The 288358-nt window shown below is 42.7% G+C and overlaps 2 protein-coding genes and 1 long non-coding RNA gene across 9 annotated transcripts; 2 read left to right on the top strand and 1 right to left on the bottom strand.

Moving 5' to 3' along the window:
- Positions 1-99574: 99574 nt before the first annotated feature.
- On the top strand, positions 99575-130811 carry LOC311516746 (uncharacterized protein; the record flags this gene model as incomplete). The annotated part of the gene is made up of 4 exons (XM_084621088.1): positions 99575-99615; positions 103018-103182; positions 129216-129556; positions 130198-130811. 4 exons carry the CDS (start codon positions 99575-99577, stop codon positions 130209-130211), a joined length of 561 nt encoding a protein of 186 aa, XP_084477214.1. The 3' UTR covers positions 130212-130811.
- Positions 130812-135319: 4508 nt separating this feature from the next.
- Positions 135320-279557, top strand: RREB1 (ras responsive element binding protein 1). Of its 7 annotated transcripts, XM_084618193.1 has the most exons (14): positions 135321-136008; positions 136172-136363; positions 195658-195782; positions 200291-200404; positions 201875-202074; positions 206556-206645; positions 207991-208154; positions 231155-231299; positions 232500-232639; positions 253043-253232; positions 256279-259030; positions 265697-265861; positions 272487-273224; positions 277021-279557. In XM_084618193.1, exons 5-14 carry the CDS (start codon positions 201961-201963, stop codon positions 277539-277541), a joined length of 5019 nt encoding a protein of 1672 aa, XP_084474319.1. In that variant the 5' UTR covers positions 135321-136008; positions 136172-136363; positions 195658-195782; positions 200291-200404; positions 201875-201960; the 3' UTR covers positions 277542-279557. The 7 variants fall into 7 exon arrangements, with proteins under 7 accessions (XP_084474322.1, XP_084474317.1, XP_084474319.1 ...); XM_084618196.1 differs by lacking the exon at positions 200291-200404 and having other exon boundaries at positions 135320-136008; XM_084618190.1 differs by lacking the exon at positions 195658-195782.
- Positions 200619-201283, bottom strand: LOC311515252. Its single transcript, XR_014710090.1, has 3 exons — positions 201254-201283; positions 201030-201084; positions 200619-200810 (listed from the first exon to the last, which is right to left on the bottom strand). It is a non-coding gene; the product is annotated as an uncharacterized lncRNA (long non-coding RNA).
- Positions 279558-288358: the final 8801 nt, after the last annotated feature.

Here is a 288358-nt window from a genome sequence, read left to right as displayed (position 1 = left end):
CTGTCACCACTACACAAACTGCATCTCTTGATTCTTGTTTTTCTTGTTCTGAAGCCAACAATCTGCACAGTGACCTGGGATCCCACAGGGGGCTGGCTGGGCAGATTAGAATCAGTTCAGACCCCACTGTCTCTCAGATACCTCATCACACGAGATGATGCAACAATGCTGTGATGTTAACTGCTCATCCCTGACATACTTCACCAAAGGAGAAGATGCCACAGTACCTGGATGTTATCATCTCCTGCCCAGTCACTGCCCAGCAGTCCCACAGATCAGCAGAGAAAGGTAAGCTTGGAGAAGCCAGTATAAGTTCACTCAATAACCCACTGGAGTCTGCAAGGACAGGGCTCTGGAGAAAGACTGGAGGGACTGCAGACAGAGGGTGAAATGACAAGAGACTAGAGTACAGGGTGGTGTCATGTGCAGTAGAGAGAAAACAAGTGATTGCCCAAGAAGAGGAAGAGGGATGGGAAGAGAATCCCTGGAGGAGAAGCTGTGAGGCATTGTGTGAAAGACGACAGAGAATCATAATGGATCGTGCTGAAGTGAAAAGGGAAAAAAAGCTGCTGCAAGAGATCACACCGAGGAGGAAGAGAAGAGACAACAAGAGATTGCACAGAGGAGGAGGACAGAGCATGAGAGAATGCACTGAGGAGGAGGAGGAGGAAGGCCAGTGAGGGATTTGTGTCGAGAAGGAGGAGGAACCACAAAGGATCACACTGAGGAGGAGAAAATGTGGAGGATGAAAAGAGAGACCACAAGGGATCAGGCCGAGGAGTAGGAGGAGGCAGCACTGCTGCTCAGAAGAAGAGAGATGGAGAAGAAGTGGAGCCCTGATGTAGTTGCAGGGTCAGGAGTTTACACCAATCATTCTGAGCTAGTGTGAAAATTTATTTTAAAAAGGTAGTCTTTGGTATAACCCAACCATCCAGACATTTACTTCAGATGTCTGTAACTGCACAAAGAAAAGGAGTACTTGTGGCACCTTAGAGACTAACCAATTTATTTGAGCATGAGCTTTCGTGAGCTACAGCTCACTTCATCGGATGCATACCGTGGAAACTGCAGAAGACATTATATACACACAGAGACCATGAAACAATACCTCCTCCCACCCCACTGTCCTGCTAGTAATAGCTTATCTAAAGTGATCATCAAGTTGGGCCATTTCCAGCACAAATCCAGGTTTTCTCACCCTCCGCCCCCCCCACCCCCCCAAACTCACTCTCCTGCTGGTAATAGCCCATCCAAAGTGACCACTCTCCTTACAATGTGTATGATAATCAAGGTGGGCCATTTCCAGCACAAATCCAGGGTCTCTCACCCCTCACCCCCCTCCAAAAACCACACACACAAACTCACTCTCCTGCTGGTAACTGCACAGTAAACTCCATTTATAAAATCATCTCAGCCTGTGCCAAATGCAAGTAATAAAAAAGGACTAGTCAAGATACAAGCAATGTTTTAAAACAGTGTTGCTGCCACTGCTTTATAGGAAACTAACTTTTTTTGAGTTTGCTAAACTGCAAGGATTATTCATATGGGCTAGAAATATTATCAGATAGGGAATAATAGTAAGAATATTATTATATCATCATATAAATCTACATATGCCCTTATATTGAATGATGTCTTCAGTTCTTGTCACCACCCCACCCTAAAAGATAGATTTATCAGAAGAAGAAAAGGTTGAGAGACCTATGACCAAAGGAGTATGGAAAGACTTGAGGAGAGATTGTAAAGACTGAAGAGAGGTGAAATCTTTGCCCCATTGAAGTCAATGACAAAACTCCTATTGTCTTCCACTGAGCCAGTATTTCACTTTCAGACTCTTTAGAAAGGATCTGCATAAGAGGGGATAGAATAGAGGATTACAAAATAAAGAATGGTATATATGTCAGTGAGGTGCTTGTGTTTGCCCACTCTAACAATTCAAGTATAAGGGGGCATCCATGAAAGCAAAAGGCAACCAATTTAAATCTGATCCAAGGAAATATGGTTTTAAAGAGAGTGAATAGTTAACCTGTGGAACTCACTGCCACAAGATAACATTTCATACCAACAGCTGCGTATGATTCCAAAAAATATTATTCATTACATTAAATAGGGCCTGACATTGTTATAAAGGATATAAAACCTCATGTTTCAGACTGTAATACCAACCACAGCTATTTAGGGTTAAGAAGGTCCTTCTATGGGCAGATTAATCCATAATTGTTCATTGTGTGACTCTTTTCACCTTGTTCAGAAGCATGTGATAGTGAATAGTATACAAGATAGGTTACCAGACTAAATGGCTCACTGGTCTAATCTGGCATTTATTTAATTATTACATAAATACTAGTAATAACTCCTACCCACTAACCAGTGTTAAACCTGCCCTGTCTACACTAGGGTTTTAATATGTATTGGCTCACAAGTTTTAAAAACACATCTTTCCTCCTTGTCTAGACAAGTGCTTAGTGAGCAGTTTTTGTAAGGATACTTTATGCTGCTTTGGATACTTTCATTGGTGCTAGGACCTTCCTGTCATTTGAAATAATCTGGCTTTGGCAGAGATGGGCCACATGCAGGCCCATCTCTAGTTCTGATCTTATTTGTGGGCAGCCTCCAGCTGCATCCTGGCAAAAGCACTTTAAAATAAAGAACATATATTGGTAATTACTTCATTTACTGTTCTACACTTGGCTCAGCCTAAACAGTGAAACTAGACTGGTCCATTTCTCTTTCTGTTTGGAGGCACTTTCTCTTTTTGGCTCTTATACACGGGCATAGTACAGTTATGTTTGGATTTCCAATTCTTAAATAATAAGCCAACAGGCTTAAATAATAAAATGTCTCTACTGCGGTTTTAATTTTTATACCATTAGAGAGAAGATTTCTATCATATGCGGTGTGGAACTCACCTACCTTTAATAAAAAATTTTTAAAAAATCAACTACATTTCTGCTTGTACTTCTTGACTGTGTCCTTTTAACACCACTCAACAGCTGTTAAATTGGATAATCCTCAATTATCCTCATGTCACTAATTGAAATGCTAATTGCTCTCACTCCACCAGAGTTTATTCATCCACTCCAGGGCCACCAGGTATGCTCTGTATGAGAAGGATGCTGAAGTAATTAAGCTCCCTCCTGGGATTCTGGAAGCATTTAAAGAAATGGTTCCAGACGAATTTGGAAAGGAGAAAGTGGATAGAAATAAAGGAAAATAAGATGAGGAAGAAGCCAGTGTGGAGCACTTGCATGTTTTGATGTGTCAAAAGTGTTCCTTTCATCACTCTGTTTTTTAGACATTGTGCACCAGATTCAACCCTGGTGTAACTCCAGTAAGTCAACGGAGTTATGCCAATGATGAATCTGACCCCAAATTTGTATTTACTATTTGTGTAGTTGTAGTGCTCAAAGGACACAAGCAGGGAACAGAGTTTCATTGTCCTACGTGCAGCACGCACCCACAGGAAGACAATCCCTCCCTTCAGGAGCTCACAATCCACTTTGAAACAAGATGCATCTTCATAAGGATAAATCGACATGCTTTCTACTTTGCTGTATTTTGTAAGATGCTCATGTATGCGTCAGGCACGACGTTTCTCCAGCTGTGCTTACCTGGACCCAGTACCGAGTGGTCACCCTCGCAGTGCATTCATTCTATTGGAACTCTGGCATATTTAAGCAATACTCCAGTGCAGCAGAGAAGAGACTGTGGAAGCCAGCAGCAAGGGCCTCAAATTAAAATGACTTTCTATGGGCCAGATCTTGCAGGTAGATCTCTGTGGGTGGACCCCTGCACTCACACAGATCCAATTGCCAGATATGGCCCTGTTCAAATACATTCATTTAGATTTCAAACAGACCACCTGGTAGACTGAGTCTGGAACTGATCCCAGGGTAAAATGAGCAATTCAAACCACCAAGCGGGACAACCCCAAAATACACTCCAGTGAAGTTTATTCCTGCTGCAGGAGTATTAGGCTACTCATTAATCTTTGTAATAAGTGTTATAGTGGTGTCTATTCTTGGTGGTTGGTCTGACTGAGCCAGAGGCAAGGGGGATCTGTTTAGCTTTCAATTTTTCAAGGATTTGTCTACACTAGAAAGTTGTAGCCCTTTAACTATACTGGTGTATTAAAGCAGTACACACAATCCTAGTATGGATGCAGTTGTATCAGTATAAAGCTATAATAAAACGGAAATAAGTCATACTCGTATATGGCTCTCTTATATTGGTATAACTGTGTCCACACTGCGGGTTGCACTGGTATAACCATAAAGGTAAAGAAACACACCCCTAACCAAAATAGTTGTACCATCCCTAAAACTCTTTCCTTACGATGTTGCTAATAGCTTGTTTTCAAGGTAATACATAGATAGCAAGTTGAACCTACTTTGTGTGTTAGTTCCTCGCATTACATAGGTGCCACTGGAATACATGATACCAGCTAAAGCAAAAATCACAGACCATATGGGGCATAACACATCTGTAGATTACATCTGCTGCCACATCTGGCATTTTAAAAGACCCTACTCCCTCACAGCCACCTCAGAGGGCCCAACCAGCCCCAGCCATTCTTGCAGCAATTTGAAGGAGAGTTTGCAGATGCTACATTGCTGCTGTTTAAGCCTCTAGACAGACACGTGAGAATGGGATAGGACATGTCAGTATAATAACAACCTGGAAGGGAAGAAACAGAAGGAGAAGAGGGGAGCAGAACAGGGAGTGGAAGAGGAAATTGGGGCCATGTGTCATACCATTAACAGGCACATTTTCAACTGTGGGGCTAACACATCACATGGGGGGCTAGTGACTTGATCTTTGCTCCCATGGTTTGATGACAGCCAAACTACTCCAGGGGATTCCAGCCCCATAGTGTAATTCACACATTTCTTTTGTTCTGCATATGATTCAGATAGAACCAGGTTGCATGCCAAGGTGATGAAACTCCAGCACCCTCCCACAACGCTGGACAGGTGCACTTTGCTGGTGAGCTAAGGGAAAGCGGAGAATAGTTGAGGATGGGAGGTAAGGGGAGAGCAGTTCTCCCACAGAAATAAAAAGCCAAACTCTTAAGAATCTCAGCGCTTTCACCGGCTATTTTCCTGGTCTATCTGCAAGATGAACAAAAAGGACAGAGTGCTAACCCAGTCCGCTGTCCATATAGAAGACTTGAGGTCATTTGTCGATTTGTCCTTCTTTCATGTGATTCTGTGGCATTGACGTGAAGACACGCATGGATGATTTTTTATTTTATTCTCTATTGTTGGTGTGACAATAAAGGAGGATAGCTTCTTTAGCCCTGACCTCACAATGAACTCCATATCAGTGGACCCTGGAGCCCACACTGAGCACCACTGACTAGGATCTATCTACCCGGGCTTGACCACAGGAGCGTGGGTCTCAGTTTGTACCATAGCTTGTGGTAGAAATAAACAGAGCCAGATTTTCAAAAGCAGTCAGGACAAAGCAGCTCCCATTGTGGCACATTGGATATGTCGACGGCAATTAAACACCTGCAGCTCGCCCAAGGCGCCTGACTCAAGCTCGCGGGGCTTGGACTGTGGGGTTGTAGAATGGCGGTGTAAATACTCAGGGATCTCATGGCCGGGGGGGGGAGGGTCCTATAGCTCAGGCTCCTGCTAGAGCCTGAACATCTACACCACAATTATACAGTGCTCCAGCCTGAGCCCCACAACCTCAAGTCAGCTGACCCGGGCCAGACGCAGGAGCTTAATGGCTGTGCAGACAACCTGTTGGGCCAGACTATCAAAAGAACTCAGCATCTAAGTGCACCCAATCTATGGAGCTTTTTTGAAAATGTAGCCACTTAACTTGGGTGCCTATAAAGGAGCAGAGTTCTTTTGAAAATCTGTCCCACAATCCACAGGGACGACGGTATTTTTTTTAAGGAAGCCGTTTGCCAGTACATTCTGTCAATCTTGGTAGTCACTCTCAGTTCTTCCTCATTCTTTGAAAAGATCCTGTACTAAAGCAAGTACAACCTCCGTATCACCACCTCCCTCATTACTTGGTTTTCTTCTGGAATCCTTTTCAGTATGTCTTCTCCACAGTGGAATTAGTTGAAGGCAAAACAATTTGTTAGTTGCATATTACAAAATCAGTTACCATGACAGTAGCGTGGGTTGCAGCCAACTATTTAATTGCACTATGTCTAAAACGGTAACCAAGTTGACACCCTTTTTATTTCCTCGTTGGAAAGGAAGTAACACAGTTAGCTCAATTATTAATGCTGAAACACTTTTTCTCCTGCAGGTCTGAAGACGATACCATAAAAAACATGGAATGCCTCCTTGGTGTAGTATATCTGGTGCAGGAAGTGATCCAGTCTCATCTACAAGTTGTAATGAGAATCTGTCTGGTAGCATTTAGCTGCAGTCTTGGCTTTCTTGTATACGGTGGGGGTGTTTCCTACATCAAAGTGGAAGTAAGAATGCTGCCCACAACTCACAGACAAATTGAGGAGCTCAGAACAGACACAAAGTTAAGCTTACGTTTGTTGCTTTGTCTTCAGATACTACACTTTGCAGCTCCCAAGGGTCTTCATGGAATCCAGTCATATATTAGGTATAGTACAGAGAGGCGATCTCTTATTCCTTTCAACTCCAATGGCACTTTATTCTTGGGAAGCAAGTATTATTTTAATATTGGGCTTTGTTGCAAATTTAATCACTCTTAGCTCCTAAACAGCCAAGTTTGAAGGTGTCACTTAATTGTGAGGAGCTGATCACCAGTCAGGGCAAAGAAATAACAGAATTTGAAAACAGGATCTTGAAAGACTAGAAAAATGGTCTGGAAACAAAACAAGACTCAACCTGGAAAAATAAGCAAACTTATACCTCTGGGTACAATCATCTGAAACACACAACTGCAATGGGAGGCAGTAAGGAGATGAGCAGCAAAAGCGGGGTTGATTTACAAGGCGAGATGAAAATAATTAAATAGTATGTCCCGTTTGGCCAAGAAACTGCTAGAGGAAGGGAAGACATAACAGTCTACAAATATTTGAAGGGTGGACACATCAAAGAGAGAACAGGACTATTTAGCATATTCAAAAGAGTAAGTAATGCATAAAGTAAACAACAAGTAGGAGTAATGGGATGACATTTTATAAGTGGAAACGTAGGCAGAAAAGCAGGAAAAGCTTCCTGACAGAGATGTATTAGCATCTGGAATCATCCCCCCAAGGAAGTCCTGGAAGCTTCATCACTTGGCACATATAAGCTGGACTGGATAAAACTGCAAGTACTGGAAGGGCCTGATCCAAAGCCCACTGAAGTCAATGGAAAGTCCCACTGAGTTCTGTGGGGTTTGGATCAGACCCTAAGTATCAAGCAGGAAACAATCCTGCAACGGAGAGGAGATGAACTGTCACTAGGTGACTTTACAAAAGGGATCCAGGGTGGTAGTAGCCAGCACCAAATAAAAAGGAAAACAAGTGCAAAAATAACAAAATCAGGCATCCTGCTGCTTTAAGGCAACACGGCTGTCTGTGAAGAGCTGCTCTGCTTGGGCCAACAGAGTGTGTGAGAGAGAGAGAGACAGAGAGAGAATCAGGAGGGTTGAGGTTTTCATTAGCCCCCGGGGAGAATCAACTGCCAAACAAAGACAACTTCACTTTACCCAGGGCAGGCGTGTGTGGGTGAGAGAGAGAGAATGTGCACTGTATTTTTAAATGTGGAAGAAGCCAGGCTGGAGGGAGCTGGGAAACACTGGAGCCAAGCAGAGGACAAGGCAGAGTAGCTACACAGCTGATACTGTTTTCTTTATTCTAATAAAGTTCCTTGTTCCGTTTTAGAAGTAACCAACTCTCTGTGATTTTTGTTCACCATAAAAAAAGGACAGTGGACTGATTCCTTCCTGAGAGCTCCCTAATCTACCAAACCTTTCTATTAATATCCTTTCTTGGACCGAGCAGCATCTCTGGGGTGAGACAGACCTTCTGACTGGTTTTCATTGCATGCAATTAACCCCCTCCCTGACTATCTGTGGGGTGTACATACACTCCATCACCTGTTGAATAGGGATATTCTGTCTCTAGATTCTATGGGCCAAAATCTGTTATCAGCTGCACCAGTGTAAATCTGGAATTGCTCCACTGACTTCAGTGGGGTAATCGCATTCACACTGTGTAACAGAGCTGATTTTGGGTCTATGATTCTGTAAAACTTTCCTCTCTGACAAATAAATATTTAAATTATATTTTTAATTAAAAAATATTTATCAGTTGAAAGTGTGTGTGTGTGTATGCACCCCTTCCCATACACCCACAAATTTCGGGAAGTAACCATGGAATTTGCCTTCCATCAGTCATCATTCTGCTTGTATGCAAAAGAGGACTTATAGCTGCTTTGCGTGGCCTCGACCTCCCATGATGGACCTTCCAGTTTGGGAGTCCTCTGAGTAAACCCTGGGGGAATAATCTTTCCCTTATCCACAGTGCTCTTCCATTCTCTAATTTTATTTCCCAGCTGGTGTTGGAAACGACCAGACATCAGAAGTTAGTATATATCAGTGCATATGGCAACATGGTATGTGTATAACCCACGTCCCAATAACCTGAGCATGGTTATATGTTCCAAGATGAAACAGCCAGGGGTACTGGTCACCACTACCACATTTAACAATTTCTTCCCCTACAACTACCGCACATATCCCCAAATAGGTCTTTGCTTCATCATACACTCACACAGTCCTTCAAAGGGGGAAGAATAAGCACCATGAGAGCCTACTTAGCCTTGCACACTAGTTACAGATGTGTTATCTTTTGGCTGGTTTCAGAGTAACAGCCATGTTAGTCTGTATTCGCAAAAAGAAAAGGAGTACTTGTGGCACCTTAGAGACTAACCAATTTATCTGAACTGAAGTGAGCTGTAGCTCACGAAAGCTTATGCTCAAATAAATTGGTTAGTCTCTAAGGTGCCACAAGTACTCCTTTTCTTTTTATCTTTTGGCTGTGTCAGAAAAATCCCTCAATTGCAAAATACCTCAGACTAACATTTGGCAGCTCCTGTGGTTTTGTAATGTGTGAAACTCCTAGGTTTAATAGTTAGCTTTGTAACAGGTGAGCATGTATTTTTGTGGAGGGCGAAGGAAGGGGGTCTTCCTCTGACTTTTTATGGGGCTATAAGCTTTGCTCATGTATTTCTGTTACCCGCCTGTAAAAAATCTGTTTTTAAAATGCACAGAAAATAAAAGCAGAAACAAAGAAAAAAAAAAACCACCACATAACAAATCACAGCCTTTGTCAAGGACGAGGGAACTAATCGAGTCCAGATATGTTCCAAGCTCAAATGTACATGCAGTTGTTTCTACTGAGCTAGCAAAAATCTGATCAATATCAAGAGACAATTATGCCCTAAATTTGCCACCTATGTAAACCCACTGGAATAAATGGGGTTGCATGGGTGTAACAGAGGGCTAAATTTGGCCCCAAATATTCAACTTGGCTGTGGATTTGTATAGCACTATTTGACCTAGAATCACGTTAAAGTGACTTGTCTGTGCTTCAGTCCAGACTGAAGGAACTCTGCAGAAGCTGTATTTACATAAGAGTGTGGGTGGCCTGAATTGTCATGATGTGTTTAAATATTTGGCACTTAATCACAGCTGTCCGCTTATTTGCACTTTTGCTGCCAGGCAGTGGGACAAACTTGGAATTAGCCAGAATAAGACATATTAACGAGTTAACAGAGGTTCTAGACTTGTCAGACCTTTTGTTTGCACAAAACACACATGCATAGACTTCTAGTGAAGTTTGCAACTTTTTAAGGACCAGTCTGCACTCTCCCACTCCCAATAGCGTTTCCTGAAGCAGTTTAAAAACATGTCAAGCTTAAAGGGGTTGTAGTTTTTGTTTTTACATTTAGTTATAAGTTTACAACATTTACAGAATGATACATTTTGCATGAAAAAACACCCTGCTCTTCCCAGTCTCTAGAATTTAGTATATGTATGGGAAAAAAAATAGAGGGGAAAAAACCCCAAACAAGCTCAGCTTAAAATCTTAAGATAACCATTATTCAATTATTCTTCAGCAGAGCCAAAACCCATCATCTTCCCCATACAAGAGATCTCAAGTAAGCATGCAACCAAAAATAATTACAAGCAAAGCTCTTCATATACCTAAGGTACTTATATGCACCCATTACAGCAGTATCTAAGCACCTCACAATCTTTTAAGTATTTTTCCTCACAACACCCTCTATGAGGTAGCAAAGCACTATTATCTCCATTTTACACATGGGATAAGCAAGACTAAGTGACTTGCTGAAGGTCGCACAAGCAGCCTGTAGCAAAGCAGGAAATTGAACCTTGCTCTCCTAAGTCTCAGGCTAGCATCCTAACCACTACACCACCCTCCCTCCCTATCAATAGTGAATGCTGATAAACAGTAAAATACACGACAGCTATGATTTAATAACTGCAGCCAAATCCACACACTGCTCTGGCGGGGGAATTTTCCAGAGAAACTCAGACCTGGGCTACACTACAAAGTTAGACTGACATAAGCTGCCTTGCATCGACCTGTTGTGCATATGGCTCCACTTAAATGTGTCTCCCACTGATATGAGTGCCCCGCCGTTATGGCGACATGGTTGCACCATCTCCCCAAGCAGCTCTGAGACATGGTAGGTGTGCTGAGGCAGACGCAGCGTGAGCGTGAACACTGTGTTACCTATCTCGACCCTAACAGTCCTCCAGCAGCTGTCATACAATGCCCGACACTGACAGCTCTTGTCACAATTGTGAACTCCACTACCTAGGGGTCACGGAGACCAGAAGACACCCCCCCCCAAATAGATTTTTGAAATACCTTTTCTTGATTGTCCAGCCTGGCAAGCACACCGAGCAGCTCTCCCTCGTTGTGTGCAACCTCCCAAACAGCCATGCTGGCTCCATGCTCCAGATGCACTCTGGGTTGGAGCAGGCAGGATCTATTGGATCTCCGGGGCCTGTGAGAAGGGGCTGTGCAGACACCGCTCCGGACCAGCTGTAGAAACATGGACCTCTATACGCAGACTGCACGGGGGATGCAGGAGAAGGGGACGATAGGGGCCAGCAGCAGGGCCCCATGAAAGCAAAGGAACTGCGGCAGGCATACCAGAAGGCCAGGGAGGTAAACAATCCATCCAGTGCTGAAATGCAGGCTGGGCACTTTTCTAAAGAACTGCATGCCATACTCAGCAGATACCTCACCAGCACCCTGTAAAGCACAGAGGATACCTCTGAGGAGCCTGAGTCACCAGCCCCTGGCATGAACAGCAAGGTCAAAGAGGTGTAGAGGAGGATGGGGGACATACAGCTAGTGGGTTCAGCTATGCCACAAACTCCACCACAGTCTAGTCGGTCCCGGCAGTTGAACAAGGGTGAGCCCGATGCAGGGGAAAGAACCTCAGGTAAGTGTGTAATTATATTTCCTATTACAGTACTGATGGTGACCCAACTTAACAGGACACAGCTATTGACTTATCATGAATTTACTCCCACTAGAAGAGGTAGCAGTACAGCAAAGAGAGGTAGAGCTGCTATCTGCTTTTGATTCTTCTGGAGAATTAGGCGGGGGGAGGGAGGGTTTATGAGGAGCAGTCTGTTTACGTAACCAGGATGTCCCTTGAATCCTCCTGAGAGATCTCAGTGAAACTTTCATGGAGGTACTCTGCAATCCTCTCCTGAAGGTTTCTAGCCATGGCAGCCTTATTCCTTCCTCCACAGCAGGACACTTTCCCACGCCAGTCAATGATAATTTCGACAGGCATCACCCCAGTACGCAGACTTTGCTACCCTCAGGGGTGAGATAGGTAAAGTCACCACTGCCTGTGGAAAATGGTGCCAGTAGTCAGTACCATTGCCCTATACTCAGAGTTTTATGCAGCCAAGCAATTCCCTCCTTGTTTCCCTCATCCCGGCAGGCCATACTCACCATGGCTGGTGCTGTGAGTGGCACTGTGCACAAGCACTCTGAAGTATTAGTGTCAATAAGCATGTCTTGTTTAAAACTTTAGGGGAGCAAGGGATGGTAATTCTGAGTCTCAACGTTCACTTTCTGTTGTGACTATACCAACAATGGTACTTCTGCGTGTTTTATCTGCAGCTGCTGCCATTGCGGCCATAAGGGGTCCCCCCTCCACATCTGTGGATCATCTGAGCCAGAAGAAAGAAGAGGGCTTGGGATGACATGTTCAGTGAGATGCTGCGATCCAGTGCTGCATCAGACCGTGAGCAGAGGGCCTAGAGGGTGAACACTGCAGACAGCCTGGAGAAGGAACAAACAGACAGGAGAAAGGCCCAGGAGACCCAGACAGAAAAGGAGAGGGAGAAACACCAGGGCATAATGGGCCTTCTCAGGCACAGATGCTGCAGACTCTTCTGAATCTACATGTTCAACAGTCACAGGCTCGCCTCCCTTTGCAGTCCATGGAGAACAGCATTACGGCACCTCTCTTCACCCCACTTCAACATGGCATCAGGGGCTGCATCCCTGCCCCTACCACTGCACCCCTGGGGACATTAGGGACAACCACAGTTGCTTTATGTATAGCTAAAAATGGACATGAATGTTCTGCCCCCTTGTTCAGTTCTGTTCCATTAGTTTATTAAGGTTTTAATGTAAAATTCTCGTATTTGGGAAATAATTCATCTTTATTAGTTCGCCACATATGCTGCAGAGCACCTAGCAGTGCTGAAAGCACCCACTTACTTCTTACTGTACAGTTTGACACAACTTACAGGATCAGTGACAAACACAGTGTAATAATAATAAAATGTACAGCAAGCACCACAAAATTAATAGATGGACAGGGTTATGTTCATCGATGTACACCAAGCACCACACAATTCTTAACAAGCCCCAAAACACCAGGGCCAGGTAGAGCACAGTACACAATGCATTACTGTGGCTCACTGCTAACCTCTTCTGTCAATGCCTCCCTGAGCCTATAGCTCCTCACTGAGTTTTTCTAATAGCCCTTGTGTCTGGCTGTTCAAACTCAGCCAACACCCACTCCACCTCCACCCCAGCGGCAATTCTCCCCCTTCTGCAACACAGATATTACGGAGGACACAGCAGGCAGCTCTAACCGTTGGGATGTTTTTTTTCCAGAGAGCGCCAAGCCTGTGAGTAAACAATGTGACCGTCCCTTCAACCTACCAAAAGTGCATTCAACTGTCATTCTGCACCAACTGAGCCAGTAGCTGAATCTTTCCTTGGTGCTGTCAAGGTGGCCAGTGTACAGTTCCATGAGCCAAGGGAACAAGGGGTATGCTGAATCTCCATAATCACTATTGGCATTTCACTATCTCCAATGGTAATCCACCAGACAGGAGAGAAAGTCCATGCTTGAAGCTTTCTGAACAGTCCTGTGTTCTTAAAGACACAAGTGTCACTCATCTTCCCTGACCAGCCAACACTGAGGTCAGTGAAGTGTCCCTGGTGATCTACGAACGCCTGCATAACCATAGAAAAGTAGCCCTTTCTGTTGATGTACTCTTGGCAAGGTGGTCTAGTGCCAAAATGGGGATGTGTGTGCCATCTATTGCTTCACTGCAATTCAGGAACATGACTGCTGCAAATCCATCTGCTATGTCCTGCACATTGCCAAGAGCCACAGTCCTGCGAAGCAGGAGATGATTAACAGCCCTGCACACTTGCATGACAGCGGTCCCCGGAGTGGATTTTCCAACTCCAAAGTGATTTCCCACTGCCTGGTAGCAATCCGAAGGTGTAGGTTTCCACAGTGCATTTGCCACTCACTTCTCCACAGTCAGCGCAGCTCTCATTCTGGTGTCCCTTGCTGGAGAACTGGAGTGAGCTCGGCACACAGATCCAAAAACGTGGCCTTGTGCATCCGAAAGTTCTGCAGCTACTGCTCATCATCCCAAGCCTGCATGATGATGCAATCCCACCAGTCAGTGCTCATTTTTCAGGCCCAGAAATGGCTCTCCGCTATCTGCTGCTGCTCTGTGAACACCACTGACAACCTTCAGTTGGTTTGCACTACATCCCACAGCAATCTGTCCTCCAAAGAATCATCAGGTCCTCCACTGAGTTGGTTCTTCTTAAGGCTCTGCAAATACCAGAGGAACGTGCATCCTGTGTTTGCAACACTTATGACAACAGGCAGAGCTGTGAATCAGAGATGCCGAACAATGAGAAAGGCAGCATGGGTTCATAGGATTTTTTAAAAAGGCATGAAAATTATGGGACATAGCTGACATTATGGGATGGAGACAGCCGCACCCTGGGAATTTGATTCCTTGCTCCCAGTCACACCTGCGTGACTCATTTCTGCCCCATCATGCATTGACAAAACTTCCCAAAAGACACAAGTCTAGTGTCCTGGACAGTGGCAGGTGCACACTGGAATACCTACCTATGGGGCACCACACTATGCAATGACACAAGCACTTGGTGTGCGTACAAGGAGCACCAACACAAAGAGCATGCACACACGAGTGATATACTAACTGCAGCAGCTTTATGCTGATGTAACTTGTGCCAGCCAAAGTTTGTAGGGTTGACATGGCCTTAGAGAGACAGGAAAACCCCTCCCGTCACTGTAGTAAATGTCTACACCGAAGCACTTTAACAGCATCACTGTAGCATTTTAAAGGTAGACATAGCCACAGTTATACGTATGGAAGCTACTATATTGGTATAAAGGTACCTTATACCAGTATAGTTATTCTCCTCCCCCTACAATAATAAGCTATATTGCTGCCAGCACTTTTATACTGGTATAATTGCAGGGGGGTTGTACTGCAATTCTACCAGTATAGGTAAAGCTGAAGTACAACTTTCTAGTGTAGACAAGGATTTGCATTTATGCTGCCAGATTTGCCAACGCATTCCATCTGCTTTACACTACTATGACGACACACAGCAGCTGTGAATCTGGTTTAACTGGCCAGTTAAAATGGGCTTTGTGTCAAAGCGATGCAGAGTGGCCAGAGCATACCAGTGAATCTGGACCATTAGCTCGTGGCATTGTGTATCCCGGTCAAGCTAGTAAATTAAAGATGTAGATGTGCTATGCCATGAACAAACTGTAGGGTGCCTGATTCTGATCTCACTTTTATGGGTGTAAGTCAGAAGTAATGTCACTGAAATCAACAGAATTACACCTTTATTAAAACTTTGTTAGCTAAGGTCAGAGTCAGGCCTGGACTTTTTAAAAACGGTTTAAATGCAATTTAGTTTCCTGCACACTGGTGATTCCTAGTCCCTCAAAGAAAAGCAGAACAATAGAACAGCCACAAACTATGCCCATGTATTCCGTGATTAATTAAAACCTTGTTTTTCCTCACTGCATAAAGAACAAACCCAACCCTCTTGTGTTCTTCTGGCATATTTAAGTTGTGAGTCAGAGACCACAGTGGAGATACTGCTTGCCTAGCCTTAGAATGTTTGAGTATCATATGCCAAATAGTAATCACTGGGATTATTGCTCTGTCACTCGTGAATCCTGTTATTTCCGCCTTCCTATGCGGAATATAGAACGGGGTGGCCAACCTGAGCCTGAGAAGGAGCCAGAATTTACCAATGTACATTGCCAAAGAGCCAGAGTAACACATCAGCAGCCCCCCACCAGCACCCGCCCCAGCCGCTCCCAGAACTTCCCACCCACCGGCAGCCCCGCCGATCAGCGCCTCCTCCTCCCTCCCCACACCTCCCAATCAGCTGTTTTGTGGTGTGCAGGAGGCTCGGGCGGGGAGGGGGGGGAGAGAAGAGGAGAGGGAGCGGGAGGAGCAAGGGCACAGGGCCCGTGGCAGAGCCAGGGGTTGAGCACCGAGCACCCCCCGGCACACTGGAAAGTTGGCGCCAGTACCTCCAGCCCCGGAGGCGGCACCTGTACAAGGAGCCGCGTGTTCACTTCTGAAGAGCCGCGTGTGGCTCCGGAGCCGCAGGCTGGCCACCCCTGGTATGGAATATACTGCCTCATCGAGAAGGTGCAGCTAATTCCCCGTACATATATTTTAATTCTGTTTTCTATTTGTACTCTGATGGCACTCAGAAACTCCAGTTGGTATCATGGTCCCTTGTTTATTCTTGAGGGATTTCTGCACTAAAAAATTAAAAATTCCACACCAAAAAAATTTTAAAATCTGCACACTATATTTTAAAATTCTGCAAATTTTGTCACTAAATAAATGTGGAGGCTCCAGTATGTCAGGGGGGAGCACAGGCCACTGGCTGTATGGAGGTGGGAGATCACCCTGAAGCCCTCCCTCCCCCAGGATACAGGCTCGTCGGTGAGGCTGCACCTGACCTTGACACATCACAAGGGCCTGGCCTGACTCAGAAACACCACGGGGCCCTGCCCAGCTGTGCCAGGTACACTGTGATAGTGAGCAAGACGGACAGAGTGTTGCACACATGGCCACTCCAGGCCCCTTATCCAGGTGTGGGGCAGGCAGGCAGGCTCTGCCCAGCAGGATCCAAGTGTGGTGGGGCTTAGTGTAAGGGGTCCCAGATGTGGGGTGAGAAGATTCTGCATGGGGCAAGCTGGATGCGGACCACTCTGTGGGGGGTCTGGATGCAGGCAGGGATCCAGATGTATGGGGATTCATGGGGGGGATACAGGTGCAGGGGGAATGGGACTCTGCAGGGAGATCCAAGTGAAGGGGAGTCTGGGTTTAGGAAGATGGGGCTCACCAGGGAGGTATGGGGGGCTCATTGTGTGGTCCAGGTGCAGGGGGCAGTTTGGGTGCAGGGGTGGGGGTCCAGATCCAGGGGGGGTTCCAGGTGCATGCGGGTTGGGCAGATGGGGGAGCAGCACCCCCTACAGCTGAAAAGCAATGGGGGCAGGAAACAGAGAGGGAGGTGAATGGAGCTTCCTGAAGCCAGGGGAGGTTTCTGGGGGTGGGTCTGACTTGGCCCTAGCCACTCCTTGCAGGGGAAGAGGAAGTCCCATCCTCCTCCAGCTCAGCCAGGACAAGCAGCTGAACCCAGTGCCAGTTAGGAGCCACTGGCCGGGGCATCGGCAAACCCCCCCCCCCAAACCCGGCAGTGATTTACCTCTCCACCGGCTGCTCTGGGTGCTCAAAACGATATGCCTGCACTTGTGGGGAGGGGCATATGACCACTCTTGCAGCTTCCCCATCAGAAAGTCATTCTTCTGTGGGGAAGCAAAGAAATCTGAGAGGGACATGAATTCTGTATGCACACAGTGGTACCGAATTCCCCCAGAAGTACTTGTTCTGGGTGCTGTACAAAACACATACGAAGACAAGTTCTTTGATCCAAAGAAGTAGCAATCAAACCAATTAAACTGAAAGATGAGATTCCCAACAGTAGTATTTCAAGGAGAGGCCAGAAAAAATTCCTCTTTGAAGGCCTGCTCTAACGCCCAGTGAAATCAATGCAAAGACCTCCACTGACTTCAGTGGACATTGGATCAAGACCTCAAACATAGTAATCTTTGGGCTCACTCTTGGGTTTTCTTCTAAAAATAATACTTTAAAGACTGTATCAGTCCTGTCAGACTTTAGAAAGAGAAATCAACTGAGTTCTGGAAGACACCCAAAAAGTGTGAAAGGGGCACTCATCACAAATTTCTATCACTTTGAGGCATAAGTAGGTCCAGCTTTCAATCTTTTGATGTCCTGATCAATCATAGGGGAAATAATTAAAGTGCAGCTCTACACTGAGAAGTGACATGCAAACACAGCACCTTCTTAGTCATCAAATCTACTCTCTGAGGCCTGGTTTACACTTAAACCTTACGTCAACCTAACTATGTTGCTTAGGAACATGAAAAATTCACACCCCTGGGAGACGTAGTTAAGATGACCTAAGCCCTGGGACAGAATCATAGAATATCAGGGTTGGAAGGGACCTCAGGAGGTCATCTAGTCCAACCCCCTGCTCAAAGCAGGACCAATCTCCAATTTTTGCCCCAGATCTCTAAGTGGCCCCCTCAAGGATTGAACTCACAACCCTGGGTTTAGCAGGCCAATGCTCAAACCACTGAGCTATCCCTCCCCCCAACCAGACACTCTCAGGTTGATGAAAGAATTCTTCAGTCAACCTTCAGAGTCATATCTGCTCGTATTTGCTCGTATTGTGGCCAAAATAAGTTTTCACTCCTCTTTTCCCCTGATAGCCCTGCAGAGTCAACACAACTAAGAGACAGTGAGCTGGATTCTGTTCTGATGACACACAAGGAAGAATAAGTCACCAAGTTCCAGTCAGTTCAAAAGGTGGAGGTGACCACCAGAATACTGAAGCGAAGAGTTCACTACCCCTTTCAAAATATGCTGGGCTGTGATGTTGCCAGTCATTAAACAGGAGAATAAAACGACAACCTCTTCTAACAACAAAACAACGAAGAGGCACAAGTTAGTCCAACGCTACCCAAAATCCTCCTCTGCCCTGAACTTTTTCTTAAAAATTCCCATTGCTGCACTGTGGGAGGGCTAATGTAATCCAGCTGCCAGCATTTCAACTACTGTGTCAGCTAGGCCTGCTGCATTAGGTGCTATAGTAATAAACCCGCCACCAGCCATTCTCAGGAGTGCCAGTTTCAACCAGTCAAAAATCACGAGTCTTGCCCCAAAAAGCATGAGATTGGCTTAAAGATCACGAAATTTAAAACCAAATAATAATAGTACATTTTGGATTCTTCTTGTCTTCCAATTTCTGAGCCTTCAGGGCGCACTTGCTTCATGTTTTCAACCTCCCATGAGGGCTAGAACATTTACTGTTTTTTTTTTTTTAAATGAAAGCTAAGATTCTAATGCAAACTCATGACTCCTGTAGTGGGGGCTTTATGAAAAATACCAAATCTCACAAGACTCAAAATAAAATCAGGAGAGTTGGCAACACTGCAATTCTACACTAGCTCTCCTGCTATTGCTACCACCAACGGAGTTGTATTAGCAGGAGGTGCCAGGCCGGGGAAAGTTCAGTGTAGCTACAGTCAAAGATTCTAGGGTTGTACTAGTGTGTTGTCTTTGCTCTTCGCTTTATTTTAGTTTGATATTTCCTACAACTAGAACTGCATCTTTCTTCCTAAGGTTCATGCTCAGACTTGTACAGAGAGAGATCCCTTCCATTGTCTTCCCCACCCTTCAGAGCAAAGGGTTAAGCAGCCTGTTGCTATCCATCCCTTTCTGTGGTTTAGAGAGCTGGGCTGCAACTCAGTTATGCCTGGTTCTGAGGCATGTGAGGAGGAAAGAGATAATTCTGTGCTTCTAATCTTGCTTTGCAGGCGCACCAATTTTTGCTTCTTTAACACCTGCCATTGAGAAAGAAACATCAAAAAAGATTTACTCACATCCTTTATTGCATGATGGTAAAAATGATATAAAGGAGAAAGAGATGAACAATTCCAAGTGGGTCTCAGAGAACAAATGCAAATGTTTCACTTCTAAATCTTTCTGCTTTCAAGAGGGATAAGGGAGTTAGATTGAGTTTGTAGCTAAAATACAAGATTGAGTTAGAAGATCTGGAATTCTATTCCTGGCTCTGCTTCACATGTCCTATTTGACCTTGGACAAGTTATTTGATCTCTCTGGGCCCCAATTTCCCCATCTGTGATGCGGAGATAATGCTTATCTACCATGTCCAGGACTCTGGGAGGCCTATATTCGTTAATATTTTAAAAGAGTTTTGAAGTGTTCAGATGCAAGGTATAAAAGCAGTTTTATTATAATTATTTAAAAGGCCAATTCCCATGCCCAAAAATGAACATAATTTAAAAAAAAAACAAAAAACATTTTCTAACAGTGTCTCCTTAACTCCTCCAAGCCTTTAAAAAAATAGTTCCCACAGTTAAAATCACCCAGACATTCATGCAGCAACTTTGTGGCTGCATCAGACATCCTCCCACTTGGACAGCTTAACTCATGAGCAAGCTTATATCTTCCTGAAGGTTGGCTTGCTCCATGCCTGCAATGCAAGAATTCATCAACACTTGTGATTATCGACCCGTTGTTCTAATGCTGATCACAGCCAATTGATGGAGTGGAGTTTAACTTTCAGCCCAAACCAGTGTTTTGAAGAACCAGGAGGAAAGCAGCATGTGGGGAGGTAGGGCTGTAGCAAAGGCTGGGGACTATACTGATTAGCAAATTGAGAGGGGTAAGGATTTCTCCGGGATTGGAGGAAAGTTACAGATAATAGCGAAGAGAGGAGGTCAGGCCTGGAACATAACTCTGAGAGAGGAGCAGACAGAAGGTGATAACCATGACTTTTAGGGGCTGGGAGAAAAGCAGCGGATGAGTGCAGGACTTGAGCCAGAGTGGCTAATTTTGGAAGGGGGCACTAAAAATAATGTATCCGTTGGGTGTAGAGACAGGGGAAAGAAGCCCAGATGGGAAATGATGGCCTAGGAAGGAGTAGTGCGGAAAGGGATCTGGGGGTCATAGTGGATAACAAGCTAAATATGAGTCAACAGTTTAACACTGTTTCAAAAAAGCAAATATTGCTGTGGGACGTATTAGAAGGAGTGTTGTAAGCAAGACACGAGAAGTAATTTTTCCGCCCTACTCAACGCTGATTAGGCCTCAACTGGAGTACTGTGTTCAGTTCTGGTCACCACATTTCAGGAAGGATGTGGACAAATTGGAGAAAGTCCAGAGAAGTGCAACAAAAATTATTAAAGATCTAGAAAACATGACCTATGAGGGAAGATTGAAAAAATTGGGTTTGTTTAGTCTAGAGAAGAGAAGACTGAGAAGGCACAGGATAACAGTTTTCAAGTACATAAAAGGTTGATACAAGGAGGAGGGAGAAAAATTGTTCTTCTTAACTTCTGAGGACAGGAAAAGAAGCAATGGGCTTAAATTGCAGCAAGAGTGATTTAGGTTGGACATGAGGAAAAACTTCCTAACTGTCAGGGTGGTTAAGCACTGGAATAAATTGCCTAGGGAGGTTGTGGAATCTCCATCATTGGAGATTTTTAAGAGCAGGTTAGATAAACACCTGTCAGGGATGATCTAGAATCATAATAATTAGTCCTGCCATGAGTGCAGGGGACTGAACTAGATGACCTCTCAAGGTCCCTTCCAGCCCTACGATTTTATGATTTGGGGGCCATGAAGATAGGTAGCAACTACTGGGCTACAGCATTTGGAGGGTTGGTAAAGGCTCACCAATTGAGGGTAGACAGAGCCAGAATCAACGCTGAGACTAGAGAAGAGAGATCAGCTCCTCTGCAAAAAGTGACCATGTAAATTGAGAATGTTGATAAAAAAATAACAGATATAACTAGCTGCTTTCATCGTTCCTGTTCTCATATTAAAAAGTAACACTGCTCCAGCTGTGGCAGGATTGGAGTTTGTCACCAGAACTACCGGGACATGTTTTCCTTTAGTTTTACCCTCCTATCATGAAAGGGGCTACTCAAACTACCAGGGTTCAGCTCTGGCATAATTCCACCATGAGATTTTATCTATCTCAAATACTGCTCTTGTAGGGTGAAAAATCTCTTCCAATGGAAGTTTTGCCATGGACTTTAATGGGCTTCAAAATTAGGGACCGGTCCAAAGCTACTGAAATCAATGGGAGTCTTTCCATCAACTTCTACAGCTCTTGGAAGCGGGGGAGGGAAAGCAGGAAGTTTGGCAGCTGGGGAGGAGACAGTTGGGTTTTCTGCAACCAAAAAGGCATGGGAGGAGGTCTGGAAAAATTGCAAGGTAAGCACTTTAGCAGGATGTGTCTAGCAAAATTAGCAGCAATGTGATAGTGCTGACATTGAATTGTTGGGCCTGTTTCTCATTTACACTAAGGTCACATCCACGCCGTTCAAACAGTGTAATGGGGCCAAATGCCTTTAAGGCCCCTTTATACTGCCAGAGCGATATTGATGTGACATTAGTATAAAAGAACCAGACCCGTCATATTTTAATTTTAGAGCTAACATCCCATTTATACAAATGGGACAATTAACAGCTCTGCAAGCTACTGTCTCCAGATGTCTGCAGATACAGGAAGATAATAATGGTTTTAAGGTTTTCTGCACAACCATAAGAGATACAAATATTACTTGTATTGAGGGGAAGCTTTGATTCTGGAGCGCAAACTTCAGCTAGAGGTGGATTCTGCAGCAAATTTTGTGGCCATGGAATCATAGAATCTACAGGGTGACATTAGTAACAATTTACAAATATGACAAATACTAATTTTCTTGAAACTTTTTCCCCCTTCTGTGCATCATTGTGCACTATACATGTTGGATGACAACCTCCCATCCCAGAGGTGGCTGTATTACAGTGGTATTTTATGTATACTTCTATTCTCTGTGTACCCCAATAGCCCTCCCTGAAGTCAACAGTTTTGAAGTGCACAAGGATAAAAAGATGGGTCTTCTAGTTTGTAATGGATGAAAGCACTATACGGACCAGATCCAAAGCCCATTAAAGTCAATGGGAGTCTTTCCAATTACATGAATAGGCTTTCAATCAAAGTGTTGAATATCATTATAGCAGGAATATACTCTACAGGTTCAGCAGAGAAGGCAAGCACTGAATGAAGATGAAGGCTGCACTATCCACTCAGCCATCAAGGTGATCCTTTCAGGACAAAGATGAGGTACACTGGGGTGGCCGCGTGCAGAATCTCATTCTCGGTGCAGTTTGTGACTTCATATCTCCAGGCCTGGTCAATCTAGCATCCTTCAGGAGCAATACAATACATTCATTAAAAACAATTTAAAAGAGCTATGGGGGAGACTTGCTAAAATAGCTGAAGCTGTACATTGGAGACAGGAAGAAGCAGTGCTCAATTTATGTTCGCAGTAAAATTGCAAAAGACATTAATTCTAGCATGCTTTGCTTCTTAATTAAATTGAATGGTACCTATTAGCCATGATTGCTAGCATAACAACCTCCCTATAATGGTCATCAGCACAGATTGAACCTGGGATCGTCAACACTGCAACACAGGCCTCTGTCACTTGAGCTGGAGGAGTAACTCCATTTGCTGGTAACAGTAGTAGGCTGGACCAGCCACTGGAGGAGAATGGGACGCAAACACTTTTCCAGTGCGTTGCTCTAGGGTACAAACATAGGAATAATATTTCCATAGGTGGTACATACTTTGTAATGCTGGCCTACAGAAAATTCAGTATATGCCATTCCCAGAAATCCATATTAAGAAATCTATGCTGCTGTCATAATCTAAGCACCTATTCCCGTTGATTATAAGAACAAAGGTCCATCCAGCCCAGTATCCTGTCTGCCGACAGTGACCAATGCCAGGTGCCCCAGAGGGAGTGAACCTAACAGGTAATGATCTAGTGATCTCTCTCCTGCCATCCATCTCCACTCTCTGACAAATAGAGGCTAGGGACACCATTCCTTACCCATCCTGGCTCATAGCCATTAATGGACTTAACTGCCATGAATTTATCCTGCTCTCTTTTAAACCCTGTTACAGTCCTAGCCTTCACAACCTCCTCAGGCAAGGAGTTCCACGGGTTGACTGTGCGCTGTGTGAAGAAGAACTTCCTTTTATTTGTTTTAAACCTGCTGCCCATTAACTTAATTTGGTGGCCCCTAGTTCTTATATTATGGGAACAAGAAAATAACTTTTCCTCATTCACTTTCTCCACACCACTCATGATTTTATATACCTCTATTATTTCCCCCCTTAGTCTCCTCTTTTCCAAGCTGAAAAGTCCTAGCCTCTTTAATCTCTCCTCATATGAGACCCATTCCAAATCCCTAATAATTTTAGTTACCCTTTTCTGAACCTTTTCTAATGCCAGTATATCTTTTTTGAGATGAGGGGACCACATCTGTACGCAGTATTCAAGATGTGGGCATACCATGGATTTATATAAGGGCAATAAGATATTCTCCATCTTATTCTCTATCCCTTTCTTTATGATTCTTAACATCCTGTTTGCTTTTTTGACTGCCGCTGCACACTGCATGGACGTCTTCAGAGAACTATCCACGATGACTCCAAGATCTTTCTCCTGATTAGCTGTAGCTAAATTAGCCCCCATCATTTTGTATGTATAGTTGGGGTTATTTTTTCCAATGTGCATTAATTTACATTTATCCACATTAAATTTCATTTGCCATTTTGTTGCCCAATCACTTAGCTTTGTGAGATCTTTTTGAAGTTCTTCACAGTCTGCTTTGGTCTTAACTATCTTGAGTGGTTTAGTATCATCTGCAAACTTTGCCACCTCACTTTTTACCCCTTTCTCCTGATCATTTATGAATAGGTTGAATAGGATTGGTTTTAGGACTGACCCTTGGGGAACACTATTAGTTACCCCTCTCCATTCTGAAAATTTACCATTTATTCCTACCCTTTGTTCCCTGTCTTTTAACCAGTTCTCAATCCATGAAGGATCTTCCCTCTTATCCTATGACAACTTAATTTACGTAAGAGCCTTTCATGAGGGACCTTGTCAAAGGCTTTCTGGAAATCTAAGTACACTATGTCCACTGGATCCCCCTTGTCCACATGTTTGTTGACCCCCCCCTCAAAGAACTCTAATAGATTAGTAAGACATGATCTCCCTTTACAGAAATCATGTTGACTTTTGCTCAACAATTTATGTTCTTCTATGTGTCTGACAATTTTATTCTTTACTATTGTTTCAACTAATTTGCCCGGTACTGACGTTAGACTTACCGATCTGTAATTGCCAGGATCACCTCTAGAGCCCTTCTTAAATATTGGCGTTATATTAGCTATCTTCCAGTCAGTGGGTACAGTAGCTGATTTAAAGGACAGGTTTCAAACCAAAGTTAGTAGTTCCGCAATTTCACATTTGAGTTCTTTCAGAACTCTTGGGTGAATGCCATCTGGTCTCAGTGACTTGTTACTGTTAAGTTTCTCAATTAATTCCAAAACCTCCTCTAGTATCACTTCAATCTGTGACAATTCCTCAGATCTGTCACCTACAAAAGACGGCTCAGGTTTGGGAATCTCCCCAACATCCTCAGCCTTGAAGACTGAAGCAAAGAATTCATTTAGTTTCTCCACAATGACTTTGTCGTCTTTAAGTGCTCCTTTTGTATCTTGATCGTCCAGGGGCCCCACTGGTTGTTTAGCAGGCTTCCTGCTTCTGATGTACTTAAAAAACATTTTGTTATTACCTTCTGAGTTTTTGGCTAGCTGTTCTTCAAACTCCTTTTTGGCTTTTCTTATTACATTTTTACATTTAATTTGGCAGTGTTTATGCTCCTTTCTATTTACCTCACTAGGATCCGACTTCCAGTTTTTAAAAGATGCCTTTTTATCTCTCACTGCTTCTTTTACATGGTTGTTAAGCCATGGTGGCTCTTTTTTAGTTCTTTTACTGTGTTTTTTAATTTGGGGCATACATTTAAGTTGAGCCTTTATTATGGTGTCTTTGAAAAGCATCCATGCAGCTTGCAGGGATTTCACTCTAGTCACTGTACCTTTTCATTTCTGTTTAACTAACCTCCTCATTTTTGCATAGTTCCCCTTTCTGAAATTAAATGCCACAGTGTTGGGCTGTTGAGGTGTTCTTCCCACCACAGGAATGTTAAATGTTATTATGTTATGGTCACTATTTCCAAGCGGTCCTCTTATAGTTACCTCTTGGACCAGATCCTGCGCTCCACTCAGGACTAGATCGAGAGTTACCTCTCCCCCTGTGGGTTCCTGTACCAGCTGCTCCAAGAAGCAGCCATTTAAAGTATCGAGAAATTTTGTCTCTGCATTTCATCCTGAGGGGACATGTACCCAGTCAGTACGGGGATAATTGAAATCCCCCACTGTTATTGAGTTTTTTATTTTGATAGCCTCTCTAATCTCCCTTAGCATTTCATCATCACTATCACTGTCCTGGTCAGGTGGTCGATAATAGATCCCTACTGTTATATTCTTATTAGAGCCTGGAATTACGATCCATAGAGATTCTATGGAACATGTGGATTCATTTAAGATTTTTATTTCATTTGATTCTACATTTTCTCTCACATCTAGTGCCACTCCACCCCCCACCCCACCCTACCCCGGCACAACCTGTTCTGGCCTTCCGATATATTTTGTACCCCAGAATGATTGTGTCCCATTGATTGTCCTCACTCCAGGTTTCTGTGATGCCTATTATATCAATATCCTCCTTTAACACGAGGCACTCTAGTTCACCCATCTATCTTCATACACTGTAAAACAACTACAGAAGGAACCACAAACGTACCAAGCAATCAGAGATACAAGCTAGCATTGAAGAAGTTCAACCATATATTTGTTCCTGTGCTCCTTATCCAGACAGAAGATACACGACAGCAGCAAAGATGTGAACCTTTTGTTATATCTTTATATCTTAACCTGCCAAGTGCAGAATGCTGTACCCAGAGCTGACAGCACACCCAAGTCCTTTCCCCAAGTTGTGCCTCCTGTGTGCCACTTGCTGGGCTGTTGGGTTGTCAGCTGTTATTTAGCAGTCCAAACTACTAGTTACAAAATCTGGAAGACATATAACAAGCTGAAACTGGAGAAGCTCCAAAGAAGGGCCAGCAGTCTCCTGCAGCAGCTTGGGAAAGGCAACCCAGTGGGAGTAACTGTATTTAGGACAAACCAGATTTTCAAGGCTGTGTACACAACAAATGTACATGTAAATCTGCACATGCATAATTTACACATAAACATCTAATATGCACAATTGGTTTTGTACTTGTGCAAATTACACAATTGCATACAAATATGGGGTACTTGGGGCATAAGTTAGGCATGCAGTGGTAGAAGTTGGGCTTAGCCAATTTGGAAAGACTGATCTTGGATGTTTTCTGGTGACATCAGTGTCATAGTTCAGGGCAACTGCACCTATATGCCCCTTCTGTGGTCCCTCGAGGGCACCCCTTCTGGTTCCCAGCTCCTCAGCCATCACTTCTCTTTGGCAGATACTAGTCTTGCCTCAAAGGGGCAGTGTCTGCACTTTGCTTTCTCTCCAGAGGTTCTGAACAGTGTAATTGACAGCAGTTATAAGTTACCACACAGCTCTTTATAAGCAAGCACATTTGTTCTTAAGGTGAAAGCATGACAGACAAAACATTAAAAACAATAAAAGAACCTACACACGTGCTAAAAAGCTTACCAGAAATCACCCCTAACTCCAACCTCAGACTCCATTAGGTGTCAGTCCTTCAAAAACACCAACTAGGTTTTCCCAATAGTTACAAGTTCACAACTGTCTCAGATTCAAAACCAGAACCACCACGAATAGGTCTGCCTTTCCTTTATACAGCTTGGGCCTTTCATCTTGGCCTTATGTAACAAGTGTCCAGCAAACAGAGGCCCACTCTTCAGGGTGTAGCTTCAAAAGACTGGGGTTTTGCATAATATTCACCTCCCTTTAGATATTCCCCAGAAAACCACTTCACACTTATTTTCCCAAAAGTCCATTCTTGTCTGGCACACTGTTCAATAGAGTCCTCATATCTGAAGTTACATACAATCCCAACCCACAGCAATATGTAAACCATTCATTTTATAAAATGGACCTCAAAGATACTTAAACTTAATTCAGTAAGGTCCCCCAAGGATGTGGCAGGAAATTGCCACATCTGTCACAATCAATACATGTAATGGGTAGAGAAGGAGGGATAAGGACAGAATACCCCCACTCCCAAAATTAATTATTATTATGGTAGATCCCAGAATAGGGGTTCTCAGCTTTGTTTTAATGATGCCCCTGCCATAATTTTTTTTTTAACTTGGAGAGCCCCCCTTACAAAATGGGACTTCCCAATGTAATCTAGATGGAACTGGGACCATTAATACATTGATTCCAATAAAGAGGATTATACTTTAAATAAATCAGTCCTTTGATCCTGCTGTCTAACAGTGCTTAGGCTAGGAAACCTTTTAAATGCATATATCTTAATATCCAAAGTTTTCAGGGCAGTATTTCTCAATTTCAGCATAGAAGAGTACTAGTGTAGCCTGGAGCACAGGTCACTTGTTGGTTTGAACTAGAGTAACTTGAAGTCTTTAAATCAAGACGTGAGGACTTCAGTAATTCAGCCAGAGGTTATGGGTCTAATATAGGAGTACATGGGTGAGGTTCTGTGGCCTGCAATGTGCAGGAAATCAGATCAGATAATTATGATGGCCTTAAAATCTCTGGGTCTAATGGGCATTGTGGCCACATGCATGAGGTTGCAACACCATTCACTAAAATTGGCTGGCCACTTCTTGTTAGGAGTTGCAACCCCATGAGTGAGTAGAAGTCTTGCTGTGACCAGCCCTAGAAACTCTGACATAGAATCATGGAGTTAGAAGGGACCACAAGGGTCATCTATTCTAACCCCCAACATATCCTGCCCCTGTTGAGAAACACTGTCCTAGAGGCTCCACCTGAGACTGTGACCATGTTGTGCTCAGGTAGGGTACAAACACATAGAACCAGACAGTCCTTAAAGAATTTACAATCTAAATAGACAAGACAAACAAAGGAGGAGAGATATGGTATTTTTATACCCATTTATGGGAATGAAGAACTAGTCACAGAAATTAAATGGCATGCCCATGGCCACATAGAAAGTCTGTGGTAGAAGCAGGATTGAACCCATCTGTCCTGAGTCTCAGTCCACTGCATTACCCACAAAACCAGACCAGTTGATGGTGTGCTCCAATTTGCTATAGCTTTTTTCAGTTTATTCCTCAACTTCCCCGCCCATTCCTTTTTTCCTTCCTGCCCACTTCCTCCAAACTAGAAGCAGTGACAAGTGGGACTCTGGCAAATACACCCATATCCACCCTCCAGCATTTTGACCATTCAACCATTTTAAATTCTTAATATAACCAAGCAAACACACCTTGCATAGTAGCAAGTGAATAGAGGCACTTCAGTTTGAGTCGAACTGTATAATCTTTAGCCCTGCTATAAACTCTGAACACTCCTTTGTCAGTTTTGGTGACACACTTTTAAGTATCTCCCGCCTCCATTGGCAAACATGTTCCATCCTTAACACTGTAAGCTCACTGTACTGTGATAAAGAATGAATGGTCTATTAAAAGGTATTTATTTAAAGCGCCATCCACACCTATGCAATAAATAATTGAGAGCAGCTTATGAGACAAAGGTCTAATGCAAGTGTGACTGTAGGAGGTGTATTACAGGAAGCAAAGGAAAAAGATGGAACTGGACTCATACACATTCATAACTCAGAAGCTGCCATTCGGGATTGCTGGAAAAGGGATGGAAAACTGGAAATGAGATCATGCAGCCCCGACAAACAATACATTCATGTGAAGAGCCACAGAACAAATGACACGTCAGTTGTTCATCCGGAGAACAGGTTTCACTAGCTTGGATTAAAATGATTGCTTTGCTGGAGAATGTGCTTCTTGCTGCTATGAGACAGAAAGGAGGAAGAGTGAACACACTGCTTCACAGGGGCCTGAACCAAAAGCCCCGATCCAAACACCATAAAACTCTGAGGAAGTTTGGACCTGCATGGAGTACTGGACTTTAAAGCACTACATTTAAAAGGAAGCATTTCAATGCCAAGGAGTTATAATTGTTAATGTAAAAGAACACACAGTTGAATTATTGACGCTATATATTTTGATTCAGATTACTGAGGCCAGATGTGCACTGTCCAACAGACTGAACACATTTCTCAGACTGCTGCTTGTTATTTCTACAAGCACACATGAAGTAGAATGCAGCTTCACTGCACCTGGATGTCTCAAAATACATGTGCAGCAGTGAAAGACTCCACAGCATTTAGTGTAGTGCGTTCACAAAACCAACACTGATCAGCTCCCTTGGGATGTAATTGCAGTCTACCTCAGTCCAGGCAATGAGCACATGCCAGGTTTTGGACACTATTGCTATCCTGTCAGAAGGCAACGTGGCAGAGAAAGAGATTTACAGAACAATGTGTAAAAACACATTGTAAACCATGCAAAAGTAGCATGTGAAGTGTCTTTCCCTCAAATTATTTTATCTGTTGTCAGCTCTGCCAACGTTAATGTATTTGCATCCTTTGGAGTCCCCAAAAGACATACTCCTGCTTGACAACCAAATGATCATACAAAAATATTCCACTATATTAGATACACAGAATCCTAAGCTCATAGGTACTGACTCTGTGGGTGCTCCAGGGCTGGAGCACCCACAGAAAAAAATTAGTGGGTGCTTAGCACCCACTAGCAGCCAGTAAGATTCAGGAATCTTGGGTTCTATTCGAGGCTCTGGAGACCCTTCTGTCCCAATCCTCCACCTCCAAGTCAGAACCCTTCTGCTTCTGTTCCCTCCAAGCTGTCATTGTCCCAGTCCTGTCTCCACCCACTCCAGGCTCCTCATCCCGGCCCCCAGCCAGTCCTAATCTCCTCCTCTCGGCTCCCTGTCCTCATCACAGTCTTGCCTGCAGCCCATCTCCCAGTCCCTGTCTCTCTCCTCAGTATCTTCATCACCGTCTCCTTCCTCCAGTCTCTTTGCCCAACCAGTCCTCATCTGATCTCTCTGTCCCAGTCTCCTCCCAGCATCGAGTCCTAGGTTTCCAAGTCTCCAACCCCACAGGCCACCTCCCAGTCTTATTCACGGTCATCCCCCACAGGCTCCTTGTCCCAATTTACTCCTTCACACACACACATACACACACACACACACGGTTGAATTCTTGTCTCCTCTGAATTCAGGCTATTCCTGCTCCATGCTACCAGGATACCAGCACAGAAACCACTAAAAGCACAGGAGAGACAGGCTCCCTGCTGAACCCCAGCTCATTCTACAGCAGCTGGGAGCAGCGATCACAAGGAAAGTCCTTGAAGCTCTTGGCTGAGCATGTTCAGTGAACACTGAATCGTATGATTTAGCTGCCAAATTCTAACAAGTCTCTATTGCGCATTTGCAAACAGAGATTTGTCAAAGGCTTATAACTTGGGTGAATTTTTGCAGGAACTGCAAAAGGCACATCCCTGACCCCAGGGCTATCCCCCTGCCAAATTTCAAGTCCCGGCTCCAAAGCATGTTGCTGCTAGAGCTCCTCAAAGAAATGGTTGTAAAAAACATTTTGGCATGGGTAAAACAACGTTTTTTTTTCCCGGCAGTATCATTCTCAGAAATGGCTGGACCATTCTTGAGGAAACTCTTAAAACACAAAAGTCAGCCTGAGGCAACCACTCAGCATGGAAAATTTCAGCCCAAACAGTTAAAGTCCAGTAAAGTTACAAGCAACTGCAAACAGGCTCTTATAATAGGAAGTGTCAGGCGACCATAAGTATGACATTGCTGCCCGCCCCACCTTTAATAACTGTAAAATGTATAATGACAGGTTTCAGAGTAGCAGCCGTGTTAGTCTGAATCCACAAAATGAAGTGAGCTGTAGCTCACGAAAGCTTATGCTCAAATAAATTTGTTAGTCTCTAAGGTGCCACAAGACCTCCTTTTCTTTTTGTAAAATGTATATAATTTACCCAGATGTGATGGCTCCCTTCTGTCATTTAAGCAGTGACAAACTGAACCTACATACAGCTATAAAAATATATTTGAACACATACATATATATTCTGCAATATACCTAGGTCCACACACAAGTGATCTGAGCTGTGGACTAAAGACAAAATGAGTCAGCTTTTAAATTATGGGAACAAAAAAAAGCAACCACTCATAAATGTCTTATGTCTTAGAAAGGGGGCTAGATGGCACTGTAAGTTTATGAATGTACTAGCCTTTCACCTCTGGAGACTTCAGTCCGTCTCTGCCCTAAGTGGCAAATGAAGGAGTGTTGTATTCTCCAGGGCATGTTTTGTAGAGTTGAGCCAATAATTCACGATTAATTTATCTAAAAAATGTCCCTTTTTCCTAAATAGGAATTGTATTGAGAATTATTTATGGATTTCTTCCGCAAATCATACTCAGTCTGCAAACATTTTGACATGCAAATATTATCATAATAAAACATAAGTTTTGCCTGATATTTAGCCAACATTTCCCCCCTTTTCATTCATCCAATTACTGCTAATTAACCTCCCCCACCCTTGGTCTCATGCTAAATTCCTTTTCATGAGCCACATTACCCCCTCACATGAAAACAGTGGTAGAATGGGAAGAGTAACTTAGACCATTGAAGTGATGATCGCTTAGCTGATTCTGTGACATATTATTGCCTCTATTAGGGCTTGATCATGCAAGGTGCTGAGCACTCTGGCTCTGACCTAGTGAAGCACTCATAGATGTGAGAATGAAATATAGCCAGTGCAGTCACTGGGACTACTCACTTGCTTAAAGTTAAGCACATGCTTAATTGTTTGCTGGATTGAGGTCAGACTGCCAGCACTGAGCAGGAGCGAGATCTCAAGTAGGATAATTAACCTCCGGGGAGGTGGAGGGGTGAGGATCTGCAGGAAACTCAAGCCCAAACTCTCTGGAACACTGACCTTGCCAGTAAAGTACAAACACCCTCCATGCAGCTACCAGCCTCCCAAGCTCCTCACCAGCCAGCTGCTTTATTACCCCCCCCCAAAAAAAAAATTACCCACCCACACATCAGCTTGGGATGAGGTGCAAGGATATGCTATGTGGCAGCCTTATAGTCACTACTCCACTCTGCCTCTAGGGGACTGGAGCATCTGGCCCCATTCTTAGTATCTAAGTGCTCCCCTCAGTGTCACCCACTTAGTCATCACTTAACAAAGATGTAAATTTTTAGCCCTTTTCATCTTTCCCCAGAGATCAATTCTGGCAGCTCCCTGATGGCCTTTGTTGTTCTTTTGTGAACTGTCTTCATAGTCCCTGAATAACAGGCGCTCTTCCATAAACTTGCAATAGAAATAATTCCACCACGAAGCAAAGTAGCTGGGCCGGGGTGGGAGGGCAGCATCACAACAGGAACCGGCAGAGAAACAGAGAACTGAACTTCTTCCTTTTCTCCCTTCACTGCTTAATGATGTGTGCGAGAGAGACTGCAAAACAGCTGAGTCATATACTGAAGGTTAACGACAGAATCTAAATCCAGCCACTGATTGTCAGAAAGGCTCCTTGGGATTTGGAAATCTCCCTCTACCGTTTAAGGTCAGGTTAGTATGTGCCTATCTTCCCAAAGAGCAGGAATATGGAATGCTTTTCAGCATGCTATTTGGAATAATTTGACTTTGTGAACAGGGACAATTTTCAGATTATTTGGGTAACTCCTTGTTCAGGTTCCACCTTCCCAGCAGTAACTAACCCAGAAGTGTTCACAGGGGCTCAGGACCTCTCAGGATTTGGCTTAAAAGCAGGTAACTCTGACAAACACTTCACTAATTGATTAATAAATGGATAACCAAAAATTGTTAGTTCCTTCTTTCGTACTGTATGAAAAAATTATTATTATTTAGCACTGCTAGCAGCAGCACCCAGAGACCTCAACCAGGTGAGATTATCCCATTGTGCCAGGCGCTGTACTAACATGTGGTAAACAGTCCCTGCCTCAAAGAGTTTACAGTCTAAAAAACAAACAGCTGATTGATGGGGTAACAAAAATAGGCTATTTTAGCAGAACCAGCCATGTGCACCATTCACATCCCATCAGTAGCAATGAGAACAATTCTTTGCCTACATATCTCTTTACAGAAGGCAATATTCTGCAGGCAGAGCAGCAGAGAGGGGTTTTAAGGAGGGTGAAAGTGCCAAGGTGTTTGTGGGAGAAACAAACAAGCACGCAATCAATATTTGCATTGCTGGTGGAATGAAGGAGGGGGTCAGCCCCATGGCGCAATAACAGCATGGACAGGTAAAAGATATATAGAAAATGTGTTCCAAGAGTATCAGTATTTCATTTTATGCATGCTTGAGGTCGGGCTACTGTAAATCAACTTTTAGTCATTTAAAAATAGATTACCCTCATGTCTCAATAATCCTTGTTCTAATAACTAATTTAATAAGCATTTTACCAATTATTTATCTTTGAAAGAATATCCAAGTTCTTATACTGTATTCGTCACCATAGTAGCTGTGCACCTCAGTCCTAACAGAGACAGAAGAGACCTATGGCTGTTGGCTGAAGGTCGTCTACTGCATCTCCCTGCCAGCCAAGGATTTACCACAACCTTAAAGCATATGTTCATGTTACCCTAGCAATGAGGTTTTCCCTAAAATAAAAAGTTAAACCCATCCCAGAGGACAGTACAGGTAAAGGAAGGAGAATAAATATAGAGCATCTTTAATGATACAGGAGCCTATCCGTGACATCAAACAACAATGATAATACAGCATACCCCAACCTAAGATACAGGCTACCACCTGATTGTGTGTGGGAACTGAGCACTAAGGTGAAACAGTGACCTAGACTCAGATACAAGGCTGGCGCTATTCACCAGTGGAGGCTGTGAGAATTTAATCCCTGACTCAGCATTTAAACATGCACTCAAGTCACTACTAATGTCAAACCATTCTGACTGGGTGGCATTTTATATGCATGTTGCACTGGTGTAAACAACTGCACAAAGGGTGTGGGGGAATGGAGAACAAGGTACTATGAGCATGTTGGGTCCTCCTTTTTCCAAGGGCTTTGCTTTGGTAGCGTTGGACAGTTTTTCATTTCAGAAACTAAAAGGAAGTGGGGACGGAGGGGGAAGTCAGTCATCAGGTGCTTCAATACCATGCTGAGGACCATAAAATATATTTGATTTGCCTAATCTTCACAAAATCACCACTTGGCATAGACAATCTAGGTAATACAGTTTACATTAAAATCCATTTAGCAATATGACAGACAGACGTATTTTTAATATTCATCGGGCCAGATTATATAGTCTGACCTAAAGGACTGCCAGCTGTTGTGTGTTTTGGGTTTTTTTAAATGAACTGCGCTAGAATACAGTTTTGCTTTGGTTTATGCTCCAGCTCGTTTCTTATATTTTATTAGTTTATTTACTTCGCAATCTTGTGTGTCTGGCAGATGGAAAAAATGCACAGCCGCAACTGACAGGGCACATATTTAATGTGCATCACTCATGTTGATCCTTTCAAAGCCACCCTGGCCTTGTCTCCGCCTGGTATATTCACTTTTGTACTTCTAAGGTTTTGAATGTTTTGAGGATTTCATTTGTCACTGACTGGGTAAAAGGAAGTGGAAAGACAGGTAAATGAGTGACCCCAGAATGAGGATACGGAAGGGAAAAGCCAAGATCTTTATCAGAACCATGAAGAACTAACACTCCAGGGTGCAGAGCCTGCAGGGTAGAAACCCAGCATGTGTTTGTGTGGAGAGACTGGAGGAACACACTTAGCAGGAGGCTTGTAAAGGTGCAACTTGCACGCTCTCCTCTCCCTCTTGCCTGCTGCTGGACACACCAAGCCCTGGCCACACCATCATTGTGCCTATGTGTGTGTCCAGAAACCCCACTCAGGATTAGGATCCTCCTGTTCTAAGCACTGTCCAAACACAAAGAGATGGTCTCTGCCCCAAAGAGCTTATACTCTCAGATTGTAAATCACACTCCTTTAGGGCAGGAGAGTGCTGCAATGCACCCGCTTTCCTTCCCACCACAGACAAGTAGAGTGTGGCCAACTCACATGGTTTTATTGCTAGTGTCACACTACTTTGTATTTTTCTTAAAGCCCCACCTCCAGGAGTCATATTATTACATGAGAATCTCAGTTTCTATTCTTAAAAAGTTACTTTCTAGCCCTCATAAGGTGGAGAAAAGATGGAGAACATGAACCCTGAAGGCTCAAGGCAAATAAAAAGACCCCAACTGATTTTTAAAAAATAATCTCATGCTTTTTAAGCCAGTTACAGAAATGTTTGGGAACTAAACTGTGATTTTTGAATACTTGGAGTTGGCAATACTGAATGCAGGATTAGACAAAACTCAGCCCTTAGCCTCTTGGGCAATAAAAGATGACATGGATGCTATCAATTATCTAAGCACCACTTTAATGGGAACTATAGACAAGTTGAAGAGATGGTTTGTGAACCCAGGCATGACTAATCTAGGACTTCTAGTTTATTGTGAAATAGCCAAAGCTGAATCATTGTTTTGTTGGCTGAGGCTATTCGTTCATTTCTTTCTGCTAAACACAATGTGCCAGGTACCGTTCTCAAGACAAACCTCCAAGAACTGCCTGGATACTTCAGAATTTTACATCTATCTGAATGGACTACAGCTAGATGGGAACTGGATTTTTCATTTCATGGGAAAATCTGTAATTTTGCATTTTTTCCATTCCAAACTGGAACCAAAACAAAAAGTTAAAATTCCCTGCACATTTAAATAAATAATAGTAAAAAGAGTCAAGAAAAATGTTTTGTTCTGATAAAACTGAAATGTTACCTTCTGGTTTTGACTTTACCTTATGTTATATAACACAAGAAAGTTGAAACAAAAAGCCATTTTGAAACAGAAAATTGAAATGGTCTGTTCCAAAAAGGCTGAACATTTTGACCTTCTCTAAATACTTCCAGTTTTTCTTTTGAAATTAAATTTCACCAAAATTGACATATTTCGCTTTTGCTGAATCAGCACTACCTGACAGGAAAACGTGCTGTGGGAAAATTTCCCAGCAGCTCGAGAATGGACCTTTAAAGTGAAGCTCCTACTTCAATAACAGCATATGGCAGAAGTGAAGGAGTTAATAGAGGAAGCCCATGTAAATCTTGGAAGACTATACCCATGATGTGCAAATTGGTGCCACACATCAGGAGCAACCGAAGACATCAATTTGGAGAGAGAAACAGGCACTGCGAGTTAGTTTGCCTTGAAAAGTCAGCCTTCTCCCCAGTCTGGGGTTAGCTCTGTTCTGCTTAGTTACAGCTGTGATGGCTGCCCTCTTGTGAGCCTCTTGCTGCTTGTTTATTCCGGAACTGAACGGTCACTTGGAAAATTTCTTCCACAGGGGAATGCTGCCTTTGGTGCCTTTCTAAAAGGAGTTGGACTTTTCATGGTTTTAAAATAAAACCTTGCAGTGAGCGCAGGGGTGAAAGTGGGCCAGTACGGCACACCAGTATGAAGTGGCCGCTGGTACGGGCCCGTACACAGCTGACAAAGCGCTGCTGCGGCCGCACTTTAACATTGTTGCCCTTTCCCCACCCACCCACCCCCGAGGGCCGCTGACGGCGGGGGGGGGGGGGGAGCAAAAGAGGCAGCTGCACTGGGGCCTGGCGATTTAAAAGGGCCTGGGGCTCCTGGCCACCACTGCACTACCACGGCAGCAGCCGGGAGCCCAAGGCTCTTTAAATCGCTGCTGCAGTCCTGGGTGGTGCAGGCCATGCAGCACGGAAGGGCTGGCTGGGGGTGGCTGACCCCCACCCAGCCCCGCCCCTTCCACCTGAGGCTCCGGCCCCTTCCGGGGGCCCAGAGCCAGGCCCCCTTACCAGTAAGACTTTTATGTTACTTTCACCCTGAGTGAGTGTCACCTGCTGATAAATAGCAATACAAACTGTCCACAAAAGTTAAACAGACAGGGTGAGAGCTTGAGGGAAAGGCTGGTAATGAATGCTACAAGGAACCTCTTAACCACTGCTTCAAATCTGCCCCAGGTCTGGAGTGCCTGGAAATAGTTATCGTCTCTCTACTCCGCAGTCTAAGTGAAATGAGTTGTGGTGTCAGGCTAGCTCCTAATCCATAGGCACCAGATTTTTAAAGGTATTTAAGCATCTAAACATGCAGACAGGTGCCTAGTGAGATTTTTTAAAGTGCCTAGCTACCTAACTCCTAATGGGAGCCTCTCTCTATCTTTAGGCACCTTAATATCTTTAAAACTATGGCCTTTGGGATTATCATATAACCCATGGTTCCCAGTCAGCACCCTTGATGACAGACTCCTGGAGCACATTGTAGCAAGTCCAAGAGATGTTGCTTTTTAAAGGGACACGGTTGATTAATGGCCCTGCTAAAGTATCACAAGTAATTTCAGCTGCAAAGGCCTGACTGTTTGGCAGCAGCTAGCTGACATCAGCTGCCTCCACCAAAAAAAGCTTTGAAATGACATGAAGCACTGGAGTAGGGGAAAGGAAAGGAGGTCGGGAGAGTTGAAGGGGTGGGCCTGGGATCTTTTGGTGTAGGAACAGGCTAATTTCCATCTTGCTCTCTGTCCGCGATTCCATCTAGTTACCCTGTTTCCTCTGAGCTGATTGGAAAGTGGGATTGCATCTGGAAAAGGCTATAAGCATTTTACATATATCTGTTCCACTTAATCCCTAATAACTAGTGCCTGTCTGTTCAAGAGGGGTGGCAAGAGAGGTGTGGGGAGGGTTTCCCAAGTGTGCAGCCATGTGGCAGCAGTGAGGGCTATCCTGCCGTTACAGAATTCATACGCTTTCTGCAATAAGGCAGCATAAATATTGCTCCTCCTCTTCTGTCCATTTCACAACCTCCAGGCCTCTTTCCTCCTCCCCCTTACAAAAATAAAAGAGGGGAAGGGCGAACATTTTGCTGAGCTTTGTTGTAACTCACATCCATTTAAGCCACTCATTTTCCCTTTGCCCTAATCCGGTCTTATCTTTCAGGAATGAGATCCAATTTCTGAAGAAAGAATACTCTGGAGGGCCCTGCATGGTTTGCCCAAGAACTCAGAAAACATGTTTTATATTGGGAGATACTTTATGTTCCCTCCCTGAGGGAAGGAAGACGGACCATTACGTAGCCACCCCAGCAGCAGGCAGGAGATTTTAAGCAAGCTTTTAGTAGCAGCAGCTAATTCAATGTGAGGGCTGCACGGCGATAAACGGCTGTTTGCCAGCAGAAGGATTGTCACATCTGGAATTTACACAAGTGATTAGTAGCCACAATTTTGCTTTGCTCACAGCATTCCATAAACATGTTAGCACTTTAAAGCGTTGTAACGCAGACACACGCAAAGGGATTCATATAACTCTGCTGTTCTCACTACCACAAAGGCACATGCACGCACACAGCTGTCTGTCGCAAAGCTGTCATTTCCCAGCCACCACCATGCCATTAACTAATGTAAAAGCGCACATACAATGAAAGGAGAAATTCAAGTAAATGAAGGGTTATGAAATAAGAACTTTGGGCCTGATTCTGAAAGTTCCACAATGTTCTCAGTTTTGTTATTGTCTTTGGGAGTTGAGGGCACTAAGCACCCTGCAGGATTGATTCCTAATAAATAGTACGCCCATATGAATATTAGGAGATGAATGTTAATCTGAAATAAAGTAGGGTTTGATTTAAAGCAGATTAACTATTCCAGATTAATTCCATGTGTGGACGCTTGTTCTATGGAATCAGAGTGCTTCATTCAAAAATATCTTAATTCACATGAAAGTTAATCCAGAATCAGTGTCCACACATGGAGTTAATTAGGAACAGCCATTAGTAACATTACAGTAGTGTGAGGCTCCATCTGAGATTAGGGCCCCATTATTCCAGGCACTGTGTAGACACCAAGTAAGAGAAGTCTCACTGATGTCAATGAGACTACTCCCATAGGGCCAGCTTGTGACACCTTTCCTCACACTGAGTAGTACTTTACTCCACAAGTAGTCCTGTTGGCTTCAGTGGCAATAATCAGAGAGTAACCTGAGTGAGGATAACACAGTCCGTCCCATAATGACCATTCATGTGAGTAAAGGATGTGGCGGTGATAATAACTAGCACATCCCTGGTATAATTTCACTGAACTGTAGTGGAGTTACACAAAGGCGAATTATGTGTAATGGCAGGTCTGCCTCAGGAGAGGACAGGAATTCTATGGACAATCAAGCCAGGATTATGCACTGTTTTTATAAATGTCAAAGAGTTCGCCTGCATGTGAGTGAAATACTCTTCTTGCCAAGAGTATCAGATGCACAATACTCTTAAGCGTGGCAATTTATGAACTGATGGATAAATGTTATAGTTAATCCACTTCAAGAGAGAATAGCTCCTTTTCCTTCCTCTCTCAGAACCTTGTAAACGGAAAGAACCGTTACTCACCTTCTCGTAACTGTTGTTCTTTGAGATGTGTTGCTCATGTCCATTCCAATTAGGTGTGTGTGCACCGTGTGCACAGTCATCGGAAAGTTTTTCCCCCTAGCAGCACCTGTCAGGTCAGCTGTGGAGCCCCCTGGAGTGGCGCCTCCGTAGTGCTCTACATATGGCCGGCGCCTCCTCAGCTCCTTCTTGCCGGTTACTCCAACAGAGGGGAAGGTGGGTGGGTTTGAAATGGATGTGAGCAACACATCTCAAAGAACAGTTACGAGAAGGTGAGTAACCGTTTTTTCTTCTTCGAGTGATTGCTCATATCAATTTCACTTAGGTGACTCCCGAGCCTTACCTAGACAGTGGGGTTAGAGTTAAGCAAATGCTGATAGGAGTGCTGCTCTGCTGAAAGCTGCATCATCTCCAGCGTGCTGGATGATGGCGTAACGAGAGGTGAACATACGCACCGAGGACCAAGTCGCTGCCCTGCAGATTTCTTGGATTGGGACTTGGGCCAGGAATGCTGCCGATGAGGCCTGTGCCTTTGTGGAGTGTGCTGTAAGTGCCAGAGCTGGGATTTTGGCCAGCTCGTAGCACGTACAGATGCAGGATGTGATGCAGGAAGATATTCTTTGTGACGATACTGGGAGTCCTTTCATTCGGTCACCCACCGCTACAAATAGCTGGTTAGACTTTCTGAATGACTTAGTGCATACGATGTAGAAGGCTAGCACCTGCCGAACATCCAGGGAGTGCAGCCTCTGCTCGCGGTTACTGGCATAAGGCTTAGGGAAGAAAACAAACAGGCAGGTATAGGTCTTGACTTGTGTACAAATGGGACACAACCTTAGGAAGAAAGGCTGAGTGAGGCCTAAGTTGCACCTTATCCTTGTGGAAGACCATGTAAGGTGGGTCAGAGGTGAGGGCCTTCAACTCAGACACCCTGTGTGCTGAGGTAATGGCGACCAGAAAAGTTACCTTGTACAAGAGAGACAGGAGGGAGCAAGTTGCTAGCGGGCCCTCATTAGATTGGAGAGGGTCAAGTTCATGACCCAGGCAGGGACTGGCCATCTAATCTGGGGATGGAGGCATTCCAGGCCCTTGAGAAAACGTCCCATCATGGGGTTGGCAAATACAGAACATCCAGATACTCCTGGGTGGAAGGCCGAAATGGACAGTGAAGTGTACCTTGATGGATAACGCTGCCAGACCTTGTTGTTTAGGTGTAGGAGGTACTCTAGGATGTGGGGTATAGATTCATAGATACTAAAGACAGAAGGGACCATTATGATCATCTAGTCTGACCTCCTGTATAGGCGCCTGGATTGGAGGTGTGTGATGCTGGGCACACCAACAGGTGAACCTTTTCCACTTAGCTATGTAAGTGGCCTTGGTGGATGGTTTCCTGCTGCCAAGTAGGACCTCCCTTACAGGTTCTGAGCACAGAAGTTCCATGGGCTTTAACCATGAAGCTTCCAAGCTGTGAGATGGAGGTCTGTGTGGAGCAGGCGACCCTGGTCCTGTGAGCAGGTCAGGGTGGAGTGGCAATGCAATCAGGGCGTCCACTGACAGTTCCAAGAGCATGGTGTACCAGTGTTGTCGAGGCCATGCCAGGGCCACCAGGATTACCTCTGCTCTGTCCCTGCGGACATTGAGAAGAACCTTGTGCACCAGAGGAAACAGGGGAAAGGCATACAACAGGCAGCCTTCCCAGGTTAGCAGAAACATGTCCGTGACCAAGCCCAGGCTGTGATTCTGAAAGGAGGAGAATGCTAGGCACTTCCTGTTGCTGCGAGTGGCAAACAGGTCAACCTGTGGAAACCCCCACCTTTGGAAGATGGAGTGTATGACGTCTGGACCACTTGTGGTTGCGGAAGGACCTGCTGAGGTGGTCTGCCAGGTCATTCTGAGTCCCTAGTAGATAGAATGCTTCCAGGTGAATGGGGTGGGCTATGCAGATCTCCCAGAGCCTGTGGGCTTCTCGACATGGGGCGGGAAGAACGGGATCCACTCTGCGTGTTGTGTAAAACATGGCAGTGGCATTGTCCGTCCTCACTGCCACGCACTGGCCTTGCATCCGGACCCCAAAAGTTTGCATGCTAGGTGTACCGCCCTGAGAATCTTGATATTGATATGAAGGGAGAGCTCATCCCAAGACCATAGGTCCTGCGTTTGCACGTCTCCCAAATGCGCCCCCCAACCCAGAGCCAATGCGTCCATTACCAGGGGCAAGGAGGGCTGTGGAAGGGGAGTCCTTCCCACACCATCCAAGGGTTGAGCCACCATTGGAGGGACTCGAGTATGTGCTCTGGTACCATCACTACTAAGTGCAGGTTGTTGCACCCCAGGCGAAAGGCTGACGCAAGCCACACTTGCAGGGTCTGAGCCTCAGCCTGGCAGGCTGCCATGGGGCTGAGGAGACGTAGGCAACTCCTTGCAGTAGGGGTCAGGAATCGCCTGAGGCCTTGAATGATGTTTGACATGGCTTGAAATAGTGTCTCCAGCAGAAATGCTCTTGCCTGCACCGAGTCCAGCACTGCTCCGATGAACTGTATTCTCTGGGTCGGAGACAAGGTTGACTTGTTCACGTTGAGGAGGAGACCCAGTCTCTCGAAAGTGGATCTGACGAACTGTACCTGAGATCCCCCCTGCTCCTTGGTGCGCCCCCTGATCCCCAGTCGTCGAGGTAGGGGTATACCTGCACCTGTCTCTTGCGAAGGCAGGCTGCTACGACTGACACGCACTTGGTGAAAACTTGGGGGGCTGTCGACAGACTGAACAGGAGGACCATGAACTGATAGCGTCTGTGGTCAACCACAAACCTCAGAAATCACCTGTGCGAGAGGTGAATGGCTATGTGAAAGTATGCGTCTTTCATGTCGAGGGCAGCAGTTTCCCGGATCCAGGGAAGGGATAACCGTGCTCAGGGAGACCATATGGAACTTCAACTTCACCATGAATTCGTTGAGTCCTCACATGTCTAGAATGGGTCAGAAACCCCCCTTTGCCTTGGAATTAGGAAATAGTGGGAGTGGAATCCCTTTCCTCTTAGCTCCTGAGGAACCTCCTCCACCGCTCCTATGGCAAGAAGCGACTGCACCTCCTGGATGAGTTGCTCATGAGAAGGGTCCCTGAAGAGGGATGGGAGGGAGGGGAGAAGCAGAATTGGAGAGAATATCCACTTCTACAGTGGGAAGGACCCGTTGGTCCAATGTTATTTGGGACGAAGCACGGTAAAAGTGGGATAGATGGTTCAGAAAACATGGGGAAGGATCCGATGCTGAGACAGGTGCTCAGTCCTCAGACACACCTTCAAAAATGACTGCTTTGAGCCCGACGAAGGTTAGTCAGGCCCTGGCCCTGCCCAGACTGAGGATGGGAGGGCTTGTGCCTGCCATTTCTGCCCCTGCGTCTATAGGGATCCTGCCTTGGCTGATGAGGATATGGCCACTGTTGCTGCAGTTGGGGCTTAAAGGGCTTTTTTTGGGTTACCGGGGTGTGCACACCCAAGGATTTCATTGTCGCCCTAGAATCCTTTAGGCTATGCTGCCCCTGCCTCTCCTTCTCATTCACTGCAGCCTCCATCAGGGAACAGGGCTGCAGGTGTGTGAACAGGTATTTGTACCCTTTAGAGGGGACAAAATATTTCCTCCCCACCCCTGTGGCAGTGGGAGGGATGGAGGCCAGAGTCTGATAAATGGTCTTTGCATTGGCCTGGATAGCTTTGATGAGTAGTAGAGCAACCCTCGATGGTCCCTCCAGTGTCAGGATATCCATCATAGGACCCTTGGACTCTACTACCTCCTCGGCCTGCAGGTTCATATTCCATGACACTCTCCGTAGGAGTTCCTGGTGGGCACAACTATTGATAGAGGGAGGCCCAGAGGTGGAGGTGCCCGCCACAGTCTCATCTGGGGAAGACGACAAGGAGGCCAGAGGGGGAACTGGGTCCTCCTGACCTTCCTGGTCCTCCGGTACCTCCCACCCTGCCTCTAATCCAGGGTCAGCCTCTCCAGGGTCAGGCTCAGAAATAGGGGTGGGTTCCAGGGCAGGTGGTAGGGCTGGTAGCTCCTCCACAGCCCTCGGGGTGGGACGGTTGGCCGCTGCCTCCAGGACGCTCACCTCAGACGCCACCAAACGAGAGCCACTGGACTGCGAGCCCTGGGCCTCGCGGTACACCCAAGGGGTCCAAAATGGTCATGTGCTGGCCCCTGCCACTGTGCGGGCCATGGTCCCACACCCTTCTCTGGTCTGCCCTGCGCCAGCTTGCATCGGGCTCGCGCCAAGACTTTAGACCTTGTCTCCAAGCCCGAAGACCTGGACCTAGACCACAAGGACCAAGGCAGTGCCGAGTGCTGCTGAGTTGGGGGGCAGTGCCACAAGGCTGGAGGGCAGTGCCATGAAACTGGATGGTGATGCTGCAAGCAGGTTCTGCGTGATGACCTGGAACGATGCCGAGACTAACTTTGCTGGGACTGGGACCTGCTGAGCGACGGCAATCAATGCCGCGAACGGGATTGCTGGTGGGACCTGGAGAGGTGCCACAAGTCAGACCAGCACCATCAGTGTGATCAGCGCCAGGACTCCAAGCAGTGTCTTGTCCCTGACAGCGCTGAGGGGTGGAGCATTACAGCCTTTCCGCAGGACGGTGCCACACGCTGTGGCATCGGGGACTTGGCACGAACGATTGGAGATCACGGTGCTGTCATGTCTCTCGTGGCCTCAGATGTATCTGGGGTGGAAGGCAATTGTACCTCCTCCACCACCGGACAAGGGGAGTCCAATTGCACCGGACTCAACGGCCCCCCGGCGAGGCCAAAGTCAACAGTACTGGCTCTAAAGTTTTCGGTACTGGGGGCTCCTCCCTGGGACGTGCCCCATTGGCCGGTTCCAAGGGGTTGGGTCCCAAAGTCGGGGAACCCCTTCTGCCTCGTTTCCGGTGCCGCTTCTGACCTCAGGGAATGGGACTGGCACCGAGTCGTCTCTGATGGTTTCTGGGCTGGACAGTGGCAGTGCCGCGGGTCTCTTCCACTGCCAGGGCACTACGCACTGATGCACTCGGCGCCAGGTCCTGCTGCACCGATGCTGGATGTGGTCTAAGTGCCGCCTCCATGAGGTGCTGCTTCAGTCTAAAGTCCTGCTCCTTCTTCGTTCTCGGGCGAAACCCTTTACAAATCCTGCACTTATCTGCCTGATGTGTTTCCCCCAGACACTTCAAGCAAGTGTTGTGGGGGTCGCCTGTTGGCATAGGCTTGTTGCAGGACTTGCAGGGTTTGAACCCCTTAGGCATAGCCTGAGTCCCCAGGGAGAGTGCGGTCGGGTTGAAGGGGAAACCCCACTCCTGGCAGCAAACTATTAACACTATACTAACTAATAACTAACTAAACTAACTAAGGAAAAAACAAACACTAAAGTAAATAGAACTAGGGAAACGTGGAGAGCTTGCTGAGCAAGATGCCATAGTTCCAACGACCGACCGGTCACTGGTGGTAAGAAGGAACTGAGGAGGCATCGGGTCGGCAGGGTCATATATAGAGCGCTATGGAGGCGCCACTCCAGGGGGCTCCACAGACAACCTGACGGGTGCTGCTAGGGGAAAAACTTTCCAATGACTGTGCACGCAGCGTGCGCACACCTACTTGGAATCAATATGAGCAAGCACTCAAAGAAGAGCATGGGACAATGCTGATAAATCCTGCTGATTGTGCATTATTTCCTGCATTTGGGTTCCAGTTAGGCGTACTGCCTAAAAAGCAATGGTAGAAGTATCATGTGAATCAGTGGTGGGATATATGACCTTTTAAATATTTTCCTTTAAAAATCTGAACATTTAAATAGTCATTTCTTCTTCGGTCCCTCACAGCCTTTACTTCACATTTATCGAAGTGATTTTTATCTTTTTGAAAAGAAAAGTCAATTAAAATATTAATAAAAATATTGGGCCAAATTATGCTCTCAGTAACTGAGTAAAGCCAGTTAAAGTCAATGGCCTTGCTCTAGATTTACACCACTGAGAGCAGAATTCAGCATTTAGGAACGAATAAAAAGCATTCTGGATTATTAACTCTTCCATTTCTTTCCATACATCATAGCTTACCAGTCCTAAGTGCATTTTTCTCATTTTGTACACCAATAAATTATACCTGACCTGAGTGTCTCATATGCCGTCAGCCTGGCATATATTTTGAGTGACTGAGTTCATGTAAGCCCTCAAATATACATTGTACAAGTTTAGCCAGGGCCACTGAATTATTGGCAGCATGAATGGTTGCAACATGGATGTACTACAGCAGCATCATATAATGTACTGTCCTATAAAACATCCACCCTGGAGATAATCTGTTCCTAAGGCTTATTTAGCATGACCCCACATGGCACTGATGATCTCAGCTGAGGACCAAGCCAGGGATGTTTTCCACTTTGTCACCATGTGACCGTATTCAAATCAGCTGTCAGACTCCACGTGTTTTTTTTAAGGGCATGACACAAGTATCAATGTACATGTCTTGAATTTACCCTGTACACAGCCTGGGCCACTGAGACAATGGAGTTTTCACCAGGGCTCAAGCAGGCCCAGAGAGTTAAAACATGCCTGATTGAGAAAATTGTCTCCTTTGCTACTTGGAGGGCCTCACATGAGGCCTGAAGATGTAAGGACCAGGCCATGAGCTGTCTCGCCATCTAGTTCTTTCACCCTAGAATAGGAGGGATATCTCAGAGAGAGATTATTTTCCTGTTGTGGGAAAAGAATATAAGACCAGCCCAGAAGTGAAAGAACTTGCATGGGATGCAGGGCACCCAAAAGCATGATGAACTTGCTTTCTCGGGGCTTAAAGACAGCCCCGGCTGCCCTCACTCCACATTAGGTGGAAGTGCAGTATTGGTTGTATCAAAGATGATGTTAACCCATTACATTTGGGTCAGTCACAGATGTAAACAGGGCACGTGCAGATATATTGGAGATGGAGAACTATTTTGTGTAGGTCACCTGGAAACAATATTATGCTTTCCCTATAAATGTTTTAAGAGTTAAAACTTTGCAGCACATATGTCTGGTGTTTATAGAGTGAGCAGAAAATCAACTACTCTTCAGCTTGTGACTCATCTGCCTAGCTCATCAAATGGAGAATACACTCTGTGAAATCTCACAAGCGACTACATGTTCCAGGCAGAAAACAGAACACATGCCAGCATTTCAAGGGTTATCTCTCCACTACTGTGCTGATGCAATGCAGTGAGAATACGATATGAAGACAGGAACAGTCAGCTATCCTAAAATTATACCAGGATATATCTATGCTTTGGTTCCTCTAACTGCTTTAAAAAAAGGGAAGTGAAAGAGCACCAGAGGATGCTGCAAGTTTGTGCTGCAGTTCTGCTACTGTGTGTTAAAGGCCTCGGCCACAGCCCATTGAAGGCAATGGGAGTCTTTCCAATGAAGTCAGGGGACCTTAGATCAAGCCCATTAGATCCCGCAGAGCTCTAGCAGTATAATTTAAGACATGATTTTAAAGTAATTTAATTAAAGTTATGTGGATACTTTTATTATGGTTTGAGTGGCTAACCAAAAATATTATTTGCATTATGGTAGCACCTATGCACCCCAGTCATGGACCAGGACCCCATTGTGCTAGGCGGTGCACAAACACAGAGCTAAAAGTCCCTGCCTCAGAAAGCTTACAGACTAAGTAAGCAACTGTTAAACGGAAGAAAGAGAGTGTCCAAATAGCCTTTTGCACTGCTTTAACTAAATGGGTTTAAAACCCAAGTGAAGTTACATTGGTGCAACTTTCACATGTAGATAAGCCTATAGTCTCCAGGGCCAAATTTTTTCGAAGATGGGTGGTTAAAATGAGTCTCTTAAGTGCATATTTGGGCACTTAATAAGTGGCATATGACAATCAACAGTTCTCACTGAATTCAGCTTAAAATAATTTAAAATATAAAAATATTGGGCCAGATTCTGCTCAGATCCTAAAGACAGCAGGAGTTGAGGAGAGCTCAGTATTCTGAATGTTAGACCAAATTTATTTTGGGGCCTAAATAATAATTTAGGAGCCTCATTTGAGGCACCCATTTAAAAAAAAATAAATCTTGTCCTTGGCCTCCAGTTGTAACAGCTAGTTAAAAAAAAGTTACACACATACTCTCTCCCATCACCTCGCTATTTTGTGGCAAATGTGTGTGGGAAGTCTATTTGAGTACACCTTGTTACAAAGCCTGACCACATTCTGAGTAAAACCATGTGTTGCCCGATAAAACAGACTTAAAGACTCACTATGAAAGTGTTGGCCTGCAATATAAACAGTACCAACAGATGAGGCTTTAAGATGAGAAAACAGAAAGCACAAAAAAAGCTTCATGCTCCCTGCCCTTCTTGTCTTGAAACCACACTTTTCTTTGCTACATCTGTCCCTCAGATAACCTTTCATTTTCAGGGGGAGGGGGTTACCAAACTCATTTCAGGAGCAAAGATTATTTTTACAATTAAAACTGTAACTTTGCTACTTCCACCTCTGCATCCTTTACCAATCCTGTGTAGGAGAAGGCTGACTATGGAGCAAGAGGGAATGTACATATATCCACTAATTTCTTTAAGCACAACCTGCTTTGAGCCTATCTTGATAAAGAGCAAACTCTTCCTCAAAGAGGCTATAGGCAAATTCTGCTCACAGGTGTAACTGAAGACACGGGGATTAAAAGGGGTAACAGAGCTGAGTTCAGCGCTACGTGCTGTTGAACAATCTAGATAAAAGTGTGTTTCCTTGTGCAGAGACTTCTGTCACACAGACATTACTGCACAGTATGTAAAACAGAATGCAGAGACATTAGATCTGCAGTTGACGGTTGCTTATGCTGATAAAGAAAAAAGTTTTCAGATCCAAGAAGCATTCTGTAGACCAGACACATCATAGAGAAAACAGCTCAGAAATAAATTCAGTTCCACTTTGGACTTAAACAAACACCTTGTATCACATGATCTTAAAGCACTTTAGAAATGGATTTATTAAGCAAGCCCCAACACATCTCAAGTGTGTGAGGTAGCTATGAATTATAACATTTGTCACACCTATTGATAGGTAAAAGGCAAAACAAGAATTTAGGAGGAGCTAAGCCTCAGACTTGCTGAGAAATCATGTCAATGGGACCCATGAGCACTCAGCATCTCAAAGGTGTCAAGGGTCCCACAGCAAATTACTAGCAGAACTAGGAACAGACTCTGGGTGCCCAAATATCACATCAGTTTCTCACACACAACTCCCATTGATTTCAATGAGAGTTGCATATACACATACATCATGCAAGTACAGTTGATGGAATGATCAGGACCTAGGAATCCTGACTCTCAGTCTCCTGCTCTAACCATAAGACCACAATCATGTCTCATGACCATATAGTATCTGAAACTCCTTTCAAACAGCTACTTCACAGAGAATTTTTAAAAAAAATTTATTGCACAAACAGAAAACTCTATGCACAGCATGTGGAGGCATATAATAGTTCTCATGTTAAAGGAATACACTGTGCACCAATTCATGCTTTGTGAAAAAGCTCCCAGACAATAACTGTACGGTATGCCAGATCAAGGCATGCAAGAGGTCCTTTATTTCCTACTCTGCTTTCATTTAGGTTCTACCTTTTTTCAGAATGAAATAGTAATGCATTTTCAGCCTTTGAAAACAGAGCAATCTACCTTTGCACCCTTCTCAGGATAATCATGTGCAACTCCTATAAGACAGGGTAGCCGTGACAGAAGTGCCACCTCGGTCACTAGCCACTGATGGATGTTCAATATCACTATCAACCATCCCCAATGGGATGGCCGATCCTCAGTCTGCCCTGGTATGCTTTATCTGTTAGTAAACTGCTAGGCCAGGATTGAGTCTCATTAAATGAATCTGGCACCCTGCCCTCTAGTTCTGGAAGCTGAATTTCAACTCTCACCTCTTTTCGGCTTTTTTTTTTTTTTTTTTTTTTTAAATTGTTGCTTCTTTTCTGCCTCACATTCTCCTTCCATCCTTGCACCTTCCCCTCAGAGCTGGATTTAGAGGGAGCAACCCAGGCGACTGCCTGTGGTGTCATGCGTAGCGGGGCGCCGGGCTTGAGTTGCTGTTTTTGTTGTTAATGACAAAAGGGAAAACAGAATGTTTGAAGTAAAATGTAAATACAGATTTACAGATCCTAGTGTGCAAATGTATCGTCTTATACGACAAGAAGAAATCATCCACGCAGATGGTGCATCAAAGATGTGAAAAGGGCTACAAATGCATTAAAAAAGTAATGCTACAGTATTCAAAAGTTTAACAAATGGATGGGGGGTGCTGAAGACGTTCCTCGCCTGGGGTGCCATTTGGTCCAGGGCAGGCTCTGCTTCCACTGTATCCTCATCTCCCAGATTGATCCAGGATCCTTTAAATTCTAACACAAGAATCCTTTCTCCAGCCTCTCTAGCAAGGTTTAACTTAAAATCAAAGTATTATATAGGAAAATAGTAAATGCAAATTAGTAGCCCATATCTTTTGCAATAACTAGATAAAATTATCCTCCACACTTCTATAGCATCTTCAGCCAAGGAGCCCAAAGTGCTTTACAAACATAGATGAACTCAGCCTCCCCAACAACCCTGCAAAGCAGAAAAATATTATCCACATTTTGCAGGCAGGGAAGCTGAAGTAAGGTGCCACATTTTTGATAGTAGTCATTGATTTTGGGCACCTCCATTTTTTGGATGCCCAACCTGAGACACCTTGTCCCTGGCTTTTGCAGTAGGGCTCAGTAGCTGCAGATCCCGTTCCTTTAGACTTCATCTCAAGCTGTGGGTGCTCAGCACTTCAGAAAATCAGAACCAAATGGCTTCAGATCAGGTTTCCCAAAAATGAGACTCCTGGAACAAATGGCAACTTCTGAAAATCCGACTTAAAAATCACTTGCCCAAGGTAACACAGTAAGTTTGTGGCAGAGGCAGAAACTGCATAGATCTCCTGACTACCAGTTCGGTTAATGATGCGGTGGCTCAAATACGTTTTAATTTAAAGCAGCCACATTGTTGTAACAATAATAAATAATAATGACTTTATTGTGGCTCAAAAAAAACCTGCAACTTTTTTTTTTTAAATATTATGATATTTTGAATTGGAAGAAAAAAAGCAGCATATATTTTCAAGGGCTAAAAAACAGTTACCTACCTTCTTGTAACTGTTGTTCTTCGAGATATGTTGCTCATGTCCATTTCAAGTAGGGGAGTGCGCACGGTGTACACGGTCTTCGGAAGGTTTTCCCGCCTAGCAGCACCTGTTGGGTTGGCTATGGAGGCCCCTGGAGTCACGCCTTCATGGTGGTGTATATAGGTCCCCGCCGACCTGCCACCTCCTCAGTTACTTCTTACCAGAGTACTCTGACAGAGAGGCAGGAGGATGGATCTTGGAATGACATGAACAACACATCTTGAAGAACAGCAGCTGTGAGAAGGTAGGTAACTGCTTTTTCGAGTGCTTGCTCATGTCAATTCCAAGTAGGTGACTCCCAAGCAATTCCCTGGAGGCGGGGTCAGAGCTCATGGATTCACTGATCAGACCACTGCTCTGCCAAAAGCTGCATCGTCCCTGGCCTGCCGAGTGATGGCATAATGCGAGGTGAACATGGCTCAACGACCAAGTTGCGGCCCCGCAAATCTCCTGAATAGGGACCTGCACCAGGAATGCGGCTGAGGAGACCTGTGCCCTCAGACCCAGGGCTGGCACCTTTGCCAAGTCATATCAAGTTTGAATGCAGGACGTGATCCATGATGGAAGTCTCTGGGACAAGACCTGGAGGCCCTTCATCCTGTCTGCTATTGCGATAAAGAGCTGCTTTGATTTGCAAAATGGTTTTGTCCTTTCTATATAAAAGCCAATGCCCACCTTACGTCTAGGGAGTGGAGACTTTGCTCCCGATTGTTGGCACGTGGCTTAGGGTAGAACACCGGAAGGAAAATGTCCTGGCTTGTGTGAAAATGGTATACCACTTTTGGAAGGAAGGTTGGATGAGGCAATAACTGGACCTTGTCCTTATAGAAAACCGTGTATGGGGGTTTGGATGTCAAGGCCTTAAGCTCAGACACCCTCCTGGCCAAGATTATAGCAACCAGGAATGCTACCTTCCAGGAGAGGTAGAGATGCAAGTAAATTGCTAAGGGCTCGAAGCAGGGCCCCCCGCCCCCAACAGCCTGAAGAGCACAAGGTTAACGTCCCATGCAGGTATTGGTTGGCGAACTGGAGGGTATAACCTGTCTAGTCCATTGAGAAAGCAGCCCACAATTGGGCTAGCAAAGACTGATCAGTCGTCAATCTGTGGATGTAACACCGAGATCGCCGCCAGGTGAACCTTTAAGGACGACACCGCCAGACCTCACTGCTTCAGGTGCAACAGATAGTCCAAAATGAAGGGTATTGATGCCTGCATCAGAGACGTGCCCTTCTGTACTGCCCAAATCGAAAGTCTCTTCCATTTGGCTAAGTAAGTAGCTCTAGTGGACGGCTTCCAGCTGCTAGGGAGGACGTCTCTGACAGGCTCTAAGCATGCCAACTCCATGGGGTTTAGCCATGAAGCTTCCACACTGTGAGATGGAGAGATTCAAGGTTAGGATGCTGGAGGTGGCTGTGATCCTGAATGATTAGGTCTGGCACCAATGGCAGAGTGATCAGAGTGGCTACTGACAGTTCCAGGAAGTGGAGTCCTACGTCTCCAGACGAAGCTGGAACCAGTCAGAGCGGCACTACCATAGGCAGGATGCAAGACAAGTCCCTGCCATGATGCCTTGGCCAGTGGCAAGTGCCAGTGCAATGGCCCTTCTGGACCCCGTGGGTATACCACCAAGCCCAAGGGCCTCTCTCCAGAAGTTTCTGGTCCGTCGCCTTGGAGGGACGGGCTAGTCTACTGCCCAGGGACTGCGTACCACCCCATAGCACCGAAGCTGACACAGGGATCGACAGCGGGGCTGGCCCCGGCATCGAGCTGGAGGTTGCGACACAGGACGAACACGGCGAGCCAGAAGGACAGGAAGGCCCAGTGCCGCCAAAGGCATCCTCTTCGTCCTCTCCAGACGAAGCGGTGGCAGGGACTTCATAAGCTCCGGTCCCCATGGTCAACAGGGCTCACCAGCAGCTGTTGCAGAGGGTGGCCCAGAATCTGGGGCTCCTAGCAGAGGAGGTGATGGAGTCAGTGGACCCCCATGGTGGACATTTTGGCACCAGAGGGCCCCTCAAGGGTGGCACTGCCTCTCGTAAAAACTATCCAGGCTACCACTAAAACTCTCTGGCAAACGCCTGCTTCTATTCCCTCAACAGCTAGGAGGACTGAAAGAAAGTACTTCGTACACTCTAAAGGATATGAGTACCTTTTTACTTACCCGCAGCCACGAATAAGAGGGAGAGGCAGGGGCAGCAGGGCCCAACACCCACGTCCAAGGACTCAAAGAAGCTGGACCTCTTTGGCAGGAAGATGTACTCCACGGCGGGCTCTAGCTTTGGATTGCCAACCAACAAGCAATCCTGAGCCGTTACAACTTTAATTCATGGGATACCATGACAAAGTTTAAGGAACTGCTCCCCTTCAACTCCAGGTTGTAGTTCACAGTGGTTGTGGAGGAAGGCAAGGTGGTGGCAAGAACTGTCTTGGAGGCTGCCCTGGATGTGGCAGACTCGGCTACTCGGACAATGTCTTCTGCCATCGCCATGAGAAGATCATCATAGCTACAAGTGTCAGCTTTCCCCCCAGAGGTCCAACAGAGGTCCAACTTGCCCTTTGAGGGCTCAGGCCTGTTTTCAGAGCAGACTGACTCCAAGCTCCATAGCCTTAAAGATTCAAGGGCAACATTGAAATCTTTGGGGCTTCATACACCAGCTGCACAGAGGAAGCACTTCAAACCGCAGCCGCCTTCTTCTCATTTCCACCTCACATAACATAGGCAGGACTACTCTAGGAAGCAGGGCAGGAACAACAGACAAAGGCCTCCTCAGCCCCCGTCTAACCAGGGGCAGGGTTTCAGTAAGGCAGTTCTCCAGCTCCAAGCATGCCTTTTGAAGGTGCACCTGGAGGGCGATACCAGCCCAGAGCCCGGATCCTTCTCCCTGCTTCCTGAACCATCTGTCTCACTTCTATCGTGCATGGGCCCAGACAACCTCAGACCACGGGGTGCTGCACATGGTAGAAGTGAAAAATATTCTCTCCAATTCTGTTCCTCCCCTCCCTCCCACCCCCACTTCCCCATCCCTCTTCAGGGACCCTTCTCACAAGCAGTTTCTTGTATAGGAGGTGCAATTGCTCCTACGCATAGGAGCAGTAGAGGAGGTTCCTCAGGAGCTAAGGAGAAAGGGATTCTATTCCTGATACTTCCTAATCCCGAAAGTCAAAGGGGGTCTCAGACCCATTCTCGACCAGCTTCTTCATGAGTCTGTTGAGATTTCGCCAAAGTTTCGCATGGTACCTTTGGCTGCCATTATTCCCTCCCTAGATCCGGGGGACTGGTATGCCACCCTCGACTTGAAGAATGCATACTTTCATATATCAATAGTCTGGCCCACAGAAGATTTCTCAGGTTCATGGTGAACTGCACTCATTATCAGTCTACAACCGCGCCCCCCCCCCCCTTCGGCCTCTTGGCAGCCCCTCGCATATTTACCAAGTGCATGGGAGTCGTTGCCACGTTCCTGAGGAGACTGCAGGTGTTCCCATATCTCGACGAGTGGCTTGTCAAGGGCAGCTCCAGGGTGCAGGTAGAAGTGCATGTAAACCTGATACGGGTGACCTTCAGCAGACTGGGTCTATTGTTGAACGTGCCTAAGTCTATCCCCTACCCAGAAGACAGAGTTTATAGGAGCAGTTTTAGACTCCCCTCAAGCCAGGGCGTTCCTACCAGAGTCTCGCTTCCGAGCCATTTGCTCCATCATAGAGCGCGTCAAAGGTTTTCCGACCACGATAGCATGGAACCTCTTGAAGCTGCTCAGTCACATGGCCACATGCGCATACGTGGTTCAACATACAAGGCTGCGACTCAGACTGCTGCAGGCATGGCTGGCATCAGTATACAGACCAAACAGAGACAACCTGGACAAGATAGTTTTGCTTCCTCCCCCGGTTATCAAGTCCCTCCTGTGGTGGCTCAATCCCCAAACGGTATGTGCCGGAGTCCCCTTCTTCAGGCCCCAGCCCTCACTCTCTCTCTAGTCACGGGCACATCAGCACTGGGGTGGGGAGCAGACCTAGGGGATCTCAGAACTCAAGGCCTCTGGTCCCAGGCGGAGCTCTCACTTCACATCAACGTGAGGGAGCTGAGAGCAGTTCACCTAGCCTGCTAAACCTTCCAATCCCATCTGGAAGGCAGGTGTATATTAGTTATGATGGACAGTACAACAGCGATGTTTTATATAGACAGGGTGGAGGACACTCGTCTCTCCTATGCAAGGAAGCCTTCAAGCTGTGGAACTTGTGCATTGCTCTCTCAATACACCTAGAGGCTTCTTACCTTCCCAGGCCCTAAAACAAGCTGGTGGACCATCGAAACAGATCTTTCCACAGTCACGAGTGGTTCATTCACCCGGACATCGTCAACAGCATCTTCCAGTGGTGGGGAGTTCCCCAGATAGACTTTTTGCATTGAGACTCAACAGAAAGTGCCAGCAGTTTTGCTCCTTCTAAAATCACAACCCAGGCTCAATCGCGGACACATTTCTCCTCCACTGGAGGGACCATCTGTTTTATGCATTCCCACCCTTCTTGCTCGTTCACAAGGTTCAGAAGGGACGGAACGTCAATCATTTGGATAGTGCCCACTTGGGCCCACCAACTTTGGTACACAACGTTCCTGGAACTGTCAGTAGCCACTCCGATCGCTCTGTCATTGGTGCCAGACCTAATGAAGACCGCGACTCCGAATGTGGAGACCATGGCGGCACCGAGCAGGATGACGCTGGGGAGTGGTGCTGGGGAGAAGGCGACCAGTGCCGCAACATGGCCAATTTGCCTCTAGATGGCACCACACTGCAGTGCGGTGTTGGAGGTCTTAGGTCTGGTGCTCTCGCTCTCTTCTCTCAGGGGACTGTGGTGCTGTCATGCTATCAGGTCCCTGGCTGCCTCAGAAGGTGTCTGAAGTGGAGGGAAGGTCCAGCTCCTCCACCTGGCATTCCCTGACAGGGCACTCTGCGGGCGCCGGACCGGATGGAGCCCCTTTGCGGGGCTGAAGTCAACAGTGCCGCCCCTAGTGGCACCGGTGCTGAGTGCCCCAACACGGGACGCACTTCACTAGCACTAAGTGCCGGGACCATCTTGTTGCGGGTGACCACCCCTTGTCCATTTTCTTGTGCCTCTTGTGAGGCACCAGCGAGTAGGAGTGGTGCCGGGCTGGCAGAGCAGGCTTCGGTGCTGGAGAACGGCTGTGCCAAGGGGCATTGGGTACAGAGTCCTTCCTTGGTGCCGTAGCCTCTCTAACTGAGGCTAACGCACTCCACACCAAAGTGCTGGGTGCCGGATCCGAGTGGCCTGTGGCTGGTTGGGGACAAAGAGTTGCTTCCATGAGCAGTTGCTTCAGTCTAAAGTTCCTCGCCTTTTTGGTCACAGGGTGAAAACCTCTGAAAATCATGCAGCGATTGGTCTGATGGGTTTCACCCAGGCACTTTAAGCAGGAGTCATTTTGATTGCCTTTTGGCATGGGTTTATGGCAGGACCCACAAGGCTTGAAACCCTGGGTCCGAGGCATGTCCCAGTCCAGGGGAAGGGAATCGTTGTGGGGGGGAACCCCAAATGAAAACTTCTAACTAATCTAAAGTACTACACAAACACTAACTCTAATCTAACTATTTACAGGAATTGAACAAGAGTCCATTAGGGGAACACTTGCTGAGGCAAGAGAGAAATAATGCAGCTGCAACGACCATCATGGGCACTAAGAAGGAACTGAAGTGGCAGCGGGTCACCAGGGACCTATATACCACCATGAAGGCACAACTCTAGGGGACTCCACAGCCAACCTGACAGGTACCACAAGGGGAAAAACCTTCCGACAACCGTGCACGGAGCGCATACACAATTACTTGGAATCCACATGAGCAAGCACTCGAAGAAGAAAAATCTTTATGGATTATGTTTAAGTAACTCCTTACCTTAGTTGTAATCCCAGTCTGGTAAATACATTTTTAAAAGCAAGTCTTAAGGAATTTACCTGATGTCCCATCACAAGAAAGTGTATCTGTGGAATTTTTAAAATATGTACGGACATTTTTTAAAAATAAAAAAAAACTATTAAACCCACAAGGCAAAAGAAATTTGATTGAAGGACTGAAATCCAGGTGGACACAAATGGTGTCCAATTTTGCTTTCAGTTGTACTTATGTAAATCAAGAGTAATTCCACTGTAATTCAGTAGTAACTCTGGATTTACCCCAATGTAACAGATCAGAGTGTGGCTCTCTAACCATAACTCATGCAATTGTTTTTAAATGTTGCCACCTAAAGCTAGAGTGTTAGCTTGAATTTGCACCCTTAACTCTAACCTTTCTTGTGTTTGTGGGTTTTAAATCAGATCCTTAATATTAATTAAATGTAGTTGAATAACCTGGTGTCTGGATAATGAACATATAATTAGGCTCGGGAGAGAGATTACATGGTCCCTAGCTGGTACTACCTCTTTAGGACAAGGGTACCCAAGACACCAGTAAAATGTAACCTCTGTGCTTTTGCTAACACCACACTGCCTGTGAACTCAAAAGGATTATCTTACACTGGTGCTCTTGAGAGAGCAGTGTAGTGAAAGAGCCCTGAAACAGATAGCCTACAATTTATGTTCGAGTTCAGTACATTGGTGAGAAAAGGAGATCTTTGCTCCAAATTACTGGGTTTCTTTTCCTTCTCTCTTTTTTAGTTTGTCTTTTTTACAAAAATGTGAAATTCGAAGAGCAGAAAGCCCTACGGACCCTTGGGGTAGTTTGAAAGGAAAAGTGCATTTTCTTGTCAGAGTTCCATTTTTCATCAAGTCTCAATTCCCCCTTTAGGAACAGGGAGAAATCTCTGAAATGATGCAAGATGCAGCCCCCAAATAAAAAAAGTTTAGCCCTGTCCCACCACCATTCTACAAATTGTGCTCTCTCTCTGCCCCGTTCCTTACCATAGCTCATAGGTCTCCCAGGCATTTTCCCTTCCTGTTGCTGGCACACCTCCAGTTGTTTTTAGGTTTTACAGAGGTAACCTTCCCAGCCCTTACATGCTAATGCTTTTTTCTTCTCTGCAGTTAAAATTACGCCCAACACCAGCTCAGACAACTACATAAATATTGTAGAGATCTGACCCTTAAATATAAGCTTTGGCCTATACTTTTCATTGAGTTCTTTATTTCTTTAAAATGTAGGTGGTCTCTTTAAAACAGTGTTTCCCAATCTGGAGCACAGACTGGGGAGGAAAGGGACAGGACATAACAACAAAAAACCACATACTCCCCTCGGGAGATTTCCTGTGGAAAAGTGAGGTAGAAAATGTTATGGGACAGTTCCAGACAAATCCAAACCCAAATCTTCTGTGAACTGTGTATTTCTATCAAAACCCCAAACCAGGCAACTTTAACCAGATTTTGATGGGGAAGGGAGGTGAAGTTAGTACTGCCATATCCAGAGCAAGTTTGAAGGGGTTTATTAATTAATTATTATTATTTTAATACATTTGGTTTCTCTGACCAAAATTAGCTTGCTAAAAATAGAGGCCCAGATCCTTGGCTACTGGAAATTGGCATACACCAGTTGACATTAGATGAGGATCTAGCCCATAATTTGAGGGGAAGGAAAAACCTCCATATTATGACCTCAGTGGAACTTTGCCCAAAATCTGCCTCCCTTCTCATTTTTTTTTCTAAATCGTCTTCGACTAGATAAAGGCCAATTTGTATCAAACTAGTGAGAGCCAGAAATAATGGTTTACTGTATAATAAAAGTGCCTTCACAATCTCAGTAGTAACTATGGCATTTCTAGTGCAACACTATCATTCTTGCACTAAAATCCTAATCTAGTGAAGTCATTTTCATCACAGAACAACTCCACTATAAAACACAGAGCTTTGTTGTCGTCAGAACTATAGTTTGCCAAGTGCATTACTGTGGAACAATACAGGACTTTCGTTTTCTTTGGCTTTAGGTGGAGGTTCACTACATATGAATTCACTGCACACATACATAAAATTCTAGGCTGGATCCAATGTTGCAAACCCTTGCAATATTATCACAAATCGCACAATATTGGTGTTTTTCTTAAACGGCCACCTCCTTAAACCAATCTCATGATTTTGGGTGCCTGACTTATGGTTTGTGAATGCTTCGAGTTGGGGTTGGCAATACTGCAGCTCCTCAGCTGGCATAAATCAACACAACTCCACTGACGTCACAGGATCTACATCCATTTACACCCGTGAAAGATCTGGCACTGCATGTGTAACTGCAATTACATTGTGTACATCCTTTAGTTAAAATACACAGCTGGATATGAACTTCCCCCAGAGTTTGGAGGGGTGTTTGGAGCTGAGGTTTGGGCACAGGCCCATTCCTAGTTAAAAATCACTGTGCACTAGTCCATACTTAGATCAGTTTACTGAGAGTAAAGCTATTTCAGTATTCTGGCCACAGATGACTGAATCAATGCGTGGCCTGAAACCAAGATTCACAGCCAAAGCATCAGCAGTGCATGAGGAGCCTGCTTGGTGAGTATTCTCAGCACCACCCATCACAATCTGTTTACGAGTTTTCGTGACACCAGGTGACTGGCAGAAGCAGGTGCCTGGTTAATTCAACACTGGTCTGGGAGCCTTCATTCACTTTCCCTGAAACCTTTTCATTTTGGGAAGGAAAACCCAAGGTCTCTGCACACCATCCTGTAAACATCTCAGATCAGAACTACTCAGGCAGATTGCTACATTTAATTACCGGTTTGTAAGGCCTGTGATTACCAATGACAGGTCAACTCATACTGTGAGTAAGCAAGGGTCTCTGACAAATGCTTTCTAACTGAAAGGATGATGAAGACTCCTATTAGGGCTCGTTTACCCTTGAAATGCTACAGCAGCCCCACTGCAGCTGAACCACTGTAGCACTTCAGTGAAGATACTACCCATACCAACAACAGGGCTTCTCCCACTGGCATAGGTAGTCCACTTCTACACGAGGTAGTAGCTAGGTCAAGAGGAGAATCCCTTTGTTGGCCTCGTGCGGTCTACACCAGAAGTTAGGTCAGTTTAACTGCGTCACTCAGAGGTGTGGATATTTCACACCCCTAAGCAATGTAGTTATACCAACCTAATTTCCTAGTGTAGACCAGGCCTGAGGGTATGTCTATAGTAGAAACACTACAGCAGCACATCTGCAGCACTATGACGATGGAAGAATCCCTTCTGTCGCTGTAAGTAATCTCCTTCTCCAAGAGGCAGTAAGTAGGTCGACAGAAGGATTTTCACAACCCCTGAGTGACATCGTTAGGTAGAACTAAGTTTTAGGTGTAGATCAGACTTTTACCCTTTCTGCTCTTTGTCCATCTTGTCTATTTAGGTCTGGTCTGTGCTAAAAAGTTGGGTCGACCCAGCTGCATTGCTCAGATGTGTGAAAAATCCACACCCCTGAGTGATGTAGTTAAGCCGACCTAGGTCACAGGATGATTCTTTCATCGACCTAGCTACTGCCTCTTGTGGAGGTGGATTAACTATAGCGATGGGAGAACCCTTCCCATCAGAATAGGCAGTAATGTCTACACAGCAGGGCAGCTGCAGCTCTGCCACTGCAGTGTTTCAAGTGTAGACAAGCTCTTAGATTATAAACTCTTCAGCACAGGGACTGTCTCTTACCATGTATTTCTACTTAGCATAATGGGGCCCAATCCTGGTTGAAGCCTTCAGGTACTATTGTAATAGTATGGGCAGTAGCCAGCTGACAAGCCACAAGGCACAACAGGGGAAATGAAATTTTGCCAAGAACACTAGCTCAAACCATCTTCTACATTCATGGACAGTAAACAGCACCTGGCCTTTTAAGGTCTCCTTTAAAACATGCCTCCCACCACCACCACCACCACCACCACCCAGTGAACTACATGAAAGACAGGATTTCCAAGAATTTTCAGTGTATACATATTTGGTTAGTGACAGTTTTACTGTCTATACATCTAAAAACAAATCTTTGCCTAAAGAAAAAGATTTCCCAATGACTAGAATCCAGTATCTCAGAATGAAAGACAAGACTTGCACAATACAGCAGAGACTTGTATGCGGAGCGAAAGAACAAACAAACAAAACCACTGTGCAGATTCCTGGGCAACAGAGGTTCAGCGATAGCATGATTTTTACTAAGGCGCATAGTAGTTCTTGTATTTCAGCACATTTACTTCTGGTTTCAACTGGAACTAGAACAACTCAAAGTGGTGAGGCAGGTAAAAATTAAAACTAATTTTTAAAATAAAGTTCCCAAAACTTTTCTAAATCTCAAGCAAAGCTTGGGTCATTTTGTTCTTCTTTTTCTTGAAGTGGTTTGCCTATCACTGATGCCAATAACAATCTTAGACCTCTTCTACTCTTGAAACTTTCACCAGTATTACTTTATGTAATACATCAGTATAACTTAAACCCCTAGTGTGGGTGCAGTTATGCTGGTATAAAGGTACCTTACGCCAGTATAGTTTATTCCCATACAGGAAAGAGAAATAAACTGTAACAGTATAAGCACCTTTTTACTAGTATAATGGCATCCACAGGTGCTGGCCAAAGGCCCAGACATCTTCATTTAAAACTTGCAATTAAAAGGCCCACACCCATTGCAAAGCTGAGGGGTGGAGAGAATTGTGAAGGAGTTAATTGAAGAAGTTTTCAGGAAACATGAATATTCATGAAATGCCCCTGATGTTCCTGCCACTCCACTGCTTCCTACTGTGTCTTGCTGGGGTCACTAAATAAACATACTATACAAACAAACAATTCCTACAAGAAATAAGATGCTGTTGGCCCTTGTTCTCATACCTCCACCCCCAACCACCACCACCCTTCTACAGAAACACCACTCCAATTTTTCAGGCTGTAAGGGCCAGACTTCAATGATTTTATAGGATTAAATTTTGGGGTGCATATTGTGTATCTACAGAATATTTGAGACAATGGCTTTTAAAATTACCTTAATTGGCGTTACATTCACTTTTCAGGATAAAAACATTTATCCTGAAATGTAGGATTACCAGCTCTCTCAAGTATCTGGGTACCGAGCACATCACAAGGAGAGACAGACATAGGAGAGGAGGGGGATTTGCCATTGTCTGGCACCTGGTGTAGACTTGTGAGCTGGGGAGCGTTTCAGTGGCAGTGGAGAATCGCACCTATAAAAGTATGAGGTGACATTTCTAATGGATGGAATTTCAGACAACAAAATTCAACTTGGAACTCTTCTGGAGAGGGCAGTGACTGAGTCGGCCAGGAGAATGAACTATCCCCTCAGTCTTAGTGGTGGTCCCTCCAGTCGAGAATTATGGACATTGGCAGAGAAGTTTATATTCTTTGTATAATACTGAAAATGCCATATCTAGTCTATTTTTAAAACAGCACTAGAGTCTCCATGGTTCCTGGAGCATTAAATTCACAAAGGACACAACCAAATGCCCACTGAAGCCAATGGGAGTCTTTCCATTTACTTGGATGGGCATTGGATCGTGCCGTTAAAGAAAAAGTAGTAATTTGAGATATTTGTAAAAAGTTTATTTAGTCCAGTCAGAGATAGGCTCAAGAGCATCTGCTTTAGTGCTGTGGATGGCTGGCTGAACCTTAAGGCTTCTTGCTTTCCAACTTCACTCAGACGCACTGATGCCTGAGACTGCTGCCTACATAGTATATTATGTTGTTTTTTCTCTATGACAAAGTAGAAATTTATTAAATAAAAATATAACTAAGGGCTCATCTACACACAAAAGTTGTATACTATCCTGGTATGGTATATTGGTTTAGTTGAGCTATACACCCCAAATCCCACACCTCCTGTATGGATGCAATTATATCAGTATAAATGTGTTATATAGTGGTCTAGTTTATTTCCTTTTGGGCAAGAGAATAAATTATACTGGTATAAGGCATGTTTACACTAGAGGCTGTCCCATATAATATACAGGTTTAAAAAAAAATCACAACCCTAACCACAATAGTTATACTGGTACAAAAACGGTGTGTAGATCAGGCTTAAGTCCTGTATCTTCGGTACCAGGAGGGACGTGGCACCTGCTGCTGGCCAAACACTAAAGCAGACTTCCCCCAGTTAGAGGAATCCTCCATCTAAGTGTTTCCCACACTCTTAAAACTGAGCCCTGTTTCAGGAAAATGAAACCAATCATCACCCCCGCCCCCCGTTTCTTCCATGCTTTGAGGAGCAGAAAAATAGTTAATGTTGATAGCTAAAGTATCATCATTAACACCTATTGAAATTAATGGGATAGTACATAGCTCAAATCTATCGTTTCAAGGCTCTCTCATCTCTGCATCAGTTACATATGCTACACATTTTGAAATTTCCCTCTGCAACTATAACAGTGACAGATTCACTTAAAAAACAAAATGCTGACACTCTGGAAAATGACAGAGAAGTCTCTCTGTGTCACCCATCTAGTCCTTCATGCCCCTCAGGGAGATGTGCCCCACACCTGGAGAAACACTGCCTTATCAATGGCTGAACCTGCTACGAGCACACCCTACGCATCACTGCATTTCCTTGACCTAGAACTCTGATGATCCACAGGCAACAGTTTTACCACATGAACCAGAACGGAGCCTCCCTCTGCTCAAGCCCATGGGAACTGTGCTAAACTCACTGCAGGTGCAAGTTGGCTCTGTAGTTTACATATCTTACAGTGTCATCAGCAGTTTGGTGTATACAGGGAATAGATCAGGGGTTCTCAAACTTCACTGCACCGCAACCCCCTTCTGATAACACAAATCACTACATGACCTCAGGAGCGGGGACCAAAGTCTAAGCACACAGCCCCGGGCAGGGGGGCCAAAGCCAAAGGTCTTCAGCCCCAGGCAGGGGGCCTGTAACCTGAGCCCTGCCGCCCAGGGCTGAAGCCCTTGGGGTTTGGCCCCAGGCCATGGAGCTCGGGCTTTGGCCCTGGGCCCCAGCAAGTCTAAGCCAGTCCTGGCATCCCCATTAAAACAGGGTTGCACCCCACTTTTGAGAACCGCTGGAATAGATAACAACAGGGATCTAGAACTCAAAACCTGCCAAAGAACTTTAGGCAATACATTTTTTTGAAATACAAACTTCAAAAACGTGTTTGCAAATGAGATACAGTGTCTAAGTCAAGATGTCAGATAGCCTGTTCTTAATTCATTTTGTCCAAAAGAACAAATTCCTCTGGTAGCCACAGGGGCACAGGAGTAGAGCTAGTTGGAAGATTTTTGTTGAAGCAGGCATGTTCCCATCAGAAGTATCAGTGTACTAACAGGAGGAACAGCTGTTTACAATTACCTGGAATCACTTCTGTAGGGTAACACAAGGATACTGAAAAGAGATCATACTGAGTGCTTATCTTCTTTTCTAGATCCAAGTGTCAAACTGTTTCATTACAGCACAGCAAGGCATAGGTGCTGGAACTAGAGGTGCTGCTGCACCCCTTGGCGTAAAGTGGTTTCCATTGTATATCCAGGGTTTACAGTTCGGTTCAGTGGCTCTCAGCACCCCCACTATGCACATTGTTCCAGCGCCCCTGCAGCAAGGAGACACTTGGATTTAGAGAAGATGTTTCAATCTGTTCAGTCATGTTTCAGTTACTAACCAAAACAATTTACAAAATATCAATTTCCTGCAAAAACCAGAAATTCCAAGTTTTGACCCACTCTACATAGGACCATGAGACACCACCAAGCCTTCACTAGTGAGTGAATGAATGTGCTACACTGATCATTGTTAGTAGTGTTCGCAATGTAAAAGCAAAGTCTAAACGGCATTTTAGGTTTGGCAAATGAATGTCAGCCTTTCAGATACTGTTACTGTTAGGCTGGAGAATCTGTAAATATTAACCAGGCACAAACCATGAGGATTTTCCCCCCCTTAAGTTTCTCTCCTCTGCTGATTGACAAACTGTATTGACCCAGCAAGTTATCCTAGTTGAGATTTTAGATCTACAAATTTGCACATCAGCATACAGCAAAATGAAACACTCATTATACTATACACACACCCCTACATATTGTATATACAATATGTACTCATATACTCACAAACACACATATAATCTTAGTTATGTTATAAAGGGCCAAATCCTCAGCTGGTATAAGGCAGTGACATTTCATTGACTATATACACATATCCAAATCACACCAACATATTAAGTACTAGATCCTCAGCTGGTGTAAACTGGCAAAGCTCCATTGAAGTCTGTGAAGTTAGGACACTTTACAACAGCTAGGGCCAGATTCTCAGTTGATGTACATCTGAGTAGCTTCATAGGCTTCAGTGGAGATACAGTGATTTACACCAGCTCAGAAACTTGCTTTCGATGTTTAACTAAGATTAGTACTCCCCTGTCACCCATTAGCTATTTCACATTTTATAGACCCGAATGAAAAACAAAAAACAACTATTTAATTTGCAAATTAGTATTACAGATTTTTTTCTGCCTCAGTGTTGCTAGAGCTATTAGGGGGGCTTATGCAAGTGAAAGATACCCCAGAAACAAATTGCTTGAGGAACAATCAGCAAACTAAAAAACAAAACAAAAAACCCACAAGTCAAACCCCAAACAGCACACAGTTTGCTTCACTGTTTTCTGACAAGTCAATTTAATGTTTGAATCCACCAACCATTCTTACCTTTGGGCATGTTTACTTAGAGCTTTTGCAACTGGAAAGGACCTATTAGATGTGTTGCATTGGGCTACTGCCAATAGCTATTGTTTTCAAGATCTTTTTGCATTGACACTGAAATAGGAAGACTGTGTCCATGAAACAGATACTGAATCATGTGTGTGTCTTCAAGTTTGAGACACGAAAATGGACTGAATCGAGGATGTCTGCAACATCAGCTTCCTCTGTACAAGCTTCTCCTCTGAAGATAACATGCCTGTCAGTCCTGATCTACCCAACTTCTCTGATTTACTTAGTGGTTCATGCACAGTTAGACTATTTTTTAACTTTCTTACAGTAGGATTCCTAAAGTTACATACTGAATCAGTGAATGATGTAAGCGAGAGAGACAGACTTATACATATGTGTATCTGAAGATTATAACAAGCTGCAATTCATGAACATTGATACCTGTGTGCATCCTGATCTTTATCCATCCTTCCTGAAGACCCGCCCTTGTGAAGTCCCACAAAGTTCCATCTGGTCACTTTTTCTAGTCAAGGCTTATTTGATACCAACAGAAGACAGTAAGACTAAGAGGACTTGAGATGCATTGACATCAACATGCTGACGAGGCTCACCTCTGCGTTTCCTCTTCACTGGCCCCAGACCCTATGGCCTTTTTACCCCATCAGAATGAGACAGGAACCTGGCTGAAAATGAACTAACTGTGACTCGGCTTGGGTAAGACTGAAGCAATGCTTGTGGGTAGAGGAAGCTTGAAGTGCAATGGACAGAGATGCTGTCTGCACTACCTGTTGAAGATACACCTGCCTTCTAACAATGGTTTGCAGCCTGGTGGTCCTATTGGCTCCATCCTTGCTCCCAGGCTCTGTTAAGCAACAAGGCCTTTCACCAAATATAGTGCACTAGGAGACTGTGGCCATTTCTCTCAAATTGCAAACCTCGCTACTGATATCTACACCTTTCTTACCACCGAGCTTGACTAGTATCAGGTGCCATACTTAGGGCTACCCCAGCAGTCCACGCAGAAGCTCAAGCTAGTGTGGAATGCAAGTAACTGGTGTGGGCAATAGGCAAGTCTCCGCACTGCCTTCTTGTTGACTTCTGGATGTGGCCCAAGGTGTTACTGGTTATCTTTAGAGACCTGAATTGTCTTAGAACATGGTTATCTGAGAGACAGACTCTCACTCCATGGCAGTCAAAATCAGCTGGGAGGCGCTTGCTCTGAGTACCTAAATCTGACCTCTCCATATCCAGCAGCAGGGATTTCTCAGATGACTGCCTCTGGAATTCGCTCCCCTTGGCAGTCACTCAGACCTTGAGTCTAGTGACCTTCAGAGCACCACCCAAGTCTCACTTATTTTGTTTAGCATTTGATTAACTGTTTCTGGTTTTGTTTTGCAATTTAATCTGAGACTGAAGTCCCCACAGCATGTTACAGAAATAAATAAATCAATATCTTTAAAGCATACAGCATGGTAGCAAGATAGTGCTAATCAGGTGCAATCTGACAAAACGGGTACCTGGAAAAAGATGGCAAAGCAGCTCTGTAAAACCGATACCTCTAAAGCACTGGCTGGTGGTCTGCAGAGAGCTTGCTGGTTACCTGCTGCTGGTCCTCCTGGTTTCCTCGTGAGACAAAGAGAGCAAACAGGACGTGGGGGTAGATGAAATGAAGAGCAAAAGCACTGTAACTATGTTTTGCAGAAAAAAGGACTGAACACTTCTGGCACTAAGGACATATGGAGGCCTTTCCTATTGCATTTCTAGGACAGCAATCGCTGTAGTTGTCACAGGAATGTTCTGTAGTCACAAATTTGAGGAGAGGTGGCTCATCTAATAATCAAGATGTGGTCCATGCTATAAGTTTGAGAACTTCCGGCCTAAAGCGTTCAGCTACCCCGTCATGTGGCCTTTTATGCTGTAGATCAGTGGTTCTCGATCTTTACCCATCTGACAACAGAAAGGTATTTTAGGACACCATTACCACCCCCTCCTGTGATTTAAGAACCTCTCTCCTACTAAAGAAAGTAGGGTGCTTAACCACCCCCTCTCCAGTTGAGAGCCCATGCCCTAGATCTTAACTAGGGCTGGGGAAATAATGAAAAACTATTCGTGAATATTTTATTTTTTTCAGTGTCAAAATATTTCTGTCTGCAGTTATTCGCCATATGCCAGATCCTTAGCTGGTATAAATCATAATAACTCCACTGGATTTCCATGGAGCTACAACCATTTATAGCAGCTGAGAATTAAGTCCCGCCAGAGATGCCCCATGCCTGCCGATATTGGCAGGGCAGAATGAGGGCAGCTGGCTTCAGCAGTGTTACTGAGCATGCTCAGTGCAAGCCAAGCAACAAATCTGTGAAGTGGGGCACACGACCCTGCATGCTCCCGCCCCCCCGGCCATGTTGCCGCTGAGTCCTGCCTCTATAAAACACAAATAAAGGAAAATAAAATTGTTGAATGTTACCTGAAGTATTGCCAATTTCACCAATTAAATTCTATAAATATTATTAAAAACGGCTCTAACAATCCAAACAATCAGCATTGACTAAAATGGAAACGGTAGACTTTCGGTGCCGGAAAGGGTAGCACTGAAAGAGTTAATCAAAAGTGGGGGAGGGGAGAATCTTTTTACATGTTGCCCTGACTTGTAACATCACAAATACATTAGTCACCAGCACTGATGGCAAATGTCGCAATATACAGTGGACACAAAATGCAGAGTCCCCAGTTTCAGATATCGGCTTTTTTGTAACAGAGAGCAATAAACTTAGCTAGAACTGGTCTAATACAGTGTTCTAACCGAGAACAACCCCTTCAGTTCAACACCAAGTGCCGGTTGGACACCGCTGTGAAGTCTCTCCTTCTAGGCAGGTAAGGCAATCACAGTGTAGATCACATCAGTACATTAACCCCCCTTTCTGAAGATCCTGCCCTCAGTCAGCCAGTGGGCTGCACAGCTGTAACTGAGGGCAGGATTCATAGATTTTAAAGCCAGAAGGAACTGCTAAGGAAACAAAAAGATGTGCTGTAAATTTTATTAGCCACAGAGTGACCTCATGCCCAGAGAGTCACAAAGAGCCAGGTCACTTGGAACTTTGTCCCCAAACACATATTCTTGCCAGATTTGAACTGAAAATATCTGCAAGCTCCCTCACTACCACAGAACAGCGACACAGGCTCAGACTCTGCCTCCAGCACAGAGAAGTAAACAACAATTGGGTAGCAGCCTGACCAGCAACCACTGTGTTTAAAGCAGGCTTACTGACAGCAGGCTTCTAGAACCATTTCCCTGACCAATGGGAACAGAGATTAACGACTATATAATGCACAAAAAAGTAAAGCCCCATCTTCACTGCTGAGGGAATCCTTGCTAGAAGGTTCAAGACATGGTCATTGAAGGGAACAAAGAGTGGTCCCATCTGATTTTCCCAGGGATTATTTAAAGACAACAATTTTTTTTTTTAAGTCTGCACAACAGAGCTACAAGTTTGACATGGGCCAGACCATCTGCAGCCATTGCAGGGGAGCCTTCCTCACCTTTCTGCGTGCGTCACACAAGTGTAGGCAACACGGTCCCTGGGGAAGCACAGAGAATGATCCCTCTCAGTGCCTCTGAAGGGGCATGGCACCCCAACAAGAGCAGAGGAGGACAGAAGAAGATAGGGCCACAGCCCCACCCCAACTCTGCACTGGTTTACAAAGAGGGCCAGGTACATCAAGGGAGCCAGCTGCATTGTTCTAATGGGGCAGTCTACACATTCCCCTTGCAAGCCAGGGACCAGGGATTGTGCGACCCTGAGGCACAATCCTTCCCCAAACACCTCTAGGACATTGTGGCTCTGCACTGCTCCTTACTCAGAGCTGAAGCTAAATTCCACAATGTGGTGGGGGTGAAAGTTGGACGGGGGTGTTCTCTTTTTAGAGGTCTATGTTGGAGTGATGACGTAGTTAGTAGAGATAGGCCCAAACCAGCACCTTACATCTGAATATCCTACAGACTTTTAGAGAATTCAAAATCTGAAACCAAATCTGGATCTGACAACTGCCAGCATAACCCACTGTTCAGAGTGTGCTGTGTCCCCCCCTCTGCGCTTGATCCCTGGAGGATGTGAGTGTTACACCCTCAGCTACAGAAGCAGGTTCTTTAGCTCACACCATAGAGACTCATGCTTTAAGCTCTAGTATATCAGCGAAGATAGTAGCCATCACACAAGTGGGCCTGATGTTTCTGAACAGCCAAAGCAAAACCCTAAATCTTAACACCCTTGAACTTCTAGTTCAAAACCCAGATCTGCATCCACATTTTGTAGCACAGGTCCATCTCTGTCTTTCATTAACAGATGTGGAAAATACCACCGTAACAAGGGGGACAAGCAAAATTCCCCCACAGTGCATGGGGAAGTTCCTGCTCAGAAAATCCTGCTAGCTTACGGCCTCTATGAAACAGGGTGCCATGCCTGCAAGTTTCAACCAACTGAAAAAGTATCCCTACAGTACATGAGCAGAACCAGAAAATGTCAAAAGAACCAAGCTGGGGAAAAGCAACCGCCAAAACAACTTTAATAGCACATGTAGACACAGCACCAAAGGAAAAAATTATGCCCAACAGGCTCGCAGGAAACTCATTGAGAAAAGAGCATTTGCCAGTTCCATCCACTAAAATATAGCCTTAGTCACCCTAATCCAGGTGTGGTTTATATTCTGGTTTACTGGGATTGTCTCAGTTTTCAAGTGGCAATGGCAGTCTCAGGGAAGTTTGGAATCTGAGTTTTAATAAAGCCCTGGGACATCCGTTCATCACAGAGACGTCCCACCTGTCTCCTTCACTGCTAGGGTCCTGCTGCATGGGCCTCTCAGCTTCTCCCTCAACTCCCTACACTTCAACTGCTTCTCAGCTGAACAGTGCGCTAGCAGAAGCCACATCTACCTCTTGACTACAGCTCCGAGGTGCCTGCTACAATAGGAGAGTGGCACCGGCAGGCAGTGGCACCCACAGCCTTCCACACAGTGCATAGCATTGGCAAGGGAGCCAAGTCACCAGCCCAACAGCAGCGGTGAGGAGAAGCCGTACTGGCCACCCCACCGCCCAGTCAGGTTTGGGCCCGCACTGCCTCCATCCCCTCAGGGCCAAAACTGAGTGAATGGCATTGCAAGCGGGAACACAGGGGTTGCAGTAGTGCTCCGGTTTCACCCTGCAGACCCTGCATCCGAACCTGAGCAGCACTGCAACCCCCAACCCCCGTGCACTGAGTCACAATGCCAGCTGCTCAATTTTGGTCCCTCCCACCCATCATGATGGAAGGGCTGCAGGCTCACACCTCAGTGGCACTGTGACCTTTTTGCGCCAGGTCACAATGCTACTCACTCCATTTTGGCCTTAAGGGGACGGATGGGGTCAATTTTGCCACCTCCTGTCATGACAGAGGGGCCGTGGGGCCAAATCTGGGTGGGCAGTGCTGCACCTGGGCCTGCATCTGCACCAGGGATCTCCTCTAGGAACCTACCCAGCCTAGTCCCAATTCCAGCAGCCTGTGTCCCCTCTGCTCTGTCCACTACACTTGCTGAGTGACATTCTCTCAGGGAGTGCCCATACAGGGCAGCTGGCCAGGAGAGGGGCTCTAGGGAGTAACATATAAAAAATTTCCAGAGGCACCCCTGGCAGCAGGAGTGATTGTGGGTCTACAGTTCAGGATGAAGAAAATCTTGCTCAACTTTCCAGAGCATGGCACAAGGTCGAGTCCCTACACAAATGAGATCAACCTTTTGAAGATTTCCTCCAGCATGGGAGAATTCTCCAGTAGCATAGGGCAGTAGTTCCTATGCCAGGACCCTAGATCCCTGGCACTGGTGTCCCTGGATAAAGATGGGAATGGCCATAGCACCCCTGAGTCCGCAGATCATTGACTGCCATGGGCATCTGTACATAAAATAGGTAGTCTGAAAGCTGCTGTGTTTTATGCCAGTGAGCCTGAAGCCCTTGGCTTAAGGGACTAAAGGTGTCTTAATGCCATCTTCCCATACACAGTTCTCCATGGAGCACAGCTTGGCCAGTCCAGAAAATAGGACATGGAATATAAAAGCATCAATATTTTTAGGGAAAAATTTAGCATCGTATTATTTCCTAGTAATGATTTTAAGATTTTTAAAAGGGGGGGAGGGATGAAACAGTAAAACACAACAGAGTGTGAACTGTCATGCTAACATAATAATTCATACCTACAGTGTTGCTACTAGACTCACACCTAGGGTGTTGCTACAAGGCATGAAGCCAAAAACCATGAGCTGTGTAAACATTCTCGTCAATTTATTACAATATGGTTAAAGCCCCAGGGTGTATTACACAAATTATAAAATATTAACATGGGCTTTTATTTGGGTGCTAACCAAAAAAACCCCTAATTTTAAAGGGAAATTATAAGGTGGTTTAAAAGTAAAATTAGACCCAGTTTGATTCATTTTAAACTGGACAAAAGACTGGAAAAGAGACTGTAGGCAACACTCTTATGTTGGGAGGGGAATGGACTAGATGATGTACAATAATAATAGTCTACATCTTTTCCATTTCCAGGATTCTACGAGGTATTCAGCTGGTGTTATCTGGCATGGTTCCATTGACTTCAATGGAATTATACTGATAATACTAGAGCCCCTGTTGGTAACAAAGATCTGATGGAGAATGCTTTATGGATTCACAATATCTAACATTTGTTTCCTTTTAAACATCTATCTGTGATTGTCATAATCACGGACTATATTTTTCTTATGCAGAATGTTTGTGCAGAAACCACAGCAGCATAGTCTGCGTTCACTCTGTGACTAGTTTAACTGAGGCTAATAGGACCACTCAGTGGATAAGGTGCTATTCAGGAGAACTACCAAACAAGAACGACCAAACATGAAGTGTCCAGAAGAGACCACACAGTGTCTATCCTATGCTAGTCTACAATGAACTTGGAGAACAAAATGGCTGTTGAAGCGTACATGCAAGGAGAATGCTTAGATACATAAAAGGTACAGTACACACTAAGCAAAAGGCACCATAGTTTCATAGCTACATATGCCCCATCAGGAACATAATTCCAAAGGAGAGCTACAGTCTTCTTGTTTAGTAGGTGGAGATCTGTACTTCACAGCGCTGCATATGCAGCGCTGAAGAAGTTTGTAAACAATTTTCTCTGGTCAGGCTCCAGATAAGGGAGGTGGATGCTCCAACACACAGAGACCCATTCTCTCTCAGATTACCTGGGCTTTGTGGTCTACAACAGGCATGATCTCCTTTGATCTAAGTTAATAGGAGGACATACTGCAAAGTGCAGTGCTGCATCATGAATGATTTGCATTGTATCTTACACATCATTGGCAATCACATCACCCTATAGAACAAGTGACTTGGTTTGGATATATACTGTAGCATGGACCAAAGGAGATTGTTTGAACTGTCATCGGACACTTAAAGTAAGAATAGGCCTGGACATTAGAATTTCTGTCATAACTGCACCAATTACAACCACGAATGAGGGAGTTACAGTTTCAATGGTCAACGATCACTTGAAGTTCCTTTTTTGCTTCCTATCTTGTTAAACCAGAGAGCAGAAGTAGCCTGCTAACAGAATAAAGAGCCCTAAATATTAAAAGAGAGCTGTCTGCTGTTGTGACTGCAGTTAGCCATCTTTGTTAGTGCTAAGAAGGCAGTGCCTGAAGATGATTTTATTTTAAAAAGCAAAAGAAGAAGCCTGTACTTACACAACATTTTGGATTTGAAAAGCACTAATGCCAGGATATTCAAAATTAGGTTTCCCCACAATTCTGACCCTTTGCAAAATTTGTTGCTTCATCTTCCTCATTGACCCTGTTGCCAAAGACTGGCTGCCTCAGATTGGCTATTGCAGTCTTTTCTTTTCTGACCTCCATGCATCCCCCTTACGCTCAATCAAAAAAAACCTAATACAATTAGCCTTCCCCTCCTGCTTCTCTGACCTTGTCCTAATGTGCCCCTCCACGTGAGCACTCGACAGATTTGCTATGTAAAGGCTGCAGTCACCTTGACTGATAATACTTTAACTATTTAACTCAAGTCATCGAGAGGGGCAGGCAAAAGATCACAGTGGTCCCTGAATCATCTCCCTCCATTTCTCTGGTTTGCCCTATTAAGGGCCACACTGCAATCAACATGCTAACGTTAACATAAGATAAAGCTAAACCCACTGGCATTAATCTTACACATCTTTTTCCCCTTCTGCACATTGAAATCCTCCAGGAGTAGGGTGACCAGATGTCCTGTTTTTATAGGGACGGTCCTGGTTTTGGGGACTTTTTCTTACATAGGCACCTATTACCTCCCCCCCCCACCTCCTGTCCTGTTTTTTCACAGTGCTGTCTGGTCACCCTATCCAGGGGTCATTTTGAGGAAGCTGCCATGAAGGAGCTGTGTTCTCATGAAGAAAGGGTGACTTGAGGAGTCTTTGGACCTCCACTCATATTCCCCAGCACTCTGGATTCTCCATATCCGTGATGATTTAGTTGGGGATTGGTCCTGCTTTGAGCAGGGGGTTGGACTAGATGACCTCCTGAGGTCCCTTCCAACCCTGATATTCTAGGATATCCACAGAACTTCCCAGATAATTTTTAGGCATCCACAGGTTAAGATGACCAGGCCTCCCACCCTCTCCATGGAGAGAGACAAGCTCATCTTCCCAACCAAACAGTGTTGTGGGAAATTCCACAAGTTAAAGCCCACGACTTTTCCTGTCTCTCTGGGCCACAAGCAAAACTTCCTATACGTTTAAGTGGAGAAATTTGCTTTCTATGGTATGATATGGTCCCTTGATCTTAACTGGGATTTTTCCACATAGGGCACAACTGTCATTTTTGTAAAGGCGCTTAGTGGTCTTCAGGGAGAGACGCATCAGAATTAAGTAAGTTGTTTTTTAAATGCTATTTGTTTTGGACTACAGCTCCGCAAGCAAGTAGCAGATGGTTTTTAGGGAAGAATCAGTACTTTTAAGATTCAAGTCTGTGAAACAAATCAGTAGAGCTGAGGGACCTCAAAACCTGGCAGGATCACATCCAGAAAAAGTTTCAGATTCAGTATTAGAACTGCATTATTAAACCAATGTAACCAACATTTTAACAAATAGAAATACAAGAAGGATTTTTAAAGGAGTCATTCTAAACACATTTTATATTAGGACCAGATGTGGTCGGGGGAAAAAGTAAGTCTGTGCCAGCCAGCATCAGGGAGGATTTTATGTTTCAGCTTCAGAGTTGAATCTGCAGCATGCAGTACCACATGCTGGTATCAGTCAGCCTAATGACTGTGGCATACTAGCAGCATAATACTCCTGCCAACACACACAGCTGGGAGCTGATAAACTAAAGGCAACTTCTTCTCTCTGTCCATTACTTATAACCTCTTGGACAGTGAATGAAAACCAATTCAAACCCAGCTTTAGTCCAAACTTCAAACCCATTGAATAGCTTGCCTTGGCCCTACTCCAAAGTCCAGTGGTTTATTACCAGTGTCATGTTTTTCTGTCCCTTGTCTTTCATTCTCCCATTATTTTTTTGGATTTTGTTGTTGTTGTTTTAAATAATCTTATACTATGTTAACTATCTTAACGAACTCTGGTACAAGTTGTGGACTTTGTTAATTGAGTCCACATCAGAAACACAAGGCTTTGGGATGTTTTGTTCTTAGCTGTGCCTGGCTCAACATCCGTCTGCTTATCATTAACCCACATTTTCATCACATCTCTACAGTAACTTATTACAGACTCTGCTGGTAATGAACTACCAACAGGAATCTATATACAAAACTGGCCGTTTGCTTCTTTGTGCATGTGGGCTAAACAAAAATTAATCTTGCTATTTGGTTATTCACTTGGTGTATTTAAATTGGAGACTTTCTGCTTCACTTGATATGCACCAAAAAAAAAAAAAAGGAGGGGCGGAGGGAGAGATCTGGCTACTGAGCTTTATCCAGAAACATTCATCTGTGGAGCAGATTAATGGGAACTTTTCAGATCCACAACAGTTGTACAGCAGCAAAGTAGAGCACACAGTTTTCCCTGGATGACTACAGTGTTTCGAGAAACAGAGAAAACAAATATGGACAGAAGGTAGCAATGTTTTGCTCATCAACCACTATGTAGCTTAGGCATCATTAAAGCGACAGGTTTAGAACTGAGCTTGGGAAAGAAACTGGTTATTTTTAGAAAGGTTTTTTGTGGGACTCTTGACAAAGGCTCGCTTAGGTTTTGGAAGTTAAACTTAAAATAAAAGGAAGGATGTGACAGACAGTGATGCAACAAAGCAGCTGCTAGTATCAAGTGACCGTACGTAAAATGCCATAAAGGAACTGAAGAACAGGCTAGCAAGGAGCAGCAGCAGTTCCTGAGCTAGAAAGTCTCTTCTCCCAGTGTGTTCCTTTAGAAATAAGTCTGTATAAATAAAGCAGATAAAAAACACTGATGTGTACATTTTTACACCTCATGTGGCCCAGCGGCTAGAGCACTGGACTGGGACTCAGGAGAGCTGGGTTCTATTTCTGGCTCTGCCATTGACCTGCGGGGTGACCTTGGATTAGTCACTTCACCGCCCCATGCCTCAGTTTCCCCACCAGTAAAATGTAACTAAATGACACTTACCTCCTTCATAAAGTGCTTGGAGAGCTACTGATCAGAAGCTCTATGTAAGAGCCAGCTACTTGTTATTTTTATTGTTATTATGTTGTGCAGCCCAAGTAAACTCCCATTTTCCCCACAGACCAATTCTTGGAAAAAGCTAAAAGAGAAACATTTTTTGCATATTACAGAACTTACACTCGAGAGAGCATAAACGAAACCACGGTAGAAAATAGAAAATTTTCAATTTGCATGGCGGCTTTCATCAAAAGGTTCTCATAACACCCACAAGAACTAGGACAGGATCATCTTATGTGCTTTTCTATTGCACCCATCACCATACCAGGCAAGGGTGTCACAGGTAAATTAGACCGGCCTACATGAAATCTGCTAGGGACTTCACTAGTCATCTGCTCTTCTCCTTGCCACATTTGTAAGAGGCTCTGCTTCAGCTGAATGTACACAATTACTTAACAAAAATGAAGTGGTCAATCTGGCTATGAGGAGAAGGCTTCCTTGAAGACAAGAGTCTTGCAGGTTAATGGCTGTCACTCTCCATTAGGCCAATTTCCTCCAAAGCTTATTCCATAGCAGAACATCCTTGTCTGAGAAAGCTCATCTTGGGTCTCATGTCGTTGGGCCCTGATTCAGAAAGGGCACGTTAAGGCATCCTTAACTTTAAGGATGTCCTTGAGTCCCACTGAAGTCACCCGCATATGCTTAAACCCCCTTTGAGAACAGGGATGGACTTAAGCGCCTGAATCAGAGCCTTTGTGAACTTCATGGGCTCAGAAGAGCGCAATTGCCCTGGCAAGTGAGGGATGGAGAGGTTATCACAGGTATGGCTGTGTCTTGGTCCACTGATGGCTTGGAAGGTCAGGCCCTTGAGCCATCACTGGAAGTGAACCAGTAGAGGAAAACAATGGGGAGGGAATACATTCACGGTGGTCTGTCCCATTCAGGAGGCAGCCAATCAGCCACATTCAGCGCAGGCTGGAATTTCTGCACTGCAGCCACATTCAGCCCCAGGTACAATGAGTTATAGTATCCCAGGCTGGGAATCACTGTGGCCAAATCATTACCCAGGAGGTAAGGGCGTCATTACCTAGCAAACTGAAGGTGGAAAAAGTCTGTTCTAACCACAGTCTCTGCCTGATTGCTTAGGTTTAAATGATGAGTCAAACAGGATCCTCAAGCTACACATCACTTTGACAAGCAGAGGCAGATGCCTTCAGTGGAAGGGGAGTGAAATGACCCAGCTAGTTCTTTGAAGCATTTCCCCCATTTAACCAGAATCACTTGGGTCTTGCCTAGGTTTAGTTTAAGCCAGCTGTTCTTCGTCCAGCAGCTGTTCTCTTGCTGGCGCTGTGACACCCTTATGATGATGTTGATTACATCAGTGAAAAAGCAGCTGGGAGTCACTGGTCTATTGTTGGAAACGGAGCAGGTGTCATCTCACCACTCCTCCCAATAGTCTCATGGAGACATTAAAGAAGCACAGAAACAGGATAAATCTCTACAAGACTGCACAGGTGAAGGTCTTTGGGGACGGGTAGAAATTGCCCATCTCCACTCTCCAGGGCTTGCTGGAGAAGAATGATGGGAGCCATTTTAATATTGCACTATCTACTCCATATGCAAGTAGATCAACTGCATTAAAAGCTGCAGAGAAGTCCAGTAGAATGAGTATGGAAATACTGTCTGTATCCATTGCCACAAGCTGCTTGTCTTTTAGTGCCACCAAGCTGTCTCCTGGCCATGCCCCATCTTGCAGCTTGATTGCAAGGCACCCAAGATGTTAGCAGATGTCACATGTAATTGAAACTTGGCTGTCACCACTTTCAGTGATTTTGCCTTAGAATGGTAAATTGGAGAGGTCTTTTGTATCCAGTATTGGCTTTGAGAACTGAGTAGGCTGTTACATTTTTCAATGAAGTTAGCAGATTCTGTTTCTTCCATTAGCCAATTGTTCTTTGCTGGCTGTCACCAGCCAGGAGGGATATGGGTCTGTTTTGCAGGTGGTAGTTTGAACACTTCTAGAGACTCCTGCAGCTTAATTGTATGGAGCAGATCTCTGGCAGGGTAGCATGTGGCTATTTCAGTGCTGCCAACCCTAAGCATTCAAAAACCATGAGTCAGGCCTCAAAAATCATGAGACTGGCTTTAAAATCTTGAGGTTTTTTAAAAATAATAATAATAAATAATAATAAATTTTGGGTTCTTTTTATTTGCCTTCAGATTTTTGAGCCTTTAGGGTTCACATTTTCCAGCTTTGCTCCGCCACCACAAGAGGTAGAAACTTGGCTTTCATTTCACAATGAAAGCTAAGATGCTCACATAAATCAGTTGACTTCAGGAGTTGGGGCTTCAAGAAAAACGCCAAATATCATCCGAGCTGGCAAGACTATTGTTTAGATTTATGAGCACCAGCAGTAACCCCATAAAATATAACTATACAGAACAGAAAATAAAAGAAATCCTCCTCCCTCTCTAATCATCAGCCCCTGACACATCTCCCTCCTTTAAAGTGCCCTGTACAGATTAGCTTTGCAGCCGGCCCTGAAAGTTAATAGATTCAGGCTATGTCAGACCAAGGGGTGGGGAAGCAAATTCCAAAGACAATCAGCTAGCAAGCTGCCACATTCTACACCAACTTTAGCTTCCAAAGGGATTTAAGATGGAGCCCAAAGTAGACCACATTACAGCAGTCTCTGGTGAGTGTCCTGCTGTCTGCCACCATCTTGCACCCCCCTGACCCATAGGCCATCCTGTGACCTTTCCCAGAGAGTTTTGTCTCATCCACAAGAGAGAGCTAAACATTTTCTCTCCAATTCTGTGGGAGAGGACGACAAGAACACAGCAGAATTAGCAATATGGTGGGACTACCACCTTCATACCATTGTTCCCCATTTTTCCTGACCCCATGGACATCCCTCAGCAGGTACCTAAATCCTCCATGGAGGTTGGGATCCATGGAGAGGGGGAGCTGGGGACAAACGTAGGGACCTGCTCTCCACAGAATTAACCCCTCATCAAGGCAAGGGAGTCCACCTTAATTGAATCACTTCTCCCTGCTCTGATGTGTGAAGCCTCTGTGGGAGGACTCCTGGAGGCAGCCAAGAGGTCAGCCCCTGACAGCAGGTCTCCACCAAGGGCACACTGTCCTGGAGGAGGGAGAGGGGCAGGAATGCTCCAGAGACATGGAGGAGGCTTAAGGCGATTTAGCTCCCTTGTCTCTGGCAGCTCCCCTCAAACTCATAAAGATCATGAATTTGAGGTGTGGGGGGGTCTAAACATCAGGCCATTCCAAGGGGGGCAGGAGACAACACAAAGAATGATCCTGTGGAAACTCCATGATTGGAGTCTCATGATTTCCTGTTCTCTGCCTGGATACTTCCCCTGCAGGAGATGATCCTGATCTCAAGGCTTAAACCTTGATTTCATCTGTCATCTGAGTCTCCAGATCACCAAAAGAGACATCACAAAATGCTCTTTCATTTTCATCCCCTTTATCCTACTTTGAATGAAATTTATCAAGTCACATCCATCTTTTTTTTTTTAAGTTTAAAAAATAGTGGTCAATTGTTAGCCGCTAGTAATTTCTATAAATCACATTTACTGTTTTAAATTCAGGGAATAAAAATAAATCAGAAGCTATGGTAAAAAGTAGATTGTGTTATATCAGGAAAGACTGGAACTTTTTGATCTTTAAAACATTTATCTGAACAATGTCAGTAAAGTTATAAAACTGAATCTCTCTCTGTCAAGAATACAAAATTTATAATAAAGGCAACTATATTTCTGGGGATTTTTCTACACACAAACTTGCACCAAAATAAAGAAGGCCATGTCTACATTAGAAAATTACATCAGTTTAATTTTTTTAATTGATTTAATTAAACCAGTTCAGCCCGCCTCTGTGGACACTTATTTTTGTTTTAGTGTACGTCTACGCTGCGGGAGCTACAGGGGCACAGCTGCAGTGCCGTAGTGTTGATGTTTCCTACGTTGATGAAAAGGGGTATTTCCCCATAGGTGGATTACCTGCATCTCTCTGAGTGCTGGTAGCTAGGTCAACAGAAGAATTCACCTAGCCGTGTCTACACCAGGGGTTAAGTCATCTTAACTATGGTTTTTTCACATCCCTGAATCACGTAACTAGGTCAATCTACATTTTAAGTGTAGACCAGAGCTAAGAGTGGCTTATTTTGATTTAGCTTAAATCAATTCCTAATTGACTTAAGATAAACTAAAACTAAGTCCGGTTTAAACAGGAACACAAGTATCAACATGGGGGTTTCCACTGGTTCAGCTAAGTCAGTCTGAAATTCATATCTGTAGTAAGATGGCGCAACTTTTCCCATGCAGACAAGACTAATTTAATTTACACATTTCATTATTTTGGGACAAGTCTCTGTGTGGATACTCTTCTTTCAGAATAAAAATGTCCACACACAGACTTGCACAGAAATAACAAAAAGATGTGAATTAAAACCTTTTTAATTACTCTGGGGGGAGCTTGTGTGTAATCCAGCTGTGCTGAATCAGAACACCCATTCTATCTGCAGATATTAAAGACAGACACAATACCACTCTCTGTAATTGGTGAAGCAGATAATTTTTGGTTAGAAGAAAAATGACAAACTGGTATTACAAGAAAAAGCTTTTGCCACATGAGGGCATGCTTCTGCATCTCTACCAAGGCTAGCCTTTAACTAAATCCTAAATGTTTAAGGCAAGTTGAATGCTCTAATTAGGCCTAATTATTGGAAAGTTTACAAAATAAAGAGTGTGATTTTTAAATTATTTGCTATGTTTCTAATACATCAATTTAATGCAGCATCAGAGGCTTTGGAAAGAGACAGTGCTTGTAATGACAAGTTTCCTTCAGTGTCCTTTACGGCCAATAACACATTCTTACATTTTGCAGTGTCAGACTCTGGCTAGCCAATCAGCAAATGCATAATATCTCATTTGTATTCCATTCAGTTAGGTGTAACAACTGTAGAGTGAGATTCACATGAAAAAGAGTATAGAGGAGGTGCAAAATTCACCATTTGCACCTGTGAAAAGGTCTCATAGGGTATTAACCTCCTGGATGTTCGTTTGGAAAGGGGCAAGGGAAGAGCAGTGCTTTCACTGCTGCCCTCTTGTGAGGGGAGAGGATTGTGGGGCTCTGCCAAAGGAGCTCCCCAGTAGAAGGCTGCATGGTGTATGCACTAAATCATGGTCTCTCTGCGACATCCTGGTCACAAAACCTCTCCAGCCTGCAGAACCCACTTCCAGAGATTACTCAGTCAGCTAGTGCTACCCCACAAGAATGGGGGTTCCAAGCAAACCTTCACCACCAGGGGTTCTGTGGTCGGGGTTACCCTGTTGCATGCCAGAATAACTCAGAGATTAATCAAATTCACAACTTCTACTGATGGGGGATGGGGCTAGAGATTAATCTGTCAACATAGAGATTTACACTCAAGCAGGAAAATTTCCCAACGTCCTAAGCTTTTTGCAGTCCTTGAAAGAGGATTTTGTGGAAGCTAGATTCTTGGCAGAGGTGATTGGTTAGCTGGAAGATAGTGGGATATGAGCACTTGCCCAGGAGCAATGAGTCACTAGGAATATATTGCAATAGCTTGGTGTGTCCTTGGTTGCTGGCAGCTTCTTAAATCAAGGGACTGATTGAAGCGAGGTGTTGTAGATTTCATGTCTGCATCGTAGGCCTGATCCTTCAAAAAGCCAAGTCTCTTCTGCAAGCTCTCAACTCCTATTGATGTCAACCGGCATTCAACACGTTGCAGGATCTGGCCCTCCATGCATATTCAAAGAGCAACAAGGGGTGGCCAAATCCTTCTCCTGTTGAAGTCAGTGAGAGTTTTCCATTGACTTCAATGGGAGCAGAATCAGGCACTAAATTGTCAAAGTTCTACCCCAGCGAGCACTGGGCTGTTCTTGGTCCACCTGAGCCAAGCATACATCCTGGTATGAACTTCCTGGGGGGAGGGAGAGGTCAGCTTCTTCTTTGGTTGATCCAAAGAAGAAATCAGGAAGCTGCAGGGGATATGACGATGATGTGTCACTTCATAATTTTGTCCATTTAGGCCTGTGCTTTCTAAGGTGTGAACACAGATCATAAAACTCCCTTTGAAGGAATCTTTGTTCTGGCCCCTATCTTTATCCTGGAGGAGAAAAATCTATTGCATTCTCTACAACTCACCGCCACACCCAGTCTCCAGAAAGTTTTGGTTTGACTTTGAGGGCCAAAGAAAAAACATGAGATGCCTGAGCATACAAAGAGTTTACCAAGATATAACAACCACCACAGAGGCTAAAAACATTAGAGATCAACTGACCTAAAGAATATTAAGTCCCCCAGACATACTTTTTGCCATCAGTTATTTATAGAGTGATGCTTTTGGTTTGATCTTAAAATATCAGCTTTATGAGCATACACAGATAAGAATGCTATGAAACTCACAGGTCTATCAGATGCAGACAATCAGGGCTTGGAACTCTCTGAATTATCCTCCTGTAAATTGAGAATCATTCCACTGATTTTTATCAGAGAGTTACTCTGAGCTTACACTAGAATAGACCAGAATTGGCCTCCATGTTCATTTAAAAAAAAAAAAAAAAACATATATGCTAAGTCATTAACAAACGTAAGTATACAGTTTTTACAATCCTAGAAAAATTAAGAAATTGATGCCCACTTTACAGATGTTGCTCCAAGGAACCAGGTACTTAATACATGATCTCACTGGTCTTTCACCTTTTGTACCACAGTTTGAACCCATCTTTCTCCCTTTTGACTTTATACAAAAGACCCTTTGTTCCTGTCTACACCAGCAAAATATTTGCATTCCCAAGACTGTGTTCCATTATGATTATGTTCCCAACAAGGCAGTGGCCTAAAACAGTTTGTCCTTGCCTGCATGCACAGGACTGATCCCTGTTTTAACTGCATTACCTAATCGTTGTACAGCCCTGGACTTTGAAGGGTAGTAGAGCAATTTGCTAACAAAGTTAAAACATTGATTTGATCTTTCTACCCTGGCAAGAGCAAAGAGAAGAAAAGCAAAAGCTACAGTCACCTGGGGGTTAAAGGAAGGGCCAAAGAGGGAGGGGAATGGAGAGCAGGGAGCAGTAACTACCATAGGAGAGGGGGAAAAGACAGAGGGAAAGCCATCAGGCATGGGGAACATGAGTAGAGTTCGTAATTTTCCCCCCAGTGTAGCCCCCAACTGTGAACAATGGCAATATGATCTCCATCTATTAATGTCCCCTGTCTTATCCTAGGCACATCTGTCTCATACAGGTAAAGAAAGCATCTTGCATCCTTAAAAGGGTGGTGGGGTTAGGAATGTTTCACTGGACTGCACCATATCCTGGAGGGACAAAACTAGACAGCTAAGTGGCAACCTGAGTGTAGAACAGTAGAGGCCCAGAAACAGACTTCAAGTGATCTGACTCATGGACGGGCACTGTTGATGAGCTGGTGTACCAACATGACCCTCCTGCAGCTACTCAGCTGGATTACATACAGGGGAGAGCTGAGAGGAGAGTGTGTTGGGGAACATTTAAATTAAAAGAACAGCCTTCCAGCAAAACAGATGCATGAGGAGTAGCACAAGAGGTGACAAAGATCTGAAAAACAAAAGAAGAAGATGGGGGAGAGGGAGACAAGGCGGAAGGGCGCAGCGCTGTTCCCATTTACATCCTAAAAATCCCAGTAGTGCTGACATAATTTTAGAGAATGTCTCACCTGCCTCCATGCCATGGTCCTGTCTGAAGGACAATCTGGGTCTCTTGGTGCTTTTTTGTCCCTCAACCTAGATTATAACCACACTAGAGCATGGACTGTCTTGCTATTTGAGTTTTGTACAGTGGGGTACATTGTACAGCTGACAATATTACTAGGCTCCAGTAAATCTTGCCAGATACTGTGTCAGCCCATGTTATCACGCTTCAAAACAAAAAACAAAAAACCTCCTCCTCCTGGTTAAGAGGGATGAACTGATGCTGCTCCACACCCAGCAAATCCAGCCTCATCTCACCGCATTGCAATAGGCCTAGTAGTCTTTCCCCAATAGATAGAACTCAGCTGGTGTTAAGATCAAACATGCCCACACTGACTGGAGCAGGTGCCAGCTAATCCTGATTCATGCTGTTACTACTTCTTGCCAAAGCTACCAACGTAAAGTCAGCAAGAATCTGACACTTTGGTCAAAGACGGAAGCATGTCACTGCCCATGATGGATTTCAGAAATGTTTCATAATTGAGCCACTGCCTCATCCGTTCCTAAATTACTCACACAAAAATAAAAACCCAAGAGTACAAGTCTATCCATAGACATTAATTTCACTAGGGGAAGAGCATTTAATTTTACAGCTCACACCCTTCTTGATTAGTTGGGCCTTATGCACTGAGCCAGCTGACATCATTCACACAGCAGCACAGCCCATACAGGTTGGTGCATGTAACTAAACATCATGCCTAAAGTCCCTGGGGAGAACAATAGTGCACAGAAGATATCCTGTTTCTCGTTCTCGTGATGTCAATTGCATCAGCGGGTTACCTGGTTGTCTGTGAACTGGGTAACTACTGTATATGCAAAAGGACAAGCTGCACCTTTTCCAATAAGCAACCACAAGGAAGAAAGCCTCCAAATTCCAACCCTGATTTTAGGTCTCAATTGACAGATAGCTGCAGCTTCTTTAATTGTTCCTTCCTGTACCAGGGGCATGCGCAAGTGGGGACAAGCAGGGGCATGCCCCCCAGGGCACAGAACTTCTCCAGCCCGAGGCCGTGGAGGCAGAGAAGCTCACGCTCCTGCTGGAACAGGGTGGGAATAGGGGGCAGTGAGCTTCTGTGGCCCCCAAAAAAGGGTCACATTTAAATTCCTGCACATACCACTGTCCTGTAGAGATTACAAATTAAAGAGGGATTTCTGCGTATTTATAAAACAAGAAGTATAGGATACAATTTTCAGAAGGGGGACTGAGTTTTTGGGTGTCCAATCTGAGGCACTTTAAAAGGGGCCATATGTCAGAAAGTGCTGTAGATTCACTCTGAGTCAGGCCCCTTTACAGGAGCTGAGGTTCGGTCACCAAAAACTGAAGCACTCCAAATTTCTAATCATTCTTCTAAAATCTTGGCTACAAAGCATCTTACTTGTCACTGCATTGCAAAACTTGTAAGCCATTGATTTTATTGTGGCTGATGTCATATTTTTAAACCACAGCTCATGCTATATTCTACTTCAACAGGTGGAGCTCTTCCCTCCAAGTCAAAGACGTTTATTTTCCTCACCATTTAAAAAAAAAATAATAATAGAAATGCAGGAAGACTCTGTTGTGACTGGAGAACTAGTGAAATTATGACCTCACAAAAGAATGAAGCTGAATGAATTCTAATAGAAGTTGGGTGCTTAACATCCATATACTCCTAGAGCTGCCCTAAGTAATGCCACTGCTAAACTTATGGGGCTTTGCAGGTCCCAGAATAATCAGGGTGCAAATCCAACTAGGCCATACCCCCTTTTTGCACCCTCCAGCATCCAATCCACACACATCTTGCTTCTGCTCCATCTCCAGGTCACAGAGAAGACTCCCTCCACCTGGGGCTGCTACAGAATTGGCCCTTCTACACTGGATGTATTCCCTGGGGGTTCCTGGGGCTGCTCTGCAGACTCTTTACACCAGCGTAATTCGTATGAAGGGTCCAGAGGACAAATAATGAACAGGACCTCCTAGAGTTACTAGTATAAGGTTCTAGGCCCTGATTGTTAGGGTTAAGATTGGAAATATACCTTAAAGTGCTGTTGTGATCTGAGAAAGGACTCTAAAAATATGATCGTGGGAGGGTTCCATGTTTATTATCTCTCAGTTATATCCATTAAAAAAATCTAATTGTCTGCCCTGCAAACTCAAACTGGGATGAGAACCATGTTGGTTTCCTTCCTTCTCATGCACAGTTGCCTGTAATAAAAGTTCTGCAGGTTAAATTATGCCCTCAGTGACACCTATGCATACGGTGATCTTCAAAGGGTTTGCACAACTGCAACTAATTTAACTTTTTAAAATTGTTCTGTTGGTGAGACACAAGAAAGCCTGGGGCAGAACCCCAGCTCGTGTCAATTGTCAGAGTTCCACTGAAGTCATTTACACAAGCTGAGCATCCAGCACACTCTCTTTTAGCTGTACTGCTCTCCCTGGGGAAAAAAGCAATGTATTCAGTCCACTCTCACACTTGTGAGAAATATGCCTAGACTGCATGAGGAAAGACTCTTAATTGGACTACATCTGGAAGGTGGGAAGCAGATGGTCAGCTGAGGAAAGGGGGTGCAAAACTACAGCAAGCAACGGTCACACACAGTCCATTCCAGAGACAGAGAGAGGTTAAAATGACTGCAGGGAAAGCAAAAGAGAAACTGGCGTTGTTGGCCTACATCCAGCAGGAAAGGTTCATTTTTCTGGTCAGACCTCTGTGGGAGTGGAGCCCCAGGAGAAATGCAAATGACAGCAGAGTTCTGGCATGGTCAGAGACCGCACCACCTCTCTCCCAACATACATGCAGTCTGTCTTAATCTCACCTCAGGTTGGGAGTTGTCCTGTGCTGCCCCTGTGACAGGGTATAAGAAGAACTGCAGCAATCTGGTGGTTGCTGCATGATGTAAGAGTCAGGAGCACAGTTGCCTGGGGCAACCTGCAGAGCTCAGCAAGAGATAGTTTTCATGCGTCAGATCCTGCATGTGGCTATCACATAGCACAGTTTGCCACCCGGGGGTTCTCTCCTCACCACCCATGACCTGAGGTTTAGCAAACTCTGAATCTGGAATAGGGTATAATGACCTGACTTTAGACCCCACTGCACTTTTAGCTGGCAGGGTCTGGAAGCCATGATTGCTGCAGAGGAAGCACACTCCTCCCACCCCTGAAGGTGTATCACTCCTGAGTAATTCCTTAGATAAAGGAATTCCTTACGTTGCTTTGGAAGCAATACAAACTAAACTGGAAAAAGGCACTCTGACTGCAGAATAAGAGCATCCACTTGGGCAGTTGGATAGTTATTACAGTTGCCAGAGAAACTTTGATGGAACTATACCCCATCAGAATATGTGGGTTGGTCAGAATCAAAGTACTCTGTGAAACTGGGTCATTTCATTGAAAATCTCTTTTGGAAGAAAAATGGAGGGAAAAGTTCTGACAATGTCAAAAATGGCCCCTTGAGAAATTTTCAGAATTAAAAGTTTAGATTTTTGGTTTTGAATTTTTTTAAACTTTGCATTATAATACAAAATTTTAAAAAAAAGAGTTGAAATTGGAACATTTTGATTTTGTTTAAATGAAACATTTTAATGGACTGTATTATTTTCTATTGCAGAATTTCTATATTTGGGGGTTTTGTTCTGATTGGGAACAAGCCAAATTTCAAAATCTTGAAACTTTTCATGGAATGGAATGTCCATGCTCTGCATGGCTCTAATAATTATACCCAGTATAGTTCTTCCAGTAAATTTCTCTGTGTAGGCAAGCCCTTATTCTGAAGGGGAATAAGCTATATTGCTATAAAACACTTTTATACGCATAACTGCATCCATACTAGGGGTTATGTCTGTATAATTATTGGTTAAAAAAAAAGAAAATTATCACTCTCCCAACCAAAATAGATAATACAAGTACAAAAACTGTGTGTACATCAGGCCTTCAGAAATCAGGAATTTTTGAATCCTCTCCACACCTACCCTAAAAATCAATACATCAGATCATGCTGCTTTTTCAGACAAAGTGATAACTTGCACATCCTATAAATTCTGTCCTCTTTTACACTTGTGCAACTCCATTGATTTCACAGGAGGTAAATGAGGCCAGAATTTTCCCAATGATGCCTATTCGGCTGTAAACATTTAGAGGAGAAAAATGGCAAGCAAGTTTCAAACCATTAAGATGAGATTAAAATCAAAAGAAAAATCTTACAGTACAGTTAAAATAAATGTCATGTATAAACTGTAGCACCTTCTATCCAAGGAAAACACTAAAACTTCAGGTGTTGAACTGATGCTCTAGAGGAATCACTCCATCCAACACTGAAATTAAGCCACTTTGGAGGGAGCAGAAGGTTTACATCTACACACAGCAGCATTGCACACCAGTTTAGGACAGAAAGTAAAGAATGTTATATTCAGCAGCAGCTCAGGAGGAATTTAGGTAGGCAAAATTATATTATATGAACTGAATTTTGCCCAGGACACTGAAATTATGACTATTATTAGTTATATGAGGCCTCGAGCTCATTGTGCTAGGCAGAGTAAAAACAAGGATTGTCCCTTACTTTAAAGCATTTAGCTCATCCCTGCTTCTGTGATGAGTCTCATGGTATCTTCAATGACTGCAGCAAAATTAGTACAGCAGGAAATAAACTACCAGATTTTTTGATCCAATACGAAAATCATAGGGATCAGTTGGTAGTAATATGAAGGGATGGAATAGTGTCAAAGAGAAGGAAGACAGATATGTTAAAAGGAAGGACAGTCTTTTGGTTAAAACACAAGGCCATAAATCAAAAGATATAGAGCAGGTTATATACCTAGCTCTGCCACAGACTTCCTGTGAGACTCTAGGCAAATCGGTTTCCCCATCTGTACAATGATATAATAATACAGGTGCCGAGAGGTTTAATTCAATAAAGTGCTTGGTGTCCCTAGGATAAAAAGTGCTGTAGAATACAAACTACTTTAACCGTGGAAATCAGCAGACACCTTCCCACCCTCCCTCTGCAGACCACAATACCAGAAGTGATAACAGAATACTGGAGATAGCAACACTAACATTGATGCAGAACATGCTTTAGCTCTTGCTGCTTGACACCCTTGAAAGGAATGTCCCAAAATATTACCTTCTCCCTTGCCTGCCACCCCACAAGCATTATGATAACTGGCTATATCAAGGGTTCTCAGACTGGGGGTCGGGACCCCTCAGGAGGTCGTGAGATTATTACATGGGGGGGTCACAAGCTGTCAGCCTCCACCCCAAACCCCACTTTGCCTCCAGCATTTATAATGGTGTTAAATATGTAAATAAGTGTTTTTAATTTAAAGGGGGGGGTCTCACTCAGAGGCTTGCTATGTGAAAGGGGTCACCGGTACAAAAGTTTGAGAACCACTGGGCTATATTCTTCCATAGCCTTCATCAAACGATAATTATTCACATGATTATTCTACTAAATAGAAAGATATTAGAATAGTTAAGTGGTATTTGGGTTGGGTGGATGGGAGGGCAGAGAGGGTGATTAACAGCTCTGGCAACTTTGTAAATGGTAGCATGCATGGCCATTTAGTCAATCACCTCCCAGTCAAGGAAGTCAGAACCACTGGGATTCGTATTTAGAGGAATCTTTCCAGTATGCTGTAGGCTTTTATCTTGAACTAACATTGCACGCTACTCATGACAGAAGGGCCATGACAGAAACTATATCAGCATCAGCAGCAACCAGAGTAGCCGAAGCAGAATATTCTAGGTGCAAATAGCATTTATCCTGCAGAATGTCAGTTGTTCTACAGTTTCCGCATTCTTATTTTGGCTGTCAGATATTCCCTGCCCCAATGAAAGTGCATTCTGAATATCTGCTGCAGGGAATACAGCACGCAAACCAGACTTGATAAGAGTAATAATCCATGCAAGTTCTCCATTTATTTTCTAAAAGTCACTAACCCAGAGTATCGGAGTGGTAACTGTGTTAGTCTGTATCAGCAAAGACAACAAGGAATCGTTGTGGCACCTTTAATCTCTCAGGTGCCACAAGGATTCCTCGTTGTTCTAACCCAGAGTTGCTTCTTATCTTGCTACTTTTATTTAGAGAGGAACCTGTGCATTGTGCTTGGATCTGAATCCAAACTCCCTCAAAGTGCTCCCATCTCAGATTGTTAAAACTGACTGCAGCCTTAGCATTTGCCTGAACTAATTCCTTATTGCTTTAGGAAAACTAAATAGACACAGATACAAAAACCACCCTTTTTTAACTTGCTGGAAGGTGGCGGCACACAGATTTATCAGATTTAGACTTGGCCTGGTGATCAGTGCATACAGGACTTCCAAATCGCTGCAGCCCTCAGTGACTAGAAATGATGAAACCACCATGCTTAAGAAAGGTCTGATTGGTTCAGAGCACTGCAGTCCATTTACTCAGCAACAAGGCTGCCAGGAGCACATCACCCTGGTGCTCCACTCTCTTCACAGGCTCTCAATTGAATATTAGATCAATTTCAATGTCTTACTGTCCTTATTTTCAAAGCCCTCCATATTTAGGATTAGCCCACCTCACTCTGTCACATGACAGATACATTCCACTGGAATAATGTAAAGGTCAACCTGTGAAGGTTGTGTGTGCAGGAAAGTTTTCTCAGTGACCAGTCCATAACTGCAGAAATCGCTTCCAGGAGAGATCCTGAGTACCTTCAGAATGAAACCATTTAAACCACAGACCTCAGAGCCTCCAGAACGAGATGTAAACTCCCCTTTTTCCACCTTTCGTTCCTTTCTTTGACCTAACCCCACCAAAACCACATTACGTAAAAAAACCAAACCAAACCAAACCAAAAAATCTCCCTATAGAAGAACAGAGAGAGAGAGAGAGGGAGATCCCAGAGATCTTTGTGTTCACTTTTATGTGCTTGTCAGGCACTCAGATACTATGGTGATGGGCATGGAATCAGACCCTGGAGAAATAGAATCATACTTTAAAAAAATAACAATCCATTGTGATGCCTTCACATGAAAGATTTTTCATTCCTCTTTTAAAAAAGAAAACAAACAAAAAACCACCCTGCTTTTAAATTGCATCAGTGTGACAGAAGCCACAAAATTCAAAGTTATGGCTGACTGGTTTGTTTCTTGTTTTTTTAAAATCTCACCAGGTATGAATTAAAGATAAGTTCCCAAACCTTACTCTTGAATTTCCTTGCTCTTGCAAGGAAAATACCTAACTTTGTTTAACTTACTGGCAGAGTTAAGTGAAACACAGGAACTGCCATTTTGAAACAGATCAATAGTGCACCTAATCCAGCACCTGTTTCCGAGAATGGCTAAAGTCAAATGCTTCAGAGGTGTAAAATCCTCATAATTGGCGCCCTACCAAGTTCATGGTCCATTTTGGTCAATTTCACAGTGATAGGAATTTGGCAGCTAGATTGACGGAAGAATTCTTCTGTCAGCCTAGTGCTATCCACACCAGGGATTAGATCAGGTTAACAATGTTGCTCAGGGATGTGGATTTTTCACACCCCTGAGCCATTTATCTGAGTCGACTTATCTTTTTAGTGTAGGCCAGGCCACAGCCTACACTGACAGAAGGAGTTTTTCCATTGGTGTAGGAACACCGCCTCCCCAAACAACAATAGCTACTTCAATGGAAACATTCTTCTGTAGACATAGCTGCATCTACACTGCTAGTTAGGTCAGGATAGATATGTCAGTCAGGGGTGTGAAAAATCCACACTTCTGACCAACGCAGCTATGTCGACCTAACTTTTAAGTGTAGTCCAAGCCTAAATTCCATGGAATTAGAATATGATCACAGACAAGGGTGTGGCTGTTCAGCAGCTGGTTTGGTGAACAAACGGCTCTTCTGTTTTACCATCCGCTTTTCTGAAACAGGTTGAACAGCCAGCTAGCATCATCCTTTTCTGTCTCTCACTATGTTGTTAACTTCCCTAATCCGTTGCTCTTTCCACAATTGGAAGAAGGAAGAGAACAGTCTCCACCCTTATCCATCTGAAGAATAATATATAGAGTTAAGAACCTATATCCTAGTTTCAAGGAGAATAAAACCCTGAATATTTGTTCCAAGAAGGCTTCATTTCACCCTAGAATCCTGCTGCACGGGAATGCTTGTGTGAGTGAAGGTGGCTTTATAAGGAAAATGCTCTGCAGGACAGCACTACACATATGGGACATCAGGTATAAATCCATTTTTATTTCTCTCAGTACAAAGGAAGCAATCGCTGATGATGGAAGAAGTGGGGAAAATGGTAAAATGCCACCAAACCCGGAGTCAGCACAGAGGCTAAGTTAGGGGAGGTTTTGTCTTAAATCTCTTCAGCGAAGTGATGTCTACTTATATTGGTGAGGAGTAGGGTCTAGTAGCCGGACACTTTTAAAGAAGACTGGGTCCTGCAAATGTTGTTTTTCACCCAGATGTCCTCGAGTTTTAACAAGCAGGTTATCAGCTGGGCCCATTTGCTCCCCGCAGATCAATATGGCCACAAACACTTTCTCTCTGGAGAGCTGACATTTGTCAGGCAGAGATCACGAGCCTTAAGAACAAACAAACCAAATAATCCAGAGAATTACACTATTGACAGTGAGTGACTTGCTGCTGCCAGGCATCTAGGATTTGGAGTTAGACCTAACATGCAGGAAAACATTTTGTTGTGTTTTATGACTTTAACCGCTCTCTTGTGCTCTTCCCCTTCTTTTCTGGGTCCACAATACTGAACAGTACCCTCTGGTGGCACAAAGTAATCATGCCACATCTCTGAACTAGGTTACTTTGAAAGTCATTTTTAAAAAAAGACATTTTAGGCCTGATTTTAATTTACACAAATACCACTTTACATGGCTCTGCCAGTGTAAACAGGCCTTAAAATGGGAATAAATTATATTTACCCCCATTTTAAGGGCTCTTGGCACCTCTAGAAATGTGTGAGGTGGTCCTAGTATAAATGAGAATCAGGCACAGCAAGTTAACATATATTATTCAAAAACTTTCTTTTGGGGATAGGCTAAGTGCAAATACAAACACATTGACTTCACTGCAAGCAGGCTTGGGACTTCAGATTTTTTTTCAGGGGCAGGGGGGGTTTAACTTGTACTTTTGATACAATTGAAATAAAAAGCAAAAGTTAGTATATGCTCAGAAAAGATGACAGTGCTCCAAGCAATCTTTAAAAACAAAAATAATGACCTATGCTAAAGCAAAAGACAACCACAGGTATATGGATGTATGAGCAACAGTTCTTAGCTGCGGGGGGGGGGGAGAGGGAGATTTAAAACAAGGATTAATAAGGGCCCATATCCTACAATCACATGCAAATAGGCTCAGCGTGATTCGTGTAGTTCAGCTGATGGCATGCCTCTTCTTTTCTCCAACCTTAAAAGCTGCACCCTGCCCAAAGATTCCCCCCATCCCCACCTCTGCAGGGCTTAAAGAGGTCTCCTTTTCAGCCAGGAAATAGAATTAATAGATTCATAAATTTTATGTCTAGAAGGGACCACTACAACCATCCAATCTGACCTCCTGTAAAGCACAGACCATACAATTTCACCCAGCTATTACTGCAAGTTGAGGGAAATGTGTGATTAAGCATAAACAAAATAAAATTCACTCTCTCTCCTTCCATTCGTTATTCCCCTCTCTAATTCCTATTTTTTTCTCCAAATCTTTTGCTCTCTTATCTCTCCATTTTGTTCATTGTTCCTTTTTTCTTGCTGTCCCTATTGTCTCACTTTTGTGCATCTCTCGCCTTCTTCAATCTCCAGATCCCTCACCTGTCCCTTCCTCTCCCTTCCTGGGGTACCTACATCTTTATTGTTATCCTCACCCTCTATCTCTTTCTCTCTCTCTATCCCACATACATTTTCTATTCCCCAATATCTTTCTGGCCCCTGCCCTGGCTCTGGCTCTGGCTCTGCCCCACTAGAATCACTCTCTGCTTTATCCCTACTTTCCATGCCTTTCTTTAAAGAGAGAGCCCATAATCATACTGTGCTTTCCCCTTTACCAATATTAGTGAAAGGTCTTCCTGTCAGCTATCTGACCAGCAGCCCCAATCCTCTTCTAGGCTGTCTGCCTAGCCCCTTCTGAGAACGTGGCTCACTCTTCTGCTGCAGGCTTGCTTTCAGGACTAATAGCCTCCCTCCACAGAGCCAGTGGCTGTGGGTGGGCAACACAGCTGAGTCAGCAACCCATTAAGATTGCTTAATGCAGCCCAGGAAACAGCACAAGTTATGTTTTCAGTCTGCTAGAGAGAGAGTGAGCCAGGGAGCTACAGCAGCTGTGTTTGAAATAAATTTATCCCCTCCCTGTTTACTACATTTGAATCCTTTCTGTTCTCTACCACTAACGATGAGAAGGACTTTTCACATACCCTGGGTCCTGCTGGTGCCATCCCTCTGCTCCTGTTTGCATCTCAACCTGGTGGCCCATGACAGCCTGCTTAGTGGACTGACTACTGGGAAAAGGGAGAAGTGGAGAGAACACACATGTACTGTATGGTGGCCTCCTCTGAAAAACAGGGCCCTGTTGGTGCCCAGATTGTCCAGCTGTGGTCTGTATCTACTAGGTTCCATTGTATCTCTTCCCAGCCTAGGTGAGTGAGTCTTACTCTTAGAGAGATGTGTGCAGTGTAGAAAGAAAAGGACAAGCAACACCAAAGCAGCAGTTGGGATGCTGAAGGGGAGGGAGTAGAGGGAGGGACAGAGCAGACAGAAATGTCAAGGACCTGGTTGGGATTTTTGATTTTTTTTTTTTCCTTTTTAAAGGCAAGAAGCCAGATCCTCACCTAGTGTCAGTCAGCATAGCTCCATTGGCTTCACTGTAAAAAGGGAGAAAACCAACATTACAGCTAGGCTTGGAAGAATTACAATTTTATTGGTAAGTGTTGATTTCACTGAACACACACAAACTGATAAATTATTGACAGAAATATTTTTAAAGTTTATAGATAGGCAAAGAAAGAAAAATGCTGCTTGAGAACTTATTAGAGTTTGAGTTAAGGATATTTACTTTGTATATTTTGAGATGTGATCGTCACAATTTCTGTTTTAAAACTTCAAAAGCTCTAACTCTTTGAATCTAAACATCTGCTGTCATTACATAATTATCTGACCCACCCCTAATTTCCTACAATTGTGAAAATGTAGATCAATAAAAATGTATATTATCCATCAACATCATAAAAAAATAAAGTTCTGCAAAGCCTACATACAGCACAGAGACACAAAATGGGTGTTCAGACAAAACAAAAACAAAAAAAACCCCACCATTTCTCAGTTACAGCTGAGTACCAAAACTTGTTGCTACATTCTGTACTAACCACAGAGGTGATGGTGATGAAAAATAATTAGGAAACTTCACACGCATGGAAGAGGACAAGGCTTCCCTCTAATTTCAGCAAAACCCAAAGCACAGAACAAGAACAGATTGGGAGTGATGCAGCCACTCCCAGTCAAATTTCTTAATTTTGGACCCCCAAAAGGAAAAAAAGGATAAAATATCAAGCATAAAGGGCAGGCTAAGTTATCCTGTGTTTGGACAAGCCAAATCCTGTCCAGTTACACAACATTACAGAATAATTCTGCTCTCCCTTAACTTACGTTAAGGAGGGCAGCACTGTTTTGACCAGCAGTGATATGTGTGGGAAATAATGTTTGCAAACAAGTGAAAGGAATCACAATCTCCTTATCCCTCCCCATCAAAACCCGATCTTCTTAGGCACATTACATTAATTGAACCTGCTAAGAAAAAAGGTAAAAAAGTTTCCCCATACCTATTTGAGACCTACAGAAATGACAGATTAGTTAGCACAGTCACAGAGCTCATCTCTTATTCCCATATACAGGGCTTGTAAGCAAGAGGTTACAATCATTAATCATTTCACAAGCATTAGTTACCACAGCCTTGGAAGTATGTGTTATCATGCCCATTATGCCATTCCAGAAATTGCAACAGAATCAGCCACATTTTTAACATGGCATCTAATTTTTTCTGCATAACTTCAGATACCTAAGGACTCATTTTCAGAGGTACTGATCATAGTTAGCTTCTGTTGACTTCAGCTGGAGGGGGGGATACTCAGCACATCTGAAACTGAGGACCTAAATGTCTGGAGTAGAGCATCTAAAACCTGAGCCCAGTTTTGAAAATTTGGGCCTAAGTGACTTGCCTAAAGTGATGCAGGAAGTCAGTTGCAGAGTCAGGAAAAGAAACTGGGTCTCCAGCTTCCTTCAATTCCATTTTAGGACTAGTCCACACTTAAAAGTAGTACTGGCATAGCTCTGTAAGTTGGGGGGGGGGGGGAAGGAAAATCACACCCCTAACTGGCACAGCTATTCCCCAAAAAGCCCTTGTGTAGACACAGCTGTAGTATAGCACTTTCTGCTAGCATTGCTTTTATTTTATTTTATTTTTTTGAGGCACTGCCACTAGGCACACCTATTCTGTAGCACCCCCTTCTGGCCAAGTGTGGCTCAACTAAGGCCTGTCTCAGTTTTTTTTTCCTTTAACTTAGGCTCCCTTAAAATGTCCACATAGGCCAGATATTCAAAACAGTCCCCCTTTGTGGGGTCCAATTTATTACAGCCAGCACAAAGTCTTTTAAAAGAAAACTCAAACCTTCAAAGTCTTCATCTCACTCTCACCTGGGCTCATCCCCTCCTCCTTGAGATCTGCCCTATCTCTAGCAATTCATGACTTTCACCCACTGCCATGCTCGGTATAACTCTTCCCTGAGGGTCTGTCTTCCAACTCCCCTAGCACCTCTTGCCTGGAGCTTAGTCTTTCCCCTTTCCAATACCTCCTGACTCCCTGTAGTATCTGCAGGTATCTACCTAACTGCCTGCAGCTGTCTCCCCTTTTACAAGGCTCAGGCACCTTCCCTGAGGCCCAATTTGACAGTAGTTAATCAGTCCATGTGCACTGGAAGCTGCTCCCTTTCTCAACCTTTTCTAAATCAAAAATTTTGGCCATCCCCTTATATTGACTATGAAAGTAAGAGTAAAAATTGTATCAAATTATAATGTCCCTGCCCCTTGCATCTTTCTGGACCTCCTGAGGGTCTCCCTCCTGCCCCCATATTCCCCTGCACCAAGGTTTTGGCTGCCCCAAAGTTATTCTGGACGTTTAATTTTCTTTTAACGTGTAATACAATTTTAAACATCGCATGATGCCCCGATTGCTTTTTGTGACACCCCTCCTCTGGGGGTCATGACTCACCAGTTTAGAAACGCTGGATAGATGGCCCATACATGTTGAGTGACACATACATTGCTGTGCTGTGAATCGCACAATGTAGTGTGGATATGTGGTTCATTGTCAGTGTCATAGATGTATACTATGGAGGTGTAAAGTTGTGTCATGATTATAGAGGTAGTGTGAGTATGGATATGAGAACAGACTTAACATTAACTTTAACTCTTTACCCATATTTTACCGTGTGTGTTTTTTGTTTAATATTGAATTTTATGGTGCTCATACTTTTTGTGTGTATGTGCTTTTCTTAAAAAAAAAACAAAAAAAAACCAAAAAAAACCCAACACACCCTCCCTCCCCCACCCCCAGCATTCTATCAAAGGTTCCCTCCTTTAAGTTATTAATATGTACATGACATGCTAACTCCGGCTCAACAAAGTTTTTGTCTGGGAATTTCTGTCTTGCAAACTCAAATGTCATAACTAACTAGATATGGTGCACATAAAGGGTGAAATCCACCCCTTTGCAGAAGGCCCGCATGAGGCATATGCACCACTTAAGTCCTCATGCACCATCACAGTAACTGAGGATTTCAGTGATGCACAAGTCTTTTGTTGATACACAAAGGTGAATTTCACCCAACGTGACAGGGAAGGAACATCTTGTGGTCCAGAGTATGTTATTTGTTGCCATATATATCATAATAGTAGGTTGATGGAAGAGAGCTGCTTATCCCCCCACAAAAGGTTGCTGGCTTTGGTATCCCAAAATAAAAGACACAATCAGAACAAGTTGAAAATTCATTGAAAATATGAATTTTCTCCCTCAACCTTTTAGAGTTTCAAGGTTTGCTCATTCTTAAATTCAACCAATTATAAAATCCTGTCCACGCTATAATTCCTTGGCTCTCTGCCATGCAGCATGTAAAGAAATCTGCATTATGTGCAACAGAGACTTTACTGACTATAACATGATTGCAAATAATGGATCTTATCCTTTAGCTCAACAGCAAAATATGGACTTATATCTAGAGATTGGTTATAGCCCCTGTGTTGTTTATTCCTTATAATTAACTGTATCAGTGTGTTGTCTTTCAGGTAGTCTGACAGTTTCCAGATGCAGAAATACCTCCTATGAATTTACAGGGGGAAAAGAATGATAAAATTCAAAATAGACACACTGCTGTAGAAAGCACATATGTTTTAAATATATTACTTCTACAATTAAGAATAAGATGTTATGAACAGGCTTTATAAATCTTGAGAGAGGGGGAAGAAACCCACCCCCTGTTCTTAGCCATGGAAGAGGCCCTAGATGATAACACTTTAAAGTTCCTGTGGTGGGGTGGATTCCTGTCTAATAATCTGTTAGTAGAATGTGTTTGCAGCTCTAGGAGACTGGCTCCTAGACCAGAGTACAAATCCCTTCGTTTACCCAGGCAGGAAAAGATTCTGTTGCTTCACTGGGGCCTGGAGGAAGCTAGGCCTATGTTTGAGGTGTGGCATGCCTGGGAATGCAAGGCAGCATTAATCTTTGGGGCAGGTACTTGTTGAAATTCCAGTTACAGAGGGAGATGTCTGAGGCAGAGCTAGGCCTTATCTTCACTGCTAAAAAAGGTGTAATTTTTACCTGAGGGAGGTAAATAACACAAATGAGTTATCCCAAGGTAAAAACTCAGTAAAGACAAGACAGTTTAGTGTTACAGTGAAGTAAATTACCTAAGGTCAGCCCCAGGCAGGGGTATACTGCTGACCTCAGCTAGTTTACGCAGTCAGTGTCTTGTCTTCACTGTGTTTTTACTCAGGATAGTGTGGGTTACCCCAAGGTAGAAAATGCACCCTTTTAACAGTGAAGAGAAGGCCCTAAATAGCACACCTGAATTTGCCTGTTTTGCAATAAAAGGAATAAAAAGTCAGCTGCAGGAGTTTCTCCCCCACTCCCTTTTCTTGTTTGTTCTTGTTGTTGCTATAGGTCTCCATAAAGTAGATCTTAGATAACTGTCTCATGCTTCTCTCCTAATCCTACCCTTTGTCCACTCCAGACTTGATGCCTTCTTTCACACTGCCTCATACACCTAGAACAGCCTCCCTATTAACCACCATCAAACTCCCTCCCTTTGCTCCTTCAAAAATCTCCTCAACATCTAGCTATTTTATGACTTATTTTGACTGATAGTTCAGCATTCTGCATTTGTACCTGAAGTATAACATAATGTAACCATTTTGCCTTGAGAATGTATACTCCCTAGGGTACAGATTCAGTTATTTGTTTGGTACTTTTTACTTAACATCCAGCATTGTCTACATTGATGACCCTCGAAAATTATTCTAAATAAAATGTCAGAACAACAAAAAGGTCTGGTATGGAGAGAAGACAGGTATTTCTGTAAAACCCTTTTCTCCTGCCCCCACATATTGGGATAGAAAACTAGTTTCCTGATAACTGAAAGTCAAATTTGGGTGCCTGGAGTTAAGTATTTAAATCCATACCTACATCCAGATTAGGCACCAAATCCAGGCACTTAAGTAGTAGCCTGATTTTCAGAGGTGCAGAATGCCCACAGCTCCTATGGACATCAGTGGGAGCTGTGGTTGTTCAGAACATTTGAAAATGAGGCCATTTTTAGTGTCCTTGAGCCTAGTCTACACTTAAATGTTTTATTGATGTAACTATTCTGGTTAGGGGCATAGGACTGGAAGGGGCCTCCTAGATCATCAAGTTCAGTCCCCTACAAGCAACCGCATCATATAATCCCATTAATAAATTTATCATGAACATATTATTCCCCTTCCAGTATAGAAATAGCTAGACTGGTATAAAGCACCTTTATGACTATATATAACTATGTCCATGCTTGGGGGATTGTATTGTTTTAACTATATTTGTCTATTTAAAATGGTACAACTTTCTAATGTAGACAAGCCCTTAGTGCTTTCTCTCCCCCCAGGTAACCAGTGTATGAACTTCTAAAATAAACAGTTTAATTTATAAACCTTAACTCTGGAGTACTGCAACATAATTCTTTATCTAATGAATCCATGCAGCAGACAGCCGCTACAGTTCCCCTTGGAAATACTTTGCATTATTATGGCATTTTATTGCAGGCTTACTAACAATTTAAGATCCTGTATTAGACAGGCATACATTGTTTATCAATAACAATACATTAAAACAGGCTTTCTCACAGCTTGTCACAATTATGTTATTATACATTTACAAATCTAAATATTTTTTGTAGCATTGTAATTTAGTGGCCTACTAAAAAGCATAGTATATAAGGCACCTATAGATTATGGTTACCTCAGTAAAAAATATTATATTAGACACTGAAGTGAGTGAATTTTTGCATACCTCACTGTCATCTTTCCACACTTCTTATTTCCTTGACTGTGTATCTTTCCCCTTCTTTTCTAATGTTTTGTACCTGTTTCCACTTTATTCTCTGGCTGACAATTGCACTTGATGCCATTTAGAACAAAGGATGAGCTTGTGCCATGGTCACAGTGCATCTAGGAAGGACTGACATATTAATCTATTTTTCAAAAAGCTACTAAAGAGAAAAATCGTTATTAAAGAAGCCTTTGTTTAAGCCCCGATCCTGCAAAGGCTCACAAGCATGCTCATCTTTGCATGCTGTGAATAGTGCCACTGACTCCTGGAGTGTAAAGTTAAGTAAGTACCTAAGTCTTTGCAGGAATGAAGCTTTGTGGCTGAAAATGTAAATGCACAAAACTAAGGAAATTCAAAGTCATGGATCCCATAGCAACCATAACTTGATCCTATTGTACATAAAATTTAGGTATTAAATTTAACAACATGTATGTTACAGCAAAATGGACAAGGGGTCTGAGCCCTGGCTGCTATGGGAAATATAAGTTTGAATTTCCAGACAGTTGTGTGTGTAAATTATCAATTGTAATGCTGCATTATCTATTGGTATGTGTTTAATTATCTTTTTTAAATAAAAAGTGATTGCACAGACATTTTTTCTGACATGATCTCACATTGAAATAAATAAATTAAGGGTCTGATTCTGATCTCACTTATACCAATTTTATTCTGGATTATATTTGTGTAAAACTTACATAAGTGAGATCAGAATCAGAAAGAAAGACATTTGGGCCTAATTCTCATTTATACTAAGGCCACTTTACACCACACTTTGGGGAGGACTCAATGCACTCAACTGGAGAACTCAATGCACAATTTACAATAGCTGAGGTTTTGCCCCTCTGGCTGTGTAAAACTGGAATAAATTATATTTACATATGTTTCAAGGCCCTTTTACACTACAGCAGTGTAACATGTTCTTAGTGTCATTGAGAATCAGGCCCATTTATTTCAATGTCTCATTTGTTAAAAATACAGCTGTGTTCATTTCAATACGTAGAAATCCTGTTATACACACATTCATATATATATGGACAACTGGATTTGATTTGCTCTTACACAAGTAATAAAAATAAAATGTTCTATATGGGTCATGTTATTTTCAGGCATTATTAATTTATCTATTACTCTACTGTTTTTTAAGTTTGGCAAAGCTTGTTTCTCTCATTATAGACTAAGGCCCCAATCCTGCGAAGACTTAAGTATGTACATAACTTCACACATGTCCATAAGTGTTTACAGAAACAGAGCCTAAGAATATAGCAAGTTCAAATTTGAAAACAAAGTTGGTTTTAAATTATCCAAATGCAAAATTAATCTGAACAATTTTTATTACAGCATGACTTTTCCTTACTCAGAAATGAATGAGCCAATTTTGATATCACTTTCCGCAAAAATGTCACTTTGGGTCTGAGAATAAGCATGTCAAATTTCAGCCAATATTTTAGTATGGAAGTTTCTTCTCAGCATTAACTATAGGATTAGGAAAATGCATAAGGCTTGCATTTAAGCGCTTTTGCCCAGTTACGACTACAACTTCTGTATCAGGGTGAAGGTAGCGATATTCCTTGAAGTACCAATATTCCATAGCTGATGGACCAGTTGTTTTTTTTTCTATTATTGTTTGTTTTGTTTTCCTTTCTCAAGGGAATCTTGTGGGGTGAAATCTAACTTGCCTTAGATGACATGGTGCAGCCTCCCTCTAAACTCCTAAAGGTGCTAACACACATGCATTAGAACAGACTTTTTTTGCAACCTCCTTAGTGAGGGAAATATTTGTAGAATTTTCTTAGTGCAGCCAGTATCCCATACTGAGAGGTAGGCAGCAGTTCACTGGGAATTGGACCAGGAGCACCCAGTATACTTTGGTGAGTAAAGTTTTTATCAGTGGAACTTCAGTGCCAGGCGCTACGAAGCCTGTGTTACAGGACGAGCGCTTACACAACCAGCGAGGTAAGAAACTACTACTTTCCCAGCGAATACTCCAATGTGACAGTAAAGCCCAGGAAAGAAGCCTGATCCCTGGTGAAACTGAAAGTGCAGCCATTTAACTTGGAGAAAAGTTAATGTGAAAGGCACTGGCTTAAACCAGACTGACCCCTGAGAGTGAGATGTCTGTCCCTTGAGGAGAATAAAGCAAAAATAAGCAGCAGAGCAGCTTGGAAAACGGGGTTAATGTGGGGGAGGGGAAATGGTTTCTGTCGAAATTTTCAGTAGGAAAAAAGTCAAATTTTTGTAAAAACAAACAACGAAACGTACAGCTGAACGTGGAAAGGCAGGTGCGCTACTGAGCGCCACGGCCAAGGCCAGCCGGTGAGTCGGTGGCAGAGCTGGGACCGGCGCTAGCCGTTGCCCCGCACGCCTCTGGCTGGGCGAGCTCACTGAGCAGCAGCCCGCTCCCCCGGAGCGCTCGCTGCAGCGGCTCGCTGGGAAGAAACCCTCCCGCTGCTGCTGCGCCCGCCGCCGGGGCTCCCCCGGGAGGCGGGGCGGGAGCACGAGCCGAGCTGCCCGAGCCGCAGCAGCTGCCGGGCCACGCGGCTCAGGCACCAGGCAGGTCTGGCTGCTCCGCGCAAGCTCTGCGGGACGCTGGGGAGCAAGGCGGCGGGGGCGGCGGGGCGGGTAACCCACCAGCAGCAGCAGCAGCAGCACGAGCGCAGGGGAGCAGGGCCCCATGCAGCCCAGTGGGGGTGCGGGCAGGGCCCGTGGGGACTCATAGGGGGGTTGATGCAATGATATGGCTCGTGAGAGGTGGGGGTGGTGCCCGCAGGACACAGGAGGGTGGGAGTGTACACGTAGCCCATAGGGGATGGAGGATGCATATGTGGCCCGCGGGGGGGACGGGGGGGGGGTGCACATGACCCACAGGGGGTGGGGGGAATGGCACATATGGCTCATGGGGGAGGGGAGTTTGTACACGTGGCCCGTGAAAGTGAGGGAGAGGTTTGCACATCCGCCCTATGGGGAAGAGGGGGCGCCTGCCATACATTCTTCATAGAGAAAATGCTGCCCGCGAGCCATATGGGGGTAGAGGGGCTGTACCAGACTTTACGGGGCAGGATATTATTGCCCGTTTATTTTGCAGCAGCAGCAGCAGCAGCTTCGCTTTTCTCCTCTCCCTACTAGCCTGCCCCGTTCCCTTGCCCACAGCAAGTGCAGGCAGGAGCCAGGATCGGGGCTGATGACCACTCCCAGGCTCTTGCAACAGCAACGTCTCTGCCAGGCACTGAGCAAGGCCCCAGCCTGGTACACAGTATGGTCAGGGGCGGGATAAATATGGGACAGCAGTGTGTCCTGCCAGGGGCATATGTGAGCGTTGTGGGGGGCTAATCTTCAGCCCTTGCCAGGTGTGAGTGTTTAAACCCTGTCACTGGGCTGCGAGAAACGGGGATAGACTTTGCAAAAAGTAACCAAGCAGGGTACAGTGGGCAGCACTAAGGATGCAGATTCCTGGGGATGCAAAACCTCTCAGCAGGTCCCTCTTCTTAATCACCTCAATTCCCCTGTACCACAGGTGGGAGGAGGTGTTGAAATGCCTGGCTTCCCAAGGGATGGGGGAAGGCGGCAAGCCCCAGAAAGACAAGGGTGTGTGATAGATGGAGCAACCACATAAAGAGTGTGGGTGGGTGGTGGTGGGGAAAGAGAAATGGGTGGCAGACGCATAAACAATGTGTATTTTAGACATGAGGGGCCTTATAATGTGTGATGGGAGGGCAAGAGAAATGCAGCACCAGCCACATAAGAGTGTATGTGTGTGGCGGGGAGAGGAAGAGGACTCCCATTAAAAATAGAGGAAGGAAGGGGTACAGCCACCCATAGTGTGGGGCCTAGGGAGAAAGGGGCCAGCCACATATGGGGGGGAGGGGGTGAAGAGAAGAGAGAGGGTGGTCTATGTGTGTAAGGAATGATATAAGGGGAAGAATATGCCCTATCTAGGCTCACTTGTGGCAATGGTGTGCATTTGCTCCAGTGCTACAAATAAAGAAACTTGCAGCTCTTCTGTTGCTTGCTAGGAGACAGCAGACTGCCTGGTAGTTGCGGGTGTCTGAGTCTTGCTAAATGGAGGTTCCTGCTGCCCTTACTGGTTGCTGCTATGCTCTTACAGAGGGAGGAGGAGATGGAGGAGGAGGAGGGAGGGGATGTGAAAGTGGGTCAGGAATGTAACTAGACTCTGCCCCCCTGTTGCAGACATAGGCGGTGCTGCCTTAGCGATGGAAAGCAGGCATTTCACTGTTGATGTTCCCCAGCCATACTGGCTGACGGTTACCAGGGGATCCTGAAGGATGTGTTTCCTTGTGACCCTTTGAGAAGAAAAATTTAGTTGCCTCAGTAACCAAGTTTGGCTTGGATGCAATGATGCAGTAAATACCATAGGTGAACCTTGCTAATGGTGAATGAGGAAACCGAAACTGTATGGGCAGTTCTACTGCAGGCACATAGAGAAACATTTGTAAAATGTTCCGCCAAACCTCAGAATGTGTTAGGGTTTAATGCATGATTTGTATTTGCTGCTCTATTGAAACCCCTGGTATCTAATATCTATCCCCTGGATGTCATAAGCTAATTATAAAATATCTGTGGAAATAATCTGCCTTTTTGATTGGCTAGGGATTTAACCCCTGACCCTGTTCTCTCTGCTGTCACTCAGAACATTACAGAAGGAGGCTGTTTGCAGTTTTCTTTTAATTTAAAAAGTTAGGGTTTTTTTTTAAACTTTGCAGATTTTTGAAGAATGAAATTCATGCTGTTTGTTTTGTTTTCATATAATCCATTTCTAGTGTTCTCTGATAATAAATAGCTCTCAATTTACCAGACAGATTGCATCCAGCTCTGCTGTTTATTGTGACAATGTCAAACTAAACACTTTAGAAGTTGAAAACAAAGCCAAAAGAACAACCAACAAATATTCAACATTCGGCCCAATCATGGAGCATTCTCCCTATTCCCTCCAGCTCAAAGAGTCTGGTTTCCATCTTTCCCCTATAGTGCAACGGACCTTTATTCACTTTATTCATTGCTTTTCAGAGTAAGGATTGAGAGCTGAGGCAAAAACAGAGAAGACACATACTACAATAGATCAGGTTTCAGAGTAACAGCCGTGTTAGTCTGTATTCGCAAAAAAAAAAGGAGTACTTGTGGCACCTTAAGAGACTAACCAATTTATTTGAGCATAAGCTTTCGTGAGCTACAGCTCAGTATGCATCCAATGAAGTGAGCTGTAGCTCACGAAAGCTTATGCTCAAATAAATTGGTTAGTCTCTAAGGTGCCACAAGTACTCCTTTTCTTTTTACAATAGATCAGTTTTCTTCTTTGGTTTATTTGCTGATTTCTTTTTAAAATACTTATGTTTGAAAAAAGTCCAGTGTACTTTACAAGCTCCTCGGGCCTGATTCTACTCTCTTTGTACACCATCAGGCCCATTGATTCACTTGGAAGTATGCAAGTATTTCAGGTTAGAGCTATGTAGCAAGCACTGATATGTCCCACAGCTGGGCATAGAAAGAAAGATGTGTATATTTGTTAAGAACAAAAGTGAATGGACTAGAGTTTGCAGCTAATCCTGTTCCTTCAAATTGGTGCCCCTTTGGATATTGCATCCAACGGGTAATGCTGTAACCTAGCTTCTCTCTTCTCTGCAAGATAGTCTAGTTTCTCAGTTTTTACACCCAGTCATGCCCTTTGATTCAAGGACACAGATGACAAATCATAGTGTTTCACTTTTTGTGTGGGATAATTATGCTTGTACATTTTAGGTAGTCAGTTGTTATTAAAATTGAAATTTAAGAATAAAAAGAATCACATAAAAAAGGTTGTGGTAAAACAAAAAACTCTAACACTGATCAGTTTTTTCTTTCTTTTTTTAAATCCAAACTAACTGCATGTTTAAATGCTCAAAGTTACATCAGGGAGGAATTTAGTCCATTGTTTCTGTAAATAGAAAAGATGTAGACAACCTTTCCCTACAGCGTTAAGATAAATAATTGCTTCCGTTTTGTATGTTTATTTTTGTGGACAAATACTGGTGAATGTTACTTGGTTTTGTGGAATCTCCTGATAGTCCTTCAGAAATACAGGACTGTCAGTGGGCCTGATCTTTCAATGGGATCCACGAGTGTGGCTCTCTGCACCCATGTAGTCTCACTAACTTTGGCAGGAGCCTACAGGGATTCACACTCATGAATCCAGATGCCATGATTTCAATCTATCATTTTCCTAGTGCTGTGGCAGACCGTCAATGTGCTACCATATGTTATTTATGTATTGTTTATTACATGCGTTTGGAAGCAATCTAGTGACTCAGACCCGTGAAGACTAAGCATATTGCAACTGAGAGGCACTTTGTGTGGTGGTAATTCCTTCACTTAGGTATAGTACAGCTATTGACAAACGGAGCCTGAGTCTCTGCTACATTGGGACCACTCTATGTCTCTTCGGCAGAGTAACAGAGATGTCAAATTTGTTCAACCAGACATCAGGGAATCCCTTTATGCTGGGGATAACACTATGTCAAGCATATGCTGAGTGTGGGGTCAGAGAGGGAGGAATGGCCAGGGAGCTGCTGCTCTCTAGCTCTTCTTGGCTGCTGCAATGGCCTCTAGAAGGCCATTACAGCCATTCACAATTTACAGTGACCTTGAGGTTGCTCTAATTTATGCCGAGGGCTAGGCAGGCCTGCACCAGGACCAATAACATGAGGAGGAACAAAGATGTCTTAAAGCGTACCTGCACCAAGCACAGTTTAGTTGTAATGGAGAATTAGGCCCACAGTCTATGGCATGGTTGGCATTTGACTGTGTCCTCAGAGGAGACTGTATGATCAACTTTCCCAAGTGGAGTTAACCTGGCAGTGAGAGGCTGGATAGTGGAGCAACAGGGAACATAAAATGGACTGCACATGAGTCATAGCTTCAGTTCTGAGACCTGAATCCACCTGTGGAAAATCAGAACTGTGAGTAATCAGAGTAGTTTTGCTTTCATTGGTTTGGAGGTCCTGTCAGGTCGTGTTAGGCCCTGTCTCCCTTCGTACTGAGGCAGTGTCAGAGAGAACAGTTTAAACATGTTTCTGCTAGCAGAGTGCCAACCTGGTCTCCCTGGCCATTGTGGACAATAATGAAAAGTGTTATAAAAACTGCTTTGCCAAACTGTGCTTATAGACTGGTCTGTACAGTTCTTGTTGACAGTTTCAACATAAATGTAGAAAGGGTCTTATTTACATTTACAACATAGTTCACCCCCAAAGTGGTTTATAACTCAGTTTGTCTGTGCTGCCCAGGGAAATTATAATGAACCCTACCAAGGTACATTGCTTAGTTTCTGTGGGCTGTTGAATTGGGCCTTATTAAGAAAAGTTTAAATGTTTTGCCACACCCCATTTGAAGCTTTATATCCCCAGTGCCTTGTTCTTAACAGACTGAATTGCAGAAACTTCTCTGTAAACAGGATGAAACAATAGCAGCCAAGGTATGATCCCCCACCACAGTGAATAGGGACCTCAAAGCCTATTACCATTTAAATGATGGCATTGTTAAACTGAGTAGTTTCAAGATTAAATCGTTAACTAGATTAAGAAAACCATGTTATTTGTTGAGTGTCTCACCTTTAGCAACCAAAATACAATAATGTTCCATTTTCTTTTTGAAATGCACTTAGTGCAGTTTCAAAGTTGCTTGCAGTTGTAGATTCAGTGGAGTACTCACAAAACAGGTTTAAAAGCAGACACTCTAACAGGATGTGACATACCCTCTTTCTGCAGAACAGTGCATGAAACATCCCTGTAGTTTTCTAACAACTTTAAAAAAAAAAAAGGGTGCTTGAGCTTAATAATTCAACGGCTCTCTTAAAAAAAAAAAAGTATTATTGAGTTTGAATTCAACCTGAAAGTTTTAAGAAAGTTGCAGGATTATTCTGCTTTTATCTTATTCATAATTACTTCAGTGAACTTTTGCTTATCAGTGCTGAAAAGATGTGTTAGAACCAGTCTGACAACTTTTTCATAACACCATGTGCTAGAGGGCCTTGAGAAAACAGTTTTGAAACAATATCAGTGCAGAACCTGAACATTGAAACTGAACACGTTGAACATGAAGAATGTTCATTAAACACATTTCCCTGATTTTGGTAGTGTTCAAACAAAAGTCAGGTGTTTAATAACCCCCCTTCCAATGAGATGCTTCATAAGGAGCTCAAAGGATTTGCAAGTAAGAACATGGTGGGTTTAAAACCTCTACATGTTATACATTTTTTCAAAACTTTAGCCTTGAATTTACTAGATCCCATTTAAAAAAGACTTATAAAAGTTTTCATTGCCCTCCTAGCTCCTCTTACCTTAACACACTGTATTATACACTGTACACTTCAGACAACACCCAAATGAGAGGCTGAGCAGTGACTGGATCCTGGGAGATGTAGTTTTTTGGCATTTAACCAGAAACAGTCATTATAGTACAATCCTATTTTCTCTGAATTCCTGTTAACTAACTCAGTTAAGAGAAATTTGGTTTCATCCCCCAAGGCTATGCTGTTCTCCAGGCACTCCCACCCAAGCCCAGAGAGCCATGAAGAGAATTCCAGCCAGATCTACAAATCTACATGCTTTAAAGGGACTGTGAGAGTACCCCTCTAAAGCCACCTGGCAATGTTTGCTTTGCAGGCTGGGTTAGGGGTGGAGGGACCTGGATCAGACCTTTTCAAAGCATGCTAACCCCCTATTATTCCAGACCCCTTTCCCCCCAACTCCCAGATTTCTTTCCATGTTAAGGCCCTGATTTTCAAAATGCTTGGCAACTTCAGCTCAAGTCACTGGAAGATGAGAGTGCCTAGCACCTCTGAAAATCAGATCCTCACTAACAAACAAAACAAAGATCACTGTTTCACATTAGACATAAGGAAGAGGATGCTGATTTAGCTGGAAGCATTGCAGACCTGACCAAGAATAAGAGGACAACAAAAATTTTACTAAGGCAATCTGGCTCAACAGACGTGCCCTTTTTATGGTGTATCCTAATCTCACTTTCCTGCTTTTTTTCTCATCTTCCTTATTTCCCTGCTTCTCCAGCAGAATAAGAATTTAATATTCCCAGGCCAGTAGTGGATGAGGAGCCACTCTCTGAATGCTGCTACAGTAGGGCTGTAGCATCCATGCCTCGCTCCTTGGGTGGCTTTGATTGATGGATCCATGGAGTGGCAGAGCTGCTGAAACATCTCCCTGGTTCCTGCCCCCTCCACAGAGATGAACTTTGCAGTACAGAAAGCACACATCACCAGTAGGTTCCCCAAATTATTCTTCTGCACAGCAACCCACACTGGTTCCAGTGGGTCTGGGGCCTCCTCAAAAAAGAGGAAGGGGCAGGAATAACCACGACCAGCTTGGCTTAACAGAGAAATCTTCTGTGAATTTAAACACAAAAAGGAAGCTTACAAGAATTGGAAACTTGGACAGATGACTAGGGAGGAGTCTAAAAATATTGCTCAAGCATGCAGGGGTGTAATCAGGAAGGTCAAAACACAATGGGAGTTGCAGCTAGCAAGGGATGTGAAGGGTAACAAGAAGGGTTTCTACAAGTATGTTAGCAACAAGAAGGTGGTGAGGGAAAGTGTTGGCCCCTTACTGACTGAGGGAGGCAACCTAGTGACAGAGGATGTGGAAAAAGCTGAAGTACTCAATGCTTTTTTTGCCTCAGTCTTCACAGACAAAGTCAGCTCCCAGACTACTGCACTGGACAGCACAGTATAGGGAGGAGGTGAGCAGCCATCAGTGGTGAAAGAACAGGTTGAGGACTACTTAGAAAAGCTGGATATGCACAAGTCCATGGGGCCGGATGCAATGCATCTGAGGATGCTGAGGGAGTTGGGTGATGAGATTGCAGAGCCACTGGCCATTATTTTTGAAAACCCGTGGCAATCGGGGGAGGTCCCGGACAATTGGAAAAAGGCAAATATAGTGCCCATCTTTAAAAAAGGGAAGGAGAATCCGGGGAACTACAAACTGGTCAGCCTCACCTCTGGCCCTGGAAAAATCATGGAGCAGGTCCTCAAGGAATCCATTTTGAAGCACTTGGAGGAGAGGAGGGTGATCAGGAACAGTCAACATGGATACACCAAGGGCAAGTCATGCCTGACCAACCTGATTGCCTTCTATGATAAGATAACTGACTCTGTGGATATGGGGAAAGTGGTGGACATGATATACCTTGACTTTAGCGAAGCTTTTGATATGGTCTCCCACAGTATTCTTGCCAGCAAGTTAAAGAAGTATGTATTGGATGAATGGACTATAAGGTGGATAGAAAGGTGGCTAGATCGTCAGGCTCAATGGGTAGTGATCAATGTCTCAATGTCTATTTGGCAGCCGGTATCAAGTGGAGTGCCCCAGAGGTCGGTCCTGGGCCCAGTTTTGTTCAACATGATGGTATGGATTGCATCCTCAGCAAGTTTGCGGATGACACTAAGCTGGTGGAGAGGTAGATGTGCTGGAGGGTAGGGATAGGGTCCAGAGTGACCTAGACAAATTGGAGGATTGGGCCAAAAGAAATCTGATGAGGTTCAACAAGGACAAGTGCAGAGTCTGGCACTTAGGATGGAAGAATCTCATGCACTGCTACAGGCTGGGGACCAACTGGCTAAGCAGCAGTTCTGCAGAAAAGGACCTGGGGATTACAGTGGACGAGAAGCTGGATATAAGTCAACGGTGTGCCCTTATTGCCAAGAAGGCTCATGGTATATTGGGCTGCATTAGTAGGAGTATTGCCAGCAGATCAAGGGAAGTGATTATTCCACTCTATTCGGCACTGGAGTATTGTGTCCAGTTTTGGACCCCCTACTACACAAAGGGTATGGACAAATTGGAGAGAGTCCAGCGGAGGGCAATGAAAATGATTAGGGGGTTGGGGCACATGACCTGTGAGGAGAGGCTGAGGGAACTGGGGTTATTTAGTCTGCAGAAGAGAAGAATGAGGGGGGATTTGAAAACAGCCTTCAACTACCTGAAGGGGGTTCCAAAGAGAATGGAGCTAGACTGTTCTCAGTGGTGGCAGATGATAGAACAAGGAGTTAATGGTCTCAAGTTGCTGTGGGGGAGGTCTAAGTTGATATTAAGAAAAACTTTTTCACTAGGAGGGTGGTGAAGCACTGGAATGGGTTACCTAGGGAGGTGGTGGAATTTCCTTCCTTAGAGGTTTTTAAGGCCTGGCTTGACAAAGCTCTGGCTGGGATGATTTAGTTGGGGTTTGTCCTACTTTGAGCAGGGGGTTGGACTAGATGACCTCCTGAGGTCTCTTCCAACCCTAATCTTCTATGATTCTACTCTGGCCAAGAAAAAGCAAGTTAAAAAAAATCTGTCTGTTTCAACCCTCCTACTTTGCTTGCTTCTACAGAGGCAGATTTATTGGGGCCCCACTGGGCACAAAGAACATGTGGGCCCACCACCACACCTTCACCATGGGACCCCGCCTCCTGCTCCTCCTCTTCCCTCCAAGGCTCTGCTCCCGGCCAGGCTGGAAGCCAGAGCTGGGCATTGGTAAGAGCCACCCAGGGAGCCCAGGCTGCTGTGGGGAGCCTTGAACCCTCCGCCCGCAGCACACCCCAGGTTGCAGGAACGTGGGCCAGGGGCTTCTCTTGAGCAGTTGGAGGGTCCAGGGCTCCCCACAGTGACAAAGACTCCCTGGGCAACTCTTACCATAGCCTGGCAATGGCTTCTGGCCTGGCCGGGGTGGGACCTTGTGGGGAAGAAGAGGAGCAAGGGGTGGGGCCACAGTTCCAGCACCAGTGGCTCTCCTACTTCTACACAGGTTCCAGTGCTCCTGTGGGGGCCCCCTAATTGGCCAGGGCCCCTGGGCGTGAGCCCTTGGTCCTGTGCATTAATCCACCACTGCTTCCACTGTATCCTTCAGCCCACATCTCCTCTCTAGGAAACTGTCAACCCCTTCTTCACACCTATTTATAAATTGTTTGGATGACCACAGTTGACAATTATTGTGTGATGGACCCAAGAACAGTATATTATTATTTATTATTGGCATTTGGCAGGTGCCATTACATAACATTAGGAAAGGAGGAATTCCTTCTAGAAATGGAGCTCTCTCATTAAATCCCCTTAATTTTACCACATTGTCAAACCCATATTCTGTGTCTCTACTTTCTTTCACCTGCAGAAACAGTAACATGCTATGAAAACTGCAAGACTCAGATTAGTCTCTGGCTGGTTTATACTTAAAGTTAGACCAGTAAAAGCCCAAGCTTGCAAGGCTATGCAGTTACACTGGTATAAAAGTATCTTAGACGAGTATAACTGCATTCATGGTGTAACTATAGGCATGTCTACACTTAGAGCTAGGGGTGGGATTTGCAGCTCAAGGAGACATATTTGCACTAGCTCTCATCAAGCAAGCGCACTAAAATACAGCCTAGCTGCAGTGGCATGAGGGGCTAGCTGCCTCAGAAATGTGTTATGTCTTGGAGGCGTACATTCTCAGGCGGCTAGCCCCTCCTGCCACTCACCCTGCCACAGCTCTGTTTTTAGCACACTTTCAGCATTTAGATACATCAGCCTGTCTGCCCCGTTCTCATATTGGTAAACCCAGTCCACATATACATGCCTAACTTGACATCCAGGTTGCTTCTTGAGAAACTCATTGTGATTTTTCAGTGTAAATCCCTCTGTGAAATCCATTTCACTGTTCATGGCTCTTTTACAAAAAAAAATTGGCTGATACTAGAGCCAGTTTTCATTAATCAGGTATCTGAAATTTCCTAATTTGTAGCCTCCTTTTGGCTAAAGGTAACATAAAATGGATATGCACATTCCATAATTTTAGAAGTATATACTGAATGCCCTCCCAGCAGGCTAAGAGGTACCTGCTGCACATTATTCATTTAAAACTTACCCTCCTTAGACTGACACTGATTTTTAAGATCCTGTGGTGGCCAGCCTCATTCCGGATCACATTTCCTGCTCCCACAGATGCCCTGGCATGCCCTATGCTAGTGACACCACAGAACCTCATGACAGCATAGTGCTTGTGCCTAAAGGGGTCAGGTAAATACTTGGTTGGATTTTGGTTTGCAAGGTCACTTTAAATCTCAAATGGTATAAAATACCAATATTAAAATTAAGCTCTGCAGAATCAATGTGCAATGCTGAGGAGGAGCCGGTGGTCGGGATACATGTAGATACCAATGACATAGGGAAAGGTAGGAGAGATGTCCAGGAGGCTGAATTTAGGCTGCTAAGTAAGAGAGTAAAGTCCAGGACTTCCATAGTAGCATTCTTTGAAATGCTTTCAGTTCCACATGCAGGGCCAGTTAGACAGGCAGAACTGCATGGTCTCAATGTGTGGTGCTGGGAGGAAGGATTTAAGTTTATTAGGAACTGTGGGGAACCTTCTGGGAAAGGAGAAGCCTGTACAGGAAGGATGGGCTCTACCTAAACCAAAAATGGAACCAGGTTGCTGGCATGTACAATTAAAAAGGTCGCAAAGGAGTTTTTAAACTCAGGGTTGGGAGGAAGCCGACAGGTGCGGAGGACCACACATTTCAGACAGGCACATCCCTTTGGGGAGGATTTGTTAAAGGGGATACTCTAGTAAAGAGGAGATGACAGATGTTGATAAAGTACAGGTAGGAGCTGAAGAGAAAAAGTCAAATGAAAAAGAGTCCCATTCAATTACATCAGATGACAGCAGACAACTAAGTATTGACAAATTTTAAGAGTGCAAAAAATGTAAACACTTGTTTGGTTGTACTTGAGTGCCTGCTATTAAATGAGAATATTGCTATATTAGGCATCACAGAAACTTGGACACAGTAATACCCGGATACAAAATATATAAGAATGACAGAATAGATCACATATAAGAATGACAGAGTAGTTGTGCAGGAGGTCAGACTAGATGATCATAATGGTCCCTTCTGACCTTAGTATCTATGAATCTATGGTGGGGGAGTAGTACTATATGTGAAAGAAAGCATAGAGTCAAATATAGTAAAAATCTTAAATGAATCAAATTTCTGTGGATAGAAATACTTTGCTTAATAATAAGAGTATAGCAGTAGGAATATACTACCAACCACCTGACCAGGATAGCAATGGAGACTGTGAAATGCTCAGGGAGATCAGAGAAGATACAAGAACAGAAAACACGATAATAATGGGGGATTTCAACTGTCCCCGTATTGACTGGGAACATGTCACCTCAGGATGGGATGCAGAGATAAAATTTCTAGACACCATTAATGACTGCTTTGTGGATCAGCTAGTCCTGGAACCTTCAAGGAGAGAGGCTATTCCCAGTTTAGTCCTGGCACACAGCATCTGGTCTAAGAGGTACATATAGCTGAACCGCTCAGTGATAGTGACCATAATTTAATTAAATTTAACATCCTTGCAGAGGGGAAAACACCAAAGTAACCCACCACATTAGCATTTAACTTCAAAACGGGGAATTACCCAAAAATGAGGAAGTTAGGTAAACAGAAATTTAAAAAAACAGTCACAAGAGTGAAATGCCTGCAAGCTGTGTGGAAACTTTTAAAAAACATCATAAGAGAGGCTCAAACTATATGTATACCCCAAATATAAGTGCGGCCACTGGAAAATTGAGGTGCTAAAGGAACACTCAAAGAAGAAACGGCCATTGTGGAGAAGCTAAATTAATTCTTTGCATAAATCTTCACTGCAGAGAATGTGAGGGAGATTCTCCTACCTGAGTCATTCGTTTTAGGTGACAAATCTCAAGAACTGTCCCAGATTGAAGTGTCAGTAGAGGAAGTTTTGGAACAAACTGATAAGTTAAACAGTGATAAGTCACCAGGACCAAATGGTATTCACTCAAGAGTTCTGAAGGAACTCATATATGAAATTGCATAACTACTAACTGTGACATGGAACCTATCACTAAACCAGCCTCTGTACCAGATGACAGCTAATGTAACACCAAATTTTTTAAAAGTTTCCAGCGGCGATCCTGGCAATTACAGGTCAGTAAGCCTAACTTCAGTACCAGCCAAACTGGTTAAAACTATAATAAAGAATCGAATTATCAGACACATATATTAACATGAGATGTTGGCAAAGAGTACACTGCTTTTGTCAAGGGAAATCATGCTGTTAGAATTCTTTGAGGGGTCAAGAAACGTGGACACAGGTGATCCAGTGGATATAGTGTACTTGGACTTTCAGAAACCCTTTGACAAAGGCTCTTAAGCAAAGTAGGCACAGGCAGCGATGGGATAAGAGGGAAGGTCCTCTCATGAATCAACAACTGGTTAAAATATAAACAAAGGGTTGAAATAAATGGTCAGTTATGAAGACCAAAAGTATAATGGAGTTCAAAAAAGAACTAGATAAGTTCATGGAGAATAGGTCCATCAGTGGCTATTAGTCAAGATGATCAGGGATGGAATCTCTGGGTGTCCCTAAGCTTCAGAAGCTGGGACTGGACGAGAGGGGATGGATCACTTGATAATTGTCCTGTTCTGTACATTCCCTCACAAAGCATCTGACACCAGCCATTATTGGAAGACAGGATACTGGCCTAGATGGACCATTGGTCTGACCCAGTATGACCATTCTTATGTTCTTAACAACACACTGTTGTAAGAAGACAACACTGGCCTTTCTGTGTATTGGCCAGTTTGCTCTATGGATGAGACGTTACTAACATAGTGCATCTTGGGTCATCATTCAGAGTGGAGATTTCCATAGTGGGATCCTGGAACAAAAACCAAACCCCGTAAGTTTTAAGTTAATAATCTATAGACTTTTCTGTTATTCAGAAGCATTCAGCTGACATTTTGCTAACGTTGTAGGATTTCTTTTTAAACCATTTGCAGGTCACCTTTACAACTCATGAATGTGTTATCTGGTATGTTTACTACCCAGTCTTTTTAACATTGTTGTGTGCACACTGACTTCTGCTCACCATACCAGGAAAGAGGATTCCTGTCATAGATAGCTGATTCCATCCTCTTCTTTTTGCATAAAGGCAATAGCAAATAGCCTGTTTTACAGATAATTTAATTATCCTGTCTCCAAATCCCTAACGTGTTCTGTCTCCTGTGAAATAGAATTGAAGAAAAAATTAATCAAATATATATTTAAAAATGATGTTTTTAAAAGATTTATCTATGTATTCTTTAAACTTGCGTCATTCTTCTTTGATGGGTTTCTCAAACCATCGCATCAGATTACTTGTATCTTTAAAAGCCTTCTCTTTATTGTTTATACTACTCTTTACATCCTGGCTTAAGCACATTGGCCTCTATAAGCCTTCCCCACCATTTAGGCTTAACTGGGAGGAATTTAACATGTTTTCTTTGTAATTGTTTCTCAAATATTTCCCTCTTCTCTGCGGCAGATTTCACAAACTATATAGTATTCTAAACAAAATTCCTTATGGTATTATCACATTTAATCAAAGTCAGCCTTCCTGGAGTTATAAGGAGAGTAGGTAATTTTATTATTAACATTTGTCATTATACAGTCTAAGATAGCAATAATCAAATCTCTCAATTCAGGGCATCAACTAATCACTGCAAGGGTCTGGAAGGATTTTTCCCTCCCTTATTTACCTGTGATTGCACAGTTGGTTATATGTATTAAGACATGAATTTTCAAGTTTGGGTGACTATAGTTAGGCATCTAGCTCTCATTTAGGTGTGTAAATAAGTGACTTGATTTTCAGAGGTACTTGGCACCCACTGGAATAATGCAACTGCTCAACACCTCTGCAAATCAAGCCACTTTTTAGGTGTCTAACAAATAGGGAGTTGTGCGCCTCACTACCAACACCTAAACTGGAAAATCTTGGCCTGCTTTTCTTCTTTTCTATTAGAGGTATAGGCCACTACCAGAAGCAGGCTGTCTGACTTGACAACAGACCAATTGTTCAGACTCGTATGGCAAATCCTGTATGTGTGCTTTCTCCAGTAAATTTTGCCATTTGAGTAGTCTGATTAAGAACTATGGTTTCTAAACTCTATGCAGGGATGGCCAAATTTACTGAGCCTATGAGCTGCATATGACAATCTTCAGAAGTTTGAGAGCTGGGGCACACCTGCCAGAGCTCGTGGCTTCAGCCTCATGGGAAACACCTCCTGGGGCTCAGGGCTTCAGCCCTGCTCCTGCTGAAGCCCCGAGCCCTGGCAGTGTGCCCTGTGGGGCTAAAGCCCTGAGACCCCCCCCCCGCACTGGGCAGAAGCCCCTACTCCACCACCCTGCTGTAAGGCAGAGGTCCCGAGCTCCCTCTCCCCAAGTCTGGCAGGTGGAAAAGGGGGGGAAGGGAGAGGCTCCGCGAGCCGCACTTTAACTGTGAAAGAGCCATATATGGCTCATGAGCCAGTTTGGCCACCCCTGGTGTATGGTCTGTCTTTCAACTTATTTATCGTACTTGTCTCATTTCCTAGCATTCCAGAAAAGCCACAGTGTTCTAACCTTTTACATTTTGGGAGAAAATTGTCACTTCACTATTCATGAACATGAGTTGTATCCTTATATCATGCTGTACTGATCCCCAAAGATATGTTAGGACCCTTTAATTTTGTGAAGTTCCCTTCATTCAGAACTGTCCCGAGATAACCAGGATGGGTGACAACCATAAGCCTTTTGACACCATAGATATACACACAAAGATTGTTTTGTAAAGATAGTTTTTACTGTGTTATCACTGTTACTAGCTGAATAATTACAGTCTCCAAGGATCAAAGTTCTAGCCTAAAATAAAAATGATGATGAAAAAAGTGACAAGATGCTACACATTTCCAAGTTTATTAGGAAAAAAGGCTTGATTTAATAACGTAGCTTTGAGAAATAGTATGTGGCAGTGTAATTAAAGACCTTGGCTCCAATTTACCACCAAGTCTGAACTATGCTTAAATATAGTGTAGAGGAGTGGCCACAGGGAGCCAGTTGTGGCTCCCTAATTCAGACCCAGGCAATTGTAGTACAAGTTAGAGCCGTTACCTTTAGCAAATCCTTGTATATTAAACTCCCCATCATTTCCCAGCTATGGCCATATTTTAATAATATCTTACTTATAGAAAGCATGTGGCTCCAGTTCAGCAGACTTTGGGCATGTCTACACTACAGCCACTGTAGTGGATCAGCTATGTTGCTGAAGCTGTGCCACCAGAGTGTAGGCACGTCACACATCGATGGAAGGGGTTTTTCCTTTGCTGTAGTTAATCCACCTCTTTGAGAAGCAATAGGCTGGCTGACAGAATTCTTCCACAACCTAAACCACAACCTGCACCAGGGGTTAGGTTGACCCCACTATGACATTTTTCACAGTTCTGAGCGACACAGCTAGGTTGATCTAATTTATAAGTGTAGGCCAGGCCCTTTATTGCATATGCTTCTATCATTTGTGTACAAGTAATTTTGCTTTTCTCCTTTTTGTTTTACCCTCTTACCTGTTGCTGTCATCGCTAGCCTAAAAACTGACTTTCCTTAGCAAAGACTGCAAATCAGGGTGAATTAGAGTCATAGAATATCAGGGTTGGAAGGGACCTCAGGAGGTCATCTAGTCCAACCCCCTGCTCAAAGCAGGACCAATCCCCAGTTTTTGCCCCAGATCACTAAATGGCCCCCTCAAGGATTGAACTAACAACCCTGGGTTTAGCAGGCCAATGCTCAAACCACTGAGCTATCCATTGTGTCAAACTGGGTGGTGGATCTGTGGGTTGGTTTGTTTTGTAAACAGTTGTTTTATTGAAACAAGCTATGCTTTGAAAACAGTAGGCTGGAGTTTACACAGGTCTTTTGAGGTAAATAAATTGCAATTACAGGAAGAGCCACAACTCCATTTTCATATCACTTAGCAAACTATACACGACCTAACACTGTATTACATATCTCTGTGACTTATGGCATCACCAGAATAAATACCAGAACAAGACTAAACGTGAAAAGAAAAGTAAAAGAACCGGCGGTAGGATAGCAATCTACATTGCATCTCCTTGTTAGCTTAGGGCATGGCTACACATGCAGATGTAGAGCGCTGTTAATTAAACCAGCCCTCAGAGACCGCAGCAGGGAAAGTGCTGCCATGTGTTCACACTGTCAGGTGCAAGCGCAGTGGCGTGGCCACATTTGCGGCACTTGCAGCGGCATTGGAGCGGTGCATTGTGGGCAGCTATCCCACACAGCACCTCTTCCCATTCTGGCACTGTGGCTTGTGGGAAGGGGGAGGGAGGCTGCAGGGCATCCTGGGTCCTGTCCCAATGCCCCGTGATGCATTGTTTCGCACCCCAGCAATCCCTGTGCTTCTGTCCACACTTGGCCCCATCTTTCAACAGTTTCTGTACTGCGCGCTCTGGTCTTCCCTTTTGGTCTGCAGGAATGGAGCCCGAACTTGTAAGGTATCGACGATGATATCGACTTGCATAACGCATATGACACAAGATTGCTTCTGGCATTCACAGACGTGCTCACCACAGTGAAACGCTGCTTTTGGGCTCGGGAAACAAGCACTGAGTGGTGGGATCACATCGTCATGCAAGTCTGGGATGAGGAGCAGTGGCTGGAAAACTTTCGGATGAGAACAGCCACTTTCAGGGGACTGTGTGCTGAGCTCACCCCCAGCCCTGCGGCGCAAGGACATGAGATTGAGAGCTGCCCTGACAGTGGAGAAGCAGGTGGCTATTGCAATCTGGAAGCTGGCAACTCCAGACAGTTACCGATCGGTCGCTAACCAGTTTGGAGTGGGGAAGTCGACCACTGGAATTGTGTTGATGTAAGTTTGCAGGGCCATTAATCGCATCCTGCTCAGAAGAACCATGACTCTGGGCAATGTGCGTGACATTGTGGATGGCTTTGCACAAATGGGTTTCCCTAACTGTGGAGGGGTGATAGATGGGACGCATTTTCCAATTCTGTACTTCAGGCTGGCTAAAATGCAAGGTGATGGGGTAAGGGTCCTACTTTTCAGGGCTGGGTGATGAAGCTAAAGGTGTTGGAGGCAGCTGGTGGCGATAAGAAACCTGATGTTGGGGGAGGTGGGTTGGCAGTGACATGGGGGCACAAGGGAAAGAGTTTTGAGACAAGGGCTGCGTGGGGGGGAAGAGAGGGGGAGGCGGATCTGCTTCCTCTGAAGTGCTATGAGCACCTGCATCGAGTCCACTTGGTGCTCCATAATGCTTAGGAGCTGCTCCGTGCTTTGGTGCTGGCGATCCGTATTCTGCTGGCGGAGCCTCCTTTCAGTCTCCCGCCACTCCTGTACTTTTTGATTTTCAGTAAGGGACTGCTTCATGACTTCATGCAAAAGGTCCTTGCTTCTTCGTGGACACTTCCTGATTCTTTGCAGCCTTTCAGCCATTGATAACAAGGACTGCTGGGATCTCAAGGTTGCATCTGTAAAGCCAAAATGCAACACTTAACAGAGGCAGCATTGTTCACACTAGACAGAGCAATGATTCGGCCAAACTTAAAGACAAGCACAGTGCACACAATACCAGAAAGTGCCTGTCCCAAAGCGAGCACACACTACCCACAAGAGCCCTGAAATGGTGAGTAAGCACAGGGGCAAGGGGGACTGATTGTTTCAGGTCCGTACTGTCCCCTGGGGTTCTGTGCCTTGGGGAGAGCCAACAGCTGCAGGGGGCCCCTGTACCAAAAACTGTCCCCACGTTTTCCACAGGAGTTCATCCTGGAAGATATCTTGCTGCTGAGGGTCACCTGGGAAGCAAGGGAGGGTCTTCTACTACAGTGCGGCTTCTGTCCTGGCCCTTATGCTGCTTGCCTGTGTGCAGCAATGGTCCCCCCCCGGGCCGTCCTCTGGCTCTGCGCCCCTGTCCTCCTCAGCACCCTCGCTCCCACTTTCCTCCTCCTGCCTTGTTGAACTCTGGGCTGCTACGGCCTCTGAAGTGTCCATGGTGGTACTCGGAGTGGAGGTGGGGTCACCCCCAAGTATCGCGTCCAGCTCTTCATAGAAATGGCGGGTCGCAGCGGCAGCACCGGAGCAGTGGTATGCCTCACAGGCTTTGCGGTAGGCATTCCACAGCTCCTTCACTTTAACCCTGCAATGCAGTGCGTCCCAGTCATAGCCCCTTTCCATCATGTCCCTTGATATCTGCCCGAAGGTATCGTAATTCCTACTGCTGAAACGCAGCTGGGACTGGACAGCTTCCTCCCCCCAAACACTGATGAGGTCCAGTACCTCGCCATTGCTCCATACTGGGGATTGCCTGGCGTGTGGAGGCATGGTCACCTGGAAAGATTCGCTGAGAGCACTCCACACCTGGCTGAGCAAACAGGAAGGGGAATTTCAAAATTCCCAGAGAATTTAAAGGGCAAGTCTGATGGTTGTTCACCTGAGGGCAGGGCAATAGAGTTCAAAGTGATGAGCAGAGTGGCTAGAACAGGCATTGAGGGCCACTTCACGGAGGCCGATCAGAGTGCATTAATAGACCAGGGCGTCTACACTACCGCCGCGGTGCTCCAGCCGGGGCGCAGCAAGCTTTATGCTTCTTATGGAGGTGGATTACCAGGAGTATCCAGCTGCGGAGTCCGGGCGCGCTATGTGCCTTGCCAGTGTGGACACCTCAGAGCGCCCGGGGCTGATTTAATGCAGTCCAACTCACAAGTGTATCCAAGGCCTTAGCTGCTGCTTGCTCTACGTTTTCATGCTGTATTTAGTGTTTCTATTTTCTAGGTTTGGAGGATGTCAGCATCCTTTAATGGATGGTGTTTTTTTAACATGTGCATAACTCCCCAACAGGGACTAGGATGAATTCATCAAATTCATTTGTGTTCTAAATCAGGCTTTGCATCCAGGTCTCCAGAGGTAAAAGTTCTAATCCATGGTGCCATCAGGCTCATTAACAATCCCCTCCTCCTCCTCCATTGTCCCAGGTTGCCACCTTTATACCATTTCTTTCAGCACATATAATTACAATAGGGTCATTCTCAGTGCTTTTTGATTTTATATTTTATTTATAATAACTCCATAGAACTATAATGATAACTATGGAGATAATTTGTCACTAAAAGGAATTCTAAAGTTAATCTTCAACCACACAAAAGAGAAATGAGACAGAGAAACACAATAAAAAAGAAAAGGAGTACTTGTGGCACCTTAGAGACTAACAAATTTATTTGAGCATAAGCTTTCGTGAGCTACAGCATCCGATGAAGTGAGCTGTAGCTCATGAAAGCTTATGCTCAAATAAATTGGTTAGTCTCTAAGGTGCCACAAGTACTCCTTTTCTTATTGCGGATACAGGCTAACACGACTGCTACTCTGAAAAGTAACAAAATCAGTATCATTAATCAAGATCTCATGGGTCCACTCTTTGTTTGGGGGGACACACAAATAAAACGACCAACATAAACTGAATATGTATGTCAACAATTTTTTTGTGAAAAAAACATTTCTCTACTAAGTTGTCATCTAATTCAAAATCAGCTGTTGAGATGATTTCACAAACAAGGAGCCACAAAGGTTTATTTATCAGATCATAAAAGGTCCCAAAGAATTTTTTTTAAAATGATAGGATTTCAGATTTTTATTTTTTGAGATATTAGTCTTGAATTATTTCATCCTTGAATCTTTAAGCAACAGGTGCATGCAGTATTTAAACAGACCGATTCCGAGGTGGTGATTTGAAGTCTTGAGCAGTTTGTGCTCCATTATTTGAAAATATATGTTTAGAGTTCAAATTTCCATCTCTTTAATTGCACGCTATGTAGCATGTCAGGGAGCATCACACACAGGCGCATTTGGCAGCTATATTTTTTTCCAGTCTCATTTCAGACAGAGTACAGTCCCTTTTGACCAAAGAAGTAAATGAAAAAATGAATGATCAGTATAGCTCCAGATTCTGATTAGGAAGGCCACCAGTTCCTGTATAGTTTCATAGGGAGGATCCAAGATATAGACTGTCTTATCCATTGAGAAAGAAACTGAGGGGGATGAGGGAATGGACAAAATTTTGTATTCAGCATTATTTCCAGCTGTGAATTGTCAATTTCAAATTTACCTAATTCCTAACATCCACAGATTGTTAGTATTATAATTGTCTTTAAATTTCAAGTTTTCTTTCCCTGAAGGCATTTTATTTTTAAAATAAGAGTTCTAGAAACAGTCTGTAAACTCTGGAGACAAATTTGCCTATGGTGTAAACAGACACAAAACATGAGGGAAAGAGTGGTGGAACTCTCTTCATTGGGTGGTTCCCCTATTACTACTGAGGGTGAGGCCCACTGCTTTTCCTTTGCCATCATTCTTGGAAGTTCCTTTCCTCACCTCTCTAAGGCTTCCCTTGCCCCAAATCCTGTTAGCTGCTATCCCCTCCCCCCACTTTCATAGTCCCTACATTAGCTCCTGCTTTGAAGGCTGCTGCTTTGCTTTCTTGTTCTCTTGCCTTGAGGCTTCCTATCTGCTGTCATGACTGCTGCCTCACTTCCCATTTCTCCACTTCTCTTATGGTTGGTGGCCCCTATTTTCTGTTCTTTCTTCCTTCGTGGCTCCCTCTCAGCCTGCTTCCTCCATCTCTTCTGCTGGCTGCTGTGGCTGTCCTTCCCCACATCTCTAGCTGCTCACTTAGGGTATATCTATGCTGCAGTTAAACACCCAGGGCTGGCCTGTGCCAGCTGACTGGGGCTAAGAGGCTGTTTAATTGAGGTGTAGATGTTTGGGTTTGGGCTGCAGCCTGATCTCTGGAACCCTCCCACCTCATAGGGTCCTAGAGCCTGGGCTCCAGCCCGAGCCCAAACATCTACACTGCAATTAAACAGCCCCTTGGGTCAAGCCCCATGAACCCAAGTCAGCGGGCACGGGCCAGCTGTGGGTTTTTAACTGCAGTGCAGACATACCCTTAGAGCCTTGAGCTATAGATAGCTGTGTCATGACGTAAAGAAAAGAAAAATATAGGCCGCAAAAATCAGGATAAACTTCCTAACAGTGAGATCTGTCAGACTGTGAACCGGTCTCCAAGGGAAGTGGTTGAAGCTCCATAACTGACACCATTTAAAACTAAACCGAACAAAGCACTGGAGAAGCTAGAGATTGCATTAATAAATAAAGGAAACACTGACTTTGGAACAGAAGTTCTTCTAGCTCCCTTTATTAAAAATGGATAAATTTAGTTATGGAACCAAACTGCTCATTGAAACCCTATTCAACAGTTATTATTTTATTACTAGCTCTAGCCCCACTCCCCCAACCCCAAATAAAACAAAGTTGTCTACATCCCGATACTGCAAGGAACAATCTTGCAGCAGCCTCAGAGGATGAATAAAATGATACAAGTATTTTTCATCTCTCTAACCATCTATTATATCCAAGTGCACTGGGCAACTCATTAGCTGGATGTTTCTGGTTAAAGTCCGGTTCCTGTTCCCATTCACTTCAGTGGTGCTGGGATCATGCCTTAAATGGCTAGCAGTGAAACAGTTAATGTCAGCATGTAAATTGTCATTGCCAGGCTTCATAATCAACATCCCACTTAAGAAAATAGGGTCTGGCTAAACACACAGCTCTCTTATAGTTTGTCTTCCCTAGGAAATATAAATATTATTTTTACTAATCAGTTAGATATCATGATGTTGACCAGTATTGCCTGGTCAATACAGACAAGAACAAGTCATGTTCACTATCAAATCAACTAGTTGCAGGTAAGCCCTAACTTGGTTTATTTAAACATGATGACACTGCCTGGTGATGACAAGGTACATGGTGACAATTCAGAAGTATGAAAAGAAGCGGAAGTTATGGATTCACCCCATGCTGTACCGCCTTTTTCTGAATCTTATGTTGGTGATCAGGGAGATTGCTAGAGAATGTAAATGCCAAATATCTGTCATATAATTTTTCATATTACATTTTAAAAATCGATACTGGACATTGGGTAGGTTATACGTTTGAAAACTGTTAGGAAATTCATTATGTCTAAAGGGACATTGCCAGGTTCACTTTTTTAAAAAGTTATTAAAATTGTAATAATCCTATTCTAAGCCACTGTTGTTGGTTGTATAAAGTTATTCTTCTAAAGAGAACAGTAATAGTTAGATTTATGGATATATAACTTGCCCGGCTATCGCTTTGGCCATTCTTTATTAGTGTATCTGGGACACAGTGTCCAATAGTTTATTGGACATGTGGGTCTCAGAGATTGAGATACTCCAGAGAAGACTCAGGACCATTACCTCATTAGTCATTGTTACCTCTGTCCAGATATGCACTGTATAGACAGCTCTTTTCTTTTCTCTTTTTTTTCCTAGTTCTTCACATGATTAGCTATTGTACAGTCAGGGCTAGACACCTGGCCAAGTTCTGCTCAAGGCAGAACCTAAAATATAGATGGGGGGAAAGAGGACTTTATGCTGCTTTTACACTCTCCCAAAGTTGGGCTATTTCAGCCCCTCACAAATTAGAGCAGCCTCAGAGGTGCTTTAATTTGCACCTACCTCCAACAGGCCCCACGGGGCTGTTCTGGCAGCTAAGGATTGTTGGAGAACAACAGGACTTGGTCCTCACTCCCAGTATACCCTCCAGGTTCTGGGCTGTGAGGGGGGAAGTGGCGTAGAGCCAGCAACATGTCTTGAGTACTGCTAGAGGATTCCCTATGGAGGAATCCTCAGCTGTCCAGGTAGGTGTTTTAAGTCTGCTTTGTAGTGCTGGAATTGGTCAAAGGAGATGTAGTGAGGCCAAGGATATGGTTTTTAATATTAGATTTTTTTAAATGTTTTGTTTGTGTTATAACTAAAATACCATATGTTGATGATAACTTTCATATGATTTGCTGCTAATACTTTGTCAACTAAATGGAGGCAGTGTGGCCTAGTGGATAAAGCTAGGACTGGCTTGGAAGTAACTATACCCAGCTCTGCCACTGGTTTGCTGAGTGACCTTGGGCAAGTCACTTTGTATCTAAGTGCCTCAGATTCCCCATCTGTAAAATGCAGATAATGATACTTCCTTTGTAAAGTGCTTTGAGACTTGAAAAGTGCTAGATAAGACCTAAGTGCTGTTATTTAAATGGTATAGTTTGTATGACTCTGGTTCTCTGTTGCTGAAATTAAAAAGGCTTAATTTAAAAAAAATATTTTTAACAAAATATTTATTGAACTTTTCACCATGTATGCTGTCTGATTACTTTTTGCATTGTTCCCATCTTGGACAATGAACACACGTTAGTCAGTTCTACTTTTATTTCTAGTCAATGTAACTTAGACTAGAATACTGCAGCTATGCAAAAAACAGAGTGCATGTTTATTTGTTTTGGTTTTTTAAAAAAGACTTGGTTGAAATGTAAAGGAAATTCAAGGAAGCATTTCTCTTGGTCTTATATTTTATAAAAGCTTATTTCTGAAAATCTCAGTGGCTGGATTCTCTGATCCTTCAAGTTCACTTTGTGCTGTGTAACTATGCCATCTGACCCGTGCATGTTGGCAGGGTGGCAGGAGGGAGCATGGTGGAACCCAAAGTGCTCCAAGTCCTCTCTGGCATCAACTGCAGTAGCAGAAGCTAAAGTAGGCCCCCAGCTGCTCTAACTTCCAGTGAACCTGAGGCCAGATGGCCAAGGATCACTGCCTCTCTGTAGCTGCCCCATCCGCTACATTAGAATGCAGCTTGAAAGTATTGTAAAGTCAGGGCCAACATTTTGGACCAAACTTGGCTCAACACTTTTCATTTAATGTAGTAAAATAGTTCAAGCTGGTGTGAGGAATGATTTATTAAGAAGTGATATGACTCAAAGTGGTATGTTAAGGTTGAAAATACTAACATTTATGTGGCGAAGTAATTTCCAAGTTCTGTGGGCAAGTAGAGAATACTGATAATATCTAATCACAATAAAATTTCTGAGTTACTAGATAACCCTTATCTTCTTCTCTCAGTGCAAATGCTCATTGCAATCTCTTTGCTTCAAGACATCACCGCATCATTTAACTGTGGCCTTTATACAGTTACATATCCTGTTTTTCTGCTCTCTCTGAATAACTTGAATCAGCGTCTCTGATATTTAAACTGAGGGTGGGGCAAGTTGCCCTTCCACTGGGATGGGAACAACTGGCTCTCATATCACCAAGAGTAGCTGTGTCCCTGATGCTGGTAATCAAATTAATAATGTATGAAAGCCTGTAATAGATTTATAAAACACTTGTTTATATATTTGTGGAATAGTTCATTGTATCTAATGTTTGTTTGTAGAACCACGGATGTGCATGGTGCATTTTATATAGTGGGTAAAGACACTGTGCCTGCCTCTGAAGACCTTCCAGTCTGTGCTCAGTGTTGATGTCGTGCTTCATCAAAACTCAGCCATTTACCTGGAAGTCCACATGCATGGTCCAATATCAGAGGAGCCTGCATTTTGTGTTTTTTTTGTTTTGAAAGCATGAGGTAAAATGAGAGAGCTTGAAAAGTAAATTATTCTAATTTCTCTCACTTTTTGATCACTCAAAATCAGGTTCAATCTCTTGCCTCGATAAATACAGGCACTGTTGACTATTTCTGATTTGGTGATTAGATTTTTCGAGTTATTAGATAAGGTTTATGCAAACTGGTTAGTATGCTTTGGCCTATGCAGGTATTCTAATAACTGCATACAGAACTGATCAGAAAACAGATGTTGGGTTTTGTTTGTTTATGAAATTTTTAACAAAATGCCTCCCCCTTTTTTTTTTGTCAAAAAAATTCTAGGAATTTTTTGATCCACTGAATTTGCATAGGCTATATAGGCATTAAAATCCTCTCATTTCCTATGAGAGCATAATAATAGCTGCATGGTCCAAACCCATATCTAATCTAACATTGTGTTCTAGATTTCAGGGTCTTCTGGATTGGATACAGTTGTTCGGCTGTAAATATATTATTCTGTTTTGTCTATCCCCTCAAGAAACATTCCATCTTTCAGGGTTGATTATAGAGTCCACGATGTCTATAAAATTGAATAAGGATAGTACAGAGTTTTTATAGAGAAATGGTACAAGTCACCACATGAGACTATCATAGAGATATTGGTCTCAGGTGAGCCATTTAGAGGTTATACTCTCAGCACCAAGTAAGGGCTTGGCTACACTTGTGAGTTACCGCACAATAAAAGAGCCCTAGCTCACTACCCATCCACACTGGCAAGGCACTGGCAAGGCACGTAGAGCACTCTGTCTCCGCAGCTAGAGCGCTGCTGGTACTCCACCTCGGCGAGTGGAATAACATTTGCTGCGCCCCCACTGGAGTGCCGTGGTGCCAGTGTGGACGCCCTAGTCAATTAATGCGCTCTGATCGGCCTCCAGAAGTGTCCCACAATGCCTGTTCTAGCCACTCTGGTCATCACTTTGAACTCTACTGCCCTGTCCTCAGGTGACCAACCATCAGACCCGCCCTTTAAATTCTCTGGGAATTTTGAAAATCCCCTTCCTGTTTGCTCAGCCAGGCGTGGAGCGCTCTCAGCGAATCTTTCCAGGTGACCATGCCCCCACGCGCCAGGCGATCCCCAGTATGGAGCAATGGCGAGGTCCTGGACCTCATCAGTGTTTGGGGGGAGGAAGCTGTCCAGTCCCAGCTGCGCTCCAGCCATAGGAATTATGATACCTTCGGGCAGATATCAAGGGACATGATGGAAAGGGGCCATGACTGGGACGCACTGCATTGCAGGGTTAAAGTGAAGGAGCTGCGGAATGCCTACCGCAAAGCCTGCGAGGCAAACAGCCGCTCTGGTGCTGCCCCTGTGACCTGCCGTTTCTACAAAGAGCTGGACGAGATACTTGGGGGCGACCCCACCTCCACTCCGTGTACCACCATGGACACTTCAGAGCCCAGTTCAAAAAGGCAGGAGGAGGAGGAGGAGGAAAGCAGGAGCGAGGGTGCTCAGGCAGAGGAAGACACCCCAGAATCCCTAGATGCATGCAGCCAGGAGCTGTTCTCAAGCCAGGAGGAAGGTAGCCAGTCATGGCGGCCGGTGCTTAGGGAAGCACAAACACCAGAGGAGGTTCCCGGTAAGCAGCTTTTATTTTGGGAAGGAAGTTATTCAGTGCGGGCTCTTGGGGCGAGGAGGGTTAGGGCTGCACGCATACCTAGATGTGGAATAGGGCGTTGATGTGCTCTCTCACATCATGGTAATCAGCCTCAGTGATCTCTTCAAAGGTCTCATCTAGAACTTGGGCAATGGGCTTGCGCAGGTTTCTCGGGAGAGCCACTGTATTCCTTGTCCCAGTCAGGCTAATTTATCCATGCCCCTGTGCCGTGTGGGGTGGGGGACCATTGCTTCACACAGGCAAGCTGCATATGAGCCAGGGCAGAATCCGCATTGCAGCAGAAGACCCTCCCTTGCTTCCCAGGTGACTCTCAGCAGCGAGATATCTTCCAGGACGAACTCCTGTGGAAAATGTGGGAACAGTGTTCAGTACAGGGGCCCCCTGCCACTGTTGGCTCTCCCCAAGGCACAGAAACCCAGAGGACAGTACAGCCGTGAAACAATCAGTCATGCTTGACCCTGTCCTTACTCACCATTTTGGGGCTGCTGTGGGTTATGTGCGCTTGCTTTGGGATGGGCAAATTATGCTATTGTGTAGACTGTGCTTGCCCTTGACTGGTGTGAACAATGATGCCTCTGTTAAGTGTTGCATTTTGCCTTTAGAGATGCAACCTTGAGATCTCAGCCGTGTGTGTTATTCCTGGACGAAAGACTCCAAAGAATCAGAAAGAGGCCATGTAGAAGCAAGTAAGACATGTTGCATGAAGTTATGCAGCATTCAAGTAATGAAAATCGAAAAGTGCAGGAGTGGCAGGACAGTGAAAGGAGAATCTGCCAGCACAATGAGGAACGCTGGCACAAAAGCGCGGTGCTCTGGCAGCAAAGCACGGATCAGCTGATAAGCATAATGGAGCGCCAAGCGGACTCTATCCAGGCGCTCGTAGCCATGCAGGCGGACCACTACTGTGCCCAACCCCCCCTGCAGCTCTTGTCCCAAAACTCTTTCCCTTGTGCCCCCATGTCACCTCCAACCCACTTTCCCCAACATCCGGGTTCTTACTGCCACCAGCTGCCTCCAATACCTGTAGCTTCACCACCCAGCCCTGAAAACTACCACCCTTACCCACGGCACTCAACCCCCATCACCATGCAGTATAGCCATCCTGAAGTGCAGCACTCATTGCAAAGCACTCCAGACAGGGAGGCTGAGTATGATACCAGGACATACACAAATCTGTGATTATACTGTTCCCCACCCCACCCCCTTGCCATTTCTGTTTCCCAAGCAGTTGTGTTTCTTTTCAATAAATGAATTTTCTTTTCAATAAATGGATTTTTTGGCTTTGAAAATATTCTTTATTATTGCATAAAGTAAAAGATACCTTAGCCCAGGAAAGAAACAGGCACTGCAAGTCAGCGTAGCAAACACAGATTCCTACTAACATTGGAACCACTGCACTTCACTCCCGAGCAGGGCACCAGACATTACTGGTGGCTTTCAGCCTTAAATTGCTCCCTCAAGTCATCCCTAATCCTTGCAGCCCCGCGCTGGGCCCCTCTAATAGCCCTGCTCTCTGGCTGTTCAAATTCAGCCTCCAGGTGTTGAACCTCCGAGTTCCATGCCTGAGTGATTCGTTCACCCTTCCCTTCACAAATGTTATGGAGGATACAGCACGCGGATATAACCGCGGGGATACTGTCATCGGCCAGGTCCAGCTTCCCATACAGAGAGCGCCAGCGGCCCTTTAAACGGCCGAAAGCACACTCCACGCTCATTCTGCACCGGCTCAGCCTGTTGTTGAACTGCTCCTTGCTGCTGTCAAGGCTCCCTGTGTAGGGTTTCATGAGCCATGGCATTAAAAGGTAAGTGGGGTCTCCAAGGATTACAATGGGCAATTTGACTTCCGCTACGGTGATCTTCTGGTCTGGGAAAAAAGTCCCAGCTTGCAGCTTCCTGAACAGGCCAGTATTCCAAAAGATGCGTCCGTCAAGCACCTTTCCAGGCCAGCCTGCATTAATGTCAATGAAATGCCCACGGTGATCCACAAGCGCCTGGAGAACCATAGAGAAATACCCCTTCCGATTAACGTACTCGGAGGTTAGGTGGGCTGGTGCTAGAATTGGAATATGTGTGCCATCTATCGCTCTGCCGCAATTAGGGAAACCCATTTGTGCAAAGCCATCCACAATGTCATGCATGTTACCCGGAGGCACAGTTCTTCTGAGCAGGATGCGATTAATGTCCCTGCAAATTTGCATCAACACAATTCCAACGGTCGACTTCCCCACTCCAAACTGGTTAGCAACTGATTGGTAGCTGTCTGGATTTGCCAGCTTCCAGATTGCAATAGCCACCCGCTTCTCCACCATCAGGGCAGCTCTCAATCTCGTGTCCTTGCACTGCAGGGTGGGGACGAGCTCCTCACACAGTCCCATGAAACTGGCTTTTCTCATCCGAAAATTCTGCAGCCACTGCTCCTCATCCCAGACTTGCATGACGATGTGATCCCACCACTCAGTGCTTGTTTCCCAAGCCCAAAAGCGGCGTTCCACAGTGGTGAGCATATCCGTGAATGCCACAAGCAAACTCATGTTATATGCGTTACTTGAGTCGATATCAGCGTCAGAGCCGTCACTGTCACTTTGGATCATAAGGAATAACTCGACTTCCAAACGTGATGTGCTGGCAAGACTCGTCAGCATACTCCTCAGCAGTTCGGGGTCCATTCCCGCAGACCGAAAGGGAAGACAGTGTGCAGTACAAAAAACGTTGAAAGATGGCGCCAAATGTGGACGGAAACACAGGGATTGCTGGAATGCGAACCGATGCATCACGGGGCATTGGGAGAGGACCCAGAATGCCCCCCGCTCCCCACCCCCTTCCCACAAGCCACAGCGCCAGAATGGGAAGAGGCTCTCTGTGGGATAGCTGCCCATAGTGCACCACTCCCAATGCCGCTGCAAGAGCCGCAAATGTGGCCACACCAGTGTGCTTGTTCCCGTCAGCGTGGACAGACTGCAGCGCTTTCCCTACTGCGCTCTCCAAAGGTGGGTTTAACTCAAAGCGCTCTACATCTGCAAGTGTAGCCATGCCCTAAGAGTTTCCACACCAGGGTTTGCATCAATTTAACTAAACCAGTTTAACTAAACCTGTGTACATTTGTGTGTAAACAAGGCCTTAGATTACAAACTCTTATATTACAAATACTTTGGCCTTGTCTACATGCAGTTTTTTAATTGATTTAACTAAATTGGTTTAAATCAGTGCACCCCCTAGTGTGGCTGCAATTATATTTGTATAAAGTTGCTTATATTGGTATAGCATATTTTGGTAAGTACACAGAAACAAATTATAGACGCTAAGACACCTTTATACCAGTATAACTCCATCCAAACTAGGGAATTGAACCAATTGAATTATACTGGGCTTATAAACAGAGGCAATTAAATTAGTGCAACCCGGCTGTACAGAAACTGTGTGTAGACGAACCCTTTGGGCCAAAGACCATCAATAAATGTACAGTGACTAACACTCAAGTTAACTGTGCAGTGAAGACATCCCCAATGGAATCTCAATCCTGGTAACTCCCATTCATCTCAATGGAGTGATAACTCAGATACCCAATTATGACAATTTAAATGTCTACAGTTAACTATTTCACTGCTAATCAAAGCACATATAAAAGGAGGTAGATGGTACCTGTTATTGTTTCCAATAATCAAGAAAGAACCAAGCAGAGATGAGTAGGACATCTGATCTCCCCTAAAGTGGAACCCAACCAAGCAGATCATGCAAGAGTGTATTTTGAACAATCCACTGTGCATGTCATCTCATTTTGGCATCACAACTAGGTAGATCTTGTTTTATGGGCTGAGTTTGGAAGAATACTATGTACTTATCACAGACACATTTCTTCTACCATAGCTAGATAGTGCATTTGATGGTGGGGATAATGGTGCAGAGTAAAGAAGATCAGGGCACTTTTACACTGTTTTTCCATGATTTCCCATGTTGATTTTGATAAAATATGAACCTTCCTTTAAAATTCTCATACATTCCAATGTTTGTTTTTTTAGCGCAAATTAATATATTATTACAAGAGTCTGAATTTTAACAAAGTTTGAAATAACAATAATGCTTACCATATATATACATATTAACTGTTATATTTTCATGACATTGTACACCATTTAACTGATTAAAATATCAGTTGTGTACAGAAAACACTGTCCCAACTTTAATATATTAAGACTTCATTGTCATCTTGGGGTTCTGATGACATGACTGGGTTTCACATTTGCACATTTATGAGGCTACCAGAACTCTTTCATGGAATTTCATTGGTTTTATTTAGAGTTTGGGGGAAGGATTCATTATTCCCTATGTAAAATATACTTAGTTTTGTTGAAGTACATATAATAGACTCCTTTACACACATTTTGTGACACACAATTTTAAAAAGCTTTTCAAGGAAGAATGACACAATAGAGAGCTTTATATATTACTGATATCATACAAGCGAAGGGCTGCTTGTCACAAGATTTAATCACTGACTTCATAATACACACACACATGAAACTTAGCTTACCTTTCCTACTGAAATGTTTTCTTTGTGAGGATATGACACCAAGTTTTAATAAACTGATGCAAGCAGTTTGTCTTCAGTCTAACTCTTTATTTTTTAAAACCTTTGATACTCCTTTTCAAATACTGCTCGTATCCTATAATTTCTAGCAAAAGTGATATTTGCTTTCTTAATTAAAAAAGATACTTCAAAGACATAGCTTTACTAGTTTTAGTTTAAGAAATGTAATAAAAAACCACTTCCTGAAAGAATGAAGTGGTTCCTCATCTACTCCTTGTGGCACACTCCAGAAATATTCTTAATTTTTTTTCATAGCCTATCTTTTTTGTTCAGTTGAGATTCCAGTGCAGAGGGTCACCACATGTTTTTATTTATTTATTCCTATGATCAGTCCCATAACTGCCAGCTCTTCCTGGCTTTTCAGGGAAATTCCTAAAACTTGTTTAGAAATACCCTTCTACATCACCCTTTAATCTGCTAAAATCTCTCAGTTACACTTTCATTTTGAAAACCATGAAAATGGCCACACCATTCAAGTTGGAGCACTTCTGAATATTTGATGGGCTGTTTTTGCATGACAATTTATGTTTGCAATTTTCTGAACCTTACCTTTGGGTCAAATATGGTGTATGGGTCCTCTGTTCTGATGCTGCTTTTCCCATTGCGGCTCATGAATTTAATTTAATTTTGTTAGAGACTATGACTGATTCTAGCAAGAAGCCAGGTATTCAAAGTTTATAATCAAACTTCGCCCTAAATAAAATTTTGGTCTCTATACGTGTATGTGATGATGAGTTCTGGAACTTTTATTTCACCTTGGTCAGGTAAAGGAAATACAGTATAACAAATTTTGAATTTGAAAAAAAAACCCCAACCCATTGGTAATAGGATGTACAGTAATTTTTGATGGTGAAATGATAGGCCAGCTTAGTTCCTAAAATCAACAGGATAAAGTACTGCATGCAAAACTAACTAAAAAAAACCCGTGTTTTCGAACTGCTACAAAAGAAAAAACCCAACACTAGTTTGTTGTTTACAAGAAAAGAAGTTGATTCACCTCTCACCTAGTTCCTTTTTTTAAATATTGATGCCTACAGAATCCACATGTGAAAACTTTAAAAAGCCTCAAACAGTACGTCTGTCTGTAAGGATGCAGGTCAGCTGCAGCCTTGGGCACATCGTGCCTACGGTTGGAAGTGTAGTGTACTAATGCTTGGAATGCTGCACCATCAGCAGCAGGCTTAAGTGCAACAGGCAGCATGGGCTTCTTCCTTTCCCAGTGATTAGGCGGCCGGGCTGAATGCGTGGCACCTGGCTGACAATGGATTAAGCAGCTAGAGACACGCACAGAGAGCGAGCGAGCGAGCCCTTCAGCGAAGATACTGCACCGTCCGCATCCCTGACGCTTTATCAGCCACCAGCACTCAACTGCTCTGCGCAACAGCAGCGTTTCCTCCTTACCGCTGGATCTCTGTAATGGAGGGGAGCAGCAGCCAGATGGTACATTACTAGCTAGATCCTTTCTGGTCTGGTAGCTCCGCACCCCACCCCCACCGCGCACCTCTCACTGGCTGGAGAAGTGGCCTGTTCTCTGTGGATGTGAATCGCCGCCGATTAGAGGGGACCGCGGCTATTTATTTAGGAATTGCCAGCTCGCAAAAGTTTCTAGGCAGGAAGCTGGGCTCCACGCAACTGGGGCGGAGGAGGAGGAGGAGGAGAGAAAAAAAAGTTTCGCTCACTTCTCTCCTTGGCGGAGCCCCTCCCCGCTCCGAGGGGAGAGCTAGAGATGCTGCTACTTGCAACAGGCTGCTATAGTAGCAGCGGCGGCCTGAGTAACACGTCCCCAGGAGACTAGCAGGAGCAACACGTGATGTGTCTACTTATCAGGGTGAGAGGGAGCGAGGCACCGCTGCGAGTGTGTGTGTGTGTGTGTGTGTGCGTGCGCGCGCGCGCGGGGGAGAGGGGGAGTGTGCGCGAGGGAGGGGGGCGCCCGCACAGCACGGCTGCAGAGGTGGAGGGGTCCCTCACTGTGCCCATCTTCCCCCCTTCAGGGAGAAGAGGAGGAAGGGAAGTTCCTGTGGAGTTGATGAACTTTGCACATCCACAGAAACGCCATTTTGATTCCTTTTTCCGGAACAACTTTGCGTCTCTTCTCTCCCTCCCCCCCCCCCCTTTCTCTTCGCCAACCCATCATCCGTGCATCATGTCTCGACGCAAACAGCCCAGCCCCAGCAAAAGCAAGGGTAAGTGCGACCGGACCTTTCTACCTATGCTCTGAACTCTGTTACAGAGAAGCAGCAGCAGTGTCTAAGTATGAGGGTCTTTTTTTTTTTTTTTTAAGGGGGGGAAAAACTTTTTTGGGGGGCGGTGGAGAGAGGAGTTCAAGAGGAAAGTTCTTTTTTGATCAACTTTTTAAAGACTGAGAAGTTGGGGTTTTTTTTTTTCCGTGTGTGCGCGTTTCCTTTTTTTAAAGAAAAAAAGTTTTGGCTGGCAGTGGTGGAGATGATGATGAGTTTGTGTAGCCTCCCTCTTCCCTTCCACCCCCACCCCCCGCTCCTCCCTCCTGTCCTCTTGTCTCCTTTGCTCCTTCTCCCCCCCCCCCCCCTTCCCCTGTTGCAGACTCTACCAACCAGCTGCACCAGCAGCAGCGTTTTGCCTGTAGCAGGACCTGATGCTCATCCATATTAAACCGTCTGAGCTCAGGAATCTGGCCAGATCATCTCCCCCTCCTGCTGCAAAGTTTATTTTTAACCAGCAACCACCACAATTTGGATATGGCTGCGAGGAAGAAACTTCTTTTAACCCAACTCATCCCTTCCTCCTAAGCTATAGACTCCCTTTCCCTTAGCCTTTTTTTTTTTCATGTTTATCCCCCCTTTTGGGGGGGGGGGTGGATTAAAAAAACTTGAGATGAAGGCTCCTCTTTGAAGGTACAAAACGTTTTATTCTGTACATCTCTTTGCTAACTTTTCGCCTTGTTTCGTTGATGAATCGAAGCATCCATGTGTGTCTTTAATTTGCACTTTGATACCTCTTCTTTCTCTCTTCTCAACCCCCCTCCGCCCTTGGGAGGGAGGTGAGGACCTTGCATGATCATGTGTGTCCTTTCCCCTTCCTGGCCTTTATTTGTTGTTGTAAAGTTACAAGCGCTCTGAGTCGCTTCTTGTAAAAGAAGTATTTGGCGTTTTCACACTTATTTAAATATGTTTGTATTTCTCTTTTCTTTCTCTGCCATTGTGCTGTGGCAGAGGCACATCTGTGTGTGTGTGTGATGTGGATTGTAGGAGGAAAGAAACACACACATCGTCACGAGTACAGGAAGGAGCCCGGGCAGCATCCGAAATAGGGGAAATAGTTCAGATCATATTTACTTTTTGTTCGTTCTTTTAAAACGGGGTATATTAGCTAATCCTTCACTTGCTGGACCAGATCTTGCATAGTTCTCTGCTTCCTTCTTCGCGCTCCCAACTTTCATCCTTTACTCGTGTTGCAATTTTGTGAGTGTGTTAATAACTTTAAGTTTTAAGAGCTCTTGGAATAAGGACTTCTTCTTTTTGTAAAGCAAAGTTTTTCTCCTCTTCTCCCCCCCCCACCCCCCCATGTTGATGTGGACTAGTCAAGACTCGTTTCTTAGGAAACTGCGACCTTAATCGTTGCTAAGAAGCAGGGGAGAGGTTTTTTCCTCTTCTCTCTTCTGTTGATCAGCATATTTTCTCTCTCTGTGGCTAAGTGGGAGTTGCAGTGAGGATGCAGATCCTCCTCCTTTGGGCTTGGTAGTCACTACTACAAGAACCTGGTTCTCCTTTTCCCCCCGCACTTCTTTCTCCCTTAAGTGTAACAAATAATGAGCTTGCACAGGCTGGGCTTGGCACCATGTCCAGAGTTGGACTTGTTACACTCTGTAATATGGGTGGCTGGGAGGGAGAAGCAGCACTGGGAAGCGTGGCTTGTGTTGTGTACTCAACTTCAGTTTTCTAGTTGTGCAACATCGTGCTCCCAAGACAGACGCATCTTGTTGTCGGGCAGAGTAGGGTAGCCGGAGACGGAGACTAGTTGGAGATGCTTAAACTTTTTAGAGAAGGAAGGGGAGGGTGGTGGACTGAACTTTGTCATGTCGTTGATAAGTTTCCTCTGGCTCCTTCTCTCTCCCCCTCCCCCCCCACTTTTTTTTTTTTTTACCTCTGAGTTACATTATCTTTCTGCGCTCTGCAATGCATCCTTGATGGGTTATAAAAGAGGAGGAGAGTATTTCTCCTTGCTCAGCAGATTTGTCCTCCCCTGCTCCTTACTGGGTAGAAGACAGAATGGGAGCCTAGATCCGGATGAGCAGTTCACATTCCATTACGAAATTCTACACGGCTTCAGAGCCACCAGCAGCACCACCACCAGTCCTCACTCCTCACTCACACATAGTTTCTTTTTGGGAGATGGGTGGGGTGGAAAGATAGTCGTCTTCGTTTTTTTTCCCCCCCCTCTCTTTAAACAAGGTGCAGATCTGTTTGGTTGGTTTAATAGCCAGATTATCTCTTCCTCCGTAGGCTGGATTGAATTATTTAGGAAAGTCAGTGGAAAAGATGGGGAGAATTTGTTTTTGTTCTGTTTTGTTTGTGGCTCCTAGGATGGGTGATAGCTGAAAGGAGCAAAGAGATGCTTTAATCCTGTGAAGGAGCCTATTGAAGTGATTTCTGAAAAAACCCAAAGTAGATCTTAACTTTCACCATCCTACTTTGCATGTCTTATGATTTAGATAAGATCAAATGTGGTTATGTGCTTCTGTTAAACTACATATTCAACTAGTATCTAAATGTGACTTGGAATAGTGTGGGGGAGAGAAAATAATCTTAGTCCTTTTTTTCCCTTTTCTCCGGCCCTTCTAATTCAGACCCTACATTCAATTACTGTGCTTTTTAAAATAAGTAATTGCTTTTTAACAACTACAGTAGAAGTTGTCAAAGACATAAATTGGCCTCCCATCTCTGAAGTTTATAGTGGAAACCTATTATAAGGTTGAAGTTCTGTGTTGAGACCTACTATTTTGAAGCACATAAAATATGTTACCACAGTTCCCTTTTTCCACAGAGTTTTTGGGTGTGTGTGAGAGGGATGCAGTGACTCATGGCCAGGCCAGCCATATTTGTTTTAGGTTTTAATTTTCCCTTTGAAGAGTTAGGGATATATTCTATTGGTGTGCATGCATAATGCCTATTAGCATTAACGGGAGTTAGGTACATCCATGGGAGAATAGATCCCTTTGTGTGTTGAAACTCAGAAACAGCATGGATCCATCATCCAATCAGTCAGGTTACCACAACACTTCTTTTCAACATTCAGTGTGGAACACACCTAATGTCCTTACTTGCTACAATGCAGTTGGTCTGATCTTGATGCTTTTCTTTCTTTTTGATTAGGTATTCACATTTAGAACTTGACTGGTATCTTGTAGCTTTAAAACCCCCCATTATTTAGACACAGTTTTTTATACTTTCTACAAGCTTATTTTAATAGGAAACCGATTTTTTTAAATTGTCATCTCTTCAGTTTACCAGTCAATAATTTGCTTTAGCCATTAATTTATCTATCCTTTAACAATCCTTCCACAATATTATTTCTTACCAAAACATCTTTATTCTTGCAATAAGGAACTTGTGTTTTTTAGAATTAAAACAGAAGATAACACATTCTTTAAAATGTAGTTTCTAAAGCTTAGCTGTCCTTTTCTCCAAAGTTTGAAGTTTAATTTATTAGCAGATTTCAGTATAGTTGAGCACCTCAGTCTGACTCAGCTGGTACCGGAGGTACATCCATTCTTAACTGTTTACATCATTCAGTGACCTTTTGGTCGTATGATCTTTATTTTGGATTTGAGAGTCAGGAGATTCCTGAAGTTTTAGGATTGAAAAAGCTGAATGTTTATGTTGTATATCAATAGTAATTTTAATAAACTCCTTTTAGTACCCAAGGTGAACACAACATATGAAAAAAACTTCTCAGTTTTATTTTCTGCAGTGCTTTTGTTTTTTATCTTATGGATTTTGTCATTTGTTTGGATTGATGGCATAGTATGTTCATAACTGCACCATGAATTTACTCTCCTTTATTTCGTGAAAACTCTGTTAATTAGAAACATAGTTTGACCTGTTGGAATTCTTCTTGAAATAAAAATTAATCTTGTACTTACATTGTATAGATTACAAAAATAGAGAGAGAAATCCCTTTGGTTATATTCATTATCCCTTGTAAAAGTAGGTGGTGCTTAGAAGGTCATAGGATAAGTGTTGCTAAGCAGCTAAACAGAAGGATGCTAAAATTAACCCAAGTGTACTTGTAAGGGATTCTGTTCTTTTTAAGTTTGTAAATAAATTTTTAGTTTACTTACAGTGGTTTTTAAGTGTCAGACAAAGATCTTGGAGTGAAATCTTGGAAAAATATTTAGGCATATGAGTAAATTTACTCACATAAATAGCCTGTTGGGACTACTCATGTGAGTAAACTTACTCATGTGCTTAAGTGTTTGCAGCATTGGGCCCTTACTTTGTGCCCTTTACAAATGTCCTCGAAGAGTTATCTGTTGTTCATTACTCTGTGAGCAACTCTGATGTATGTTGGATAGCAGCCTGTGCAGACAGACTTGGAAAAATCAGCACCAAAGATTCTACAGCAACAAGCAGAAAACAAGTACATTCTGGTTTGTTTAGAAAAGTTTTAGATCTTTTTCTGTGCAGAAAATCCTCTAATTTTTTGATGCCTGATAACTAAAATTGTCATATGTATTGGTTTACAGATTTAAAGCGTGTGAAATCATATGACATAATTTTCTTTAAATATTAACAAGATTTTTATTGAAAAGAGAAATATATGATTGGACCATTATTATGAATACATGTCAGGATCCACAGTCTCCATGATAATGTGACAATAAGGTTTTTTCCTAACTGATAATCGTTCCATTCTCTTAGAGGAGATTGGCAGTACTATTTTAAGTTCTGCTGAAAGTAACGAGGATGCCTACCTCTGTTACTCTTTCACCTCCTTTCTAAATTCAAACAAAATGGTTCATAGTTTGCATTATCACCAATGTTCTTCCTTCCTCCCTCCAGCCCCCCATCACAGCTTTAGAATGCATTTCAGGAGAGCAAACTGAAGCTTTGAAAAGGGGCCGAGTTTGTTTGCACTGTGTTCTCTTCATATAAATTTAATTATGACCATGGTGTTCATATACCCTGCAACTTTGCCGAGAAATGTGTTGGGAGATCACATATAGAATTGGGAGGAGGAAGAGTGTTCTCGCCAAGGAAACAATGGGACTAGCCAATTTCTTATTGTTGGCTGGGAGATCTGATTTGTTAGAGGCTGGTGTTGAAAATTAAAACGGGGCTCTTCTGAGGACAGTAAAAGGTCTACTTTCCATTTCTCGTATCTTTGTTAAAACAGCAGTTACAATGATTATGTTTCAATCACCATATATAAAGATGTTATGGATGAAAAATATTCCTTTAGGTGGGATGGGATCCAGACTGAGTAGAAATCCCACTCTCCCACCTTTCGCTTTTGATGATGTGCTGAAAAGTTTGATATCACTTTCCATGGGAAAAACAGAAATTTGCTTAGCTCTGCCTGGTCAGGTTCAGTTAGTAGTGTTTAATTACTAATTAATATAGATGGGCTGGGCTGGGAAGTACAGTGCTATGGGATACATCCAAACAGGAGTTGGAGGAGATTTGACTTCGTTTGTTCTTCCAGTGCAGAAATCTGATGATAGTACATCTTGGATGCAAACCAGTCATTAGCATTTCCCACCTTAAAAATTCTTTCAACCCCACCCTGGCCATCAATTTGTTTCATATAGCAGCACTTTAAGGTAGGACGTACATGATTTGAGAGGCTACAACTCTTAAGGCAGAACTGAAGCATCCTGTTCTTTGTTTTTGTGCTTACATGAATGATTAACTGCTTTGAAGCTAATATTAATATTGCTTTCCTGTGAAATAAAAAGTCTAGTTAGCAGGCAATTTGAAAAGATTTTTCTCATTTTCACAGTCCCGTAGTAGTGGAAATGGTTCAGAGTAAACTAGCCTGGAAAGGGCAATAAGACGTGTGGGCCAGATTCTGCTCTCAGTTAAACTAGAGTAAAACTGGCAGAGCTCTATTGTGTCAATGGAGTTTGTCTGGAATTACTCTGATGTAACAGAGCGGAATCTGGATCTCTGTTTCCTCTAGCAATCTGGAAGCATTCCGGTGAATCTTGTTTTTTAATAAAAGAAAAGGAGTACTTGTGGCACCTTAGAGACTAACCAATTTATTTGAGCTTTATTAGTCTCTAAGGTGCCACAAGTACTCCTTTTTGCGAATACAGACTAACACGGCTGTTACTCTGAAACTTGTTTTTTAATGGTACTTCAGCTTTCAGTTTGTCCTGCCTACCAATCAGTACACTAGTTGCCTGTGAATAGGTACTTTAGACAAAAGAAGTAGGTGACTGGGTGGAGACTGTTTATTCAGTGTGATTCAAACAAGTATTTGAAAGCCTTTGTAAAGTCCTAGAGACAGAGCAGCTGAATAGCTTAACTAGGATTCACCTGTAGACTCCCTGAGTTCCATGAGGATGGTATTAACTGGGCGGAGAAAAGCTATTGGAAACCCTCTCCCCAAGACATAGTTAGACTTGTGTACTAAATAGGCATTCTGAGGGTTGTTAGATTAAGGCCTTAACAGTTTTGATTACAACCTCCTCCCCACTCTGATGTTTGCATTACCATCAGTTTTTGTCGGGGAAGAATATTGAATGTCGTAACCCCTTGATAATCTGTATGTTATTCCCTGATAACCAGAAACTTCTACGCTTAAACTCTGTACCGTTCACTTTTTTTAATACATCATCTTAATAAAATTTTTAAATTTGAATTTCACTACTTTAAATGTTAGCATAGGGTCTTAGCATAGTGCAAAAGAGCTTTTAGCTAACATTGGTGGATTACTTGGATTTTGTTTGTCTTTTCATCACATCAGTTTGGAGGAAGATGTGAGATTTCTATATCTTTTTGGAGGCACAATGCCTGTCAATCAGATCAACTTGATCTCTCTCAGATTATAAACTGAAAACTAATATTCTTTTTTTAAACTTTGAGGTACATTTTTCAGACACTTCTAAGTCACTTCTGAGGCTGTGTCTACACTAGCACTTTTGTCGGTATAACTTATGTCACTCAGGTGTGTGGGGAAAAAAAACACCTGTCTGAGTGACATAAGTTACACCGACAGAAGTGCCAATGTGGATAGGTGCCATCATTTATTTTTTGAAGCTGGAAGATGAATGAACTTTGATAGCCAGATTTTAATGAGTTTCTGTAGGAATTTGATTCCTTTTTCGTTTTAAAGATGAGGGAAACAAAACATTAAATCCTAAAAATGCAGGTAGCCTTTGCTTTTGTCATCTGTATTTGTTTAGCTTGTTTTACTGAGGACACTGAGGATCTTTTCATCTTGTATGTGATGTAAGTGCTCAGAAGCTTGAGGTTTTATACCATACAGCAATTCATATAAATACATTATGCACATTAAAGCAGTAAAATTTCTCCATGGGTAGGTTGTTGTTGTTTCCATGTTTCCTTTTTTAACCCCTGTTTTATGGCTCAGCCATATAGATTTGCATTGGGTAGTCCTAGCAAACAAGATCTTTCTTCTATTTTCTTTTGGGGGTGGGAGGGATCAGTTCAGAAATAATTTTCACAGTTGTCAGATTTGGTTGGGGGAAGCAGGAAGGAATTTACTAAAATTAGGTGGGTTTTTCTAATCTTATAAAAAAGTGCTTATCTTGACATAAAGAAGTCATTAGGATGCCTAAGTTCTTTCAGGTTTTGAAAACCTGAGAAGCAGCCAAGATATTAATGACCCTGTACTGTTCTGCATCCATGTGTGGAACTCTACTCTGGTGTCAGTGGAACTGCATGCATGCAAAGGGCAATATATGGCAATGAACTTTTAATGTGGTTGCCATGTGTAAGTCACGTGCTGTTACAGCTTTTTCCCCCCATATTCTTTTTACTCTAGTAATTTGTGTCACAGCTTGAATGTTTCACCATAGTTCATAAAAGTTCTTTTTTTTTTTGGTTTGTTTAAATGAAGATACTAAATTACAGTAAGAATAATTGAATGCTATAGAAGTTAGAGGTTGAAAAGGCCTCATGGATTAAGATATTCCATTTGCAAATGCAAGGTACACTTCCCAGATGTGGGGTATAAGTGAAATGAGGGGTAACAAGTGCTTTTCTCTGTAGATGTAATTTACACTTTATGCTATTTGAAACAAATGATCTGTTTCTCTTTCTCAAGAGAGAATTTTTAACATCTCAAGATAGCATTTGTTTTCATCCTAATGAGATGGCCCAAATGTGTCAGTTTGTACATTTATATGACTTCCAAATGAGACTTAAAGTTGAGGCCCTGACAGCTTCTGGTAACTAATCCCACAACTTTCATGGCAGATGAGTTACTTTCCTACCCTGAAAGGTCCCATAGCAATGTTTGAATCAGTAAACATGTTAAATCCACTGTCCTCGTCCTTCTGCAATTTTAGGTAATTCTGTGCAATTTTAGGTAATTTCTGTGGTTTGTGATTGAGCAGAACTCCTGTTTAAGATCTGCAGCATTTGCTCCATTCTGTCTACCTAAACTCCTAACTCCCTTCACTTTTATGGAAGAAGCTTTTTTTCCCCTTCCTCACCTTTATTATTACTATTTTTTTATTTATAAAAAGACCAGACCACTCTGTAGCTTTGCTGTGCACAGAATGAATGCCATGCTGTCCCTAATTAGAGGCTAAATTTGAGTAGAGGGTGAAGTGTCATAATCATAGTGGATGCCTAGTCGCTTATAAGGAAGCCATGCACATTTTAAACACTGCAGGAGGGAACCAACAGAATCTGTAAACTCTGCAGCCCTATTAACTGCAATTCAGGCAGTTTTCAAGCTCTGCCTGCAAAGCTGGTGAAATTTGTAAGCTCTTTAAGTCTAGTTGCTCTGGATTTTTCATGGTTCTTTTTCCGCCTTGAGGGAAGAAAGCTAAGGTGACTCATCTTAAATGCTCAAAAGTCAGAAAATGAAAGTTAAGGTTCTCACAGGAACATTAAGTGGGCCATATTAAACATCTGTTGTGTGTGTGGTTGGTTGGTTGGTTTTTAATTATTCCTGCTTAGCCCTCTCCACCTGTCAGCCATGGGTACCATTTGCCTCTATGCTGCCTCCAAAATGTGTTTCCCCATTCTGGTTCCCTGGCAGTAGAGCTCCATTCACAGCTGTCCCAAGAACAATCTTCTACAACCCAGAGATTGTGTTAACCTTCCAGTGGATTCCCTGTGGGGAATGATAGGCAGACAGTGTGTCCCAAGGGTCCAGCCTTCCTTGGAGAAAGAGTGAGAGACACACATGGAAGATTCTTTTTTCTGTGTCTGGATTTAAGGGGCTTGTTTTGGGCCAGAGTTTTTATTTCCAGTATTAAGTTGCTCTTACTCCAAATCCTTCAGTGTGTGGGTTCTGCATCCACTATTTATATGCAATTGAAAACTAGTAGTCAGCTGGTAATATTCAGCACATACAATACTCTCAGTCAGCTACACTTTTAGATGTTGCAAGGCCATATAGAATGTTGAGTGACCTCTTGCAGAAGTATTTTCTGGTGCCTGATCTGACCTGGTTTTCTGGAAGCTGCTCCCTTGCATGTTCCGCCTCACTCATTTAACTTACAGTAAATGTTTCCATGTCTGTGCTCATTGTGCTTCCTTTTAAAAATGTACAGTAAAAAGTCTTGGGACCAAAAATAGTTTGTTCATGTTGGATGGGACGAAGACAACCACGCGTACCTGTCACATGCTCAGTAACAGTTCCTAGCAAGCGGTTTGAATACAACAGCTCCTTCCACACATGCTAACTAATATTTGATTATTTAGAGAGAGAGAGTCAAATGTTCTTTGAATAGTCCAGATGACCAATGCAAATCAATGTAACATAAGTTACTATAAATATTATCTCAATAACACCAAAATAATGCAGAAATGAGTTGGTTTAGTACTCTAGTATTTCCAGGTGTGTAGGTGCAGACATAGCAAAAAACCCACCAAATTTGGTTCTGTCCCCTTATTGGCTGACTCAGCCGAGAAGTCAGCAATTTAATGGATTAATTGAAGGAGGGCATAGATACTGAACAACTGCTTGCTAAAATATCCCATCTTATTGTTTTTGCTTAACCCATCCTTTCTTCCTCTTCCATTTCTGCCAACTTGTTTATCTCCTCCACGTCCTATATCCTAATTCCTAGATTATAAATTTTTGGGGGCACGGCCTCTTGACATATACCACGTTTGTCCAGTGTCTAGCACAATGTGGACCTGACCTGGTAGTCACTACTGCAATATAAATATTTAATAGTAACTTCCCTCTTACCCCTTGAGGTTGTCCTAATCTTGTGCTACTACCACCTGGGCTTCTGTATGTAAACAGAGGACTTTGGTTGCATTAGTTGGGCACTTCTCATGAATGCTTTGTTCACACACAAAGGAAAGGCATGCCGATTTTTCTATGCAGTGGCATCAGTAAATATACATGATTAATAATCTGTAGATCGGTTGTTTAGTTTTTGGGTTTTTTTAAGTTTTGCAGCGAGTATAGTCCTAAAAATTCTGGGTTTTTTTTGTTTTGTTTTTTGTTTAACTTCAGTGCACATCCGTCTAGTGTTTGAGGGTTTTTGGGTTGTTTTAGGCCTTGTTGTAAACATGCCAAGCGTTAAAATCCTGAAATGTAGAGGTTTGAAGAAGAACCTGGGAATAGAGCAGTGTGCCATTCTCTCAATAATCACATTGTTGATACAGTACAGAATTCTACTAAAATACTCACTCTTTCCATTCAAAACCTAATCTAACTTTCATTCCTTAGGGTGCAGCATAAATAATTCACGTTTAAGACTTTTTAAAAAACTGCATGCCAGCTAGGATGTATATCCTATGTCCTGGCTTATAAAGTATGAAAGTATATTGAGTAATGATAATCACTAGAAACAGACCCCCCTAGAGAAGGCTCCATTTTAATCAGGTTACCTGGATTAAACCAAACCAAAGGTAATATATGTAAGCGTAAGTACTAACTAGTTGAGTTTCAGAACTCCAGGGTTCTATTGTGTATGGGTTTCTCCCAATCAAATGCAGTTCAGTGTTACTAGAGCTGAAATAAGCTGATATTTGCCCATGGTGCATGGCAAACAGAGGTCAAACACTTATAAGGCCAATGATACTATGACTTGAATGCATGCAGCACGTTTCTTTTCTAAACATCTTTTGAAAAAAGGTATGACTGCATTGGTGCCATATATAACAGAAATGCATCTTCCCTCTAGCTTTAGCAAATGGATGCATCCTATCAAATTGTACTGTTGAGCATGTTTAGTCATGTTGCTGTAATAAGCTTTGAAAACAGAAATGGGTTTTGTCCTGCTGAGTTCATGAAGACTTTAATGAATTTGACTGGCTTGTTCTAGAAACTCTTTCTTATGTTTGCATCAGCCCCTTTCCATTCTGGTCCTGGGGTTGGGGAAGGAGGCTGAGAGTTGTGTATGTCTATAACACATTTTTTCTTTAAGTAATGTACAATAGTTTTATTAACCTCAGAGTGTAACAAGTAACCATTTTAATGTTTTGTGTTTTTAATCTTTACTGTAAATTATTTTATAGGTGTCTCTCTTCCTGGCATCTCAAGATGTTAGGCGTATTGTGTGTGGTGTGCAGCACTTGTGTATTTGCATTACTGGTACTCCTCTTAGTCCAGATAAACTGAGCGTCAGGAGCCTAACCTGTTCCTATCCTCTTTCCATCTTCCTGGCAATTTTCTTATTTTTTATTTTTTTTAAAAAAGAGGTCTCCCTATGAAATATGTGAATGTAAAATCTGCTCTGCATGTGTTGGTCATCTTTTTAACTCTCTAACTTGTAGCAATGCAGAAAAAGCCCTTCAGAACCCAAATATTGTTCATTAACCTGTTAGGGATTTAGTGTGTCAAAGGGATGGGGAGCGGGTCATGATACCTGTTGCTTGTGCCAGCCACTAATCATACAGACATTTAAATATATGCATAACTTTACTCATATGAGTTGTCCCATTTAAAGTCCGTCAAACTACTTGTGGGTTAAGTTAAATTAAATTTGGCAGGACTGGGGCCTACTTTTACTTTTCAAAAACGTTATTTGCGGTAAGAGACAGAATCTGCAACCCTATTCACACATTGAAGTAAACACTACTCAACTTGAGAAAGGGCTGCAGAATTTGGCCCACTGGGAGGTGGCTTTGAAGAAACGCTGGAATAAACGTTGCTATGTTCTTTAAAATTATATTAAATTAGACCTCTGAAGTATACTAAAACTCAAATGCAGTGCCTGCAATATCTAATATCTATTTAGTATCTATTTAATATCTGTGCAGTGCCTGCAATATCTAATATCTATTTCAATCGCTCACACATTTTTTTTATTTTATTTTGTGCATAATTTGTTCAACATAGCATACTGGGCTTGGGCTGCAGAGCCACAATGTGCGGGCGGGAAGATGTAAAAACAAAGGTGCCTTAAAGATAATTTTTTCACTCCCTTAACCTGCACTGAACTGCATCAGGATCATCTCCCTTTTCTAGGTGTGCTGGCTGCAAATGGTCACCTGGAGTAAAAAATGCAGCTAAGGATTGACTTGGCTCCATCTCCTCTGGCCACACCCTCTTGTCCCTGCAGTGCCGCTAGTAGGGTGAAGGAGGGATACCATTAGAGTCCCTACAATGTCTCTGCATCACTGAGGAATCCCCTTATGTTCATGTGACCTTCCCTGGTCTGGTTAAGTCAGCTCTGTGGGCAGAATAAGCAGTGGTGCTGTACAAAGCAGTTACCCCAGAGAATGCACTCTGTTGCCATGGATTTGAAATGGCAACCTACAGCCATCCTGTCTCCCTGGTATCTGCATCACAAAAGATACCCACCCCATAGGGTAGGTGTGGTGGATTGTCATTTAAAGGTGGCCTGTCATAAGGACAACCTGGGCCTCAGATGTCTGGCAAGAAAATACGGTTGTTTCACTTATGACAGCCAAAACTTGGGGTTAACATTTTGATTGCATCTGATCTGAGGCTGGGAATGAAAATTAGCTTTCTGCTTCAGTTCGCATGGAAAGGCTGCCAGTGACCACTTCACCCACCCTGCAGACATGTGGGCCTGGAAGTGAGGAGGGGGGAGCAGTAGGGAGCATCACCAGAAAGGCAGAGAGACTTGGCTCTTGGCCATGAGCAGGAGCAGCGACAGCTGTCTTCAGGGCCCCAGGAGCTAGTCACTTATGTCAGCAGAGCCAACACTCCTTAAACTCTGAGGGGGAATGATTGGATGGGAATTGTGTGAAGAAAACAGAGGGCAAGACCAGGGGTTGCTTTGTATAAAGCAACCTTTTTTTGTTTGTTTTATTCTCCTTGATACCAGGGAGACGGGATGGCTCAGGGTGTTAGTAATAAGATGTGGTGAAGCTTTTTACCTTGCAGGTTGACATTTCAAATTCAGTTCAGGGGAGCAATGAATTAAAGTCATTACCACCAGTTAGCTGTCTGAACTTTGAGACAGGTGCACATTGCAAAATTCCCCCCTATAATTGGCACTCCGTAGAGGGGTCCTGGATTGAATATATATGAGAAGTGAATTACCTTCTTATCTGTCCTGGGAGTAATTCTTCCCGTTCAGGGCTGAGACCGTTGGCAGGGGAGGCTACTTTGCAGGATCTGTTCAGTCTCCTGGCTCTCAGTCCCTCACTTTTCACAAGAAGACTAAATTATCAAGGTGAAGTGCTGCGTCCCCAATGCTCAGTACAATAATATTGTGCTGGGATGCCGTATGCCATACAATGAATAACCAATATAATTGACATTCTTTGGGATTTTTGTCATGGTCCTCTGTCAGGCTGAAGTTTTTGTTAAGACTCAGGCTAGTTTTACTAATAGGAACAGCACGTTGTATATTCCTCCAGAAATCTCACAAGTACTTCATAAATTTTAATACTTTAGCTGTGTCAACAGCCTGCTCAGGTAGAATAAGTACTATCTCCATTTTTGCAACTGGGAAACTGGCACATGAATGCTCCCAGTCTTGTGCCTGAACCAGTAGGTCATACTTCCTGTCTAGGAAGCTGAATACACAAAACTGTAGGTTCATAGACAACCATCATTTAATAGGTGGCATACAAGTACTAATAGAACTGAGAAATCTAGTCACTGCTGATATATTGGATCTAGCTTCCAACTGATGCGTGGTGGAACGTTGTGAATTTTTTGCATTTAAAAAGTGAGATTTTGTGCTTGTGAAAGGAGACAGGTCCACTGTTGTCAACCCTTCTCACCACTCACACCAGAGCCTGAGTAAATGAATGGACCTTTAAACCAGTCCATGATCTGAAATATTACAAACTTTGGCCGCTCTGGGATTAATGAGGGAAAGAAGTTGCAGAGTTAATGGACCGCTGCTGGAAAAGCCAGCCCAACAACTCCCCTTGATGTTCAGATGTAGGGACTTTGAGTGAGAATGCATCAGCTGACTTGATGTACTACTGATGCACAGAGCGCAAGAATGGAGTCAGTACACTGTCCAGGTCTGAACAAAGAGATGTAGAGGTTTGTGCCCAAACTGACCGTATGTTCTCTCAAATTGCATCACTGAAACCACTGCAGGAGATAGTGACTGCTCAATATTTTTATTTAATGCCTATTACATTACCAACCAGAGACTGCAATCAGGATTGATGCTAGGTGGTACAGAGACAAATACTAAAGCACTGCCCTTGTCCAGAAGAGCTTACAGATACAGATTGAAAAGTAGGAGTGACGAAATAGAACACTGCAAGATGGAGCCATCAGAATAGCTGCAAAACAACCAAGATGATAGTGATAGGTAATCTTTGGTCTTGTCCTGACTAGGATTTAAAGGTTGCTAGAACATGTTAGCCAACTTTCTAGCTAACTCTTTTAAAAGTCCAGAGTGGACAGAGCACGCAGCTTTTAACAGCTGCTGAAGTGGTTGAGTTAAAGCTTCGGTGGAGTCAAGGGTTTACCTTGAACAGCTGACACCTGTTAAAACTACAACTTGCCTTGTCTATGCTGGGATTTTAACATGTTAAAAATATACCTTTTTTCTCCTAATGAAGATAAGTCCATAGTCAGACATCAAGGAATGCTGAGGGCTACAGCCAGGGTTCTCTCTCCACCGTCATCTCAATAAACTTGTCCAATAGAGGCAGACAGGACACAGGAAGGTAGCACAATCATTAGAGGCTGTCGATAAATTACTTACTTGTTTTTTGGTGGGGTTTTTTCAAGACTCTCTCTCCCTCCCCCCCCATAACACTGAGACAAATGCACAGACTTAAGGACCCACCCAATGCATTATATAATTTATGGACAGCCTTTTAACACCAGGATATGGATAATTTGATCAAGGGCCTAATTATTTGAGTGATTACTGATCCCTGCCCTCCCTCTGAGAGGTTCCGTTAATTGACGAGAACAGTGTACCCAGTATCCCCCCACTGGATTTCTTCCCCCCCCGCCCCGATGGTAGCCTGAAGCTTTCTAAGCACAACTAGAACCCTACGGAATGAAACTTGGCCAGACACCATAGGCATTTATCCTGTCCAGACGGGGTGCCCCTGCGGACACCATCCACATCCATGTGATACTAGCTATAAAAAGTTAGAAAACTCATCAAAACCGAGAAATACTTGAGTGTTTGCAGGTGATGGAAGCCGGGATTCACCAATCTACTGTGGTCTAAAAATTCGGCATAGGAATTGCACTGACTTGCTTAAAAAAAGGTTTATTGCTATAACTCTTTTCTACTCCCATCCCATTATGTTTATAATCTTTCAGCGTATTTGTATATGACACCTTTGAGATCTCTGTGGCAGGGACCTGTCTCTCTGTTCTATAAGGGAATTAGCACACTTTGGGACTGGAACAAATAAGAAAGCTTAAAAGAAGTTTTCCAAAGGAAATTATTTTGCTTTTCACACTATCTAAAATAACCCCACTTATTTTTATAGACCCTTATCCATTGAAGGACACCAAAGTGCTTTACAACTGTATAGATACATTATGCTACTGAAATGCAGCCACCTCTAGAGTGAAAGGCGGGGGGGCGGGGAGCTGAAGAGACGTATTGGCCAGGTCACCAGGAGGAAAACCCTTTCCTTATGAAAAGTGCTCTGCACTCTATAATGCTGACATAAACCAGAAAAGGAACCTTGGCTTCTAAAGTCTCTTTTTAACCTGTACACATTATACTGCATGATACTCAGGGTGCCTGGGATTGATGAAAAGGCTTAGTCAGTCTTGCTAAAGCTTGGCATTTAGCTGTAAATAGTGCAAATTTTAATGTCTGGGTGTCTGAGTCTCCTGAGTAGTAAAGGTACCTTTACTGGGTGTAAGAAAATAGCTACTTTTAAAAACAGAATTCTGTTGTTTGTTTGTTTGTTTGTTGAATCCTGGATACTACTCTTGTATTCAGCTTGTTGAATATAAAGGCTGCATTCAGTTTCTTAGTGTTAAAAGTGTTTTATAGATCTCTTTAAAAGTAGCAAAATTGGGTCCAGCTATAATTATGGCGTTGCACTGCTTTATAGTGGAGGCTGAATTTTCACTGCATCTCTATGTAAAACCAGTTTTTTAGCCCAGCATCTACAGTACAGTATATCTGTTAAATGAAGTGAAGGATCAGCTAAACAAAGTGAAGTTTTCATTTGAGGGGATCCTGACTTAAGTTGCCAACCATGGTTGTTGGTATGACCCATGAATTTCTTTACTTTTGGATTCAAGATTGGTCTTAAGGCACTCTGGCAGCGCTCTGTGTAATTGCTGTCCTGAGGGTTGTGTAGTTCACGTGAGGGCTAAGGAATTGAGCCCTAAATTGGCATGGACTTGGACTGTGGGCTTGACTTCTGCTTTCACATGCGTAATCAGGAGTGACTGTATGTGACAGTTGAGTTCCAGGATGTTAAAAACAATGTGAAAGCAGACCCTGGCTGTGTGCTAACTGCATTATTCTCAAGGTATGTAACTTAGACAACGAGATGTTTTTATGTTTATCTAACAGCTGCAGCCCAGGAGCCAAGAACATACCTGCATGGCCAAATCACCTCGCATTCTGTCCGAGTGGCAGGCTGAACATTGGGTATCTTTGTTGAGGGGCTGTAGGAGAAAGAGATGTCTTCCTGCCCCTTACTGTCCCTCACTGCCCAAGTACCAGAGTCACTCTACTAAGGTTACTTCAACTCATCAGCTGACCTAGCCTTCCTGCATGCCTCTGTCGCTTGGGATGGGCCATGGAATCCACACAGCTATGCATCCCAATAGCTCCTTGTTGCACTGCAGGTAGCTTCTGCTAAACTGTGCTTTGTGGTGTACGCTTCTAAACCCTGTGCGGGGTTGGGCACCCAAAGCCATCATCAGTGCAAAGGAACCACATCTGTTCTGCTCCTGGGGCATGGACCTTTGCAGCCATGGAGTTGGAGGGTGGTTTTGCTATGTCATGCAGGTACAGTGCATCCCTTTTTATAAGGTGCTTTGTTAAACTTTTGATATAAACCATCTGTATTCTGACTTGCAACTCCATTAAAGTTAATTGCAGTTTTCCTCTCTGACTTCCACCAGTTGGTAGGTGCTTTCTTACCATTTAATGCTGGTAGCACACCGAAAGAAAGGCAGACATATTAGTTGAAGGCTTTTATAGGGGTTCACTACTTCTTCACCTGCCCTTCCATTTGAGACAAACTGTGATGTTTGCCTTCCAAGCTGCTATTTCACACAACTTCTTCACCACTCAGAAGTGAATACACACAGCAGGGTATGAAAGGATATGCTGATGAATCATAGAGGCACTTCTGCAGTAGGGAAAAATCCTAAATGGATTTCTCTGGGTGCTAGAGGGATGTTCTGTTGTTCTTGGAGATGCCTTTTTCTTATCTTTTATACTTAGTTTTGTAGGGAGGGACAAAATAGCTTTCTTTCTCTATTTTGATATCCGGGAAGTCCGTAATGATGAATTAGTGACCTCACTGTTATTTCCTTGGCCACCGAGTGTTCCTGTGACATCACTGTGACTGTTGTATGAATACATCTGAGAGCCCTCCCTCACCCAATCACCACCACCACTCCTCAGATACTAATCTCTTTGCTAGCAGGTGGAATACAGAAGTTTTATTGCTGTTGAAAATTGCTTTTTCAGTAGTTTCTTTTTTTATTTTAAGTTTGTGTCCATGTGACAATCTGCTTAAATCACATGTAAGTCATAAAAAGACTCCCCGCCCCCTCCCCCCAACATCTTGTTTGTTTGTTTGTTTGTTTTACTACCCAAGATTGTGGTCCAAGTTTTGTTTTGACTATACCAGGGTATATCTGGAGTAACTTCATTCAAGTCAGTTACTCCAAGTAAACCTGTGTAACCAAGAGCAGAATTTTGTCTTCTGTATCAACAGTTCATTTAAGCCATCTCTAAGGGCATGTCTACACTTGCCTCCAGAGCAATTGATCCAGCGGGGGCCGATTTATCGCGTCTAGTGAAGACGTGATAAATCGACCACCAAGCACTCTCCCGTCGACTCCGGAACTCCACTGGAGGGAGAAGCATAGGCGGAGTCAATGGGGGAGCAGCAGCAGTCGACCTACCGCAGTGAAGACGCCGCGGTAAGTAGCTCTAAGTACGTCAGCTTCCGCTACACTATTTTCGTAACTGAAGTTGCGTAACTTAGACCAACTTAGCTCACGCCTCTTTTCCCCTCCTCCCTCCCTCCAGTGTAGACCAGGCCTCTCCGTAACTCCTAAGAGTGTAGCATATATTTGAGCAACTATTGCACATGTAAGGTCATGTTATAAGGTGCATGACTTAAGGCAGGGGTCCCCAACGCGGTGCCTGTGGGTGCAGTGGAGCCCACCAGGGCAGTTGTGTGCGCCCGCAGGACACCGCACTGCCGAAATGGCGCCGCCAAGCAAGGTTGCTGGAGAACTGCCTGCCGAAATGCCGCCGGGAACCATTGCGGTTTCTCGGCAGCATTTCAGCGGTGATGCTTCTTTCTGCTGCCGCTTCTCAGCAGCGGGGTGTCTGACGCCCGCCAAAGTCTTCTGGGAATAGGAATGTGCTGTTCCCACAGAAAGGTTGGGAACCACTGACTTAAGGTGTGCTAAAAGCCAAGTAACACTGAACACGTGCATATAAGAGTGCAATAATTCTCTTGGAAATGTGCTTCATAGATTGTGTTAGTGCAGATTAAGTGTAGTAATAAAACATAGAGTATGGAGAAGTGTTGAAGCCTGCATATTATTGATCTAGACGATCCATGATATAATAATCTATCACAAAGGTTCATTTGTTTTCAAATTTCTAAAAGTTTATTTTATTTACTCAGGGCAAGACGGTGTAAAACCAGAAAACTCACAATGAAGTCTAAACCTTCATCCTAAACACACCTACTTCATATGTAGATATTGCAGCTGCCTGTCTATAGGCTCTGCAGTTCTGGGCAGTCTTGTGTAGCATGTGTACTGCAGTGCTTTTAGTACAAAGGAGTAAATTAGAAAAGTTCTGTCCTAACTTCTTTCCATGGCCTTCTTTTAAGCTGAATCTTCACCACTGTTCTAGTATGTTGATTGCTGTGGGTGGGGGCGGGATTTTTTTGTTTGCATCAATAATTTTTACATCTATGATACAAGAAGCAATGATGAGTAGATCTACAGAAGATATTTTTAAACATACTGTGATTTTTCTAGAACTAACATTTTGAGATGAATAGAAGTCGAAGCTACAGCTGCATACAGTGTGAGACCAATAACTGATGTATGTGGAGTGTTGTTTTTTTTTTTTTTTTTCCCCTAGGAAAACAGACTTTATATTATGAAGGAGAGGCTGCTTCATAGATGCAAAATTAAATGGTAGTTCATTTCAGACATCTTAACATGGGCGATATTTTGTTTTGGGTCATGTTATTTTTATATAAACTATGCATAGTTTCATGAAGTATATAGGCAGTAGTTTCTCCCTTTTCCCACCTCCACTAATGTTGAGAATTAGACTGTTTTTGCCAAGTAAGTAAAATTTCTTTAGCACCATCTGTGTGAGCAATTATACCTTTCACTTACCTATTCGATTTTTTAAATATTTAAAAATAGACATTTCTGTTAAAAACTGTTACTAAGAACAGCTGTTTTGGTTCCACTCTTTCCTTAATAAGCTAAATTGATTATTTAGTGTTTACCTTTTGCCTTTTTTCCTCCGCTGCAGAGCATATATTCCCCAAGAATTAAATTTCATTTCTATGGAATGCTTAGTTTTAGATGTGCTTTTTCAAATTTGGAGACAGTATCCACTAGGGGTTAGAGAAAAGGTCTGGGAGTCTGGAAACCTGGGTTGTTTTGATGACTGTTGTTGGCTTGCTGCGTAGCCTTGGGCAAATTGCCTGACTTCTGTGCCGGAGGCCTGATCTCCACACAGTTTTGTGTAACTATGTCAGGGATGTGATGTTTATTTATTTAATTTATAACCAATATAGTTATACTGATACAGCCCCTAGTGTGGGTGCAGTTATACTACTATAACTTATATCACTTCGTCTATGGGAATAAGCTATACAGGTATAAGCACTTTTTCATCCCCGTAATACTGCCTCCATGCAAGAGTGATTGTACAGCTTTAATGATACCAGTATAGTAAAAGTGGTGCAACTTTTCTGTATAGACCAGGCTTGAGTTTCCCTCTCTGTAAAATGTGAATAATCCTTTATAAAGCACTTTGCATCAGAGGAAATGCACTTTAAAAGTGCAAAGTAATTATTTGTAGCAATAGTAATTTTGTATGGTTTCAAGCCTTTTGTATTTGATGTGAGACTAGTATGAAAAGAACTTGGAAATCAGCTCTCAGAAAGGAAAAGGACAAGCTAACCTTGGCACCTGGGGCCCTGGCTATTGTGCTTCAGAAAGGAAGTGAAACATGTTGAGCTCCCTGACGAGATATTCTCACAGAAGATGGAGGAAGTTGCTACAGTTGAAACTGTAATTCTGGATCTCTTCTTGCTTGGTTTAAGGGGGTGGGGTAGGGAAGGAGGGTTACACAAAGCGCAAAAAAAAAAAAAAGAAGCCACAGGCAAAGTTAGATAAGTTGCTGACAAAACTGCTAATGGACGTTGTTTGGGAGGGAGGGGCTGTAGAACAGAGAATGTTTCCTCTGCTGGCTGTTTATGAAGAGAAAGGTAATGAGGGAGGCAGCAGGGGAGTGATGGAGGAGAGAATAGAATGGCTGCTTCTCTCTCTCTAGTTGCTGACTAAACAGTTCTGTCAGCTGGCAGTCGACACAGCCTGAGGATTCGAGATAGCTCCTGGAGGGTGGGGATGGTTACAGGGGGGAAGGGCTGGTAGTGCTTCAGCAGCAACTGCTGCTTCTGCAGCTCAGTTGCAGTTCAGAGAAGTTTTTTAAACCATGAAGAATACTCACGGCACTGACTTTCCTTGGAGTTTATATTGTGTGTACGTGTGTGTGTGTGTGTGTGTATGTCGTTTTCACTTGCTAAGTATTTAAGCAATATCTTTTAAAAGAAGAAACTCAAGGGTTTGTCTACACTGGAGATTTTTCTAGTTATGCTGGTTTAATTAAACAGAGAACTTCCCATCTGGCCACTCTGATTCCAGAATAAGAGGAGCTTTTAGGGGGGTTAGTTTAAGCCACTTCCAGAGTGACACAAGCTAAACCACCCCCAACGAGCCGGCAGTAGCCATATCGGCAGGGGAGCGTCTCCTGCTGAGATAGTGCTGTCCACTCTGGTGCTTTTGTTGGTGAAACTTCTGTCGATCAGGGGTGTGAAAAAACACCCACACCCTGGCTGGCAAGTTTTACCAACAAAAGTGCTCGTGCAGACGTACTCTTATTTCAGAATAAGGCCCTCCTGCTAAATCAGCGAAACACTTTTAGCTACTCCTTGATGCTAAAGTAGCCGCCTTGGATTTGTAGGAAGAAATAGTTCTCTATCAAGGCTATGATGTATGCAGTGTTGTTGTAGCTGTGTCGGTCCCAGGACATTAGTGAGACAAGGTGGGCGAGGGAATATCTTTTATTGGACCAGCTTCTGTTAGTGAGAGAGACAAGCTTGTACAGAGCTCTTCTTCAGCTCTGGGCTGTGTGAAGAGCTCTCTGTAAGCTAGAAAGTTTCTCTCTCCAGCAGAAGTTGCTCCAATAAAAGATATTCCCTCACCCCGCCTTGTCTTTCTAAGGCTATGATGTGGCAGCCCTAGAGACATTTTAATGATCCCTGCTAGAACTATGATTCTGCTAGAACTAACGCTATTTTTCATACAGATGACTGTCGGAAGCATGTCATAAGGATGGAATAAGATCCTTGAGTTGTTTCCTCTTTCAGTCATGTGCTTGCTTTCTTTGTTTTGTAGCTGTAAGTAAAGGATGGGTGAACGTGAATCACTTTATACCAGTTAACTCCTCTTCCTTATGACTCTGCAATGAGCAAGATAGCGAGTCTCTGTCTTGACAGGTGAAAAAGGGAGTGTTTCAGTTAAGCTCAATTGAAAAAGCACTCAATGCTTGTTAAGATTCAGGCTGATACATTGGAAGCCATTTTAACTGGCCATGCACAGCTTCAACTGTGTTAGTCTCTACATCCTAAGAAGTGTTAAGAGAGCTTTTTTGGTCCTGCTAAGCCAACTGGATGATTGAAAAGCACACACTCATTTTGCCAGTCAAGACAGAGGTAGAGAGACACAGGAGCTAATGTTCCAATGCTGGCTAGTAATAAAGCACTGATGTTATGGTTGGTATAATTTGCTGTTGTGGATTTTAAATCTTTTTAATTCTTATCTGCCAAAGGAAATTCCTCATGCATCAAGAAATACAAATGTGTTCCCAAAGAGCTGTCAAGTTTGTAGAAACTTTTCTGTTGTGACGTGGAAACCTGTATAACGCCACATAGTTTTAATTCATTTCACCTTCACACCATGCCCATCCATCACTTCAACACAGTTCTCAAAATTGGTGAATTTTGTTCCTCTTACTTCATAACTTAGAGGTGTGTAGTTTGTACACACAAGTTAAACAGTGGTATTTTCATAGTACTTTGCATTCCTGTGTTGAAAGACATGCTGGCAGTTGGATTTTAGTTCCCTGTTGATCTAGACTAATTAGGTGTTTGCTGCTTGATGTGGAGATGCTATAAAATACATTAGTGATTGTTGCACTTAAGTGCATAATTACTGACTTAATTATTCCACAGTCCCCTGTTCTCTTTAAACACTAAAATAATTTACCTTGCATTTAAAAAAATAAAATAAAATCAGCACTTGTGCTACATTTTTTTTAAAGAGGATTTTAGGATTCACTGTGTTTGCTTTTACCTATCACAAAAAGAGAGAGAAATCCACTGGGGAAGAAAATTAATCTGTTGTAAAACTGCTCATAATTTTAACCATTATTGTTCTGTAAGATCAAATACTTGCTAGTGTACATTATTTACATGTCTACAAAATAGCCATGATAGCCAAATGGGTCATGATGCTTCAAAAACTGAATTCAGTTGTACCCCATTTCTCCTACTACTGTACACTTGGCTCTAGGGCCTGATTTTCAGAAATACTGAGCAGCCAGACATTGCTGCGAGCCCTTTTGAAAATCAGGCTTGCAGTATGTGGGATGGAAAGTTTTGTGTAGGTCTAGGTAAACAATTTTTAAAAATATTTTGATATGTTTGTAAAACTTCAGTGAGTGTTTCTTCCATTTTGTTGAATAAAATCAGTTAAATAGTTTACCTGGTGCACAAGATGTGAAAGGCAATTAGAAAATAATTTAGATGATCTATGAAAAGAGAGTTTGTCACTGAACTGGGAGACTGGTTTGACCTTCTTAGCCTTATGAGCTTGTCTGTGGTTTCCAGCCAAAGGCTCTCACTTTGAGAGAGCCTCACTTTTAGTGCTGAACTATTTTTTGACGCACTGAATGAATGCAATATGTTAACACTCCTGTAAGTCCCAGAATTGCTTGGCTGCCCCTTGCCCTGCCTGCCTCATACTGGCTGAAAAGGTACCATTGTTTGCTCTGCAAACAGTGGGTGATGTTTGTTTCCAAGGTGACTGTGATTCTATTGCAGCCGTTTAGTACAAAAAAAAAAGTTGGTTTTACGCACCTGAGAGCATCCTGCTCTGACAAAAGGACAATGAGGGCAGAAAAGAGACAAGGTGGTGAGTTTTCTGGTAGCGCTGTAAATGGCTGTAAAAAGATAGAAATGTGGGCATTTGAAGAAGTAACATGCAAAATGTCAGTAAGCTAAAATTAAGAGTGGTGATGTATATTTCTTAGCATGAACCCAATGTCTTGTTAAAACCAAAACTGTAGCGGTAAGCCTGTCAAAAATACTTAAATTATTATTTATTGTATTTTAAAATGCACATTTTAAAAGTGCTTGAGTGAAGATAAGCACTTTATGAGAAGGCCCTACTTCCCTTCTTAACTAACATGTGCTCAGGCAGCTGCTGAAATGTTAAACCTTGTAGTTTGTTTGAACAGCCAAAATAATATCGTTTTCTCCTCTGAAACAGACACAAAGTATGCATTTATTTATTTATTTATTTAAAAAAGAGGTTTGGAAGGTTTTGTTAAAGAAGGGATGTATAAAATTTCCAACTGAAAAACTGGAAAAAGGAATTCAGTAATTCTGCTAAGCCTTTCTGGACACGTAGATGTTTTAAAAACATCTACTTTGGGTTAAATTATGCATCCCACAGAAAGTAGGCCACAGTCACCAATACTTGATTTCCCTTTTTCTTTTATGTGTTCTAGAAAACAAACTTTTTGAGTATGAGTCTCACAGTATCAGTGACTAACTCTCTCAAACAATTGAAGAGATGGATTTAAAGTTCTTGTTTTTTTTTCATTTTTTTTTTCCCCCCGACTACTGACACTTGTATTTGGGCAGTGAAAAAGCCTAGTTAAGAAGTAAAATGTGTGCACTTTTTTTTTTTTTAATTGGTTATGGATGCGGTTAGCAGAACTTTGCCTTTCTTTTCCCCCTATCAGGTTTAGTACAGTTCATACGCAGGTTTCAGTAAACATTAACCACTTTTATCAGGCCTCGTAGCATGCTAAATGGTTAGCAAAGAGCATGTGCCGAGAGAGACAGATGAAATGTACAAGTCCAAGGTCAAAAGGATGGTAGATTTTTCTTTATTTTAACAAGAGGCAGAGATGACTACAGTTTGTGAAAAGGGTAGATTTGTGTAAAAAACAAAACAGGTTTTTCTCCTTTTATCTTTCATTGAAACAAAAGTATTCAAGTGTAATTTAACGTGTGTGTGTTGGTTATAGTGGATTTGTTCTGATTTTTCTGTCCTAACACGCTACTTCAGAGAATAACAAATTAACTTTTCAACAACTTTGTTCAAAATTGGGCCTGCTCCTATATAGCAATGACAAACTGCCCATTAATTTCAGTGGTGCAAGATGGAGCCCAAAGAGCAAGAGATCTTGGCTCCCATGAAGAAATGATGGGAAATCATCCTGAGTAGAAACTGGATTTAGAAGAATCTTTTCTTCTCTTAGATGAGGTGAAGATTTTCTTGGATTGCCCTTTCTTTTTTTCTTTTTTAATTGTATCGGTAATACAGTACTACTGAATTCTCTGTAAAGTAACATATACACTGAACAGCTGAGAAATGAAAATTAGGTAAATTGTGATTGCAGTGATTTAATTATAAATTGGTCAGTCTCTAAGGTGCCACTAGTACTCCTTTTCTTTTTGCGAATACAGACTAACATGACTGCTACTCTGAAACCTTAATTATATGAGGTATCAAAGAAACAGTAATCAGAACACAAAGCAAGGCCTGCCATAATAATAACTTTTGAAATATAAGGTGCAAGTGGTCAAGTACTTAGTATTTCATTAAAATAATTTATTATGCTAATCAATACACCTGATCCCCCACCTCCAGCCAAAGAACAGTTTAGTTAAATTATTTTAATGCTCGTTTTGATTTTTGTTTTCTAGGAAACATTATGCAAAGATTATGATTAAGCAGAAAGTTGTAGCCCTACCTTAAATCTTCAAAAATTAAAAAACAAACAAACAAAAAAACCCCCAAACCAACGCAACCCAAACCCACTATAAATGAAATGAGTGAAATTTGAGGAACACTTTGCCGTACAGACATGGCCTTCAAATAAGTATAATGTGTGCATAGTTAAAATCTTATCTTTTTGTGTATTTGGTGATGAAAATAGATTCAGTGCAGGAAACTAGAGGAATCTCATATAGAAATATTAGCTGCCTCACTCAGCAAACAGCTTCCTTGAGCTGAGCATTTTGGGGCAGCGGGGTACAGTTTTCTGTTGGCAGGGCATGTTTTGAATGCTTTGAGTCCGATTCTCCTCTCACATATTGGAGTGTAAATCAGGATTGACTCCATTAAAGTCAGTGGAGTCACACCAGTATGAAAGAGGAGGATCAGACACCTTTGTTCTGTCTTAAGTTGGGGGATGTGAAGAAGAGGCAGAGAGGGGCATTCTAGCTGAAATAAGTTACACATGCATACAGCTTGTTTTAACTCAAACACATCTGTCATAAGCTAAAACAAGATGGTTCAAGTTTTAATTTTTTATTTGTTTTTCATATTTTGCCTTGGGAGTGGGGTGGGGTGGGGGAAGAGAGGGAAAGTGCAGATGTGTCAGGCTGGATTTGTGATGTCTAAAGTTTCTGATACACTGTGAGAACACTGTAAAGTTCTCTCTTGCTCTCTCGGTGATGGATGACACCTTCTGCTGTAACAGTGCACTGCTGTCAGTCAGTGGAGCGAGAGCAGGGCAGAACAGCTGGGTGGAGCATAATGATTGGTCCAGAAGCACCACATGAGGAAGGGAGGAGGGAAGCTACTGCTGCTACAGTTGGCCAATGCTCTTTCCTTGTACTTTGGCCTGCATCTTCATGCCTGTAGCTCTACTGAAGTGGGGGGAGAGGGGGAAAGAGAGAGATTAGTTTTAAAGACAGTCTTGTAATTACAACCTTTTTAGTGTTGCAGTATTTCACCTAAACATACAAAGAACTTACTGTGGTTTTGATCTTAAATAACAGCAACATTTAACAAATCACCATAAACAAGTAAAGTAAAAAGCTGCATGTTTCAGACAGGATTTTTTTTTTTTACCTGCTTGTAAAATGACTTTTCAATTAGTATTATTGTAATCATTTCTGCAAATATAATACAAACTTTATTTCAATAAAATTGTACTGATCAAAGAAGTAATCAGAAAAGAAAAATATTACCATTAATCTTGAAATGTCTTGCCAATCATTACCAAGTTCTGTAATCCAGTAATTCCTGACCAACTTTTGTTCTTTCACATCAGTAACCCCACAGATCATACTGTGAGTCTTCAGCTTGCTTGCAGTTTTGGGGAAAGAAACCCCATCTCCTGAATAGCTTACCACTTTGGTCTGCCTTTATAGCTGCTTCTATGTGGACAGACGTGCCCACTGCTGACCTGTGAGACCAAAACTCTCCTCTCTCAAGGGTTTTAATGCTAAAATTTTGCCTTGCTCTTTACACTAATCACAGATTGAAGCACTTCACGAAGTCAGAAGGGGATATATGTACATGAATCCACTTCTAGATTATATCCTCACAAAGGCTCTATCCAAGGAAAAAGCGCTCGGGTATGGACTTCCAACTAGAGCCAGTTGAAAAACTTGAAAAATGTCATAACAAAAATTTGTTGGGACTTTTTAAATTAAAAATGTGGGAAGTTTAGAGCTCTCCTGAAAAATTCAGTTGCTAACGCAGCGTGGTTTCCTGGGTGAATAGGGAAAAGAGCCTAGCCAATAACAGACTTGACCTCCACCAAACATTAATTCGTATGGAAAGACATCAGAAAACTCTGTGCAGCATATGGAAGATTTGAAAAAACCTAGTAGAAGAAGTGCAGTGGATCACGAGCCCGCTAGGCATGGTTGTCCAATGCGAGATCTTCCATATGAGGCTAATAGAAGGTTTTGTTTTGGCACTCCCACCAAGACTGCCACCAGCATGACCAGGCCTCCAAAGTTCAACTCTCTCCCAATCTGATGTAGTCTGACACACTCTCTCCCACTTCTCCCACATGTAGATGGAAAAATTCAGATTCCCTGAGAGACACCAGATCTCAGAACTGCACTGATTGGGGTGGATCTAGGGAAATAGATCCCTCCATAGGAACAACCTAGAGACATGGCTGTCAAGGGGAAATAAGTACACCATCTATCTTCAGGAACAGAGAGACGTAAATGGAAGCCCCAAGCTACTATTTTTGTCCATACCAAACCCATGTAGTAACGAGAGACCATAATATTGTGCTGGGATATCAGATCTGCTTCTCTGCGATGGGAAGCTCGCCTGTTACTCTTCTAGGAAGAACCTCCTGTCTGGCAAGGCTTCTAACATCCACAGAAGGAACATCACCGTGCTGGATTGGCTGAGCCACCAAACAATAGACCAGGCAGGAATGGTGGTGCCTATGCACTGATAGCTTTCATCTAGTGATGCAGAGTTTTGGCTATATTGAACTAGATATATTTGCCTACAGATGCAGCTTCAATAAAGACAGAGTTCTTCTCAAGAAAAAGGCAGTAGGGAGCCGTCGGCGAACGCACTATCCTAAACTTAGCTGACCGGTCTACTTTATGCCTTTTCTCTCTATCTTCCATTCTCCACAATGCAGCATAAAGTCTTTACAGTATTGTCAACGTTTGCTTATTGGTAGGCTGCATTCCTCCAAACCCACTGGAGGATTTGTGGACTTGTCAATGCAGAAGAACTGGGAAATATATCCCATATGTATTTGAAAATCTCCTTTCTTCAAATGAGCGATCCACTGTTGTGACTAGGGTGACCAGATAGCAAGTGTGAAAAATCGGGACGAGGTGGAGGGTAATAGGAGCCTATATAAGAAAAAGACCCAAAAATTGGGACTGTCCCTATAAAATCAGGACATCTGGTCTTGTGACCCTTCCTTATTGCAGATGTGTAACAGTGCTGAAATTTACCGCAGGAAATGGCATTGCACGCTCTGTAGTAGAATGTTCAAATGAACATTTAACTTTCTACTATTACACGTAAGGCTAAACACCCTTCTCGGTGCCTACAATATCAAGATCCATTTTTCAGCTATAGATTCATAGATTTTTTTAAAAGCCAAAAGGTGCCGCTGTAATCTAATCCGACTTCCTGGGTAACACAGGATATATAATTTCTCCAACTACAGAGTTGTCTCATCTAGCAGATATTTATGGAGAAAGGGCTCTGTTCTTGAACTGTTGTGGATCTGCCCCCAGACTTCAAGCAACCTGTAATATCTGTGGATCTGTCTTAGTTGAGGGGGGGAAAAAAATTTCCAGGCAAGTGAGGATAAACTTTATTTTTATGATGATGATGTATGTTGTCATGACTAATTTGAGCATTGGCTCTCCCACTGAATTCCGGTTGGGTTTTGTATAGAAAGAGGTAAATTGGAATAAGCATCATGCAGTGAAATTTTGTACTAAAAATTAGTTAACCAGAATGCTTATTAGTCACGGTTTGCATTGTGGTACTTGGGTGTTTCATTATGCTTGAGAGACCAATATGTTTTGATTTTATTGATTCAGGGCTTGCAAAGCTGATACACTTCTTTGTTTTAGAGGATAGCGAGTGTCAAACTTTGTAGCCATTGAGATGTTCTGTTTACTTATTATGACAAAGGACAGTTGGGTTTTAGAACCTGTCTGAAAGGTTTTAAGCCCAGTGTAAACAAAACCTTAAGTCCTATCAGTCACACTTTCAGGGTGCTTCTAGTGTAAGCCCCGACAGACCCTCAACTGTAACAGCTCTGATGGATGCCACAGCAGAGCTCCAACTTTTAAAAAATTTATTAAAGGGATTGTGTAAGCTGACATTTAGCTAGTACCAGATGTTCCCTTTTTGTTACCAATCTGGAGGTGGCATAATTAATAAGGCAATAATATGAAATTGTGCAACGCTTATTTGGTCTGTCAAGTGTGGGTTTTGTATACTCCTGAGTTTTTATTTAAAAATACCAGTTCATTAAACAAAGTTATTATCTTTCTGCCTCCTTCCCTTGATGTGCTTGCTGTTCTGTTGTGTGTGTTCCTCCTTTTTGAGTAGCATTTGCTGTATACTTGGCTCGGTGGACCCTAGCTGATGCAGTAAGAGTGTGATGATAATGGTGGTTTTTGTTTTTCTCCTTTCTTTATTAATATTTCTTTTGCATATAATTTTTTCTGTAGCTCAGACGGCTCCCGCTCAGCCCCTTTAGCCATACCCTCTCTCAGAAAACGTCAGCAACTGATTGTTTCATTTGCAGGACTTAGAGCCCCTAGACAGAGGCTCTTCCAGTTCTATGAATGCACCATTTGTTGCTGAGGGCACAACTGTTAGATATAACTGGCTGCATCCCACTCTGCTTGGGACCAGCATGCCCTGTAACAGGTCTTTGCATAAACCAGATTTTTGTATTAAATGGCACCATTTTGTCCACAGCAGTAGTCTTTTTTCCTTTTTGTGAAATGATTTACATTTTTCAGATGCAAATTATAGAAAGAATATTGATGTCCTGAAAAACACTACTATAAAGGCTACTGAACGAGCATAGATTCTAATTTTAAGGAAATGCAGGCTTATTTCATGAGTTTACCAGTTTCTGATATCGTCTGCTGGATTTCTATTAATAAATGGAAAACTTATTCCTTAATTTATTTGGGTGGGGAAGACTTGTTACCAACTTAATATTTAAATATTTTATAAACAGACACACGATACAGCATAAACACAGATCAAGTGATCCAGATATTCATTCAACTAGTTTAGAGGAAAATGCATTTAGTATTTTGGAGGTAACAGTAATATTCATTGATATTTTTCTTCTATCCTTTTTCTTAAACCCACATCCCAGATGTAACTTTTAAATTATCTATATGTTTGAGACTCTCCTTTGTGTAACAGATTAATTAAACATTTAAAACAAAAAGCCCTCTGGCTCTAAAATATCAGCTGCATTTGACATCTGACGTCAGGCATGTCTCATTTCCCACTAACCCTTGACCTCTGTGGTTTGGCCATTCTTGTAGGTTCATAGTGTTCAGTACCTAAGATAGAAACTGTGAAGATGGATTGAGCCTGTTGATATCAGCAGTTTAAACAGTATTCAGTTAGGTTTTGGGGAATCCAAAGGGGACTGTATTTAACATTGGGTGTCCAGCATAGCCCTCATCCTAGTGTAAACATAATGTTTCACAGTAGAGGTTTCCACAGTTTACATTTGTGTTTTTGTATTTAACTCACAGCAGTGGTATAAACTAGAGCAGTGGTTCTCAAACTTTGGTACTGGTGACCCCTTTCACATAGAAAGCCTCTGAGTGCAACCTGTCCTTATAAATTTAAAAAAACAGTTTTAACACCATTATAAATGCTGGAGGCAAAGCCTGGTTTGGGGTGGAGGCTGACAGCTCGTGACCCCCCACCCTCCTATAAGAATCTTGTGATTCCCTCCCCCCCCCACCCGAGGGGTCCTACCCCCAGTTTGAGAACCCCTGGACTAGAGGATCATTTCTAACTTGGCTATATAAGTATAGGCAGTTCCAATAGAAGGTGGATTTGGGCTCTCAGTTGAATCTTTGAAGTCCTAGCAGCTAATCAGAGTTTGTAATTTTATTAATCTCTGCCAAAGTCAGCAAGGAGTTGTCCCTCAGAAATGTGATGTGGTTCTCCTGTCTCTTCTCCCTACACACGCACCAAAACTGAAACTTAAAAAAACTATCATTCCTTTCTGAAAGTGCTATCACAGTAAAATATTTTCACATGCCTTTATCATCTCTTTAAAGATAGAATTGAGAATAAGTGGCAAACATTTTTAGCTTCCCTTCCCCCCCTTTTAAAAAAAAAATGAAAAAAATTCCTCGTTGCAATCTTTCTTTGGGTACTTGAATGATTCAAAACATTGAAGAGTGCTGATCCTACTCATATTAATTTATCCTCCAAGCAGAAATAGAAATACAGCGTGCATTCTTTCTGTGAGGATTTTCCCTTTCTACTGGTCTTTTTTGCACTCACTACCCACATAAAATTACCCACGGGATAAGGATGGGAGGGGGAAGCCTGTTCTTTTCATGTGACTGCAGCACAATTAATAATTGTAACAGATTTCAGGCCCCAGTGTGACCAAGAAACTGATTTTAAGATCATTTCTGGTAACTCAACAGAAAACTTACAAGAAACTCTGCATGTCTCAGCATCCTGGCAAATCCAAAGAGAGAAGCAGATCCACTTTCTCTAATTATTTATTCATTTCATATGCATTTTTATTGTACAGGACACACAAACAAAAGCAGGCTTTCCCAGAGGGGCTGATAAGAAAGGTCTTGTAAATACAGCTATAAAAATGTATTCAGGTTTCCAAGAGGCTCTCTCTTTTTTCCGTGTCTTAAAAAAGATCTTGATAAGAATGCATCAGGTCCTACATTGCAGCAGGTTCAATGCTGCCGTAGATTTTTTTTTTTTTTTTTAAAGGATTAGTTTAAGCATTTGTCTTCAACACTTCAGTCTTACCTGTGTTGCAGATGTTTTGTCTCTGCAGTTTGGGAGAGGGAGAGGATGTTGCAGTCTGTTCTAATGGACTTAGAAGTCTTTCCTAAAGTCCATAAAAACCTGACTGAAAACCCAGGCAATATAATTTGCCTCATACTGATTGGTCTGGGGGATATCCTATACTCTGAAGGTCATCTCATGATCTTTCTTTTTAGTTGACATGGTTGGTTTCTTGAAATGTGTTTTATGTATGTTGATGCTGCAACTGAGCTGTAGTATGTGTTGCTGAGCTTGTAAAGGTCCTTGTTTTCTACTTTCCTTTCTTTAGCCACCATTCCTGTGTTACTGAACTCCCATGATTAATATGTCTGTTGCTTAAAATGGCTACTGAACCATCACCCAGTTCTTCCCACCAGTTAGAAACTGCTTATCCTGAGTTTAAAGAGAACCAAAATATCTTAGAGTTGATGCTTTTGTTGCTAAGCAGGTAAATTTCTGATCTGCAGGCTATCCATTTAACCCTGTAAATGCCCCCCATAATGCAAAAGTGAAGAAATGTTTGTCTTTACGATGCCGTGATGGCGGCGGCTGCTGCTGCTGCTCCTTCTTTGCGCTGTGCTAGCTTTTCAGGGCAAGTACTCTGTTTAAAAAAAAAAAAAAAACCAAAACCCCCAAACTCACAAACCCCCACAATCGTAGGTTACTAAATTATTTTTAGAGTGGTGGCCGTCTTAGTCTGTATCAGCAAAAAGAACGAGGAGTACTTATGGCACCTTAGAGACTAACACATTTATTTGAGCACAAGCTGTCGTGGGCTAAAACCCACTTCATCAGATGCATACAGTGGAAAATACAGTAGGAAGATATATACACAGACAGAGAGAGAGAGAGAGAGAACATGAAAAAATGGGTGTTGCCGTACCCACTATAACAGAGTGATCATTTAAGGAGCTCACCTTAACTGATCACTCTTGTTATAGTGGGTACGGCAACACCCATTTTTTCATGTTCTCTGTGTGTGTATGTATATATATCTTCCTACTGTATTTTCCACTGTATGCATCCGATGAAGTGGGTTTTAGCTGACGAAAGCTTATGCTCAAAAAAATGTGTTAGTCTCTAAGGTGCCACAAGTACTCCTCGCTCTAATTTCTTCTTGTTTTTGTTTTTTGCTTTGGTTTGGTAGAATTTTATCTTTTGGGTATGGAAGTGTCGTGGCAAGGGACAGCTGTGGAAGTGGGAAGCCTGGCACTTGAGATTTGGCAATCCTGAATGGTTGATAAGGAAGATCCAGTTCCATATAATAAAGTTGTTGTTGGTCTGATTTCAATCTGTGATGGATTTAGTTGTTGTTTTTCTTTTAGTGTGTTTCCTTGAGCCAGGGTGGTTTTAGTGTGTGACAGACTGTAAAATAGAGCCAGAGAGAAGAAAGGGGCTGCAATCTAGATCTCGAGTTAAACGGAACATACCACAGAACAGGTTAGGCAAGACTCTGAAGCCAGTTATGAAGTTTCTCTGTATGCTTTAAGGCATCTTCAGTAAACCCTCCTCCTCCCTCCACCCATTCAAGATTTTTTTCTGTTATGAAATAGTCTCATGAAGACACTCGGTTTGAACATGGGGTGGGCAGATAGTGTAGCACTCTCATTGCCAGCTGTTTCTTAAGACATAGATGGTGCACTTGTCTGTGCCTGTCATCCTGTAGAATAGGCAACATTCTGCAGCAACATTCTTCCGTGTACTTTCATGCCCTCTATGGGGTTGCGTTGTGAACAGCCAGAGCAGGAAAGTAGGGGGGGGAGGAAGAGAAGGCGGGAGAGAGGGAATGTAGGAGGGTGGAGCTGGAAGGCTGATATTCTGCACAGTTAATAATTACTGTGCAGTATAAACTGTACCTGCTTTCTAGAGGTTTCAGAGGCATTCACAGTCAGATGCAGCTGAGTATAATATGAAGAATTAGTGTCTAAGTGAGACAGAGTTTAGCCTTACAGCAGCTAGTCCCGGGTCTAATATACAATGCTGCACATCATTTCTTTTGTAACATGTTTATGCCTAAACATTCAGTAAACATACCATATATAGTCTGGATCATGCTCACTATAACACCCCATTGCAAGGAAGCTTCTCTAGTAACACTCAGATGCCTTGGCTCCTGGTAACAGACTGACAAATAAGATGTTGTCGTATGTAACGTTAATATTCCACACAACCGTTTTTACTCTCTAGTTCGTGGTGTACGAAACACATGTTTCTGATCATGACATTCTAAGTCTGGCACCGTGAAAAATGAAGAGGATTATATAAAACAAATTGTCTTATCATATGAAAAGGACCGGCTCCTATTTATGCATTTGCATTCTTTTAAGAATAAAGATCTTGTTGTCTCTCAATAAGTTTAATGTCAGATATATTTATGATCCTTCTGTTTGCAGACTTTTTTTTTTTAAGCATCTGTTACATGCCAGATGACGAACCCCCATCTATACCTATGGTCTGCTGAGAACTTTTTGTAACTATTCGTTTCTGCAGCCCCCTTTAATTCCTCTTTCTCCCCGCTTCACAGCTTATTTACTCAGTTGTTACAATGACTTACTTTCCGTTTTGAGTGCCAGGAAGTGACTTCCTGTGGAGTTACTGATTCTCCACCTATTGGCAAGAATGGCTGGGGACAAGAGACAGTGCAGGGATATGGGGCTAAGGAAGGCAAGATGGAACGTTCATGTCTCCAAGATAACAGGTGCGGTATCTCCTCTGCTTCCACTGTCCATGACTTCTGGATCCTAGCTCTAGTAGTGCAGTGAACTGCTAGCCCACACAGCTAGGGAGACTAGTACATCAGAAAGGTACCATTAAATTCACATAGCTGGATTTAGGTGTGTTCTGATGACTGGTCCTTATTTAGACAAAATTTTGAGACCAGGATGGTTTGCAGCATGGATGTTACATAAAAGGGCAGGCCATGTACTTTCTCTGTCTTGTCTGCTCTTATTGGCCTCATCAGGGTGAATTATGTCTGACTGCTTGGCAGTTAATTGGACCATCCTTCCCATTTCTTAAGCTGATAAGCCCCTCTCTGTCTGGCTCGATCAGGCTTCTTTGTTTGAGAAGTTACTAAGGCTGCAGAAGAACAGAATAGCCACTTTCCTGTTTACTGTACCAAGTGAGGCACTCTGGTCTCTAGCAGTTGTATCTTTGTACACTCATTACACCCTCTCATTTCTTAAACTTGTTTAAACATTCTCCTTCAAATCCCTCTGCAGGACACACTTCTACTGTGATTCCCACAGTAAAGGATGGGCAGAGGCTCAGTTAGATATAGTGGGTGTCTCTAAATGAAAAGGTGTGTGTGTGTGTGCAGTGTTGTTATAGCTGTGTCAGTCCCAGGATATTTTTTATTAAAGGTTATGCATATTTTTGTTCACATGTCTGTTGTCCTGGGCCCAAGTCTGCACACTGCTCCGCTACAGACCCCATGTGGAGCCCCGCTGAATCAAATGGGACTTTTTGGGACAGCAGGGGTCTGCCCATAAGGAGCAGTGTGCAGGATGGAGGCCTGAGATTGCGAGTTCTTCGGTTAGGGAGGGCTTTCCTGTGCATCTGGACGGTGTCTAGCATAATGAGCGTGTCATCAGAATTCAAGTAATAGATGATGATGATGATTAATCATACTCCAGCCATGTTGTTCTAAGATGAGTTGTTATAAACAGGTGATTTCTTAAGGAATACACTTCAGTGAGTACACTGAAATAATAACGCTGTCACAGGTGGCTTACAGGCCTAAGGGCTTGATTCTGGTTGCTCTGACACTGGTTATGCGTTTGACTTCAATGGAGTTACTTCTGAATTACACTGGTGTTTTTGTGAGATCAGAATCCGGCTTTGACATCCCCTGGAACTACGTTTAATTCCACATCAGGATCAACTCCGCCCTTCTTTTTGAGACAGGTAAATTAAATTAAGTTCCATGCAGTTTAGGCCTGGTTTACACCTAAAACGTAGGTCGACCTCACTCCATCACTCAATGTCATGAAAAATTCACACCTCGAAGAGACATAGTTAAGCCAGCCTAAGCCTCAGTGCAGACACAGCTAGGTCAATGAAGAATTCTTTTCTTGACCTATCCACTGCCTCTGGAGGGAGTGGATTTACTACAGCAATGGAAAAAACCCTGCCCTTGCTGTAGTGTCTACACGATAACAGCATAGCTGCAGCAGTGCAGCAATAACCTTACCATGTGGGAACTTTTCAGATGAGACTTCAGAAACGAAGGGCCTGATTCTCTTCTATTTGATGCTTTGTCTAGTCAGCTGCACTTGTCCAAAATGGATTGAACGCTTTACCAAATTAGAACATTTCACTTTGTACACTTTCTGAATTGCAATTCAAGATGCAAAGCAGGGGAGAATCAGGCCTCTCGTTCCAATCTGCTCTGAGTAGACATTGAAAATACCACAGCACTTTATATGAATAGAGTTTTGTTCCAGTGTTCTTGACCAACATTTTGTCATCTCTGTACTATTGCATAGTCGAACAGTGGTCCTGGTGTCAGCTGCTTCTGGGGTAGGATGACAGCCTGATTCCTGTATTTGGTTTGGAAATACTTTTTGAAATCTTTGGAGAAGAAAGGAGCTCTAGCAATATAAAATAACAGTGCTTACAAGCCAATTGAGTAGATCCAGATGCACATAATATAAACATGCTCTTGCTTTAAGAGTCTTAACAAAGTTTTTGACGAAAAGGTGTAGTAGTATGTAGTGTGTATCTTTGTATGGATGTGTTAAACCTTGCAGGTACATCCTCCTTATGTGCCTTATGACTGTGGTGTGAATGCATGTGAACTGTACACAGATTCCAGTTCCTGTATTAAATCACATCTCAAAGTTGAAAGATCACGCTTTGCAACAGGAAACCACTTGTTCCCTGTTATCAAAACAACAAATAAAACTAAAAAAGCCCAAAGGAGTGATAGCTTTTAAAAGAAAATTTACATTAATAGCAGCTAAATTAATTTGAACATCCCACTGTGTTTGTAATTTAAGTGTATATTTTTTGTTTAAAATATTTTGAAATGTAGGGTTCATAACAGTAACTTTTCATGCAGAAAAAAGGCTTATTCTTGCAGCATTTTAGAACTTGAGGAAAGCCCATAAAAGAGAATTGAGAATTTGGTCCTTGAGCAACAAGAATTAAGGGGAAAAGATGGAAACAAAAATAGATGAATGCTCCAAAATGGGATTTGTTTTCTGCTAGACATAAAGGAAATATGGTAGGCGTATAAAAGGATCCATCTCATCACAGACCTGTGTTGCAGTTATATTTTATGGACTCTGGAATTGACCACCAGTTTGCTCTTATTGTAGCTCTGTTTGAGTTTGTATTCCTAAATCCACTAACATCTGCTGTGTAGATAGAGGCATAATGATGAGAGAGAGAATTTATGCTCTGGTCTATGAATTTAAGCAGCTGTTACTGGCATTTAATGTGACAGTGTATGATGGGGTAAAAAAAAACACCAGCTTAAGTTCGAATTCCTCACCAGCAAATTCAGAAATGGGAAGGGTTGTGACTGTGAAATACTAGGGTCCCAGGGTGAGCATCTTGAGGGTAGGGGGAGTTGGGCAGATTTCTTTAAATGCCCAGTATTTTCCACATACATTCCGCTGTTGGCTTGATAACACCTCGGAGGTTTTGTTCATGGGCTGACCATTGCTGATGTAGTTTGGGGTTTTTTACGCTTGTTTTTTAAAGTTACCCTTTGTATTAGCGTTACTGTTGTCTAACATTTGGGATGATGAGCAGAGAATTTGGATTTTATGATCACTTGTAGTGCGTGTAGTGCTCTAAGTTTTGGGTTGTTTTTTTGATCCTTAATCAGGCTGTTTCAACGAGTAGCTAGTCACTGTTGCTTTCTCAAAAGACTTGCAGCTATCATCAGATCAGTGAGCTTTAACCTTTCTTAGTAATTAGGAAGAGTAAGGAGTGGCTGTGCTTTGAGAAACATCGGAAAAGGAAAAACTTGAATCAGAGCATTCCCCTGCGGCGTTCTTAGAAGGAAATAGAAGCTGTGTGTGCAGTAGCGTACATAAGTTGCACGTAGCATGTACATTAAACAAAAATCGCCTCTAGGGTTTATATGAGAGTAAGTCAGTGCTGCCTAAAAGCAACAACCCTATCTATTGACTGAGGGATTGCAGCTCTAAATTAATGAAGTCCCGGAAACAGTCAAGTTTCTCTGAAAACATTCGTGTCCCGGGAGAACGTTGGGGATGGACGAACTCGAGCATCGTTGGGCCTGGAGAATAAAGCAACTTTTTCTTAAAAATAATTTACTGCCAGGTGAACAACTGCTAGATTGCAGGACCTTAACTACAAAACGTATCAAACATGAGTGTGGAGAGTGGCGAATCAGTGTTAGTAAAACATAGCACTTCTAGATGCCATGGTAACATACTTTAAAGATACAAACACAACCAATTATTTTTATATAGAAAATAAGGAAAATAATTACAGTGCTGCCAACTCTCAAATTTATTACAAGTCTCACGATATTTTGTTTGTTTTTCTCAAAGCAAAAGCTCCTGGAGTCAAGTGATCCTGAGAATTTCAGCTTGCTTTATTTTTAAAAAATGATAGTGTCTAGCCTTCAGAGCTGCAGGAAAAAAAGCTTGAAACTGTGAACTGAGTGTACCATCATGGCTCAAAAACTGGAATGGAAATTAAAAAACAAAACTGTTTTTTTTTTTTAATAGCATTGTTTTTTTGGACCTGACTCATGGATTTTTGAATGAGTGTGTTGGCAATAGCAGTAATATCATTTGAGGCTGGTCAGATGACTTCTTCAGTGAAGCCAAACTAGCCACTTCCAGTAATTTTGAATTAGGGTCCTAGATTATGGGATGGATTGATCCAGTAATCTCTTAGCTGTTCAGGGAATCCTAATTCTCAGGTGTCTTCAGAAGAGAGCAAGTAAGGGAGAAAGAGAACCCTGACAGGTCCCTCAGCATGGAATTCTAGGCGGTGCTCATAGTGCCATCTATTGAGGCTGCTTGACATTTCCCATTTATAAGACTGTTTTCAGTTGCTTATAACTAGGGCCCTACCAAATTCACGGCCCTGAAAAACACGTCGTGGATCTTGAAATCTGGTCTCTTCTGTGAAATCTGGCTATTATGGAGGGGGGGAGGGGAGGGATCGCGGTATTGCCACCCTTACTTTCTGCGCTGCCTTCAGAGCTGGATGGTCAGAGAGTGGTGGCTGCTGGCCAGGCACCCAGTTCTGAGGGCAGTGCCTCCGCCAGCAGCAGCATAGAAGTGAGGGTAGCATGATATGGGGGAGGTTTGTTTCTTCTTGGGGGGACATGGCTTGCCTTACAAGTGGGTGGGCAACCACCTAGGATGCCATGGTTGGGGGGGCTTTGTGGTCACCCACAACCACACAGGCAGCCCAAGACCCCTTTAACCTCCCTGAGCACTGGGGAGGGGCAGGATTGGGGGTGCACCAGTCAGGGGCTCCTACCATGTGCCGGGCTCCAGCTGTTAGACCCAGTTGGGCTGCAGAGGGGATAGGACTTCTTCTCCTGCATGGGTCGCTTCAGTGGGCCAGGTCAGATCCACCTCTGTCAGTGGCCCAGAAGTCAGGGTGGCAATACCATACTATGCCACCCTCACTTCTGTGCTGCTGCTGGCGGTGGCTCTGCCTTCTGAGGTGGGCTCTCAGGTAGCAGCTGCTGCTCTTCAGCCACCCAGCTCTGAAGGCAATGCCACCACCACAAGCAGTGCAGAAGGAAGGCTGGCAATACCGTGACACCCCTCCCCCCCCGCGCGCGCGCACGCACACACAAAAAATAGCCTTGCGGACTGCCCCCCCCACCCCCCGCCAGAGTTACAACACCTTGAAATTTCAGATTTAAATATCTGAAACCATGACGTTTTAGATTTTTTAAATCCTATGACCATGAAATGGACAATGAATTGGCCCTACTTATAATTTTACCAAATTTTAAACATTTGGGCTGAAATTTTACATGCTGGGTGTATGCCTCAGGCTGTGGGTTTTTGTTTGTTGTGGGGGGCGGGTTGAGCCAAAATGGTTCAGCCATGTCCAAGTCTGGGTCTTTGGAAAAGTATGTTGTTTTGCCCATTTTAAAAAGTTCTGGTGACCTTTTCTTTGACAAGCTCCATTACCCCAATGCTTAGGATCAGGGACTTAAAAATTTAGCAGGGGTGTGGCCCTCATGTCAAAGATGTGCCATCTCCATGAAAATCCATCCTAATTTGGACCAGTTTTAGGTGGTCCTATGGAAAAAATAGTTGTGATGGTGTAATTATAGACTGTAGCATAATGCCTACACACACAGGGGTTAAATTGAGGTTGCATAGGCAACCTTAATTCTGGCATTTCTAAACTTCTGACTGTTTGACTTTACAAACTTAATAACGTTCTTTTAATGTAGTTTTGTGTGTGTGTATATTTTAGTACATAATATGTCTGTCCATCAATAAAGCTTTCTTTGGATTATGTAAACGTACATAGTATAACCTTCTCTTCCCTTGGATATGAAGAGTATGAATATGTCCACTTCATATTCTTCAATATGAAGAATATGTCCACTTCAAGAAGGATGTGGATAAATTGGAGAGAGTCCAGCGAAGGGCAACAAAAATGATTAGGGGACTGGAACACATGAGTTATGAGGAGAGGCTGAGGGAGCTGGGATTGTTTAGCCTGCAGAAGAGAAGAATGAGGGGGGATTTGATAGCTGCTTTCAACTACCTGAAAGGGGGTTCCAAAGAGGATGGCTCTAGACTGTTCTCAATGGTAGCAGATGACAGAACGAGGAGTAATGGTCTCAAGTTGCAGTGGGGGAGGTTTAGATTGGATATTAGGAAAAACTTTTTCACTAAGAGGGTGGTGAAACACTGGAATGAGTTACCTAGGGAGGTGGTAGAATCTCCTTCCTTAGAGGTTTTTAAGGTCAGGCTTGACAAAGCCCTGGCTGGGATGATTTAACTGGGAATTGGTCCTGCTTTGAGCAGGGGGTTGGACTAGATGACCTTCTGGGGTCCCTTCCAACCCTGATATTCTATGATTCTATGATGTAAAATCCCCTGGTAAGGTGTGGGTTTAGTTTTTTACAAGTGGAAGACAGGAAGGAATATTTTATTAACATGGCCAGTATATGGAATACAATTTTTAAATCATATTGGTTGAATAAGGGTAAGCATTAGTGGCTGCAACAAAGTGAAGGAGTAGTTCTTGGAAATAGTCATAGGTTCTTAATGTTTCTTGTAAACAGAGATATCTGTATGTGCATGTATATAAACTAAAAACAGGACCAGATTGGAATTTGTTCTCCTAAACTCTGAATCTGAATACTGAAGAAGTTTGGAATCTATTCCAGTTCTGGATCTTGACTTTGCAATGTAGGACCCATCTCTGACATACGTTGTGTATTATACATGTTATTTATGCAGAATACACAGCTGTGCACTAAATTATCTGTCTTTCACCTCTAAGGATAATTTATGCGTCCATCTTTAAAGACCCCTCCACTCCAGATTTAATCAGTATAGTTTCAAAGTTCTGTTTTTCAAGATACAGGGGAGGACAAAGTGGGGGAAGAATCCCCCCCCCCCCCAATTTGCTAAACAGCCCCAGGAAATCCTTCAGCAGTTGTCTTTTTTTTGGGCGGGGAGAAACGGATTTTGCACAGTCACACCTATATGTATGAATGAAACCTCAGTGGAGCTAATGGGGCTTTCCCCAGAGCAGGGGGCTGCCAGTGTGGATCCACTTGCAGGATTAGGGCCTTAGCTTGTAATGGAGTCATGCTGATTGCAGTATTCTATTGAGCTGTTCTCTGTGTCTGTGGGAGAGAGATACACTACAGCAATATTTACCTTTCTTTGCACACAGCAGGAGTACATAGAGCAGTGGAATGTGTGACACACCTAGCAGCCCTGAGACATTTTTCTCTGAATTTAAAATATACAAAACAGGATCCACTGATGCTTTATGTAGCGACAGAAGAAGGCTGATACCTTAACAAATAATCCAAAAGGAGCTGTGGTATACTGATGATGCTAAAATTGCTGTTAATTTAGCAAGGACAAGCAAGTATAGGAACTGGCTGATTCAAGGTGGTTTTAACAAGTAAGATCTTGCAGGGTTTGGGGTATTTTTTTTGTTAATCTTTAGCTGACTTTGTTTGCCCAGAACTCTGAGACCCCTAGTTTATACTTTTGTATCCAGCAATTGATAGATTGATCACCTTTTTTTTAGTTTAAACCTTCTTACTGGTTATGTAAAAATCTCTGTAAATTCCAGACACCTTCAAAAATCTTTTAGTTTATTAAACACACTGATAATTTCTGTGTAGAGTAATATTGCAGTGGGTAGTTCTCTGCTTAGCGAGACTCAGTAAAATAAAAGCAAAACTGTATTTTTTTTTCCTTGCCACACAGACTGTCCCCAGAAAATGCAATACTGAAATGAAGAAGTGGTTTCATGGTTAGTGGGGCTTTTTTCTCCTGCTTTTTATAGCACAGTATGGTATATTGCCCACAGATTACCCTGGAGACTAATTTTAGAGGTATTCATACATAGTTGTTTCTACCTCCAGTAATCCACAAGGTGGAAGCAAATGTGTAGAGTATCTGTATATATTTGTATAATGGGACTGTGTGTAAAGTGGATTTGTAAGTGTGCAATGTGTGCATGTCACCGAGAGAGCCCCCATTAACACTTCAGTGAGGCAAAAATTTGCAATTCACCACCAGCTTTATTCGTTGGTGGTTTGTACATGTAGTAGGGCCGTGGTATGGTGTTGGCCAACTCTTCTGATGCCTGGTTAGAGATCAGTTGCCCAGTTATTTTTAACTTCAGTAAATAGCACACCATTGAGGAGCGGGGGTGGGACACGTATGATGGGAAGTGGTTTCTTAGAAGGTGGATGTTCTGCTTGTGCTAACAGAAGTTCTGCACTGTTAGCCATCACTGTGCTTGTCTGGCGTACAAGTGTTTGTTCACACTAGTGTATTTTCCTTTTCTGCTTTCTTCCTGATAACGCCCAATGTTTGCATGCATCCCTGCTCCTATGAAAACGGCAACACTGAATTGATGGGGAATTTATTTCTTTTAAACCCTTGGCCATGAGGATTTTAGTTTGAATGCATCTTCTTTCTGCAAGTAACCTCTGCTGAAAGGAATTAATTTTTTGCACATGATGTGAAACAGGAAGTTTGAGATAATGAAGCAGATTTATAGATAATTTGACATAGAAATAACCTTCTGAACTTTTCCTTTGGACTAAGATGCTCATGTTGTCATAACGGTAGTCATTTGAAAATAATTTTGCTTGCTAGATGCATTTTAGTTCATCAAATTTTTCTCTTGTATTTTTTAATATAAATAAAATTTAGTTCAACCTGTCTAGGTCCTTCATCACCTTTTTCTTTAGTTTGCTGGACTAGAACTGGGACTACTACCTAGCAAGTTGTGTGCCCTTGGCAGTACCAGCTTCACTTGTAGGTTAGAGGCTTGGAGATAAAGATAGCATCAGATTTTTTTCTATTTTCTTGCTGGCTTTGAACAGCTCTGAAGTTTTGCTTATCAGTGAACTTAATATTTAATCCCAGAGATGCTCAAATTGCTTAAAAATTAAGTGTTTCCTTCAAGTGAGGATGTTTGCATTTTCAACTCAATATGCAAAACTTCTTTTCAGAGCCCTATACTTTTACTTAGTGCATTCTATCACAAAAATAAAATGGAGGAAGAGCTGAAAGAAACCATTTGTTTAGTCTCTTGAGGCTCAGCATCTCGCTGGGTCAGTCTGCTAACTAATCAAGGTTTCAGAGTAGCAGCCGTGTTAGTCTGTATCCACAAAAAGAAAAGGAGTACTTGAGGCACCTAAGAGACTAACCAATTTATTTGAGCATAAGCTTTCGTGAGCTACAGCTCACTTCATCGGATGCTGTAGCTCACGAAAGCTCATGCTCAAATAAATTTGTTAGTCTCTAAGGTGCCACAAGTCCTCCTGTTCTTCTAACTAATCAAGTCACTCAAGAATATGGTTATTCAAGGAAATGAGGATATTTGCAATAACATTTTTATTAGTAGCAGAAGTTTTAAACCTGAAAAATAAAAAGCATGTGCACAGCAGCGGGCTGAAGGAAAAAGGTCAAAAAGTAGCTTTGAATTGCAAAGGGCAGTGGTTCCAAAGGACTTCTGTTGCTGCTGCTGTGGAGGCTAGCGGTGCTTCTTGGTATGAAGTTTGCTTCTGTTGTCTGAAGGGAGGGGAAGAGTGAGTGACTCTACCCTGTTAATCTGCTTTCTTAACTCTGCCTTGTTTGCTCTTTTGATTAAAACAAAATATTGCTCTCAGTCAACTTTTCCTCAGGGATGGCGGGGAGTGGGAGGGGTTATACTTTCGGCCAGTGGTTTTCAGCCTTTTGTCATTTGCAGACCCCTTAAACATTTTAAATGGCTGTGCTGATCCTTTTGGAAATCTTATACATAGTCGGCAGACCCCGACACATTAGATGTAGTCTGTGGACCCCTAGGGGTCCACGGACCACAGGTTGAAAACCACTGTTTTAGGCCCATGGGGGGAAAATGGCTACAGTCTTGCTGCTATACGTTGTGCTTAACTTCCTTCTCCTACATCAAAATCTGTGCACCGACGGAGTAAAACATGGCAGCAGTTTATGAAGCAAAACGGTCCCACTGTGACACAGCGTAGTAATTCTAAGGCAAAAACAGCTGATGGGTTGCGTCTCCTGCTTGAACAGCATTTATGTCTTGCTACCTAAATTCCATGTTTTAGCTTCCCATCTGCTGCTAGACTGTGAGCACTATGAGTCAGGCTATCCGGGTCTGCAGATATGGAATCAGACAGTAGACTGTTGCTTCTTTGTGAAGCTTGGTTTCTTTACTTCAATTTTTTTTTGGTGATGATACATCAAACTCTGGAAGTGGTCAACTACATATGCCAGAGTATGTGTGCACCATTCCCACTACTCCCCATACTAGATTCAAGCTTTGAAAATATTGTTTAAAAAACCACTTAGTGCCTTGGCTCCAGATGGGTTGTTGAGTACACGTTTTATGGTCTAGATGTGTGACGGTGCTATCATGCATTAGTACAGCATGGCTACTTATGTACTTGGACAGATTTTTGGGGTGAGGAGTGCAGGAGGGAGGTAGTTGAGTCCAGGGCAGTTTACGCTGGAAAAAGAGCAAGCAGCTAAATGCAGAAAACTTAAGTTTAAATGAAGTGAAGGATGTAATTCAGTTCATGTAAAGGAATTATTGATCACCATTTGTGTGCTTGATGCTGTACAAAACATGGAGGAAGCCCCCTGACCCAAGGAGTTTGCACTCTAAAGTTTACAATCCGGACTATTTTTCCACACTTTAAACTCCATTTAACTGGATCTTATGCTTGAGCAAAGAATGCAGGAATGGACCCCAAGTATTTCTTGTTTAGGAAGACTATTGTCAATAAACTTTGTTGGAGAAATGGGTTTCCAGTAGATTTTTGAATGAAAACAGGGGTCCTTGCAGGACAAAGAATGGAAAAAAAGTGATAAACAAGAGGTGGCATGTAAGTAGGACAGGCCACACATTTGTTCTCAACTTGCTGATAGAGTTGCCAACTTTATACTCGTCTCTGCACGCTGCCCCGTCTGCAGGCACCGCCCCTACAGATCCCACTGGCTGCGGTTCCCAGCCAATAGGAGCTGTGGAGCTTGCGCCTGGGGCGGGGCAGCATGCGGAGCCCCCTGGCTGCCCCTGTACCTAGGAGCTGGAGGGGGGACATGCCTCTGCTTCCGGGAGCTGCACGGAGCCTGATTTAGCACCACTGCGCATCTGCGCTGCCGACCGGACTTTTAATGGCCCAGTCAGCAGTGCTGACCGGAGCTGCCACGGTCCCTTTTTGACCGAGCATTCCTATCGAAAACCGGACACCTGGCAACTCTACTTGCTAATACTTCATCTTTAATTTGCTTCATTGAACCACAGCATTAGCGCATAGAAGCATATTCAAGCACAAGAAATATTCAAGCACAGATCTCTCATCCCTGCTCTAATACTGAGCCAGTGCAGAATGGGTTAAAGATAAGTTTTCACCTCTAGATTTGCATTTCCTTGCAACTGTAGTCTTAAACATATTTCTATTGTGGGTGTATGTATATTTTCATACTTTCGTCCTCAGCAAAGCATCTTAAATAGCACCTTTTTGAAAGTTCCTTATGAGCAGTATACACTGAAGTTTCCTTCCAAGAACCTTTTATTCAAAAGTTTCACAAGAAAGTTTTGAATCTGGATTTTTATCTCTTCTCCGTCCATATCAGCTGTTAACCTGGTCTGGGGCTGATTAGGGCTTTGTCTTTTAGGATGCTGAATGGGTTGGCCATGTTTTGCTGCAGTTGGGCCAATGTGGATTCATGCTATTAGCCAAGGTTATCTCCTCATTGACCTTGCCACGAAGGTTGAGTCCTGGCTACCTGCTAATTGGGTAAATGGAACATTTTGAAAGGGTTTGTAAAGGATGATTTTCTTTCTGAGAACGAAGGAGGTATTTTTTTATAGAAACTCTTGGTTTTATTAAATTTGAATTTTGAGAGAGAGAGGGAGGAGGTGAGGGGAACGCATTACATACAAGGTTACAAATTCAAAGAAAGAAACATAATTGGAAATAGACCTTAGTTAGTAGAAGAAATAAAGGAGACATTCTACTTAAGTTTTTGTTGTTCCTAGGCTAGATTTCGTATTAACCTCCTCTTACCAAGGTTTTGAAAAGGGCTGTCAGCTGCATTCATTCTTGCCCTGTTTGTGCTTCATATGTTAGATATTGGTTTAATTAGGTGACTTAAAGGGACTTGCAGAATAGTGATTTATTTATGTGGTGCTCATGCAGAAGTTTGCTTGCACCCCACCACTTTCCCTCGGTTTTCTGCCAGAGAACCCGGTGTTAATTTGCAGGCAGGGTTCCCAAATTTCAGCCAGCAAGGGCTCCTGCCCAAGTGATGCAATGAGTCATCGCCAGCACAGCCCTTCTCCAGCCAGCGCTGCCCATTTCTTAGGAATGCGCTGGGTGGCTGACTCCTGTCCTTCGTGAAACAGCATTTGTGGGCACATTGTGCCACTACAGTGCCATTCCAAGCAGCCTTCTCCCCAGGACCCTGGATCATGCTGACAGAATCAGACCTTCTCAGGAAGTATGCATCAGCTTTCCTAAGTCTGTCTGGCCTCACTGTTCCTGAGGTGTGTCCTTGCAAATTTACAGACATATGCTGTAGCTGGGATCACTGATTCTATCTGTGTATGCTGCATGTGGGCACTCACTCGCCGTGTCACATTTGTAGTTTGGTTGGTACAGTCGAATCATACAGGTTCAGAATTTCACTGTCCTGAGGAACCAGTAAATATTTGTGTGGTGTAAAAGTAAATAAATAAAACATCTGGAGACTTTTAAAATGTAGTGTAAGTAGGGGTCACTCTACTGTAGCTCACCTGTGTGATTGAAAGTATCTCAGGCTCTTTGTGCACTGAGCATTGATAACCGTTTATAGTCAATACATGGCATTTGTTTTCTTCCTCGTGATAACCCTTCATACCAGAACGTACTTTACTCACATTTAATTGGTTTCAAAATTTCCTGTGTTGAATTAAATGTGAGGTATGTTTTCAGTGTGCAGGTGGGGACCCTTTGTTAGCTCTGTAACAAACACTGCACGTGAATAGGTTTGAAAAAAAACAAGATGACTTTTCTAAAGGCATCAAGCCTCTCCCGTAGTGCAGCAGGGCATAGTACATCGAACTTAGAGACCTTTAAAGTACACGCTGAAATGGATGCTGGGAAGATACAGTACATTGCTTGGGCATGACTCCAAAACTCTCAAGGCAAGCAGTATTTAAACAAGCTGAACGGTCCCTTTAGGCAAGCAGCAGGAAATCCAGCACTCAGCTTTGTGCTGTTGCATGGTCAGCAGAAGATAAAAGTGTAAGCTGTTGCAGCTGGGGTTCCCTCCTATCCCTGGATGGCAAACTGTTAAGAGAAGATAAAAGGACAGGGAAGAACAGGGGTCGTCTTACTGAAAAGGGTTCTTTCTTATTTAAGCTATTGAAGTGCTTTGAAAGATGTTGGGCCTGAATCTTCTCTCATTTACATTGGTGTAATGTAGAGCATCTCCACTGAGGTCAGTATGTGAGAGGAGAATCGGGCCCTTCGTTTCATCACAAACAACTGTTTAAACAAGGCTTCATTAGCTATAGGCATAGCCACTTCACAGCCAGCAAGCATTTAGGCAACTGTGTCTGCTACTGACCGGGGCTTTTATTTTCAAATGCTTCTAGAATCCAGTCAACTGTTTTCTTCTCTAACTTTATAGCTGAAGCTCCATTCCTGATTGTAGGCTCTTTAATAATTAAGAGAAGAGTTTAAATGAATAGAACTATTATTTCAAGTCATCTGATCTCTATTTACTGTATTCCCCCCAACCCCACCCCCCCTTTCCCTGCCATGACAGTGTTGGTGTCTTAGGAAAGAGAGTGCTTAGAGCATTTGTTACCAATTTAGTAGCAAGTACGTGCTCAAATTTAGGTCTTGGGAGTTCTGTGTGTGCCATATGTGGCCAAAATGTAATCTTTGCTGGTTCTAGTGAAAAAGAACAAACATGATTTTGCTATTCGTCGGATAGTGTTTCTTTTAATTTAGTGCGATTTACGCTGGCACAGTCTTTTTGTTTTGGTAAGACAGTTCAGCAATTAGGCACCCTCGGGAGCACAGTTATGAACTGATCACTCCCCTGGGTTTACTGAGGTATGAAACACGGCCAAGGCAGAACCTCTGACTTCCCTCAGAAATGTGCTAATCCTCCTAATTACCCCTACCTTTCTAGGAGCTGCGTTACTGCTATTTTAAAGTCCATTGTAATTTCAGAAGTAACCTTGTTTGTGATATTTTTGGGCTATACGAGAGGATTTGTTGGGGAATCCATCAACTTGTTTTGGCTCTGATGACCCATATGGAATTTGCTATGGGGTGTGTTAGGGGTTATCATTTTATTTCAGTGTTTTATATTTGTAACAAAGGTCACCCAGTACATGATATTCCCCTCCCCGCCCAGGGCTGGGGTGTGTGTGTGTGTTACTTACCTTTATAAATTATATTTATATAGTGTAGGATCATAGTAGTTAGATATGGAAAAGGCCTATTAGAGTATGTCTACATTGCAGTTAGGCATCCGTGGCTGATCCAGGCCAGCTGACTTGGGTTTGTGGGGCTCGGGCAAAGGGGCAGTTTAATTGTAGGGTAGATGTTCGGGGTTTGGATGCCAGAGCTCTTGGACCCTCCCACCTTGCAGGGTCCTGGAGGCCAGACTCCAGCCCAAGCCTCAATGCTTACACTGCAATTAAACAGCCCCTTTGCCTGAGCCAGCGGGCACAGGCCAGCCAAGGGTACCTAATTGCAGTGTAGACGTACCCTTAGATACTTCTTTAGCTGGGGGTTAAGTGACAAGTACTGATACCTTCTCTTGCTTTCAGAAACTTTGCTTAAAGTCTGAATTAGGGAACAAATGAAATGAGTGTGGTGGCCTCAGCCCAATTCTTAACAGATAAATTGTACCACATCACCATATATGAAATTAGCATATTTGTTAACCAGATTGCTGCCACATCATACTGATAAGTCACTGATTTAGAGCAAGTGGTATTACTTTCCCCTGTAGCTTTCTTGTTTTAACTAATTCAACTATATACTTGTTTTAACAACAATATTATCGAGAGATTCAACCTCTTCAATTATACTAGGTAATCTCTCTTGATCTAACTAGCTCAGTTCTATTAGACTCTCACTGAAACATTATACTGCAAGGGGATGATATCTGAACAGGCAGGAGACTCTAATTTTGGATCTTTTGGTCCCACCATTTCATTATTTGCTACTGTTTAGTGTCTCTAAAGGAAAGTAAAACTTCAGCTGCAGTGTTTTCACATTGAGTGTATATCTTTTTCTGAATGAGTATGTGATCTTCCTGTTCCACTGGCCTTTCAAATCAAGCATAAATGCAGTCAAAGCTGTTATAGCTGTGACCTGTTCTGTGAACCTTTGCTGAACTTTCCCAGCTCTCTTAAATATTCTAGGCCTGATTTTCCTCTTACGCTGGTGCAGGTTATGAGTGGCACCACTGAAGCCAGCGGAATTACACTTTACAATACAAACTAGCTCAAAAGTGGAATGATCGACAGGAGAATCAAGTCACCTATTCTGGAATTATAAACAACTTGATCTTAGAATTGGAGGAGGGTCGGTCTGTCTGTCTGTCTGAGAGAAAACACACAGGAACATTGCTCATCCTAGTGAGTTTGAATGGCAGGATCATTGTCAGTATCTGTGAATTAACAAATACAGTGTTGATATCCAGTGAGTGTATATATGTAATTTGAAAACTGATTAGCTTAGTTTCACTAGCAAACTGATACCATCCTGCCAATGGACTTTGCTTCCTGCTGGATATGTAAATGTTTATAAAATAACTGTTCTTGTGTTTATGTCCCCAGAATCCGTCACAAGTATAATTGTTGTTAGGCTTGAAACAGGCTATGTTTTGGTGTTCAATATGTATCTCAAGGGGAGAAGGAAGGAAGTTGCCCTTTTCACAGATAGATTTTCAAAGAGTTGTCTGTGTCATCTGTTTTACTGTATGAGCAATGGAATTCCTCCTTCTTTTTGTAGGGGAGGGTGGTTTAGGACCAGCAACAGACACCCAAGCAGTTTGCCAGGAAATCAAGGAGTGTACCTAAATGTCTGCCTAGAATGAGGCACACTGCAACTGTCCTGATGTTTTGTAATAGATGTGTGGCTTGTGGAAAGAACTGGTCACAGGGTTGCTAACTTGGTCCAAACAAGTGGAACATCACATGCTAGGAATTGTAGCCTCTTCATACTGAGCCTTTACAGTGAAGATGAGTAGAAGGATGAAAGCCTGCGGTGTTTGTAAGATCGTATAAATCCAGATTGCTGTGGTTGTTCTTCCTCTTATGTTGTATCTCCATAATTGAGCCCTTGTCTACACTACTGGTTACTTCAGGATAACTTACATCGCTCAGGGGTTTGACTAATACACTCCCCGAGCGATATAAGTTATACCAACCTAAGTGGCGGTGTAAACAGCGGGGGGCTTCTACTACCGCCGCTCACGGAGGCAGGAGTTATAAAACTGATGGCAGAGCTCTCTCCCATCGGCTTAGAGTGTCTTCACCAGAAGCACTACAGCGGCACAGCTGCACTGCTGTAAGTGCTGTAGTCTAGATGTAGCCCGCAAGTTTGCAGCAATAGTAGCCCATTCTGTATGGTCCTCTGCTAATCTCTCTGAGGAATAATCTCCCAGGATCCCACATCGTCCATCCATGATCTTCTTTTTCTGCCTCATGTTCTTCTGTCATCAACTTTTCCTTCTAATTTCCGTAGACATGCATATCGCCCACTGAACCTCATAAAAGGTATCCTGCAAATTGAATCTTTCTTTTCGTAAGATCTTACACCAGTGTTTGCTGAATTCCAGTCCTTTCCAGTTGGTTACACAATCTATCTATATTTTCAGAATTCTTCTATAACACCAACATTTGAAGGACTGTCGTTTCTTTATTATCGTTTGAATGTCTGTGTTTTACAGCTGTAATTTAACACAGACCAAATATAAATTTTTAAGTTAGAATTTATCTTCCAGATTTATGTCTGTTCTGATTAGATGATTATTCTTCCAGAACACTTCTTTCACTCTTGCTATTCTGGTTCGGACTTCCATCCTCTGTAATGATGCTTCCTAAGCAGCAATAAAGTTTCATTTCCTGTATGGCTGTGGTGTTCACTGGAATCTTACATGTTTTCCCAGGATCCTTGCATACCACCAGAGCTGTAGTTCAAGGATTTTGAAAGCTTTACTGATACATCCAGTGGAAGCTCATAGAGCCAAACTCACTACTGACACAGGTGGTCACAATTCTGGTGACTTTGCTGTTGTTTGCACCTCCATATAGCAGAGATGTTAGTCCTTTGAGTTCAGTAAACTTTAAACTATTCCTACGACAGAGTTTCCCAGGTCAGCAGGTATGGCCTGCAGCGCTTACAGCATTGCAGGAGCAATCTGCACCTTAAGCAGTCACCAGGCCTACTCAGCTGATTTTGGTCATTCGCTTGCTTACCACCACAGAGCTTACAATGCTTGCAGACTTTGAGCTCTGTGCTGACCTCCATGGAGTCTTTGTGGGTCTTACGAGGCAAGGCATGTGTACTTTGTAATATCCTTTTGCAATGCCTGTGGGTCTTGTAAAGTCCATTGGACCAAAAGCAATACTACAAGGAATGTAGAAGGTCAGCAGGCATACCTGGGTGGAGGGGAGAAGAATAGGTTCTGTGTCCTCCCATGCCCACAGCCAAATACAGAAGTGTCTAACAAAGCTGGGGAGCTTTTGAATTCCATGAGCAATTGCTGAACTTGATACAGTAATACGTATAATAATAAGAGGTAACACCAAGGGAACCCGCGTCATGGACCAGGCCCCTTTTGTGTTAGGCACTCTACAAACGCACAACAAAAAGATTGCCTTGGTGCCCAGAGAACTTCCAGTCTATGCTCCATTTGTGTCATAGGGTGAGATGCTCTGTGGGAGCCCTGCTGATCCTGGAGGATGGTGCATTGCCCAGCTGCTCCTAATTCATTTAAACACTCTTGCTTCATTTTCTTATACTCATGAAAACATAAGAATTTTTACTCCTCCTCCCCCCCCCGAAGAAAATTTGTGTTAAGAAACAGTAATATTATTTTGCATTCTCACAGTGCTGTCCATCCGAGGAGCTCAACACACTTTAGAAGGTTTAATGGGCAGTCTACTTCATATATCATAATTAAATTAAATTGATCTCATTCGAACAGAAAACCAAATTAAATGGTTGATTTCAGAATTAAGGCTTCACGAATCACCTTGGCCCTGCCCACTTAAAAAGAGCTCATGGATGTCCTCACATGTAATACAAATACTTTAGAAAAATTTCACATTGCCAACAAAAATTATACATTTTACACCTGGGCAGTTCTTTTCTCTCCTTCTTGGGGGGAAATCACGAGCTCAATTTGTGTGACCTGTGGTACTCTGACATCAGCAGCAAGTGTATGTAGAAGGCACAAGATAAAGTTACATAGCAGGCCTGCATCTCTAAAGTGAGGTGCAAATCATAGAAGGAGAGGGAATGACTAACATACAATGAGGTATCTAATCTTAATGGAAATAATGGACGTGATATGTTGGTGTCTGGCTCAGAGCGGAATGTGGGATGATGTTGTCTGAAAACCTATTTAGAGAGTAAGATGCAAGACTGCAGGATGGTGGCCTGTAAGTGGGTCAGGTCTTTAGTCTGTGCCAAGAAGGAAAGAAATGTGTGTCTGGCCCATCATGGTCATGTGGACTGGAAAAGGGTCAATGACTAGGCAGTGGTTTCGAGATCAGCCTGAGATAGGGTTCTGTATTCCATGGTCGATATTATAGATTAAAGAAATGCAGGTGTAAAGAAATGTGTCTTATGGGTGGATGAGAGGTCACATATGTAAGGTCAGAATTTTTATTATTATAGTACCTTAACTCTGCATTCCTTCACTCCAGTATGTCTCCCTCCCTGTTGGTTTTCGTTTTGTTGGTTTGTGTTAAACTAAAACTTTCTAATTAAACTTTACTGTAAAGCAGAGGAGTGAGTTAGTGTGTATGTGTGTTATACAGAAATTCTGATCTTTTAACTGTTTTAATAGAGTTTTTACCTGGAATACACAGTAGAGAGGATATATCCTGTGCTCACCCAGGAGCAGAAGACAGGAATATGATGATGTTAACAAGGTGGGGAGAAAAGGAGGTGTTTGTTTGGAAAAAGCCTAGTCACTAAAGCCTGTGGAGCAGGGAAACCCTGCTGATAACACCTCGGAAAATAAGAGGCTCTGTCTCTTTCCTGACTTTAAAGGAGTGGTGCCTTGTAATAAATGGCTGCCATGTGGCAGCTGTCTCCCAGCTTTGTGAGTCTGGCAGTAGTTAATCCTGTCAGCAAGGCACGCTCCCTGGAAAAGAGCAGCAAGAAGAGCTGCACGTTCTTAAACAACTCTATCCAAAAAACTTTTTTGTTTTGTTGTTTGAGTCTTTTTCCCATGAAATCAAATGTGGTATTTCAGTGAGTTTCTCATCTAAAAGTAGTATTAGTAGAATGTGCTATGAATTAAAAACAAAATGAAAATAAACAAAACTTCACTGCAGGGTGTGTAAGAGAATCGCTGCACCAAGGAGGAACTCTCTCCACAGTACTGCCATCCTAAAGTATTCAAAAATTGAGTCAGGCCACCCCCCAAAAAATCATGACTGGCTTACACTGCCTAAGACGCTTTAAAAAATTTAATTTTATTTGCTTTCTTGTTTGTTTTTACCTCTGGGTTCATGCTTTCCAGTTTTTCTCCACAACTGTGAGGGCTGGAAACATACATATAAAACGCTTTTGAGCAAAAGCTGTGATGCTCATTTAATACCATGGCTCCATCAGATTTTACAAGATGTGATAAAATCATGATAGGTGGCAACCATGACATTGTTATTCCCCTGATTTCTAATCAAAGTTTTCTAATGTCATGCATCGTTTTACTAAATTAACTCATTCGGTGCAAAGTGCTGTGGGGTGCGGCCGTGTAAGGTGTTCCCAACTGAAAGCTGGGTGAGGGAGGGGGCTGTGCTAATACTGTCCCCTTAGGGCTTTTGTCTACACTGGGAAACTGACCAGCACAATTTTATCAGTACTGGTATAACTCCCCATGTGAATGCTCTTATCCTGGGCTAAGAGTTCTATTTTTCCTAAGCTGCTTCCAAAGTGACAGTATCGCTAAAATTCCCCATCTAGCCAAGCCTTCTGTGAGTCTCTTTTTAAAAAAAAACAAAACAAAATCCCTCTAAGGTGGTAGCGGATCATGACCAGGGCTTCCCCCAGAGATGCATAGCATTATCAGGAGATCGGCTGTTGCTTCCTGTGCACACTTCACACTGATGATCCAGCCTTCCTCTAATCCTTCCTCAGCCTGTTCCTGTTGCAGCTAATGCTACTCCAGCTACATAGTGAAGAGTGCAGGGTTAGGACACTAGTTGCTGCACAAATTAGTGCCTGACACACACATCTGAGTTCCATGAGGAAAGATGCACTGAACAGCTTCAGGGGAGGGTATTAAACTGGAGAGTGATGTCTGATACGTTTCTGCTCATCTGATCCACCAGTTGGGACTGACGGGCCTCCCCTCCTGACCAACAGGTGCAGAGACCGATTGCCAGTGAGCAATTCAACATCACCAGTTTGTGGCTTTCCTTCTCAACATTACTATGACTGCTGTTTTCACGATGCTGTAATAAGAACAACCAGACCAATTGTCCCCAACCGATTCATTACAGTGGATGCCTAGGCATCTGCATGACCAATTGATAAGACACAGAAGTCCCCGTTTGTAACTTGTCTCAGAAACAATTGATTGCAGGCTCTGGCTGCACTGCATGGAACACAGATGCCTGCTCTTGGCCCGCCTTTAAAGGGCAAAGCTGCAGCATCATGCCTTTCATCAGGTTCTCTCTCCTCCTGTTCATTTTACAGCAGGAATCCCATGGCTTGAACTGGCTATACCGTCTGGGATTTCAGCCTCTCTGTCACCGTTGTCCAGCTCTGCCTGCATATAGCCCTCATAGGTTTTTTTTCAGCAGACGTTTTTATAATCCAGGAGCACTTTGTCTTGGGTTGTAAGTTTTTTTTTGTTTTGTTTTTTCTGTTTTTCTTTTTCTCCCCCCCACGCCTCCTCCCCTTTTTTTCTTTTCACCATAAGCTTTCCACCTGGTTCTTCCAGATTTAATCCATCTGTTCTATTATTGAGGCTCCTGGATGTGAAATCCCTTCCATAAACTGGAGTACAGTGCCTGGCCATCCTTTCCTTTCAAAGGGGTATCTGACAAAGGTTAAAGTTTATTCATATTAATGATCTGGCTGTATTATGGTTCACCTTTGTTTTGTTTTATTTTTTAACAAACGAGGACCCAACCACAGATCTCTTTACCTGTTGCAATTTAGACCATGTTTCCTTATTTTACAGCCCCAGCCTGTCTGTCTTGGTCGAATGCAGTGTTGCAGCCCTGTCAGTCCCAGGATATTAGGCGAGGTGGGTGAGGTAATAACTTTTATTGGACCAACTTCTGTTGGTGAGAGAGACAAGCTTTCAAGCTTACACAGAACTCTTCTTCAGGTCTGGGAAACATATTCAGAATGTCACAGCTAACTACAGGGTGGAACAGATTGTTTAGTATAAGTAGACAATCTGTTCCATCCTGTGTTTTAGCTGTGACACTGAATAAGTTTCCCAGATCTGAAGAAGAGTTCTGTGTAAGCTCAAAAGCTTGTCTCTCTCACCAACAGAAGTTGGTCCAATAAAAGATATTTCCTAGTTGAGCCAGGGGGAGTGCCATGTGGTGCTTTGATGTCTGATGCACTACTTATCATAACGCACCACTAAAGGAGTCTAACAAGTATCCCTTTACCCCCCCCCCCCCCAGGAGAAAGGGCACCTCTCATTTCTCACCGCTGCTTAGTGAGGGAAAAGAGACCCAGGAGCCATTACAGGGAAGGCATTTCCTCAGTTCTTTCATGGCTTCTCTGCAGAAACAGCGCCTGGCTATATAAAGGGCCACTCTCCTTGCTGGCTTGTTTTGTATCTTTGCCCCAATGAGGCTCCTGATCATGGCGTCCCCAAGAAATACAAAGCACTAGCAGGAGTTCAGATACTACAGTAATGAGTGCCATATAAGAACCTATATAGAACAAAATAGAATTCTCCTCCCCATGGCTCTTTCCCAAAGGTTGGCTGCTTGAGGAATGGAGCTTGGAAAGTTGTTCTGTCAGTCCCTCTTCTTGCCCAGTGAGATGAGAGTCAATACTGTCTAAGCAGCAAAATAATGCCCAGAACTGAGAAATGCTCATCTGTCTACTGAAAGACGCTACGTGAAGTCTCAAGCTGCTCAGTATTCTTGCAGCCAGTGCCACTCTTCAGGGAGGGAACTTGCCTGGCTTGCCACTCCATCTAAAGCAAATAAACCAGACTTAAAGCCAAGAAACACATCTACTTCCTGGAACTCTAAGTCATTCACACAGCTGTCTTAGCTTTCAGAACATATGCAAAGCAGTTCTTATGGGAGACACAGTAATGCTTTTGTGTCTGTCTTTAACAAGCAGAAAAGGAATATAGGAATAGACATACCGGATAACACCAAAGGTCCGTCTAATCTAATGTCTTTCTCTGATGGTTGTCAGTTCCTCCAGCTTCAGAGGAAGGCAGCCGGCTCCTCATTTCCAGTTGTGCCATGCTGTAGCATGAGGGGTTAGAGAGGAGAGGAGTGAAAACTCCTTCCTGATTTTTTTGTGGGCCTTCAATTTGTTGCTTGAGTGTTTTTTGTCTTATCTCGTGTAGCTGATAATTTTAGGGCTACTAACAACATTATCCAGATCACTTTCAAATTCTGATCTCCTCTTCACTTGAGCAAGGTCCTGAAGATACTGAAATATGTAGAACCTTATTTCCTGGGATTTTGTTGTTAAATAAGCTAAACCCAGAAATGGAATGAGCAGTAAGGATGTGGGGAGTTTCTTCTGACTAGCTTTCCATGTCATGTGCTAGCTGTTGAGAAGTCTGTAGGTGGGCGTGATTGGGAAAGAAGGGGTTTATACTCTTCAGCAACTATCCAACCTAAATATGGGTCAGTAGTGATCACCGTCTCAGTGTCTGACTCTCTGGTGCCTGGCACTTTGTGTAGCCACTTACACTTGTGCAAAATGTTACCCAATCAGAATGGGAATGTTTCACACCCACTGTGCGCAGATGTAAGTGACTGACTAAGGTGCCAGTCCATTGAAGAGCCAGGCACTCAATCCCTATCTGGGGCCATCCAGTTTTTGCTCTCACTTTCAGTACTTGCACAATAGATCCAGCTTTATTGCCTCAAAGCTTAATCTCAGTTAGGGAGGCAGTTCCCACCACATATACATAAACATACCATGTCAGACAATGAAGAAACTTTGATGCAACATTAAAGTTCAGAAATGGAGCACAAAAGATAAGATAGAGACCAAATTCACAGTTACATTAGGGCTGCTTTTGTGTCACTAACGTGGCACAGGGCAGCTGGAGCATACTCATGAATCTCATCCACGAAATGGCAGGGGACTGGTTCACCACTTCATTATTTTAGTTGCACGCCAGTATAGCTGTACTGGTTTCAGTACAGTTATGTCATGCATCTGGAGTAACTCAATGGTGACTCAAAGGGCAGTAGTTTTTTCAGCATCAGTAACTTGCCCATGTTGCCAATCCTACATGCTTTTATGGTACATATGTATTTTGTTATCTAAGCTCTTACAGAGGAAAAATAAGCATGTGGGTTATTGACTGGTCTTTGAGGGTAAAGGGATGGCAGGTTTGGTCTTTTTTTTTTTTTTTTTTTTTTAACCAAGCAAAAGTATAAACCATTATGCCTACATAGACACTAATATAAATACACCAAATGTTGCTAACAAACTCTAATATAAATAACAACATAAAAGGCTCATAACCAAAGAGGCAGTCTCAGTTTAGTGGTTGGAGGATTCCCTTAAGGATGTGCTGCTCTGGGTTTTGTGAGTGACATTTTTGCTGGGTAAAATTCTACCTTTTATGTGTGTGTATTCAGACGTTTTCGGAAATATTCTCCGTGCCTTTTTGGCTTAATACTAAGTAGTAGAAAGAACTGCCGCCATAAAGTCCTGTTCCTCTGTCTTATCCTTTTTGCTTTTCTTTTCATATAGGCTGCTCTGTACTGGTGCTCCTGCAGTGGTGACAGTGAGGTGACGCTACCAGTAAACTTCTCTGCCGTTGGGGCCTCGCCAGCACCAATACTTCAGTAGCCAGGGCAGACTTGCTATTAAAAAAGGTCAGTTGGAAAACTTCCTTTGGTTTTCCTTTGCTTCAGGCAGTGGCACTGAATAGTATCACTCTTTCTTCTTCCCACCCAGCTTGTTTCCTCCCCATCTCCTCCCTGAAGGCTTTGATGCAAAATTTGAGTAAAACTATAATCCTGCTTTTGATGTGACCAACAGCATGGGAGATGAGTGGGGAGAAAAGTTTCCCATTGCATGCTCTGAGTGAAATTCATTCCAGTGCAGAAACTCGGCACAAGACCTATGTACCATGTACGTCTCGCTTAAGTCCTCATTTGAAGGCTCAAGTGCAACTTTAATGGTGAATAGGTTTGGTGCTGGACTTCTAAATGGAGGTGAATTTCAACCTATGAGATGTATCTTTCAGAACACCGAGAAAGAAACTATCGTGGGCTCTTTGTCCCAGATGAGATGTCCCCTTGCTGATTTGAACAAAGTTATTCCTCTCTAAATCTCTGCATTAGTAATGCTGCCTGGACTTACATTTAAACAATCTTTGGTTTCACTTCTCATTGAAAAAGTAGGTCATTTTAGGGGGATGGTAAGTAGGAGTAGTAATGCTTTTTAGACCCAGAAGGGAAAAGTGTTTTGAAATGCATTGTGTGTGTTTGTTAAGATGGGAATCCTCCTTCCTCCCCCCAAAAGAAAAGAGTATCCATAGTATAGAACATAGTGTGTTTAATGAAACCAAGAAAAGTGTTTGGCTGAAAGTATTAAACTTTCTCTGGCCCAATTAATTCACGGCTTGTATTTTAACGTTAATGTGGGTTTTGTTTTGTTTTTTTTTTTAAGTGGAACAATGAGCTGCTTTGTGCTATACATCAGATTTGCTCTCTCCTTGCCTGGACTGTGTGTATTGTGTGCTTCTTCCTATCTATTCCAAAGGGAGTGCTCATGTGCAAGACAGTAGAACAAACTGTAGTAAAAACTTGTAATCGCTCCAAAGGGTTGGGGCACACTTTTTGCTTCTGTAGCACCTTCTCTTTGGTGAGTCGAGTGACTGAAGAAGCATCTTCTCTCTTCCTACCCTCTTTAAAGATTGTAACCAAGGTTCTCCTGTTGCTTTCTCACTAGTGCGTTTAAAATGAAAGGAGAAGATGCTGTAACCATCAAGAATGATCTTTTTTTAAGATAAAATGGGGGGGGGGGGGCGGGGAGGAGTAAATGTTGATGAGCTGAGCTTCAGCTTACTGTGGAGTCACATCTTATCCCAAAGGAGGAAATAGATCTAGCAAATGCCTTCCTGTTCAGACTGAATGGGAAGCAACAAGTTTTACATTATTTTTGTTCAAGCCTGTGCTTTACTGTGTCCCTTCAAAGCTGGTTGTCATTTGGTTCAGATCTCGCCTTTATCACAAACCGCTATTTGCAGTCTTTAGCTTTCTGTGGTCCTGCATTGTCTCAGTCGCCTACAGATGCTACACCTCTAGCCACAGCAGCCAGGACCAGAGCGAAGGGACAGATTCAAGGGAACCTGCAGTCGTGTGTGTGTGTGTGTGTGTGTGGAATGAGGATGGAATGCTTACTCCATAGGGAATTAATTCAGTGTTTAATACAGCCCGAGGTGGTATTGCCTCCAAGCTGAGCTCCCTCTTCACTGTGGACCTCCCTGTCTCCTTTAATTGGGAAGGGGGGTAATTGCCCAGTGGAGCAATAAGCAGAGGGATCCCCAAGAGCTTGAGAAGACAGGCACTCCTGTAGCCAGGCAATTAAAGAACTTCCATATTGTTGGCTCTGTCTCCCCAGTTGATTCCCTGAAATAGGTTCAGTGGGCCAAACCTTCCCTTTTCTACTTGGAAAGGGGGGGGAATGCACCCTCCCCTCCACAGATGTGTAATAAATTTTGCAAGAGAAGCCTCACCGAATTTTCCTGCCCCAGGGCCCCTCCCTGCCATGGGTTTCCCACAGGAAGAAGTGATTTGGCCCAGTATTCTTATTGTTGCTATATCCTATTGCAAATAGAAAGCTGTGCTTCCAGAATCAATGCATGCTATTGTCTTTGTTTCAATGGTATAGTTTTCCTTCCCACAACAGTACTAGAATATATTTTAGTGCACTCCAATAATACTTACTCTTTCAGAAATTAAGTTTAATTCTTTAAACTGTTTGCAAACTAGGAAGTTTTTAATGTACAGAAAAAATTGGTCTCCTGTTTAAAAACAAGATCAGTATCCAAACATCTTGTTTGAGTTGGCAGAAAGCTGTATTTTAGTTTGTCATAAAATAGCTATTTGTAAACAGAAGCTGTTATGGGCTGCAATTGTACTGTATTGTGCCCTTTCTGAAAGGTGTACACCAGGCATACTTGCACAGACATTGCAAAACTGAAGGTGAGATTTCAGGGTGATGTTTGCATGTCTGCCCTTTTCTTTCTTTCTGATGACCACTTTGAATCAACAGCTAAAAACAATGCTAGGAATTCAGAATTTATTTCTCTGAAAGGACCCCCTGCGGTATTTAAATTAACGTGGACCACACCCTGTTTTTACAGTGGTTAAATGGATTCATTTTTTTGTTTGTTTTTACTGTTTTAGAAAGTATCTGATAATTAAGGATTGACATGTTGGTTATTGGGTGAATAGTTATTGATCTGCTCAGAAAGTCAAGAATAGTTATTGATCTGCTCAGAAAGAAAGATGGTTAAACTAAGTTTGTTTTTTGCTTTAACAAAAACAGAAAAAGGATTTAATATTTTTTGTATTAACTAAAGGGATGCTGTTAAGTAAGATTAAGTTTGGGCCAATGTCAAAAATTGTAAACTATTAGGGAAATGTTGTTGTTGTGATTTTTACTTTTGTAGTTGTTGTTTTTAAAATAAATCTACCCCTGCATGAACCCTTCATTGCTGAAATTTAAAAAGTAAAAAGCCATCACTTTTATGGGCCAAAATAAAGTAAGCTGACACTGCAGCTAACAAAAACCCTGATCTGAGAGCTGTGCAAAAATGAGGAAGATAACAAAGAAACTAATTTGAATTCTGCTAGGAACACAGTGCATGATCCTGAAGTGCAGGTCACTTGCAACCCTTATTGAACTCAGTGGCCATTTTAGATACTCAGCCCCTCCCAGGATCAGGCCCACATCAGAAAGGAAAATCAGTGCTTGCGGAGTGGAAAGGTATTAAAATTAGCAGAGAGTGAGTCATTCAGGAGAGTATAACATGCAGTTTATAAAAGCCCAGTTTAGGGAGCCGGCCGCATTGTCCAGTGTGTAGACCACAGGACTGGAATCAGGACTCCTAGGCTTTAATCCAAACTCTGTTACTGACCCAAAGTGTCAAGTTATTCAGGTCCTGATTTAGGACAGGTACTTAAGCACATGGGTAACAGTTAAGCAAGTGAGTAGTCCCTCAGAGCTTGGTTCTGCCATCCTTCCTCCCACTGAGGTGAAGATGGGTGTCGCGTAAGGAGCTGTTCAGCATGAGCAAACATGGAAGAATTGGGCCCTCCATCTCTCTCTATGCCTTTGTTTCTCTACCTGTAAAGTGGGCATCACTGGGATGTTTTACTAATTCATTAATGTTTGCAAAGCTGTTTGGGATCCACTGAGAAGTGCTACATAAGTGCAAACATATTATGTAAGCTCAATGATGCCTTAAATGGGATAATTACAGTAAGATGTGCTCATTCTTTTTACAAGAAAATATTCCTTATTGTTTTCGCTGCTATTTGAGGCTTGTAGCCTCTGCATAGAGGGAAATAAAAGCACGTAATGCCGTTAAAGGCCTGCTGACAGGAACCATTTTGATATCTGAGATGGTAAAGTTTCCAAAGGCTGATGTTCTTTGTTTCAATAGTGAAGTAACATAACTGTATTTTTCTTTAATGTTACCATAGTGCAACTCTCTGTTAAAACTGTAATTGCATTTTGCAATATTACCTACTAAAAAAAAAATTCCCCCAGGAATCACTTTTTGTTTGTTTGTTACATTTTGTTGTTTTTCTGGAATGTCTGCCACTCTAAAAAAGGCCTTCAAAAAACTACTCTAGCATATTGGAACCAGAGAGGTGTCCTTCTCACAGAGTTAGAGTTGCTGACAATAGCTTGATAAGTGCATGTGTGGCTTCCAAAAAAAAAAGAGAGAGAGAGGTGTGGGAAAAATTCCACCAGCAGTTGCACCAATTTATGTATATTTTCAATAATTACTGATAAACTGGGATACTGGATATGAGAAATGTGCTGAATGGTTCCAGAAATTTCAGTCGTCCTTTCCACTGTTAGCATTAATCAAAGGGTCATCATGAATTCATCTGTTAGAATAAACTGTAATTTTTCTAAAAGGAAAGTGCGGAATGTATGAACTTGAATTACTGAAATTCTCCAGCTACAGAATACACTTGAATTTCTAAGCCAGATGTCAGTAGTGTCAGTGATGTACTCGGTCTAGCTCCCTTTTTTGCAAGTTGAATCTGGGACATAAATTAGGGGGATGAAGTCTTTCTCTGTTAAAACTACCTCGTAGTTAATATATTCCTTCTTCCCTCCCCTTTCCTTAATACAGTACTAGAGGGTGCTATAGAGAATCTAGACTCTGCTAAGCCTAATACACTAAGTGGGGAGAGCAGCAAGCAAGAAGAAAACCTCATTGTTCAACAGTCAAGGGAGGAAAATGAAGGTAACTTATTTAACTAGAATTGTGTGCTTCATTAATGTAAAGGATCAGCAAGATTTTTAAGAGTTTTCCCCATCCCTAATAATTATATATATATATATATATATTAAGCAGAAGCACAAACACTTACACTCGCCACTGCAAGGCTTACAAATGAAGGCTCTTTTGGCACAGCATTACTTATCCCCATAAAACACCTGTTTATAATGTTCATACTTCTCTTTTTCCAAAACATGTTATATAGCGGATCAAGTGTACATGTACCTTGATATACATCCCCCGCATGTCGTCTCTTATATATATTCAGTGGCTTTCCCAGTATATATTCAGATTTTAAGTCTTGGGTTCTGTGCTGCTCATCTTGAATGATGAATCTGCTGGGGTTTTAAAGCATGCTCTTCTTATGTTTCTAAAGCAGGATATGAAAGACTTACTAGTATGATAATGTTTACGTAACATGTCCATAAATTGGAACACCACACACCTAGTGCCCCAACTATTTAAGCATGGTATCTGAAACAAGAACATCTTTCCTACATGTACATATGATGTAGGATAAATATTCTGTGTATATTCTACATTGCACTTCTTATACTTTAATGTAACATTACCCAAAATACCTACTCACCCCCATAGCAATGTGTTTGCAACTGCAGCCGCTCATGAACAGCTCCAGTCTTTCACTGTGGACACAGGACACCAACAAGAAAGATGCATTATGCATTACCAACAAGATGCATTATGACAAGAGAATTAAGCTAAATCTGATTTTAAACCCAGGATTACTGGCTCTACAGTAGAACCTCAGAGTTAAAAACACGAGAGTTATGAACTGACCGGTCAAACACACACCTCATTGGGAACCGGAAGTGTACTCACAGGCAGCAGCAGAAAGCAAATGCAGTACAGTACTGTGTTAAACATAAACTATTAAAAAAAAAGGGGGGGGGGAGTTAAAAAAAAAAAGATTTGACAAGGTAAGGAAACTGTTTCTGTGCTTGTTTTGTTTAAATTAAGATGGTTAAAAGTAGCATTTTTCTTCTGCATCGTAAAGTTTCAAAGATCTATTAATTCAATGATCAGTTCTAAACTTTTGAAAGAATAGCCATAACTTTTTGTTCAGAGTTCTGAACAACCTCCATTCCTGAGGTATTTGGTAACTCTACTGTACAGTAGAGATTCTACTGAGATTCTACTGTACTGTATTGGGGGTTTGAAAATCAAGTTCATGTGAACAGAGCATTCAAATAAAAAGTTGTAACTTGGCTTATGTTTTCTAGAACTTTAGTAGCTTTCCCATTAATAAAGGACCCCAAACTGTTATGAACTACTGTTTTTTACTTTTTCAGATCACACAGGTTGTGAATTCTTTTGAGGCATGGACCACGTCTCTTCCATCAGCTGCATACTGCTGAACATCCCATTAGCTCGCCAACTGATCATCTCAGCACCTTTTTTTGTTTACAATTTCAGAGAAGCAGCTCAAAAGCTTAACCAATTACAAGACACCAACTTTACCAAACAGTTTGGAAGGTACAGACTTGTCCTCCATTGACGCCATGATGTCAGCAGTAATGAGTGTGGGGAAGATCGCTGAAAATGGCGGGAATTCTCAGAACATCAAGTCCCCATCAAAGTCTCCTGCACCAAATCGGATTGGCAGGAGGAACCAGGTATATAATTCCAAGCATGCAATGGGTGAGAGAGTTTCACAGTGGAGGAAAAGAGTTAATTTGCATTGTCATTTTTGCATTTCAAATAGTACATGGTGGCATCAGCTGCTATGCATTGCAAGTCCATGTGTGGTTTGTGACTTTTCACAGAATAATCAGAGAAATCTGATCTGGAAAAGACCTTATCATTTGCATACTGATCTAGGAAAGCACTTAAACACGTGCTTAACTCTAAGCATGTGAGTATTCCCACTGAATTACCCTTGCTTACATGCTTTGCTCAGTCAGGGCCTTAGTCTGTCCCTCTACCAGTACACATTGTTCCTTAACGTATAGTCTTTGTTAAACAAGTACATAGACTTACTGCATAACGCAATGCAAATGCATAAGGGCTGATCAAGTTTATCACATTTACCAGTTGATGGCACTGTATCAATACCACCACAAAGAAGAGAATTATATTTGTGTTACTTATGTGATGTTCCTGTAGCAATTTATTAATAGCCTGCAAACTAGTCTTTCAGATAAATGGCTTCTGATTTGGCTTAGATTTTATTTCCTCAAAACTAAAATACGTTAATTGAAAAGAAAAATATGGCAGGGTGACATAAAGATAAATGCGATCATAGGAGTATATTGTCTGGCAGCTGGCATGAAAGATTTGCCTGCTAACGTTCGTTCACAGTCCAAAGTTGCATTAAGTGGGAGTGTGCTGTTCAGACTCATGTCAGTGGCAGGGCTACTAAACAGCTGTCTGCTGTTAGGACACCACATGATTTGGCTTCAGGAGAGTTTGTTAGTGTTGCTGACCTTTATTCCACCTGATATTTCAGTGGGCATCAGATCAAGGGATGCTCAAGGAGTAAATGTGACAGGATTAAGAGGGATTCTAATAGTGTAAAAATAAATAAATAAGTTAATAAAAGAGCTGATTTGTTTTTAGGTGGAGATAGATTACCACCAATGAGGTAAATACTTCTCACTGGAAAAAACGGAATTGACAGGATTTCAGGGCAATATTAAGTTTGAATCAGTCTGTTTTTGTAGCCTGACTCTAGCAAACCTGGATGCAGCAAATTTCTACGTACAGCGCAAAGCACATTAAAAGTGGTGAATTGTTTCAGTGCACTGCAAATATGAATCTGAAGTCTGGTGAGATTTGCCCCCCCTCCCACACCCTGGGAATAGTAAAAGGGTAACAGAATGTATTTGCTTTTCTGTGTCTCATTGCTATATTCCATGGGGTTATAGTGAAACAGTCTCTCCTGAATCCTTATCCCAAGTCTGTGGTTCTTTTGATGCTGCCTTTATCTTGGCTCTTGTCTGCCTAGAGTCTCATAAACACACATGCACATTAATCCTCGTCTATTATAACTTTTCATTTATTTTCTCCTAAAGAAAAGATGTTACAAAGAGGCGTCAGGGCACTTTTAGAGAGAAGAAGGGAAAAAAAAGAAAGAAAACAAATCAACCTAATGCCAAACTCCAAAAGGGATTTGCCAGCAGTTGGGTGCAGAAGGGCAGTGCCAAGTTGCTTTATTTAAGCAAGTGTAGTTAACAGATGAGCTGCAAATTTTATCTTTCAGTTCGGGAAGTGCTCTTTCACCAGCACAACTGCAGCAGCTCAGATATTTAGGCCTTGTCTACACTGCCACAGCGCTGCAACCTTCTGGCTCGGCAGTGTGAAAAAACACACCCCTGCAAGTGTCAGCACTGTAAAGCACCAGTGTAGACAGCGCTGGCAGCTCCTCCCCTCGTGGGGATGGTTTTTTTTACGCACTGGGAGAGCTCTCTCGCGGCGCTGGTGCTGTGACGACACAGCCATGTTAAAGCATTTGCCGCGGCAGCACTTTAGTGTTGCTAGTGAAGACATTCGCTTAGTGTCGCGTTTTTAATTCTTCAGTGATGCTGCTTTTACAGAAGCGATGCTAAACGTTTTTGTCTGGATTGAGTTAGTCGTCAGAATTCCGTGGTTAGCCACCCTTGATTTGGTTGACCTGTATTATGGTATGCAGTGTGTACTGTGTGAGCACTGGAGAAAGTTTGGGTTTTAGTTAATAATAAACCCCAGAGTCAATACTAATGAGCTCTGGCTGAGCTATAGTGTGTGTCTGATCTTTGCTTCAAGGTGAACCAGTAATGACTCTATCTTTTGTTATTTTGCTGATTCAAAGAGCAGGCAGTCTCGAAAGCAGCCTTCGAAACAATGAATTGTGTCATGTAGAATTGTATCCTTAGCTAAAAAGGGAAAAAGAGGTAGACTGATCATTTCACAGATATCTCTGGGGATTAAACACCATCTAAACTGTCAGCACAGCTGCAGGGATTTTCCTCACAGCACAGCGTGTTTGTTCTTCCAACCCAGAGCCAACTTTAACAGAGCTGCAGTGTAACTGGAGCTGAACATTACTCCACAAGCTGATTGTGCGCAATAAAGTTACATCTGTGGAGGGGAATATGTGTATTTTGATTACATATATATATATTCCATATGTGATATGTGCTACTGCACAGATTTGATCAGCTTTCTTGGGACTGTACAGATTTCAGAGAAACACCCCCCCCCCCCACTTGCCTTCTAATGTTTTTGCCTTCTAGTGTTTTGCGAATGTCAAGTACATGAGGCTTTGGCCCATGTTCAGGGGCTATAGTGAGGTCTGCTATAGAGAGTTGTGTATAATCATTTATAAACAGTGGGAGGATTTTTCTGTGTAGGAGAGAAGGCAAAAAAGGCTAATCATTGCAAATTAGATCACAAGTCTCATGCTTTTGGGATTTGAGATCAGTGTTATTGTTTACTCTGTTTTGGCTGAAAAGATGCAGAAAAATGGCCATTTATCCATACAGAAAAGTCCTATTAGAGGTTAATAGGAAATAACCATTCTTTTAGAACAATTCTATAAAATTTAGTAGATAAATTATATTCCCCTCTATAGGGTAGGTTTAACCCCCTCATCTTCTCCCCGCTCAAAAAAAAAAAAAATCACCCCAAACAAACACAAACCAAAAAAAACTGTAGAGCGGTTACTGCTTTATTCATTTCTTTGGGACTTCAGAATAATTTCCCCAGCACCTGACTGGCAGCATCCCCTTTTAAATTCTTTAGTATGTAACCATAAGGGATTTTAGCCATCCACTTTTCAGTGGGATGGGCAACCTCCGTTCATGTGTATATCATACATTCTGGAAAAAGTTCTTTTTATTTGACATCTCCAGCGAGTTTTTTTAGAAAGAGGAAATGGATGGACACTGACACATACACAGTATCTCTGATGGAGGATCTAATCATCTTTTTTCATTATTGCACCAAGAATACTTAAAATGGCAGGCAAGAAAGTTCAAGTAGAACATAGCTTTTCAGTATAACATCATACTCGCTAGCCACAATGATGATTTTTGTGCATTCTTGAGATACCAGGGGTTTAAATAACAACATTGGGTCTTCCTGGTTGGTAGAGAGCTACACTGTTCTGCAGAAGAACCATGTTCAGTTTTCAGTCTCAGACACTCTTGCTTTTTATTTGGCGGCTCAGGTAATAACAGTGCACTGTGCTTCTGTGAAGGTTGTGGGTGGATGTGCCTTTCGTCACTTAACAGCAGCCCTGGGCAATTAGGTGAAATTAATTTGTTTCCACTTGGAGTCCCATTGCATCCTTGGCTTGGTGGTGCAGTCAATATCTCAAGGGCGTACTTAATAATATAAGGCTGGTTCTCCACTCTCACTGGTCTTATTCTGGCTTGACCATAGTTACTCTGGTTCTCACCATGTGAAAGGAGAATAACGTATATTGTGTTTGTGTTGATTATACTCTTGCATCATAACCTCTTGAAGGCTACAATTTCCTCAGATCTTGCAAACTTAAGAAGGGTTGGATCTGGCCCATATGTGGGTGGGATACTTCCAGGGAAAACCCAAGATGCTCTAAAAGGTGCTGTTGCTGATTCAATAGGTGCAGCCCTTCCCTGTGCGAAGCAGCAAAACTATGATTCAGTATTAAGTTAAGGGCACTGCACTCCTGCACTGTCATTCGGACAAGATGTAAAATATAGGCCCCTGTGATTTGTTTAAAGATCTCATTGGTCCTTGTTGGAAGATTAGTGGTGTTAACCCTCATGTCCTGGCCAACTTCCAATTTGGGTACTTGTGCTCTACTCGCCTAAATTCCTTCTGGCACTTTCAGCTGGTCACAATGGTTGCCTTCACTTCCTGTCCCAAACTGCTGTTGCAAAGTTGCTGTGAGCTGTGAAACAGCTGCTGCATTTCCGTGGTGGGTGAAGTGACCAATACTTGTAAATTATAAAGTTTCTGAAGCTTCCCTTAGGGTCTTTCAGGATGATGATTGTGTAAATACAAGTTATTGTTCTGTTCTTTGAGAGATGTTCTTATGTTTCTTGCTTATGATTTCAATCCCCATCAGTAGTTGTGAGATTAGCTTTTGGGTTTCTCTACTTTTATGTTTGTGTGTTTGTTTTTCTTACAGGAAACAAAAGAAGAGAAGTCTTCCTATACCTGTCCTCTGTGTGAGAAGATTTGCACTACACAGCACCAGCTAACTATGCACATTCGTCAGGTATGCAGACTACTTGTCTTAATCGTTCTTTTATATTAAAGAGAACGCGGTGACTTGGAGAGAGATCCATTTTTCAGTAACAAAAAACATTTCCTTGTCCAAACCCAGAAGTCCTTCATTATGAATATGGTTCACTTTTCACGTACACATTTGTGCCTTCATATTTAAAAAAAATTTTTGGAAGGCACAAATGTTGCAGGGTTTTTTCCCCTCTACCCCAGCCTATTCCCAAGCAATGAAATGTTTCCTCTTCAAGGCAGTTTAAAGTTATCTGAGGATTCAGAACAACATTTCCATTAGCAAGACGTGTCCTGCTTTTATTGTCTGTTTCGCCATAGTCACCTTCAACATCCATGCAAATTAAGGACAAGGAACACAGGAGCTATTAGCTCAGGCTGGCATTGAAGCACTTCTGTCCTATGCAGAGTCTAGCAACTCAGAGAAGCTAGACAAAGAAGTGACTTTGCAAACAGCACCATTTTTGTGGAGCTAAATATGTCCTCCTGCTTCTCTCTCTCTTTTTTTTTTTTCATAATAAGGAACAAAAAGAGATCTGCTCTGAACATTGAGGTTGTGGTTCACTTTCTGGTGTCCATTGGATAAATGTGTACTTCAGTTTTCCCTTTTATGCTAAAACTAGGGTGACCAGATAGCAAATGTGAAAAATCGGGACAGGGGATGCAGGGTAATAGGAGCCTATATAAGAAAAAGACCCAAAAATCAGGACTGTCCCTATAAAATCGGGACATCTGGTCACCCTAGCTAAAACATATAGTTTTAATTAGCATCATCATCAACATATCACACTGATTTTAGTCTGTGTAAAGATCCTCACGTAGTGTTGATAACTAAGGGCCAGATTCTACCCTAAAAGGCATGTACATAGCCACAAAAATCTGGTGTCCATCCAATGGTAGAATAATGCTCTAAATTCTGTCACCTACTCATTTTAAATAAATGTAAATTGACACTTTAATGACAAAAAAGCATAAACATTTTAAAATGTTTCAAGTTTAAACACCCTCCACCCCTAACCATTTGTGTCTGGATCCCTTTTCGCCCTCCTGCATTGCACTCTACAGTGGATGTGCCTGTGCGATGTATTGCATAACACAGTAGGCCTACATTAGCCAGACATTCCTGGTGTGGTTTTGTGGCAGCGAAGGGGTTAATGAAAAGAAAAGCATGTAACGTTTACCTTTACGTAGCCTACCTGCTAAATAGCTCTTTTAAAAAAAACAAAAAACAAATCCAAAACACAACTACTTTTTTAGCTGTTACAGTTCTCTGATATTTCCTGGGCAGTACATAGGAGGAATTAAATGAAAATCATTGCTTTCTTTAGCATAACACTGACACTGGAGGGACAGACCATTCCTGCAGCATCTGTGGAAAGTCTCTGAGCTCAGCAAGCTCCCTTGATCGCCACATGCTGGTGCACTCAGGTGAAAGGCCTTATAAATGTTCAGTATGTGGACAATCCTTCACCACCAATGGGAACATGCACAGGTGAGTGCTGATCATGACACAGGAGTGTGGAAAAGATTGTGGAATGTGGGGGCATTATGTTTCCTTGGCAGGACTGTCAAGTAAGGAAAAGGCTTTTACATGGACAGGGAAGTATGAATTATGTATAGTGCATTATTGCTGAGAGAGAAGCAAAGAAGGTGTGTGATGATATGCTCTGTGTCACAATAATCCTCCAGAACTGCCAGAATGCCGGATTTTAGGATGATGTAAGAATTGGGGATGAGTTTTTAGCTCAATCAACTATGGGTACAAATAATATCTGGAAGCACTATTTTCTTTTTGTTCAGGTGCCACAGAGGTTAGAATGACACATAAATGGCTCTCAAGGAATAACATACGGGGTCAAATTTTAAAGGGGCAACAACCAGCCTCTTACTTTGCAGCTTCAGTTTGGCAGATGCAAGAGGTTTCATGTAGACATCTGCATGATTTATGGGTGCGCTGGGTAGTTAAATATCTAAATACCATCAGTAAGGGGCTTCTTCTTTGTCCTGTCCTTTTTTACATATTTGCATGCTCTAGTCATCTTACTTCTTTACAAAGAATTTCCTAGATCTATAACAGGTTGTCAAAATTAAAAGTTAATATAGTTTAGTTTATATATAATGATACATATTGTTGTTGACTGAGGAAGCAAAACACTTAATCACACCCACATTTTTGTCTCATACAATTACTTCATTCATTTGTATTACTGTAACACCTAAAATATGCTAAGCGTTTTCCAAATTCATAAGAAGATTAATTCCCTGCATCGAAGAGCTTACAATTTACAAGCAACCCAACAAAAGACAGGCAAGGGGACAGGGATATGACATAAGCGAAGTGACCAGAGAGATAGCAGGTGCACATCTTGCATTTCTCCATGGGGTTCGGGAGTATGGTCTTGTCTGTTTTTCTTTGGTTCGAATGTGAGGTTTTGTCTATACTGGAACTCGAACAACAAAACGTTTGTCGTTCAGAGGTGTGAAAAACACACACCCACCCCCGAATGACAAAAGTTTTACCGACAAAAAGCGCCGGTGTGAACAGCCACTGACAAAGTTATCGCCGCTTGTTGCGAGTGGAAGTTTTTTGTCAGTGGGAGAGCCAACAAACAGCAGCTACGCTGCGTGCCTTTTAATGGCACGACTATAGCAGCACAGCTGTGTCGCTAAAAGGAGCGTAGTGTAGACATAGCCTCAGTAACCTTTTTTTGTAGGCAGTGCTGCAAAGTTTGGTTTTAAAGGAGTGATTTCAGTTAGGCAGAAGTAGAGCATAGATGAATACTTGGCCAATGTTTCTTTGACATTTTTCTTGCTGTTTTATCCTCTCTGCATGATGAGTATCCAGTTTAAAAACATACTGTAAAATGACTATTTTTGCATCTGCATCTGTATCTGTGTGATTTGTATAATTTTCTGACTGGAAGGGGATGGGTCTGAAGAGAGAGATCCTGGCCTCCGCTCAGCCGTTGTAGCTGACTGGTAGTTAGAGTTGCCCAGATGCTAGTTTCTGTGCTCCAAGGGGTTTATTGGGTGTTGGAATAGTGGAGTTGTAAACACATTGCTGAAAGTCTCCTATTTAAACATGGAAGAACTAAGTTTTCAAACTTCAGTGCAGTTGGCATTAAGGCACCTAAAATGTTTATTTGACTGCTGAAATGCAGGATAAAAATTGGGCCCCTGATGTAATACTAGACACACTCACATGGCACATAAACTTAAAACTGTGTGCATATTTGCAGGGTTACATTTTCTCCTTCTGTCTAAGGTGGTGCCAATAGAGGAACCATCTTCTCTCTTACATTGGACAGAGTAGGAACTCACAGGTTGATGATTTCATTTTCTGCTAGACTAACACTTTCCTGTATGTTGATTTCTGCTGTGTCTCTCACATATTGTGTATCTGACACGGTACTCCCTGCAGTGGCAAAGGCAGGCTTGTTTGTTTTGAGTCCAAGATGTTGTGACGGGCAGCACTGGAGTGTGAGAACTCCAGTGTTCCAGCATTCTCTGCTCTGTTTATATCTATTTCCCAAACCTGAGGTCAAATGTAGAGGGTTTGCTGTCTTTTTAGCTTTAATGTTCAGCATGTCTCATCATTTTTCTCCAGTGAGCAGGAAGTTGGTTCTAGTCACACCAATGACCTCAAGTCTCTGATTTCCAAATAGATGCTGTCTCTTAAGATACAGCTTGCCTGGCCAGCCAGAATGGGAAAATGCTAATTTAAAAGTTACCTACAATTTCTCTCAAGTAATTTCCAAAAAGGTAAAAAATCAGGGAAAATTAGGTTCTGGGACAGAAACATGATACTGATAAATGTACAGTATTGGATTACATGATCTCTTTCATTTTATGCTGTAGTTACTTGTTTTCGTGCCCATGAAAAGTGATGGATTGACAGACCTGATGATCCTTGATCTAACCGTAGACTGAATACAGTGCCAGCAGAAGTGCTTGCTTACCAGCACTGCTCTCTTAATGTGCCTCTTTGCTGGGCAGGAGGGATTGCCCTAGGGGTGAGATGGTACTTCAGATTCCCAGCCCACAAGCTTATCTCACTGCTGTGATAGACAGTGGGTGCATCTCTTGTCATTCTTTTGTGAGGTCATATGTTAAACAGAACAAGTCAGGTGCAAACCTGATCCCCAAGGAAGGGCAGATCAGCCAGAATGCAGGCTGTGGTTGACTAAAGAAATGACTTCTGTAAAGGAAATAAATGTATCAAAACAATATCAGTGCTTTGAATTTTTGTGATGTTTTTCTTTTAAGCCAAATGGCATGCAGTGCAGCACCTATTAAGATCGTTAAGATGGGCCTACGATGAATAGACTCCCTATAAATGGCATTTTCATTGTCAGATATCTGGGTGTAGGTTTGAGACACACAAACTAACAAACCTTTTGAAGGCTCTTATTTCACTGTACAATTTCAGTCTGCAGCAGCTCAATGAATGTTGCAGAAGTCTTACACTGTCCTGACATAGTCTGTCATTGCAGAAGATGATCTCAAACTACCTGCAGGGTGAAATCCTGCCCCTATTGAAGAAAATGGGAGTTTTGCCACTGATTTCAGTGAGGGCAGGCTTGCACCCCTGTGTGTTTTAAAGACGTTCTGTTTTAGATAATAGATTTTAAAAATCCTCAGAAAATCAAACCACTGTGTTAGAGAGCAAGCAGACAGATGATAAATATGAAGAGAAATTACAATATGGCTCTATAACACTCTCAGTATCAAAAGGTTTATTTTGCACATTGGGTACGTCTGTCAAAACCAGGTATTTCTAGTTAAAAGGTGGTCCAAACTAAATTATTTTATATGTATTTCAAACACAACTGTAGCATCGAGTCCAACAAGCCATAAATGAGCAAGGGTAAAGGCTTTGCATCACATTACATTCAAAACTTACTTCTATGTCAGCTTTGCCAAGTGAAGATGCACTATGGCTTGCTAGCTCCCTCTTGGTGCGAAGTTCTTACAGGCACTCTGCACCTGCAGTTCAACATCGCCTGTACCTGTGTTCTGTGGGGCGTAAGGCAAGTCCCCAAACCCCAGGATTGCACAGTTTTTCTCGTTTTCTTTTTAATATTTTATGCTAAAATTAAAATATTTAAAAGCTGACCAAAATGTGCCAAGTGGAGAGGGACGAGACTTTTATACCCTTATTGGCAGTCTCCAGTGATCGGTGTGATGCCAGGAGCAGAGATCATGCTGGGGTATCGCACTGAGCCAGGAGCTAGTGATATTTAATAGATCAGTAATTTGTGGACCTGCCGCAGAAGAAAAAAGGTAACTTTGAATGCTTCTTGCCCTACACTGGGGGGGGGTCTTGCCACCTAATACTGTATTTACCTAAAAGCCATTGAAAGGAAAGAAATGTGAATGCTGCATGTGTATACACAATGTTTTTTGTTTTTCTAAAATTAATTCTTACCTAGCCCTTTAATCTGACTTTCATAGTTGTCTGGCTTTTTGTCCTAATCTTTACTCTGAAGTTGTCCTAGCCTCCCTCATCTGCAGTCTGGCTTCTTTTACATTTCTTGCCAGATGTATAGAAGATATCCTTCTCAACCTTCAGAATAAATCTTCTATTTCTTTTGTGAATGAGTCATAGTCTCTGACTTCTTAAAGTTCTGTCTCTGCCATCCTCCTTGACCCTACACCCTCTCTCCACGAGTACAGCCAAACTGGTGCTACAAGCTTAGGGAAAAAAACACTGTTTCAGCACTTCTTCTGAAACGGAGGTGAACGCCGGCCTCATTTTCTGAACTGGATGACTTTTGGTCAGCATTCTAAGTGGGGAGCTGTAACTGTCCTCTGGACTGAGTGAGTGAGGGCATCTTGGAAAGGTCTCTGTCATGGCTACCAGGCTGCTCAAAATGTCCTGCTACTTTGGAGCTCCCTACTGGAAGGCGCACTGTACAGCCTGAAGCAGTGGGCCAGGTGCCCAACATGGAGCCTTCATCTGGAAGAGCTGTTCAGTTCAAGGAACAACAGTGAATGGCACATAGACACTGAAGGGAAGTTAATTTATTGTACTTTTATTTCTCTGAATGGGGCACTGACTCTGCTGAACTGCTGCACTTAATGGAGAAGGGTTGTTGACGTGGTGGGGGATCCCTCCGGGTCTGTCAGGGAGTGGAATTCCTTGAGAGAGAGGAGAGGTTGGAGGCTGCATATTCCATTATGGATTTATTTCTGGGGAACACTGGAAAGAGTAGATCCATTTATTTCTTATGTCTTATAAAACACAACCCTATGGAGGAGTTAGTTATTGATCTTGTTCTTGAAAAGAACTAAAGAACTATTTTTCAAAATCCTATATTAAGGTTGAGACATAAACCTGGAAATGCAAGCTGTCTTAACAGGGTGGATTTAAAAGGGGGCACACAGGACCACTGCTATTTAGAGCATGCAGATCCACACATGCTTGTGCTAGAAAGACGGTGAGCAGGGTTTTTCTCTCATTCCCAGTGAATGGGTTATATGCTTTCACATTTTCAGTGTAAATGTTGTAAAGCATATGTGTGCACGTGTAAAAGAGGGCTTTCTGTAGAGCTGAAAGCATAGGGACCTTGAATCCTTTCTGAAGAAGAGTCTGAAGTAAGTGCTGGAGTAGATAAATGTTATGAGAGCATTTTAATCCATGCTGTCACTTTTGCCGTATCTATATGTTGTTGGTGTATCCAATAACTAACAGATTAAAACCTTGGGAAGCTCTCTGGGCCTTGTCTCTGACAAGAAATGGAAAGTTGCAGCTCTCCAACCCTCAAAAACAAAAAAAAACAAATAAGTTGCTCTGCTACTATATTTTTGGAGCGATCTTTTATTAAGGGAACTTGGGGTATCTAAAACGGCTTGCCTGACTTAATTCTGTGGTCAAGTTTTGCTGAAACAAAACTTGTTAAGGACTCAATGTAGAAGCTGAAAATATCCCCAGGGCTTACCCAAAATAGTTCCTTCTGGATAAAAGGTCATCCTGCCCTGGATCCTCTTCCGGTTTTAGGACTAGGATGGTGTCAGGGCTCCCTCCCCACTCTGAACTCTAGGGTATGGATGTGGGGACCACATGAAAGACCCCCTAAGCTTATTTCTACCAGCTTAGGTTGAAAACTTCCCCAAAGCACAAATCCGCCAGATTTGAAAGTATCTTCTTTCCCCATTGGTCCTTTTGGACAGGTGCCAACCAGGTTATTTGAGCTTCTTAACCCCTTACAGGTAAGGAGGAATTCTAGGCTACCCTTAGCCGTACGGTTATGACAGATGGTCTGTACCCATCTATTTTAAATGGCATTTTCTGTCTGTTGAAGACAAACTTTCCATAAAATTTGAAGTTTTAATAAAATGTAAATATCAGAAGGTAGGTTTGATACATACTGACTCCTTTCTTGACAGTCTCTGGTGGCTGTTAAAGATTCTGTAGCGTGTTTTGAAAAGAATGATGGGATGACCTAGGTATTTCAACCAAAAAAATTATCCCGTGCAGTGCATACATGTAAAAATCTTGAAACTTAAGTAGAAGAGCAGAATTGCAGGAGCTTTGCTGTGGCAAACTGTTACAAAGACTCCTAGTCAAAGACAGCATTTTTTCTTTTAACCTTTTAGTTAAGAAGGCACTTCATCCATATTGTTTTTTCTTCAGTGGCGTTTTCCCCAAACTGCTTGAAAGGGATATAGTCAGTGTGCAATGTCATAACTGCTGCTGTTTTTGTTGTTGGGAGTGATACAATTCTGCCTTCTGAGTAAGACATTTTTTGGAATCCATCCTCCCCACTTTTTGTATGTTTGAGTGTTTTGAGAGCTTGAAAGCAGCTTTCATTTAAAATTTGGGTGTATAAGTTCATTAGTCAGTCAATGAGTGCACTTTGTGAGGTTTACAAAACATTGGTTAAGAAATAAGTGAGACCCACTTACTGTTCCTGAGCATAAACCAGATTTCCTTTTACTTTTTTAAAACATAGGTACATGCATCAGGTACAGATGTGCGTGTGTGCATACACTTAAGGTATTTGCACACAACTTTTGATTCTACAGACCCTCCTTCTGACCTTGCCAAAGCATCCTTTCCCTGCAACCCACCCATGAATTCCTCCAATGTTAATTCTGGTGCTGGATTCCTTCTGATGTGTATTATGTGCATTGTAGGTGCAGTGCATTAAATAGCATACGGCCTCAGAGTATGCGGAGTCTGGATAGAATTTGTACATTCTGATTCCCTATGCAGTCCCGCATTTATTTGTTTTTTAGATAGCGTGTTGAGAAGAAAATTTTTTTAGGCTCTACATAGTTAAACACAGTGACAAACTTTCTGCCTTTTAAAAAGGGGAAGTACAGTGCAAAAACGACCTAAATGCAACATTCAGTTTGACACTTTTTCAGAGCTGCCTAGGCAGTTGTTCTCAACCAGTGGTCTGGGACCCCCTAGGGAGCCGCGAGCAGATTTCAGGGGGGCCGTCAAGCAGGGCCAGTGTTAGACTCGATGGGGCCAAGGGCAGAGAGCTGAATCCTCACTGCATAGGGCTGAAGCCCGGGCCTCTGAGCCCTACCACCTGGGGCTGAAGCCGAAGCCTGAGCAATGTAGCTTTGTGGAGGCTCCTGTGGCCCTAGGCAATTGCCCTGGCTTTTATATGCTGAAAACCAGTTGTTGTGGCACAGGTAGGCCCTGGAGTTTTTATAGCATGTTGGGGTGGGCCTCAGAAAGAAAAAGGCCTAAGGGAAAATTCATAGGAATTGGACATTTAAAATTCTAAGGGAGTTTTGAAAAGTTCAACCTATATGCCTTAAAAATATATATGTAATAAATATAATAGGCGATTATCTCACATCATCCATGTACAGATATTTTGCACAAACAAATTAAGGCATTAAAATTAGCAGCATACAAAAGACTATGTGCAATATAGTCAAATTATATTTTCTGTATGAACATCATGAATTACCTGACTTCTGTGCATTTATAATAGATACAGCATTGCATTAGATTCTCCTTTTTTTTTTAGTTTTAGATCCACTCGTGCACTAGGATGAGTTCTTGCTTAACTCCTGAGAATTTTTGGTTTACATGAAATTAAAACTGGACAGTATTCCTTAAACTGAACTAAATATGGAGGAGTGGAGTCAGTTGGACAAGTCATGTTTGACATGATCTCAAACTCCGTCTTATGATGAATGTAGGATCATTGGCCAATATCAAGGTGCTGTGACATCAGCATATGAGAGAGGATAGACTTGTTCAGCATTTGCAGATGCCCGAATTCTTGAGCACTGCACAGTTAGAACTAATTGCTTCTGTAGTAACAGATGATTTTAATTATAGTTGTAGCAGAAAACTGAGACACAGCACATTTGATTTTCTTTTTAATTTAAAAATGTGTTTTCTTTTCAGTAATATACAGTGTAAGTATAGTGAAAGCATGGACTGGGTGGAGGCTAAAACTATCAACAGGTATGCTCTGAGTAACTGGGTACCACCTATGAAGACTCCAAGTGAGGGACAGGAAAAATTGACAGTTTTGTGAACACCAGTATAGCAGAAAGTGCTAGTACCATACTTAAAACAAACAAACACCTTTTACTTACTATCTCACAGTCCAAGAAAGAACTAACCACTTCTCATACAGATATACAAGACCTGAATTTCTGTGCTTGAAGTGAGCTGTAGCTCATGAAAGCTTATGCTCAAATAATTTTGTTAGTCTCTAAGGTGCCACAAGTCCTCCTGTTCTTTTTGCGGATACAGACTAACACGGCTGGTACTCTGAAACCTGTGCTTGCTTAGTGTTATGTGATTTAAATAAAGCCTCTAAAGGAGTTGCTATGGTCAGTCATGTCCAAGTACGCAACAGTTCAGTGGACCTTAAGAGCTTGAGGGAGATGTCCTGATTACAGGTATGTGATACTCCACTTACTGCCATTGAAATATCACCCTCCTCCTCAATTATTATTGAAGAGCTGTGAAGAAAGTTAACCCAAACACTCATGTTGGAGTCTGATTAGAATCCAGAAAAGCAAGTAAGTTTGAGTTAAGGTTTGTACTCTGTCCTTAGTTGGCTCAATTGTTCTTGAGAACTGAAGCATATACAATAAGCAGCATTATATTTAGGGTGACCAACTGTCCCATTTTTAAAGGGACAGTCCCATTTTTGGGGACTTTTTTTTATATAGGTGCCTATTACCTCCCACCCCTGTCCCGTTTTTTCAGTTTCTATCTGGTCACCCTAATTATATTTGCATATCCAGGCCTCTTCAGTTCTTGAACATGCAAGTGAATCAAGGGCGCTCTAAGTCTACAGCGTGGGTGTGTGGTCTCAGACCCTCTAATTTACGTAAATCTGGTCTTGTTCACTTTAAGACTTTTAGTCTTACACTTTTGTGCACTGCTGACAATGGGTTTGGGTTTCTGGTTAGCCTGTGTGTGTAATGGGGAAGATGATCTGGAATACAGGGGAATACCAATTTCATCACAGGCAATAACATAAATCTCCATATAATAGTATGTATTCAGCATAGCTTAGTGCTGCTTTGTTTCCCGTGTCACAGTTCAAACAAGAACATGCTACTTGACATAGTAGATTCTAGTCACCGATCACATGGCTCCTTTTGACCTCTATTTATCTTCATGAGTACCTGCCCAGGAGCAACACCTGCTTTAGGGGTATAGTATTCTGCCTGCTCAGGAAAGTTGCCTACACTCTCCATCTTTAATACAAGACTGCAAGAAAAGATAGAATTCCAGCTCTAGGGATTTAAAAATATCTTTGGGACTTGGAAGCTGTTTGTTGTTTGCTTTAATCCCAGCATTAGAGGATTTTTCTGTAGACCTAACATTTTAAGGACAAATGGCAATATGCCATGTTGCAGATTTTTAACGAGATGGAACAGGTGAGGAAATAGATTAATATACCAAGTGGTAAAAATGCGGGCCATTGGGGAGGTTTATGAGGAATGTTCTCTGCGTGTTGGAATACATCCTCTGTGTTGGAGGAGGGGGTGAGGAATGTGTACAAAAATCTATATTATTGCAATACCTAATGTATAGGGCTTCTCCGTCGACATAGCTACCGCCTCTCAGGGAGGTGGAGTACCTATGCCAGTGGGAGAAGCTTTCCCGTCAGCGTAGGTAGTGTCTTCACTAAACGCTACAGCAGTGCAGCTGCAGTGCTGTAAGTGTAGATACAGGCCCTAAGAGAATAAGGAGGAAAACCTTTGTCCTTGTCTTAAACCTGTGTTTTTTGTACTGGCTGTAGTTCCACCTTAACACATGTCTAGCTTTAACTCCCCCACCTTGCAATATATAAGCTGCCCAACCTGTTCTGGTTTAGCATGCTGGAACTAGCAAACATCAGAATATAGGCACTCATTGTCAGCTTCTCCTTTCTTTAAAAAAAGGCCATTCATTAGCAATAAATTGTTTCCTAAAAACAGAAGAAGACTGGAGACAAAAAACAGCATTTGGATTCTTGAAACAGCAGCAGTCTGATCCTGGCATGCTCGTTTTCCCACTATGCTACTTGTCTGCATGTTACACCTAATACATAGGTGGCTGGCTTTCAGTATGGGGAAGATGCCTATTTATATAAACTGACAGTATCATTATATATTAAGTAGCTGGGTTGTACTTGGAATACAAATATCGCTTTGTCTTCCGTTAGGGGATCAACTGGTATTCTTCCCAGTCCAAGCTGAGAGAATAAGCTCTCGTGGGGCCTTATCCATAGCCTGTTGAAGACTCTCATTGATTGCAATGAGCTCTGGATCAGGTCTATGTCCAGTGACTCCTCTGACCAAACTCTCCAGTACGTCTAGACTTGAGAAAGCTGACCTGGGAAGAGGAAGACAGGCAACCCTCCCTGCTGTTTTAAAATAGAGGCACCTGTATTATTTTGGCAGGTGACACCTCTTCAGTGACAAACTTGAAACATGAGTAAGGCTATGTTTTAGTGACGGACATTTTTAGTAAAAGTCATGGACAGGTCACTGGCAATAAACAAAAATTCACCGCCCGTGACCTGTCCATGACTTGTACTACATACCCCTAACTAAAACTTGGGCCAGGGGTGCTCTGAGGAGGTAAAAGGCCAAGGGGGAGCATGGGGGGAGGGGGGGAGGGTTTGCGGGGCTGGCAGGCTCCCTACCCAGCTCTGCGCAGCTCCCCAGAACCAGCCAGCATGTCCCTGCAGCTCCTTTCGAAGGGTTGGAAGGCTGGGAGGCTCCATGTGCTGCCCTGGCCACCTGCCACTAGCGCTGGCTCCACAGCTCCCATTGGCTGGGAACCGCAGCCAGTGGGAGCTGCGGAGGTGGTGCCTGCAGGCAGGGACAGTGCACAGAGCCCCCAGGCCCCTCCACCTAGGACAGGGGTGGGCAAACTTTTTGACCTGAGGGCCACATCAGGGTTCCAAAACTGTCTGGAGGCCCAGTGTAGTGTATTAAATTGCTCCCAGTAGGAATGTGCTAGTTACGGTGTAGTAGTTACGGCTGCCAGTCCTGGTGCTCCATAAGTAGCACATTCCTATGGGGAGCAATTTAATACACTACACACCGGCGGCTCTTGCAGCCCAGAGTCTGGCGGCACGGCGAGCTGAGGCTGCAGGAGAGGGGCCGGGGGCTATTCTCAGCTACCCCCCTGGACAGACATGCAGCCTTTAATGATGAGACGTATCAGTAGTCCACATCTGCACTGGCTGCCTCGAAGTTCATAGCCCTAGAACAGAAGTTCCCAAATTGTGCTTGGTGTTCCACAGTGCAGTGTCTGGTGGCCCATAGAGAGCAGGCTAATTTTGTGGTGCTGGCACTCCTGTTTCCAGCTGCTAAATTTTATTAAAAGACATCTAAGAAATTCATTAAATATTTTCTTAACATTACTCTCCCACACAGGCAATTGTGGTTACCACAAGGATGCTATGGGATCACACATGAGAGAAATAGGTGGGCCACAGCGTCAGGTGTGGGAGGGGAGGTGGTCTACAAGAAATTCCTCTATTAGGATGTGGTCTGCAGTGTGGAGGGAAAAGGTTTGAGAATCTCCGCATAGAGTTGATTTGTTTCCCATCCTCCTCAACAGTCATTGATTTATACCACTGACATGATAGGGCAGAGATCTTGTTTTGTCTAGAATGTGGTTTTGTAATATAGTGCATTTTCCTTGGGATTTTTTTTAAAATGTTATTCCCTTTGTAAAGCACCTTCAGCGTTTGTGAGAACTGTGTTTCTTTCCTGTGCCATAGGACATAACAAGTTGTTCTGTGATGTTTGCCATTAGCGATACTCAATGGCAAAATGCTAGAGGGCCGTGAATGGAGTAGGCTATGTCTGATTCTGGACATAGTTGCTCATCATGTTGCGGTTTTTTTAATGAATAAAAATATATCTCCGATTTCTTCACCATGTTTTATTTTTAAGGGGGATAAAACTTTTTTTTTTAACTTGCAGTGCTCTGTATTTGTGCTGAAATTAAAGCTGCTTTAATTGTTCTCTCCTTAAAGCTATTTTTAATGGGAATGTCTTAAGACATTGAATAGAAACATCCAAATTTGTGGGTTAGTGGCTAGGCTTATGTGCATATGTGGTTAATAAACACAGCACAAATAGGGATTTCTTACAAAGCTTGCAGAATTAGAGGGCCCTGTTAAAGTGTCATGAGTTTAACTCTGCCTCTCAGTAAGCAGAGTTTCTTTTATCTACAAAGTCACCATATGTCATTTGTCATTGTTAATGTGGTGCAGCCTGAATCACTGCACGGTGCCTCGAAGCCAATTAGGTGGGGCTGCGTTGGGAAGCTCACACTGAATTTCCACCATCTCTCTCTCTCTCTCTGCTTATGCATAGCGTGATTACAATTGCAAATGAACCTCTTCCCCTTTGGGAAAACTGACTTTAAAAGCATGTACAGGGCAGGCTGCCACTATTGAATCACTTCACTGTTGCAGCAGCATCAGGCATGTAGTTTTGGAATAGTTGCCTCCTTTTTTCTTTCCTTTTTTTTTTTTTTTCCTGAGGTGTTATGACAACACTTTGGTGGAGAGCAGGGATAATGTCAAGCAAAGATGGGAGTGCATTTGTATCCGTCTAAACCTGTTTGAACTTGCTGACTTCAGTATAGCAAGTTAGTTGTTTAGATATTTGTTGATACAACATATACGGTTTGCTTTACAGAAATAGTACTTTTCCACTTATTGTTTTGTAGATCTCTCTCTCACGCACACATTTCTGCTATTTTTTTTATTGGCAAAACAAAATATTCTTCTCTTGGGTAAAACTACTAAAATATAAGCGTGTGTGTGGCTGTGTATCTTACACTCTAGCTATAATGTGTATTGGCAGACTTCAGAAAGCTTTATGTTGTATGGCATTGACTACAATTCACAGGCTTCACTGGTGTCTCCATCAAGGAATTTATTTACCAGAATTGGAAATTAATCATGAGCAGCTTTTGCAAACGTCGAGCTTTCAGATAGACTTGATAGTTCTTCTAAACCATGAGAAATATTATCATAATGATTATATTTGCAATGGTGTTGTGGGGTTTCTTTGTTTTTGCTTTTGCTTTGCTCTGTTAAAGTTCTGTGCTGGAGATAGAGCTGTCCTGGGGGCGGGGGGGTGGCCCAAGACTGTGGAATGTACTCCACCAGGAAATAAGGACCATCACAAACCTCCCCACCTCCTGCTTTAGGTGCAAGGCACATTTCTTTCTCCTTGCCTTTTCTAACACACAGATACCTCAGTGTGTGTGTTTTGCGTGCACACGCAATGCAAAATAAAACATTCAGCTGCACGCATTTCTCCCCCTCGGGAGAGGATGAGAGAACAAACCCATGACAGATGTTAGCCATACTGCTTAATGCACTTTGGAAGTCACTCTGATACTGCAGTGATGAGTGCACTATAAGAATCTAGATAGAATAGAATAGATAATTGTCATTTATTGTTTGTATTATTTTACTATCCAGGAGCCCTAGTCGTGAATGAGGACTGCATTGTGCTAGTATGTACAAACATAGAGCAAAACGACACCAAAGAATAGACTTTAGCCTTAGATATACCACCACCCTGCATAGGACTCTTTCATCAGTGGCCTTTAAACCACTTTGAGAATCTGGAACTGGACACATCCTGATGAGCCTTTTTTTGGCCTGGCAGTCTTGCCAGTGTTTATAAGCGGTGTTTAAACTAAGGTTTTCCCTTGCCCATTAGGCCCCGATCCTGCAATGAGCTCCATGCTGGAGGACTCTGCCACTTGCTTGGAGTCCTGTTAAGTTCAGCAATACTTCATCTGGGTGAAGGGCTCCCCCTGGACAGAGTTCAGAGCAGGATCAATCAGAGGGTTGTACTTCAAAGTAAACCAATAGCCCAGTGTTTAAAAAAACAAAAAAACATAAATGAAATACCCTACATATTTATAGCCGTGGTTAACTGCTCTGAACTTAGAGAGAGCAAGTGCTTCTAACATAACTCTTCCCTGACCTGTTCGCCACACCCAACTCTTCTGCTGAGGTCACTTTGCTCCAGTGTATTGTGTTAGGTTTCTTATTAGCTTCGCCGCCGTAGCCACACTCAGTTCTCTCACTGTTAGTTGCTCCTTGCTGATTCTAGCCATTAATCATTCAGCACCATGTGAATACTTCAAATAAAAGCAAAAATCTCGGCACTGACATTTTTCTTCGGTGTTTGGTTGGTAGAGTTTTCACAAGGTGGTTGAGGTTTTAGTGTTTTGGGAGGATCTGAATAGCAACTGTTGTCATCGATAAGCTGTTAAGAAAAACAAAACAAAAACCCTTCCAAATACCAGTCATGTTTCATTTCAGAATTAGCTGCATCTTTCTGATCCAGTGATTACAGCTGACAGTGTTGAATGAATCAGACTCTGCTAAGTAGTGGCTGCTTATAATTATTAGGACTGAACATATATTGTCAATACAGATTGATGACTTTGTTTTGACAAACAAATAACTGGAGGTTTAACTCCGGTACATAGTGTTACTGTACTTTGGAGTTAAGCTCTAGTCATCTTCACAACAAGGCTTTGGGGGAGGGCTAGCAGTCTTTGTATTGACTGATGACTCCTGAAAACACTGCTGCTCAAACCCATTTTGTATTTGTTTGGGATTTTCCCCTTCTTGCTTCAAATGACAGAAATGAGCCTGTACAATGAAATGTTTTTGTCTTTTATAGTTTTTAGGACACTTGGATAAAGTTAGAACTGTCAGGCAGAATGAAATAATAGCACAGGCATTCTGAGCTGGAAATGTGTCAGAATAGGTCCTGGTTTTGATATGAAGGGCATTAAAGTTGGCACTCTATTGCTCTTGAGCCACTTTCCATCCCAGGGAAGGACAAGAGCACAATGGGCCAAAACCTGGCCTGTCTTAAATCTTTAGCACTTCATTTGAATTTAATGTGGTTGTGCAGGATTGAAATCAGGGTGAAACTGGCCTTTTAAAAAATATAATTGTATTTTGAATTGTAAATATTTACTCTGTTGTGGAATATTGAAAGTATGTGGTTTTGATTTTGTTTTGGTAAATTTATTAACATAAACTAAAATAATAATGCACTGAAGGTAGTTAGGGAAGAGAATTATCAGAATAAGTAGCAGACCATACTTAACAGTAATTTTTTCAGCTACATTGAGGTCAGAGCAGCTGAACCTACTGCCCATCTGACCAGCTTACATCTCCACAGAATGCTGAGCTTACTAGATTGGTAGATGTTGAAGAGTGTTTTGCTTTGAAGAATAATTTCTATGATATAGGTGGTAGCTTATGAAAGAAGCCATTTTCACCGTTGCTGATTTTATTCTCACTCTAATTGATTACCAGAATATCTAGATGGCTATAAATACTGCAATAATATATGGTGGTTTTACACTTGTTGTTTTCAGATAGATGTCAGATATATGGGTACCATCCATTTCTTTTTGAGGTCAGGTTGTGGTCCAGCATTCAGAAATCAAATGAGGGGAGAAAAGGCCTCTCGCAGTGCAGTGGGATGTATGGTAAATAGAGTGGTAAAGTGAAGAAAGCTATAGAGAAGTGGTACAGAAAAATGTGTGGACTGTGAAACCTGGACGTGATACTGGCAAACAATCACTCTCTGGATTGGTAATGGCCAGTTTTACTTTCCTTCATTGTTTCCAGAGCAGTGAGGGAAATGGTGTCCTGCCTATACACTTGCTAACGCTGTGCTCAGCAATTAATCAGGGGATTTTTGAGCCTGGAACTTTCTCAACCATCTCTCACTGAAAGTGCCTCCTGGCTTTCCTGTGGATTTGCTGTTCTTAAAGCAGTGTCCCTTTGGGTGCGCCTCGTGAGGATGTGTGTGCACCTGTGCATTTTTGACTAGTGATTTTTGTCAGCTGTATCTGCAGGTCCACAGCTGTGCGCTAGACACCCCTGTGCGCCCATCACCACTGCAATTCCATCTCAGCCACTTGCAGCTTGAGATGGAGCATTGTGCTGTCCATTTAGCTAGCCATCCGGCTTGCTACACCTGTCGCTCATTTATTCTTTATTTAATAGATTTTATTACATCCTGTTATTTTGCACAGTTTGTGCTTTTGAGGGTATGGGATTCTCCTTCCCCTTTAATTCTTTGCTGGATGTGGGCCTTTATTGGTTTTTCTTGGGCTTTGACCAACAGCCTTGAGTTCAGGTTACACCCAAGACCCCAGGCTCCAAACCTTGCCAGACCTGCACTAGGTCTTTTCCCCACAGCAACAGAAATTGAAGCTGCCTTCTCCACTGCCTTGGGGAGTCTCACATCCCCACGAAGGGCTAGTCTACACTGGCAACGCTAAGGTGCTGCCGCGTCAGTACCTTAACGTGGCTTGTGTGGTCACGGCAGAGTGCTGGGAGAGAGCTCTCCCAGTGCTCTAAAAACGTCACCCCCATGAGAGGCGTAGCTACCAGCGCTGGGAGCACTGTTTATGCTGGCGCTTTGCAGCGCTGAAACTTGCTGCATTCAGGGGAGTGTTTTTTCACACCCCTGAGCGAGAAAGTTGCAGCGCTGTAAATTGCCAGCGTAGACAAGCCCTAACTGTAAGATCTGCTCCAGTTTCAAGAGCAGATCTAAGAAATTGAGGGAAGACAAGGTAATGGAGTGCCCTCTGAGTCACCCCCTATACATCAGATCTGCGAGCCACCACTGCTCCAGTGGTAGACGAAGATCCTGAGGGCCCTGTAGCACCACCCAGGCCTTCTAAGAAGAAAAGACCCGATAGTCTGGAATGGGATAAGAAAAGGGGAAAGTCATCCCCTCCGTCTGGGTCTCAGAAGCCATGGGCAAAGAAGCTGCACACTGAGATACCTCCCAGAGTAGCACCAACATCGACACCAGACTCGGTGCCTTTGAAACAGGGAGCTCTAGAGTCAACAAAAAATCTTTGTCATGCACCTTTTGTTCTTCAGTACCGTCTCCATTGCTACCTGACATATTGACTCCTGAGGATCCCTATCCGGGGTCCCCAGTAGCTTCCAGAGGTCTGTTCCACAGGGACCTTTGCACCCTGGGAGAGCCTGAATCTTCACTTTTTTTCTTCTTCTTCCTTTTTTGACCCATTAGTCAAGGGTCATGAGCTACCTTCCTCTCCAGCTCTTACACTGCACCTCTCCCCTCTGCCTCCTTTATGGGGATAATCTCTCCCATTGTCTACCTTCCTGGGAGCTCATCACCTCAGGGACATGGATCCTGGAGGCGATTTCTTAGATTATTCCATTCAGTTCAGCTCTCTACCAGCCCCAACCCTTGGGACTGCTTTCAATGAAGCTGTTCCATGATCTGTACTGAATCTGCCTATTCAGCACCCTTCTCCATGATGGAGGTACTGCTCAAGAGTCACCTGATGTGGAGCACCCATAGGAACACTGCTCAAAGAAGAAGAGGTTATTTACCTTGTACAAGTAACTGGAGTTCAAGACATATCGCCCTGTGTGTGCTTAACTACCTGCCCTCCTTCCCCTTTGCCTTGGAGTCTCTTGTTAGACTTTGGGGGTTGAGAAGGAACTGGAGTGGTGGTGGGTCTGCCCCCTGCCTGTGTACCCTCCTGTCAGAGTGTGACGGTGTGTAGGGCCCACGCATGAACCTGCAGACAAAAATCTCCGATCAAGAGTGGACTGGCGCGCACGCAGACACACACGTCTTGACGTAGAGCACTCAGAGGGGCACCCATCTTGAAGAACTTCAGTTACTGTACAAGGTAAGTAACCTCCCTTTCCTTTGGTCAGCCTTGGACCAGCCTATCCCAACTGACAAGCGGTCCTGCTCATGCCACAGAAGTAAAAGAAGAGGGACTTTAACCCCAGGCACTGGTCAGAGGCCACAGTCATCACCTTTTTATTCCATTGTTCCCCCAATCCTCTTTAAAGGATGTTCCTGGCTCTTGTGGGGGTATTAAAATCTTCAGAGAGCTTGTCTTTTGAACACACACAACCTCTGCATTGTCTTCACTTCTCCCTGGCACTTTAAACAGCACCCTTTCTAAAGGTCAGATCATGACCAATAAGAACCACTGATGCAAGTTTTTCTCAGGAGTTACCTCTGTGACATACTCAGAGGTAGAACAAAAAAACCCAAAACACTTCAAAAATAGCAAAACCCAGAGAGATTCGCTTTTTTCACTCTTTCTTCAGTAGTAGCAGTGCTGGATTACTCACACGTTACTCTCCTGAAACCATATATTGTGGATCAGAGTAGAGCTGAAGATAGAGAAAGAAAAGCAGCCTTTTTGTGCCACGTCGTCTTGATCTGAATGTTTATCCATGTGATCATCAGAGTTCAGTTGCCTGTAGATGGGGGATGGCAGGTAAGAGACTGAGCCTGGGGGAGAAGAAGATGACACCGATAGAGGGTAGGGAGTTAAAATGCACTAAAACTGTTGAAAAACACCTATGTGGCTAGAGGGTTGACTAATAAGATTGTGGCATTATCAGATATTCTTGACTCACCTGTGGAATTTTGGGAGGAAAAAGGGAGGGCAGTTCTTGCACACAAACTTGATGCAAAAACTTGGTTGAGCAAGATATCTGCATTTTTTACATAGCATTTCTTAAAGCTTTCAAGTTAGAGATGGAACAGACCTTTTAAGATCAAGCCCATTCCCCTTTCCGTGCCAGATTATTTCCTACACCTCTTCTGGTGTTTTGTCTGGTCTCGTTTTAAAAATTCCAAGTAATGAGGTGTCCATCACTTCCCATAGTAGATTATTTCATAGACTGATAATTCTCAGTACTTGGAAGTTTTTCCTGCTAGTCCATTTAAATTTCACTTCCTTAATGTCATCCCATTAGCCCTAGTTACACCCTCTTGTTCCACCCTGTGCAATTCCCAAGTGTATGTGTGTGCATGTACATACTCAGGCTACCTACCTAAAGCATAGTTTTGAGAGTGCCTGTGTGAAGTACCATATTTCTCTTGGGGATGTCTGGGCCAGATCCACGGTTGGTGTAAATTCACTTAGCTACATTGACATCATTAAAGCAATACCCGCAGCTGAGAATCTGGCCCCAGGAGTGCTGGAACAATCTGTATAGTGGGGAGGCTGAGAATCATTGAACCAAACTGTAAACCCTGTATATGACAGAACCCACTTCAAGCCAGGGCGTGCAGCAGTACTCCCAGCAGCCCTAGTTCCAGCATCTATGTCTGGCCCTCAATTTTTGCTGCACTATCTACCCCTAAAAGAGGCCAATTTAGAGCTGCTTGGTACATTTCTAAAGGAGGATACAGCAACACAAATATTAGTCTGTTTTCAGAGTTAAGAAACTTTAAATGAATGAAGCTTAGATCTGGTCTACACTAAAATTTAAGTCAACATAGCTTAGGCACTCAGGGCTGTGAAAAATCCACACTCCAGTGTGGTAGCTATGCTGACCTAACTCCTGGTGTAGGTGCAGCCAGAGCAACAGAAGAAACCTTCCATTGATTTAGCTATCCTTGCTTGGGGACGTGGTATTTCTACAGCAGTGGAAAAACTCCTTCCGTCACTGTAGTCTGCATGTACCCTGCAGGTAGCTATGCTGCCATAGCCCTCAGAGTGCAGATGTGCCATAGTGAAGGGACTATATTTCAAAAATAAATAAATAAAAGGTGGTGGATGCAATCTGACATCTGTTACAGTTCAGCATATGTCAAATGATACTGTTTTCTGAAGGCAGACTGAACTCAGTCATGTCCCTGCTGCAAGGTAAAGGAGATGATGAAGATTGTGTCTGTCCTTTGTACTGGTCTGCTTTCTCTTCCTGCTTATCTTGGGTGGTTGTTCTAGTAATCCTCTTTCTCTCCACCCGCAATTCAATGCAGTGAAACCTGTTTAACCTGTCAAAGAATAAATCTGCTCCTTGTACTGTAGGGGCAGATTGTGAATTTATTTGAGAACTTGGAACCTGCTTCTTTGGTTTTTTTTAAATGATTCCCCACAGAGAGCTATCAGGGTCTGACACGTTTGACCTATTCAGTAAAAGTCAAAGGTGCAGTCCGGGTCTCTTCCTGTTGATGGCTCAGTAGTTTAGGACTGCTTCACTTCAAACATGCAAAATTAAAACATGAACAGACTATAACATTCTGTGCTATTGGAACTGATTTTCCTCTCACTTGCACTCACGTAAACCAAAAATTGTTCCATTGACACTAAACAGGTGTAAAAATAGCATGAGAAGAGAATCTGGCCCTCAGGAATTATTCTGCATGTGTAGCTACTAATGGGAATTATGCATGCTTCTCAGGGATAGAACAGAATCTTTAAGCTGGGGTTTTTCATATTTTCTTTTATAGTGTAGAATTTTTCCTGGGAGAGAGAGAGAGCGAGAGTGTGAGTGTGTGTGTGTGTGTGGCACTGGCCAAATAATATTAGCTATGCGTCAGTCATGCTGCCAAAAGGTTAAATATGCTGTCCTAATATATGTGTGTGTAACACAAATATCTGTATCTCACTTTCAGACTTGCCTATTAACTGGAAAACTATCTTAAAAAAAAAAAAAGTCCCATACCTCTTCCAGCCTTTACCTTGCAAATGAATTGAATACTAAAATATTCGCTTCTTTTTTCCCCTGTTGCTTTTTCCAAGCTTATCTTCAACTATTGCATAAAATAATGAACAAATGGTTCAGTTCTACTTCTGTGCTTCTGTATGAACATAACTTACTGTTCTTTATCCTATAAATTTATCATCTGTAGAAAGATCTGGGGTTGGCTTGGTTGGAGCAGGGAACTAGAGCAATGCCTTCCCAAAAAAAAAAAAAAGAGAAACCTGGCTGGGGGAGATCTGACTGGCCTCAGTGCACCTAGGCATCTTGCCTATAGACTTTATTGTTGTCTCAGTTTTTTTTTTTAAAACAAGCTGTTCCAGAATAATGAAAAGAATGACTGAATTTACTAGACTCTGCAGATCTGGAGAATCTGTTTCAAATATTTGCCATAAATATGAGCTAAGAATAGGACATTTATGTACTCAGTTGGGGGCAATTGCATGCCCTAAAGAAGGGACAGCACATAGTTGCTTATCTGTCTGAGGTACAATTTGGGTCCTTGGGTTTACTTCCCCATGCTCCAGTGGAGTCTTTTATTTATCTTCCCTCGTACAGTTCCGAGCGCTGGCTAGTATAGTTTGTGGGGAAGGAGGCTGTGCAGAGTCACGGCTTTGCCCACTCTCTGCTCTCCTGTGTAGCTGCTTCCTCTTTCCTGTATTGTAGCTGGTGGAAGGGGGCAAAGCAAAGGAGCACCTTACACCCTCTGTGTAGGTGCAAAGAAGAAGCCATAATCTTGCCCTGGGGGGCCAGATCCTATGAAGAGTGTAGTCTTCCTGATTTCATTTGGGAATTCAAAGCGGTCAGCACCTTGCAAGATCATTTTTGATCTTGCACCTGTTTTACATCAATGTAATTCGATTGACTAAACATGGAGTTACTTCTGATTTTACCCCACTTTAAGCAAGATCAAGACCGTGTGTGTGTGTGTTTTCAAGGTTCAGATGTTGTGAAAAGGAAATAAGCATGTAAAACATGTTGGGTCAGATTCATCCCATTTGGCTTTAATTGAGTTGCAAAAGCGGTCAGTTTGATTTGTTATGTTATCTTCACATGTCATGCACCTGGCATCTAAAAGTAACATTAATTTAAAATGTTGGGTGATTCCCATGTAGCCAGTCTTCAAAATCATTGATTGTGTTTCAAGCCAGCCAGTTGCAGGAACATATAAGGTTTGCCTAGAAGATTGTAAACTTTGTCACAATTGAACACAATTGTGCATAATAAAGTTAAATGGCGCAGTAAGGGAGCGAGGTGCCCAAATCCCATTGGAAAATTCCAGTCTTAATTACCAGTGTAGACCAGGACAAATTGCCTTTTAGTATCATATCTGGAAATAGTGACTTAAACCAGTAGGGGTAAAATTTCCAAATATGCCCCAGTGACTTACGAGCTGAAGTTGCTATAAACGTTAAATGAGACCTAGGCACATAAGTCAGTTAGGTGATTTTTGAATTTTTTTCCCAAAAGCCCATGCATAAATAAAAGGTTTAGTACAATGTAAGCCAAGACTATTTGTTTTTAAAAGAAACGCTTTTATAAGTGGTATAATATTTCCTGTAACTGAACATACCTGGGTTTGTTCAGTGGGTTTTTTACTTATTTATACTATCTTTTATGATCTAACGATGCTTAGTCTTTTTCATCCAAGGGTGTCTCAGCACCTCATAAAGGTGGATGAGCATGATTTCCATATTACAGATGGGGAAACTGAGGCACAGATTGCTCAAGTGATTTGGCCAAGGTGACCTGAGTTAATGGCCTGCGTTTCCTTCCACATGTTATATAACAAGGCCTTGGTTAACCTGAAAAATCTATTTAACTTTCATTGGGGGAACCCAACTCTACATTTTATAAATTAGTATCTATAAATACATGATTATTTTCAACTTTGAAATGCATCCATACTTTTTATAAACCAATCCTTTTCAGTAAAATACAGACCACTACTGCTGCTTTGTAATATATTCATGTTTCATACAATTTTTTGGGGGGGTGATATGGCGGTTTATAAGCGTGCCTGGTACAGTTAGCAGGGTTGCAAGATACATATAACAGAACAAGACTGACCTTGTTTTATAAATTTTAAGCTATAAAAATCAAACCCTGGGGACTTCATATTTTCATAAATGTATAGGACATGTTCTCAAGTTTTGTGATGCTTCCTTAAGCCGTGTGATTTCCATTTTCAGCTGATGTACGTTCTGGCATAGGAAAGAAGGGTTCTTGTCATCTAGCATGAATTAATTTTAAGCGCCCCATCTTGCAAACACTTACTGTAATGAGACTGCTCGTGCACTCGGTAGTAAGCATTTGTAGGATCAGGCCCTACATTATGTGTTGCTTGAAAAACACGATCCAGTTTATGGGAGTTGTTTATTACTTGAAGTCAAATATTTGGAATGGTATTTGGATTAAAACTATGCTGAATTTCAGAATCCTGATCTGGGTGCTGAAAGGCTGTCTTCCTCCCTCTCCTACTTAGACACATGAAGATTCACGAGAAGGATCCAAACAGCACTGCAAGTACAACTCCTCCATCTCCTCTGAAGCGCAGACGATTATCCTGTAAGAGGAAACTTAGTCATGAGCCTGAGACAGACAGAGAGGAACGAACCCCCGCAAAAAAGGTTCTTTACAATCCATGTTGCAGAATCTGTTCCTGACAACCGTTTTCCCCATTTCAATTTCCTAACCTCTCATATCTGATATTTACCTAATTGTGCATGAAAGAACCTATCCAGAAAACACTGTCAAGTTAAAATCATATATATTTTTAAAACACAGATGTTCTTACCTGTGTTGTTAACATCTTAGATTATTCAAATTGAAAGAGTTTCAACATCTCTTTTTACATTTCACTATTTAAGCTGTTTTTCCTTTTTGTATTTCAATTTGGACAATGAAAATTAGACTGGGGGAGGGGGGAATAAATTACCCATTTAGGTTGAAACTCAGTCTGATGTGTGGAGGATTGTGTTATTTTTTTGATAAACCTAACAGTCTTGGAAGGCCTTTAAAGCTCAAGTCACTAATATTTACTTTCAATCTTGACAACCGTTTAAATTTTTTCTCTGGAAAATTTATAGTCGGTTTGTAGTCCATTTCACATTGAGGTTCTCCCATACTAGCATACTGCTGCAGTATTTATCCTTCAAACACTCCAAGGAAATATTTATTAATTTGAAAAAAAATAAGTTGCCATTGGCATTTTTTAATAAACTATTTCTATTGGGCTTGAGTTTCATAACAGCTTGTTTATACAAAACATAAATTCAATACCAAATTTAACTTGACAGTGGCCCTTTATACTCTTTAGGCTAGCAGTAACTCAATGTAGACATCTCTTGTTTCTGTGCGTTCTTTTTTTCCTGTAATTAGAAGATGTCTATAGAAAACATGAACAATTTTACTGCTCTTCTCTGGATCACTTGAGTTAGAGGCTGGCAGTGATTCATTGGCATAAATAACCTAGGCTGACAGCCTGGTTTGTGATGGGGGAGGGGTAATGATGCTAGTTAAATGGTCAGCAGAGTTGAACATCTCACGTGCACATTTTCTTCCCTGTTAAAGTTGTTTATGAATTGTTTAGTTCTCATAAGCAATGACGATCTGAGGTGATGCAGCTGTACCTTCTAAAGGACTAGTTAACATTTAGCTGATGTATCTTGTTGATCCGGCAGCGCTCTGTCTCTCTCTGGAGTGAGTCATTTTCAGTAGCCTGTAGCAAAGTCATGGGCTGGTACATTGTGACAGAAAGGCTCTGCCTGGATTGCATGTTTGGCTCACTGAGTGTAGTCCTTGTGACGGGCGTTTTCATCTCTCCGAAGGTTGTCGAGGAGGCTCAGTCCAGTGAAGTGGAGAAGAAGGCTGAGGAGGAAGTTTATCGTTGTCCAGTGTGTTTCAAAGAATTTGTATGCAAGTATGGGCTGGAGACCCATATGGAGACCCATCCAGATACCTCACTGAGGTAAGAAATAGGCCTGGACATGCTCCCTGTCACCAGAGGACTGTGTGGGAGGTTCCATTCCACCTTTTACACTGTTAACGGACTCCATTTGTGGCTTTGAACATGTTGCTTAACCTTTCTGCCCCACGTTCCCCATCTGTAAATGAGGAGTAATACAGTTTGTCTCACAGGGGTGCTGTGATGCTTAATTGGAAAAAACCATGAATTTTGGGGGGAGGGGCGGGAAAGCTGTCAAAAATCAAATTTTTGATGAAAAGCTTAATCTAACTGGAAGTTCGGAAAATTTCGACCAGCTTTATGTACAGAGTGTTTTGAAGATGAAAACCAGTTATAAGTGTTAATTACTAACTGACTCCCCTCTTTTAGGGGTGGGGGAAAGAAGAAGGAATGGATGGAGAGGATGGTTATAGTAACCAGTCATGCAGAAATGATTTTTGCTTTAAATAAGGGCAGGGGAGTTCCCATGTATAAGAAGCGATCTTACCAAAAATGTACACTTTTATGCTTTACCTTCTGAAATGTGAAGTATCAGATAGTGGTTTAAGGAAGAAAAATTTACAGTTAAACAATGTTTTTTAGATGTCATTTCATTTGGTTCAGAAGGTATAATTTTTTGTCTGAGTGATTGCTGTGACATTTCCTGTTTTTATAACAGAAAAAGGTAAATCCAAATGCATGAAGACCTAAATAACACAGATTTCAAGTCTGGTTTAAATACTTGGAAATTAAATATCTCCCATTGAAGAGCAGCAATAAATCACTCATGTACAGAGTTGGACACCTTTGTTGACTTGACTCTTCACCCTTCTGAAAAGATTTCTATTTCTGAGGATTTGTTTTCCTACTGGATGGTGCAGGGCAGGGTTGGAGTGTGGGAGTCTGTTGGAATGAGGCTGCTCTTTGTGACTTATCCACATAAGGATAAAAGGTGTGTCTGTAAAATGTTTTAACACTTTCTAAAATGCTAGCACTTATAGCTCACCTTGGCCAGCTAACCTTGAAATGCAGCAAGCTAACATGTTTTAAAAACCCACCTTTCATCCTAGTCTAGACAAGCCCCAGGGCATTATTTGCCCTGGGCTGGCCCAATATAGCAGACTGGTCCCCCATGAAGTATTAGGTTTTAATCAAATTAGAGATTTTTAATAAAAAAAGGGGGGGGGGGAAGGGCAATGGATATGATAGCCACTGCAACTGGTTGTGCTGTCACTGCAGTGCAGGGAAGCAAAAGATCCTCACTTTTATTTGTCTTCTTGCGTTAAAAGCAAAAATCCTTAAATTAGGCCTCCTCTACACTGGGAGTTTGTGCTGGTTGCGGCTATCCGTGTCCTGCCACAATGTAGCTGCAGCGGTGCATACTTGTCCTAGTCTAGACAAGGACAAGCATGGTGTACCCTGCCTGAAACCCAGTGATACTTTACCAGTATAAACCATGGGCTTGGCTACACTTATATTTTATAGCGCTCTAACTTGCTGGCTCAGGGGTGTGAAAAATCACCCCCCTCAGTGCAGCAAGTCAGGGCGCGTTAAAGCGCTAGTGTAAACAGACTTCGAGTGCTGGGAGCTAATCCCTTCCTGGAGGTGGATTACCAGGAGCGCAGGGAAACCTCTCTCCCAGCTCTCGCGCGTGACCACACTCACACTTCAAAGCGCTGCCGCGGAAGCACTTTGAAGTTTCCAGTGTAGCCATGCCCCATGGCTTCCTTGTCTATTCATGGGGTTTGTACCAAAGCAGCTGTGTCAGTGACTGGCCATCGATTATTGGAATTGGAGAAATTTCCCAATAGTTGACTAAGTGTTTTGTTTGTTTTTAAAATTTCCCACATGGTCTGATTTTTTTTCAGTGTGTGTGTTTATTATTGTAAGACTGTTCTGTCTTCCACACACATACAAATGCTGTGAGGCCGAGTGCACTAACCTTTTCCCACCATCTAGGTCACCAATGTAGCTCTCCCCGTGGATTCAGAGGCATAAACACGGTACAGGAAAAATGTTCCTGGTGGTTTTTAATCACCATATCGTGTAGATGTAGCACTGCACTGGTGGTAGCTGCAGCAGGTCATTTTTCAGAAAGGTTCTTGTGTAAACAGCCTCTCTCACACACTTCTGCTTGTCAGAATCAGGAAAGGGAGCACTGCCCAGTGGTTTGTAGCCTCTGGGTCAGTATATGAGACTCTGTAATTTACAGGGTGGGCCTTTACCCTTCCCTTCTTGTCAAATGAACAACTTTACATCAGAGGGCTAGCTGTTTGAAATGAAAGAAAAAGACACAGGACATTGTCTTCCTGAGTGCTGCTTGTTTATGCAAAGCCTCAGAGCTGTGAGTACCTCATTGTTTACTTACAGCAGAATAAACAATACTTAATCCATTGATTATGTGAGCAGGGCTCCTTTTGGGAGAGTACCTTTTGGTTATGTAAAATCTTAAGTCCTGCATCTTTGTCTGATAATTATGGTAAGAACTGCTCTACCCTTTGGGCAATAAATAGAGCCCTTTGTTATGCTAACAATTGGCTTGAGGTACTGCAGCTCCTTCATGGAATTAACCTCTCTGGGTAGCCTCTCATCCCATTGAACTCTCTGGAAGCCACACCCTAATTAGCAACATTAGTTGGATAGAGCAACATTGTCTCACTGTCTTGCAGTGACCATTATCAGTGGGAGGTGGCACAACAGTGCTGTTTTTATCCTCTTTCTCCCCTGCTTGGGTTATTTAAAGAAGCCAGTGATTTCTCTGCAGGGCTCCAGCTATTTTGGTGAGTTTGTATCCTAGCGTTGATATAATTAGCTGAGCTGAGAAATGCTGTGCAGCCAACAGGGAAAAGGAGAAATCTCACACAGAGGCTTACTTCTGTGGAATCTTTTGTGGCTCCCTCCTGTTGTCAAAAATGGAAAAATGCCTGTAAATGTCACCTGATGGACCACTCACAACTGCATCAGCAGCACCAGCAAAACTCAAGAAGTATGAGACATGAGGATTTCCTGAGGAGAAACCTCTAGAGGCAGTGTGTGAGGTTTCTCTTCTTTCCCTTGGCAAGTACAATGGAAGAGGCTTAAAGTAAAATCTGTGAGGGTTTTTTTTTTTTTTAAAGTACGTACACCAAAAATCTCTTCACTTGGTTTTACTCTAACCAAAGGTTACCCTTTTTCCCCCCGCCCCAGCTATCTTCACTTCTCTCTGTACCCGTGATTGAAAGGGCTTTTAATTTTTCCTCCCTCACAGCTTCAGGGGGACACAATGACATTTTTCCCTACCCTAAACACTCTTTGCTCTTCAGAACAGAGACGAGGGAGGGGCTAATCATTCTGCAGGCCAGCTTTTAACACCTATCAAAAGCCTTCTAGACACATTTTAAAATAAATATATATTTTTATTTAATTACAGCAACTGCAAGAAGAGCTCATGTGGCTTCAGATGTGTTGGCCTGCATCTTAACGAGCCTTCAGAGAGCTTTTCTGTTGGGTTAAAAACTAGTTTAACTGAGCTGACTTGATTGAAAAATGTACTCTTTTGGGCCATTCAAGACGGTGCCTTTAAATGCACGATCCTAAACTCTTAACTTCTGTACAGGAGCCCAGCAAATTGATAAAATAGAAATGCCATTATGTGGAACATATTGCCCACCCTTGGGTTATCAGCGGGGTTGTGAACTTTAGATCCATTGTAAAGACATTTACCACTTGAGCTAATGGAGTAACTGGTAACTGTAGAAGGCTCTTAGATGAAATCTTACAAACTTCTGTTAAGCATGTCCGAGCAGTGATTTTTTTTTTAATTATTTTTATTAGGCTTATAACTGAATCAAATTTGGGTAGATTTTCAGAAAGGTAGTGAAGGCACCCTTGGGCAATACATCCCATGCCAAATTTTAAATGCCATGGAAATGCTAGAGCTTCTCAACAAAACAGTTGTGAGCTCTTATTAACATAGGGGGAAAACTGACATCTTCCCAAACTTCATTTTCAGAATCAGCTGATCCATTTTTCTAAAGCTTTTCACAAAAAATTTCAGCTGGAGGCAGACCCTAGGCATGGAAAATTTCAGACCAAACAATGAAAGTTTCGTAAAGTTATAAGCAACTGAAAATTGGGTCTTAATACTTTCCATTTTAGGCAAATCTAACTTTAGGTGGTGTTCCCAGCACTGTCTAAGCAGAATAATTACTTGAACTTTAGTGTTCAAATGATGGAATCCTGGTGTTATATGACATCACATACGAGGAACAAGTCAGTTCCTGTATCCCAGAGATGGGCTCCTGCTTGCAGTTCAGGTCAGGCTGAGTTTGTTACATTTTCTGGCAACACCTGTTGTAGGTGGCAGGATGCTGCACAGAGAGGCTGCATTAGGCCTCAATCCTGCAAAAGCTTATAGAAGTGCTTAACTTTAAGCATGTGAGGAGTCCGATTGAAGTCATGCCACGGTGAAAGGGCCTTTGTGCTTGTATTCAAAATTATACTTGATAAATAAAGTAATGACACTTTTTAAAAGTATCTAGAATATTTCACATTTACAGCAGTATATTTCTGTCCTTTGTTATGATAGTTCCTTTAATCAGCAACCAAGAGAGAAACTAGCCAGGAGACTGAATTGTAGGATTTTCTTAAAGTGCACTGAAATTATTTTAGAAAACAACAAAAAAGACTCATTTAAGATCACAAATCATTTATATTTATCTAGGATATATCTGTAGACTTAAAAATGACAAAATAAATACATTTGAAAACAAAATGCTGATGAAAATAATTTACTTATTTGCCAAGACCCAAAGTTCTGTGTTTGTCTGCTTACATGACGACACTGCCACTTGAAGTAGCATGTAATACCAGAGACGCGTGCTCTGTGTAATACTATAAAATTTCATACCTGTTTTCTAGTAGCAGTGCAAGCATAAATCAGGTCCAAGCCTTTTCAGCACATTGTAAATCTGAAAATCGCTTTCATGACACTGTGCTGAATAATCTTGAGCCCAACATACACAAGGACATACACTATTGCCAAGTGCTGGAGGAAAGGTATGAAATATTCCAGCATAGATGCCCCCACAGACTCCTTACTTCTGGTTTTGGCAAATTAAGAACCCTGCCATTTCACCTTTGTAATTATAGTCATCATTTTAAATTGTATTAGTGAGGATAGTTTACCCAGCCTAGTCTAGTAACTGCTACTAGACAAAAGGGGTCAGTTGCATGACATTGTCAATTTAATTCACTGGCATCCTGTTCTGTCACAAGAGCTCCTTGCTTTGAGAGTTTAAACAATGTCCTGCTGTTAGAAACAACAAACCAGATTTGGATGTTATTTACACCATTTTAAATCCAGAGTAACTCCAATGAGCTGATTTGAGTCACCCACATGATTGAGATCAGAGTGTGGCTTCATACTGGTAAGTCCTATAAGCTCTCAAAGAAACTGCAGAATCACCTGATCAACATCCTCTACAGCAAACAGGGAAAGATTAAGAATGAGCTCTCAAAAATGGATACTCTCATAAAAAAACAACCTTCCACACAAACTTCCTCATGGCTGGATTTTACTAAAACTGGACAAGCCATTTACAACGCACACTTTGCTTCTCTACAAAAGAAAAAGGACACTAAACTTTCTAAACTACTACATGCTACAAGGGGCCACAGCAATGGTTCCCTCAACCCACCTAGCAATATTGTTAACCTATCCAACTATACTCTCAGCCCAGCAGAAGCAGCTGTCCTATCTCGGGGCCTCTCCTTCTGCCCCTCCACCCCCATGAACATGATACAGTTCTGTGGTGACCTAGAATCCTATTTTTGACGTCTCCGACTCAAGGAATATTTCCAAAATACCTCTGAACAACATACTAATCCACAGAGGCCTCCCTACCAACACTACAAAAAGAAGGATTCTAGGTGGACTCCTCCTGAAGGTCGAAACAGCAGACTGGACTTCTACATAAAGTGCTTCCGCCGACGTGCACGGGCTGAAATTGTGGAAAAGCAGCATCACTTGCCCCATAACCTCAGCCGTGCGGAACGCAATGCCATTCACAGCCTCAGAAACAACTCTGACATCATAATCAAAAAGGCTGACAAAGGAGGTGCTGTTGTCATCATGAATAGGTCGGAATATGAACAAGAGGCTGCTCGGCAGCTCTCCAACACCACTTTCTACAAGCCATTATCCTATGATCCCACTGAGAGTTACCAAAAGCAACTACAGCATTTGCTCAAGAAACTTCCTGAAAAAGCACAAGATCAAATCCGCACAGACGCACCCCTGGAACCCCGTCCTGGGATATTCTATCTATTACCCAAGATCCATAAACCTGGAAATCCTGGGCGCCCCATCATCTCAGGCATTGGCACCCTGACAGCAGGATTGTCTGGCTATGTAGACTCCCTCCTCAGGCCCTACGCTACCAGCACTCCCAGCTACCTTCGAGACACCACTGACTTCCTGAGGAAACTTCAATCCATCGGTGATCTTCCTGATAACACCATCCTGGCCACTATGGATGTAGAAGCCCTCTACACCAACATTCCACACAAAGATGGACTACAAGCCGTCAAGAACACTATCCCCGATAATGTCACGGCTAACCTGGTGGCTGAACTTCGTGACTTTGTCCTTACCCATAACTACTTCACATTTGGGGACAATGTATACCTTCAGATCAGCGGCACTGCTATGGGTACCCGCATGGCCCCACAGTATGCCCACATTTTTATGGCTGATTTAGAACAACGCTTCCTCAGCTCTCGTCCCCTAAAGCCCCTACTCTACTTGCGCTATATTGATGACATCTTCATCATCTGGACCCATGGAAAAGAAGCCCTTGAGGAATTCCACCATGATTTCAACAACTTCCATCCCACCATCAACCTCAGCCTGGTCCAGTCCACACAAGAGATCCACTTCCTGGACACTACAGTGCTCATAAACAATGGTCACATAAACACCACCCTATACCGGAAACCTACTGACCGCTATTCCTACCTACATGCCTCCAGCTTTCACCCTGACCACACCACACGATCCATCGTCTACAGCCAAGCTCTGCGATACAACCGCATTTGCTCCAACCCCTCAGACAGAGACAAACACCTACAAGATCTCTGTCAAGCTTTCTTACAACTACAATACCCACCTGCGGAAGTGAAGAAACAGATTGATAGAGCCAGAAGAGTTCCCAGAAGTTCCCTACTACAGGACAGGCCTAACAAAGAAAATAACAGAAGGCCACTAGCCGTCACCTTCAGCCCCCAACTAAAACCCCTCCAACGCATTATTAAGGATCTACAACCTATCCTGAAGGATGACCCAACACTCTCACAAATCTTGGGAGACAGGCCAGTCCTTGCCTACAGACAGCTCCCCAACCTGAAGCAAATACTCACCAACAACCACATACCACACAACAGAACCACTAACCCAGGAACTTATTCTTGCAACAAAGCCCGTTGTCAACTGTCCCCACATATCTATTCAGGGAACACCATCACAGGGCCTAATAACATCAGCCACACTATCAGAGGCTCGTTCACCTGCACATCCACCAATGTGATATATGCCATCATGTGCCAGCAATGCCCCTCTGCCATTTACATTGGTCAAACTGGACAGTCTCTACGTAAAAGAATAAATGGACACAAATCAGATGTCAAGAATTATAACATTTCATAAACCAGTCGGAGAACACTTCAATCTCTCTGGTCACGCAATCACAGACATGAAGGTCGCTATCTTAAAACAAAAAAACTTCAAATCCAGACTCCAGCGAGAAACTGCTGAATTGGAATTCATTTGCAAATTGGACACTATTAATTTAGGCTTAAATAGAGACTGGGAGTGGCTAAGTCATTATGCAAGGTAGCCTATTTCCCCTTGTTTTTTCCTACCCCCCCCCCCACCCAGAAGTTCTGGTTAAACTTGGATTTAAACTTGGAGAGTGGTCAGTTTGGATGAGCTATTGCCAGCAGGAGAGTGAGTGTGTGTGTGTGTGTGTGTCCCGGGGGGGGGGGAAGGGGGGGGTGAGAGAGCCTGGATTTGTGCTGGACATGGCCCACCTTGGTTACCATGCACATTGTAGGGAGAGTGGTCACTTTGGATGAGCTATTACCAGCAGGAGAGTGAGTTTGTGTGTGTGGTTTTTGGAGGGGGTGAGAGAACCTGGATTTGTGCAGGAAATGGCCCACCTTGATTATCATGCACATTGTGAAGAGAGTTGTCACTTTGGATGGGCTATTACCAGCAGGAGAGTGAGTTTGTGTGGAGGGGGGTGGAGGGTGAGAAAACCTGGATTTGTGCTGGAAATGGCCCAACTTGATGATCACTTTAGATAAGCTATTACCAGCAGGACAGTGGGGTGGGAGGAGGTATTGTTTCATGATCTCTGTCTGTAACCTCAGCCATGCGGAACGCAATGCCATCCACAGCCTCAGAAACAACTCTGACATCATAATCAAAAAGGCTGACAAAGGAGGTGCTGTTGTCGTCATGAATAGGTCGGAATATGAACAAGAGGTTGCTTGGCAGCTCTCCAACACGAGTTTCTACAAGCCATTACCCTCTGATCCCACTGAGAGTTACCAAAAGCAACTACAGCATTTGCTCAAGAAACTTCCTGAAAAAGCACAAGATCAAATCCGCACAGACACACCCCTGGAACCCCGACCTGGGATATTCTATCTACTACCCAAGATCCATAAACCTGGAAATCCTGGGCGCCCCATCATCTCAGGCATTGGCACCCTGACAGCAGGATTGTCTGGCTATGTAGACTCCCTCCTCAGGCCCTACGCTACCAGCACTCCCAGCTACCTTCGAGACACCACTGACTTCCTGAGGAAACTACAATCCATCGGTGATCTTCCTGATAACACCATCCTGGCCACTATGGATGTAGAAGCCCTCTACACCAACATTCCACACAAAGATGGACTACAAGCCGTCAAGAACACTATCCCCGATAATGTCACGGCTAACCTGGTGGCTGAACTTTGTGACTTTGTCCTTACCCATAACTACTTCACATTTGGGGACAATGTATACCTTCAGATCAGCGGCACTGCTATGGGTACCCGCATGGCCCCACAGTATGCCAACATTTTTATGGCTGATTTAGAACAACGCTTCCTCAGCTCTCGTCCCCTAAAGCCCCTACTCTACTTGCGCTATATTGATGACATCTTCATCATCTGGACCCATGGAAAAGAAGCCCTTGAGGAATTCCACCATGATTTCAACAATTTCCATCCCACCACCAACCTCAGCCTGGTCCAGTCCACACAAGAGATCCACTTCCTGGACACTACAGTGCTAATAAACAATGGTCACATAAACACCACCCTATACCGGAAACCTACTGACCGCTATTCCTACCTGCATGCCTCCAGCTTTCACCCTGACCACACCACACGATCCATCGTCTACAGCCAAGCTCTGCGATACAACCGCATTTGCTCCAACCCCTCAGACAGAGACAAACACCTACAAGATCTCTGTCAAGCTTTCTTACAACTACAATACCCACCTGCAGAAGTAAAGAAACAGATTGATAGAGCCAGAAGAGTTCCCAGAAGTTACCTACTACAGGACAGGCCTAACAAAGAAAATAACAGAACGCCACTAGCCGTCACCTTCAGCCCCCAACTAAAACCCCTCCAACGCATTATTAAGGATCTACAACCTATCCTAAAGGATGACCCAACACTCTCACAAATCTTGGGAGACAGGCCAGTCCTTGCCTACAGACAGCCCCGCAACCTGAAGCAAATACTCCCCAACAACCACATACCACACAACAGAACCACTAACCCAGGGACTTATCCTTGCAACAAAGCCCGTTGCCAACTGTGCCCACATATCTATTCAGGGGACACCATCACAGGGCCTAATAACATCAGCCACACTATCAGAGGCTCGTTCACCTGCACATCCACCAATGTGATATATGCCATCATGTGCCAGCAATGCCCCTCTGCCATGTACATTGGTCAAACTGGACAGTCTCTACGTAAAAGAATAAATGGACACAAATCAGATGTCAAGAATTGTAACATTCATAAACCAGTCGGAGAACACTTCAATCTCTCTGGTCACGCGATCACAGACATGAAGGTCGCTATCTTAAAACAAAAAAACTTCAAATCCAGACTCCAGCGAGAAACTGCTGAATTGGAATTCATTTGCAAATTGGATACTATTAATTTAGGCTTAAATAGAGACTTGGAGTGGCTAAGTCATTATGCAAGGTAGCCTGTTTCCTCTTGTTTTTTCCTACCCCCCCCCCCCCCCCAGATGTTCTGGTTTAACTTGGATTTTAACTTGAAGAGTGGTCAGTTTGGATGAGCTATTACCAGCAGGAGAGTGAGTTTGTGTGTGTATGGGGGTGGGGGGATGTGAGAACCTGGATTTATGCAGGAAATAGCCCAGCTTGATTGTCATGCACATTGTGTAAAGAGTTGTCACTTTGGATGGGCTATCACCAGCAGGAGAGTGAATTTGTGTGGGGGGGTGGAGGGTGAGAAAACCTGGATTTGTGCTGGAAATCACTTTAGATAAGCTATTACCAGCAGGACAGTGGGGTGGGAATAGGTATTGTTTCATATTCTCTGTGTATATATAAAGCCTGCTGCAGTTTCCACGATATGCATCTGAGGAAGTGAGCTGTAGCTCACGAAAGCTTATGCTCTAATAAATTGGTTAGTCTCTAAGGTGCCACAAGTCCTCCTTTTCTTTTTGTCTGTATATAATATCTGCTGCAGTTTCCACGGTATGCATCCGATGAAGTGAGCTGTAGCTCATGAAAGCTCATGCTCAAATAAATTGGTTAGTCTCTAAGGTGCCACAAGTACTCCTTTTCTTTCTGGGGCAGAAGGTAATTCCTAATCATCTCAAGGAAACAAAAAAACCATGTAGCCAAACTGGAGTCTGTCACTGACTAAATAAAGTAAAACTGAGTAATAAAACAGGGTGAGGTTTATTAGAGCATCTGTCCTTGTGGTGATTTGTCAGAACAGACTAGAATTTTAGCTACAGTGAACTCTAGCGTTTTTATTTAAAAGAGAACGAAGAAATTCTACAGAGCACTTGAGTCCTGCTCAGACATAGAGACTGCATGGTCACATCAGGGATCTCATTGTGCTGTGAGCCTGGGAATCTGAAGCTGCTGGATAAGATATCAGATAGTGAGTGGATGCAGAGAGGACATCCCCTGTGTGAAGTTGTGTAGGATGTCACAGGGTGTTGAATATCTAGCTTGGTTACAAGAATAGAAACAGGATGACGTGCTGAGTGTACTACAGAAAGGAGCTTTGTGCGTGGGCGGCGGTTTGAGGCTGGTAAAGCAGGTCGTTAGTGTGCTAGTCCATCCCATCTCCCAGGATTTGTTGCACTAAAAAGACTACTTGGTGCTAGTGACCGCATCAGCAGGGGAGCAGCTGAACAGGTACTGAGCATGGTTTAGCTGCAAGTACAGACAAGGGTAAGCCATGTTCAGTACAGGTTCAGCTATACCCATTGCTGACACCTGTTGTCATCAACAGAGAGCTGTTCTAGTGTAGACAAGCTCTCGGAGAGAGATGTGCTTTCTTCCTAAGTAATGTAGTGAGAGAGAACATTTATTGGGGCCCTTTTCTGTAGCAAATATCCTTTTATTAATTTCTGCAAAAGCTTTCTAAAATATGCAACTACTGGGTATTTGAAAGGAACATGAAGGACTGAATTTTCAAAGGAGACTGCAAGAGGTAAAATTGCATTTGTGTGCCCATAGGCACGTCTGTACATTTACCCATCTGTGTGTGGTGCAAATGAAGATTTTTGTGGCCATTTGGTACTGAAACATACGATTTTTTTTTTCCAGGTACATTTGTAGTCATTTTTTAAAAAATAGATCAACATTGTTTCTGGTCAGATGTAGCTCTAGCTCTGTGATTCTGTCAAGCAGCCTTCTTGATGCGTATCTTTTAGGACCAAAGTCATAAACTTAATTATAAGAAAATTAGCTACATTTTTTGTTGTACAAATAACTGTGGGCCATATTCTGTGTCCTCTTATTTGTGCTAAGTTGTACCTTACTCCATAAATAATTCCATTGAAATCAGTGAGGCCACTTGCAGACTGAGGTACAACTCTACCCGAGTGGAGATGTCCGAATCTGTCTTGACGTTACAAAAATCGGTCATTTGCTAGTAAACAGAATTCACTAAGTTGCTGCCAGAAATGTGAAGTGCTTCCCCCTTATTTTTTAAAAAGGTGAGGAAGAATGTCAAGAACTAACCGAGTAATCTGTTCAGAAAGTATCTTATGATTTTATCTGGTAATGGTGAGCTTCACCTGAGTTACTTTGAGTATGGGAGTTATGATATATTAATGCTGAAACTGACTCTGCAGCATACCAGCAAGTTCTAAAATACTGTCTTTGGAACTTCACCCTGGTTTATATCAGAGCTGCACAAGCTTCTACACATTGGTCCAGACTGCAAGAGTAATGTGCAGCATTTGGAATGTACATAGCATTGTGCCCTTGCTAAGCATCATCCTATAAATAGAAAGTCTGATGAAATGGTTCCAGCCTTACTGCATCCAAGGTCAGGGGGTTGGTTGTTTTTTTTGTTTTGTTTTGTTTTTTTCTCGGGGTGGGGGTGGGGAGAGGGAGAAAGAGGTTGAAAGTAAGGAGACGAAATAAAAGCAAAGAGAACAGGCCATGGAGAATGAGGGAAAAGTTAAAATAAAAGCCCCACCTTTGTTGACTTAACTAGAGCTGCTTGCATCAGAGGCCTAGTCTGCTATGTCAGAAACTTCCCATTGTATACAAGGGAAGTCTCTCTTCAGCCTTGTGCTTTGTGCAGATTTTGCACAGTGTAGTATTGTAATGTGCAGCTTTTGTACTAACCCTTACATAAGCAAACTTGTCAGGCTCTTGCTCTGTGTTCACACCACATTGAATCTGGGTTGAAAAAAATGGAGTTGTCTTGTTGGAAGAGTAGAGAATGGGAGAAGGCATGTATTATACATCTGTGACTGTAGCTGAGTAGATTCTCTGGGATCTTTGGGAGACAGCAGCCGTGGTCAGAGAGCTGCCACTATTCCATCACTCTGTCTACCAGCAACTGGAAGAGATTAGAGCAGCTGTTTGACATCATTTCTCAGGGCTGTGGGTAGGGAGGGAGGGGAGGGAAGGGGGTTGTCCAGAAAGGAGTTGAATGTCTGGAACCGGGTGGGGCTAAAAAAGAGCATAAACCAATTCATTCTCCTTCCGTCCCATCTCTCCCTGGAAGAGAAGGCAAGAGAAGTAAAATGTGAACAATGAAATCCTTTCAAGAAGGAATGTCTGTCACTTGATAAGAACTTTACAAACGAAATTGAAAATTTTAAATTTAAAAAACTTCTTTCGGGAGGTAAGGGGGAAATTATTACAGCATTCTCCACAGTTGAAACGATCAGTGATAGAACTGTGATTCCCTTGCTGTCCTTTCCCCACCTATGCGTTTGGAGTAAGAAGTTAGATTACACCTTCTCATCTATCTCCCCCCCCTTTGCCTCCCATAACCTCCCTACCTTGTTCCACTATCCTTGTAAAATGCCAGCACAGTATTTTGCATTGGTCCTTAAAGATGGCATTAATCCTAAGGACGATGTGAACTAGAAAACAGAGGAATGCCATATGGATTCAAACTTAATGCTGACACATTGGGAATTCAAGTGTGAGGAGCTGGATGATTTATTAGTGTAGCTTTGTGTTAAAGGATTCTGTCATAGACTGTTTTTTATAGCTAGTTTTAATTTATTCTGTTTGTGACAGTCACTTAAAATATTGGCTAGAAAAGGACAAAATTGGTATGGAAAAAATGTTCATGCATTTTCAAAATCTGCTTTATAGATTCATAGATATTTAGGTCTCCTCCTGCATAACGCAGGCCACAAAATTTCACCCACCGCTCCTCCAAAAAAAAACCTCACACCTATATCTGTGCTATTGAAGTCCTCACATCGTAGTTTAAAGACTTCAAGGAGCAGAGAATCCTCCAGCAAGTGACCCGTGCCCCATGCTACAGAGGAAGGTGAAAAACCTCCAGAGCCTCTTCCAATCTCCCCTGGAGGAAAATTCCTTCCCGACCCCAAATATGGCAATCAGCTAAACCCTGAGCATATGGGCAAGATTCGTCAGCCAGATACTACAGAAAATTCTTTCCTGGGTAACTCTGATCTCACCCCATCTAATAGCACCCATCACAGGCCATTGGGCCTATTTACCATGAATATTTGATTACCAAAACCATGTTATCCCATCATACCATCTTCTCCATAAACTTATTGAGTTTAATCTTAAAGCCAGATAGATCGTTTGCCCCCACTGCTTCCCTTGGAAGGCTATTCCAAAACTTCACTCCTCTGATACTTAAAAAGCTTCATCTAATTTCTAGTCTTTCTTTAAATGGAGACTGGAAACTAATATAGCTTTTGTTTGCTTCCATTCTTGCACAACAGCCTTGTTTTGATCCACACAGCTCTGAAAATTTTACATTTTAGTCATCTAAAAGCTTATGCTTCTGGAACATTTAAACATTCTTTTTATCTAGGTCTTTTATGTAAAGCAGAGGCTAGTATTTATTTTAATTTCTCAGTCACAGAATGGTAGAGGTATAATAATTTAGAATTTGAAAGACATTGACTACTGAAATCTAAAATTGTAAGAGAGTTCAAATTAGGTGTCTGCTATTTGCCTGTACAGTCTTTTACTTAAAAATTACAGTGAACTACACATACAGGTGATTCTGCATCTTGTTTTAAAGGAGTCATTCCATTCTTTAAAAAAAGTTATTTACATTGCTGACAAACTAGAATTGGCCCAGAGAATAAGATAATGACTAGTTACCTGCTTATGTAAACCTCTCTTGCATATGTACTTTAGTCATAGGTGCTGCACATTTTGGCTTGCCTCATGAACAAGGTACCCAGAGTTGACTACTTCTCAAAAGGACCTTAAAGTGTTTTTAATGTTTCCACATCAGCATTCTCCTTTAAATGGTACATTTTATTCCTCACCTTTGTAAATTTAGGGCTTGTTTACATTAAGATAATTTGCACCAGTGTGACTACTCTTGCAAACCTGTACTATAATAATGTAGAGGTGATGCATTGGCCCAAAAATGGGGATTAAGCTCCAAGTCAACCCCACTTTACAGTGGTGTTTCACATCTACAGTAGTGGTTGGCACCCGTAACTTCTGGAGCCTGTTTTTCCCCTCTCTCACTTTTTACACCAAAGTAAAGTGAGTATAAAATGCTACCAGATCAGAATGTGAATGTTTTCGCCCGCTTGGCATGGACCTGAAGGACAGCACAGGGTGCAAGGAGATTGAAAGTGAGGCCCATTATGAAACAGTCACAGGTGCACTGCAAATATTCTTTTTTTTTGTTCGCTTAGTTGCCTGTAGTTCAGGGGTTCTCATGACCCTTCAGGGGGTCGCAAGGTAGTTCCATGGGGGGTCGCAAGCTGCCCGCTCCATGGGCTGGCGGCCCTAATCCCCATTAAATTACATTTACTCCCCCTCATTTTTAATTTATATGGGGGGGGGGTCGCACTCAGAGGCTTGCTGTGTGAAAGGGGTCACGAATACAAAAAGTTTGAGAACCACTGCTCTAGTTGGAGAAATATTCAATTGCAGAGATAAAGTTCACTTTGCATTCCTATTTATAGAAAATGACAGCAAATGTTAGGAAATTCTAAAACAATTCCAGCCTACATCAAGTACAGCTGGAAACCTGTTTTGCAAGTACAATATCTTTACCTTCTTCAGATGTTCAGGTGTCACTCTACTAAAATCCTTTGTGGACTTCTATCTGTGTTTTACGTAATCATCCCATCCTTATTTGACTTGGCAATGGACATGGGGCATACTTGTTAGTTTGTAATGGGTTCACTGTGTAATGAATTGTAATGGGTTCACTGTAATTCACTGTGACTGAAGTATTGCCGTATGTTTCAAATGCTTTATTTGATGTGTCTTTTTTCATACTCTTTCCAAAGCCGTTAAGCACAGATGAAAAAAAGTTAAGCATTCTCCTAAGCTATTTTCTTTGCTTCTTAGGAATATGGTTTTCAGCTAGAAAGATTGTATTTGTATGTGGTTTTTCATTTAAAAGATGAAAGATAATGCTGTCCATAAAGCAAGAAGATAAAGGCCTGGCTTCCTAAATTAAACAAATAAAATAAAATAAGTTAAAAAAAAAACAACACATTTACAATGTGGTGTATTGTCAAGCATGACAACTTATTTTAAAATGGAATAATATGAAGATATTTAGTATGTTGTTGACCATTCACTGGTATAATATGAAACTCCCCTTATCAGTTACAATATAAAGTATAGCAATATCTGTATGTCTTTGTCATAGAGTTGGCATTCGTTTGTACAGCTGTGGTGCCATTGCATTGAAAGGTAAATTAATTGTACACAAAGAGCTCAGAGGTCCTTGGCACTTAATGAAAAAGTGTTGGGCAAAATGACTATACATTGACTCTGTAATGAAGACTGACAAGCCCAAGTGAGGTTTGCAAATCCTGGGAGACCTTAAGAGCCTACAGCTCTGTCTGCATTGCTCTGCATCAAGAATGGATTTACAATGACCTCCATTGTCCTTGGAGAGCATTTTAGAAACAAGGTGCCAAGAGTTAGCTGGGAGGCATTAGGATTGGCCTGTTGGAGTTAAGTGTCTCTGGCTGATAGAGGCTGTTCCAAAAGTTTCTGGGTGATGACTTTTCATGCCGGTTTTATTTCAGCTTTCTAAGTTGAAGCCATGTCAACAGGTGTTGAGTGTGAGACAGAATTTTTATTCACTACACTGTGCAATTTAAATCCTGAGATCGATCCTCTCTGATTCACTGCCTGAACCTTGGTACCTGTCTGTGAGATGGAGGAGTCTGAACCCCAAGAGAATCTAATCTGTGTGTTGCCTCTGAGAGAGGAGAGCAGGACATGCCTTTGTCTCCACTGTGTTGACTGTCTCACACAGCTCCAATACTTCTTTAAGATGTTCAGTCAAGGGGCAGTGATTTATACATCCTAGGGCCCAGCATAGCAATGGCAGTATTACCTAGAGCTGGTCATGAAATTTTTGTCAAAACATTTAATGAACAAAAAGGGTTTTCCAACCAAATCAAAAATCACTTGACTTTTTTCTTTCCTCTTTCTCTCCCCATCCAGCGCGGGGAAGAAGGAAGGGAACAAAAAAAATCCAAATTTTTTTCCTACATTTTTCTCCTTTTAAAGTTTAACGGAGAACACTTGCCATTTTTCAACCAGGTCTCTTGCCAACCTGAGGCAAGACTAGCAAATCCTTAAGACTGTAGATGGCGTAAGAGCACAGACAGCTATCGGGACTCTGCTCAAAGAAAGAATCTTGAGTATTGTTTCTGACGAGACCTCTGAAACCTAACAAGGACAGCATAAAGGCAGCCAGTATAGATCACACACAGAGTGGGCATAAGATGCTAGGACTGCGGTGCATCATTGAGATGTCAGCCTGAACTGGCTGTTAGCACTCCCTACAGAACTCTTATGTTCTGTCCAGATGCTGTGGTACTGTAGGAGACAAAGCTGCTCCATTAGCTGTGCTGTCTGTCAGATATGTTAAGTGGAGACAAGACCCTTTTATTCCTATTTAGTTTGTTCAGGTGGAAGTTAAAGAATGTATGGCACCATTTGAAAATACTAAAAGGGAGCTCTATACTCTCTGTTTCCTGCCTCTCAATAAAACAGATTTTAATGCCCAGAGCTGTGTCAGAGCTATTGCAGAGTGCACGATAGCTGCCATGTTTGTCTCCAGGCACATCTTTTACCTGTATTTAACTCATCCCTTTATAAAATGTGCTTTAGGATATATTGCATCTGAAAGGTTAGAGTGTATAGAAAACAAAATTTACTTCTATCAAATTTATGTGTTTGTGGCTTTGATCTATGAGTGGAGTCTATTTGCATTACCACAGTACAAACAAATAATAAGACATAGCAGAATGAACTTTCTGATCAAAGTAGCTAGGTTATATTGCAAGCCATGGAACCTTATGTAATAATACATACAATACTTTAAAGTTTATTCCTCTGTTCTGGCACCATGGAAAGTTACTGATGACACTATTTGCTTTCATGTTTGACATGTCATCTTTTCTAAGAGTTTATGCCTCTATGTTTATATGAGTTCTTTTGGTAATTATTTAACCCTTGACGCACTCCTTCCCATGTGGTCTCACACATGGGGTTTGTTGGGTGTTTTGTTTTTTAAAAAGAAAGGACAAAGCTTTACATCATAGAATAACAGGTATCACAGGCCTAGTAACAAAACAGCTGCAAATTATGATATTGAGAACTCTAACACATTGGTATTTCTCTAGCATGACCAAAGGCTGTCATCACATTTAGCAGAGCCCTTGAAGTAAACAATTGCTTTGTAAATGTGTATGATTCCATATTTAATTGAATGCAGACAGTATGCTGGCAGTAATTATTAAGGTAATATGCAAGTGAACTGACAGTGGAGATAAAGCAGATTAAAGCTCAAGAGCATAATATTCATGTCCTATCCTTCTACACAGCATGATAACAAAAGCAGTGTTACATATACTTCACACTCGTTTCTTTCAGCACTTGGGGAACATGAGGTCAGCTACTTTGTGGGTGACTTGGTTATCTCTTTGTTTTCAGAGAAGAATTTAAAAAACAAGGTTCCATGAAAGTTTGTAAAGTGATAAAAAGAGTAGCAATGGCAGTGAGTTAGGGGTCAGGACAGAAGGGGACTGTTTCAGGACTTTGTCAGAGAAGCTCTTTCCAATTGCAGGATGTTTTCTCACCTTGAAGACCGTTATTGTGCTTTCAGTAAAACTGCCATGCATTTAGGTAAGGCGTAGCAGAAGTCAGGTTAGAAGATTAGCTAGTGATGATTTTTATTTTTTTACACTTTTTATTAATGGGACTCTGCAGTACTAGTAATAGTGGATGTCAAAAAAATTCTTCTTATGAGCAGTTTAAGGGAAAAATGACTTGAACACTGTTTTGTGGGTAAGTCTCTTATTGCAGAAAACCTCACTCTGGAGCACAGCATGGCAGGAATGCAAGAAATAGGGTTTAATGTGCAAATATTGCTAATAAAATTTCCACTGGCAGAGTTTAAATTACTGTTGTTCATTGGCATTTGCTTCTGTGAAAAGGACATCTTAATGCAAAGTTGACAGTATAGTGGCAAGGTACTGCTGATGGAAGTGATCTGTCTTTGTCTGAATTCAGTGTGAATGTTTTGCTTACTATTTACAGTGTTGAGATTTGAATTCTTCTTTATGGTATAAATCTAGGATACCAGATATTTAATCAAGTTCTTTACACTTGATCTTGGCATGTTGTCTAAATGTTGCTGCATTCTGAAAACCTTGAATTTTAAATGTGACATTTATAGTGCAAGTCAGCTTTGTGCAAATATTGTTTGGTGTGGGTATGGTATCAAAATGTGTTCGCTACTGCATCAGTCTTTGGGATACATTGACTATGAGAGTTGTGTGTATATAATATAAGACTTTTGAATCTGCTTCAGATGCTTTTTTCCAAAGAGGTTATACTCTAATGTAAAAGAAAGTGTGAGGTAGTGGTGTTACTTTAGGAAAACCAATGAAAGTATCCGCAAAAAGAAAAGGAGGACTTGTGGCACCTTAGAGACTAACCAATTTATTTGAGCATAAGCTTTTGTGAACTACAGCTACTCTGAAACAATGGAAGTGTGACAATGAAGTGGAGTGTAAAATAGTTTCTGCTATTTTATACATAGAAGTTTGTTGATAGGGTCAGTAGAAATTCTGTAATACAGTGAACAATAATTAAAAAGGTTTCAGAGTAGCAGCCGTGTTAGTCTGTATTCGCAAAAAGAAAAGGAGTGTGGTACCTTAGAGACTAACACATTTATTTGAGCATAAGCTAATTAAAAAGCCTATCGGTATATGATCTCTGGTGCTTGCTGACTTCAGTTTGACTTCTCATCCCTTCCTTCTCCACCGCTATGATTTTATGATGATTGTAGCACTTGAGTCCCAGAATTTGTACTTAAACTAAACAACATAAAGCTATCAAAGTAGATTGTTTGAGACAATGGGAACAGTGTCAGCATGCTGCGGTCCCAGTCTCTCTTCATTGTCTGTTAACATGTGACATTCGGGTTACATGTGCTGCATTCTTTGAACTTCCTGTGAACTTACTGTACTAGCCAGAAGCTGGTAGAAAGTGATCAGGATTAAAAACTGTCCTATTTGTGTTACTAGGCATTTTATGGGACACAACTTTATTTATTGTTACCAAGTTGTTAGTATGACAGAAAAGATGACCATTCTCCTTACACTTAAAATCACTCCGTGACTTTTTACTCTGTTCCTTTTCTTTCCAGGTGTGACACTTGTTGTATTACCTTTCGCACTCATCGGGGTTTGCTGCGTCATAATGCAGTTATTCACAAGCAGCTTCCAAGAGACCCATTGGGAAAGCCTTTCATTCAGAACAATCCTTCAATTCCAGCGGGCTTCCACGATTTGGGATTCACAGACTTCTCCTGTAGGAAATTCCCCCACATTTCTCAGGTATTCTATATCCCTAGCTCTGAAAATCGCAGCTATGCTTATCTGTTGAATTAATTGAAGGATTTTGTATTGGGTAATGCAGGGACTAGCTGTAGAATATTTTGTGGAAAGCTATAGAACATATTCAACCTTGTTAGATTCCACAATTTTCTTTTCGGTGTTAGCTCTCAAGTGGCGTCTTGTGTGGTGCCTTTTAGGTTAGTTTGCTAAAGGCTTTTTATAATATTTTTTTAAAGGAAAACTTTTTGGGCTGTTAAAAACTAATCTCCGCTCCTCCTCACAGTCCCCCAAACAAAAAATTAGTTTTGTTCCACATTTAAAATACCTATAAAAGACACATGGTGGAGGCAGGAATACGTGATGGGTTTTGCTCAGCTCTTTATATGTACATTTTGGTGTGGTATAGAGGTTTTATCAGTTTGTGAAATTTATATTACTTGTGCATGGTGACGCCTTGGGTGAGGTTAGACAGGTCCCCCAAATGTTTGCCTATAAAATCTTTACGCTACCCCCATACCTGCATAAATTCTGAACGTATTACAGAATTTACAGAAAAAAGCATTTTGTAAGTATTTTTGAGTTGTAAAATTTTGCACTAGAAATCTTGTTTATATCCCTCTACTTGCAGAGCCCACCTGCCTTAATTACCATGAGTCCAAATGTAGAGGGCTCACAAGGAGAAGAAAATTAAAATTAACAAATTTACAGTGCCTCTCAAAAAAAGACCTGAAATACATTTTTGTATACTGAAGGGTCCTGACTTAAAAGTCTAATACTTCAGGATCATCCAGGTCCAGTGAGTGCCCCATTAAGAAGCTGGTAATCTCTCCTTCTCAGTGGGATTAATCTCTGTTTTCTAGCTCTGGCAGGTTGCAAGATATTAGACCAGGGTGGGCAAACTACGGGCCGCATCCGGCCTGCGAGCTGTTTTAAGCCGGCCCGTGAGCCACACCATGCGGCTAGGCCCTGCTCCAGCGCTCTGACCGGGGTGCTGGGTTGGGGCTGCACCATGCGGTTCAGCCCCGCTCCTGTGCTGCGGCCAGGGTGCTTGGTCAGGGTCGCAGCACGCAGCTCAGCCCCGATCCGACCAGGGTGCAGGGTCGGGGGCCATACCATGCAGCTCCTGGAAGCCGCGGCATGGCCCCGCTCCAGCTCCTACACGCTCCAATGGGAGCTGCAGGGATAGTGCCTGCGGATGGGGCAGCGTGCAGACCCACCTGGCCACGCCTCTGCATAGGAGCTGGAGAAGGGATATGCCACTGCTTCCGGGAGCCTCTTGAGGTAAGTGCCACTCAGAGTCTGCACCCCTTGAGCCTTTCCCCATGCTCCAACTCCCTGCCCCAGCCCTGATTCCCCTCCTGCTCTCCAAACCCCTCAATCCCAACTCGGAGTACCCTCTTGCACCCCAAACCTCTCATTCCCACCCCTGGGCCCGCACCTCAACCCCAATTTTGTGAGCATTCATGGCTCGCCATACAATTTCTGTTCCCTGATGTGGCCCTCAGAACAAAAAGTTTGCCCACCCCTGTACTAGACCTAAATTCTGTCACTGGCGCAGGACTGTGTATAGCTATCCCAGTCTGCATCTCAGAGTGATATGGTTTTTATGAAGGAATTCCACATTCAGAAAAGAAGGGAACATTTTTGGCAGGTTGATTTTTTTATTATTTTTATTACTAAATTGCTCAGAAGTTTGAAAAGTTAGAATTTGTCCTGGAAGGGCTGGATTAGTAGGCAGAAAGCAGATGATGTAGTCATAGGTTCCTATGAATGCAATTTATCACGTAATTATCACCACTACATGTATAAGATATTTTATATATATATATACGCACATGGTTTTAGGTATGGATAGTGTATGTAAAAATGTAATATAATTATTCTCCAGGATTCTGCACAGGATTTACCTTTCTTTAAAGGGAGATGAATTGTAGGGCGTTAACATGTTGTCTTTTTAGAAACATCATTTTGCTATCCCTGCCTGTCTGAGTTGTAAACCCTGGAGGATACCAGAATAAACAAAAATGTAGATTCTGTAAACATAGTGTCTGGTGGCAGCTTAAAGACTAACCAATTTATTTGAGCATAAGTTTTCGTGGGTAAAAACCTCACTTCTTCAGATGCATGGAGTGAAAGTTACAGATGCAGACATACTGACACATGAAGAGAAGGGAGTTAGTTACCTCACAAGTGGAGAACCAGCTTTGCCTCTCCTGGAATTGACACCTCCTCATCTCTTGTTGGGAGTGGACTACATCCACCCTGATCAAATTGGCCTTGTCAACACTGGTTCTCCACTTGTGAGGTAACTCCCTTCTCTTCATGTGTCAGTATATTTATGTCTGCATCTGTAACTTTCACTCCATGTATCTGAAGAAGTGAGGTTTTTACCCACGAAAGCTTATGCTCAAATAAATCTGTTAGTCTTTAAGGTGCCACCAGACTCCTTGTTGTTTTTGTGGATACAAACTAACACAGCTACCCTTGATACTTGTAAACATAGTGCTAGCCCTCTGTTTAAAAATGATGTCCTGGAATAAACCTGGCATGTATAAAACAATGGTGGACAAACTTTGCCTCACACGGCCAATACTAGCAACATGAGAGGACCCTGAGGGCTACGATTAATTCACACATACCTTAATAGAAGTATGCATGAATTTAAATATGTTCCCCTTTGAGGTGTTTTACAATAAATTTACATAAACTTCACTTGCTGTAAACCTCTCTCCTCTTGTTTGTCCCCCTTCCCCTTTTTAAATTTCTCTGTTTTGTTAATAAAATTACTTGTTAACTTCTGATGGATATTATTTGATTGTTTATATAAAGGGATATTTTGTGTAAAAAATAATAATAATCTTCATGTTCTGAAAAAGGTTAGTTTACACTGGAAAAGAAGAAAGTTTTGCCATAAAATTTGCTATCTCTTGAGGGGGGAGAAGTGAAATTTGTTTTCTTTTTCTGCAGAAACATAAGGCTTGTTTGATATTTGGGTTTTCTAATTCAAATACTAGGTCAGTTACATTATTTTGTGGCTATCTTGTAGGTCTGGTGTGAAACGAATCTACGAAGATGCATCAGTGAATTTCATCGGTTTATTTGCGAGACATGTAACAAGGCATTCCCCATGCATTCGGCACTCAAACTGCACACAGAAACCCATATGGTTGATCAGGGAAAAGAAAAGCACAAACCGCAGATGAAGACCCCAGCTGGTGAGAATCCAGACCAGAAAGTCTACATGGCGTCCTTGGGCCTACAGCACACCAAAGACATCAAGCCTGTCAAACAGGAGGAGGTTATGCAAGATGAGGTCCAAGAAATGCAGCTTAGAACACTGAAGAGTAACCTACCTCAGGAACCTGGCAGCACTAGCCTGCTGAACATGTCTGCTCTGGAAGCTGCTTCCATGGGAGGTTCTTTTTCGGTCCTTCCACCTACAAAAGAGAACATGAAGCTCCTATCGCTGCAGCCTTTCCAGAAGGGCTTTATCATTCAGCCCGACAGCAGTATTGTGGTCAAACCCATCTCCAGCGAGTCTGCTATCGAACTGGCTGACATTCAGCAGATCTTGAAGATGGCTTCTTCAGCTCCTCCTCAGATAAGTCTTCCGCCGCTTTCTAAGGCACCTGCTGTCCCCGTACAGTCTATTTTCAAGCATATGCCTCCACTGAAGCCAAAGCCCTTGGTGGCTCCTCGAACAGTTGTAGCGACCTCTACGCCACCTCCACTGATCAGTGCACAGCAGGCCTCGCCTGGGTGCGTCAGTCCAAGCCTTCCCCCGCCATCACTGAGGCTGATCAAAAACTCCGTGGAGTCCGCTTCCAGGGCTCACCTTACACAGTCCAAATCAGGAAACCAATCCAGTCCTTCTTCACAGTTATTCCCTCAGCCCAAGACAGAGCCACTGAGTCAGCACGAAATGAAAACCCAGCTGGAACAAGATAGTATCATAGAAGCCCTGTTGCCTTTGAGTATGGAAGCCAAGATCAAGCAAGAGGTCACAGAAGGGGACCTCAAGGCCATCATTGCGGGGGCAGCAAACAAGAAAGCGCCAGCAATGAGGAAAGTCTTGTACCCGTGTCGCTTCTGCGACCAGGTGTTTGCCTTCTCTGGTGTCTTGAGGGCTCACATTCGCTCTCACTTGGGCATCTCCCCTTACCAGTGCAACATCTGCGAATACATTGCAGCTGACAAGGCAGCACTGATTCGGCACCTGCGGACGCACAGTGGAGAGAGGCCGTACATCTGTAAAATTTGCCACTACCCTTTCACAGTGAAAGCCAACTGTGAGAGGCACCTGCGCAAAAAGCACCTCAAAGTGACCAGGAAGGACATAGAAAAGAACATTGAGTATGTCACCAGCAATGCGGCGGAGATGGTGGATGCTTTCTGCTCCCCTGACACAGTGTGCAAATTCTGCGGTGAGGACCTCAAGCATTATCGCGCCCTGCGCATACACATGAGGACTCACAGCGGCTGCCAGAAGAAGAAGCCGTTTGAGTGCAAAGAGTGCGGAACTGCCTTCTCAGCCAAGCGAAACTGCATTCACCATATCCTCAAGCAACACTTACACGTGCAAGAGAGGGAGATAGAGAACTACATCCTGGTAGTGGACTGCAGTCCTCAGGAGAACCAGCAAGACCCTCCACTACTGGAGGACAGCACTTACATGGACCACAAGTCCATCACGTCTTTCCTGGAATCGCAGAATGGCTTTTTGCGGGGGGCACCTTCTCATGTTCCAATCAAACTTGAACCTGCAAATAATTTCCCGATGGACTTTGACGAGCCTTTAGACTTCTCGCAAAAGAACAAAAACTTAAGCACAGTGCAAGTAAAGCAGGAGAACCTGTTTGGCACCTCTTCCTTGTCTCACTATGACTGTTCCATGGAGCCCATAGACCTGTCGATTCCCAAAGCCCTCAAGAAGGATAAAGATGAAGTCCAGAGTGAAGCCAAGAAACAAGACCAAGTTTCTGGGAATAGCGACAAGCTCTATAACTGTCAGCAGTGCCCTCTGGCCTTCAGTGCCAATGGTAACGTGGAGAAAAATGGAGCCCTCAAACATTCCCACCCATCGAAGGGTCCCTTGCATTTGACTGTCCCAATCATTTCCCCAGCTCTTCTCGGCAACCCTGGCTTGCTGCGACCCTTGAGGCCTAAACCACCACCTCTTTTGCCAAAGCCTCCGGTAACTAAAGAGCTGCCACCTCTGGCTTCCATTGCCCAGATCATTTCATCTGTGTCTTCTGCTCCTGCTTTGCTGAAAACAGAGGTAACAGACTCCAGTCCCAAGGCAGCCAGCAGCTCCGCTGGTTCTGATAAATCAGGGAACTCCAAACCAAAAGCGACAATCACGATGGCTATCCAGAAAGATTCCAGCCTTCCCAGTGACCTTACTCAGAAGTCATACAATCCAAATGTTACAGAGAAGTCTCCTGTTGCTGATGCTGGATTGGCTAAGAAAAGAGGTAGGAAGAAAGGAACAAAAAACAAGCCTAAAGCGAGCAGCGGTGTGGACCTGGAGTCAAGCGGGGAGTTTGCTAGCATAGAGAAGATGCTAGCTACCACAGACACTAATAAATTTAGTCCATTTCTGCAGTCCACTGATGATTTCAAAGAGGAAGCTGACAGAAATGGAACAAGTGAAGATGAGAAAGAAACTGCCGATGATAAGCTGCTGAGAGGAAAGAGGAATGCTTACTCAAACTGCCTGCAAAAAATCACCTGTCCTTATTGTCCCCGAGTCTTTCCTTGGGCGAGTTCCCTGCAGCGCCACATGCTCACTCACACAGGTAAGAGAGCCTCATGCTGTAATGGCTAGGTTGTAGTCACTGAGCTTATTTTACCCTAAAAGAGACACTCTAACTTCTTGGGAGACTCAGCACGCCATGTTAGCTGGAGGGAGGGGAGGGAAGGGTATCATTCATTCATTCTTCTCCCCCTGTTTATAGTCTGAATAGTTTTGCTCTTTGTTTTGTGACTTCTCAACCATTCCCATTATTTTGGGGTATGAAAACACAACATTCTACTATGGTGTTTCTCAATAATATTGTAACTCGCCTAACTTCTGTAAGCATGGACATTGAGGGGTAAATTTTGCTCTCCTCTGTGAAGTGCAACTCTGGCACAAATCAGGTTATGTCTACGCTGTGAGCTCGGGGTGTGATTCTGTGTGCACATACTCGCATTAGCTCGAGCATAAATAGCCGTATATTCGTGGGAGTAGCAGCAGAGGAAGAGTTGAGCCACGTACATACCCAGGCAGTTTGTCCTCGGCACAGCTCAGTTGTGCCTCTGCTAGCTCAATGAGAGTTAGTGCGAGTATGTGTACACAAGCCAGGGAATCACGCCCCTAGTTCACAGTGTAGTTGTAAGCCTCAGTTGACATCAGTGGAGTTCCTCTGTTGTGCTTAGCAAGAGAATTTGCCCTCTAGTTTTCAATTATTCTAACTTTATTCTGAAGATGAGTTTATGTATCGAACAGTTGTGTTTGTTGATTATTTGTTTGGGTGCCTTTCTTCATTAGCGGCTTGTCAGCTTTAGTAAATATATAAGGACATTTTAAAACTGAGAGCAAATAAATGTAAAACTCTATAACAGAACAAGATCGTAGGAACCTCCATGCTGGATCAAAGAAATGGTCCCTCTAGTTTAGTATTGGTTGCTCATGGTGGTTAGTACCCCGCGCTTCCGAGGAAGATACAAGAAACATCACAATGATCAGCTGTGTAATAACCTGCACCACAGGGGATGTTTCTTCCTAACTCCAGACATGTAGGAGGCTGGCTTATGCCCTGAAGCAAGACTTACTGTATATTCCTTGGAACTTTTTCTCAATATTGTGTTGCTGCGTAAATAACATTAAACTTTTATATTCGAAGGGCATTATGAGGAGACTGATCTGTTTGTTTTTCACTTTAAAACAAATAAATAATGCTGTAGTGAATGCTGCATTGCTTTTTACTTTCCCTTTTCAACTAGCATTGCAGCAGAGCAATGGGTAGACTCTCATCCTGTGTACAGAGAGAAGCAAAGCTGTAGTCTTGGACCTCTAGTCTCTCTTTCATTTTATTTAAAGAGGAGAAATAGCAGTTTAAGCTCTCAGCATTTGCTTTTATGTTGAGGAAATCCTGACATCAAGAAGAATAAGAGTAACAGGCATTTGTAAGCAATGTTCTCTCCTGTGGGAATTCTCTATATTAACCAGGTAGGGTTGATTCATAAAGGAGTTTACTGCTTGTAAAGACTGTAGGGAAGTTAACCTCCATTTTGAAAAGAATACAAAATATAATAGCTTACTGTGTCTCTAATGAAGAGAGAAAACGGAAGAGCTGGAAAAAGTTAGTTAAGCAATTTAAAGGGACTCTGACCCATAGAGCAGTCCCTGTTACAGACCACTTTGGGTGACATGAGCATGTAACTTGCAGAACACCCATTCAACAGTAAAGCTATTATTTTCTGCCTTGTACAGAACAGATTGCTTTCTCTCGCTAAATACACAGCTTGTTTTCAGTGGTAAGGGGCGTTTGAGGTCTCTCTTAATCATCATCTAAATCAGTGCTACTCAAAGTGGTGGTCCACGGACCGGTGCCGGTCTGCAAGCCATCGGCTGCTGGTCTGCGCGCACATTGGGAAAAAAAAAAATGCCGGTCCCCCACGTCAGATAGCTTGAGAAGCACTGTTCTAAATCACCACCCTCTAAAGCAGGAAATGCATCCAGTGTGTGAGGCAGAAGACTGTGTGTCTTCTCTTGGAGTTTGCTCTGCTTACAGCTGTCAATGACTAGCAACCAAAGTACCTGCCCTGGTCAGACACCTAGTGTAGACAGAGGAAACCACAATAAACCATGATGTGCACTGGTGGAACTTACCTTAACTCCAAGCTGGGGATGAGCTCCATCAGTTCATATAGCAGCTTTGCTTGTCTACCCTAGGGACTTGCACCAGTACAGCTAATTTGTGGCTGGCCACTGAGAGCGTAAAGTGGTGCAGCTCCCCAGCATAGGCAAAGAACATAAGAACAGCCAGACTGGGTCAGACCAATGGTCCATCTAGCCCAGTATCCTCCTTCTTGCTGAGCGGCCACTCTGCTGATGGCATCACTTACAGTGATTGTTACTATCTATTCAGATTCATCCTGGTACGCTCTGTCCTTGTCTACACGGAGTTTTTTAACAGTGACGCTGGTGTAGTGCTGGCACACACCCTTCGTGTCAATGTGGTTTGCCTATGTAAACTATGACTAGTGCACTAGTGCAGTTTAGCCTGGGTCACGGTAGCACGCTAACCCTATACTCAGGGTTTTGCACCAGTGCAACAAAATTGACGGGTGAAAACTCTAGTGTAGACAAGGCCTCGGAGACTAAACCAAATGACTGAAGAGGAGTGCGATATGAAGGCCCGTGAAGTACTGGTCAGGAAAGCAGACGTGAATAACAAAAACAAGCTATAAATATTTTGAAATATTAATGGGACCCTCTGTCGTAGGTGTGACCACATAGAAAAAATTGTTGGGAGCCAGGTATAGTAGATACAATATTGCTGGGTGCCAGAGAGGTAGGTATGATAGTAAAAGCTGTGCGATGGGAATTTTTGAGGGGGACAGCTTCAGGTTAGTAGAAGGTTTGGGAAAAGATTGTTTCCCCAAACCCCTTTCGCAGATCAGAACTCCTTAATGTGTTGGGTAGCTCAGGTTAAACTTCAGAGCAAGTCAAAAAACATTCAGTCTATTTAGCCTTCTTGTAATGAAAACTATGAATATTTTATTCAGTTAGCTATGCGTTTCCTGACTTGGGACAGTGGTGGAGGAGACACTTAAAGGTTTTGGCCTCAACAGATCTGAAGGAGTTAGGGGGAAATCTTGGAACTGTATTCTCACTTGCAAGGCCTACAGTCCTGGCTTTTGCCACTCACCACATCCATGTCCTCAAATCTTCCTATATTTCTGTAATAAGCTGTTGTGAAACAAATAATAGAGATTGATTTAGTAGGGGAAGTGGTGAATAACCTCTCCCCATCTGTTGTTAATCTGTGTTGTTCCATTGTTTAAATTATCCAGTTAGCTTAGCAAATGAGTATCCTAATGAGGAAAAGCTCCACCATTTCAAGCATTAAATTGGGCTTCACGTGCCAACATTAAGCAAGGGTGTTATACAAATGTGAAAAAGTTAAAATATATGTCTCTTATGCTTGTTAATAGTGGGGGTATTTCTTCCAAGGAGGATCAGAATATGTTTTTCATTTTTAAAAGGTGGTTCCCTTCTGCCCCCTCTATTTTAAAAAAAATAACTAAACACAGTCTGTGCTTCTTGCCATCCCATCCCATGCATGCTGGCCCCTTCCTCTTTGATACTGCCGGAGCACCATCACATCTTCATTGCTGGTGCCTTGCCCCATCATTAAGTTCCCCATCTGTCATCCTCTCCCACATTTTTTGCTCCATCCCTCGCACTACCAAGTCCCATATAGCTTCCTGCCACTTCCTCATCTCCACCTCAGTATGTCCCTGTGACTCCAGGAACTTTTCTCCGGAAGTATTTGACCTGTAAATGAAATACCATTGGTTTGTATTGTGATGCACAGCATGTAGTTGGGCATCAGTGCATCAGGTATACTCTGATTTGGAAGAGCACAGAAGTGGTACCTGCACACTTGTATCACTGTGTCTGAGTACACCTGAACCCTTGTCCTTTTAATATCTATCTATCTATCTATCTATCTATCTATCTATCTATCTATCTATCTATCTTCATTCTTCTTTGCTTGACTGTATTTGATTTTTCTCAAGTTGTCCTCTCCCTTCACTTTATTTTTCCAACCCTCATCCCTCTGCTTTTCTCCCTGTTTTCCTCCTCTGTGTTCCAATACTAAAGTGAAACAAACAAGAGGGTACTTCACAGATGATTAATTTCACTTTGTTCCTTGCATGTGGGGCAGTGCATGGTTAAAAAAAAAAATCTGGTGTATTTGGACCCCTGAGTCTACAGCAGGTTAATCTTATATATTTTAAATCAGTGGTGTGCTCATTAAAAACCTTCTTGAGTGATTCTTTAACGGATGCTGTCAGGTCAAATTTGGCCTAAGGCGTAGGTTTTTAAAAATGAGCTTTTGGTATTAACATTTTAACACTGAGATGTTGCTAAGACTTACTGGTGGAAGCATTTTTTTAAACAAATAAACTTTGACTTGCAAACCTTGCAAAATAACCACTAGACTCTGAAATGAAATCAACTATAAATAAAATGAGACTGACAAGTCTGTTTTTATTGTCCATGCTGAGAAATACATAAAGGCACAAATAAGGAAAAGTAACTAGGTTTTAAAAATTCTGTTTTAATAACCTAATCTGAAAAAAAAAAAAAACTAATTTTGAATTGATATCTTCACTGTAACACTTTTTCATAGTAATTATGTCTTTCCCCCTTATGGTGACAGTGGGAAAAAAAAATCAATTTTGAAAATACCATGAGTTGATTCTGTTTAAGAAAAGTTAAGAAATTCTCTTAAGTTATGCTGTAATTGTTTTGAAATCCTTTTTTTGTGTATTAAATAGATGCTACTGAAGATTCCCTAAAAATTGCCTGACCCAGACAGTAGTTCTTTTGCATTGCTTTCTGAGTTCTACAATGAGTCGTCTTACATCAGTGTGTAAGCTTCAGGCCAAGCAATGATGTCTTTATGGAAAAAGTAAATAATTAAAACTCAAAGCTCAGTCCTAATCAGTTTAACTAAAAAAAGTTAATGTACCTACTTGCATGAGGTATCCTATCACAAGAACAATTTGTTATTTAAAGCCTGGGAAAAAGCCTTGAGGCCAAAACATTGTCTCTTCATGTAATTTGCTACCTGACTTAAAATAAAATGGGGGGGGGGGGTTTGGAGAAACTTCTGAGAAGTTTGCCACATCCTGAGTCTATTTGAAATAGTACTTTTGAGTTCATTGGGGAAAAAATCCTCATCATTATTAGTGGGATTACCCAGGATTTCCTGCATTTTCTTATGCAAAACTTTTTTCAATTAGAAAAAAGAGAGGGAGAGAGAGAGAGAGTTGTCCAGTTTTTAAGTTCTTATTTTGAGGAGTCCAAAGTGTGTGGCCCTTCTGAGACCTAACTGTGTTTCTTTAATCTATTAGTTTAAGTTTGATGTTGGCAAAATACATGGGCGTATGTAGGGGAAGTACATTTTGCACAACAAGCAGGATTTGTAGGTAGGACTTGAGACCTCAGTCTAATGTGTGTGTTTGTGTGAAGGTCAGAAGAACAAAAAGTTTAGGTTGTATCTGCTTTAAATGTATTAGACTGTTTTATACAAAGATGGCTGTGTGAAAGCTTTTCATGTTAGAAATGGCCAGGAGATTCTGATCTGAGAAGCTGGTTCTGAGTTATAAATAATTATTTTCAAACTAACCCTCCTACTGCATACATGCAGAGAAACATTGAAAAGCACAGAGCTAACGTTCAGCAAACTGCAAAAGGGCCTCCACTTTGAAGTTCTGTTTTATATTTGGATTATGGAAAGAAGCCAAGTACATGTGGAGACAAAGATGGTATAAATATTTCAAGTCTTAATTTTACAGCCAACATAATTAGCAGGCCAGCCAAGAAGCGAGCAACTTATCAGCCTATAGACAGTGGTACCATGCCACTTGCAGAATGCTGAATTTACACTGAGAAAATCAAGAAAGGGGAAGAAGCAGAACTCATCAGAGAGAGCCATGTGACTACCACCGTTCAGTTGTGAGATACAGGGTTGTTTAAGTGACACATGATTCCCTAATTCAGATTCAGATGCTAATTAGCACAGAACCCAACTCATGCAAGATTAAAATGAGGGAAGTGACCATATTATCTGCACTGTATGAAGGAGATGAAGCTACCCTTTGGTTTCTTACAGTAACTGATTTCCTTTCATACACACCCCTCGTCTCCACCTCTTCCTTCTTCAGCAAGGTATCTTTTAGGGCCATTTTTGTGATTCCATTGCATGGCATTTGTTTTTGCTTTGGCTTTTTTAAAGCTTTCTATACCCAGTTCAATTTTGCTGTTCTAGCTTTTTATATTTACTCCTTTTGTTATTCTCATTCCAAACATGCAGAGAGATGATCATTGCTGTTTACACAGGGCCTGATGTAGCTTCTGTTGAAGTCAATGGAAAAACGTCCCCAGTGATTTCAGAGGAAAGTTGCATCAGGCCCATAACACAACAGGCCTGATGCAACACACACAGGGAAAAGATCCTTCTATTAAGAAGCTTACAACTAGTATGTTGTAGTAGTTTTCCTGGGACACCAAGGAGGTGAGAGTGAACTTCATCCACCCAGGCAGGATAGGATGGAATTTTAGTTGTAGGGGAAATATAATCGTCACATTAATCACATGTGGTCTCAAACCAACAAGAAACCAGAGAGGCTCTTATTACACATTAGAAAGATAGATAAATATTTTTTTTTTCCCGATTCAGGTCAGAAGCCCTTCCCCTGTCAAAAATGTGATGTCTTCTTTTCTACCAAATCTAACTGTGAACGCCACCTCTTGCGCAAACATGGAGTTGCCAACTGCTCTCTGAGAAGAAACGGGCTTATCCCCCAGTCTAAAGAAAGTGATGCTGGATCTCATGATAGCACAGGTAGTTCTTTCAGGTTGTTCAGAATAACAAGACAAGTTGTGTTAATTTGTTTGGAGACTGTAGAGAAATGAAGCAAATTCATTGCTGCATGACACAAGGCTTTAGTTAGTTTTCAAAGGGCGGAGCAGTGTTTGTTCAGAAAGGGCAAGCTGATAGGAACAAGGGTAGTGGCAATTATTCAGTAGTTTTTCTGTGTTGACTACATAGGAGAGACCAAACTTAGAGGGAAGCCAAGCAGATGGCTGTGTGAGTCTGTTGCCTGAAAATTATTTAATATGCCTCTGGTTGTAGTTTGCACGGGCGAACCTTCATTGAGAAGTACATACACACTTCGAAGAAACCTTCTATGTCAGGAATCTTTTGAGTAGGTTTCATAAAAGTTGTGTTCTAGCAATGAATTTAAAAGCAGCAGGAGGGATGTGGTTTTGATTAGCCTGTTAATGAAAGTTACAAATCAACCCCATTATACTGAACCCTGATTTAACCAACAGTCAGTTACATCAGGGTGCACCATACCTTCCTTCCATTATTCTGAATTCCCATTTATATGAGGATTTCCAATATCCATGAATTCTTTGATAGATGGCGTTGTACTGTAATGAAGAGAAGAGGGAGGAATCTGCAGGACACTAATTCTGTGCATGCACAGTGGCACAGAATTCCCCCAAGATTAGTGTTGGGGAATGCAGTTACAATACAGTTCCTCCCACACAGCGTAGTCTTGCAGCGAAGACGGGACCAAATTGTCTTTTAATCATATTCCCAAATCATTGTACAGCCTTGGACTTGCAATCTCCTTTCGTTGTCCAAGGTATGTAAAGTGCATAAATGATTAACGCAAATTATATTTTTAAAATACTTTCCATTTCAGTGATATTACCTGGGAGACAGGGATGTTTTAATTCTTCTTCTGGCTCTTAAAAAAGGTGGGTAAATAGTGTAGTCCGGCTAACATGGAAGAAGTTTGCAAGGGCTGTGATTTTAAAGGTTGTAAAGAAGATGGCTGTCATTAGTCAGTGATTATCAGCACCAATGTCACTGGAAAAGGGAAGGAGGGGATGTTTGGATGAGAGTTAGACACAACCACAAGCTAAATCAAAGAGGAAAGCTTTAAGGTGAGATGTAAAGACAGGAAATGCAATTTGAGAGGTCATGTAATATGAAACAAGTGTACAGGAGTTCTCAAAAACCAGGGTGTCATTTATGAATAGGATTCAGAGATAGATAGAGAATCTGTGAAAGTGAGAGAGGATGTGTATGTTCCCACTTCTTAGGTGAGAGAGTAGCTTGTACGCAGCATTCTGAAATGAAGGGAAGCCATAGAGTATAAACGAAGAGGATTGTAATAGTACAGAATAGAAGAGACAAAGTCAGACTTCAGGAGATGAGGGGAGACTTGGTATAAATAAATGTGAAGCCCTAGACCCAGGGAGAGGAAATAACCAGAAACAAAATGTGGGGGGACACAATAAAATATCCATATCTAACATATGAAAGCAGCTTTATTTTACTGTTTCTTGTGACTAAACACTATGCTCTAATTGATGCAGGGAAGGCATGGAATTGGGACTGGGAGTTAGGTAAGAGAGGGCCTCTCTATTCTGTAATACAGAAAGACAGACAAATATGTTCAGAAGGTGGTCCACAGTATGAGAAAGTTGAGAACTACTTCCAGAGGTAACTAGGCAAATATTTACAAATAAGTATATTTAGTATGTTTAGCAGAATCCATCATTGCTTAGAAATCTCCATCTCTGTGATCCATCCGTACGTCTCTCAGGCCCTGTCTACACTAGAGAATTATGATGTTGCAACAACTGTTGCAGCCCCCAGTACATGTCAAATAGATCATTGTTACTTTCTAGCAGGACAGAGGGCTTGAAATTGCAGTCTCTGTGGCCAGCAGGACTCGCATGCATAGCAACTTCAGGTTCCAGATCATAGTTCATGACAAAAGAAGAGCTGCTTAGCACTAGAGTGCATGACAAAGACAAGACCCATGAAGTTTTAAAGCAAGTGCTGTTGCTTAGTAGAGAATCTTGTATAGAAGATATATAATGATAGTTTGTATTAAGCCAGTGGAGTATAAAAACGCTTTCCTGATTAAACAGTGGAATTCATCTTAAAACAGCTGGGAAATTCTTTAGGATTTCTGGTGTATTCAAATACTTATTTCTACTTCTTGGACAAATTAGCAGACTCAGTCTTAAACAGTTTCACTCATGTCAGTCAATAGGACTGTTCACATGAGTAATGACTATTCACTTGAAGAAGGTATTGCAGGATCAGAACCTGTATCAGAAGATAAGCAATATCATGGCATCTGGTTTTTCACCAGTTACTGTATTTAATAACTGTTTTGGGGGGGGAATTGGTGATTTTCCCACATTTATTTCAAGTTGATGGAATTTATTTATTTTAAATAAATTGCACTTGTCCTTTTATGCTTTTCCCTTTAGTTGGAAGGGTTTTAGGAGTATGACTGAAATCCTCAAACATCAACTAGCTGTTTTTAATGTGTATTAGTCTCATTAAAGGTGACTGGATTTAATAGGGGTATCAGTAATATATATTTTGAGTGAATATGAAGAAGAAAAAAAAAACACTTTAGAGCTTTGATATCATAAGCCTCTTGTGATTGGGCAGGTGTTCCCTACTTTGGTGGTGGAACTAGGAAAAGCTGTACCTTGTGTGTATTTAAAACATAAAAAAAACTTACTAAATGGTTCCACCTAGTGGAAGCTGTTCAGATAGTGAAAGAAAATGTGCCATCTTACACACATGAAAGGCGGTGTTCCTTGGGATATCCTAGAAGTTAAGCACCGTGCTGGTGGTGAATGTAGATGGATGCTCTAATATTCTATTTTATTCTATCTTCTCCTTCTGGCAGTGTCAGTTGTTCCTACAGCATTATTTCTAGTGGTTTGCCTACCCCAGTTTTTAAATGTCTTTATGTGACGGGGTTCCTACAGCTTCCTTGGAGACTATTAGACCACTTTCTGATAATAACTACTAATATTAAGGTTACAAAACGTTTTTTCCACTATAACCCCTAGTTTTCATACAATAATAACGCTTCTTCCTGAGCCCCTTCATAACAGAAACTGTTCCTAAAAATATGTGCTGATCCAGATGCAGCCAAAAGTATCACTCCCAATACACACACACACACACACACACACACAGATTTTAATGTATTCCTAGCTTGTATCTGAATTTTGTATCTGAATCTGAAAGGACACCTTAATATGGCGCCTAGCTTTTGAAATGGAAAGCTCTCACAGCTAGACTAGCTATTTCCAGCTCACAAGGTCTTCCCTGCCCCTCACAACTCCTGATTGGCTCTAAGCCCCTCTCTACACACCATTTCTTGACTCCACACACGTAGGGTCACATGCTCAAATTCAATCTGTAATCCACCCACCCTTTTCCTGCATTGAAGAGAATGACAAAGGTGGGTGCATGGTCCCCTGTCCCAAGAGAAATAGGGTAAAGTTTGGTTGTTTTGTTTTTTTAAAAACAAAACAGATATTCCTACTTTTGCACAGCATTTCTAGGTTGCTATAGATCCTCCCCGCCCCATCCCCCTCCATTCCTCTGCACTCCTAACCCCAGTCTCCTCATGCTCTCCATTGTTCTGCCTCCCCTCACTCCATCTCCTGCTTCCCACATTCCTCTTGAGTTCTCATAATTTCCATTCCTGTTCCCTAACACATGCCTGCTGCCCTCACTGCCCCATTCTTGGCACTTCCACATTCTTCTTTTCCCTGCCAGGCCCTCATGAGTGACTAAGGGGTCAGCATCTTCACAGAGACCAGCCTGGCTTCAACCCATTGGTAACAGTGGGAGATAGGATCCCTGTTGCTGAGGGTCAACCTGTGGCTTCAGTCCCATTGACAGTAATAGAATATGGCAGCCATTTTGCGATGGTTCATCATATTTCAAGATCATTGTGACTTGCCTTTACCTCCCTGGGCTAGTACTGGTCTTTGGGGTGGATACAGAGTTTCCTCGCCCCACCCCCTCATTCCCTACATAGTTTTGCTTAGTGATTAACTAGAGCCTGTAGTCAAGACCCTGTCCTGCTCCTCGCTTTTGCCTCGACCTTTGCCTGTCACATAATTAGTGTAGTTAGGTCTTTTCTATTGAGAAGGCAATGGAGGCCCTCCAGGCACTGCGAAACAGGCTGTGTTAAAGAAAAGAAAAAGGCCAAAGATTTGTCTGTTATGTGCCATGACCCTTGCTACTTTGGAAACTGAGAATCCAATTGCCCTTTCAGTACCATATTTTCAAAACTAGGCATTTCAATTAGTTTAACAAAATGTGTGGCTAACAATAGATGCAGCCACCAGGGCCTTGTCTACATTATGGCTTCCACTAATCTCACCCCAGTTCAACTGAACAGCTGTTAGAACCAGTGGGAAACGGTTTTTTTGGTAAACTTTCCCAATGTGGATGTAGCCTGATAATGAGATTCCAGTTCTGCTCCCCTGCCAAAAACTCCACCACAAAACCAGGAGGCTGCTAGCTTTAAATATTACAATATCCAGAAGCATTTTCTGTGAATACCAATTCTAATATATAGGAGAGATTTTGTTAGTATGAGTAGGAGAGCAGTACTAATTTTAGAGTTATGCCATAGCATTTCTATTTGATTTCTCAAATGACTATAGATGTCCGACTCTTTTGTTCACAACTCTTTCTTGTCACTTCCCTTGAAAATCCACTAGATATAAACTGTGTGCTAATATTACCCAAAAAGGGCAAAATATGAATGCAAATTTGTAAGGAACTTCCAGGTGATCTTTGTTTTTTAGAGTCATCTCCCTCCCCAAAATCCCTTATCTGCCAATTTATGGTTAAGTTCTGTGTTTTCACAGGTTGGAATATGAATTCTAGTGAAAACTTTATTGGTCCTTTGTATATTTAACTACCTTTGTAAACCAATCTATTCTGATTTAACAAGTGAGATTGCCTCTTGCTGACAGATCAGGGATGGTATAGATAATGCTTAGTCCTGCCTCAGTGAAGGGGACTGGACTAACCTTTTGAGGTCCCTTCCAGTCCTACATTTCTGTGATTCTGTGGTCCTTCCTACCCCCCCACCAAAATGTATCAGGATTACGCTGTATTAATTGGGTATACACAATTAATGGAAGTTCTGCTTAGCCACAATGTTTCTTTACTTTCTGTTTCTTATCACTGTGAAGGTGTTGTATTACAAAAACCTATTCCAAACTATCAGGAGCATTATAACTATCTTACTATCATCTCTGGTTGCTCTCTTTATATGAAAGAAGCTTATAATAAAAAAATCTAGGCAGTTCTGAGACAAGCTCCATGTGCTGTGTATGTGTCAGCCAGAAAATAATTTTTAAATTTTATCAGCATTTTTAAATCTCTGTAGTTACTAAGAAGCTATTAGACTTGCAGGTAAACACTAAATCCGCTGTTAGTTATGCTGTGTTTTGGCTGCTAGTACATATAGCATGTTAGAGGTCTTTTCAAAATATTAGATCTGTGATAAATATAAAAGATGATGCTGTTCACTTGATGAATGCTAACATCTAGGCCTATATTCATGTTGCAAACAATTGACTAAAGCAAGGAGAGTCACAGCTTTTGGTAATGTGATTTGCCTAGCTTGTGTCCTGAAATCTTAACTAAAAAGAGGCACAATAGCTGCAATTACGTCCCATGTATCGGTCTCAACTTTGGCATCCAAATCTGGTCTGGATTATTTTGCATTTACATATTCACCCTTTATAAAGAATTCAGAAGCTCTCTATCTCCATTTTTCTTTAAAGAAATGAGGGACTATAACGCAAACTGTGTTTTAAGCAATGTTAAGAATGTGACACAAGTTGATAAAAGCAGGGAGCCCTACAGTAGTTGAGGCTGATAACTCATCCTATGTCTGGTTGTTGCAGGGGTCACAAAACAGTGGATGATGTCGCCCATAGCTGCATTTTTGTCTTCATTTGGTGTAGTACCATTTTAATAAATGTGTTCACTATAGAGAACTGAATCCTATACTGGCACAAACTTCCGTGATTTCTGTATGTCGGATGTATATCAATATGACCTATATCTGTGTCTACCCAAATTCGGAATGTAACAATCTTTAACACTTAATTATGCTAATTAATTATATTTGTTTTTATTTTGCAAAGGGGCTCTATAGAAACCACACCTTAAACAGACAGATTAAGTAGTCTCTGAGAATGCATAAAAACTCTCCTGTTTTATAAATAAAAAATAATTGCAGATCTTTGGTATGCATTTATCATAGTATTGCACTTACCTCCCCTTCTTTGGTATCTGAGCATTACTATTTGTTCTCTGTAGTAAGAGTGATTATACTGTGGCTTAATGAAACTGAGACCCAAGAACCCAGTACCTGTATGTTGGAGAAGAAAGTATGTTGTTACAGACTCCTAATGGCCTCATTTTGGGTGTCTGTTATGTTCTCTTCTCAGCTGTACATTTACTGGCCTTGGCAGTAAATAAATTGAATGAATTAGAAGTGATGCTAGTAAGTCTGTGATGCCTTGACAGGATACATAGTTAATTCTGCGTTGATGGAGGATGTCTGACTGACGGAAATTTCCCTCTTTTCCTACAGACAGTCAGTCAGATCTGGAGACTCTAGGTGGGGTGCTGGATCTGACCTCCTGCGAGAGAGAGCAGCCAGAGGAAGAAACGGAGCTACCGGAAAACAAATGCAGTCCCAAACAGGAGCAAAAGGCTGACTCGCCTCAAGGAGAAGAGGATGTACAAGATAAAGCAGATGAGTATGAAGACGGACCAGAGGAAGACTCTGTAAGTAACAAAAGCCTTGACCTCAATTTTGCCAGCAAGCTGATGGACTTTAAGCTGGCAGAGAGTGACCAGAGTGCAGGTAACTGCTCTCAGACTGAAAAGAAACATGCCTGTGATGTTTGTGGGAAAACCTTCAAATTTGCTGGCACTCTTGGACGGCACAAAAAGGCCCATGCTCGTGAGGACAGAAAGGACGAAAAGAGCAGTGAGGATGAAAGCAAGTGTGTTCAGGATGAAGCTGGAGCTCCCCCAAAGCAAGACTCCACTCTTGATCAGGAAGAGCCCCCAATGGACTTACAGGTGCTAGAATCTTCTGTGGACTGTGAGGCAACAGGAAAGGAGAACGAAGAGTGTGAAAGCATCTCTGAGGGAGAGAGCACAGAGAGAAAGTCCTGTGAGAAGAGTGATGATGACAAAAAACCAAAGACTAATGGGGCAAAGAGTACCACAAAGGCAGACAAGAGGAAGAAAGTCTGTACTGTGTGCAACAAGCGGTTTTGGTCTCTACAGGACTTGACACGACACATGAGATCCCATACAGGTAAGTGGAGAACATGAGACAGTATTGCAGGGAGGAGATTGCTGCTTATGGTCAGCATCCTGTGAGCTCTTCAGCCAGTTGGACCTCAGCATGAGCAGGGACTTCTAATTTCTGCTGCACAATGAAACTGTGTTATGAAGCGAGTTTAAGTTTCTGTGGCAACATAAAATGAATTGGAGAGGAATGGGGAGGGAATGGTAAACATGCAAAATCCTTTACATCTGCAGAAAGCTCAGTGGAAATACATGTTAATTATATATTTATCTACCTGGGGGAGGTGCGTATTTGGCTTATGTTTTTTCAAAATTATTTTTCGACTTACGTGGTGCAGAATTTGGAGGTGAGGAGAGAGCGGGGAAACTATTGCAATAGCTCCCTGCCCCCTCCTCTGTGGCTCTGCACCTCTCTTATATTTTATTGCACATTGAAGTATAATGACACTATAAAGGGAATACATCAGAGGATGGGAGTCGGTTTATCATACGATTCTAGAGACCCAACATCTCCATGCCTCCGTGAATCTGTTTGCTCACACTCCTCGATGCGTTTAACTGAGTGAGAGGCAACGCCATGATCAGCTTCCACTCTTTCTCTGAACCTGAACAGAGCGGATGAAATACATTTAGTACAATGCCCTCCAGTGATTTCGTTGTGCAGTTAGCTGTCATGGAATAAATGGGGTTCTGCTTATGCAATAGGATATTGTTCAACATTGCATTACGAGGGAGGATTAGATGACTCTGTCATTTTGATTAGTAAAATCGTAGTCATCCACATATAGAATGGCTGAGCAATAACTATGACCCCAAAGAATTGTGAATCATTCACACCGCTCCAAATGTGTAGAATTCAGGTGTGCTTAATTTCACTTATCAGTAAGCTGAAGTGACATCAGGAAAAGGGACTTCCTTTGTGTGCTGTTTTTTGGCGTAGCTTTTCATTGTCACATATTTTCTGATTAAGCTTGGGTATGTCATATTTAAATTTTAATAAAAGGTGAAGCTTCACTTAAGTAACTACACGAAGACACCTTTAAAAAGCATGTGGGTCCAATTTTTTACCTACCTGAGTAAATAAAGAATGTATTAACTTCTCAGATGCAAAACTGATTTCTGATTGAAGTCTTTAAAAAAAAATAAAACCAAATCTCCATTAGTGTGACTTTTTCCAAAGTGCTGAGCACCCACAAATCCTAGAAGTCAGTGAAAGATCATCACCTTTGAAAATCGGGCTACAAGTCTGAAGGATAAGTGTTGCAGTGAGTTTAGTTTTCACTGCTAGACATGTGGGTTGTGTCACAAGGCAACACATTTTGTCTCATAGTTTGGTCTCATTCTTGTATTTATTTGTCTCCATTGCAAAATCACTACAACATATGATACATCTGTGTTCAAGAAAGCCTTTGGGGAGGGATTCTGAAGTCTAACTTAGCATTTTCTGATGAGCCAAATGGTGCTTTTGTGCTTTCTGAGGGTGCGCTCCTCAACAATCCATGTGTCAGATGCTTTTAATATTTTAATTGTTCCTGAAGTCTTGGCACTGGAGTCTTTCTCCTCATCTCCCCCCCCCCCCCCCCCCCCGGCTTTCTTTAGGTTTTTAACTTTTTCTGTAGTAGTCTTGAATAACTACCTTGAGCAGTACGTGATTTTTTCCTTCAAACGTAATACATTTAACTAGCTTCATTGCTAGTTGTTTCTAAAAAATTGTTTTTGTGACCCAATCCACATTTTCCCCCAACTGGGGACTCTCAATCACTTACATTGACTTTTTTTCCTCTTGCTCGTTCAAATTTATATGTGGCAAAAATCTATGAGATACTTTCTCTTTCTTGAAAGGTTTTCTTTTTAAAGAAGACCTCTCAATAAACAAAAAAGAGGGCTAGGATCAGCATAGCAAGAATATTTTGGGTTAAGACTGAGGTGCATTGGCAGGGCTATGTGGGGAAATTTTGTACAATGCCTGCCTGAAGAATAAAAATAAGATACATGGAAGAGCCATTCCCTCATCTCTAGTCCATTTCTCTTCCAATGCAGGGTGGTCCCTACAGTTTATTTTCTAGTATATTATTGTACAACTTACACTAAATCTGGCTCAATCCATTGCTGTGGGCTCTTCAAATTTATGAGCTAACTCTACGCACTCATATTTTTTAAAAGATCAAGAAGCTATCATATTAGTGGAATCATACCAAACTTGCATAGTTTATTTTCCTTTCTGTTGATCATGGATGCAGGATATGAAGTGCACCAAAGGGCTTGTGCAGCATTAAACAGGACCTGATTCTGAGTTACAGTATCTGTACAGCACTCTGCCAGGTTTTTGTGAAAAAATTTTTGGAAAAAAAAAAGGGGGGGGGGGAAACAACCTTAATTTTTTTTCCTGGTTCCTAACCAGAACTTTTTGAGAGTAAAGTTACTCTCTGCCTCAGAAACCACTTATAAGCTTAGGCACGTTGCAGCTTGGTCTGTATTTGCATAGTGAATCACTATGGGACTCTTATTTTACTTAACAAGAGATGGAGTTTTGCTATATCCGAACTCATTTGTAAGCAGGTTCCATTCTAGTTGGTTTAACAATTTGTATGTAAAATGTTCACCCTTCTATCAGCGACTGAGGAAGAAACGTTTTCTCACATGCTGCTTGGCTTGTTTTTTAAATACTGGTTGCCCAGAAAAATTGGGCCCATCGTCCTCATTCCTTCTATGATCCCCATCCCCTGTGTGCCCAGGCTAGTCCTTACTCTTTTGTGGTAATTTCCATCCTTTTCAGGGGGAAAGAAAGTTGTGCAGTCTGTTTATCCTGCAAAGGAGACTGCTGCCTCGATGCCATTGGCTCAGTTTCACAAACATCTTTGAGTTTCAAAAGACTTTTCTGAACTTCTGGCAGAAAAAGTTGCTCACTTAAGGGCATGGAATTTTAACAGACATGAATTATAGATTCTGAATACAGCATGTCACATTACTAACCCATCTACCCAAATTATGACATAGTCCCTTTAAAAAATACATGTTTCAGCAGATGCCTTTACAGTCCCCAGAGGTTTATGTGATAGCTAAATGTTTAACAATGAATAACGGTATAAGCTGGATGTACTCTCTCGCTACCAGATCCTGCTGACCTTGGGCAAGATTGAAGAATTCTCTAAGACCATTATCTTGTGTTTCAGTAGGGTAGTTGCAGGTAAATTCACTATTAAATAGGCAATTGGGTACACAGGTGGACATACGGTTCAGTATAGTTGTAGTTTTACAGCCAGATTTTGAAACCAGGATTTTAGGTACAGAGTTATTAAATATCAGTTGTTACCGAAGTAGCAAGTCAAGCATTTATTTGTATATGACTTCAATAAAGCCAACACCTGCAAATGTTGGTGCCTAACATTACACACCAAAAAAAAAGCAGCCTGATTATCAGAGGTGCTGTTTACGCAGAAGCTCAGTACCTTTCTGAATCAGGACTCTTTTCTTTAGGAACTTAACTGTTGGCCTTCATACTCAAGTAGCAGGTAGTCATCCAAGTCACGTGAAAGGGAATCCTACAGTAAATGTTGGGACTAAACATTGTTGGGACTAGCCCTGGTGACCCCATTAAAAGGGAGTTGTGACCCACTTTGGGGTCCCAACCCACAGTTCATAGAATCATAGACTTTAAGGTCAGAAGGGACCATTATGATTCTCTAGTCTAACCTCCTGCACAGCGTTGGTCTAGAGCAGTTTTATGTGTTGTACTGTCCTGAAAAGAGAGAGGGAACTGTATTTATAATCTTAGTTACATTTTGGCCTTAATTCTGTCCTAGGAGAGAGACCGTACAAATGTCAGACCTGTGAACGGACCTTCACTCTGAAACACAGCCTGGTTCGTCATCAGCGCATACACCAGAAGGTCAAGAATGCTAGGAACCATGAGAAGGAGAGTGACAAAGAGGAGACCCAGTCTAGGTGTGAAGAAGACAGTGAAAATGAGTCTATCCACAGTGGTACTAACCCCATCTCAGAAAACGAGTGTGACTCAGTTGCAGGCCTTGGTAACCATTCATCTGTCTCTAGAAACCGAAAAGAAAGTCTGGCCAATGGAGCGAAGGATTCCCTTTGCAGAGAGGAGAAAACCCCTGGACGAACAGCCAGTACTTGCCTTGCAGAGTCCAACAAGAATGCACAGAAACAGATCACAAAAGATCAGGAATCTCGGGGTAACTGTGATCACGAGAGTCCATCAGGTTTCATTCAGGACTTGCTGGAGATGCACAACAAAAAATCTCCCATGAATCACATTCTTGCCTCTGCAGATAGTGCACCTCAGCTTTTGGGAGTTGAGTGAATTTCTTACTATGAAATTGGACCCATCCCAGCACACAAACTAAAACCAGCAGAGCAAGGTTTTTGGAATATATTTTGTAAGAGTGACCTTCAGCTGAGGGATAGTATGGCAGACTGGATTCAGTGCCATATGCCTTTCAGTATAATAATGCAAGAGACTACAGTACATACTGATTTGAGTGCCTTACTACTTTATTAGATCTTTTGGTATCATAGGTTTTTTCAAAAAAAAAATTGATTTTTTTGTAATATTTTAATGAATTATTTGGAGAGGACCTTTTTCATTTAAGCATTAATGTTACCCTCTGTATTGGTGTGTGTGTGAGCTTGTTCTTGTATATCTGTTATAGTCGCTGTGTTTGTTCTCTGAGCTGGAAATGGGGGCAGTGGGGTGGGGAAGCCCTTGGATACTACGGCCAATAACTGGAAGAAAATTACATGAATTTCAGATGAGATCGCCAGAGGACACATGTACGAGATGCTGATTTTTCTCAGTATAGACGTTCTTGCATTTGCCATACGATGGAGCATTAATCCAGTTCCAGGTATTAATGACGTGGTGGTTGAAGGTGTTCAAAGTTGGTTAAAGCCAAAACCAGGAAAGACAAAGAGCTTTCAACCTCATAACTTGTTTCCACTTTTCAGCATTAGAAATGGTAATCTAGTTACCATTTAAAGACATTCTTTCTGGCCACTGTGGACTGAGTACACAGAGAAGAGTTACATAGCAACTTAACCTATGGAAATTATGCACCCGCTGTTATATATGTTTGATTTGCTTCAATATATTATTATTATTATTATTATTATTTTATTATTATTTTATAAATTCATCAGTTTGCTAGTCTCTGCAGTCAGCAGAAACGAATGGGCAATATTTGCCCAAGGAGATCTACAGTGCAGCTTGGATCCCCTGTTTAAGCTTTCACCAACTCCCCTCTCATGTTGCAGCTCTTCTACTGTACTTAAATGGAACCCTTCCTCTGACTGGAGAATCAAATGGAGGCCAGCAAGTAATCACCACAAATGTACAGGGGAACATCTCACTAGTGATAGCGTGCCTGCATGGGTGTGTGTGGGGAGGGCCATGAAAAGACTCCCCTTCCCACCTTGAGTGCATGAGGAAGGCACTGCAAATTGCTTCGTTCCGATCACATGACATTTGTTACTAATGAGCAAAGTTATTTAGTCTTCCAGTTGAAAGAGCATGAAAGAAATGCGAGCCTTACCGTGATCTTGCTACCGTCTTTTTCTAAAGCAAGAAAATACTACTGGTAATAAAACTACAAATATAAAACATGTTAAAAATAAATAAAATAAATTTAAAAAAAAAAATCTTTCTTCCTGAGGTTTTGGGGTTGATGCTTGAAGACTAGTGTGTGTTTCTAAATTTCATAATGATAGTTTAACCGCTTTAATGCTGGGGGTTGGGATTTCTCCACAGGCCTCCTGTTGCCTACAACAGGAGATGTTCCCAACCACCAGCATTTATTGGGTTAAGCAAAATGTATCCTACTGTAGCTGTGCATTTTTAGGTATGCTCAGCATTCTGTTGTTCTTGTTGTCCTTCAGTCATGATCTCTGGGACAGACAGAGCCATAGTATTGCCGGAGTCTCACTGTGCACTTCCACCACTTCAGCTCCCTCACCCATACTGTGATCCTCCCTTCCCTTCCCATGCAAAATCACATGTCCTATGTTCATTAGACTTGGAAGAAGGGGGCCTTAAATCCCTCTCCCTCTCTCTCTCTCTCTCTCTCTCTATATATATATATTTCAACAAATTTCTGGAGACTGAAATCCAACTCCCCAGAATTCAAAGGAAGAAAAATGTTCTCAAGTGATGATCTCGCATATAAAATAAGAAAAAAAATGGTTGAGGTATATGTGATTTTTTTTTTTTAAATTAGGGATGTATGAACCAGTTTTGAAATAAGTTACTCCAAACTAATAAAAAATCAGAACCAATGATTCCTTTAAAACTTTACCAGGTGTGTTCTACTTAGTTTAAACCAGTTCACACATCCCTTAATTTTTTTATTACTATTATAATTATAATTATTATTATATTATTTTGGGTATTTTTGGTTTTTTTTGTTTGTTGTTTATTTTTAATTTTGGGGTTTTTTTTGCAGCTCTCCACACTAAACTGCGCAATATTGTGGGGGAGAAGCCATTACTAAACTATATGCTGCAGAACAATGTAGCAAGTAATCAATTCCCAGCAGCCTGCCGGGACATCTGCTAGCAATAATCACTATTGATTTAAAGCTTTATTTAGCCTTTATCTATATCCTAGTAGATTATAAGGTCTTGCCACATTTTATTGACATTTTTATTAGTTGAGTTTGACTGAGAAAACTTTTGTTGTTGTTTTTTCCCCCAATATTAAACTGTGAAATTTATAACATGTTTAAACTATGGGTGAATCTTAGGCTTAGTTTGCATGTTCAGCTAATTTGTCTCTCTTTTTTTTTTTGTTTGTTTGAATCCTTTTATTTTTCCTTTCTCAGGGCTTTTACAAAAAAAAATGGATCTTCTGAAATTCTTTTGTCAGAGTTGCAATGGACTTAACAATGAAATAATTCAATCACTACATTAAGCACTTGACTGTGAAAGCGCAAAAAGAAAAAGAGAACTTATGTTTGTGACTATTCTCAAGTGGCTTTTCGGAGCTATGTGACAGTCTGATTCCATTTTCAGAATGATTCATAATCTTCTCTCCCCTTCTCTGTGTGTGTGTGTGTCTCTCTCTCTCCCTCTCTCTATTCAAGAAGGAAATTTAATCTTAGTGATTTCAGCCCATGCAGGAAACAATAATAAATGTGTAGAATTCATATTTTTTCTAAAGGGAACTTAAACTGCTGCTACAAGTTGTGTACAAGACTGGTTTATGCCACATGAACAGAGAATCACACATTGTTTTGGTACTTCTATTCCTCTCTTTATTCAGTTGTACAGTACTTCCAAATTCAAATTGAAAGTAAACCTGTTCTGTATCAAACCATCTAAGCAATAAAATGTTATATTTAAAAATTATAGGTTGCAAAATGGACACGGCTCTTCTTGTGGGTTTGTTGTAACTTGCTTTTAAGCCTATCTGTGAAGGATTATACACAAACCAGAGTCTGAGTTTACGTGTAGGGATGGTCTTATGGTTCTCCTTTATTGTTGGGCTGTGTTTGAACTAGAGATGGTCAAAAGATTTTGAACATTTTGTTCTGTATTCCAACCAGTTTGGGGAAATCACAGCTTTTGAAAATGGTGGGGGTTTTTTTGGGGGGGGGGATTTTGGCTAAAATATTAATTAAAAGTTGGGGGGGGGATTTTTATGCTAGTTTGCTTGAGCTGGCTTTAGTTTGAACTTCTCTTTCCACCTTTAGACTGCAGCTTCATGATCACATAAGTAAATGGCTTTGTCAGGGGTTGGTGCTGTTCTTAAAAATAATAATAGTATTCTTTATAAATTAAATAGGTGTTCAGTGGCAACTACCATCACAGTTGAATTTTCCACAGAGAATTTTGTGGAGCTGTGAAATCTTCAGGATGTAACAGACAGCTATGTGCAAGTACCTGAGAATGATGCTTTATTTTAGCTTGTCAGTTAAATATGGCCTTCCAACTTGCACTTTGTCTGCCTCCGTATAGAATGCCTTTCACAGGGTTGTGACGACCATCCGGGTTGAGCTCAAGATTCTAGAGCTCAAGGAAATGTAAGGAGTTTTCATATCTGCTTCTTTTTAAATCCCCTCCCTGTGGATGATGGTTCCTGCCTTCTAAACCTGTAAAGTCATGTGTAAGGGAGTCTGTGCTGCTGTGATTTACACCTTTTTGTAGCCTCATATTTAAAACATACCAAATTAAGCTCCCCAGAAACCCCTTTGCTGACGTGTAACTTACACTCCCTTCCATTCCATTTTAATTTGCTCTTGCGACTGCCATGATTTTTTTTTCTGTCCTGGTTCTGCAACAGTTTAGGAGAGAAACCCAATAATAATACTGGGCAATACAGCTACCTACCAAAACCACATTACTTTACTCTTGCTAGTCCCCCCATTGCCACAGTGACACTTGGTTTCTGAAGACCATTTGTAGGGCTGTCAGCTGGTTGGCAGATGTGTGGGGGAAGTGCCAAGAAATTTGGAGCAATTGGTGTTACCTTTATGTGCCAAAAATGCTACCTCTGTGTTCCCTCAGATGTGCATTAAACATTAAGTTTTACACAGATTATTTTGATTCTGTTGACATATGTTTTAAGCAAAACTCCCACAGCGTGGGCAACAGAGCCATCCTGTTTTGGGAAAAACCATGGGGTTTCGGCTTCATTTTTGAGTGCCAACTACATTTATTGTTTTTCCAAGCATTGGGCTTGGGGAAAAGACTGATAGTTTCCCATTCACAGAGCACTGCATGGAATCATTGCTGAGGGTTAAGGGTGCCTCTGCTGGGAAAGGAACCAGACAGGACTACCTTCCTGTGTGGTGGTGTAAAGCACAAAGTTGGCATCTATAGCCGGGGGTGTGGGAATGGGAGGAGATTCTCAAAATGTAGGAGTTGGGTGAAAACCCAGTATTTGCCTCCAGAGTGCAATATGAAATGTTGACTTGGGTTGCTATTGGTAAAAGATGATGGAAACTTAGCCTGGAAATCTCTGGTAAAGAGAAACAAAATATTTTTATTCCTATTTGCCATTATCTCCTTAGTCACATAATAGAGGTAGTTGGGATGTGCACACACAGTACTTGCAGGGAATGGGGAAAGAATAGGAAATGAATAGTGACTGGGACAGATGCATGTGGTCCATTCTGTTTCTTAAGGTTGTACTTCTCATCCTCACGCTGAATTGAAATCCTTACATACACCCTGTTCAGACTCAGGCTGGCAAGACTGAAAGTAAGGAGGCAAAAGACCAGAAGAAACATCCTTCTGACTTCCCTAAAACCTCCAGCTCAGATTAATTTGCTTGCTTTTGTGAAGATCTATGCTTGGGACTCAAAATTGCAGCCAACTTGCTAAGAAAAACAAGCCACTTGTGGAAGCTTCAAGGGATCCTGATTGTTGCAGCTACAACTATCTGGATTCAGGTGAAAACCCGGGGCCCTGCTGGATGCTCTCTTGGAACTGGCCCTGCAGCCACGCAGCGGATATAACTGTTATACCACCTGAAGGCAGCACCTTAGACTGACTATCCGTGCTAATATCCACGGAGAGAGACAAGGCACAAAGAGGAGCAAGAGACAACAAAGGGAGCATGTCTCACTGTCTGGTGTGAGGTGAAAGGAGCTCAATTAGAATTCACCATAGCTCGATTGCCTCTAGAAGCCCAGTGTCAAAGGTGTTAATCCTTATTAGTATTATAGCCTTGAGTATCCTAGTGTGACCCAAGAAATCTTGGCCCACTTGCCTGCTGGGACTGAGGCTGGATAACATGCTCCACCCTGGCAATAATCATAATAGTAATAGACTAATTTGCACTTAACATCTGTAACTCTGACTGATTTGCAAAGTTAGTATCATTATCCCCATTGATAAAATGGGGATAAACGGAGTCATGGAGAGGTGTAGTGACTTGCCCAAAGCCACACGGCAAGTCTGTGGGCAGAGCCAGGAATTGCACCCAGGCATCCCTTCATCAACCATGAGACAATGTTGTCTCCTTTCAATTAGAAAGGAAAAGGGAGGGTCCAAAGCCGGGCTTTTGGAGTCAGGAGAGGAAAGTTTGTACATGAAGTGACTGGGGCAGAGAGTAAGAAATCACCATAAAAGGCTGGAGAAACCGCTCCTAGAGCGGTGACAGAATTCTGCATGGAGTACAAAGGCATTCTATAGCCAAGAGAGAGGGCATGTGGGGAGAAGGTGAGAAATTGGCCAGTCTCCTCTAGGAAAGTGGTCCCCTATGCATGGCCACCTAAAGTTGAGAGGCTCCTCTAGTGGTGAGGAAGCTACATAGTAAGAATGGTTCAAAGAGCACTGTGCTGGGAAAAGGAGCAGAAGCCTTGGTGACACCACCTCCATTCTGTGTGGGACGTTACTGTTACTGCCCTGTAAATCTCAGGATCTCAGTGATCCTAAAAAAAGGTAAACACTCCCCACAGGGCTACAATAGTGAACCCCCATCAGGGCCTAGGAGATCATCAGAAGGTCTCCTCATTCCCCTTTTAAATCAATATGAATTAGTGTTCCTTCCTTCTCCATGTAATGCTAACCCTGGAGAGACATACCACCTTTGCCCTCCTCTTCCCCTCTTGCTAATTCTTGACTGCTTTTGCTGTCCTGTGATGTGGTGGCCACAACTGTGAACAATATGCAGAAGTGTTTGTGATCAGCATCACAACACATTGCCTTCTGTCGTGGGTGCTATTCCTCTCCTCATTGTAACTGATGCCAAACACTGAGTTGCTTGTGAAGGGTCTGTCCCCATCTCATCCCCACATCCTCTTCCATGTCAGTGTCCAGTAGTGTGTGTGTTTATTAGGGATAAGCCTTCCTACGTTTTGCCCAATCTATTTTTACATTTCCTGTCCACCTCTGGCTACCCCACCTCACCACTCTCCCCATTAAATTGGATGAGCTGCTTTGAAGGCCTTTGTAGTGAAGCGATGACTCACTGGTGCGGCACCTTCTGCTCATCGTCTGGGAATTCACTCTTTTCCAGCATACGAGGCGCCCTCTGCAGGCTGGTGTCTCGCCTGCCGCTGGCCCCGTATCCCTCCTGGACCCTGGTGCCCTTTACCTCGGGGTGCTGCCCCAGCAGTACCCCCACACTCTGGGTCTCCCCTTCCGGGGGGAACCCCCAGACCTCTAAACCCACCTTGCCTCAGTGGCTACCGCCAGTCGTCATTTAGCCCCCGCTCACTGGGGCAGACTGCACTCTGTAATGGCCACTCATCATTGGCAAGGGGTTAGGACCTGCTGCCTTTGCCTATCCCTGGGCTGCCCCTCTGCAACCCCAGTACCTTTTGGCCTTAAACAAGGCCTGCAGCCAGGGGGTTTACCAGGCTGGAGCTCCCCAGCTCCCTTGCCCTATTCCCCAGCATTGCTCTGCTTCAGTACCTTGCTCCCAGGCAGCTAGCCCTTCCCACTCCAGGACTAGAGTGAGACCCCTCCAGCTTCTGGCCCACAGCCCTCTTATCAGGGCTAGCTGGGCCCTAATTGAGCTGGCCACAGCTGTGGTTGCTTCCCTTCTCAGCCTAGCTCGTCTGCTTTTAACCCTTGTTATCCAGGTGTGGGGCAGCCACCCCACTATAGCCTTGCCCTCTTTTTAGTTAAGTTTCTTTTAGATCTGATGTCTCTCCCTCCTTGGTATTTAGAAACCCTCTAGTTTTGGGTCAGCTGTAGACTTGTAAAGGCTGCTGTGCATTCCTATGTCCAAGCCACTGATACGCCATGTGAGCAAAACCAGATGCTAATTCCTGCAGAACTCTGCTCATCACTTCCATCAAGGGAGAGGTGTTTTTATGTACCACTACCTGTAATCTTGGGTCTTGATTCTGCAAGCACTGTTGTTCCATTAACTCCAATGGAACTAGGCCTAGTAGTATGCTCTACATCAGTAACAAACATTTCCAGGACCAGGACTTGTATCCTTTTTTTAATATGAGGGATGGGTGGGTGTAGTGAGGCAGTGTGGCCTCCCTGTGAGCCAGAGGGGCGGGACCACTCTCTGCACTCAGGTGAACAGAGTCAGGCTGGGCTAGCCCCTCCCACGGGAAGTTGAGAGGTGGAACAGAAAATATAAAAGGCGGCTCCTCCAGCTCAGTTGGAGCCAAGCCAGGGAAGAAGACTGATGTGCCTGACTTGCTGCAGGCCTCTGACTCTGTTTCTGAACCAAGCAGTGGCCTACCCCTGAAGGAGACCAAATCTGCAGAGGAACTGCTGGGACTGCCACTGGCTGTCTGCCCCAGGGAGATGGAGGACACCCATGGAGCCAAGGTACCTAACAAAAGGGTAGTAGGAAGTGTCTCAGGGACACTAGACTATAGTCTAGTTGGCTGTGGCCAGAATCCACGTCTGCATGTTGCACGCAAGTCCCTGCTGAGCCAGTGGCAGAGCAGTCCACCACTGTCAGGGCTCTGGGCTGGGACCTTGTGGAGTAGGGTGGGCTAGAGTCCCCTTACTCCCTGTTGCCAACCCCAACTCCAGGGCGGCTGCCTTCCCACCATAGGCCAGAAGGCTTGCATTTGTCTGCCATCTGCCAGAGCTAGGAAGACAGGCTGTTTGGTGCTGTTTTGGTGCTGAGCCTGAGGTGTGGACCTATAGTCTGCTTGATAGCTCGGCCCTACCTGAGGGCCAGAACATACAAACTGCCTATTTTCTCTGCCCTGCCTGAGGACCTGAGCCTACAGACTGTCTGGTGCTCCAGCCCACCAGGATGGTCAGGGTGCTAGCACCTGATTTGTTAATTCACCAGATACTAGACAGCAACCCTGGTGATGTAGTGAGGCAGTGTGGCCCCTCTCAGACCCGGTGGGGGGGTGACCGCCACTCCCCTACAGAGTGCGTGGGCCACATTTGCTCAACTCCCTAAGTATCTCTTCAGTTGCCAGAGTCAAATCTTTCCTCTTTGTTACTCTTAAAATTCTGGTGTGGTTCAGCAGCATTAAGTGTTTGAACTACAAAAACAGAAAACAATCCAAATGTCTTTCTCTTTCAACATAGAGACAGTCAATTTATGGAACTGGTGTATCAGGAACATTATACTCAGGTTACATATCTACCAGGTGCACAGGACTCTAGAGGTCACTTCTCCCGAGACCACCAGTGCAGTGAGCAACACCTGGGACCTGTTCGCCTCTTAGAAAAGAAGTCCAACATATGCTGCTCCAGCACAGCACTGAGCCAGGCCTCAGGGGTGAGGTCCTTCTGTTATCCTGAAAGGACCACTGAGGTACACCTTTCCTCCCATCCCTATGTTACCCCTGGTTTTATGAAAGATTTATCACAATAAAGCTTGAGTCATTCTCACACAAAACTGATTCAGATAATTCTGGTTTCTGGACTGCTTACAAATGCCAACCCTTCCTCCTATCAACATCCATCCCTTCCTAGATCTGTTAACCCAGGAGAATGGCAAGATCAAATATCCCAACCCGAACTCCCTGTATCTCACAGCCTGGTATTTGGATGAGCATCAGACCCAGAACGCTCATGTTAGAAGGCTTTTAAATCTATTCTCATTCAAAGTAGAAAAGATTCCACCAGAAAATGTTATCTGGTTAAATGGACGCATTTCTCTAGTTTGGATGCGACAGAAACAGTTATCCCCAGAAGCAGCAGATATCCCTGATATTTTAAACTATCTCTTGTACCTGAAGACTTTAGGTCTTTCCATTAGTTTGCTGCAGGAGCACCTAGCAGCAATCAATACCTCCATCCTCCAGTAAAAAGCCACTCTATCTTTACTCACTCAACAATAATTAGATTTCAGAAGGGTCTGGTTAGGACCTTCCCACCAGTGGTGAAACCAGCACCACAATGGGACCTCAACCTTCTACTCTCAGCATTTATCAGATCACCCTTCAAATTGCTGTCTGCATGTTCCATGTCCTACATCTCAATGAAGGTCGCATTCCTAGTCACCATTCCTTGAACCAGAAGAATGAGCGAACTGAGCCCATACGTCATATTTCATAAGAAGGCTTCCCTTCAACTCCACCCAAAATTCATACACAAGGTAATTTCTGTCCAAAAAACCTCATACTTTCAATGAGGGGAGGAGACTTCCTGATGCCAGATGAGCTTTGGCCTTTTTTGTCTACAAAGGACAAACTGATTAGGAGTCACCAAAGTTATTTGCCACTATAGCAGAGCAATTGTGAGGACAAGCACTATCTACTCAGACTCTCTAAGGTGATCTCTGGCTGCATTGTTCTTTATTGGCTGGCACATATTCCTCCCCTGAGCAGGGTGAGAGCCCATTCCACTAGAGCACAAGCAACCTCAAGTAAAAGTGCCTGTACTGGACATTTTGTAGAGCAGCTACCTGGAGCTCCATCTGTATCTTCACAGAACGTTATCCTTTTAGTCCAGACCTCTTCAGCAGACACAGCTGTGGGGACTGCAGGCATCTATTCCAACTGCATCATGGCACCCTTGTCCTGTTTAAATACTGCTTTCCATCATCCATGTGAGAATACCCATAAAGGCCCACACTTCAAGAAATGGAGATTATTTATCTGTAACTGGAGGTTCTTTGAGATATGTGATCCCTTTCTATATTTCACTACCCACCCTCTTTCCCATCTGCTTTGGATCTTTCCTGATTTTGCAGTAAGAAGAGGAACTGGAGGGGGTCAGCCCACACTGCCCATTACATCCTCACTTTAGAGCACAAGAAGAGCATCTCCACAGGCAAAGACAAATGGACACTACTTAATAGAAATCTCCTGTCTCAGGTACATGGAGTGAGTGCATGAGTACCCATGTATGGAATACAAATAGGGACCATATCTCTTTACCCTCCAGTTACAGGTAAATAACACCCATTTCCCCTCTTCCCCTCAGAAAACTCATCTTTGCTTCTGGCATGTTTCCCATGCTGTCTCCAGTACACTGAGGCAAGGAAATGTCTCATTAATGTTTCTGGTTTCACACACATGTGAAATCTCATATTTGTCTTTATATCATGTAAATCCTCTTTGCACTTGCAATTTTTCTTGCTCTTATCTTCTTTGTTTTCTTTAATCTTCTACATTCTGAAACTATTGACATGCCTTGTATGACCTTCACTGCTTTGCTCACAGGATTTTCCTGGTCATCCAAAATGTTTCCTAGAATTTAGCGATGGAAAGTAAATATGCTTTGTCATGTTCATTCATC

This window comes from Lepidochelys olivacea (genome assembly GCF_965140295.1).
Source record: "Lepidochelys olivacea isolate rLepOli2 genome assembly, chromosome: 2".
In the NCBI taxonomy this organism is placed as follows: domain Eukaryota; kingdom Metazoa; phylum Chordata; order Testudines; family Cheloniidae; genus Lepidochelys; species Lepidochelys olivacea.
This window is presented reverse-complemented; position numbering and strand designations above follow the sequence as displayed.

What these genes read in the sequence shown, in the direction of transcription:
- RREB1 (XM_084618190.1), top strand. Translation starts at nt 136,207, where the DNA reads ATGAACTTTGCACATCCACAGAAACGCCATTTTGATTCCTTTTTCCGG. An exon ending in CATCCAGATACCTCACTGAG is followed by an intron (nt 232,640 to 253,042) that starts GTAAGAAATAGG and finishes TTTTCTTTCCAG; the next exon opens with GTGTGACACTTGTTGTATTA. An exon ending in AATTCCCCCACATTTCTCAG is followed by an intron (nt 253,233 to 256,278) that starts GTATTCTATATC and finishes GCTATCTTGTAG; the next exon opens with GTCTGGTGTGAAACGAATCT.